This window comes from Hesperophylax consimilis, chromosome 21, assembly GCF_061612785.1.
Source record: "Hesperophylax consimilis isolate HC1 chromosome 21, BYU_Hcon_1.0, whole genome shotgun sequence".
NCBI classification, from domain to species: Eukaryota; Metazoa; Arthropoda; class Insecta; order Trichoptera; family Limnephilidae; genus Hesperophylax; species Hesperophylax consimilis.
In genome coordinates, this window is record NC_142856.1 from 30704835 (window position 1) to 30993192 (window position 288358).

A 288358-nucleotide genomic window follows, 5' to 3' on the forward strand; every position below is an offset into this window, starting at 1 on the left:
CTAATAGCTTGAGAAACATATAAAAAAATATTGGCAAACAATGGATCTTTAAATATTTAAATGTAAGTACATTTTATATTTCAAAAAAAACATAAATATTTGAGGAAAATATGTTTTCTCAATTTTTTTTTAAACTTAAACATCTTCTGAATCTCAGTAACTTCCTTCGGGATTTTTTTATACAGTTGGACAGCCTGGTACATGAGAGATTTCTGGGTGCTTGATTTTTTTCTTGTTAGCAATCTGATTTTCATTGCATTTTTCGTCCCGTGTTCGTGTATTTCGTGGTTGTAATTTATTTTTCTATTCAGTTCCTTTGACATCATCACTATTTTAATTTGATTTTTAAAAATAAGTACATTAAAATATATAAGTCTCTTATCCGTGCCTGTATATGTTGTCTCTTATTTGCATTGCTCTATTTTACAGTATTTGCATTTTTTTCATTTTATCTTCGTTTCAGAGAAAAATAATTCTTGAACAGTAATTAAAATGTGGGAATATAGTTATATTATATTTATATATTATCTGACATTGGTAAGTGTATCTGTTGTAACACAAAATATAGTATTCATGTTATCTGTTAAATTGACAATTAGGAAAGCCGCGTTTTGTCCACTCTAAACGTAATCTTAGAGTGGACAAAATATTATATATAATTATAGTATTTCTGTTTTATGTTAAATTGATAATTGAGAAAGCCGTATTCTGTCCACCCTCAACAAATCCACTCTTTTTTCAATTGAATTTTCAAAGCAGATTTTTTATATCACAACACCATTAGCCGCAAAGTGAAAGCGAGAAAAATGAAAAACAACCCTTAAAACAATACCAACCCATCAATAAGGGATGTCCATCAATCAATTTTATCATTTGAACCATAAATATTCCCTCCCTAATAGTCTCCGGTGCCTCCCTGTTGTGCCACCCCTTAAAAATACTTCCCTCCAAATTCCACAACGTTTGTCACAGATAAAATTGTAAAGGTCAGTTGGAAATGAATATAGATTATTCGGTGGATGCGTAGAGTGACCTTAATGTAAGTTGCTTTTAGAATATATTACATAATATAGTTTTATCTAACTGAAATCCACTCTTACCAGGATAACAGTCGATTGACTAATTTCTAAAAGTAATTTCATGAATAAACTAATGTTTATAAGACTAGGTTTTTATGCATTGCACAAAGGATATCAAATTATTATAAGCAATAATTATTAGCCCGAAATCTCCCAAGGATTTTTTTTTCTGGCTCTTAATTATAGCTTATAATAATTTGTTAATTTTATACTCGTGTTGGAAAAAAATAAGTGTTTCACTTTTAATGAATCAACGATTATTTTTTTATTAAAGCGACTGTTTAAACATTGTACATACAAAATATGATATTAAAAATATGTAGGTATAGTAAATTGTGTTTCTTAGTCCTCCTAACTAGGGTGACCATTTATTTTTTATATATATTTATTTTTTATATTTTTTTATAAGGCGAAATAAAGTTATTCGTTTTTGGTTTATTGGTTTTCTATGTAGTTTTAATGTTTTAAATCTATAAACTGTATATATTACCATATAATATGTAGTTTAACTCTGTAAACTATATGTGCTACTACTACTAGAACCATCTATATTGCGTAGCTTGAACTAACAAACTTTGTTAGATGGATTAAGCTGCAAGGTAAACAGAAAATAGATAAAAAAACAGGTTTTAATAATCTACTCATCTGAAGGGGTGATTGACACTATCCCATCAGTATTGACTTTTTATTTACTCAAGTTATAAGAGAACCTTTGGAATCTTAACATACCTACCATTATTTTTCATTCCCAGTTATAGGATCAAGTCTCCAGAACGAGGCACTATCACATGTGGGTAACTCTTTCAAATTCCACTTTTGAAGTTACAAAATTTGATTAAAAAATATTACTGCCGAAAAAATGGATTTTATGCAAGGCAAGTTGCCGCGATCCGCTCTTCCCGGCTCGCGACGAGAATCCTTGAAGGGCGAAATAGATATTAGTTTCTTCAAAATAGCTATATAACGTTTGCAGTGAAAAATCCAAAGAAAATATTAAATGATTGGTAATCGCTTGGTGCATGGAATAAATTATCTGTCACGCGTATTAAAAATTACACATAAACCTGGTTTATAAATAATCTTTTTGGTTTTTTAAATTGAATGCTAATATTATTGAAAATATAGAAGAAAAATTAAAAATTAAAATGGAGTTCTACAAATTGATAACAATGTCTTTAAAGGTAACTAATCATTTGGTGGGAAGCCCCGAATATACCATTTTAGTCACACTAATTGATTTCGTACACATTGTTTTGCCCGATTGACTGGTTAATTATTCGAAGATAATGTTATTAATTCTGAATTTGAAATATGAGGTCGATAAAAATGACGGGGCCGAATTGGATGAGGAGTTGTCCTGGTAAGACAAAGATCTTGGGTTCGATTCCCGTTTAAGACCGTTAGCTTTTTTTATTTTTCTGTGTCATGTATTGTACATGGTTGGTAGTATAATTTTAATTTGACAGATACTTTGAAACATAAAAAATAAGAATAAAATTACATTTGATAAAAGCTATGCAATAAGTCATACAAACACAAGAAACAAATATTTGTAGGTTTAAATAATGTGTTTAGGAGTATTGTTGAAATAAATGTTTTAAATGATCCACAAAACTTGCCAAGTTGGTATTGAATATGTCAACATCACCCAAGTAATGATTTCTCATGGTGTGAAGTCATTGTATCGGAGAGTGGGCAATGTAGTTACGCTTATGTGTGCTGCTGTAGAATATTGTATTTTGTCGTGTTGTTACTGTGGGTGTATGTATGTTTATAAGTTGCAGGAGTTCACAACAGTCGAATTTAGAGTTAAGTATTTTGAATAAGAACGTTAAATCGTTTATTTTACGTCTATCTTCTAATGTATGTATTTTTAGAGTATTTAATAAGAAATTGTATTTTAAGTCTTCGACAGGGATATTTAATTTAAAATTTATAAAACGTAGAAATTTTTTTTTGTATTCGCTCAATGTTGTTTCATGTTTGGTATAAATTAATTAGTATTATCTTTTTCTTCAATGGTTAATGTATTTACTTGTATGCCTTTTTAGAAAGAATTGCGTATGTACGGCCCAAGACAAAAAAAAACGGTAATGCCAACACTTGCAGAAAGTGTATAATCATATAATGATTAAATTAACGCCATCTATGTATGCGTAGATTATAACGCAGGTTACGTTTAACCTTAAGCATTTGGACAGAAGGAATTACAGTGTTTCGTATCACCCTGTACGCGGCAGTGGCCAAAGCAGGTGTGATGAATCGATTTCTGTAAAGAATGAAGCAATGCCGGACTATCCATTATTGGTAATATTTGTCATCGCGAGCCATAATGGACAAATGGTTTTGGATATATCCAAATGGATTAGGTATTACTTAATGGCTTTTAAAAGCCTGACTATAACCATTACTTGTAAAAACTCCATGAAATATCGGTGACTATATATCGTTTTGAAACGTCCTTTTATGAAACGCTTTAATATTTTTAATGTGTATCATTTGTATTGTGATAGTTTTTTGGAATTTAATAATTTAATGTTGAATTGATTGGTTATACAACAATCGAAAAAACCGTTCGCTCTAATAGACCGGCGGGGTTTTTTCCTACAAGATTACACGTTCGACATCTCCCAATACCGAGATGCATCCAAAAGCACATTTGAATTTCCTCTGCACACTGCACGTGCAGTGCTGTGCCCTGTACTCGTGCAGAGGCGACACTGCAAATGCAGTGGAGAATCCTTTGAGAAAATTGCCCTGCATTTTGCGCGGGTGCAAGAAGTAAATTTCATTTCAGAGTCTTATATTAGAGGACAGGACCGGGGCAAGGGGACTATTATAACTTGGGCGGCTTAAAAATCAAAGGCTTAGGATTTTTTTCACTAATACAATAATATATATTTTTATTAATCCTTTCTATATTTGACATGAACGAACATCTAAATTTTATACTGAATTAAAAGTTTGTTTAGATAGATACTCCGTTTTTTACATTTTTATGTATTTTCATTGATATATATTTTTTTAAATTCCTACTTACCTTGGCCATTTCACTTAATTTTATATTAATTTCAATATATACCGTTATTATTTTCTAAATCATGTATCTAAATAATATTTTTATGATTATTATATGGTAGATATACCATGGAATAGAAATGAATCGAACCTTCGCCATTATTATTGTTGGCACCTAGCATCGTGCTACCTACCTTTATATCCTTTCTAAAATTATTGTGGCCTATCTACCCCTCCTCTCCTCTCCTATGCCGACGTTAGTTGATTAAAAATATTCGTCCTGTCAACATCGTTTGATTACGGAGCCCCTTTTATCGACCGTGTCAAAATCAAAGCCATCGTGAGCTCGCGCATGGTGAAATTTGTGAATTGTTGTGAACCAGCGCAAAGAAGAATTGAAAACCGTGGAAGAATAGAAAAGGGTAAGTCGGCATTCCGAACCTTTCAAATCCTATTGTTCCGCGTTGCGACGGTGCTATATCCGTCCCCAACATTGGTCATTCGAGCCTGATAATTTATATTAATTGAAAAAATTGTGGTTAATTTAATTATTTCAAGGTTAAATTGTTCATAAAAGTTGATCTATGTGTAAAATTCGCGTCAGCCGTGCTGTTCGCGAAAATTGCCTGTAGGTAGTAAAAAATACTTAACTGGTGACAAATTTGTTAATATTTAAAATAAATTGTTGTATTCACTCGGCATTTTTGTGCAGATTAATTTTTCAATACAATGGCTGAGAAAAAAGTACTTTTGTTGCAATCCCGACGTGAGCGAATAGTATCTCGTATTCGTATTACGCAAGAGCTCATAGCGAGCACTTATGATGATAGTAAGAAAAAAGATACGTTTCTTGCTAGATGTGAAAAGTTAAAAGATTGGTTACAAGAATTTGAATCAGTTCAAAACGAGATTGAGGAACAATTACTGTCATTAGACAAGATTACAGAAATGTCGGAACTAGGAAACATTGCGAATAATGTTGATTCAATGTATTTCGAGATCATGCAAATGAAAAGCGTTATCACTAGTAATAATGAAAATTCAATTCCTAAAACGGCAAGTAATTCGGTGATTCGTGCACCAGTGATAAAGCTGCCCACTTTTGATAGTAGCATTAAAAGTTGGTGCTCATTTCATTCATTATTTAAAAGTCTTATACATGACAGCAATGCATATACTAATGTAGAAAAATACCATTATCTTTTATCGGTAATTACAGGGCCGGCACTGGCACTTATACAATCATTGCCTCTTATCGAAGAGAATTATGACATTGCCTGGAATATTCTTGTAAATCAATACCAAAATTCTAGAATTCTTTTCACGCATTATGTTGATGAAATTCTTAATTTCAAAATATTACAAAACGAGTCTGCGTCAGGTATAGCGCGGTTACTCAGTACGTTTCAAGAGAATTGCGCCGCTATAAAGGCGATGAAGATAGAAAATATCTTTGATAAATTTGTTGGTCATATTATGATACGATCGATGGATCTGACAACTAAACGTCAATTTCAATCCAAATTGCCCGGTGAAGAGATTCCAGAATTGGATTCAATTTTCGAGTTTCTGAGAAATCAAACGCGTATTTTAGAAATGTTATCTCCGCATACTACAAAAGAGAAAAAAGGTTCGTTTAAAACGTTGTTATCTGCCAATAAGAATTATAATAACCTTAATTGTCCATTATGTAAAGGTGCACATTTTCTTTACAAATGTGCATCTTTTACATCTTTAAGTCCCCATCAAAGGAGGGACAAAATTAAAACTTTAAACCGTTGTTTCAATTGTTTGAAACAACACCATGTAAAAGATTGTGTATCAAAATTTACATGCCAGGTTTGTAATAAAAAACACCATTCAATGTTGCACATTGCCGCCGAACCATCGGGCGAAAATGAACTTAATAATTCAAGTGCAGCCCTGGCCGCAACAACGATTCCGAGCGTTTCTACCGTTTTGTTAGGAACTGTACAACTTGAGGTCCGAAATCAGTATAATGATTATATACCTATCCGCGCCGTCGTGGATTGTGGGAGCCAAGTCTCTCTGATTACGGAAAGATGTACTCAGCTCTTGGGTTTGTCAATTAAAAAACATCGTATTTCACTGAACGGTTTAGGAAATTCTAGTATAAATTCTTGTCATGGAAAAACAAAATGTTTTATAAAACCTCGAAATAAAAAAGGGCCTATTCTTCAATGTCAAACTGTCGTGATTACAGAAATCACTTCTAATCATCCGTCATATGATTTACCATCGAGTGGAACGTCACAATTTAAAAATTTAAAATTAGCTGATGAATCATATTACAAGTCGGGCAAAATAGACCTTTTGTTAGGAGCTGACGTATACTTGGATATATTTAATAGTGGCCATGAAATAATTCACGGCTCTCCATGTGCTGTAAACAGTGTATTCGGTTACATTATAATGGGGAAGATGGAAAACTCGTCATTTCAAACGCCTTCGTCTTTATTTGTTGAAACAAATTCGTTAAGCAATACTCTTAGAAAATTTTGGGAAATTGAAGAAACACCTTCAATTGTGACGAGTAATCCGGACGACGAATTAGCCGAAACAATGTACGCTTCGAATCACTATCGAGAATGTGATGGTAGATATGTTGTACCATTATTAACAAAATCAGAAATTATGCCTTCTCAAAATTCCTTAAAACTTGCGGAATCGCGATTGAACAAACTAGAAATTCGTTTTAAAAGGGATCCCATGTTAGCAATTAATTATGGAAATTTTATATGAGGGTCTGGGACACATGACACGGGTACCTCGGAATTTAGATGCATTCTATTTACCTCATCATTGTGTTTTGAATCCTGACAGTAAAACTACAAAACTACGTGTGGTTTTTGATGGGTCGGCAAAAACCCAACCAAATAACTTATCTCTAAATGACTTATTATTGAACGGTCCAAAATTGCAAACTGAAATTCCACGTATGATTTTAAATTTTCGTTTTCATAAGTATGTATTTACAGCTGATATTTGTAAGATGTATAGGCAAATATTAATTATTCCATCTCAGCGTAAATTCCAAAATATTTTGTGGAGAGAATCTCAGAATGAACCGGTTATTGATTTCGAGTTACAAACTGTAACGTACGGGTTGTCTAGTTCACCATACTTGGCCATTCGTACCCTTCGCCAGCTAGCACAAGATGAAGGATCAAAGTATCCTGACGCTGCCAAGGTTCTATGCGATGATTTTTATGTAGATGATTTGGTAACAGGGACAGAAACGATTAGCACAGCCCTCAGACTAAAACAAGATATCATTGGATTGTTAAATCTTGGGAAATTAGAACTTAGTAAATGGCAATCTAATACACCGTCACTTTTGGATCACGTTTCGCAAGAGCACCAGCAAGATGGTCATTCTTTTGATAACTCCGGAACTGATCAAATTGTTAAAATATTAGGCATTCAGTGGAGTCCAACGACTGATAATTTTACCTACAAGGTCGATCTACCTTCAAATAAGATATGCACAAAAAGAACAATTTTATCAACGGTAGCTCGTTTATTCGACCCACTTGGGATCATCACCCCAGTGACATTTTTCGCAAAATGTCTATTACAGGAACTATGGAAGTTAGGTGTCGATTGGGACGATCGTGATGTTCCACCACATATTCATAACACGTGGAGTAAATTTGTAAGTCAACTTTCATTACTTCGAACATTGAATATTCCTAGATATTACAACACGGTGATGACAAGTCGTCTTTTCCTCGTAGGGTTCTGTGACGCTTCACAATTGGGTTATTCTGCAGTGGTATATTTATTAGAGCGTAATAGCAATACCACTCACATCTTAATGGGAAAATCGAAGGTCGCTCCTTTGAAAACCCTGTCAATTCCACGACTAGAATTATGTGGGGCCGTTCTTCTCACGAAACTTGTAAAGTATATTATGTCATCTGTAAAGTTTGCCGAACAAATAGAAAACGTTTTTCTATTTACAGATTCGACTATTGTACTAGCGTGGCTAAAAACGCAGCCATATTTATTGAAAACATTTGTCGCTAATAGGGTTGTACAAATACTGGAAAATACACCAAATGCTATTTGGAAGCATGTTGTCTCGGAGGAAAATTGTGCCGATTCTGGTTCAAGAGGGCTTTTCCCAGCAGACATTATATCACACCCTTTGTGGTTTACGGGACCAAAATGGCTTCACCAACCAATAGCACTCTGGCCTTGTTCAGCTGTGTACAATCAATCTGACGGAGAAATACCAGAACTCAAAACATGCAACCTTAAAACGTTTGTATCATCTCAAATAGTACCTAATTCGATTATTAGTAAATATTCTTCATTTTATAAATTGCAACGCGTCGTCGCTTGGATAATGCGTTTCGTAAATAATTGTCAGAAACATCCTGGTAGTGGAAATTCAAACTCGACTTATCTAAGTTCTCGCGAATTAAATGATTCGCTTATGAAAATCGTACTCATTGAACAGGAAACGTATTTTTCTGTTGATATACGTAATATGCGAAATGGAAGTCCATGTTCAACGCAAATTCAAAACTTGAAACCGTTTCTTGATAGCCACGGTATTATCAGGGTGGGCGGTCGACTCAAGTATTCAAATTTGTCATATGAAAGTAAATTTCCGATCTTACTTCCGAAAATCTGTCATTTAGCTTATTTAATTATAGATTATTATCATAAACTATATCTTCATGTTGGGCCACGAAGCCTTCAATTCACTATTCAGCGTAAATTTTGGATAGTGGCTGCACGGAATAAAATTCGCTCACAACTGTTGAAATGCATTGTCTGCTATAAAATGAAATCTCCGGTGCTACCTCCCCTAATGGGTGATTTACCTCCCTCTCGAGTGCAACAAAGCCGTGCTTTTTCTCGAGTTGGTGTAGATTTCGGAGGACCTTTCACTTTGGAAGATCACAAACGTAGGGGAGCAAAAACGTCAAAGGGTTATTTATGTCTATTTGTATGTATGGCGACGAAAGCAGTTCATTTAGAGATCGTGTCTGATTTATCTTCTGAAGCATTTATTGCAGCCCTTAGCCGGTTTACAGATCGTCGAGGGTTATGTTCTGAAATCATAAGCGATAACGGAACCAATTTCATCGGTGCAAATCGGTACCTACTCGGTATATATTCAGAGCGGCATTATTTGGTCTTTTAACCCTCCAGCGAGTCCTCATTTCGGAGGTTTATTTGAGGCAGGGATAAAATCTGTAAAATACCATTTAAAACGGGTGATAGGTGAGACCGTTCTAACTTATGAAGAATTTGCGAGAGTTCTCACTAGAATTGAGGCCATCCTCAACTCCCGCCCTTTGTGTTCAATGAGCTCAGACCCCGAGGATGTGAATGGACTCACCCCGGGCCACTTTTTAATCGGTGGATTCCTACTAGGTTTGCCTGAATATGACTTTCTTGACACCACGTCTAATCGTTTAAGTAGGTGGCAACATCTCCAAAAGATGTCGCAACATTTCTGGAAACGTTGGCATTTAGAATATTTAAATACGCTTCAACAACGATCAAAGTGGTGCAAAATAAATCCAAACATTAAATTAGGTCAATTAGTGTTAATAAAGGACGATCGTCTTCCACCGATGAAGTGGGTATTAGGACGAATTATGGAGGAAACACATTATTAAAACGCGACGCGACGCCACGTCTTGACACCCGATGTGCACCGTGCACATTACCAACACGCGACGCCACGACATACTAGCAATTTCTGAATACAGTTAGCTAACAGCAGTGGAAGTGAATGGTTTTGTACTATGGATTTAATAAATAACGAGTCAGATGAAGACTTTGAAGAAGATTTGATGCAAATTATGGGTACATATATGATACTTTAACGACTCAAGAAAAAGAGAATAACTAGGCGTTACTGGGTTCATGAAATAAATCAAAAGAGGAGTATGTGTGGTGAATATCATACTGTGTATCCAGACTTACTTTAAGATATTGAAAGATTTCAAATGTATTTTCGGGTTACTAAAACACAATTTGAAGAAATACACGAATTTATTCAAAGTGACATACACAAGATTATTTCTCACAGTATGATCCCTGTATATACCTAAACTTATGTCATATAGAACAGGATATTCTCACACTATGATCCCTGTATATAGCTAAACTCATTTCATATAGAACAGGATATTCTCACAGTATGATCCCTGTATATAGCTAAACTCATGTCATACAGAACAGGATATTCTCACAGTATGATCCCTGTATATAGCTAAACTCATGTCATATAGAACAGGATATCGTTTTACCAACTCAACTAATTGTTCGTCGGTCATTTCGCTAAATAAATGCAAAAATAATATTAAATTGGCCAAAATTCCGTATATGCTCGGTGACAGTTCTCGAACGACTGACGCGTGGCGTCGGGTGTTGTCTAGAAACATACTGCGCAGGCCGCGTCGGGTGGCGTGTTTACCCCCACCATGGGCAACACGCCGACCTGGCACGTCTAGATCGGGTGGCGTGTGCGCGCATGGCGTCACGTCGGATGTTAATAGTGTGATTCTGGTCATAAGAAAACAATACATTTGATTCGACTCAACACGCATCGCGTTTCATCGGGTCGCGTCGGGTTTTAATAGTGTGTTTCCACCATTATCCACGTTCATCCCGGTAAGGATGGAATAGTTAGGGTAGCTACTGTTAAAACTCAATCTGGTTCCTTGGTTCGACCAGTGATAAAGCTTTGCCCGTTACCGGAAGAATAAAATTATTATTAGTGATAATTCTTGAGATATATGTACATCTAAAATAGAATACGTTTTCATTTTCCATTTTTTGTTATGTTTTATTTTTATTTTATTTACCATTGGGATCTATATATTTTTTTTGTTGTTGTTTTAGATGTCTATACTCTAATTCTCGTTTTGTTTCTTACTCAGATTCTAGACCAAAGGAGTTATTAGCAATTTTAAATATTTTTCAAAACCAAAATTTTTGTTGTGGTACAGGAACCATTATTCGAAAAGTTATACTTAATTTAGTAAAAGTTTTTTTATTTTTTATTGTTTTCTGCGAGGCATTACGGATACAACTTGAATGAACAATTTACCTATGTATATATTTAAATTTACCTTTTATTAAATTTTGTATCATAATTATTAATTCGTTCAAATTAGGTGGGCGGAAATGTTGGCACCTAGCATCGTGCTACCTACCTTTATATCCTTTCTAAAATTATTGTGGCCTATCTACCCCTCCTCTCCTCTCCTATGCCGACGTTAGTTGATTAAAAATATTCGTCCTGTCAACATCGTTTGATTACGGAGCCCCCTTTATCGACCGTGTCGAAATCAAAGCCATCGTGAGCTCGCGCATGGTGAAATTTGTGAATTGTTGTGAACCAGCGCAAAGAAGAATTGAAAACCGTGGAAGAATAGAAAAGGGTAAGTCGGCATTCCGAACCTTTCAAATCCTATTGTTCCGCGTTGCGACGGTGCTATATCCGTCCCCAACAATTATTATTTCAAGAAAATAATTTCCCGCAGGGTCTGTGTCATCTTTGTAAATGCTCTACGGAGGGTCTATTCGGCAAGAGGAAGAGGAGTGAAAAAAGGTCCTGAAGACCCATGTTGTAGGAGGGAGGAAATACAGAGGCTGACAAATATTTCCACAGCCGAAATGTTGAACTCAAGAACGAGTCGTAGAAACGACCCGTTCTCATGTGACAAATTATAACCGTGTATTTAGATTTGGCGGATTTCCCAGACTATACACCGGTGCCGAAGGGATAAATGACGCTAGTTCCTTGGAGCATATTCCATTGTAATACCGGTAGAACAAAGACAGCACTGATGCCTGTGCTCTAACGATTGCAATGCGTCCGTTAAGTTAGGAGAATCTATCTAACGAACCGCCCCTTTCTGCACAGAGTAAAGAATTTTTTGGGGGCTCCAGACCAGAGGTGGCTGCCAAATTCAACTTGGGGCGCACTTGCGGTTTGAACAAGGTTAGCAGTTGTAAACTATTATTAATATTGTGTACTGTATAACGCAGATAAATTTCTAGATTTTTATTTTTAAAAAAATTCTTTAGTGCAGTTTCTCAAATATTAAAAAAAAAAATTATTTAAAAGTGTCACTTCAATCGCTGGATGTTATTTAAAGATACATGGTTACATAAAAAATAAAACGAGAAAAATATAATTTTATAATTTTTTCAATGTGTTATACTTAAGTTGGGAACCTTTGGGCCTTAAAATACCTCGCCCCAACTCTGTTAGAGAAGCACCCGACTTAAATTTTCACTGCAGCACGAAATATTGTATGCTTAAAATTGAAACGTATGAAGACTTACCGAGAAAATAATATTATAATAAAGGTTAATAATAAATTAAACCATGCAGTTTTGTAAATTACCTTACTAACTTATATACTGATAAATTAACTTACATAAAATTTCGAAATGAGTTGATTTTCGTTTTATTATTGCTATTTCTCAGAGAAAAATATAAATTCTAGCAGCCTCCGGGGTCAAGTGGGAAGACTCTTGGCTGGTAAGCTGCAAGTCGCGGGTTCAAATCCCAGCATGCCAAAGTAGATTTTATTTGAATAATTTATCTTATATCACAAATCACTAATTTAAAATAATTGAAGTTATTGAGGTACTAGTACATATTAAATTACTTGGCGTATTGGAAATAAGCCGACGTAGCTCAGACTTCCAGAGTACCTGACCGGACATCAGAAGGTGCGGGATCAATTCCCGTCGGCGGCATTTATTTTTACTCGGGAGATATTTTTAATTAGTATCTATGGAGATTTCAGGCGAATAATTACTGCTTATAATAATTTGTTATCCTTTGTGCCATACATAAAAAGTCTTATAAACATTAGTTTATCATTAAAAAAAAATATTATTTAAGGTATATTTGCGGTACGTTCCAGAGAGAAAGATACTAACGTATCGCCCTGGAGTAAGACCAACATTCAGAATTGAAACATTGCTTCAAATGGCTTTGGGCATGTTTAATGACTAGATCTGAATAGCTACGTACTTTCCCACCTTCTTCTTACGAACCTTTTCCCCCTCGCCACTACCTTTAGCTTCGCAAAATACCAGAGTCAAGGATGCCATAGTCTCACTGGCTCCAGAAGTTTGGGAACAGTTGGTAACTCTGAAAATTAGTATTATTTGCATTTTTTTATATAATTATTATTTGTTTTCCGTAGTACCGATGCGTTAATTAATATCAGTGTTACTTTTGATTTAAATGCGTGTTTAAGTGCGTGAAATGGAAAGCCATAGCTAAAGAGCTATTCGTAATACTCTCCGAGCAGCCATTTCCATACCTCCCTATATCCCTTCACCTTGTCCTCCCTTATATCAATGAAGAATACAACAATAATGCGGGTTGCATAAACCCACAGGATCTGAACAGTCATAATCTTACGTGTATACCAGTCAAAGAAAACAAATCAGAATCACAGCGTTTTGATACACAAAGTAATTTTTCTTCAAATTAATTCACTATAAAAGTATAGTTTAAAAGAAAATAATTAAAAATTAAGTACTAAGCCACAACGGGATGCAGCAGTTACTTTATTTTAGTAATATCCTTGATATTAGTAAAAGTCTCATCCATTGAGAGTATATAAGGTTACCCATAGATGGCGTTTAGCTTCAAGTATTCTATAGACCTAATTTATAATGAAAAGGTGGGAACCTCAAGGTCGCGGTCCACATTATTCCAACCGCCTGCTGATTGATGTCAGAGCCCATTTTCAATTTGTCCCATTAAAAGACCAAGTGTTTTATTTAATAAGAGAGTTTGTGAAAAGTCCGCGGAGATACAACAATTACAACAGAGAAAAAAACGATTGCTTTCCTCACAAAATAAGTTAAACCATGGTTCGATAGCTCTTGGAAATGTTATCTATAGCCGCGAGTTCCTTCAGACGAAATGAGTGGGAATAGGGGACGGAAATGATACTTCAGTAAGGATGCCACCTGAATATTAAAAAGTCCTACCATATTGATGGTCTCCTCTTTCTTCCTCGATGGACAAAAAAATCAACGGCGAACTGCACGAACCACTAACTTGTAGTGATTTGAGATTTTCACGGTCAAAAAGTATTAGAGTGATTTATTTTTGGGGTACTATGCCATGTTGCGCTACCTTCTTCTTTGGCCAACGTTTCGGACAGCATTACAGTGCCAATCATCAGCCCTGATGATGGACACTGTCTCAAACATCTACCTTAATTGTAATGCTGTCTAAATGTTGGCTAATTAAAGAGGTAGAACAACACGGCATAATACCCCAAAAATAAATATCTATAATTGTAACTTGTTGTTTGTTGCCCGGCATAAAATATGTGGATCGGCAACTTTTGGTTTCCTGGTGACAAAAACGATATGACGGGCATGGGAGTATGGATTAAATTAAAAATTTACAAAATTAATAATCAGCTATAATTAGCCCGAATTAAATTTATTAATTGAAAATATCCAGGAAAACTTTTCACCATAGTATCTACCCCGAATTTCGTTACAGCCAAGTAATATGGAGTGAATTGCATTGCACTACCCCTGCATATATTGTGGAATAAATACATAGTTATTATTATTTGTTTCAATTTATTTCTTGCTAGAGCAATCACGATGAGTTACAAAACTCATTGTAGGACGTGAGAAAATAGATAGGCGGGAGTTAAAAGGTACAATTTTACATTGGTATTTTGGAATAACTGAATGAGTAAATTGTAATATTTAATCATTGAAGATAACTTTACGAATCTCAAACGGAAATTTGAAAAAAATTCGAGCGCATCTGGGACTTGAACCCAGGATCTTCGTCTTGCCGGGACGGTGCTCTAGAGCAGGATGAAGGTTCTAAACGATTCCTAAACAAAAATATGAAACAGAAAAATTAGAAATAGGACTCGAACCCAGGAACCTTGCCTTGCCGAGGCACCGCTCTACCAACTGAGTCAACAAGTCAACACACACCTACATGTACAATTTGGCCTTAGAACGGGATAGGTACTCCAGTGTTTATACTATTAATTTCCTTTTCAAAGAAATAAGTAAATATAATACATATTTAACAATAGTTTTTGGATTATTGGAAAATCACCTCAAGGGCGTTTAACAACTTAATTTATGCATTTAACCTAATTCCTCTCTCTTATAACTTGAATTTATTAATGCAGCAATAATAATTGTAACAAACTGTGTTTTGGGACACCGGTGTCCTCCCTTCTATATTCCTTGTCAGTAGGATAAGGTTAGAATCGATTGTGCTAAATATCAGTTTAGAAATGACTTTTTTATGAATTTAGTTTCTCCGACGGCTTCGAAATATTCAAATATCCATGATATTTCTACGCGTCATTTTTTTTAAGGTCCCACAGTCAACAGGAAGTTCTTTGTTCTATGATTCACATAATATTGATTTAAGCTTGGTAACTATTGTTCCATTCCTTCAGATTGGAAGATACTACCATTTCACCATTTTCCATATTATATACCATACTACCATTTTCGATATTTCAGAGTGGAAGATACTACCAGTATCGCCCTGGTGTAAGACCACCATTCAGAATTGAAACGTTGCTCCAAATGGCTTTAGCCGTGTTTAGTGACTAGATCTGAATAGCCAGGTACTTCCCCACCTTCCTCTTTCCCTTCCCCACTTACCTTCAGCCTCACAACATCCTCCAATTGGGGATGCCATAGTCTCACTGGCTCCAGACGGGAGCAGTTGGGACTCTTGTGAGGTATTCACTATAAAAAAATAATAAAAAAATATCTAAATATACCATTGATTCTCCAGCATCCGAAAGCTCCTCTGAGATATGGCCTATATTTTCCGTGCTCCACATATCCGGGCTTGCATTACCTTTGGTCTTTAATATGCAGCCAGAACTTACATACATCAGACGTTAATATATTCTGCAGTACCGCCGAGTTACTCGATACTCCTGAGTTTGAAATGGAAATGTATCTAACTTGTGGAAGGGTTTGGCTATTTGATAAATGAGCATAGAGCATTCCTTTGCGCTAATAATTTGTACTAGAATTATTAGATAATACGTTTATGATGCATTGTGCGATGCTATGCAGTTTGAAGTTCATTATAATCTAAGATATTAATGTTGAACATAATACAGAACATCACCAATTATTTTTGTAATGATGTTATCTGTGGATAAGTGTATATTTTTTTAATTAATGAAATAGAAATTTTCTTTCCCTTATTCGTAAAATATATTTGTAAACAGTTTTTCACATGCTTTTCGACTACCACACTAGACACATGTCCGTATTATGGTAGTTGAAATTTGTATATAATTACATAAATGTAATATATGTTCATTTGTTAATATATTATTTTGTTAAATGCAATGTATTTGTAAAATAGGTAATACTTTAACTGGTTTTCTAGTTAAGTAGATTTCACAAGAATAAACCAACCGTATTGCAAACTGTTGATTTAAATGAGATAAAATAAATATAAGTTTAAATGGGCAAATAAATAAATGACTTTACTTGTAGATATAACGAAAATTAAGATAAATTAATTAATTATTTTAAAAAGAAATTTTAAACAGAATTTAAAAAGTTTAAAAACACACTTCTAAAACTGGAATAACTAGGATTTTTTTTGATTTTTGATCAATAGAATTAGATGATGCAAGTAAGTTTTTAGATTCTCACGGCCAAAAGCATCACACATCTTCGGATCTACCGGATCTGCCCTGATGATGGACACTGCAACGCTGTCCGAAACGTCGGCTAAAGAAGGAGTTAGCGCAACACGGCATAACACCCCAAAAACAAACAACATAGATGATGCAATTTGGTCAATGGTGATAAAAATTACAAATTTAATTGAAATCCTTAAAAATATCATTGCAAACTGAAGATACTTCTAGAAAACATCTAGAAAAAGCCATATCTGTTTGTCAACTTTGGAAAATTGTTAACGTTACAAAACAGATTACTTGCTAAATACGTGTATGTAATTGGTTTAAAAGCTTCTTTGCACATTTATCTGTGAATAATGCAAAAGAGTCCCAACTGCTCCCAACCATCTGGAGCCAGTGAGATCATTGCTTTTCCAATTGGGGTATATTGTGAGGCTTAATCTAACTCAATATAGAAGGATATGGGGAAGTACTTGGCTATTCCGATCTGGTCACTTAACTTGTCTAAAGCCATTTAATCTAAAGTGTCAATTCTGTAGTGGTCTTTCGCCATGGTGATACTGAGAGTATCTTCCATTCTGGAACGTGCAGAAAATATATCATATATTATTTTTAATTGTTAAATTGTGAAATAACCCAAATCAATCTTATAAAATTTCATTCTGGAACATTAAGCAAATACACTAATATTTGTAATTAATAATTCATTTTAAAATAAAAGAATTAATTTCATAAAACCTTAATTGGGATTTGAACCCGGATTCATTGTCAAAAGAGTCTTACCCCTAGACCACAGGGCCCGTCAAGTACCCCCTATTTTGGTATTCCTACCAATTACACGACAAACAAGGATGTAGTTAAAAAACGTAATAATCAAATAAATTACTGAGATACTCTCAGTATCTCCCTGGGGAAAGCAAACAATACTGAATGTAAATAGTGATTGATATTTCGTTAGCCTTTTTCAAATATAAACCGCTCGCCACTTCTAGATATATAGGTAATGTAAAATGCATGAAACCTTTAAAGTCACGAGTCACCCAAATTATTGTTTTGGAAACACCTTCCTTTAACAACGTTTATTAAAACTTAAACAACACTTTATTTGGGGGATAATTTAATGGGTATTAACCAATAATATTTTCCGATATTTACTCGGAAATCAATAATAAATCTATTTGTTTTCATTATTACTACCTATATCGAAATAATATAAATACATCAGACAAAATTAAACACAAAAAAAATATATATATATATTATATAAATACATCATCTGTAAGTGATACATCATCATCTTTACTACAGTTTGATAATGCCTTCAACGGGCGAACTTATTTACAATTACACTGCTTTTTGTAAACTTCAATAATATAATAATATTGAATATGCAAACAAAAAAATTAAATTAAGTCGTGACCAGATCTGAATAGACAAGTACTTTCCCATTTCCTTCCTTACGCCATTACACTAAGCCTCACAACATTCTATGGCTCCCCATGGTCGAGAGTAGTTGCGACTCTTGTCCAGTATTCGCGTATAAAACTCATTTATAAATCTGTCCGTAAAGTCTATTTTATTTTTTTACTAATCTAGATTGATGGAATCTATATAAATTTAATTAACATTCACTGTTTTAATCAGTAAATTGCGAAAACAATACATTTTGAATAAAAAAACGGTAAAAACTTTTTCATGATTGTTAATCATTTAATAAAACAACAGTTTGGAGCACGCTCACTACTGTGTAAATACGATTAAAGCATTCCCTTGCAGGGGAGGGGGGTTTCAGGGGATATTAAACGTGTTTTCAATGCAGCGGATGTAATCTTTATGCATTCATTTTGCCACAAATAATCCTGCCACCCGTCGGACGTGACGTATTTGACGTTGAAGAAACCTTCCAGAATTCAATCCTTTTTAAATGAAAAAGTTTTTAATTAATCTTCCTACAGTCTAGAGTCAGTTGGACAAAGGCATGCCCAATTAATGTATGTTGTGAGTATGAGTATATTACTGGCTGTTATCACAAAATCTGTCGCTTAAAACAAGCAAAACTTAACTTCTGAAATTTTGTCCAGTACAAGCTACACCTATAAACATAAATGTTAACTTTAATAACAATCATATCAAACCTTCCCAAACTTGTTCACTGCTGGGAATACAACTAGATGCAAATATAAACTGGAAAGAACATGTATCTAAAGTTGTAGCAAAAATCAGTAGCTTTTCTTTTGTTCTAGGCACCTTTAAAAATATCTTTAACATCGAGTCAGTAATCACCGCATACTATGGATACGTATACTCAATGATAAAATACGGAATAGTTTTTTGGGGAAACTCAGTAAACGCCAAAGATGTTTTTATCATCCAAAAGAGGTGCCTACGAAAAATTACAAACTCTGATCACCGGGATTTTGATCTGATTCTGATCAATTTTTAAAAATCTCAAACTTCTGACAGTGACGGTCATATATATAATGGAGTTATGCATGTTAGTTCGATCATCTCCAAAAAAGTTCCCACAAAAAAACTCAACACATAAACACGCTACAAGGTTCACAGAAAACTTATTAATCCCAAAATCAAAAAAAACTATTTTTCAAAAAAGACCGCACTACATGGCCATTAAAGTATATAACAACCTTCCACGTAGCATCAAACAAATAACCGACATACTTAAATTTAAATCATCACTAAAAACATTTTTTTTAAACAAATGTCACTACACCTTAAATGAATACCTTACGTAAATTAAATACCTCTGATTTTTATTTATTATTTACATACATTTGTTAACATGTAATTGTTGGGTTATGTAATATAATTTGTATTTGTTGGGTTAGCAGGAAGAAATGGGATGTAACCTATAAGCTATATATTTGTATTCTGCATTTTTGTGCAAAAAAATTTTTTTTGAATTTGAAGGTATTGGAGGGGGCTAGATGGGGAAGATGAAGGTGAGAAGGAACCGGACTTGTCAGATATGGTCACAAAACACAATTAACAATTCAATAAGCGTTTCAAAAGAAAGTTACAACTCTATCATTTTTTTTAATCGCTAAATTCAAATGTGACAATATGACTGTAAATAAGTACATTTCTAAATAAGTACTTACCACGATGATTAACCTGTGTTAAAGAAAAAAAAAATGATACAAAATAATGTGGTATAATTTTGCATGTTTTTTTAATCTTATTTTTTTAATGTATCTTTTTATCAATCAGTTTAATGTTTTTATTTTTTTTCTAATGAGTTTTTTGTTTTAATATTATTTTTTTAATGTGGTTATTATATTCTGGAAGGTTCTGACCAGAGTGCCAGCAAAATGCGCCCTGCCTGCACGTACCGGTTTGTTTTAATCTCCTTAAAAACTGAAAACAACACGTAAATACGCGCTGGACTGTTGAAGTACCCCCACACCCTCCCCCTCCCTCCTACCAACCAGCTCTAGGTTAGGTTCATCCCCTGCTTCAGCTGTTGTCAAAGCTCTCCTTGTTACCAGCGGTTGTTAGCTCTGGTTTTGTAATGGTGCAAAAGCTCTTGTAGTGTAATGCGTAATACCACTTCGTTGTGACGGTAGTAAAAGATATCGGATAGACAATTAAAGTGATGCATTAGTATGTCGTTGAATTGAAAGCTTTATCTTCGTTAATAAAGCACGTTTTAATATTGATGGCAGATGAATTTCTGAGCAAACCGTGAAGGTACTACTAAACTGATGACAGCAACTTACACCGAAACGTGCATAATAACTAACTCATCATCACACCGTTTCACCGAAGGGGTAGGCAGAGAGGACGGACCGCCAAACAACTCGGTCTTTGCACACACTACTTACCTCTTTCACATTCATACATCTTGTCAAAAATAAACTTCTGTTGTTATTCTGACTCTTGATATGCTAAATATAATAAAAGTTTATCAGGTAGCTTGTTGGTTCATTCGTTATGGCCTGCAATACCGTTTTTAACCGGAAATCTATAATTTGAAGAGATTTTTAATAATAATAGTCAGTAATTCTTATTTTTCTCCTTGCAGGGACCAGCAGTCCATTGTGGACATTACGGTACCTACCAACCATGACAATCAGTGAAGGCATAAACTGATAGATATGTATTAGGTAAAATTTTACTTAGAACTCACATTTTTAATACGAATTAAAAATAATTTTGATTCAACTTAATGACAATAATTAAAGATTTTTTATAACATACATTATTAAAAAGGAAATAACCCTGTCTTTTTATTATTTAAAAAAACCTTGGCTTTTTCATAATACACATAATAAAAAGTATATTGTATTTATATCACCCGGTTTTTTATTTACATAATTTGAGAGTTATTCTGATTCGTTCGTTTGATTTTTAACATTCCATTTTTTATAATTATTTTTACATTTTCGTACCTAATTTCTAACTATGGGGACTCTGTGCTTATAGCCCCTGGTAAAGAGATTTTTTTAGGTTGACAGTACCTACCTATTGAACTTCGGTTTTAGCGTCCACAATGTTACGTCAAATATGAAGGGTTTTGCGTGTGTATTAATAATTACGAAAATAATATTAAATATCACTATTTTCAATATTCGTAAGTGCACAAAGTAGTTCATTATTGTTATTAAGTTGAATTAAACGTTTTTTAATGAGTATTAAAAACGGTATTTGTAGTTAAAAATTGACTGTATTTTGTTGTGGGCGTGTCTGTGTGTCAGGTCTCACATAAATCAACGACAATAGTTTTCTATCAATTCGATATAGGTCGCACTTCTAAGGGTTATCTGATCAGTGGATAAAGTGTGATACCAGTTTTCAGTGACAGCAAATAAAAGTACTATTCAAAAAACTCAAATGATTCCGAGACTAGAAATGACAATTATTATTACGTGTGACAGCAAATTCGCCTTCTGAAGAAAATATCAAACTGTGGTGAAGCCAGTTACAGAAGAAATAATTATATTATTACCATATATATACTTACAATGAAAAACAAATTTATTTAATTATTAATACCTACGCCATTATTGATTTCCTAGTAAATTATTGATGGTTATTACCATGTAAAGTTTCCCCACTTATTGTATATTACTTCCCCACATAGCAATAATGTTTTTTTCACGCACATCGTTCCTAGATGGAATTTTTATGTACCTTTTTTACGGACTCGGAATTAATTATTGCTTATATTGCATACCCACGAGTACTAACTAACTTCAGATATTCATCTAACTACGGCGACAAATCTTTTTTTTTAATTTCCTGAACTGTTCTCTTGATAAGAAGGTATTTTCTCCAGCCAAGGGAAACTTATTTGCGGTTGACTGTAGCATTGGCTAATTCAATTGGATGGGGGCCCTTTGGAGAACAGGGAAACCAGGAAAAGATTACCCTTTATTAAAAAATACTTAATAAAAGTCTAAAGAAAATTGATCATCAATAACTAACCGACATCTTTTTTTCCTCTCTCCTTTAACACAGGTGTCTTCGAGACACATATTAATTCCTTCCCCTCCCCAAAAAGACTGTCTACTAAGTATCCCCAAATATGATATAGACGAGAAACTATTTTCCTCAACGCCGTGGAGTTAGTGTAAATAATAAAACAAAACAAATAATTCGGACACAAGTCGTTTGATGGACAAAAAATCAATAGGCTATTAGGTATTAACGTACATTTATGCAACGTCTCATACATTCTCCACTGTTTTTCGGACTTTTGACATGACCAGTCTCAAATAAATATATTTTTTAACTAATGAACGGTCACTTATCTAATAATGAGATACTGGCCCAATTAAATTTGTTTGTACCAGAGTTTCACTCTCGAGGACTTCATCACAATCTTCTACATAGTAGAGCAAGCCGCACTAATTTATTTATGAACCCACCTGTGGGGAGAGCTACGTGCTTTTTGAATGCGGTAGATAAAAAATAGATTTATTTTTTGTGTCCTATAGCGCATTTGCGAGATTTTCGGCATTGCATATACACTGCATAAATGGTACAATTATAACGCCTTAGGCTATATTACCTGTAATTGTTATAAATAAATGTACAAATTATATTTAAAAAAATGTATGCATTTGATTCAATTGGTCATGTCATATATTCCTCGGGCGTCAACGACTTATATTCAATTTTATTCACATTATCTATGTATCCCTTTTTTAATCTTAACCATTACGCATTGTTTTAAGAGTTCATTTTTATGTTTATTTTTCCAGATATTTTACGGTGGTACTTCATGTCGACCCTGTGGAACTCTCCCAGCACTGCAATCGCAAAAGTACCCCGCGGTAGTTGTCTCCGCTAATTCGTTTAACTGCCGCCTCTTTTAATTAGTGGCGCCACCTTCCCACAAATAGTACCAATAGTGCCACCTTACGAAATAGCACCAAATACTTTCCGCCGCTGCGATGATAAAAATAATTCTCAATTTCCGAGCTCTCACTTACTTTTTTTTTCTTTAAATGGCGCCAACCAATTAGGAACCTCCCACCGTTTCCCCACGATGCGAGGCCCGATAAGATTTTTCCAGTAATTAATTAATTGTAAATGTTTGGGGTTTGTGATGTCGCTGAAATTTGATAGCGCACTTTAGGGTTTTGAAGGTAATTTATTAAATAAATTGGTTTTCCGATTGGAGGACAATAAAAGGATTTATCTCTTAATAGATCTGTGATTGAAACCAAATATTTATTTAATTACAGTTATATTTATGTATACATTTAAAAGGTATTATGTGGTGGCAAGAGATTGTAATCATTTTAAATATTTTTTTATATCAAATCCAGAGGCCCTGAGAAAAAAAAATCCCTAAGGTCCTATGTCATCTTTGGGGATGCCGTGTTAAGAGTATTTCTAGGAAAAGGAAGGGAATGAAATTCTGGGAAGGAAAAACAAGTAAGAGGGGTGGGCAGGAATCTAGGGGTAAATGTGTCCAGAAGTGACGGACGTACGAATCTATCCCTCCCACTGAAGTGCAAGACGAGAGTCCGGCTGGAGAAGTCATAATGTCTCCCTCAACCAGTTTCTCCCGACCGACTCACCCCACGAACCCGGGCACCCCTGCTTATTTGCAAAACGTAGCAAATCAGGGATCGGTTCTGTCTCCGACTTTGTTTTTGTTGCACATCAATGACCTTTTGACATGTGCACCGATTCATTGTTACGCGGATGACAGTACAGTTCATGATAGCTTTTGTGTTTGACAAGCCCCCAAAGGGCACATAAACTTCAACGGCTCGGAGGGCTTTGTAGCCGAGAATGGACGGTTATCTCGAGAGTATTTCCTCCTGGGGTAAAAATAATCTCGTCGAATTTAATGTTTCAAAGACCCAAGCCTGTCTGATTACGTCTAAAAGGGATCCAAATGATAATCTAGTCTCCTTCAACGGAAGCAATCTTCCGAACAGGCCTTCCATTGATATGCTTGGTGTAACTATAAGTGACCAGCTCAGGTACGGGGGCTCCATCGAAGCCAGAGTAAAGTTGGCCTCTCAGAAGCTGGGCGTACTGTACAGGGCCCGCAGATACTTTAATAGTACACAACTGCTGACCCTGTACAAATCGCAAGTGCGCCCTACTGTCGAATTTGGCAGCCATCTCTGGTCCGGAGCCCCTAAATACCTGAAAAAAACCCTTGACTCTGTGCAAAAACGGGCGGTCCGTTTGATAGATTCCCCAATCTTAACAAACGGACTGCAATCTTTAGAGCACAGGCGTCAGGTAGGTATGCTGTCCTTGTTCTATCGGTATTACAATGGAAGATGCTCTGAGGAACTAGCGTCATTGATCCCTTCGGCACCGGTGCGTAGTTGGGATACACGCCAAATGCGCGCCCAACATTTATACACGGTTGACATTTGTCACATGAGAATGGGTCGCTTCTACGATTCGTTCTTAAGTTCAACAGCTTGGCTGTGGAACGAACTGCCGGCCTCTGTGTTTCCTCCCTCCTACAACATGGGACTCTTCAAGACCCATGTTCACTCCTTCCTCTACACAAAAAGACCCTCCACAAAGCATCCCCAAAGATGATATAGGCCCTGAGGGAAATTATTTTCTTTAGGGCCTCCTGTGTGGAGTTAATATAAAAAAAAAATTAAAATGATTTGGAGTGACTTATGGCAGGTATGTTTGTCATCAAATAAATGATTCCTCGGGAGGCGTTCCCATACCACCCTCCCAAATTGAATTGTTTTTGATATCGGGTTTAGTTCAAGTCCGTTCCAGGTGAAGTCTATTTAGAACATATGTGTAGATATTTAATTATAATTTTTTTATCATGCTTCAGCACGAATCAAGTAAAAGATTCTCAGTTTTGAGTATAGCCCGGGTTATATACCACCTTTCAGAATCCCCCTCCCTTAGTTCCCCGTCAGTTTCGAAACATTCTCGATTGGTTTGATCATCACTGCAGAATCAAAATAATTATTAAAGTTATCTATAATTCCCTTTAAAAACAATCACTGAAGATATATTCAATAAACCTCAAGTTTTGGATGTTCGATAAATTTACGCCAAAACATTCTTTACTAACCACTTTAAAAATACATTAACCAAGAATTACGAAAATTCTCAAAACACACAAAATATGCGACATAAATCCAAAGAATTGTCACTAAAGCTCAAAACAATACTAACACTTGGACAAAGAAACATAAAATACTTACCTGACGAAACAAGACAAATAAAGAGACAATAACTTAAAACAAAGCCAAAATCCCAACGACGTAAGTGAAGCAACTATTTCAAAAATATACGACGCGCGGCTTTGATGTATTGGTCAGACTATAGGCCGTTGTTCCCAACTTTTCAAACGATCAATCTCAGGCTCCGATCAGCCAAGTGATTTGTTCAGTAACGTTCGAATCGCCTGTTTCCAATCATCTTTTCCGTTGATTTTCTTTAGTGACCCCGCCGACTTTCATAGACAGTAAAACGTCATTAAATTAAAAACTTTCAATGTTAAATTAATATTGACGAACTAATTATTGTATTTATTGTTAATGCATATATATATATATATATATATATATATATATATTTATCCCCTCTCGTACTATGTTGATCTCGCGCGACGGTACGCCAGGTATATGTTGATCCGTTTGCATTTGTTGATCCACCCCGGATATGTTGATCCACTACCCAAGCTGGCATACATATGTAAATCCGTACAGATCAACTTGTGTCATCGAGATTTTGCTGTAAGCCACGCCCATTTTTCGGTCGCATATACATTTTACACGATTTATTTTGTTGATCTATATATTTCTGTCAAACTTGACGGCTTGCATGCGTTGTAAATTGAAAACCGCCGATTCTGCGCGCGTCGTGGTACTTTTTAGATTCTGTTAGAACATCCATATTCTATGAAAATGACTTTGTACTTAAAGAGGATAGACTGCCTCACGCGTATTTATATGGAAATGGAACTTTCGCAAACGTCAAATCCATGCTTAAAAAATCTTTTGAACTTGATTAAACAAAATGTAACTTTAATGCATCATTTACTACGTTTCGTGACTTAGCAGGGGTGCCCGGGTTCATGGGGTGAGAATTGTCTAAGTCATTTTATAAGAGAAATTTTGAACATTGATTGAATAAAATTTTATTTTAATGTATCTTTTACCATCTCTCCCGACGTAAGTTTCTTGTAATGATTAAGTTGAAACAAAGCGTAATATCCATAATATGTGCCTATTAAAATTGCGGCGATTAGATTGGTGAGAATTAAATTTTTCAAATTTTAAATTATGATTGCTAAAAAATTTATTCTAATTTGTTTATTACTAAACATGGCTAAAGTCATTTCAAGCTACGATTCCAACCAACGATATTTTAGTATATGTTCGTCAATCAACAGGAGCCATAATGTCTGTACATCAGAGCCCTCGAGAACTATTACAATTATGTGTACCGCCGCCCCGGGAACCATTTATCAGATAACCAACACCCCTACCATAGGTCACCGCCAACGTTTAGCAAGATTTTTGTTTATTTCTTATATTTTTTACATCATATCCACACAGGAGGCCCTGAGGAAAATCGTAACCCTCAGGGCCTATGTCATCTTTGTGAATGCTGTGCTGGGGGAATTTTGAAGGAAAGGAAGGAGAGTGAGTTCTGGGAAGTAAATAGGTTTGATGGGTGGGTAGTAATCTGGGGTTCAGTGTGTTCGAGTGATATACATAAGAATCTAAGTCTCCTACTGCGTTGCAAGGCGATGCGTTGAAAGAGGACTAATCGATCCGGCCCACCACGCAGTTATTAGGCAGGCGCATCCGCCGCCAAGCCCCTCACATACCTCACCCCATAAACTCGGGCACACCTGATAAGTCACCAAACATATCAAACAACTTGGGGAGACCTATGGCAGAAGTGTGGGTTATCAAATAAATGGTTCCCGGGGCGGCGGTACACATACCCTCCTCCCAAATTGTGATAAACTTCTACTTTCAAATGTAAAACATAATTTAAAACGTACCTAAATGACGGCCTCCGTTATCGAGGGGTAAGGCTATCGACTAGCAATCCGAAGGTCGCGGGCTCAAATAAATTTTACTAAAATTAATTTGTACTATTTTACAATTAGTGTTTGGTAACCAGATCTGAATAGCCAGGTACTTTCCCACCTTCCTCTACGTCATCTCCTTCGAGGTCCACAATACCTTCAGTCTCACAACAACCCCAATTGGGGATGCCATAGTCTCACTGGCTCCAGACGGGAGCAGTTGGGACTCTGGTGTGGTATTCAAAAAATTTTTTTTAAGATCCACACATCTTCGGATCTACCGGATCTGCCCTGATGATGGACACTGCAACGCTGTCCGAAACGTCGGCTAAAGAAGGAGTTAGCGCAACACGGCATAACACCCCAAAAACAAACAACAAAAATGCTTTTGGCCGTGAGAATCTAAAAACTTACCAGACCTAAACTTCGTTGTTAAGATAATGCAGCTGCGTGGCCGCCCGCGGATATATCCCGGCCGGCGTTCTTTTGTTATAACAACACCCTGATTAGAATACATTTAATTGTTTTGTCTTTGATTTTATAAATATTTTTAATAAATTAAAAACGGCTATGGAATTCCACGTTTCGCCACCGCGTTTCCGTTTACTATTGATTACTTAACACGGCTAAATATTTCAAAACGACTTATTAACGATTCCAGAATGTACTTTATTTATTACTGTTTTAAAAATGTATCTGTTTCTTTAGACAATTTTTTTTTATAAACTGCCTATAAACTACGTTTTATTACTTATCCACTGGAGCGATCTCTGTCATATTTTAGACCGGTCGGTGGCCGAGTTGACATCGCGTTTGGGTCCCACCCAGGCGCGGCGTAGTGTGTTCAATTCCTGGGCTGGCTAAGTCCTCCATCACAACACAAGCAACATTTTCAGCTGACTGTGGTGGTAGTAGGAGATTTTCAAATATTGCCAGGTTATTCAAAACCCGGGAATGTATGTCTTTCTTTTAAAAAAGTAGTTTATATTGTTTTCGTTTTAATGTTTTCGGGGGATAATTATACCAGTACAACTCAATTACTGTCAAACTTGTTATGAAATCAGATATGAGCGCATCAGCAGAATGCTGCCTGCTCATTACATAATAATAATAATAATAATAATTGACCCCGTACTACAAATAAACCCAAGTTTTTTTAAAGTTTCTGTGAGTACAGCTCCCAAGTCTTGCTCAAGTGCATGTCCGTCCGTAACACTTAGTCAATGTACTTATTTGTTCGTTGTCCTCTTTCCTAATGTGAAGTTTATATTTTGATTTTAATTAATATATTTACACGTTGTTTGGGGTAAAGTTTTATCTCATTCATAAAAAAAACTTTTTCTTCTTCTGTTTTTATCGAGATTAAAGCAAACTATGATATTAAAATATATTTGTTTTTCTTTTTTTATTACATCAAGTAGTTACGGTTCGTGATTAAACAGATTTTCTTGAGGATATATAGTGTATTAGGTTAAAAATAATTGAAATTTTGAAGAGTAAGTTTAAACTAATTATAAAAACTGCTTTTCGTCATCGAAGTTATTGAAATTGGACAACTATGTGCCTAAATTCTACATTTCAATCAACATTCCGTTAATGCTGCAATGACCCCGGGGTCGGGGTCATTGCAGCATTTCATTTGGTTTATGAGTATATAGCTTAATTTATATGAGATTGAAAAAAAATCGTATACGAATTTGGTGGGCAGTTAAATTGTCTGACGTTGATTATAAGTATTTTTATCGTAAACTTTATATGCAAGACGTAGAAAATGTTAAAGTCAAATTGGTTCAATTGGCTTTGGTCTCCTCTACCGATGAAGCAAGTGATTTCATTGTATAATATTCATTGGGCCTCTGTGAAAAATTCTTCACATAAAATATAATCGAAAAAATTGATTAAATATAATTGCATTTGTAACCACCTTGTGGTGTTTTTTCACTGAAAGATGCCCACTTCCGGTCATATTGTTTAAATAATATTAAATGTGAGATAATTCTTTTAAATAAGAAGATTTAATTTTATTTAGAGAACTTTAAAATATAACGATTTCCGGTAAGATGTGACAATAATTTATACAGAATATTAATATTTAAAAAATAATGTTTATTCGATTTGAATGATTTATGCCAATCATTGGGACTTTCTTTTCAAGAGTTATGTGATTATAAAGTTTACGATTTTTTTTAAATCCTAATAAAAAGTGATAATCGATAAAAATTGGGTGAATTCATTGGTTATAACTTATAATATAAATCATTTTGTATGTCTCCATATTCAAATTCGGAGGTATGACTTTTTTATGTGACACATCTCACTAGAGCGCCCCTGTCTTTACACGTTAAATACAGAGAAACTATGTCGCCACCTAGTTGGGCAGCGTTATGGGGCGGGTTAAGGTAGGGTCTGTAGGAATGAATTTATTAATGCGGGCCTTAAAGAGGCCCGGATTATATGGAGGAGGAAAAACAGATGCCGATAGCTCGTTCCACATGCGAGCCGACTTACGATAAAACGAGTTGGAGAAACGACCCGTTCATATATAAACAGGCTCTAATAAAATACCCCTAGAATAGACACAGCATACGCACATTTCGTCATACATGATTTTACCGCACATATGCCTCAGGGATCTCATTTCTACAGTATTCAGTCTACTTTCAGCCTTCTTCTGCCAGTTTCATGCTCATTTCCATATATTAGGGTAGGTACCAGCACTCCATTGTGGACTTGCCGGATCGAAAGAGACTCGTTGAGGGATACCTTTTGGCCATAAAAATCTAAAATGGCGGCAAAAGGAATAATGTTATATGGTATATTTTGAACTTCTTGCCACCTCTCCTGATTACGCTTCGTGACTTAGTAGGGGTGGCCGGGTTCTTGATTATAATGGGTAATTATTTAAAATGGGTAATCAATGGATGATTGAACGCGGTTGGAGATAGCAAAAAACTGTCCAAAGAAGCGAAACTCCACGATGGAGTGCTGGTACCTACCCTAATATATGGAATTGAGGCATGGAACTGGCAGAAGAAGGCTGAAAGTACACTGAATACTGTAGAAATGAGATCCCTGAGGCATATGTGCGGTAAAATCATGTATGACGAAATCTATTCTACAGGTATTTTATTAGAGCCTGTTAAAAGGAGCTAGCAGCATTGATCCCCGGTGCACGTGCGTGATGCGTGAACGCACGTTCACAATAAAGTTGATGTTGTCTTTATGAGAACGGGTCGTTTTTACAAATCGTTTTTGCGTAAGTCCGCTCGTGTGTGTTTTTTCCTCCATATAATACCATGCACCTGTTTGATACTTGGCGGACACGAGCGGAACACAGGTTCACAGTAAAGTTGATGTTATCTATATATGAACGGGTCGTTTCTCCGACTCGTTTTACCGTAAGTCGGCTCGCATGTGGAACGAGCTATCAGCATCTGTTTTTACTCCTCCATATAATTCGCGCCTATTTAAGACCAGCATTAATAAATTCATTCCTACAGCCCCTACCTTAACCCGCCTTATAACGCTGCCCAACTGGGTGGCGACATAGTTTCTCTGTATTTAGAGTGTAAAGACAGGGGCGTTCTTGTGATAGGTGTCACATAAAAAATCATATTTGCGAATTTGAATATAAAGACATACAAAATGATCATTGTTGGAAACTAACATTGTTGGAAAGAAACAAACTTTGGACGTTATCGGATGAATTGTCGACAATTGGACAATGCGAGGAATTACAGTGGGATCGTATCTAATTCGTCGGGCAATAGCTGCATAGTTGGCTTAAAATTCTATCCAATGGATGGCGTCAAAGAGATGGCACATTGAGATATAATGCAAACGAGTGGCCTGTGATGAATGAAAAGTGACACAAAAAATGTTCAACCTTTTAATTTTAGTATTTACTGTTTGCGCCATTTATTGCTTCAATATAAGGTATAAATAGATTTAGTAGAGTAATAATAACATAGCGCAGTTTAGTGTCATTTCACTTCAAGTGCGCTTAACTATAATAACCTTAAAAACGGTAATTCAGTATAAGTGGTCATGTTCTTAAAATTATTTCTACAGTGTGCCTTACCCAATACAGATCTAATATTATAACACTAAATATGCTATTTATACAAAGTAATGACAAAACCTAGAATAACAATAACAGCAGGACAGGATAAAACAAGAGTATTTAAACTAAAACATAATATAAAACAGGAGGCAGTTTGTGCTTAGAAATGAGAATCTTCTGAGCAGACATTTTATAAGGAGGCAACCGAAACCAAACAATTACCAGAAGTTTTAGAATATGGCTTATTATAAAATATTGAAAAGAAGTTAAAGTTTATGAATGGTAAGATTTTTTAAATAATTTTCTTTTTAAAGCTCGTTTAAATTCAGCCAAATTCTGGAGATTAGTAAGAGCTGAGGGAAGTCTATTCCAGATGAGCGGGCCTATTTCACTAAAAGAGCGATCATAGTAAACGGCTCGATTTGACCTAGAAAGTTCGATTAGACGATTCCTAACATCTAGATCTGCTGACCTTAGAGTAGTTGTCTATTGCTTAAGTTTTGTCGGACACATAGTTCCGATATATAGGCTGGCGCCATTCCTTGCAATGCTTTGAAGGTCATTAGAAAGTATACAGAATAAATTTTCCAAACATTTACTCAAGAAATACAACAAAACTACAATAAAGACGCACATTATCCGACCTGTTGTTTCTACATAATATGCTAAATAATAAAATTGATAGTCCCGAATTGCTATCCATCATTGGTTTAAATGTTCCAACGAGGCGTACCAGGCACACTACACTTCTTCATATTGAAGCCAACAATACCAATGCAGCAAACAACTCAGTAATTACTTGCGCAATCACAACTTACATCCACAACGAAAATTTAATACATTTAGACATCTTTCATGATTCCTTTCCAACATACAAAACTAACTTATTAAATTTATTAGCTTGACATTTTTCAAAACTTCTATGTATTATCAGTCAATTACAATTCGTGAGTATATTATAATTCTTGATTTCAATTTGTTTTTTTCTCTCCACACACTTTCTTCCTTTTATAAAAAACTCAGGCGAAATAACGTTATAATACTATGTATGAAAAAAATCCTTAACTGTATCTTATTGTACTGTGTATGTCTTAATAAATAAATAAATTACAAAAAAAATATTTTATTGTGTTTATTATTATTATTGTGTTTATTGTGTTATTTTAAGTAGGTACATAGTTATCTATGTCCTAATACAATCCTTATATACATATACATATAATTATGGTAACATATTTAAAATGAATCAATCACATATTTTCTTAATTTAATTTTAAATGTTTTTATGTTTTCTTCTGATTTTATTTCTTCTGGTAGCTCTCCAAATATCTTCAACGCTCCGTACATCAATGACTTTTGACTCTGTGTTTTTTTCCTGAAAGGGAGTCTCAATTCATTTCTTTTCCTTGTCTCATGTGTGTGTTTGTTCTGTAGTTTATCAATTTTTCTTAGGAATTCACTATTACTTCAATTGTATAAAGAAATAATTAATTTACATTTTTTATTGAAATAACGTAATGAGTTAAACCTCAAATTGTAAAAATTTAAACACTGAAGACAATATTAGCAACTCAAAAACGAAAATTTGAATCAACAAAAGATTTGGTCGCATTTAGGAAATGAACCCGGGACCTCAGCCGTGCCGGGGCTTTGCTCTGAGCTAATTCAGCCCTATCCTTTTCCGTCATATTTAACTTCATCATATTTTGCTTTAGAACTACCAAAATTATCTTCACTTTCTTAACCCATGTTTTTATTGGCTGCTAACTTTATGAATTTGAATGATTACATGATCCTTCCCAAACTAAATGCTATCTAGTTAGTTAGTGTCTAACATATAAATATATCAATTTTTATTTTATGCGATTTGTGCTTTTTATGACATTCGTAATTCATTGTTGTTCAGACCTATTTTTTATTGAGACGCATTGGTCTTTATGTTTTTATTCTTCGTGCCAAAGTAACAACATAGAGTGTCAGGAATAACTTTACTGTCAATTTTAATAGAAAAATCTTGACTATTTTATTAAGTTTCATATTTAAATAATGAGTTAAATTTAAGAACCATCAAAGTTCAACTGCTATCGATGGCATTTAAAAACATTAACCCCACACAGAAAGCCCTAAAGAAAATAATTATGTCAATAGCTATGTCATCTTTTGGGATACTGTGTAGAGGGTCTTTTTAAAAGAAAGTGAAGAGAGGAAGTTCTGGGAATGTAAAGAGTATGAGGGTTGGGTAGGCATCTATGGAGCAGTGACCGACATACGAATGTATCCCTCCCATTGCGGCGCAAGGTGTTAAGTCGAGAGACCAGTTAAAGAGGTCAAAGGGTCTCCCTAAACCAGTCTCTCCTAATCTGGCACGCCACGCAGCTAGTGGGCAAGCGCATCCTGAATACACCTCACCCGATGAACCCGGACACCCCGTCTAAATTGCCAAACATTTGCGGTGACTTATGGCGGAAGTGTTGGTTATCCAATAAATGGTTCCCGTGGTGGCGGAACCCAAAGCCGACTCCCAAATTACTACTAATTGGCCGATACAGCCGACATAATTTTGAGGCTGGCTATGTGGCGTATCTAGCATTCCCATGTCGATGGTGCAGGGTATTAAACAATCCGCAAATTATGAAATCAAGCGTAATAAGCCGGCCACATTTTGCGATTACATCATTATTGTGCCAACCAGGGCTCGAACACGTGGATATTGCGAGTAATGTAAATATTAGAAAAGTTTTACAATAATCCAAAAGGTTGTTCGATTGTCAATAAAAAATCGCAAACGGGAACGCCTTGCCGTTGGAATAGAATCATGAACGATGGTTCTGTGTTTAACCTTGCGGTCATTGCAACTTTAATCAATTTGAAGCGGCGGTCTATAAAAAACACTATATTTTTTAAAACGTAGATGCAGATGGTATGGCGCCCTTCGTGGCAGCCAGACGCGTCATTCCGTCTTCCAACCGCTTTGTGTTTTTTTTTTGTATTTTCAAGGGAAATGAGGCAACATCCCTTTGAAATTATTATAAAAATCAGTCAATCAACATTTTAAATTAACTTACCAATTAGTAATCAGAATTTTATAGTAATGTAATTAGAGTGCACTATGTTAAAAATGAATAATCGAAAATTGTGCTAAAAAATATTTGAAATTCGCTGAAGTTGAACTTGGGACGAGAATCGGTAACTGTAGGTAAGCCAGATATTTTCAACGGAATTCTTGGAAACTCTGAAAGCCCTAACAAGTGCCCAGGGTAATTTACTATCCCGACCGTCGCCTTTTATTGCGGGCACATTGCACCACTAACATAATCAACTGGATCAAGATTACATGCCAAACGTCACAGCGGGGCTGCCAAGGTTTGTTATCTATGTGAGGATACTGTGTCAGCGCTTAATTAGCAGCAGACACATACCTGGACAGATGACGAACCTCGGGCTGGCACTGTTGATGGACGCGGTGCACTCTTTCGCTCCAGCAGCTGGTCCAGTTTCCTCACCACCTAGGATTCTTGCTGCAGAGTTTCCATCCTATATCTTCGTCGAATGTCGCAGACGTGCTGCCAAGGTCTAGTATCTATGAGAAGATATTATGTCAGCGCTCTATTAGCAGCAGACACATACCTGGACGGATGACAAACCTCGTGCTGGCACTGTTGGTGGATGCGGTGCACTCTCTCGCTGTAGCAGTTGGTCCAGTTTCCTCACCACCTAGGATTCTTGCTGCAGATTCTCCATCTTCGTGTCACCTGTTTCTGTACTTCATTTTATTTAACTAAATTTCAATTTATTTTTGTAATAGTTATATTTTTTTGTACTACCTGCATCAACTGTAAAGCGCCCCTGAGGTGATATCTCACAAAAGCGGCGCTATACAAATCATCCGATAAATAAATAAATCAAAAGAAATGATAAAAAGACAAGGGCAACAAAATACACCATTTTATTAAGTACCTTCCTACACAATTATTGTTAAAAAATTCAAAAACACGCTTTTACTATTCACATTATATCAGGGGTAAATGTAACGTAGGGTGGACTGTAAGGTACCGTTGAAACATTTTTTCGTTTATCGTCCATAGCACCGGGATTAATTAAGCTAGCGATGACGGAATTATATTAAATAAAAGAACGTAAATCTGTCTACTATTGGGCAATGTGCTTTGAGATCACTGCATTGTATTTTATGTGTAAAATGAAAAAAAAAAATTCAACCGTCCCCATGCCGGGGTCGGTTGAAACAGTGCCTGGGGTCAATTGAAACACATACAAATAATACAAAACATAAGTTTTATTAATCATCTAATAACATTTTACGACTCGTAATCGCACATTTTGATGCATAGATAAACAAATGATAAAACAAAACAACAATACTTTTGTTTAAGAAAATTAAATTCAACAGTTTAAAATTAGCCCTAACATAAATAAGAGTGATTTATGCTACTTTTACTACCACTTTTATTTTCATAAAATTAATTTTTGATGAAACAATGAAATGACCATAGTAAATATAATAATAATTACCCAATTTGTAGAAAAAATTATAACAATATTGTTCTCTCAATATATAATTTTTATTTTATTTTGTAAAATTATTCACCTTGTCCTAGTAAGGTCAAAAATTCTAATATAAAAAATAAAAATAGTCTGAGGAGCGAGACAGAGATTTAAAAAAAATAACCCCAAATAAAATTACAAAATAATAATAATATGGCAGAGGTGTTGCTTATCCAATAAATGGTTCCCAGGGCGGAGGTACCCAAATCCGCCTCCCAAATTGTAAATAGTTCTAGTGTACATAAATCTTAGAGGTTATAGACTATAGGTTTGCCCCTCCATCAGAATTGAGGTGGGCTAGTATTGAGGTTTTTAGCAACAGAAATTTTAAGCGCATTAAGGCAGAAACACACTGTTTCGGCGTACGCGATATATGCATTACTACGTCCCGAGGTCAGCGTGCACAAAGGTTCTGTAAATGCAACGCGTGTCCCACGTGACCAGTGGTTCCTAGTTCGTAAGTAAGCGGCGCGTCAGTTGATATGACGTTTATTTTTTATATTTTGTTTACGTGTTCTTGTCAGCAGATTCAATTCGTAGCTTTGTTCTGTCTTGCGAGAGAGAATTTGAGGACGATTTACTAAGTTTATTACTATGTAAAGCCAATGAAAATGCATGGATTGTAATTAGTCCAGATATAAAATTGCATTGCTTACGTAGCGTACGGCAACCCAGTGTGTTTTTACCTTAATAGAGCGGACGTTGGCCTCCAGGCCGTCCTACACACTCATTCTTGATTATAAGAGTTTTTGGTAAAATTAAATACACGGTGTTTTGTTAAGAGGAATTTGTTATTATTTACAAGAAATTTTCACAAGATTAACCAAAATAATTTTTTTTCTTAATTTTAATGGTAGTTATTTAAAAATAATAATAATTTCTAATTCCGGTAATTAAAAGTTTTTTTTTTCTCGAGTACAGGCTGGTAAATTACAAAAACATCTATTTGATTCAAATGTCTGTTTCTTGTGAACAGTTTGTACCAGCTTTTCAAAGTTTAAAGTCCATTTAAACTTGGAATAATTTTCAGAGTCACATTCAGCACTTGAAGCGTTAAGTCCTTCTTTATCAACCAATCCTCTTACCCGGTCGGGTGCTCTTCAAAAGCGCATCGATGAGTAAAAACCTTATTTGAATAAATTTGATTTACGTGAACCTACCATTTCTACCATCGTGGTGTAATGAAATACAGATTTGATTCTAGTTTGTAGATCGTGGGTTTGATTTTATCCCAAAGAGACAACAAGAAACAGCATGAAACATATTATTAGGTACGAAAGTATGTGTGTACTCGCGGTGTGCACTCACGGTGTGTACTCACGGTGTGTACTCACGGTGTGTACTCACAGTGTGTACTCACGGTGTGTACTCACGGTGTGTACTCACGGTGTGTACTCACGGTGTGTACTCACGGTGTGTACTCATGGTGTGTACTCACGGTGTGTACTCACGCCAAGGCGCCAATGGGTTGATAATACCTAACGCCTAACAGTACTAACGCTACACAAAAATTCAAATCATCCGAATATTATTGATTACAGTGATCACCTACCTAGGCCTCAACTGGTTTTGACAAGGGTCAAAATATCACGTCGCAAACAACTTGTCGCGCACAAAACCACTTGTTCAGGTAGTTGGGACTGTTGGAAGAAACTCTGTCACATAAACAAATATAATTGATTAAGTTTATTACATTTTTAAAGAAATTGAATTAACCATTCGCTGTGTAAAAGTAAATGTTGTACAGGTACATGATAGATACTAAATAATAATGTAAGGACATTTTATGAATTTAAAAATTAACTCTTTCACCGTGGTATTAATAAACGATTATAACTAATTAACGCTGGATTACCAATAATAAAAATCAGTCTTAGAAACTATAACGGTTTCACGTGGAATCCACGTAAATAGAATATAATTACTAAAATGAATATATTTCCCAATGAATTTTATAATCCTTTTTGTTACTAAAAAACACTAAAAAGAGATAATTTTGCAAAAAACTTAACCGACTACCAAAATATATACATACTAAAAAAATAAAATAAGATAAGTGTCTTTTAGTACTATCAAATCTCGGTGCAGTTTCAGAAACACTTAAGTGGGATTCTCTCCCTGGGACGAGTACCAATATCCCGCAATACTCTGCCGCTGTACCCAACCACAGTACCTACCCGGTGCTGTACCCAATATACACCAGCCGTTGTACGAGTGCAGAACTGTGGGAAGCGATCTTCAAATTCAGGTGTTTGACTTTCGGTGCTCAAACTTTCACACACATATATTTAATTTGTATTTATTTTCTTTGGGATTTCAATAGTTGAATTCTAACGTTTTTTATTGTTTTACATTACAGCAAAATACAACATATTATTAATTTCCTCCTTGTGTTAAGAAATTAACAGAATTATATAAAACAAAACAAACATCATAATATTATTATATTATAGGATACACAAATTAAATTCATAACAGAATTGTATAATTGTATTTGGAAAGTATGTTTACGAGATATGGGACGGCTGATAGAGATTTTGAAAAAAAGATTTAATGCAGAAAGCAGAAATATTGTCAAAATAAGCGAAGCCAGCAGTCCACAATGGAGTGCTGGTATCTACCCTGTTGTATAGCAGTAAGGCATGTAACTGGTAGAGGAAGAATGAAAGTAGAATGATGCTGTAAAAATAAGATCCCTGAATGGTATGTGTGGTGAAACCATGTATGATCGTGAGATCAATGTGGAGATCCGCAAAGAATGCAAGTCTACCCCTGCGGAGAAACGGCGTGATGGTTAGTTAGCTAGTTTAGAATTGAATAAGCCATAGTAGGAAATTACTCATGACATGTCAAAAAACAATATTTTATGGATGATTATGATTATTATGTTAACTGACCTCCCAATTGAAATTGTCCACTTTTGATATCGTGTTATTGTAATTATTACACACCATTTTGATCACAATTGTTTTGCGTTGAACCACTTTCAATAGGACAAAAGAGCGTATGGAGCGCGCAGGTACATTAACGCTTTTCGTATTTTGACAGAAGTTCGGATTATTTCCGCTTTGCAATAAAATTAAAATAAATGGAATATTTCTGAACGTATCCGAAAATTAAAAATTGCCTTTAAAAAGTGTCAAAATACGCTTTCAAATTTTAATATTATAAATAAACATTTTTTTAAATTAATAAAATTTTTTGAATTTGAACATAAACATAATAAAAATGGCTTACCTTACGTTTTTGTAATTAAAATTACTAATAAAATATATAAAAACACGAGCAATATTATATTTATTATACAAAATTATTACAAACGTTTCTGTTACCTGATTTTTTTGTCGTTTCATATGAAAATAATTAATTAAAAATTCCCCTTGGAACCTTTGGTTTCATAAAAGTGGTCATTTTATTTCTTCTGTGGTTAACTTCTAGATTTGAATATAAAGCGTGGTATTTTCTCTTTTTTAACACCGTTTAGAAACGAAACGCGAACAAATTAGCCTGAAAGTTGAATCTTATTCGGGCATTGGATATTATTGGAAAAAATACATTTATGTGATGCCTCAATTATATCAATGAATCAATTCTAAAGTATGAAGCTGGTTCTGCATAACTATTAAATCTTACAAATAACCTGTAGCAAAAATAGTAAGTTATTTTGAATTACTTCGATTTTCTCATTATGTTGAATATCATCAGCAGGTGTACCAAACAGAATTTTTCAAAAGATAACAATTTTACTCTTTCTAAAAAAATAAATTAAAACGGTTATATTTTTCAACAAAAAATGTTTACACTTTGAATACCTTTGTTCATCACTTCTCCAAGTTGCGCCAGTCGTCCGACCTGTCCGAAGTTAGTCACCAAGCGCTGGCACTGCACGGTACACATCTCTCGCTGGGTGTCCGGACATATTTGTGTCCTGAAACTTTGAGAAATATTATTGAACTCGGGACTGTCGGGCGGGATATGTCGAGAGCAATATTATAACAAATATGTTAAAGCTTCTCGACTCGTGGAGTGTGTTTGATGTCCACGTATATGTTTTCTGACTGAACGTTGAAGTATCGAATGCGGTTATGCCGGAGTGGCATATTTAATAATTTTAAATAATGTTGTTCGGGCATAAAGTATATTAGAGTTTTATTTAGTCCATACCTACCTCCCACACCCGTCCTATCAAGTTTGTCACCAGGAGACGAAGAGTTGCAGCTCATTACATTTTTTTAACGCACACTCGACAAGTTACAAGTTCAGATCCACTTCTAGACTCAGGTTCACTTCTTCCTTAAAATTGACATAGACCAACACTGTTGTGTGGAGTAAACGTAAAAAGAACAGATTACCCTACCATTCTTAAATATTGTTTTCATGCCTAATATTATATCATACGAGTATATTAAGTTCATAGTCTTGTTCCCAGGTTCTATTTCTCAAGGTAAAAATGACGATGATGAAGAATATGCAAGTAAAAGAAAATATGAAAACTGAAATAAAAAACTGAATAGACTTTCATATATTTTGTAAAAGGTATACATAATATTGTGGATTTTTAGCACCGTATGTTTTAAGCGTGATAGGACGCATTATACATATTAAAAAAAAATTATGGTAATTTTTAATAGTCAATATCTGTATGACTGTACAGTTCAAGATTGTTGTAAACAGAAGTGGCGCCCTCTGTCATTTTCGAAAAGAACCGTGGAAGTTTTCAAACCGCGGCAGCGGGTTTTATCTGCTATTTTTGATGATTTTTAGGACGGTTTTATTGTTTTAGTATACAAATTAGATTGTACCATAAACTTGTAATGACGTGGAAGAGGTAACTTTATTTTAGTTTAGTAAACTTTTGTGTTATCGACTGTCAAAACTGATGAAAAATCTGTACGCATGCTTTTCATGAAGGATTACACGTAACAAGTATACCGATAATCTAATATTTCTATTTTTGAGACCGATAATTCGTGGTGGAATTCTATTATAATATATTATAATAAAACAAATAAAAAACTTTATTCCACTTAATTTTATTTTGACCGTAACCGGTTTCAGCTCGTCAAAGCCATCTTCAGACTGGTACACAAAATTCTTAGTCCTTCTTAATTCTTAGTCAATAAAGGCCACAAGCTTGATAGACTAGAATCTTTAGAAATTACTCGCTTAATTAATAAAATAGACCCTAATTTTATAATGAATAAACAATTAGAATCATTTGCCAAGTCTCCGCTCTTGTATCCATTGTAATTTTCATAATAATTTCGACATTAAAATATGTAGTTACGTTAGACCATCCCTACTTCAATGTAAACATGTACCCCTTCAATAAGTAACTTTGTAATTAATAAGCTATTAGTATCAGTTGCTAAGTCCCTACTTTCTTAATTCTTATAATAATTTCTCAAATGTAAACATGTATCATTTCAAAAAGCAAATATAATCCCATCATAAATAATGATTTGACAATAAAATTAGGTCATTAATAATGCATATTACCTGTGAGGTTTTTCCCTAATAAATATTGAAATGAGCTACAAACCCAAGGTAATTAGCTTACTGGAATTACCAAATATTTAGAAATTCGACAATCTTAAACGACTTAGTAACAAATAAAATTGATTAAAACCCTATAAACTACCCCTCTCCCCCCTCCCCCATATGTTGTGTATATAAACCGTAGACTAAGAATTTTGTGTACCAGTCTGAAGATGGCTTTGACGAGCTGAAACCGGTTACGGTCAAAATAAAACAAAAAAGTGGAATAAAGTTTTTTATTTGTTTTATTATAATATATGATAATCTAATAATATTTAGAATTGAATTATAAAGTTTAAAGTAACCTATTGTTCTAATTTTGTACACAAAGTTATATTTTTTATATATATATATGAGTATATCATAATTTTGTTCTTTACTTTCAACTTAGCAACTAGAGGTTTTTTCGTGTTTTTCACTTGTACAGCATATTTTAGCAATAACTTGCCTCACCAACCCTTTCCCACATTTCTCCATCCTCTAAACCCGATACCCTTATAACGAAGCGCATAAACCTCCAGTCCAGGTAGAGGCCAGGGGTGCAGAGGGTCGTCAGGAATGTAAATGTGGTACAAATTAGATTTTTCCACCCCCATAACCACGGGAGTCAGGGTGGATGGCGATACAAGTATTACAGGTGCACCCTTTGAGCGTCTTATTTGATGTGCAATATTCTAATGCATGCACTAATCGATTATGCTCTTGAATGATGTTACAAGTCTGTTTGACTTCGAAGTCAGTGCATTATGTGGAACAGATTTACATTATCCTTTGGTGTCCATCAGAAACTTAATTAAGTTTATGATAATTTGTATACATACCATTAACTAGGTCTACCAATAGAAACAATAAATGACAGCCACTTGGCGAAGGAATTTAAATTATTACTTGTACTCTCAGATAGAAGACTTATTTCCGACTTGAATATTATTATATTTATACATTTTTTATTATTTTTTTAAAAAGAAATACTAGCATTTCCGGTTATGAATTTTATTTATTTATACTGGGTTTTTACAGACGATCTCACTTACGTGAGATCAATCCAGTTATAAAAACTCAGTTAACATACAAAGACACATTAATTCTCATGTACCTAAGTAAAGATTAAAATATAAAACAAATAAAAATAAAAATTAAAAATATATATGAAATACAAATATTACAGAAAAGTAAGAGACACAAGTAATACATAATATAATCAGTGCAATATATTATTTAACAATAGCAGATTTTTTTTTTGAATCCATACAAATTATCAACGAAAATCTACTTCAGCACACTCAATCTTATTATACAGTCGACACATTTAAGTGAGAAGGCTAAATTAGGCGATATTATTTTTGAAAATATTCAGGTGAAAAATGCTATGGTGTCTTAAACAATGGGAATTGGGGACATTTATTTCAATATTGCTAAGACATAATGAGGTATCAAGATGGCCGTGGATAATTTTATGCAAACATATTAGGTCAGTCAATTGCCTTCTTATTTTCAGTGTATTAATCTTAAAGTATTCACGACGTGCGTCGTATGATCTAAGATGGTCATGTAGTCCACATTTGAAAGATAATAGTCTAATCATTTTTTTAACCAATTCTATAATGTTTTCATACTTGCAATAATTGCAACTAGCAGATAAAAACCCGCTCCGCGGGTTTTTTGCTGCTAGGCCCTGCGGGCGGCACTTGGTTAGGCTTTGCCCAGTTTAAGTGATGCTTGTTAGTGATACATATTAGGTCATTCACAGAAAGAGGGTGAGTATATATTGTAAATAGATTTAATATGCCCCTGAGGTGATATCTCACAAAAACGGCGCTATAAAAATTGTCCAATAAATAAATATAAGGTTAACATTTTATTGCGTACATATGCATTGATATACAACGGAAATAGATAATATTATGTAATCTTATTAAACTTTATTTCAATCACAAATAACTTTGTTTACATAACTTTATTATATACAACCACTACATGTTTCATGAACGAAGTTCACCTCATCAGGAGTAAGTATACTCCGAAGTCAAAAATTAAATATAGATTACAATTGGAAAGAAGAAGTGGAAGGGGGGGAGAGGTTAGAGTGGGCGGGGTTTGTCAGGATTAGGAATTACAATATCGTTAGACGGAAAAGACCAGTTGAGTGGGAAAATATTTAAAAAAGAGTATTTTTTTTAAATCTTGTTTATTATATCTACCTTTATATTAACATGTTTTCTAATTTCTAAAAATATAAATTATTTATTTGCGATGTTTTATATCCTGTGTGAAGTATTTTAAGACCCGAAAAAACAAATAGCATATAACCCTAAAACAATATATTTTATAAAACAAAAAGCATTTTATAACGGTTATTCTAATAAATTGATAGTTGAAATACTAAATAAAAAAAATTAAACATGATCTCTACAAATGGTAAATCTACCCTATTTCTAAAGATAGATATAAACAATGGCGTAGAATTCTATTTGTGGATAACGATATTTCCAAAATTAAAAACAAAAACTTTCCTGGTACTATTCAACCGGCGTTTTACACTACTAACAGAATGAAGAAATATATTCTTAATAATAAAGATATCGATAACCAAACAAAAAAAATCGGGAGTTTATAAACTCAATTGGGATGATTGTAATTTCTTTTACAAATGTAGAACCAATAGAAACTTTGAAGTCAGAACTAAAGAATATCTCGAAGCTCTAAATGGAAATAGTGAATCTGAGTTTGATCATCTTTTGAATAATGATCACACTTGATAAAAATTCAGGTCTTAAAATACTTCACACAGGATAAAAAGCATTGCAAATAAATATGTTTGATATTTTAGAAATAAGAAAACATGTCAATATAAAATCAAATATATTAATAAGCAAAAAAGATATAAACCCTCTTTTAAATATTTTCCCACTCAACTGGTCTTTCCGGTCTAACGATATTGTAATCCCACTTCTGCCCACTCTTACCCCTCCCCCTTACTACCACTTTTTCTTTCCAATTCTAATTTATATTTAATTTTTGACTTCAATGTATACTTACTCCTGATGAGGTGAACTTCGTTCATGTAACATGTGGAGGTTGTATGTAAACAAAGTTATTTATGTTTTAATAAAATAAATAATGCCATCACAAAGTGATAAGCTTCCAGAAGAAATCTTCATATTAAACGTTTGTTAATGGTCCCGTAATTTTGCGTTGGTTTGTTGGTTAGATGCATATTTAAATATACGCGCCAGTCATTTGGTTCGTTCTTATACCGCCAGAGGGGCAGAGTGGTCGAATTTTGCCTGCAGACCCCCTGTCGGGATTTAAGCAAAACATACTATTTGAATTCGACCAATCAGAGGGCCTACATCGTCCAGACGCAAGGGTATTAATACTATCAGATAGTGAATAACCTGACAATATTTGAAAATCTCCTACTACCACCACAATAAGCGGAAAATGTTGCTTTTGTTGTGATGGAGGACTTAGCCAGCCGAGGAATTGAACACACTGGGAATTGAACATACAAGGAATTAAACACACTTGGGTGAAGCCACCGACCGAATGAATGAAAACTATAGTTTGAATGAGATATGCATATGTAAAATAAATGTCCTTCCATTCAAAGGTATATGTAACAATCTAATTTGGAATTTATCGTTTTAATATAAATGTTAGGTTGTTTTAAAGTTGGAATATTTAATAACAAATCTAAAAGTAATAAATGTGCACTTAAGGGATGTTAAGTTTAAAATTTACGAAGCGTTATGTGATCGTAAATGTTTAACGCCACAGGAATCGCATTTCCATTTCTCTACTAGTTTTATGCCTCGTCTCCATACATCTATGGTATTAGAATAGTATTTGTTTTTGTAAAAATAGTTAAAAAACTAAAATGGATAAAACTGAACACTGTTATATAGAGAGGCATCGTAAAAACTTTTTTGTATTTTCTTCTTGACCATGTACATGGATGATGTCCTCAGGCCCCCATACCTGACATTCTCTCTCTCGAGGTTGCTACGCACTAAGCTAGGGTGGTCTAGGGGTAAGGCTCTCGACTAGCAAGCTGGAGGTCGCAGGTTCAAATCCCGGCGTGCGCATGTATATTTTATTTTTGAAATTTGTGTTACTTCAAAAATTTCTCATTTAAAATAATATGTAGTATATTTGTGGAAGATACACGGAGAAAACTTACTGATATGATATACTGTTAATTTGTTCAAATTCTGGTAAAATTATTCGTTTTTCTGTTTAAAATGAGACTGCAGACTTATAATGAATGAATTGAAAGCGTTCATAAAAAAGTATCAGTCAAAAGCAAATGTTCTATGCGGACGGCGGAACACGTATTCATACAAAAACTGATATTGATTTTGACATTCTTATATTGTAACATGTCGTCATGACATCTATTCGGAAAAGAGCGCCTGTTCTCGATATATTCTGAATGACTAATATTTTTTGTAAAGTTTAGCATGCTGTCACTTTTTTAACAAGATTTTTCTCTGTTTACTCTTAGTATCGCCCTGGTGTAATACCACCATTCAGAACTGAAACATTGCTTGAATTGGCTTTAGCCGTCTTTGGTGACCAGATCTGAATAGCTGAGTTCTCCCCCACCTTCCTCTACCTCTTTCACTTTCCATCTCTACTAAATTCAGCCTTACAACACACTCCAATTTGGGTGTACAAAAGTCTCACTGGCGCCAGATGGCTGGGAGCAGTTGTGTGGACTCTAGCCCAGTTCAACATTTAAAAAATGCAGCCTATTATAACACGGTTAGTCAACTCCTTTGATTTGTGTATGACAAAACCCACCATCTTTGTGGCTGACTTACTGACCTTTCTATTTTGTTTGTTCAATTCAATTTAAACACGTTTTTACGACATTATGGTTGTAACGTTTAAAAAATGTATTTGCATTGCCAAAAACCTTTAAATGTTTAATAAAACGTTCACGTTATAGAACATTAAAAATATAATAATATAGTTCTTTTGATCAACTGCACTTAGGAAGTACGTGGCTCTCCTCAGAGGTGTGTTCATGAACAAATTGATGAAACTAAACAGAAAAATTTGAAATATTGAACTAACAGAAAAAGAGGGTTATGGTGACGTCTGGTGTGGTGACGTGTAGTGTCTCTGGCACAAACTCATTTATTTGTACTAGAATTTCATTCTTAGATATGCAGGGTATATGGAGGATCTACAGTCGTTAAAAATGTAGCTCCGTTAAAATTGTAGTCTTGATTGTGCGTTTAAGGAGGTAACCACATGATTCCTTCTAACGCCGTTGGGAAAGTGATGGGGTCCCCTCCAATGTTAGATATACAACCGTTTAGTAAAAGATAAAAATATTTAATCAGATCAATAACTCTGCGTGTCTCTAAGGAATGGTAATTGGTCATGCACAAGATACAAATACTTGGAGTTATATCCGTAGAGACGCAAAAATTAAATTATTAAAAATATTAGCATGAAATATTAAACGATCCACACACAATTCTTAATTCGCCGTTTGCTTTCAGATACGAATTTTGTGAGGTACTCACCGCGTCTATAATATCATTATCACAGTATGATATTATCTTATCTATGCCCAGTGCCCACTGCTCATCTCTGCGAAGAATTGGTTTGATAGTTAATTCGTTGGTTAATTCATAAGTAATGTTTTATTAATCCAGTCACTTAAAACCCAAATATTTCTCGCAGGTGTCCGAATTACAAAAATAAATAACCGAGTTGCTATCTTGTGATTAGTCGCACAGCCTGCTCCTGCTCTCGTAAGATATACCACTAGAGGGCTAAACTAACCCATCTTGATGTTCATTGGGGGTTAAATAAAATACAGAGGATGTGTTATATTAGAACATCTAAACATTTTAAAGACCCTGATCCAATGATTACCATAATTAGTGTAAGTCATGAATAATTTAAAGTCATCTCTTAAAAAACAAAACAAGTATTTTTTTTCTAAAATACACAAAATACACGAAACTCGCCCCATAAAACCAACGAACGTATAAAATTACAAATAATATTTGGGCAAAGAAACTTCAGATAGATTGCGACTGGAATATGCAATAACCCACCTATAATTAAACAATTAAAAAAAACATCATCAACGAAGGTCGTGCAGTAATTAATTAGTCAACTAATCGAAATCTAAAATATTAGTTGCCTGATTCCAGTATTGTTAGCAATACCAAACCAACTAGATATCAGATATCACTCAAATATTTTTGCTTCCAACTCATCGAGAAATGCACCCATTGTTAAAATATAATACTTATTGTACGTGAAAAATCCTGTCACAGGATATCACCATCTTTATTTTATGGCTGTTTTTCGTGATAGTATATCAAATTAACGCTTACAGAGTTACTTAAAAGTTTATTTAAAATTAGTTTAAAACTCAAATATCATAATGAAATTATGATATTTTAACGACAAAGTGGATATCTAACACGGGGTCCTGGCGAGGGAAGGAACTCGTACTGAGCTTCCGGCCTGGAGATCGGTTAGCATCGGCTGTATTCGTAACCATTCGGATATATCCGACATGTTGTCTCTTTCATGTTACCACCTATGGAAATATTTTAAAATTACATAAACTTAATATTAATAACTCATATCTACACACTCTGTTTACATCTGTTGAATGGTATTGAAACTACAGCTATTTATCAACCCTATAGTACCTCTTCATTCCAGAATGTATGCGACAATACCAATGGTAAATAATTTAGAGTCATAAGATTAATTTTCCCACCTTTTTGATTTTTTTTATCAAAACATAATATTGCCATCACATCTGCAAACAAAATTCAATTCTTAAAAATAATTTATCTAAACTCATCAACGATGTCACGAATTCTAGGGATAGTAATTACTTCTCACTGTAAAATGTATGTTTAAGTATTTTTTTGCATTGACCAATACCATTATGTACCTACTCCCCAAAGCCCTTGGTTATTATTTAAGTATTTAAAATTTCTCAAAATTTATTGCATTCAGCTCAAACCAAGAAAGTGTCCGACTTTATGGCCCAACCAGAGTACAATAATTTCAAAGATAGGAAAGGAAATCACAACAAGGGCAAAGCTAATATTGATCCATAACAAAGAACCCAAATAAATATTTCAAATTAAAATGCATTCCGAAGATCCATTGTTATGTCATGTTTTTTTGAAAGGTTTAATTTTATTATTTTATTTTATTTTGTTCTACACGGTAGGCTTTGTCTTTTTTGTTTAGAGTCCAAAGATCGGAGAAAACGGTCCTTCGACGCTCAACTTAGTAAATATTTATACCATTCTTGTGTTTCTTTTAGTTTAAAAGAACAGATACGCCGAGTATCAGGTGGACTGTCGGCTGGGGTGATAGGTAATTGAGCCTACATATTGAGGGAAATTAGATCCTTTACTGAGTCTTCGATCCTGGAAGATTGCAGAGGAGTGTAGTAGGGCTAATAGGTATAAAAGTACCTACAGACTAAGAGAAATTAGACCCTCAGTTTGAGCTCAGTGATTTTAGAGATCACGATACATTTCAGCTACGACTGATAGTTAGTACACTTTGTATTTATATTGTATTACAACAAATTGATATGAAGAAAAATCGTTGAAAGTATTTTCCTGTCTAGTGGGTGTTTTTGTACACGATGGTAGAAACAGTACTTAATAAATAAATATCTCAGTTATCTTAGGAACTATCTTCGTGTACCTACTGCACATAACATTGTAGCAGACCTCGACAGATAGTAGAAAGGTTTCATTGTTGGATGTCGGCTATGTCGAAGTTAAGAAAGTGATTTGTAACAAAATATCCTTTCAAATCCTTCTTTCATCTGATGTGATTGTAGAATGCAGCCTCCACAGTTACAGAGCCAAGATGCCGCTCACGGCGCTAATCCATGAATATTTATGGCAGGACCATTCGTAATTGGATTATATTACATCTCCAAAGAGGCCGCGATGACTTTATTAAGGCGGATTGAAGGGGTTATGATACTTTCAGCATAATTGCGGTCGCAAAGGGTCTGTGTATGTCTCTCCCACTCAGGCTGATTTCTTTTCCAAGTATTTTACCTGGACCCGCAACATTGAGGACTTTTTTCACAAAAGGTTACACGTTTTTTTCTCTTTGTTACCTGTTTTATTCGTACAGAATCTTCAAATAAATTTTTTAAACGATTGTATAGTTTACAATTTCTTTTTAATAAAACTAACAATTTTTGTGGTTTGTCACTGTGTATCCTCGGTTTAATGAACTCTGAAACTGGGATTTACTTTGATTTTTAAAATTGGAACTGACTGTGGAAACGGTTCAGAAAAGTGATGAATTTTTTTTTTACTAATCAATAATTCTTCATTTGAAATACGTTTTAGTGGCTCAAATTTTTGACAGACATCGTAATTATTTTCATTCGGAAATTATATTTTCTGATCGTCTTTCGACTTCGACATTTTTGACATCAACTAAATCAAGTTCACAAATAACCCTGCAATTATAATTAACTATCGCGATTTTACCGAACTGAAATACATTTACAGACCTTTTCAATAAATTTAAAACCTCTCCGTCCTGCAACAAGAAAAATTATCCTGATAAAAAAATGATAGCATGCCAACTTTCTGATAAAATATAATGATTTTATTCAAAATATATAGAGAACACGTATACTTTTTCTAATAAATGTCATGACGCAATGCGTCAATATCAGTATGTCAATATAGCAGTCCTCATAAAACATTCGCTTTTAACTGATACTTTGTTAATCTAGCCTGCAGTCCCGTTTTTATTAATAAAATTAATAATTTGACCAGATTTTTAATAAATTTACAGTATTTTATATCAGTAAGTTTTCTCTCAAAATGAATGATAAGAATATTTATTGTATTATATGTATGTACAGAAATGTTTTTTGTTTATTGTCTGTAAAATTTACTGATGTACGCTACATCTACCTATCTATAGTAATAGTGAAACTGTCAACCTACCTACTCGCGATTTGTCGAACAAGTAGTACCTAGGTATATAATCATGTCTACGACGGGCGGCCTCTCCGCTGTATAGTATATATAACTGTATATAACAGATACCGTTTTTGATTATATTACATGTGTTAAAAGGTATGACTTAACAACTAGATTTTTAGTTTGTCAAGAAACAAGTAAAAATATGAATCATTTTTTAAAATTATAATAAATTTTTGTTTTCAGTAGATCAAATTTGTAAAATACGTAAAAATATTATATTATATAAAATAAATATAGATGATTTGATTGATTTTGTTTGAGTGTTTGAGAAATCTTCATAGTAATTACGAAATGGACAATCCGGTCGTAGTATGTCGGCGGTGCGGTATCCGAACATTTCGGGGTCAGAAATTTCAGCCGATGACAAGAATCTGCTTGGAATTGTCAGTGGCGTGTAGTGAGGTTTTTGTTAGTGGCGTCGAGTGGACATATTTTATCAAAAATTTGAATTTTTGAAAAGGTCTAGAATAACATCCGTTTCACAAGGGCTCTCTATCGCCCATGGCATCCCAGATCGAGGTAGGTTTTGAGGCTAAAGGTAGTGGGAAGGGAAAGTAGACGGGGAAGAAGGAGATAGGGGAGAGAAAGGTGGGGAAGTACTTGGCTATACTGATCTGGTCACCAAACACAGCTAAAGCCATTTCAAGCTACGTTTACATTCTAAACGATGGTCTCATACCAAGGCGACACTGAGAGTATCTTCCATTCTGAACGTGCAGCAAATATACTATTTGTTATTTTTAATTGTTAAATTTTGAAATAACCTAAATCAAATATGATTTAAGATTTTCACGGCCAAAAGTATTTTTGTTATTTGTTTTTGGGGTGTTATGCCGTGTTGCGCTAACTCCTTCTTTAGCCAACGTTTCGGACAGCATTGCAGTGTCCATCATCAGGGCAGATGTCTTATTTGGTCAAAATAAAACATCTGCCCTGATGATGGACACTGCAATGCTGTCCGAAACGTTGGCTAAAGAAGGAGTTAGCGCTACACGGTATAACACCCCAAAAACAAATAACAAAAAAACCAAAATCAATATAATATAATTTGCCTGCTAACGCCAGGATGTAGGACCGCGTCCTCCGGTTGTTTTACTGTATTATTAGATACTTATGTAACTCCCTATAAGAAAGCACGATTGCTTGCAAAACATACAAAATATTGTTATGAACTAAGTTATAGTTCTTGTTATTAAATACTTTAACGTATTTAAATAATAAGTATATTATTTCCCCTATGTATCAGATTTTATACCAAGTAACTTATTAACTAGTTGGAATCATATCTGACATAAAGATGAAAACTTTTACGTGCTATAATATCCCTAGTTTGGTAGTCTTTAGGACAATACATAAACAATGTTGAGTGAGAAAAAAGGCAATTATTAAAGAAAACCTTAATGATAAATAAATGACAATATTTTTTTTGCCTCCCAGCATGGTTTTGCCTCATGCATCTAACAAAGTATTTAAGACTTCGGCGCATTAACTTATGTATAGGTTTGTACACACATACATATACGGAGGCACAAGCGAAAGCTTTGTATTGTAAAGCACAGAGCACGTATGTTTAAAGTAACCGGAAGTGCCGGCCATGACTCCAAGATGGCGTCGGTGGCTTCCGTTTCCTTTTCCCGCCGTCTGCGCCCCCATTACACAGAATACCCTGTGCTCCCCGCCATACAAAAAAGATGAAAAAAGAGGAAAATTATTATGGTTTTAATTTTGCATAGTTTTTTTGATAATATGAGCAACGTTTCTTCGGAAGAATTACTTATAATAAAAATCTTTTCAACAAAAACAATTAATTAAATTTTCACACGTTGCTAACACTTTGTGGAAATACTAAGGGTAAACCGAAATAGGTTAGTTTTGTATATTAAAAATATATACAAAAAAGTAATATTAAAAACAAAGTTATTTTATTCTAATTATTATAATTATGTATTTTTGCCAACCTTTCACACTGATCGATTCAACGATTACTTATGTACCAAGTACTAAGTTAACGCTAGATACATCTATCATTTGATCATTATATAGAAAAATAGTTACAATATTTCATATACATTATGAGAAGTTTCATTAAATTTAATATAATCGTAGACATTAAAAAGGTTTTTTTTATTTTTATTTTGTTTAGCTTCATGATAAAAAGAGCCAAAAAAATAAAAGACTTAAATTTGTTATCAAGCCTTATGTGTACAACTCTATTTTAATTTAATTTTAGAATTAATTTTTTGCTTTACCACAGTTTTGTATTGCCTTCGGAAGTTGAAAGAATAATAATTACAAAGCAGGACGATTTAAAATAAGACATTATTAAATATAAAAAACTTTCTTTATTTTATCAAATATATAAAGAAAAGCTTCCACATGAAAATTACAAACTTCTGACCCAATGCATTGGGCTATTGGAAATTTTGTCGGGGTTCCACATCGGGTTTTCAAAACAATTCTAATGGACTTTGTGGCATGTGTGATATGGCAGTCCCACAGAGAGGTCGTACGTAGGCATCGACGTTTGTCCTCTTCCCTTCTCACACCCCTTTTTCGTATGAAAACGAAAAAGACCGAAGATACTAGAAAGATGACGTCATGCACGACCTTTTTCTGGTGCTTTTTTAGCTGCGTTAGTGATACTACCTCTCAAACCATATTTCTTTACCCACCTAATTTTAATTCTAGTTATAGTCAACTAGTACGTACAAACTATTTTACTAGACCTAGAATTAGGTACTGGAAAGAACTGTTATAATTACAGGTCTTTTAGAAGAGTCGTCAATCGAACTTGTTATTCTTCGCCACAAATCTTCAAAGATCTTTACTTCACCGTTGTCACAATAAACTATAATAATAGTAGAGGAAGATCCTACTCGTACCATACCGACTTTTCATCATGACAATACGTCTTCTGCAGTTGATATGCAGCTCAAGTTGCCAGCGTTTGGCCGCTATTGTTTGTCCGTTTTTTCTTCGTCTGCATTGCCGGTTTGGTTCTCTGACTAAGTTTCACATAGAAAAGATGAACAATTTCGGACCTTATAGTCTTATCGGTAGGGCGGATGGCACCTACATAATTTGGTGAGGTTTTAAATATCATTCTGCATTCAAAATATTGGAAGCCTACATAATAATAACAGCCTTACTAAAAAATGTGGTGTAAAGCTTACGCGGCGCGTAAGATCAGAAAAGTGAAAAACTAGACTTATTACCATGACGTTTGTTTGGTTAAAACGGTATTAAAGCAGACTCGACGTCGGCTTAACCACACTAACGTTGAAAGGACGTGTTACAATCCAATTAGTTAAGACGGTGAAAGTCTAATTCTTGTTTAACTTTTCAGACTTTCATGAAAAGGAACGTAAATAACTTTCTAGACTATCACGTACTGATAAAAGAAATGTAATAATTATCCATTGGTGTAAATTTGAACACTACGTCAGATATTAAAATTTATCTTCTAGGTTTACATTTGCATCGTAAATCTAAATATATCCTGATGGTTAAATTCCAAAGGTTAAATTTACAACTACCATCAGTGTAGCTTGGTAAATATGTATTTATATATTTGTGTATTTTTAAGTATTTATTTATTTATTTACTCTACGCCTATGCGGGCTTTACAAACATTTGATATACATAAACCTTAGTGCACTTTTATTTGAAAGAAATATTTCGTATTTCTAAAATGGGTTAACTTTGTGGTTCGTCATAACTAATAATAAAAACACATAAATTTGTTTTTACCACTTTATTTAAGCTCTATCGGTTTTGGAAGAACCCTTCCTTCATCAGGAGAATATTAAAAACTGCTCGCATCGCGTATGCTCTTATATTAACATATATTATATTATTATTAAAATATATTATATAAATAGTTTTTATTGTAGTTAGATACTATCACTGTTGAACTACACATGGTTGATATTTATATTTATATTTTATATTTATATTTATATTTTAATTTTGTTATATCTCTTAATATTATTATTTTATTTATTATGTGCTTATGTGTTTATGTCATTGTGTATAATATTTACATTTCATACATATCTCGCAAAAACCAAGTAAAATAAGTTTATTTCTTTTCAACGTTAAAAGCACAAGCCGGGAAAATAAAATTTTTCCTTGTTCGAAACGTAAGCGATAAAGCATCACAAAATTAAAATTATCACCTTTCAGTGGCGGGCGCATTGCGTTCTAATTAGTTTGTAGGTGTGAATTTTCTGTAACCTCTTTCAAACTCTGTTTTTCTATGTGAACATCATACAACAGATTCGGTATCACCACGGCACCACCAACGAATGAATAAGGTTTTGTAGACGAAGGAAACGGGAAAAGGTGGAAACAGATATTGTTTTTGATGTGAAACATCTTTTGGCGCTTACAAGGGGTTAAAAACGACTATTCCGTTTGCGTAGCAAGTGTGGCAAGACGGAATGACGTTCTTGCACGGAAATGGGATTTTCTCTTTCCGCCCGGCCGCCAAAACTCTGTGCGGTAGATTTGCTTCTATTCACACTAAAATTGGCAGTGGGTCTATTCTAAATAAAGATGAATTTTGAATATATTTGTATATTTTAATAATAATAAAAGAATTTAAGAAACAAAAAAATCTTTTGAGATTTTTTCAATTTTTTGTCGTTGGGGTTATTTATTTATTTTTTTCACATTTAAAGTTTGTTATTATAATAATGTCGTATAAAGTAGGTACCAATCAATTAATAATTCAAATGACGTTAACATGCTGACACTCATTTAAGAATGGTCACCATTTTTTTCTCCTTTTTTTATTCTCATTTCTTTACACATAATAATAAATAGTATATAAAAACATAATATTTGATAACAAATAGTATAAATACGAAATGAAATCCCACTAAGGCACTGACTGAGTGTGGGTGGTATAAAAACGATTACTCTATTTCCAAGTACCTAAAGTATAAAATACGTAAGTAGAATAAGTTAAAAAGTTTTTTGTTTTGTTTTTAGTTACTATAAAAAGTAAAGAAAAAACATAATATACCTCAGTTTAGAAAGTTACAGCAAGTGAGTTGTAGAAGGATAGATAAATTTATAGAAAAAGCGTCTCAATATCTGCGTCATTCAGCCATAATTTTACCTCTTTTACATATTTTGTCATTTGAGTTTGTAGTGGTAGAAGGTTAAATGTACGAGGACCAATGAAACTGCTATGTGTCTGCATTAATTTAGTATTGGTTTATATTGGTTTTAGTATTCAAACATATCTTTACTTGAGAGGTGAGGTGATTGCGTAAAAGTATTTAATTGATTCCAATTGTTTTAAATAGTTACCATAACAGGGGGTAGTGACAGCAATTCATTACTTATACGGGTTTTCCAATAAGAAGTGTTATTTTGATATTCAATCGTCAAAGATCAATGGTTTCGTTGCTTGTGTGGCATGTAGCGCCGTTTTGTTAAAGTAAATGTTGTCCAGATCAATAGCATCCAATTCCAGCCGTAAAAAATCATTATTTTTTTCTCGATAGCGCAATCCATTCACTGTAACTGTTGCTCCAGCTTCATTTTCTAAAAATTAAGGCCCAATGACTCCGTCGGACCATAAACCGCACCAAACAGTCACATGTTGAGAATAGAGAGGCTTTTCAACAATAATTCTTGGGTTTTCCGAGCCCCAGATGCGACAATTTTGCTTGTTGACGAAGCCTCATCACTCAAGATGATTTGCATTTGATTCACTCAAGTGAATTTTAAAAATTTCAATGCTTTGTTGAAGCGTATATTGTTCCATTTTTATTAATGGCGTAGTTTCTACTTGTCAAATATAAAAAAAATGACAGCTTTAAAAGTAACATCTACCGAAATAGCGGGCTATTCAAAATAATACCTCTTATTCGAAAACCATATATGTCACTTTTAATATGTGAAAACAAACATAAATATGTAACACTTCGTCAGGTTTTCTATCTGCTGCCATGGTGATTGTTGGACGTTGAATCTGCAATGTTATTGATATCCTGAATAGAGTTTATTTGTCGGGTTTATTCAGAGCAATTCAGAAAGTATTTTCCACTCTGGCCAACGAAAATGGTAAAAAAGATATGCATCAACGTTAGAACACTTCCTAGACTGCTGACAACGGCGTACATCTGTCGGTGTGGCGTGGTGTGGTGCAACGGATGATAATTTATTAAATCTTCTACTAATACCTACATGTTATATGTATGTTTTATGCATAAGCAACTACTTTTAATGTTATGGTTTCTAAGAAAGCCGAGCTGTTATTTAGCAGTTAAGACATTCGTGATATGAAACTGCCGTCTTAAGAGGAAGCTACAAGCCGAAAATGTGGATATTCTTGGTATACCTTATATTGTAGGTAATAGACACTAAAATCGCTTGTCAAACGGAGTCTAGAAACGTTCGATTTCAAGCAAAAAACTGTTTTTTATTTATTTTGTAAATAATTTTATAAGAAAGCAAAAAAGTTAATCATGTGAATCTGTCACAGATAATCTTTGCTATAATACTGTATTTTTTTAAAGTTGTTTCCTTTATGCGTTCATACATTTCTATTGAAAAAAAATATTTTTTAGTAGTTTGCATTTATATTTTTTATTGAGTAATTCATATATTTATTTTTATTCTACTCAAGCGAAACGATAGAAAAACCTTCAATTTATCTAAAGCATATTTTTTGGTATTCATAATGTACACCAATTCGTTATAAAGATTAATCAAAATAGTGATTTGGCATTAAGCTTCGCATTAACGGTGACAAGGGGGTCTAGCACAGTGAAATCGATAACTTTACAATATCGGATCGACAGGCGTAGCTAACGATGATTTTATATAGATTCCCTAGCACGATCGTCCTGTTAATACCAAGACCGATGTTGATTATGCTAATTGACATACGCCGGCAACTGACATTCCTAAACGTTAGATGGCTACGTAAATGTAAAAAAATAGTAATAAAGTGAAAAAGTCAAATTGAAATAACAAATTTAATATACGTTGGCTGTCCGGGTGTACTTTTTGACACTAAAAAAGAGTTAATTAGTTCATGAGGTCTTTAGTCATAACTCACAACTAACAACGTATGTTTCTCCAGGCTTGAACGGAATCAATTGATCTCGTATTAGATGAATTAATGAAGTATTTGGATCATGTATACGATTTTTCCAATTCTAAGAGTTTAGTTAGTTCATTCATTAATTACTCACTTATTTTGCATAGCGTCGGAATCATATTCTCACCTAATATATATATATCGCTAACTGACCTCGCTAAATGACGTATTTCGTCAATATTGCATTGACATAGGGCTTTATTGATCGTCCGTGTTAGACCTCATGAGATGTCAAGTTAGAGTGAAGTGGAGAATTAAAGCGGTGGAGAATGTACGATCTTGACATAGCATGTTTGGTACTGTTCACCATCACCGCTGCATGAGAAAAATATGGCCGTCATGCAAATGGGGCATTACAATTTGAAGTTCCGCTCACAGTCCGTTGACTGTTGTCCGCCAAGGAAATCAACGCCATCTGGTTTGTACAGAAACTTTAAAGTATAGACAACATTTATTGACGTCATGACCTCTAGATAACAGCACAGGATGTACCGCTTGCTCAAAAACCACAGCTTTAGATTAGGGTATATTTTCACAAGTTCTCACCTTTTTCTACTTCTTCTGACAATCTCTCCAGTCAGGGGTTGGTTTTTCGGTAAGAATTATTTTTCCAATGTTGTTAATTAATAGATTTTATTTTATGTTAGTAAAACGATATTTGTATTTTTTATAAAATTTTATTTCTATGTGTTAATTTATATCTACATATTACATGGTTTTATTCTTACCAATTCTACTCATTGACGTTTTCATAACAAACAGTATATAATTTTCAATTTACTAACTATAGTTATTGTACGAAGCCTTAGTGACTTTTTCTTTAAAAATACATAAAACATCATTAAAAAAAACATAAAAATTAAAATTAACTTTTTAAATTTGTGAACAAAATCACTGAATAAAAATGAATTTATTTTTTAATGTTTTGTGCAAAATGCAATAGGTCGTTTTTCTCTAAGTATTTATTTTGGTGAAAATTCTGCAGAAATAATGTAATTATTATTATTTTTGGTGTTTCTTTTTTATGACTTGTGGCTCACTTCCGATTTTCGAAAAATTTAATTTTTATGGGGAATTTCATCAGCTCTAATTAAACTGTTGAATAACTACTCGTCAAGTAACTTTAATGATTAGTTTAACATGGCTGTAAAAACAGATGTTTACTTAATAGGTAGCGTTAATATACGCTGCTTGCTAAGTAATCGATATTAGTTTACACTGGGGAGGTGAAAACCTCCTTGGAAGTACAAACAAAAGCTTCCACTCTCTCACCTCGTGGTTTTTTAATTCCCTTTACTGTTATTTGTGATATAATGGTACTTATATTTTTTGTTAGTATATTCGGTAAGTTTCATTTAAGAAAAGGTAAAAGTAATATTTCCAACATTAGAAGAATTAATAAAAATTTCGATGAAAGTTTCATTACTTCTAAGATTAGTTAGTTTTCATGATGTATTATTGTAATTGTGAGCATATTGGTAGATGCGTTCATTTGATGGAAATGCTTTAAAAAAAATTACGGATAGTAAAAACTGAAATTATTATAGATTCTAAAACATAACCTAACCATAATTTTAAATCTTAACAGTTAAAACAGTGGACACAAATTTTATAAAAGTCACCGGTTAATTCCATTACATTGCTGATATATAAATATTTTACAAGATAAGCCCAAAGCTCAAAATTTACATCAAATAACCATAATAATTATATTTTTGGATTACGTACTTATCCAAAATTAACATCATTTTGAAAAAAATTAAGACAGTAGTTACAATTAAACAAGATGACAATCATACATTGAAAGCTCGTAATTATAATAGTATGACAAGAAAGTAATTTATTTACTAACTCAGCTGTAATGTAAATATATAAAATAACATTTTACTGAGGTTGCGTTTCAAATCTCGTCACATTTGACTGACGATCAATATTTTAATTTCTTGACATTTGAAAGGTCCCGTTAAAAGCTGACTCTCGGCCCGTTTTAACATTTGATCAATTTGAAATTAGCCATCTCGAATGCTAACTATTTCGGTTTGCTTGACGTCTGATCACAATTTGATTACAAACTGAAACCGGCTTAAAATCAGCGTTTAAATGAGTCAAGTGTCAAAAAATTCAACGTATCGCTGATTTGAATGTGATGAAATTTGATACACTCCTGATGGTTTAAAAAAATCTCATTCCAATGATTTATTTTGTTTTGAGTATTAAATTTTTTTTAATACTCGGAAACATTTTTTGCATTAAAGATTATATTTAATTTGACTAAGCCTTAATCCTAAACATTGAAAACAGTATTTACATTATTTTATCTTCATAAGCTTTTTCGTAATTTTTTTAAATGTCTACTTAGTTATTAATGACAACTACAAACATAATTTAAACGGATTAACTTACAAAAATATGTTTAAATAATGAAAAATAACCTCAATTATTATTGAAGTATCTTTTTACAATCTTATTAAAACAAAAAGATAAGCAAAGAAGTTAACTTTGTAATAAAAAACAACGTGATTATAGTTTTTTTTTTAAATTATGGAAAAAAATGTGTGAAAAACTATTTTTGACAACCCTATAACTATTGACGGGAGCTGTCATTATAATGGACTGCTTTCATTAGTTTGTATGAATCGGTTGCAGGGCTGTGCCAAATTCTTCCGCACTCCTGTAGCGTGTGCTGTGATCCCTCGGCCATTGTGTAGCTATTTTAAAACAAATATAATTAATATATTTATTTAATTAATAACCGATATAATGAGAAAAAAAAACATTTTATCTGTTTTGGTAAAGAGATTGTGGAGATTATGAGCTAAAATTTAAAACAAAGTATGAATATCATTAACATTTGCGGATTATTCAATGTTTATATTTCCGATTATGATCATCGTATTGAAAATATGTGATTTTAATATTTTCATTCATAATTATTGATTTCAAAAAAGATCTAGGACCGCAGATTTCGAAACAGTGCCAACTGGTTATAACGCCATTATGGCATAGAAACCGACGGTTGTCACCAAAGATATTAGAAGAACGAGATATGCTATGTTGGCCGCCGGACCGTAGCCGGAGTACTACCTAATTAGGGTACTTTGAACGGTATCGGGACGTGTACGCACAGAAATCTGTTCTATGTATTAGTGCGGATACCTTAGCGCAAGCGAAGGTGTGCAGTAGTATTGGTGAACAAAACCGGCGACACTCGGCAAAACAATTCCACTCAGTACGAACTGCGCGTAGCACATCTCGTTCTTCTAATATCTTTGGTTGTCACCAATGTCGCAACGACGTCAACGACGCCGAATTCACGAAATAAAACAAATAATATAACGTTTAGGCGGCAAATGGACAGTGGCACATTTTAAATCGTCATGGAAATTTTTTTCGTCAACACAAAAATACAAAATACCTTTTTCGAGAAAAAAAAACCAGTGAAAATATACTACAGGGTTTTCCAATAAAAGATGTTATTTTGATATTTAATCGTAAAAGATCAATGGTTTCGTTGCTTGTGTGGCACGTAGCGCCGTCTTTTTGAAAGTAAACGTTGTCCAGATCAATTCCATCCAATTCCGATCATAAAAATTCATCTCTCATTTTCAAAAAAGTAAGGTCCAATGACTCTGCCGGACCATAAACCGCACCAAACAGTCACACGTTGAGGATAGAGAGGCTTGTCAACAATAACTCTTGAGTTTTCTGAACCACAGATGTGACAATTTTGCTTGTTGACGAAGCCACCGAGGTGGAAATGGGCCTCATCACTCAAGATGATTTGCATTTGATTCACTCAAGTGAATTTTAATAATTTCAATGCGTTGTTGAAGCGTGTATTGTTCCATTATTATTAATGGCGTAGTTTCTACTTGTCCAATGTCAAAAAATGACACCTTCAAAAGTAACATCTACCGAAATAGCGGGCTATTCAAAATAACAACTCTTATTGAAAAACCCTGTATTTTAGATACCAAACTTTAAAATATAATTACCTTTGTAGTGCATGTCTCTGTACATCGTTGGGCAGTTCCCATTCTGAAAGAAAATGAAATGTTGTGATTTGTTTTTATTGATAGCAACACTGAAGCCAGGACACCTGTTAATGAAACCAGTTGGTGACGAGGTGACAAGTACAAAAAAGTTCTAAACATTGGTGTGATTTTTTTCTTCACGTTAATACAAATGAGGAATCACAACATTATTGGTTAACAGTTTAGTCAACAGTCAAGAGGTATTAATACTATAATTTAAAATAAAAAATCAGTTAATAAATTATGTTAATTTGTTAATGACTAATGAAGGCATATACATAGGTAATACAAATAAAAAATCAATGTACAGCACTACCTTGAATATCACTTTCATTCTTTCTTAAAGCGATTCCTTCTCGTTGAATATAAAACAGTAAATATACGGCTGCGCGACCTTTTTCATCACATACTTAATTTTGGATATGTGGCCAAAATATACAATCAACATTTTTAATCAAAAAGTATAGCATCGATCTAATAAGGATGTGACCAATTTTATTTATTTGTGTTGAAAATTATAAAATGTACGCCAATAGAGAATTCTACTCTTCAAGTTCGTATGTGCCATTTTTGTGAGTTTATAGTAATAATTACCTACTGTGTTAATATTCTTAAAAAAGCGTTTCTTGGGTAAAAATATTAAATTATATATATATATATATATATATATATATATATACAGGGTGTATCGGCACTAACCCGACAAACTTTAACCAGCTATTCCTTAGCACATTTGGAGTAAAAAATGTTATGTGCACTTTGCTGTCCGGTAACGTTTTTTTTTAATAAAAAATTAATTAAACATATTTTCACCACATGTCACCACTGTTTTATCCTTTGTCAAAATTTGAAAGCAACATCGCAACTCTCGCGTGTTGCTGCGAACGAAGCCCGTATTACATAATCCAGTACCAGAAAAGAAATATTTTATTTAACAATAATGATTATTCACATTTTTCGTATGCGAATCACTGATTGTCTTCTTGTATTGTACACATCAGTTTTATTTTTGTATCTAAATTGTTTCACCTCTGGAATGCTTTGGTTTCACCTCTTACGCGTTTCACGTATTAAATAGTCTAATTTTGAAACTAAGAAACTAATTAGTAGATTTCCTGAATTTATAATCGAAGTCCAATAATTCTGAGCACTTTTAAAAACAATTTTCCTCACTTAGGTACTTATCAATAATAATAATTGGATTATTTGAACAGCGCCGTTGTTTTTTAAATCACCGTAAGTGCTCTGTCAAAATGTTACTTGCTAGGCTATCCTACAACGTATATTTTTTAATAAATTTAGTTATTTACAACTTCGCGGAATGTGATTTATGAATATTATTGCTTATGTTAAAAGCCTTCCAGAATTACCGGAATATAACGAGCAGCTTGACACACTTAAGTTTATTTCCACTAATTTGAAGGTACAAAGAATGTATAGTTTTAAAAACAATCCCGATGAATCAAAAAACGGTTCATATAAAACTGCTGCGCAACACACTGAGACAAAGGAAAGCACTCACACAAACGTCATGACTGCATTGGATTGACCACCTGCAAATGAATGCTGCCAGATTGCTAATTTATTTAAACAATAATTATTAAATTTTATTTAAAATATCGCAATTTTTTTAAAAAATCGACAATAAATTACAACTATAATTTAAAAAAAATATTCTTAACCCCACGCTTTTTCGTAATTGATTAATTAATTCAGAATTTAAACGTTGCTTGAAATGACTAGCCGTATTTGGTGACCAGATCTGAATATCCAGGTTCAGAATTTAAACGTTGCTTGAAATGACTAGCCGTATTTGGTGACCAGATCTGAATATCCAGGTTTAGAATTTAAACGTTGCTTGAAATGACTAGCCGTATTTGGTGACCAGATCTGAATATCCAGGTTCAGAATTTAAACGTTGCTTGAAATGACTAGCCGTATTTGGTGACCAGATCTGAATATCCAGGTTTAGAATTTAAACGTTGCTTGAAATGACTAGCCGTATTTGGTGACCAGATCTGAATATCCAGGTTCAGAATTTAAACGTTGCTTGAAATGACTAGCCGTATTTGGTGACCAGATCTGAATATCCAGGTTTAGAATTTAAACGTTACTTGAAATGACTAGCCGTATTTGGTGACCAGATCTGAATATCCAGGTTCAGAATTTAAACGTTGCTTGAAATGACTAGCCGTATTTGGTGACCAGATCTGAATATCCAGGTTTAGAATTTAAACGTTGCTTGAAATGACTAGCCGTATTTGGTGACCAGATCTGAATATCCAGGTACTTCCTCACCTTCCACTCCTTCCCTTAGCCATAAAACTTACCCCAATTCAACATAAAAATTGTTTAAATTATCGGATGTAATGAAATGCATAATAATTAGACCCCAAAATACTTAATTATTCAGGGAAATAAACCCCTGAGTCATCAGTTGGAAATACCAACGACATTAAGTGAAATTAACAATGCAATAATCCTATTATTGCATTGTTTAAAATTTCACTTAATTATTAGCATTAGCAAATAATATTGGGATTAGCAAATAATAATTTACGACAATTTACTCGGAAATCAATAAAGCCAGAATAATAAAAAAAGAAAGTTATCACTTACGTCGTCTGTAAGTGGCTTTACCAAAGTTTGATAATGCCGTCAGAAGGTGAAACAGCTGTCACGCGTAATAATAATTACAACTAGCAGAACTTGTTTATAAACACACTGTTTTTATAAATTTTTTAATAAGACTGTTAAAATAAAAAAAATCTCTAAATTGAAATGGAGTTCTACAAACTAAACTTAAAATCAAATAAATTTATTGCGAAGGTTCAAAGTACTGTACTGTAATATTATATTAAATAATTTTTACGTGTTTAATTATTGTTTAAAGTCAGATTAAAGCGATTAAAAAACCCACCTGGCAATTCTTATTCGAGTTTCGTTGTTTTTACGTATTGGCGCGCTTACAAGCATCAGTCGTCTCATTTTTAACCATTTATATTTAGTGTGTAGGAAAGAGAGAAGACGCTTTTCGACACACTTGTCGAAAAACTTGTTGAATGCCGACGGGCATACTCTTCTACAGATTTTATTAAATATTGATATGTAGGTAATATTGATGTGTAAATGAATGACATTGTGAGAATTTTACCAATAAATAATAAATGAAAATGCGGACATGTAGTTTATGTTAATTTTTTTATTGGAGCATTTGTTCGAAGTGACTACCATTATTTTCGATGCAAGCGTGTAGTCTTGTTATATTTTGATTATTTAAGTTTGCAGGATTTGCTTTAATTTCTGCAGCGGCTTCCATCACTCGTTCGAGCAGTTGCTCTCTTGAGGCTATTGGCTTAGCATACACTTTTTCCTTGAGAGCCCCCCACAGGTAGTAATCCAGGGGGGTCAGGTCGGGTGATCTTGGTGGCCAAGCAATGGCCGGACTTCCACGGCCTATCCAACGACCAGGAAACTCGACATCCAAGTAGTTCCGCACGGCAATCGAATAGTGTGGTGGGGCTCCATCGTGCTGGAACCACATTCTCCGTAGTAATTCGAGGTTCACATCTTCCAGAATCTCGCCCAGTTGCACTTGTAAGAACTCCAAATACATCGGTCCATTTAGTCTGGGAGGCAACTCGATTGGACCGAGTATTTGATTTCCCAGGATTCCTGCCCACATGTTGATGGAAAATCTGTCCTGGCTCGACGACTCCCGAACAAGCTTGGGGTTTTGTTCAGCCCAATGGTGCAAGTTGTGCACATTTAGCACTCCTGTTTTAGTGAACTGTGCTTCGTCGGTAAACAATATGTTTTTCATGAAGTCTGCATCTCTTATGACATTATGCAGCATTCTTCTGCAGTACACGACTCTGGAAAAGTGGTCATTCTCCATGAGGCCTTGGCAGCGCCTATAGTGAAAAGGTTTGAGCCCGTGCTTCTTCAGAACTCTCCATACCGCCATGTGTTCCCTGTGTCCTATCATCAGAGCGACCCGACGCACGGACAGCGTGGGGTCTTCGGTAATTAAGTTCAGGATTCTCTCCTCAACTGCCACAGGAACGATGTTGTGTCCTCCGCCGGCGCCTTCAATCCGTCCGATGCCACAGTCACGCAATTGTTGATACATCTGAAACAAAACAACAAATAACAACTGCTTTTATTATTCAGCTCAGTAATAATGTCAAATAAACAATCGCGGGCTTTTTCACTCATTTTATTTTTAAAGAACACTTATTTTAGGCACATATCAGAAAACTTACGTTTTCTCTTCATTTATTTCATTTTTTTATAGTAAAATGTATAACAAAGTGTTTTAAATTATAATTTTCTTAACTAGGTACGGTTGATATCTTGGATTCACAGGGGTGAAATTGAATTCAAGTAATTTAAATAATCCCATGGTGAGAAAGGGAGTGAATTCAATTGCAGTGAATGATGCATTTATTAGAGATTAAAATTAATTAACTTTTTAAAACGCCGTTTAGTGACCACTGAACACAAATCACCTAAAGTACAATTTACATTTTTAAAGTTGGTGGCCCCTTGTTATGTTTTTAATGTTCCCAGTTTAAATTTCAAAAGCGCTTTTTGGCATTATCAATGAATGTAAATAGTTTCAATAAACAATTGATAGGGTACAAACCTGGACAAAGGTAGCATGGTGTGGGACGCGTCTTCCAGGAAACCTCATGCGATACTCCCTTACGGCTGCTCGTGAATTTCCATTGCAAAATCCATAAACAAAAACAATATCTGCTTGCTCGGCAGGTGGATAATTGAGGGGCATATTTCAACAGTAAAAACTTAGATAACAAAACAAAAACGAAACTAGAAACTTGATGACATGCGAACTCCCAAAACAGCACTGACCACTGATACGAGACGGGGTGGCGGGAACCACACGGGACTTGAGACAGAATATGTGTGAAAGAGATGACAGTAGCGCGGCGTTGCCAATTATTTTACCCCTATACTGTGGGCAGTAGCGGAGTGTGGAAATTTTATTTATTTTTTGTTTTTAAAAGAAAAAAAATGTTACCGGACAGCAAAGTGTACATAACATTTTTTACTCCAAATGTGCTAAGGAATAGCTGGTTAAAGTTTGTCGGGTTAGTGCCGATACACCCTGTATATATATATGCTCACTGACGTAGATGATACCTTCTAACCCCCACCGGACGAAAGAAAAAGATATATATATATATATATATATATATATATATATCTTTTTCTTTCGTCCGGTGGGGGTTAGAAGGTATCATCTACGTCAGTGAGCCAGTCTAAGGCTTTGGTGTCGCCCTGTCGATCTCATCAAATCCCACCAGGGACCGAATGCAGCAGGCATTTGTTGACCACGTGGTCGGTGGTCTGCACCGCACGGCATTCACACATCGAATCTTTAAAGCACCACCTGTGCATTATGCGGGCACAGCGACTGTGGGAGGACTTTACTCTATAGATGGCGGACCAGAGTTTGCGAGGCAGTCAGAATCCAGGCTGTCTCTCAGTGGGGTCTCTCACGTTGGCCGATTACCTCTCAAGTTACCACCTATCATTTGGGGTGGGAGGTAATCGGAGGAGCCTTTCTCCTTTCTTCGAAAAGAGTTTGCGAGGGAAGGAAAGAGACGACGTCATCATGCAAAGGTATTGCGTTTTTTTTGCAGCACCATCTTGTATTCCCTCAGTCAATCTCTCGCCTGATATTTAGCGGAGTTATTGTCACATAAATATTTTGTGACAAGAGAAGTTCTTGCTTAATTGGGTTTATTTTGTCTATGGGTATTTTTTTTCGAACTTTGGCAATATTTTGAAGGAAGGAAGGACAGTTTTGTTTATGGTCACTTCCTCCCCGGCCCATTAGGCCGGTGGGTCGGTGGATCCAGTCACTCTCCTTTAAAGGGGCTTCAATCTGAGTTAATCATGTGAATAGGAGTTATTATTTCTTTTAAAAAAGGCGCGGGGTGTTTATCCATTCACGAACAGTTCGTGTTTGTTATTATTTTAGTGGGGGAATATGGAATCCCGCTTTGATTGAGTGTTGGCCGGTGGTCATGTCGGAGTGCTCGTGTTTCGGACTTGAAACCGAGATTGGTTTGGTCCTAGCTGTGGCTGGTTGTTCTTGGCGGAGTGTCCCCGTGTCGCAAGAGAACGGATTGCTGTCCTGGCTCCGTTGAAGAGTCTGGTCGACTACCACGTGCTGCAGGCCTGATGCCCCTGCAGGCGTCCATTGAAGGAGTTGCGTCCTCCCGCTTCCACTAAGAAAACGGATTGCTGTCTTGGCTCCGTTGAAGAGTCTGGTCGACTACCACGTGCTGCAGGCCTGATGCCCCTGCAGGCGTCCATTGAAGGAGTTGCGTCCTCCCGCTTCCACCAAGAGAAGGATGTCCTGGCTTTCGACTCGGGTCCGTTCCCCGCTGCCGAGAGCAAGTTTTCGTTCGCCATCCGTTGTCGTTCTTTCGTTTCACGTTAAGTTAGTTTAGTTTGATTCAGGAGTCCATCGGGTATGTGCCTATATTTATTTCTATGGTTACATGTTTATCATCTGTACTCCTTTGTTGTAACTTTTGATGTTTCAATATATTTTCCATTAAGAATTCATTCTTATTATTTATGATCACCCAACTTACTTGACAGGAAATTAATCCCACAATCATGAGATGGACATCTCTGCTCTACCGTTTTTGTAAACATTGGAATGTTACAACAATATACATTACATTTGGCGACCCAACATTTTCCTTACATTACATTATGTTTACAAGTACGGGAAGCCAAGAGTGGCTTAGATTTGTAAATCCCGCTGATGATTCTCATTGTGGCATTAAGTTGACTCATAATTTGTCATACTGTAGAACAGTATTACTAACATTATTAACAGCTACTGAGAAAACCAGGACAATGGATGCCGTTCTTAGGGTGTTGGTGTCGCATCCCCAGCTAGTTCCAGCTGGCTTGTTGACTAAGTTGAGCTTCGTTCTGGTTTTTTTGCTCACTGTTTGCATGTGTTGCCGGAAGTTCAGGCTCATGTCCAAAGTAACTCTCAGATAGTTGGGGTGGAGATCAGTGGCGGCTCGTGACTTTTGCGTGTACTAGAGTGCTAATATTAAATAAAATTTCACTATCGATGTTGTTGAATGAACACAGAGTTTAGCATTCGCCTGTGACTTGCTAATATGGAAGGTAGTTAATGAAATATATTTTTTAAATGATCATCATTAACTCACTAATAATTGCCAAAGCTGCCTCAAGTACTGCCTAAAATACCGGAAAATCGAATTGTTCGAATGGTAATTACTAGATATTTGCTTTATATGTTGATGAAGAAAATAATTATTCAGTTTGGTTGGGTATTTTAGCCTCAAATCCAAAGTTAAGTTCTGTATGAAAAAGGCCGCACAGCCGTTCCTTCCAATCTTGTATAAATAAAATTCCTCCACTTTAATGGCGGCCGGCATAGTCCAATGGTAACGCATTGGACTGCCATTCCGAAGGTCGCGGGTTCGAACCCGGCGTGCGCAAATAAATTTTATTTGATTAATTTGTGTTATTTCACAATTAATTAATTAAAAATAATATATAGTATATTTGCGGCACGTTCCAGAGTGGAAGATACTACCAGTATCGCCCTGGTGTAAGACCACCATTCAGAATTGAAACGTTGCTCCAAATGGCTTTAGCCGTGTTTAGTGACTAGATCTGAATAGCCAGGTACTTCCCCACCTTCCTCTTTCCCTTCCCCACTTACCTTCAGCCTCACAACACCCCCCAATTGGGGATGCCATAGTCTCACTGGCTCCAGACGGGAGCAGTTGGGACTCTTGTGAGGTATTCACTATAAAAAAAAAAAAAAAAAAAAAAAAAACCAAAGAAGCCATCTATTTGTACAATGTCTATTAATTATTATTTGTACAACACTTTACGTACATAACAATATGTTATATAGTAAATTGTGTGTTTGGACTGAAATTGAATGCCATTAGTAGTATCGTTCGCCTCGCCATTCCATATCAATAATAAACCGCACTCTGACAATATTTATTAATTTTTAGTCAGTCAATCAACACCCGGATGGTCCGCATGGGGATATCAGGGTACATCCTGTATTCAGATACTGGGTGACAACAAAATATCAATAAAACAATATCATCTTTGTACTACGTAGTCATGCAAAAAATTAGTGTTTTTGGTTTGAAAATTTGATCGCTTAGAAAAATTTAAGATAATTATTTATTTATTCATTTTCGGTAAATAGACAGTTTACATTTAATCAGTTTGTACATAAGTATTATACAGTAAAATAAAACCAATTATGGAGTAAAATGAGACAGCATAATATGGAATAAGTTATTTAAATTTGTGAGAAAAGTATACGAATTAAAAAATTTATACAAAACAAAAGATTAAATAAAACGAATAATTTATAAAACAATACATTTATAGTCATGGAGAGAGGTTGTAGACATAAATCAAATCAAAATAGAGATATAAACAATATAGACATAAACATTATTCACCAACCATCAGAGAAATATTATTTTATGAACCTCTTGTATTTGGTAAGTTCGCAACTGAAAATATCAACCTTGGATAATACGCTATTGTAATTATTGCATAGTCTGTTCAGGCAAGAATTCTGCTTAGAGTTCGTTTTGCTTTGATCAACCCTGAACAGGACACAAGAGCGTGTTGTACGCGCAATTATATAAGCATTAGATATGAAAATTAATTATAAAACACACTAATATTATTGAACTTTCTTCTTCTGGCGCTAATTAAATTAGAAAGAGTATTTATCGATGTATTTTTAAATGAAAGTATGTTAATTGTAAGTTTCTGTAAATATATATTTCATTAAAATAGTAGTAGTTATAGGCCTTAATCATAAGTCACTAGATATAAGTCTTAGGTGTAAATCACTAGTTTTAAGTCAGTAGTTATGAAACTTAGTAGGTACTAAGTCACTAGAAGTAAGTCTAATATGTAAGTCACTAGTTATTATGAATCCTGAGTGTGTGCCAACTGTATTTATTATTTAATATTGTGCTCTTGATGTGATTTTTCATGAAAACGGCGCTATATAAATTAACCAATTAAGTGTTTTTATAAAGCCAGAAAAATGGTATTAAAATTGCTTTAAAGTTCAAAATCTCCTACTTACGAACTTGTTTTTAGTTTTGTTTTTATTGTATCGTGCGGAAAATTAAGTTCTTTAGAGAAAGATTTTAAAACATTTAAATATTTGTGCCTGAACTTCTCAAACCAAAATAAAAACACTTTTTGGCTCACTTATTTATTACGAAAAATCGAAACAGGCCGCTTGAGTTAAGCGGGAAGTTAAACTTTTTCGTCTTCTACTAGGATCTACTGTTAATACTAGCATGGTGGATCGCTTTAAATTTTTCATTTGAAATATTGACAAAAGCTGGTCATTTTTTATTGAGGTAAAAAGATATTATTTACGGCACTATGACCTAAAGTGTTTAAAACTAACAATTTCAAAGATATACAAATGTTACGCCATTTTGTATTTTGACATTAAAATGGTCGCCGTAAAACGATGTTTTTTGATCTGTTCCAGCTTTTGATCAAAGCGTAACATTTAACGTTAATGCTGATAATCTTAATCGTTCTCAATTCGTAACTCAAAACAGGTACCACACGAATAAATAAAAAGTTCAGATTTTCAGGAGAAGCAGATATTGTAAAAAGAAACAATTAAAAGAGCAATTAATTATTTTAAAAAATAACTATTACTTCCCTCTATATTGCAATTAGGTTTGAAGCTCGGCTGAACCCCCGTTGTTTTACAGACTTTACTTAATTTTATATACTGATGAAGCAGTTTATTTCCATTGATAAGATATGACACTACTCAGGAGTTACTTACACGTAAGTTTCTGTCAATGATTTATTATTGTGATATTTAAACCCATTATATATACAGGTAACTAACTAACTAACAATCGCGCCGTTTACCGCGAAGATGACGGACCGCCAAACAACTCGGTCTTGGCACACCTCTTCCCTCATTCACGTTCATACATACTCTTCTATTATTCTGACTCTTGACATGGCCCGACTCGAGTATCTGATTCACTTGATCGTGCTATGTATTCCTCGTGCGTCATCGATTTCTGCTACCATTCGCATTTGCATCATATATCTTCTTTACACTCCTTTCTTCCATCGTTCGCTCTACATCCCCAAAACCATCTAAAAGTCCCTTTCTTAATCTTACTCACTACGCTTACATCAGCCTTGCACTCTTTGCGGATCTCCACATTTCTTACTATCAGCACCGCATCATCAGCATACAACAGGCAACCTACTTTCAGATTACTCAAATTCGCGCCCAATCCCACCTCTTTCATATTTAGATTGAATAACCACGGTGACATTACGCAGCCTTGTTTAACACCTTTTGTTATATCAAACCACCCCGTAAAACCACCGTTCATCCTAACACATGCAACACTTCCTTCATACAGAGACGCAATTGCCTGAGTCAGATTCGTATTCACTCCATACTTGTGTATTATATATAGATGAAGAGGAGGGAAGAGAAAAGCATGTATGAGACGATGTATGAATGTGTATGAGGCAAGGAGTGTGTGCCAAGACCGAGTAGTTTGACGGTCTGTCCTCGTTAGTAAGTTATATAAAAGTAGCTTGTATTTCGGTACTCGTACCAAAGCAGTTTGCTACAGTACTAGAAAGTAGAAATTTAAAAAAATGCAGAATCATCATGTAAATTGTATCAGTGTACATAAACTAAAACGAATAGTTAAAAAAATGAGTGTTTTGTTATTGAAGTGACCTTAAAACCTAACAGAAAAATTTATTTAAAATGTATGAAACATTCTGTATTTTTCATAGAATGATCAACGTACCGGCAATTTGTCTGATATGTACACAGGTACTGCGCCGCCCATAAATAATGTACCAATTAATGCCACGGTGCGATATTCAGGGGAATCATTACATTTTACATCCTGTTTTATGTATCGGACTGGAAGTCTGTTTGTTTGGGATATAAATCACACAGCCCGCCTTTACTTATTAATGAATTCTATATGGAAAGCAAGTGCCAGGAAAATAATGTGGAATTCCTATGCTCAGACAATCGATAAAATAATGTCACTGTTGTATTAAGCATTTCACTAAAGCTTTATTTGATTTGTTTTGTGTTTAGGTGCCAAGCATATAGATCCTTGACTCTTTTGTCAAACTACCTGTAGATAATTTATTTACAAGCATAGTAACAAATACTACGCATGTCATGAGAAACGACTTATTCAGATTAGGATCGTGTTTGATATTACATTTTTGATGCATAAAACTTATCTAACCTAACTCTAAGTCGTGTAAAGTCACCCAAAAATAGCCTTTGCAGTAACAACATGGCTGGCGGGTGTGGGTCCCGCCGTCCCAGGATCCATTCATTGGACTACCAACTCCTCTACCGTAAGTCACCCCAAGTAGCTAGATACAGCAGGGGTTTCCAGGTTCAAGGAGGAAGGTTCGTCCAGGTCTTGGCGGCAGATGAGTCTGCTTACCTATAGAGAGAGGCCGATCGATGGAGCCCTTTTGACCTCTTCATCCGGTTTCTCTCTACGCAATGCTTTGAACCGCAATGGGGGGGATGGATTCATTCGTCCATTACTCCTGGATACTTGGGCCATGAACCATTGAGGTATATATTGAGTGCATATTCCTAGCAAAATCAGTGTAAAATGTTGTTCCTGTGCGGGAAGTAAGAAGGGAGATGTGGTGGCTGTCGATGTCGCCCGAATTTTTGATGATTGACCTCCAAATTCCTACCCACCTCTCCACCTTTTTCCTTCCCAGAACTTCTTCTGCTTTCTTTCTTTTAAAATATTAGTATAATGAACGTAGGTCAGAGATTGTTTATTAAAAGCGAACTATGTCGCTTATAAATGTACTGTTCGTATGTATGTATGTGAAATAAAGTATAAAAAGGCCTGTACACGTGTTCCGTCGCTCTCTTCCATTTTGACTGTCATTCAAGTTGTTCATAAAATACATAATTAAGGAAAAACGTAAAGATTTATGCTTTGCTCCCATTAAATACAAAACATAACATAGGACAATTGGAAAACTAGTACAAATATTCAACAATTTTTATCCCAATTCAACTATTTACATATTTTTTACTCCTTGCCGTCATGATCAACATTACCGGTAACTTAATCAATGCGCATTTTGGACTCTCCATCAATTATTAACACATTTCAGTCATATGCACTTATGAACCACCTTTTTCTTATATCCTTTGTCTCTATCTTTTCCTCAAATCATTTCCGCTGAGTAAAATATATTTAATCACTCCATATATATCATAGAGACGACATGTCGTTGGACCGATTCATGAAATTATAAAACTTTGTAAACTATTCATATTATCAATGAACTGTTTATTTCTAAAACAATAGGGTAAGATAAAATAACATAAAAAGAGCTAGTTTTTATACGATTAAAAAAAAAACAAAACGAGTAACCCTTAAAAACAGTGTTTATTACTATATTTTATGTCTTTTAAAACTAAAAAATTGGTTTAACTGAAGATTGAACCTTCCTACAAAGATACTGGATTCCACAATTCTACTAACCTCGTCAAATGCCGATCGGTTAGGACCGTATATTGACTGGTGTAATGTCATCGGATTTCAGAGAAACGCGTATATGTCCGCGTTTGTTTACATGATTGACACCTTGATAGCAATGTATTGTCATCGACAACGAGTCTCTCTGCCGAGTTCTAGCTTGATCGGATGTCTTGGAGTGGGTTAATTTCCGCATACAAGATTTAAATTTATAAATTTCCGAAACTTTTTAAACAAAATTGATATTCAAAGCTGATAACAAATGTGTTATTTGTGTTTATAAATAAATAAATATATAGAAGATTATTTACTTTGGCTACCTGCTGACTTTGAAAGTCGATGTTAGTCCTTACTGTCCGGTGGTGCAGTTTCTGCAGGGGTCTCGCGTTGTTCCCGAGGGGTGCCTTGGGGGTTTCTTCAGACCCCTGCATCAGCCTTCGTAATGCGTACATCTGGAACAAATAAGGTGAAGTAAGTTTTGAATTTATAGTAAGTTTTGGTCTTTATCGACGGCTATTAAAAATTCTCTGTAAAGTTTATCCTGAAAGTACAATATAAAGTTCTAACTATTAAGCGGTTTGTTAGGGCATCATAAAAAAATACCCTGTCTTCTGTTTGAAATTTCTAGGCGAATACAAATATTTTAAGATTGCTTATGAACCATTGAGGGATATATTGAGTATACATTCCAAGCAAAAACAGTGTAAAATGTTGTTCCCCTGCTGGAAGTAAGAAGGGAGATGTGGCGGCTGTTGATGTCGCCCGAACTCTTTCGACCGAACTAACTCAACGAACAGAGTTACTGGTGATGGCCCGGAACATAAAGTTGCCGACACGCCAATTTCAAGCGCTCCTTGAGTTTTTTAACATTAAAAAGCCGAAATTGGCTAAATACCCGACTACTGATTATGGTAAAACCCTATTTATCGATTAAAGGTTAAACTATTACTTTTCCTATCTTTTCCAGAAAAGCTTGTACAATATACAAGCGTGCATGTTGGAATTTTGAAGTTATCTCCTAATCTTTATGTTTAAAAAACTTTGTAATGATTTTTTTTTTCTTAGATTAAAAGTCAGACTCTCCTAAAATTCCCAGTTATTTTAACACGATCAAATGAACTTTCTTTTCATTTACATGCACTATTTTAACTGTCACTCGGGCATCGGGAATCAACTTTTCTCCTTACCTCTTGCTTGGTGATATAAATAGGCTTGTTTAGTATGATCCAGACAGTCGTCTCCCAGCAGCCGGGGTGTGTGGTGCTGCCTTCATACGTGATGAAATGCTCCGTATCGGGGAGCAGCGCGCTCAAAGACAGGTGTTTAATGGCGGTGGAGGCTCCTGTGGGAAGGCAAATATTTGAATGAGTCATAAACGTCTTTTCAGTTACTTTACCGTCCGTGGGCGCAATTTATGTTAGGTCGCCAACTAAAAATAAATCTCGTTTTTTTGTTTTTGTTTTCTTAAGATTCGGACATTTGAGAAAATTGCCGTGACTTTTGATTGTAGCGCAAGTTTGTAAGTCTTTTGGTCTCTAGTTACTTGTTTTCATCGGTAAAAACTAAGTTTTGATGACTTTAATTCCACCGTTTTTTTAACGTCTGAAATGTGCATACCGCGAAGACAGCCATCAGTACCGTAGTTGTCTCGACACGTCACACATCAATGCGTACTTACTGAAATAAGTTATAGGTCTAGGCAAGACATGACGTCAACAATAAAATTTTAAACCAACAACGTTGTAATAGTAAAAAGTTTTACACTTTTTCGGTGCGTCTGGCGGGCCGGATTTGGAGAGGCTAGTTGAGGAAGATCTTTTTACCTCTCCAGCAGGACTCTCTCGACCCATCTCCTTGCACTGCAGTTGGGAGGGATGAATTCAAATGTCCGTCACTTCTGGACACATTGACACCCAACTTCCTACCCCCCTCATTCTTTCTCTCCTTCCTAACATTTTTTTCATTAAAAAAAACCTTCCACACAGCATTCCCAAATATGACAGACCCTGAGGGAAATTATTTTCGTCAGGGACTAGAAAAAGTAGGTATCGTGAATATTCAATTCAATTTTTTATTTTACTACCTTAGGTTTTCATTGATGTTATTAATATTTACGAGTATATTAATGTATTTATTATATGCAAATGGTTACCGAAAACGTGGGTCTATTTCATTTTAATTCGGAGAGAATGAGAGAAAAAGAGAAAGATGGAAAATATAGTATTGAGTTTTAAAATAATGTTATCGTTAAAACTCCCCATAAATAAAATTTTACTGTTTTATCAACACCAACACCATTAAAAAATTCTTAAATGGTCTCATTAAATGTAGAATACAAATTAATAACCGTTGAATAACCTTTTAAACCTACAGATGATAACTCAACTGGTAATTGCGGAAGCTGTATTGTGTACAACTGTTGGCTGAAATACCTTTAACATAAGTTTTAATTACAGTAATGGTCTGTTTAAATTAATGGTAATGAGGGAATGGGCTTACCTCTGTATAACACTTTGTTAAAAGTACTGGTTATGATTCGAAGTTCTGGATTGGGGGTATCGCCGATCTGAAACAAAAAATAACACTTGATTTTATGATGTTAACAGGATTTCAATTAATTGCGATAAAAACAAGCACGTTTTTTGGTATCGAAAAAATTGACAGAACGTAATTTTTTTAAAATTAAAAATATTTTTCTTAATTATTATTTTATTTTAAAAGAAAGAACATTCCCGGGTTACGAATAACCTGACAATATTTGAAAATGTCCCACTAGCACCACAGTAAGCGGAAAATCTTGCTCGTGTTATTATGGAGGACTTGAACAGAGCCAGCCGAGGAATTGAACACACCACGCCTGGGTTTGACCCAGAGGCGATGCCAACTCAGCCACAGACCGGTCTTGTTTCTCGATTGAAGATTACATTTGTTGAATGGTTTTCTTAACCTAATGTTAGATTTTCTTTGGTGAAGACTAATTAGTCTTGGGGTAACACAAGTGTACAAGTAAATTTTATTTTTTCATTTTTGTTATTTTAAAAATTACGAATTAAAAATAATATATACTATAATTGTGACACGTTCCAGAGCGGAATATATTCTCAGCATCGCCCTGGTGTAAAACCGCCATTCAGAATTGAAACGTTGCTTGAAATGCCTTTGATCATGTTTGGTGACCAAATCTGAATAGCCAGGTACTTCCAGAAATTTGTCTCCAAGAAACAAGATTTCTTGTATTTAATGAAAAAGAAATTCTGAAAGATTAAATATATGAAGTAGTTCACACCTGAACCATGAGAGATATTCCAACGATCCCCTGAGACTTGTGCTGAGCTTCCGACATGTTATGGTACAACTCCTTGTTGAATCCATACAGTTGAATCTGAAACAAAGAAAGGTTTCGATTACTAAATGCTCTAGTGTTTTAATGCCACATCACTCTCTACACTCTCATAAAATATATCTACACTCTTATTAAATATATATACTGTTTCTGCTATCGTGGTACGAGAACACGCCGTCAGATGGAATGCAGGAAAACACTTCTTCTTCTTGACATATAAATTTATTAATTCACAATATAATTGCAGAGGATCTTATTTTCCTCTGCTAAAACTTAAACTGAAAGAAATAAAGGTCTAGTTTCCTCTATTCTTCAGTTTTCCCTAGGTTTACATAAACCTAGTAATTATCTCACGACTGACTGCCTAGGTACGCATGTACCTACCAGTTATAGCAACACTGCAATACTGTCTCCTGCGTAGGTACGTCTGTACCTACCAGTTATATGAATACTCTAATACTGTCCTTTTTCTGGGAGGTATCTGTATTTAAACTAAATTCTGAAGGACATTTTACCAAAATAAAGATGTTCCACCCGCTCGTTGGCAAACAACATTCTTAACATAAAATAAAATGCACTAAACTATTCTTAATGATACAAACGTGACTTAAACAATACAAATATTTTAAAGGGATTATTTTAAGGGACATGAAACTTTATTTGGGGTTTTTATTACTATGGGACAGGGGTGGGAAAGGTATTGGCAAATATTTTTAGGCATAATGGTTTAACTAGGGTGATCATAAAATATAAAGCGAACAGCCCTATTTGAAAGCTGCCGCTGCTTGCAGTAAAATGTCACTAATTCTTAAATCATAAATGATACAAACAAGGCAATATGTTTATAAAAATACCAGGCCAATGAATTGTTTTATTGTAGGGTCGAATCTGCAAATGTGGGAAGCTACATTAACTTTGAAAATACGAACTATGGGAACGGGCCTCCTGAAGGCTAAATTTTATTGAGCAATATGTAAACGTCGCATTCTGGAAGATACATACCTCCTCCCGTGAAGGTACTTCACAAAATAGGCAAAGAATGCGACTGTTATCTTTATTAGGTACCTACTGCTTGTCTACGAAAATTACCGGTTAAATTTATCAAATGTCTAAAATACAAATATTTATGCTACTCTTAAAACTCGAAATTCCGTGAAATATGTAAATCTTATGACTAAAAATTGTGTAGTAGGTAATGTCTTAAAACTAGAAATTCCGTAAAAAATGTAAATCTTATGACTAAAAATTGTGTAGTAGGTAATGTATTAAAACTAGAAATCCCGTAAAAATGTATATCTTATGACTAAATAGTTGTAGTAGGTAATTTCGCATTCACCTCCCCCTTTAAACCCGCCTTGAGCATGTATGTATGTAATATCTTGTATTAATTTCTTCGCACTTTCTACTGAATTTACACTATCTAAATAGTCGTCCATGTAATGTTTTGTTTTTATTGCTTCGACGGCCTGGGGAAACTGAGATACAAATTGATCCGCGTTTTTATTTTTTACGAATTGCGCCGAACAAGGTGATGATTTTGCGCCAAAAATCATTGAATTCATAGCGTATACAGACGGGGCTACCTTACGATCTTTTCCTCTCCATAAAAACAACTGAAACGGTGTATCTTCATCAATAATTTTAATTTGTAAAAACATTTCTTGGATATCGGCGGTGAATGCAATTTTATTTTGCCTAAATTTAAAAAGCATTCCTAGCAGAGAATTATATAGATCGGGCCCGGTTAAAAGCCTATCATTCAAAGAAATTCCCTTTGATTTTGCCGCCGCATCAAATACAACCCTAAGCTTTCCTGGCTTATTTGGGTTGTAAACAGCAAAATGTGGTAAATAAAATTTATCCGAGCTATCCGGATACCTACCACTGAAATTGAATTTTTTTGCATATCTTTTATCTAAATAATGTTGTATTTTGTCGCAGTAGGCTTCCGCAAATTCAGGGTCTTTGTCCATTCTCTTTTCTAAAGTTTTTAATCTATTTTCCGCAACCTGAAGACTATCAGGAAAATATCTTTTTTCTTCCTTCCACAGCAAACCCGTCTCCCAATGACACCCCTGACTAGCGCGTTTTGTGGTACTTTCTAACAGGGAATATGCACGTTTATCATCTTTGCATATTTTCGGGCTCACTACTCCCATCTCGTCTATCTTAAAACTCTCTTTGATAATTTCATGCAATTCGCTATTTTCGTTTTCCTGAACATGAAAATTGAATTCTACACTATTTCCCGTTTTATTTGAAATATGGCCGAGCGCGACCCAACCAAGCTTTGTATAAGATAATGATACTTTATTTTTATCTCCCTGAACTATTTTTCTGGAAATAATTAATTCCCAGTTGTTTTGCCCAATTAACATTTGGGGTTTTACATTCTTTTCAAAGTGAGGAGCGTTCTTTAAGTGTTTATTACTCGAAATGTAAGAATTAGATAGCGCCATTTGAGCTGGTATCTTTAAATCCCGAACGGTTCGAGCACTAGCTATGTACGATTCTACTTCGTTTTTACCTTTTATTTTTACATTTATTGACATAGAATCCGCGTTGTTGGAGCTCATTTCATTGACTCCATGCAATGAGAGGTCACTAACTGGTCCAGACAAACCGATTTGTTTGGCTACTTCTTGGTCTAACAATGTGACGGTTGACCCATCGTCTAACAGCGCATGAATATCTCGGCTTCCGAGTGGCCCGTATACCGTAATCGGAATAATTTTTAAAAGTACTTGATTACTTTCCCACGTGTTTGTGACAACTTCATCGGTTTCCACCCGATTGTGATTAACCAATAAATCATGAAATTTTTTGTTTGGTGATTTTAAATTTATTTTACAATTAAAACGGGAATGTCCGTACCCTAAGCACTTGTAACAAACATTATTATATTTAGCAATTTCCCATCTTTGCGTTATTGGGACATTTTTAAATTTTTCACATTGCCAAATCTGGTGTTCTCCTTTGCAAACACAGCACGGTGGTTTTCCATTATTAGTGGTGTGATAAAGGAATTTTTTTGACGTATCGTACGGACGTTCGAAATGATTATTTTTGGATGCATAAGGCCTATTAAAATTTTGTTTATTTTGATGTTGATTAGCTTGCCGTGGATGATAATTATTACTATACTGCTTGAAATGGTTATTGGAAGCGAATTTAGTTTCGTTACTGATTTTAGAATTAAAACTTATTCCTGAGTCACGTGAATTAATTACGATTTCTTCCAGCCAAAGTGATAAATAGCAGAGTATTGGCTGTGTTGTGTTCCGCCTATCTTTGTCTGTAAGCCACAACGTTCGTAGTGTACTAGGTAGTTTACCGATTAATGTCGATAACAAATCTGGATTGTGCAAATGTCCGATATTTTTAAATGATTTTAACATAGAAATTAAATTTTTTACTTTACAAGAAAATCGAATTATGGCGTCTGAACTGATATTCTCATCTAATTTACTTAAATTTCGGATCTCACCAATAGTTTTTTGTATGATATGATCCGTGTTGCCAAAAATATTTTCTAACGTATTTATTATTTCCTTGACATTGCAAGGAGATAATAGAAGGGAAGAAACTGCGTCACGCGCCTCTCCTTTTAACGCTTTTTGTAATCTATATAAATTTTCGCTGTCAGATACTTTTAAGAAGTCTGTGGTATGATAGTATATTGATTTGAATGCAATCCATTCAATTGGATTGCCGTTAAATGTGGGAAGATCATTAACTTTGGGCCTGGTATTATATAAAGACATTGCCTTACCAATTGATTCCGCGAGACGGTCTTCAGTTATAGCAGGTGTTGGTCCCTGGAATCGGCCCTGCGACTCTGGCCACTGTTGCCCGTCGCGTTGCTCTGCTAAGTTGAATGGCTGCTCTGATGTAGGCAGCTCCCAGCAGCTACTGCTTGGCTGCTGATGCTGCGTCGACTGCAGCTGAAGAGATTGCCCTACCGAGGGCTGCTGATCCGATGTTCCTCTGGGTGGGAGTAGCTCGTACCGCCCGCCCTGCTGCTGCTGCTCCAACCGCTGTCCCAAGTGCAGCGGAAGAGTCTGCTCTGCCCGAGGCTCCAATTGCGATGGGAGAGTCTGTCCTGCTAAGGGCTGCTGCTCTGATGATCCTTTTGGTGGGAGTAATGCGTACCGCCCACCCTTGTGCTGCTCCAACCGCTGTTCCAATTGCAGCGGATGAGCCTGCTTTACCCGAGGCTCCATTTGCGACGGGAGAGTCTGCCCTGCCAAGGGCTGTTGCTGTGCAGTTCTTGTGGGCGGTTGTAGTGATAACCGCCCATCATGGAGCAGTTCCTGTTGCTGCTCCATTTGAACTCGAAGAGGCTGTTCATCGTGATCTTCAAGTTCTGATGATGAACTGTGATGTGACTGGTCCACCCAGTCATTGACTCTATCCTCGAGAGTCCGTTGCGAAGTCCTTGATGCAGCTTCTAAAACGAGCGCCGCATGTTGCTCCTCTGCTTCCAATATTGACATTGCTGCAGCCATCTTTGCTTCGGAAGCAGCCATCTTTGCTTCGGCCATCTCCGTAAGCAGGCGGGCTTTTTGTCTCGTGATGTGCACCTTGGTTGCTGAAGCTTTTATTTGAGCCTCCCTCCAGCTCCTGCTGGTTCCCGCCTTGCTGCCGCAGACAGATGACGTCTTTGTGTGTTGTCCCGCTTCCATGATGCTGCTGTTCCCGATGCGGCTCGAAGGACCATATGTTTCTGCTATCGTGGTACGAGAACACGCCGTCAGATGGAATGCAGGAAAACACTTCTTCTTCTTGACATATAAATTTATTAATTCACAATATAATTGCAGAGGATCTTATTTTCCTCTGCTAAAACTTAAACTGAAAGAAATAAAGGTCTAGTTTCCTCTATTCTTCAGTTTTCCCTAGGTTTACATAAACCTAGTAATTATCTCACGACTGACTGCCTAGGTACGCATGTACCTACCAGTTATAGCAACACTGCAATACTGTCTCCTGCGTAGGTACGTCTGTACCTACCAGTTATATGAATACTCTAATACTGTCCTTTTTCTGGGAGGTATCTGTATTTAAACTAAATTCTGAAGGACATTTTACCAAAATAAAGATGTTCCACCCGCTCGTTGGCAAACAACATTCTTAACATAAAATAAAATGCACTAAACTATTCTTAATGATACAAACGTGACTTAAACAATACAAATATTTTAAAGGGATTATTTTAAGGGACATGAAACTTTATTTGGGGTTTTTATTACTATGGGACAGGGGTGGGAAAGGTATTGGCAAATATTTTTAGGCATAATGGTTTAACTAGGGTGATCATAAAATATAAAGCGAACAGCCCTATTTGAAAGCTGCCGCTGCTTGCAGTAAAATGTCACTAATTCTTAAATCATAAATGATACAAACAAGGCAATATGTTTATAAAAATACCAGGCCAATGAATTGTTTTATTGTAGGGTCGAATCTGCAAATGTGGGAAGCTACATTAACTTTGAAAATACGAACTATGGGAACGGGCCTCCTGAAGGCTAAATTTTATTGAGCAATATGTAAACGTCGCATTCTGGAAGATACATATACACTCCTATTAAATACATCTTTATTCTTATTAAATACATCTACACTCTTATTAAATACATATACACTCTTATTAAATACATCAACACTTTTATTAAATACATATACACTCTTATTAAATACATCAACACCCTTATTAAATACATCTACATATTTGAATTTAGATTTAGTTTTCGTGAATGAATGAATGCAAATCTAATGTAGAAATTTACCCACTACTCAACACCCGATCGAACTGAAACTCGGCAGATATACTCGTGTCGATGACAATGCATTCTAGCAACTTTTGATGGCAATCAAGTATTCATGAAATGGGATTGGATAAAATTATAGCAGTCAATGTACGATATGATTTTCAGTCCTACCCAATTGGGATTTAGCTCAGTTGTTATTGCGGTTGACTCCAGTCTCTAGGGAGGATGGTTCAATCCTCAGTCAGACATTACATTTTGAATAATAAATATAAATAAAAGCCAATGTCCGTATGTATGTGCCCTAAAACTACTGAATCGATTTCACTGAAAATTTCAAAGTTTGTTCTTATTAGTGCCAGAAGTGTTCAGAGAGTAGATTTGAATGACAGAAGAAGTTGAGGAAGACTTAACGCATTATACAGGGTGTCCGGAAACTCGTAGTACAAGCGGGAAACTGGTGAATCTACATCACATTTGAGTCGATTTTGTAGTATATTTTTTTTTATTTGAGCTTTCGTTATCGAGTAAATCGAGTTTGAAGTTGATTTTTTTTTTTTTTTTTTTTTTTTTTTCTAATCAAATTTTTATAAATTATTACTGAAGATCAAAGTACCCAACTAATTAAAACTATTTGAAAGTAAAACAAATGAAGAAACTCGGATTTGAAGCATTATTTTGAAATCACCCTTCATTTAACCCGGTGTAATCATAAAATATTTCTGCTCTGCAGGGTTAAAACATCTGTTATTCAACCCTAAACACCAGAAAAAACTTTAACCCTAAAATAGCCGAAAAATATTTTTTTTTGGTTTTTTTTTTTTTTGAAAATGCTCAACTCAAAAAACTTTATGTTTTTTTGGGTTCCCCATGTGGTGTAGATTCTCCAGTTTCCCGCTTGTACTACGAGTTTCCGGACACCGTGTATTTGCACTCTAATGAGATACGGAGTCGAATTAAAGGCGATAAAATGTATTTTTTTTATTTTTTTTTTACAGTAACAATTCTCTATGTTATGATCACCGGTCAGTGGTGTAAATAATGATGTGTATGTATTGTAATTAATTGGGGGAATTGGATTGAATGTAATTGAATGATGTGTAGGTATTGTAATCTACGCTGGGGTTTTCAAGTGTTTTTGGTGTAGTATTGATTATATTAATGTTAAAGAATATTGTGAAAATTAAAACAAACCATGAAAATATTCAATGTAAATATTTGATTTGGTATTTTTAAATTACTAAAAAAATCTGTTCATTTTATTTTTATCCGGACCGAAACATAATTTTTTAAGGTGTATTCTGTGTAGATTATTATAGAGTTTAATTGCGTTGCACCTACTTAACATGTCTTTGTCCGTGGGTGGTACATTTTAATGGGATATTATGGTTTTAGATTTTCAAGGATATGGTTATTATTGTTGATGGAAATGAATATTAGTTGCACATCCCCAAGACAGTTAGTAGTCCAAGTGTGATTGAAAATTATTTCTCGGTTCTAAATACCTGCGGTATGTAGGTGCCTGATAGAGTACGTTTATTTATTTTACATCATAAGAAACAAATAGTTGATACATTAGTTACAGTGATGAAAAAAATTACAGTTATTAAATATTTCATAACCTATGATATGTTTCCTTGTAATATTTCATAATATGTGGTACATATATTAAGTAATTACCGCGTGATTTGTGTATTGTATAGATATGTGTGTATGTGTTTGTATATTTATGCGCATTGAACAGTTTATAATATTATTGACATGATTCCACTTTTAAATTTCGGCAGTGAATCCGAAAAATCTTATTATTATTTAAAAGCTTTCAAAAACTTTTCCGCAAAATCTTAAATAAAACTAAGTGATTTTATTTATCGTTGCTTCGTCGCGTTGTGCTAATATTACAGCATACATACACAGTAGACACACTAGACACAGGGGGGTAGAGAGCTTATTGACTTGTGAAGATAGATCGTTCCGCACCGCAAATTGCTGCCGATTTGGTCCATCCCCCGAGATTCTGTAAAGGGTGGCGGGGGGGGGGAGATGGGGGAGATGGGGAGGATGATTGAAGATCTTACAGTGGGTTGGAAACTGCATGGAAGTTACTACCTAGTTAGCGAGGAAGTTACTGAAATTTACTTGAAAATATAATGTGTCAGGGATATTTTAAGTTAATTAATTTACAATTCTCTAAGTTGAGTAGCGAAAATTAGGATTTAAGTGGCGCAGACGTATTTGTTAAGCTGAAAGCATTTATAAAAATATATTTGATTCAGGATCAGGAGCATTTCAAAGAAAAAATTTGCGTTCCGAATGTTAGTAAGAAATTTTTAAAAAATTCAGACATAAATAGATATTTCCGATCAGTCAGTTCCAATCTTGAAAATGAAACGTTCATTAAACGTGAATAATTTTATACGTACTAACGTAATAACGTACTAATGACCGGTCAGTTGAGTTGGCATCACGTTTGGGTCCCACCCAGGCGTCGTGAGTTTAATTCCTCGGCTGGCATTCCTCCATCACAACACAAGCAATATTTTACGCTTACTATGGTGGTTGTGGGATATTTTCAAATATTTTCAGTTTTTTGCTACCCGAAAATGTTTGTCTTTCTTTAAATAAAATTATCATCAATCACGCACCCATGCACCGACAACCAAAATTAGTATGATCAATAATGATGTTCGATGGATGTTTAATATGTTCAATAATGATGTTAAGGCATTTTCAGATCGATGTTTAGTATGTTCAATAATGATGTTCGATGGATGTTTAGTATGTTCAATAATGATGTTAAGGCATGTTCAGATCGATGTTTAGTATGTTCAATAATGGTGTTTAGGTATCTTAAGGTTGATGTAAAGTGATATTAGAAGTCATAGTTTATAAAGGTGTTTTGTTTAATCACCAGTTATATTATAAGGGCATTACTAATAAAAGTGTAACTTTAATTTTACACAACTGATAAACAAAAATTAACGTGTGAATGGTAAATGGTTTTTTAAAATTTAAAATTCGTTTATTAGTCGGGGTTAAGCCACTATAAAATATATAGTTTTTAATGCGTATGATCGCAGTAACTTCTCCGCACTTATTTTATACTAAGTAATATATTGTTTCTCTTTCCCTTTCCATTCACTCACTTTCTATCACCAGACTCCAAGGGGAGGCTCAAAATTATTTATTTATTTTAATTATCATGCCTTATTCTTGTAAAACGAAAATATATTCTGGATATATGTATAAGAGACATTGATAAACGAGTTCCGGTACACATGCAGTATTGCTACATTTATAAAGAGGTCTACTGAATGAAATAAACTCGAGAAGCCAACGTCCATTTATGCTGATACACAAAATTCACTTGATGGAGACATTTCCCAAGACCGATGCCAAAGCGGTCGAGTTTGACAGAGGGGGTGGAGTTTGAACCAAATTCTATGACACAATAGTGGTGTTCAACAAAATACAGAACAAATCAGCGGTAATAGTGGGATGATTGATGTAGTTTTAGCTAATTTAATTCTGAAGTTAAACAGTTGATTTTAATCAGTCAGTAAAAACCCTGCGTAATCGACGTGTTGTCATTTTTTCTATGGGAAAGTTTGTCGCGTTAGCCAGCTGATTTCTGATGTCAACATAGTATTTGCGGAGCCAGGACTATGTAGTCTGAATCTTTTTAAGTCGGTTCCTCATTGCTGAAGATCGTAACCTCTCCGATTTCCCTGGTAGATAATACTACTCCTCGCGGTTCTGCGCTATATACTGACTTGCGGACACGGACTTACCGGACGCCAGTGGTAAGTCGGTGGTAGTTTGTCACTCCAGAGCTTTGGTGTCCTTACTCTGATTTTTTTGCCAAACACTTTGTCACTAACTACGAGTTTCTCCAAGTTGAAATCCTGAGATTGGCGAGCAATGTGTACAAATGATCTTAAAATACTACATTGTAGGTAGACAGTTGAAAGCCTATTGCGAATAGCTAACTCTTCCAGAATAGACACATTTAAGCATCTGGTTATCCAAGGAATCCAGATCATTTTTCCAGCACCACATTTCGAGGGCGTCTAAGTGACCAAGTTTCAACACTGCATAGAAAAATGTGAAAAATCAGCGCCCGGACAAATCTCATCTTGGTGGTCTTCTTAATGCCTCTGTCACTCCATATCTTTTTCATTTTGCTCATGGCATCTTTTATCATGCAAATCTTTCTTTTCTCTGCCTGATTCATATAAATATATTGATCAAATTCTCTATAACTTCAAGAAAAAGCTTAATAACTGTCGTAAGGAATCTTTCTCCTAATTTCGTGCCACTTAATTACCCAGTTCACTGTTAATTATCAGAGATAGAGCCTCTAAAAGCACCCTCCTAGTTACCCCGACCCAGTCTACCCACTGGTCAACAAGCCAGTTAATGCATAATACGTGTGACGTAGAACGGGGGCCATACATCATCCACCCTGACGCCTACACCCTCCATTAGCCTGTCATGTCACATGGAATGTGGACGAGGTTTTGTGCAGCGACCAAACAGAACAGATAACTTCTAGAAGTGATCTTGTTCATATGCCGATATGAAAGAAAGCTTCAAGGTCTATCACGGCCACACCGATAACTAAGGAGTCGATGTTGGTTTGTCGATATTTTAAACACGCCGATAAAGAATAAATATCGATGAATGTCGGGAAAAAATCTCAAAAAATGACACATTTCTCTATCGCGGAATAAACGTATCAAAACGAATACAATAGGTACCCTTCACGCTTCTGATCAATTCAATTCAATTCAATTCAATTCAATTTGTTTATTCCTTTAAAAACATTACAAAATTACATTTTATTTCGTTTTTAAGTATATTTGTAAAATGGTATTACATAATAGTTAGCGGTGTATAAACTATACCAGCATCAATAGAGCTTGCCTTTTAAAGGCAGCTTCACCGATGCTAAATATGTCGATATCCGAATTAATTCTGTTCAACAGCAAGACTGCTCTCCCCACCGGCATGACCATTGGCAAGTTAGTCCTGCAGGCCGGGAGATAAAACAGTCTATGCTGTCGGTGACGGAGATAACCATCAGGAACATAGAGACTAATACTCTCCATGATAGTCGGATTTACTAACCATCCACGAATCAGTTTGAAGAAGTGTGATACAATATGCACATCTCTTCTGACCCGTAGATGGTTCATACCGAGCATGCCCAAGAGAAAGTCAGTAGGATAGAGCCACGGGTAGTAGCCATACTCCCTCAAGTAGAGGAATCTCAGAAATTTCTTCTGCACTCTCTCCAACATGAGGGAATACTTCACCTGATGTGGGCTCCAAACCACCGACCCACTCTCAAGCCTACTCCTAACCAACGCAATGTATAGCACTTGGAGAACCCGGGTGTCTCTAAAATTCATCGCAGTGCGTAGGACGAAGCCCAGCATTTTCAGTGAAGCACTACACGTCATTTCGATATGAGCATGAAATGTCAGCCTACTATCAAACATGATGCCAAGATCTTTCATAGTGGAGACACGTTTTAAACTTCGGGCATTCATGGTATACCGGTAAAACCAAGTATGACGTGCCCTTGTGAAAGAAAGAATGAAACATTTAGAAATATTGAATTCGATCCGATTCCGTTTACTCCAGTCAACAATTCTATTAATGTCCGATTGGAGTCGAATGCAGTCTTCTAAAGTTTTAATTTCCAAGAATAGTTTTAGGTCATCAGCAAAAAGAAGTGACCTGGAATGCAGAATATTTTCTGTAATATCGTTAATAAAAATTAGAAAGAGGAGCGGTCCTAAATTAGAGCCCTGTGGAACGCCTGAGAGTACAAGGAATAATTTTGACATGAATATTCCATGAGATACAAATTGCTTTCTTCCAGTAAAATAGCTTGCAAAGAATATGAGAAACCGTAAAGAAAAACCTATAGTTGACAATTTATTTAATAATATGTCATGGTTTACGGTATCAAATGCCTTCGAGAAATCATTATATGAGCAATCTACTTGGTAGCCCTTATCTAAAGATTTGGAAACATAATCTGTGAGTACCAGTAGGTTAGTATCTGTTGATCGACATTTTCTAAACCCATGCTGTTCCGATATTAAGAAAGGCTCTACTTGAAACAGCACATGTTTATGAATTATCGATTCGAATAACTTAGCCGGGGCGGAAAGTATTGCCACTGGCCTGAAATTTTCGACAGATGTCTTTGATCCACTTTTGAAAATGGGACAAATTTTTGAGACTTTCCAGGAATCAGGAAATATACCAGTATCTAAAGATAGGTTGAATATAAAACTTAGTGGCATTTTTAAAAATTCAACACATCCTTTTAAAAAAAATACTGGAAGAAAGTCTGGTCAACTACCGTTAACCTACATATATCGTTTTTCTAATGATGTGTAAAATTTAAAACACCTAAATGAGGTCGTTTTACAAAACTGCGATATTTTATCTTTGACATAATATTCGTACGGTTCATCTTTTCAACTTTTTTTCGCTTTAAAAATTCTATCTTCTGCAAATATATACTCGTAGTATGCCATTTCGAAAAGTTGAATTGAAAGGAATTCATTTATAATAACTGATTTTATTACTTGACTACCGAAGAACCTTGAAAAATCACGTAATATTATAATTGCAGGATTTCAAAAATTAATATCATCAAATTTTGATCAAGTACTAACAATATTAGTTAACACATAAGTATAAGTACAGAGAAGAATATCTAGTCAGCAAACGGCTCGGTAAACTAACGAAATAATAGTCGATTTCAGATCAAATATGTGTCGACTACAATCACCTTTGAATTGATAAAACCTTTATCGTATGAATGTTGACAAATTGCGAGCGTCCTATCACTGCCAGCTTAGTCCTTTCGACTTTTAGAGAAAATTAAAAGCTAAAACTTTCTAACATAACATGATAATCTGAAGTGATTTGCTACGTAAGTAGTTTCTGTATCTGTTTGTACATAATAAGATTCTCAAGAGTCCCAACTGCTCCCAACCGTTTGGAGCCATTGAGAGTACGGTTTCACAATTGAGATATTTTGTCAGGATGAATGTAGTGGTGAGCGTCCGTAAGTACCTGGCTATAAAGATCTGTTCACCAAACACGGCAAAAACCATTGCAAGAAAACAATCGATTCTGAAAGTTGGGCGATTCTGAAAATATCTACCACCATATATATTTCTGTAAATTTTTCGCTATATAGCAAGATAATGCATAGCGAGCTATATTTTTTGTACAACCCCCTTGAAGTGATTTTTATATTAATTATTGTTATTTATTTTTTACTAAGTAATTATTTTAACTTTTGAAGTTTTTATTATGTGAAATTGAGCTCCCGGACACGCCCACAACACACTTCTATACTATTTTTACTTCAGTATTCTTATTGTCATATCTGTGTATTGACATTGATGAGTTGATATTGCACGCCGAAATGAATGTGTTGATTATTGCCACATTACCTTTGCAATATTTATTATTAACTCTTCTGATAAATGTGAAGCCAATTATTAAGCTTTAACCATTTATCAGAAGGTGTTTATTTTTATGGAAAGGTTTATACTATTTTTTTGTAACAAATAAATATAATAATAAATGAGATAAAAAGAATTTGGCATTCCCAGACTATAAAAATATTACCATTCGTTATTTCGGCTACTGGCATTATACATAGCTCTCTCATTAAAAATTTATTATTTCATTATTTTTTATCTATCAACAAATTTATATATAAAAATCCAAAAATCAGTCATTTAAAATATATGTAGGATAACGAAAGATTTTTTAAATATTTATGTTTAGGGATCAGTAGGATTTATAGGCCCTGTTAGAAGTTCTACCGAGCCGAACCCTCTGATATGAAAATATCTGGAGTCGGTGAATTATTTTCCCATTTGATCTCTGGTGAGTTGACGTGTTATTCTTGTATTGTTTTGTATTTATTTTACTTATATAATGCACTTGCATAATGTTGATTGACTAGATGATCATTTGTGGAAAAGTGTGTGGAAGAGTTTAGCTTAGATTTAACCCGGACATAAAATCGGGAAAGATTATTAATAGTAAGAATTTATTCAAGAATGTATGCAGGGGTAGTGCAATGCAATACATTCCATATTTGAAATAATATACTTTTTTATATTAACTCCACACAGGAGGCCCCGAAAAAAATAATTTCCCTCATGGCCTATGTCATCTTTGGGGATGCTGTGTGGAGGGTCTTTTTGTGGAGAGGAAGGAGTGAACATGGGTCTTGAAGAGTCCCATGTTGTAGGAGGGAGGAAACACAGAGGCCGGCAGTTCGTTCCACAGCCGAGCTGTTGAACTTAAGAACGAATCGTAGAAGCGACCCGTTCTCATGTGATAAATGTCAACCGTGTACAAATGTTAAGCGCGCGTTTGGCGTGTATCTCGACTACGCACCGGTGCCAAAAGGATCAATGACGCTAGTTTCTCAGAGCATCTTCCATTGTAATACCGATAGAACAAGGACAGCATACCTACCTGACGCCTGTGCTCTAAAGATTGCAGTCCGTTTGTTAAGATTGGGGAATCTATCAAACGGACCGCCCGTTTTTGTACAGAGTCAAGGGTTTTTTTCAGGTATTTAGGGGCTCCGGACCAGAGATGGCTGATACATAATTAGCTTAAGAAAAGTAATAATAATACATGGGTGATTCTGATAGAAATAGATAAAATGTAAACACAAAAATGAATGCAAGCAGCCGTTTATGGAGGATATTTGCACATCTCCCGTCTCCAGAGGGCCATCAGCGGGGACTCCATCCAGCAACCATGGCAGTAATGATTTTGTTACTTGATTGGTGTAGTCTGCGCCATAAGCTTCCCATGATGGCGGAGAAGCGCTCTGAAAGAGTGTACTCGTCCCTCCAAGAACATTTCCGTGGCGCTGCAGTATCTCGGTAGGCGGAATAGTTGGCGATAAGCATTATTGTAAGCGACTTTTAGCTTTTGCCATTGAGATGCAGTGTAATCCACCCACAGTTCTGACGTGTACACTTCACTGGGATCTCCCGTGCTGATGATTTCATTTAGATATAATTAAAATTTTGTAGTATGTATAATATACAGTACGTATAAATATATTCAATAGTGTTTTTTTATTCAGTTGAGGGGTTTCAGTTACAGTCTGTATTAAGTATCAATATATTATATTTATTTTTTCGGAAAAACTTTATTGAGTAAAACCTCAAATTGTAATATTTAAATATTGAAGACAATATTAGTGATTTCTAAACGAAAATCTGAAACAGAAAAATCAGAAAAGGATACCGTCACATCTAGGACTTTAGAAGTCACTAATATTGTCTTCAATATTTAAATATTACAATTTGAGGTTTTACTCAATAAAGTTATTCCGTAAAATAAATATTCATTCTAGACTTGCAGAAAAGTCAATAGATGTCGCACATTAAAAATTAAAAATAAGATAGGTTTATCTAAAAAGACGCTGTCTAGATTGCATTTAGTTCGGGTTGAATCATGCGATCATACATAAAGATAGTTGCCAATAAAAATGTGCGGTGAAAAAATTAAGACACTGTTGGTAGTTCTTATTCGAAGTATGATACAGTTAAAAGTGACCGAGGGGGATAGGGTCCCATTAGCTCAGTGGTAGAGCGGTGTCCCGGCAAGGCAAGGGTCCTGGGTTCGTGTCCTAGATGTGACCGTATCCTTTTCTGATTTTTCTGTTTCAGATTTTCGTTTAGAAATCACTAATATTGTCTTCAATATTTAAGCATATTATATTTTTCTGATCTCCCTATATTTTGTATCCAGCTTTTTATTGGAGATTTAAATGTTAAAATTTTGTTTTGAGTTTTAAATAAGACTGGGATATTGCTGTAGAGTTTTGGACCCAAATATTGTATTTGTAGTTGCTTAAATATTGTATATGCCCAAATATTGTATTTGTAGTTGCTTAAATATTGTATGTGCCCAAATATTGTATTTGTAGTTGCTTAAATATTGTATATGCCCAAATATTGTATTTGTAGTTGCTTAAATATTGTATATGCCCAAATATTGTATTTGTAGTTGCTTAAATATTGTATATGCCCAAATATTGTATTTGTAGTTGCTTAAATATTGTATGTGCCCAAATATTGTATTTGTAGTTGCTTAAATATTGTATATGCCCAAATATTGTATTTGTAGTTGCTTAAATATTGTATATGCCCAAATATTGTATTTGTAGTTGCTTGTTGGAGATGTTTTTGACCTTGAGATCTAGTGATTCCAATATGTGTGTTAATTGTTATTTTTGTGTTTTGTATTTATGAATGTAAAGGTGTATTGTTTTAGAATAGAGTTGTTTAAGTGACATGATGATGTTTGTTAAAGATATCGTCAGGACTAGTTGGACTTTGAGGATATACCTACACATTTTTGGCTAGTAGCTTCCTCTTAAGACGAATTATTTGTTTGTGCCCGTAGTACATAAGCAATGTGCATAAATAGTTTTGTACGTATAAAAACTCAATTAATTTAAGAAAGGCAAACACATACATACATTCGAATGAATCACTGATACAATATTATATTTGTTGAAAGAATTGAGTTTTTATACGGACAATTTATGTATATTTTTCATTATGCTTATTCGGTTTTAATGAGTGATTTTATGAAAAAAAAACCTTATAAAACTTTAAATATGATTTAAGATTTTCACGGCCAAAAGTATTTTTGTTATTTGTTTTTGGGGTATTATGCCGTGTTGCGCTAACTCCTTCTTTAGGCTGAGCTAGTACTTTTGGCTAAAGAAGGAGTTAGCGCAACACGGCATAATACCCCAAAAACAAATAACAAAAATTATAAAACTTTGTAACTACCGTATTAATTAATTTTATATTATTAACCACCCGGGTCAAGCGATGCTATATCTGTCACCAAATGAAAAGTTCTCATAAAACGTGTTATATTATGGTCAGACATAATTTACTATAAATAGATTTAAAAAGAAAGAACACTTGGCTTTCTTTTTGCATATAAAAGTTTACCATAGACGATCCTGTATAATTTTATAACCACTCTGTTAAACAGGAAACCGTCAAACAGTTCGCCCGGTCAAGGTTTGCCATTTTTTAATGCATGTCCGTTTGTAATATTATAATCTAAAGAATTATTTTATCTGCTTTCAAATACAGTATTTTATTTGGGATTTTACAAAAACAGCAAATTTATTTCAAAACAAGAATTTTATTTTAGTGAAATCAACAGTTTAAAATGAGGTCATAAATGTGCGATTTGCTTAACTGAGAAACCAATCATAGATTTTCTCATTATATTAATGCACGATATGTATTTTACAAATAAACAGTCTATTCATAGTAATTAATAGGTATTATGTATATATACTTATAACAAGAGATACTCCACAGTATAAGTCATTACATAATTAATATATCATAACATTTTATGTAGTTTGGTTTAGTTGGGATATAAAGTCCTTGTTAGAGATTTGCGTTTTGTGCTCAACAAAATAAGATTAGATTGAATAATGATTCCGAAGTCTTTAATATGTGTTAATTGCTCAAAAGCATTGTAATCAACGTTATAATTAAAGTGATGCCTAAGTCTTTAATATGTGTTAACGTCTCAAAAGCATTGTTATCAACCTTATAATTAAAGTGATGCCTAAGTCTTTAATATGTGTTAATGTTTCAAAAGCATTGTTATCAACCTTATAATTAAAGTGATGCCTAAGTCTTTAATATGTGTTAATGTCTCAAAAGCATTGCAATCAATGGTATAATTAAAGATCACCGGATTTTTTATTCGAAAAAATCCGACTACTTTAGACATATTTTAGTAAAGTCTGTTTTTATTGCACCAAACTAACAATTTTTTTTTGTATTATCCTGAAGAATATCACCATGATATATATTATAAACAATTCTAAAAAAATTGAGGTCATCATCAAAAAGTAAGATAAATATATCATGGAATATTTTTTTAACTCTTGACAGGATAAAATGCCAAACAAAACGTCTGTAACCAAGTAGGTCTTCCGACAACCCCATGCATTTTTCTGTCTTATGGGCTTTTAAACTATAGAAATCCCAATTATTCATTCTTTATTAATGGTAGCTTATATAATTGCGCAGAAATATGTAAAATACTAAAATGATATGTCAAGTATTTAAGCTAATATAAGGAGGATAGTAATTTTGTGTACTACCTATTCCTCCACTTGGCTGCGGGATAGTTAATATTTTTTTCTGTTATTAGTTAGTATTCCATGCTAAAATTAATGGTAGATATTTCCAGTGCAACTCTGGTGAAAAAGAATAATTTTGAATAGGAACGTTGCTTTAAATGGCTTTAGTCGTATTTGGTGACCAGACCCAAATAGCCAGACATTTTCCAACCTTTATCTTTCCAACATCCTTCCCATCCTCACAATATACCTTAATTAGGGTTGCCATAAGTAATTCTACAGATTTCCGACAGTCCGGATAAGCCGGTATTAAAATTTATAAAAAAAATAATCGTTTTAAAAGTAATACTTTCTTTCTTATCAGAAATAATAAAACAAACGTTAACTGGACATTATGAATTCGTGCCTAACTAATAATGAGTACAGTTAGCGTGACGGGTAACACTAAGGTCTCAGGTAGCATGTATAATAATACGATATTTACTCCGGGATTAACATATCGGCTGCAACCCGTAGGCCAGTGCAATTAGCGCCAAAAAGGGGGTCGCGATCGAAGTAATTCCGGTAGTCCCAATTTTTTTATATGTTATATAAACTGATCCCCTGATGTAAAATCTGATTTTCCGACCTTGGCGCACCTGTGCTCGCGCCGCCATTTTAAAAAAACTGGCCGAAATCGGGCCAAAATCTAGTTTTTCCAAAATATCTCATTTCCAATGCAAATTTCGGCTAAAGCATTTTAACAAGTATAATAGAACATAAAATAACCTACAACTTTTGTTAATGAAAATTTCTTCTATCTCTAATAGGTACCGAGGTAAAAAGTCGTAAAGGTGCGTATATTTTTGAAAAAACACGTTTTTTGCGCGACTAAGTTTGGTTTTTTATAAATACCTCATTTCCAGTGGAATTTCATGAAAATTTTATTGATACCAATTATGTAGAACATAAAATTTCAAAAAAAGTTGTGCCGTTTTTATGTTTATATAGTTTTTTACCGATATAAAGAATAAACAAATCCAGGTAGGTACGCACAGAAAATCTATCACGGTTTATTATCACGTTATTAGATTTTTTTTGCATTTTTAAATACAAACATCCATAAATTTACTATAGGGCACTTCGGTATGGGGCGGGGGCTACCCCCCACCCTTCTACTCCTCCCCTCCGGTTCCCTTCAGTTGCCGCGTGTCACGTCTTGAGCCTGGAGCGGAGCTTCACAGCGTCAGTGTCACAGCAGCGTTCAGTTCGAAATGATTCAGTGAAATCGAGTATGAAAGATTTACAAAAGAGGGCTACTTTACGATCCGACGGTCTCATAAATTTTGGTCAGGGATTTGGGCTGACATGACCATCGAACAAACTCTGATGAGATCGATGAAAACATCTGGAGGTTTGACCCAAGGACGGGGAATCACAGACAGTTCCATCCTTCGTTGGACTTCTGGATTCGTTTATCTGCATAACATTTGTGAGGGTATCGAGTCATTTTGTGGGATTGAATCAGGAACGTCAGAGCAACATGTAGAGATGAGGCCTGCAAGAATTAAGAGGGATGATCGAGACGTTCAAACTCTCATTGATTGGTTTGCTTGCCATGAACCATTTCCTAAAACAAACGTGATTATGTCTATTAGCAGTGGCACAATCGGGGATAGCAAAGTCGCTTGTCACATGGCTGAAAAGATGGGGAAATCAGCTATGTCTAAAGTTATTAACAAGAACTTTGGAAACCTACACTTAAAACGTAATGATGCAATAGTTTCTCTTGCGGCGGTGACCAGCAGTGTCTAAAATCAGGGTGTGACTATGTCAATAGATCCATTAATGCTATTCCATCGTATGTGTATTGCCAAAAAGTCTGAAAGTGAACTTAAATAATATTTTCAATATGAAATCTCTCCTGTACCATTGTCTCTTTTCTCAGAAGAAGGCATGCGCAAAAGAACGAAGTCTATATTTTATTCATCATTAAACCCTCTACCAAATAATACAGAACTGGGAACCAGTAAAATACATGTAATTGATGGAGGATATTTACTGCACAAAGTTGTATGGGGCTCGTGCTCAACCTTTTTCAGTAATTTTCCAGCAATATGTCAGATATGTACAAAATCACTATGGATCCAATGCAGTAGTGGTATTCGATGGATACCCAGATTCTATGGAAAAGAAAAGCACTAAAGGGGTGGAAAGAGCACGGCGTGCCAGAGTTACAACTTCTGCTGAAGTTTTGTTTTTTGAAAGCATGCACCCACAGGAAAAGTTTCTGGGAAATGAGAAGAACAAGTCTCGTTTTATTTCCCTACTCAGAACCTCATTTGCACGATCCCACATAACGACAGTACAAGCTGAAGAGGATGCTGACGTTCTCATAGTGAACACAGCAAATTCGTTGTCATCTCAACATGATGTAGTCATAATCGTTGGTCAGGATATTGATCTGCTGGTACTCCTCACAGCTCTCTCACCTCTCAACGTATATTACCAAAAAGTTCTAACGCGTTGTACTCGAAAAAATATTTTAAACACATTGAAATAGTTGAAAACATTTTATTACTTCATGCCATAAGTGGTTGCGATACAACTGGAGTTCCGTTCGGTCAAGGCAAACACAAATTTTGTAATATTCTTCTCAAGAACCACTCAGTGAATGAACTTGTTCGTGTATTTCAAGACCCAAAAGCAAAGACAGAAACAATCACTTTGGCTGCCGAACAACTATTTGCACTTTTGTATGGCGGCAACGAGAAATCAAATTTGGAAAAAGGTACATCATTTTCGTCAAAGGAGTAAAAAATAACAAATTCAGGCTACCACCCACCAAAGATTCAGTCCAGCAACACGCTTCAAGAACATACTTGCAAGTGCAGACTTGGCTTGATCACGATAAAGATCCGACTGAATGGGGGTGGAAAAAGGATGCTGTTGGGTTACTTACTTACTCCAGTAACAATGTTGAAGGAAGCTGCAGCTCAGGCCTTGCTGAACTTCATATCATTTCAATGTAAAAAAGGTTGCGCTGGAAAGTGCACCTGCAGAAAGTCGGGTTTGAAATGTTCCCTACTCTGCATTCATTGCAATGGCAACTCCTGCGAGAATGCTGTAGAAGCCTTCGTTGATGACGATGACAGGAATATGATGACCCAGTCGCCACAAATTTGGGTGATAAGACAGATGAAGAAGCTATTCAGGGCCAGAAGTAAGAAACTATAGTCAAGGGCTCGTACTTCTGTCTAAACTGATCTACCATTAATTTTATTTTTTGTTATGCTGACAACTTAACTAATAAAGAAAAGAATGTCAATAAATGTTAATTTTACGAAAATACCAATTTTTTATCTTTTTTATGTACCTTATCATCTTAATTGTATTAATAATCTTAAATGTATGTTGTGATTACGTTGATAGGCATGTCAGACCAAGCTGCGAGCACAAATGTAGTGGCTTGGCCTATTTTAGTGGTCTTCCCATTGGGAATGTATGGCGACCGATATGCTGAAATAGTCTATCTACTATATTTATAGCTAGGTCTGACACAGGCATGACGATTGTTGTCAACGTATATGTTCTTAGAACAATAATTGTTAAAGAAAAATAAAATCAAGGAATGCCAAGTTTAAAACACCTAACCTCAGTTTCAATTTTTGGCCTGGTTTTGGTGGATTAGAGTTTGGATACGTAATAGAGATAAAAAATAAAAATTATATACCTATTTCTTTAACGAAATTTTATTTTCTACAAAATTATTATAAATAAATTTTTCACAAAATTGTACTGGAAACGAGGTATTTATAAAAAACCAAACCTAGTCGCGCAAAAAACTTGTTTTTTCAAAAATATACGCACCTTTACGACTTTCTACCTCGGTACCTATTAGAGATAGAAGAAATTTTTATTAACAAAAGTTGTAGGTTATTTTATGTTATATTATACTTGTTAAGATATTTTAGCCAAAATTTGCATTGGAAATGAGATATTTTGGAAAAACTAGATTTTGGCCCGATTTCGGGAGTTTTTTCAAAATGGCGGCGCGAGCACAGGTGCGCCAAGGTCGGAAAATCAGATTTTACATCAGGGGATCAGTTTATATAACATATAAAAAAATTGGGACTACCGGAATTACTTCGATCGCGAATCGCTAATTGCACTGGCCTACCGCCCATGTTAAATTATTCATACAAACAGTATCGAGATCTTTGACGACTGTACATTAACATTGTACATCATTTCCTGAGAAAGAGTAATTTAAAAAATACTCTACCATTAAGATTTCTTTTCTTTCTGAAAGGAATACATTTTATAAGCTATAAACGTTACTACATTATTCGTTATTTCCTTTCTAAAAATGTCAAAGTTTTTTTTACCGCACAAGATTTTCAATTACTCCCAACCGTCTGGAGTCAGTGAAACTAAAGGTTATTTTCACGTTTTTTTTTTTATTTAAAAAAAAATTACGATAATGAATGTTATTTTAATTTATTCTTGAAGTTTTTATTTTATTTTATTGATACATGATTTAGAGTACATGTGGTTTTTTGTGATATTTCACCCTCCATGATAGGAATTACCCTGTGTTATGGCGGGTGAATTTTACAGTTTGCGGACATAGAATCTATACATTAATATAATATGAAAAAGAAAAATAAGAAAAATTATTTTTAGCCATTTTGGGTTGCAAGAAGAGAATGGAGAAGTTAGAGAATTATAGGAAGGTGAAAAATTTGAGAAATTATTAGTAAGTAGATCACACTAATTAATTATGTACATACTGTACCGCTAAGTTAGGGAATAAGGATATATTATGTTTTGTCTGAAATGTGATTAAATTGATAGAGTGTAGAATGAATGGGTATTGTAGTTGTAATGTATTTAGTGTGTAAGGATCCATTTCGTAATTTGTTTTTTAAAGGAATGGGGTTGACTCACGGATTTTAGGTTTTCAGGGATAAGGTTAAAGATTTTAGGAGCTGGGAAGAAAAATTGTCTTTGAGCTGACGTGAAATGTAGTAAAGATACTTTGTAGTGACCGTTGGTTATTGTTCTGGTGATGTAGTTGTGTTGTAAAAGAGTTTTGTTTTTATATTTGAACAGGAAATGTATTAGCGAAAATTTTTAGGTGGAGTTGTCGTATGTTTGTGACTGTGACTTTTGGACTTTTAGAAGATGTTCGATGGTAGATTTATTTATTTGAGATGGTAGTTGATTTTAATAAATTTTCTCTAACGATTTAAAATGTCCAGTTTTTGGTTTACCTCCAAACCAAAGTGTCCATTTTGAATTCGGCTGCGCTGATGTCACGCCGGGCGACGTTGGTGATGGCCGTCTTAACAGACATTGGTGGTTTCTTTGTCATAAGTACGTTGTAGCCAATTGGAACCGCTTCGGAATATGCAATTTCTGATTTTAAAAATGGGGAGGGGGAGGAGATGGGGAAGACGAAAGTTTGGAAGTACCCGGCTATTCAGATCTGGTCTTTGTAATCAATAAATATGTGTGGCGGCGGCTGCCCGAACCGTAAATTGTGTTCAGGAGATGGGAGATTGAAACGAGTGTCTGCACAATTAATTATGTTTATTCGTGAGGACGAATATTACAATTTTACAAAACGCGGAGACGGTGACAGAAAGAGTAGAGATAGTGGAAGTTGGATCGAACGTTGAAACAGGAATGGAGATTTCTCTTCTCGTGCTCGCTTGCGTATAGCGGCGGATTAATTCGCGTTAGTATTGCCACATGTAGGGGGAAATAAAGTAATCCCACATATGAAAGAAAATATTAAAATAACATATTTTTAGTACGATTATCATAAAAAGAAAAGTAAAATTTTAATATTCACATTTTTTGAAAATACCCAACGGTAAGGGGAGGGAAACGAGATGGTGAGGTACCTAACTCAGATCTGGTCACCAAATACGGCTAAAGCCATTTCAGTCAATGTTTCGATTCCACATACTATTAATCTTCCATAGCCAACCTTATAAAATGTAATGTATGCCAATGTGGTGTAGAGGCTGGAGTATTATTGTAGCGGGTGAAGGTCATACACAATAATGATACGTGATCTTGTACTGATATTTATTGGGGAGCTGCTATTAACAAAAATGGACAATCCTGGTATGCATCGCCTTTTATAACATCTCGCAAGCATGCTATCTCGTTTGCACTTACACACATTCATACAAACACCACATAAGGTAGGCAATGGGTAGATATTCCGACTCATGACGCAGGCGGAATACTTGATATTTTTGTATCTAGGAATACTGACCCACCGCTAATAACCGAAGTAATAGACGTGGGTCTCTCAGATCACAGGCTTGTGCGTACCGAGGTAGACTTTAATCCTTCCAAACCTATCTACAAAACAAAGACGACCAGAGCGTGGCGAAAGTTTGACTTTGCCCTCTTTGAGGAAGAACTGAAGACTTCCATCCTTGCAAAATACGACATAAATAGTAATGTAAATTCAACATCTGGCCTAGTAGAAGTCTATAATGATATTTTAACTACACTAATAAACAAACATGCCCCCTTTTCGACCAAAACCTGTGCTGTTCGCAAATCTGATTCCTGGTTTGACGCAGAATGCCGGGAAAAGAAGAGGGCTATGCGCCGACTTGAGAGGACATACAGGAGCGGAAAACTAGCCAGCCAAAGGGAAGCGTGGGTTAGTGTGCAAACTTAATATAGGGAAACAATTCGGAGAAAAAAAGCGCCGATTACTGGATTACGAAGATTGAGAGTGAAGATTCGGACCCCCAGCGACTTTGGAATTCGCTTAAAACTGTCAGAGGTGAGTCTGAAAACTCAACCACGGCAGCGCTCAGTCCGAAAGATTTTTCCGACTTTTTCCAAGAAAAAATCGACAATATTCGGGCCACAACAGCATCTGCACCTCCACCTACGTTCACCACCTACAACGGCGAATCCTTTACTAAGTTCACACACACTACATCAGAAGAAGTCACCAAAATTGTGTCCAGTTCACTAAACAAACAATGTGCTTTAGACCCAATCCCAACGTGGCTTCTGAAAAAGTGTCTGAAACATATAGTACCATTCCTAGTTTACTTATATAACAAAACTTTTGACTTAGGCGAGGTACCCCAACTGTTTAAGAAGGCCCTTGTCTCACCAATTCTAAAGAAACTCCAACTAGATTCTGAGGATTTAAGTAATTATCGTCCTGTGTCAAATCTACCGTTCATCTCAAAAATCCTAGAAAAAATTGTGATTAGGCAGATAACCGCCCATCTGGCGAAAAATGAACTGCTGTCAAAGTACCAATCAGCTTATAGGAAGTACCATTCTACAGAGACTGGATTACTGCGCGTGTTGTCAGATTTGATGCTTGCAAATGAGTCAGGTAAGCTAGCTTTGCTATCACTATTATATCTGAGTGCAGCATTTGACACCATCGACCACAATTTCCTGATCGACAGGCTGGAAAAAACTTTTGGACTGGGTGGTGAAATTATTAAGTGGATAAAATCATACCTCTGTGGCCGAACCCAATCTGTACAAGCGGGAGTTAAAAACTCTCCCTACGTGACCCTGACTTCTGGAGTCCCCCAGGGTTCAGTCTTGGGGCCCCTACTTTTTATTCTGTTCATCAACGATGTTGCCAAAATGATAGATTCATTCGGACTTCTTTCCCATTGCTATGCTGATGATCAGCAAATCTATTTCTACTGTGCACCGAATGAGAAAGACAAATTAAAAGATATTACTGTTAAATGCATTGGTGCCATAACAGTCTTCGAACAAACTTAGACTAAATCTATCCAAAACAGAATTTCTCTGGACAGCAACAAAAAAGCGCCAGTTAATGTTAGACAAAACTCCTCTCATTACTTCTGGCTGCAACATCATCCCTAAAAATGGCATTAAACTCCTAGGTGTTCATCTAGATGAAGATCTCTCACTCAAATCCCAAATTAACAAAACAGTAAGCGCAGGTTTCTTTCACCTGCGTCAAATCAAATCTATAAAAAGAAATATTCCGGCTAGCGCCACAAAGATGTTAGTAAACTCCTACGTTGTATCACGACTCGACTATTGCAATGGCATATACGCAAGTCTCCCTAAAATATACACTGACAGACTTCAGTCAGTTTTGAATGCTACAGCAAGGCTGATAACTGGTGTTTCCAAATATTCCCACATCTCACAACATTTGCGGAACCTTCATTGGCTTAAGTGCCCTGAGAGAATCCAATTCAAACTCTGCTGGATGGTTTTTAAAGCCGTACATGATATGGCGCCACCCTACTTGTCGGAACTCTGCATTCCAAACGATGTTAATGTTAGGCAAGCAACGCTTCGATCAGCATCTTCAACAGCCATAGGTAGACTTTCAGTACCTATGCGCAATCACAATACCAATTTTGGAGACCGAGCTTTTGCAGTAGCAGGCCCAACAGCTTGGAACAAACTCCCTTCATATTTGCGAAAGATCGACAGCTCATCTGAGTTCAGAGCAAAACTAAAGACTCACCTTTTCAACTTGTCGTATCCAGAATGATGACCTTTTTTTATTGTTTTATTCATCAGTAGTATTTCATTGCTCAGTCCAGGGGATTTTCTATTTGACTTTTTTTTCAACGTTATTAACCGTTTATTACGCGTAAACAATTTTTTTTAAATATTTTATAACTTGCAGAAATCATAACAATCGGTATTTGTAAATATAAATTAAATATGTATGTTAGTCGTAAATCTCTAGTTTAAGCCGTAGTTGTAAGTCGTATTATAGCGGTATTGTGTAAATGCCCACTTGGTCATAAAAATATGTATAGCTTAAGTCATTAGTTAAAAGTCTTAGTTTTAAATCACTCGACATTAGTCTTAGTTATAAGTCTCTCTCTATCAATGAAACTTAGTTATAAACCAAAAGTAATTAAGTCTAAGTGATCAATGCATAAATTAAGTTGTTAAGCGCCCTTGAGGTGATTTTCTCACGAAAACGGCGCTATGAGATTCGCTTCTCACGAGAACGGCGATGAGGTTCGCTATCCATCACATCGCCAACCCTTCGGTGGCGCAAAGAGGAGGACGGAACGTGATCAATGTCGAATTGGTACATGGAACATTAGAGGAGGAATGGAAAGAAAGATGAACGAACTGTGTGATACTATGGTGAGCAAATGTTTGGACGTACTTTGTATAACAGAGAGTATGAAAAAAGGTAGCGGTACAATGCAGCATAATGATAGGCTCGTCATTTGGTCTGGGAGACCAGATACGGAGAGGGCTTGTCAAGGTGTTGCAGCGCTACTGTCTCCCAGAATGATTGAATGTATGTTGCAGTATGAATGTGTAAGTCCGAGAATAATGTGGATCAGATTTAAAATCGGTTTGACAAGGGTGTTTCTTGTTATTTGCTACGCCCCTGTTAATTCTGAAAGCGATGAAGTGAAAGATGATTTTTGGACTGGTGTGAATGTTGTAATGAGACTAAAAAATATGAACGAAAGGATTATAATGGCAGGCGATTTGAATGGGTGGGTGGGAATTAGACGTGACGGATTTGATTCGGTCTTAGGTATGTTTGGGGATAAAAGAACGAATGACAACGGGAACAGAATGCTTGAAGTATGTTTAGAGTGGAACCTGTTTGTGTCGAATACTTTCTTCGATCATAAAGGTATCCACCAATATACGTGGGAAAGAGGAAATGAGAGGTCAATTATTGATTTTGTAGTAATTGACTCTAGGTTGAGAGCTGTTACCGAGGACACAAGAGTTTTCAGAGGGGCTGAGGTCGAAACTGACCACTTTCTTGTAGTGTCGAGAGTAAACCTCTTTCGCGGTTGGCGCTCTAAAGTGAAAACGGTACCAACTCCGACAAGAGTCAAAATAGAAAAACTGCAAAACGATAATGTGAGAAGTAAGTATGTGAATTGTGCAGAGATAAGATTGAATGCGAAGGAAATGGATGGTCTAAGCATAGACGAAACATGGAACCACATAAAAGTGTGTCTTTGTGAATCTGCTAGGGAGGTTTGTGGAATAAGTACGCAAGGTAGGAAGAAAGGTGATGCATGGTGGGATGATGAGATTAAAACACTGGTCTCAGAAAAGAAGAAAGCATGGTTGTGTCTGATTGCGGCTGGCAGTGCTTCCAGCGAAGAGAAGTATCGAGCGAAAGAAGTATATAAGGAATGTAAGAAAAAAGTAAGAGTTGGAGTGAAAGAACGAAAGAAACGCCTGGAAGAGGAAGAAGGAATGAAAATGACAAACCATTTCCAAGAAAACATTAAGTTGTTTTGGAAAGAAGTCAAAAGGTCCCGGAGTGGCCCAGAAAACGGAAGCATGAAAGTGATAAAATCAAAAGATGGAAAAATGTTGACGAATGAGGAAAAAATAAAAGAGAGATGGATGAATTATTTCGAGGAAGTCTTCGAAAGCGAAGTGAGTGACAGTGATTCCAGCGGCGAATCAGATATGAATGACGATGGAGTGAATGTTACCGAAATCAGCATGGATGAGATAGAAAGCTCGATTAAATGTATGAAGAATGGTAAGGCTGTTGGGTTTGACAATATTGCTGCTGAATATTTTAAAGGAGGTAGCCGTGTAATTCTCACATGGTTGTGCAATCTTTTTAACCAATGTTTAAAGGAAGGTTACACGCCTTTAGATTGGAGAAGGGCTGTGATCATGCCATTATACAAAGGTAAAGGGTCACGTATGGAATGTGGGAATCATAGGGCTATTAGCCTGCTTAGTTCAGTTGGCAAGCTGTATGGTAGAATTTTGATTGAAAGAGTAAGAAAGGAAACAAAGGATAAAATATGGGATGTGCAAGGTGCTTTTATGAGTGGAAGGGGGTGCATGGACCAGATCTTCTCATTGCGTATGCTCACTGAGAAGTTTCTGGCAAAAAACCAAAAACTTTTCTGTGCCTTTGTAGATTTACAAAAAGCATACGACCGAGTCGACAGGAAAAAGCTATGGAAGGTGTTGTCCAAGTATGGAGTGAATACGAATCTGACTCAGGCAATTGCGTCTCTGTATGAGGGAAGCGTTGCATGTGTTAGGGTAAACGGTGGTTTTACGGGGTGGTTTGATATCACAAAAGGTGTTAAACAAGGCTGCGTAATGTCGCCGTGGTTATTCAATCTATACATGGATAATTGTATGCAAGAATTGAAAGAGGTGGGATTGGGCGCGAATTTGAATAATTTGAAAGTATGTTGCCTGTTGTATGCTGATGATGCGGTGCTGATTGCTAATAGTATAGATGATCTACAGTCTCTCGTGTCTAAGATGAACGAAGTATGCATGAAGAATGAGTTAATGATGAATGTAAGTAAGTCTAAAGTAATGGTGTTTGAAAGAGAGAGTACGAAAACAGTGTGCAATATAATTGTGAATGGGGAATACTTGGAGCAGGTGGATGAGTTTGTGTATTTAGGAAGTATGTTTACGAGAGATGGGAAGGCTGACAGAGATATCGAAAGAAGGGTAAATGCAGGTAATTCCGTTAATGGAGGACTAAACGCCGTAGGCGCTAACAAAAAATTGTCCAAAAAAGCGAAGTTAGCAGTCCACAACGGAGTGCTGGTACCTACCTTGATGTATGGAAGTGAGGCATGGAACTGGCAAAGAAAGAATGAAAGTAGATTAAATGCTGTTGAAATGAGATCCCTGAGGCGTATGTGTGGTAAAACCATGTTTGATCGTGTGAGGAATGTGGAGATCCGCAAAGAGTGCAAGGCTGATGTAAGCGTAATGAGTAAGATTAAGAAAGGGACGCTTAGATGGTTTGGGCATGTAGAGCGAATGAGCGAAGATAGGAGTGTAAGGAGGATATATGATGCAAATGTGAATGGTAGCAGAAGTCGGGGACGCCCGAGGAAGACATGGCACGATCAAGTGAATCAGATACTCGAGTCGGGCCATGTCAAGAGTCAGAATAATAGAAGAGTATGTATGAGACGATGTATGAATGTGAATGAGGCAAGGAGTGTGTGCCAAGACCGAGTTGTTTGGCGGTCCGTCCTCTCTGCCTACCCCTGCGGGGAAACGGCGTGATGGTTAGTTAGTTAGTTAGTTAGTTATAAATAATCCAATCATTATTATTATAAACTCTAATGACCTACTTTTTCGATTGCTAGGATACATTTACAGGTATATTATGTCATTTCCATTGTTTTACCCTGCGGGGAATTGAAGCATTGTTTCTAGTTTTAGTAATTGTAATTAACTGGATTCGGAAACCATTGAAAGCCCTTTGATCGAGCATCAAAGTACGCGTTTAAATCAAAGCGCTTGCCAATAAATTAATTAATTGCCGATGTATTTTTACAAAACACAAGCGTTGATATTAAATTACCGCAACATGTTTTTCGATACATCATTTGATTTGCAAAAATCAAAATTTTACAATAAGTAACATTGATGCAAGGACTATATTTGAATTATAACAAAAATTCAAAATTCAAAAAAAATATTTACTGCACAAAAAGAGTACAAAGGGTATAGCTTATAGTTTACAACCTTTTTCTTTCAGCTAACCCAACAAATACACATTGTATTACATAACCCCACAATTACATATTAACAATTGTTTGTAAATAATAAATAAAAAACAGAGGTATTTAATTTATGTAAGGTATTCATTTAGGTATTCATTCAAGTCCGCCCAACTATTGAATTTGGGAGCCACCTTTGGGCTGGTGCCCCAAAATACTTGATAAACCTGCTTGAATCTGTGCAAAGGAGAGCGATCCGTCTGATTGACAAACCGTTGTTAACAGACCGATTGCCTTCTCTAATGCATAGACGCAATGTAGGCATGCTGTGTCTGTTCTACAGGTATTTCAATGGAGCCTGCTCCAAGGAGCTAGCAGCATTGATTTCTGATGCACCGGTGCACGTGCGCGAAACTCGAGGGACACGAACTGAACACCCGTTCACGGTTGACGTTGGCTTCATGAGAACGGGCCGTTTTTACGACTCGTTTTTGTGTAAGTCGGCTCGTATGTGGAACGAGCTACCGGCATCTGTTTTTCCTCCCTCCTATAATCCGAGCCTCTTCAAGGCCCGTATTAACAAATCCCTTCCTACAGCCCCTACCTTACTCCGCCTCACAACGCCGCCCAACCGGGTGGTGACATAGTTCCCCTGTCTGTGCACTCCACAGGCAGGGACACTCTTGTGAGGTGTCACATAAAAAAATTAAAAAAAGGTGTAGCGACATTTGTTTAAAAGAATTTTTTTTTAGTGTTGATTGAAATTTAAGTATGTCGGTTATTTGTTTAATGCTACGTGGAAGGTTGTTTTATAATTTAATGGCTATGTAGTGTGGTCCTTTTTGAAATATAGTTTTGTTTGTTTTAGGGATTAATAAGTTTTCTGTGAACCTTTTAGCGCGTTTATGTGTTGATTTTTTTGTGGGAACTTTTCTGGAGATGATCGAACTAACAGGCATAACTCCATTATATATATGACCGTCACTGTCAGAAGTTTGAGATTTTAAAAAATCGGTCTTCATGAATCCCGGTGATCAGAGTTTGTAATTTTTTGTAGGCACCTCTTTTGGATGATAAAAAACATCTTTGGCGTTTACTGAGTTTCCCCAAAAACGAAAACCACGGATTTTACTTTTTTTACTATCAGAGGCTGGCTAACATCAGGGCAGTTGAACTTACACATCCATTCTCACACCTTTTAAGGAACAGAGAGTTTCTCCTAACAGTTTGAAAATGAGGATTCTTGTTTTTATTTAAAAGTCATTTTGTATAACGGTTTAAAAAACAGATATTTTGAAATAAATAGCTAGAAAAAGGTAAAAATATCACTTAAATTTTATTGTGTAAAATCACTCTGTTGGTGATAATTAATTCATTTTCTCTGCACATTTTGCATTCGTAAGTAGACATTTGAAATAGCAATTCGGCACGTCGGCACGAAGCAGTGTTGCAATCTTCCAAACATTGCCAGCGGCCAAAAATAATATTTCAAGTAAATTTATTTATTTTATATATATATATATATAAATTACAAACAATACAAAACAAAATGAAGCTTTGTCTGTTCAACTAGGAAGGATTCCCGTCTCAGGACAGCCAAATTTTGTATTTAGTACATAATATTCTTACAATGGAATGGCGATGCTGTCAAAACAAATTTTGAAAACATTGTTGATTGCATTCAAAGTGACATGATGGTTTCTTTATCCTTGAAAGAATCGCAAAGATGTAATTTATTACCAGGGTCAATTAGGATAACATTAGTAATTGCATTCAGAACAGATGAATGGTTTCTTTCGGGACATCACAAGTCTGAGATTCTTTCCAGGGCATTTTGGAGAACATTAACAATTTTATAGTTAGAGTTTCCACATTTATAGATCAGTATAAGACATATGAATCCTATAGTACTTAATAATTTGTTAGTTCTTATTCCCTACAAAACCATTTCATCTTTGTAAGTGAAATTTATTTATTTGTAAATACGCGATATCCAGTTCAATTGGCAAACACTAAACATGTTACCTAATATCATTGATTTCTAAATCAATATCTCAAACTTTTTCATTCTCCTTTTCTTTAATAGATAAAAGTATCTAAACAAACCCTTCTCCAATCGAGCTGAGTATTTTAGACAAAAACTATCTCTGGAGACAACAAAGGAACTGTAGATCTATTCCGTTTCTTATACAAAGGGGAGACAAAAAACAACCCTAAGCAATAAATCACTGCTCTTTATTTATTTACTTAATTCCGCCCCACCTTTTGGCCCACCCAGTATAAGCCGCTCAGCTTTGATTCCAACTTCCCTATCGAATTGTTTCCATACACACGATACCAAACGTCTTGGCCCCCACTATCAATATTCCAGTAGTTCCCAAACTTATTTTAATCTACGCACAATTTTTTTTGCGTTTTTTAATGTTAACGGCTTATTTAAAACATAAACAAATAACCTTATTTTTATTTTTCTGAATAACTTTACTGAGTAAAACCTCAAATTGTAATATTTAATTATTGAAGACCATATTCGCGATTTCTAAACGAAAATCTGAAAGAGAAAAATCAGAAAACTTAAACCCAGGACCCTTGTCGTGCCGGGACACAATAAAAATGTGCGGTGAAAAAATGAAGACAATGTTGGTAGTTCTTATTCAAAGTATGATACAGTTAAAAGCGACCGAGGGGGACAGGGTCCCATTAGCTTAGTGATAGAGCAGTGTCCCGGCAAGACAAGGGTTCTGGGTTAGAGTCCTATATGTGACCGTATCCTTTTCTGATTTTTCTGTTTCAGATTTTTGTTTAGAAATCGCTAATATTGTCTTCAATTACCTTATTATGTTTCGTTCAGTACCTATTGGTGTAAGAAAAGCTAAGTAATTCTGGACTATTATAACTATAGTTTACCGGGATACGTTGGAAATGAGGATGGATTGAGGTTAGCAAGAAAAGTCAATTTGGCATAATTCTCATGGAGTTCCTTAGCGGCAACGAATGCCCAACAATTGACAATTATTTCATTGCATGAGTGAACCCAAAATCTTCTTTTAGATTGTTTTTTTATGTTTGTTAATATAAAGACGTCAAAAATTAATTTTTTACCATTCTTTTTTGTTTTCTGGCAAAAAAAAAGTGTAGTGTGTTGTGCCTTGAGGTTTCTTCTCCCTCCTGATCTTCCAGGAGTCACTTTTTGCTGCTGATTTCCAGATATTTATAAACTTTTTTACTTCTGTCATTTTTCATACTATTATTGTAGTTGTTTACTGTTGTGAATAATGGAGGAAGATTTCCCCCCTGGAGCCCCTACAAAGCCCCCAGATCCCTCTCCAGACCCCCCAGACGGGGAAAATGTAGAAATTTCTGACAGTGATTCTGTCATCTTGACTTCTACCAAAAAAAGGAAATTTACTCCTTCTTCTCCAATAAAACTTGACTCGCCTTCGACTTCACTGTCCCCACCAGCACTTTCTCAACTTCCTCCAACAAACTTTTATTCTCCTCATTCCCGTGGCCCATTCATAGCATACGCCCAAAAAACTGAGCAAGGAAAAACCATCCACCCTCTTGAATTTGGCAAATTCCTATCAAATAGCAAGAATCTTTCAATCAAACCTGGAGGTGTAAAAGCCGAGGGTCGCTTCCGAATCTCCGTCGAATTCCTCTCAGGGCCAGCTGCCAACAGTTTCATCAAAAATATCTTCATTTCATCTAATTCAAAGTTCAAGGCATATATCCCTACTTTTAATGTCACTCGCATGGGCCTGGTCAGAGGTATCTCGACCGATCTGTCCATCGAAGAAATTCTGTCTTCACTTTCAACCCCCCAACATATTGGCAATCCCATAAAAGCCAGGAGGCTAAATTACAAGGACTCCTCTGAGGGTATAATTACCTGGAAGCCCTCCCAATCTGTTGTTATCACCTTTGAAGGTCAATCTCTTCCCTCCCATATATATTTATTCTTCAACTCATTACCAGTTGAAATGTATACATATCCCACCACTCAATGTTTCAATTGCTGCCGTTTTGGTCATACCAAAGCTGCATGCAGATCTCAACCCAGATGTTTTAAATGTGGAGAAAACCACGCAGCTGACCAATGTCCTTCTTCCTCCTCACCTAAATGTTTTAACTGCTCAGGCTCACATACAGCTATCAACACATCTTGCCCAGAACAATCTCGCCAAAAAAATATTAAAATTTCAATGGCCTCTCAGAACTTGTCTTTTCTGCAGGCTTCTAAATTATTCCCGCCTGTCAAAAAATCATTTGCTGAGGCTTTATCCAGCAACTCCTCATCCAACCCTCTTCCCTCCACTACAACAACTTCTTCTCGTTCAACTAAATTCACATACAAAAACGCTCTCTCTAAACCGGCTCCTGGATACAATCAGCAACAACACAACTCACTGCTCTTAAATCCCAATGGTTCACCTCTTTCAAATGCCACAAATGGGTGTGCAAATAATTATAATCCGTCCTCAATGAACTCTCTTAAACTTTCTGAAAAACTCTCCCAAGACAATTCTTCATTTATCCAAACTCTTATTATGCTTCTAATTGACCTTATTTCTTCTCAAACTAATCTACCGTCCAACGCTGCTACTATTATTTCCACATTAAAATCATTTATTCAAAATGGCTCTTCAGGATGTCAGAATACTTCAGTGGAATAGCCGAAGTGCTATTTCTAACAAATCTGATCTCCTTAACCTATTAAATTCCAACTTTATTTCTTTGGCTGCTATCTCGGAGACTTGGTTTACTCCATCCACCCACTTTAATGTGGGAGGGTATTCCTGTCTCCGCGACGATCGCCCGGAAGGTTCGGGCGGCGGTGCTGCCCTTTTTATTAAAAAATCCATATCATTTTCCCCAATAAATAATATCAAACCCCCCAATGCTGACTTCCAAATGGTTGCAGCTAAAATAAAGGACACATCCTTTATTTCAGTCTATCTTCCCCCAACAGCCCACTTCAATAAACAAACTTGGTTGCAAATTGTAAGTCAACTAAGCCCTCCTTTCTTTATATTAGGCGATTTTAATGCCCATTCCCCCGTCTGGGGTTCTGCTTTCTCCGACCGAGATGGTCGAAGTGTGATGGATTTCCTAGATCAATCCAACCTTTTCCTTTTGAATGACGGATCTCCTACTAGGATCTCACGCCCCAGCACAAACCCCAGTGCTGTGGATCTCTCGATATGTTCTACTAGTCTGGCTTCTCTCTCCTCGTGGGTGGTGTCCCCCGACCCTTGCTCCAGTGATCATTTCCCGATCATCATTACTTATCAAACTTCTTTCCAATCGGACAAGTCTCATATTTCGACAAAGATTAAAACGAAACACACCAAATGGGATGAATTTAACTCTCATATGGACAAGTTCCTACTAAATTCACCCGCCACCGATATATTTTCCGTCAAAGATGATTATAATAACTTCAAATCAATGCTCATAACTGCAATAAATAAATCAAATCCTCCCCCTAAAACTAAATCTCTCAAAAAACTCCCTCCAACTCCCTGGTGTGATGAGGAATGTTCCAAAGTAGTAAAAATTCGGAAAGCTAAATCTCTTTCCTATCGTTACAATATGACTATGGAGAACTATCTTACATACAAAAACGCTGAATCCAATGCCAAAAGGGTATTGAGGTCAAAAAAAAGATCCGGGTGGTACAACTTTTGCAGTTCAGTATCTCCGAACACTCCAATTTCGGAAGTTTGGTCTATGATCCGAAGATTTCGATCCTCCTTCAGTTCACCATCTCCTCGAGCGTCCCATTCTAAATGGATAGATGAATTCTTGGACAAAATTGCCCCCCCTTCTGTTCCTAACTTAGATGAAATAACGCCCATCTATAATACTCCCATGTCTAATCATTGGCTAGACTCTCCATTCACCTTAATTGAGCTAAAAAATTGTTTATCAACAGTCATGGACTCATCTCCAGGCAGAGATGGTATACCTAACAGCATAATCAAAAATAGTAATGATAATGTTCTAAACCACTTCTTAAGCATCTTAAATAAAATCTTCCAGACTGGTATAATGCCTGATGACTGGAGTTCTCAAATAATCATCCCTATTTTAAAAACAAACAAATCTCCAAATTTTGGATCCAACTACAGGCCAATCGCTCTTTCATCCACCCTCAGTAAACTTTATGAAAAATTAATTAAAAACCGATTAGAATTTTTTGTCGAGAGTAAACAGCTTCTCTCTCCATCTCAATTTGGATTTAGGAAAAAAAAATCCACTCAGGATAACCTTGCCATCATCAGCACTGATATTAATTTATCAATTTCTAAACAGGAAGTTTGTCTTGCCGTCTTTATAGATATAGAAGGCGCCTTTGACAATGTTTCCATCCCAATCCTGAAAAAAAAACTTCTAGGCCTTGGCCTTCCCCCCATGTTTGTCCAATCAATTATTAATCTATTTCTAGATAGAAAAAATTTCATTGAACTTCCAATTATTTCTCCTCAAAGTAGGTCTATTTGGAAGGGTTTACCACAAGGCGATGTATTGTCCCCCTTACTGTATAATATATACACATATGATATGCATGTCACTATTCCCCCACAAATAAAAATTATCGAGTTCGCAGATGACATAGCTTTCTTCTTATCATCCAAAATCATCCCTCTCGCCGTCAAATATCTTAACGAAGCCATGAATGCCCTTTGCACATGGCTCACGTTACATGGTCTTGAACTTTCAATCCAAAAGACTCAGTGTGTCACCTTCTCAAACCGCCATAAAAACCCCCCCGTTCAAATTTTATTTAAAAATTCTCCAATCTCCAACGCTTCTGAAGTAAAATTTTTGGGAGTAACATTTGATAGGAAACTTAAATGGTCTTCCCATATTAATAATTTAGTTACTAAATGCGAAAAAAATTTAAATATCATCAGATCATTATCTGGCGTTTGGTGGGGAGCTCACCCTACTTGCATTAAGTTGCTTTACAATGCACTTATTCGGAGCCATCTCGACTATGCCTGCCCACTTTTTAGTACCGCCTCAAAAAATGTACTTAATAAATTAGACAAAATTCAATCTAAATCTTTGCGAATAATAACTGGAGCGATGCAATCGTCACCCATCAATTCCCTTCAAGTAGAATGTTCTGATCCTCCTCTTTATTTAAGGCGTCAACTATTTGCTGACAAATTTGTTCTTAAATGTTTAAATTCTAAATGTCATCAGGTTATCCCCAGCGTCTCGTTGTTTATTGACTCAAACCATTCATCTACAATCAGAGCTTCAACTAAACCTATTCCTGACATCTGTAAAAATTTTAAGTCTCTCTCAGAGCTCCACATCATCCAAAATGATCTACTTCCCTTATACAAACTAAAATATAGTCACGTCACCCTATCCCCAACAATATTAGAAGGGATCGGAATCTTTAAAAGTCATTCCAATCTCCCGGCCCGAACTGTCAATAATATGTTCAATGACATTATTTTATCAAAATGGCCCAACTTTTCTCTTTTATTTACTGATGGATCCAAATCTCCCGACTCTCCTAACTGTGGTATAGGTATTAACGTTTACCACAATAATTCTAATGATAGAATATTTCATTCAATTTCAAATCAATGTTCAATATTTTCAGCTGAGTGCATTGCAATAATAGAATCTCTCAAATATATAATCAAAAATAATTTTGAACATTCCCTCGTTCTCTCTGACTCTCTCAGTTCCCTCCAAAAACTTAAATCCAGTCCTCTTCTTCATCCTGATGATCATTTTGTATGCCTTATTCGAGAGATGATAGCATCCATTCAAAGCTCTGGTAAATCTGTAACTCTGATTTGGATTCCTGGACATGTTGGTATCATGGGTAATGATATTGCGGATGTCTTGGCAAAACAAGGAGCGTCCAACCCTGTTGTTACCCTCGTAAACCACATTCCCTTATCTGACATTTTTTCCATCATCAAAGAAAGATCCCGCAATGTTTGGTCAGAGTATTGGCACATTGCTAGTCAATCCAAGGGAGCCTGCTATGCCTCAATACAAAGGACTATTCCATCAAAACCGTGGTTTCAGCAATTCCCTCATTTTTCCAAAAAAGAAATTTCTTCACTCATTCGAATGAGGATCGGTCATTGTTCCGTTCCTTCCCATCTTTTTAAAATTTACGTCCTTGACTCCCCAGATTGTACATTCTGTGGTCTAGAAGTGGGAACTTTAGATCACATATTTTTTGGTTGTCCCTCTCTAAACAAATATCCTCTCTTCTATCAAGCCTTAACTAAAATTGCCTCCCCTCCATTCAACATTTCATCTCTTTTAAGTCTGAACTCGACTCCAATTTTCATTATAATTTTGAAATTTGCCTATTTAAATAAAATTAATATTTAAATTCAACTTTCAATACACCTTTCTCAATAATTTTAAATGATGGCCAAGAACACCCTTGAAGGGTGAAAGCCAGAAATAATGGAAAAAAAAATATATAAAGACGATATTACTGTCTTCATCGCTAGAGTCACTTGACATAGTATTAATTCCACAGCTGCACATGAAAACATGATTAAGTTCAGTATAATTCGGTTAGCGCTGTGTACGAAAACCAGCTTTAAATAGTAGCATATCGGTAGGCTACTTGTGGTTGCGTCACAGTGACGTATCTTGTAAGTATGTATGTGTACCGAGAGCCTAAGAGATCTAGATATTGCACACTTTGAGAATCACTGCACTATACTTATAGATTGTATGGAAAATTATGTCGACGAATCCCTATTCTATAGTACCGACTAAATAAAAAAATTACGTGTGTTTTGAGTAAGGTAGTAAGGTAATTTTTTTTTTTTTTTTTATAGTGAATACCTCACAAGAGTCCCAACTGCTCCCGTCTGGAGCCAGTGAGACTATGGCATCCCCAATTGGGGGATGTTGTGAGGCTGAAGGTAAGTGGGGAAGGGAAAGAGGAAGGTGGGGAAGTACCTGGCTATTCAGATCTAGTCACTAAACACGGCTAAAGCCATTTGGAGCAACGTTTCAATTCTGAATGGTGGTCTTACACCAGGGCGATACTGGTAGTATCTTCCACTCTGGAACGTGCCGCAAATATACTATATATATATATTATTTTAATTAATTAATTGTGAAATAACACAAATTAATCTAATAAAATTTATTTGCGCACGCCGGGTTCGAACCCGCGACCTTCGGAATGGCAGTCCAGTGCGTTACCACTGGACTATGCCGGCCGTCATAGTAATAATAATATATAATAGGAAGTACGTACCTTTAACGTATTTGCTTAGGATTTGATTTCTTAGTTTTCCAGTATTTCATTTATCTATAACTTTTGTCAGGTTAGTTTATTTTTCAGGGCGGCAAGTGGTAAGGGTAAAATTGGAAGATATTGGAATTACTACCAAAATTTGTCATAAAAAATATTTTTTGTATAAATTGGAGATGCCATAGTCTCACTGGCTTCAGACGGTTGGGAGCAGTTGGGACTCTTGTGCGATATTCACAGACAAATATAAGAAAGTAAACTGGTTTACCTATTAGACATGACGGATCCTAAACTTGAATGGTGCAAGTCATACATAGTTTTATAGGAAAGCATGTATGGTAAATTATATGAATTCGAATAAAGCACGCCATTACAGAGTTGCATGGCGTTCCATCTTCTCAGTTTATTGCGAGGAAACTTTCACTTTCCGGCCTTCCTTATGTATGGTAAGGATTAAAGTAGAAAAAATGCTGTGGAAATTAGATCCCTGAGGCGTATATGTGGTTAAACCATATATGATTGTGTAAAAAATGCGGAAATTTGCAAATAATGTAAGGCTGATGTAAATGTAATGGGTAAGATTAAGAAAGGGACGCCTAGATGGTTTGGGCATGTAGAGCGAATGAACGAAGAAAGGAGGAGAATATATGACGCGAATGTGAATGCTTAAAAGAATTGAGAACGCCCGAGGAAGACATGGTACGATCAAGTGAATAAAATACTTCGTCGGTCCATGTAAAAAGTCAGAATAACAAAAAAATGTGTGAATATGAATGAGAAGAGGAGTATGTGACAATATCGAGTTGTTTGGCGGTCTGTTCTCTCTGCCTACTCCTGCGGAGAAACAGCGTGATTGTTAGTTAGTTAGTCGGTTTGACAAAAAAAAAATAGAAACAGAAATCCCCTCAGTTTCACTATCATAGTATTAAAGATTACGGATGTAAAACTTTCTGTCTGGTTGAATGATCAGTTTATATTTCCGAAGCCCAGTTGACCTCCAGACAGAAAAAAATCTGTAAAAAAGACAACGGTGTCTTTTGCTCTCAAAATTGCTTCACTCAGCGGTTCTCCCTTGCTTCACTTTGATTCTTTCTCACAAGTGTAAATGGAACCAAATCTTATTTATTTATTCCTCCTCTTGACCAACCAACTCCCACCTCCCGTAACTCCCACAACTCTCCCGATCACACATCTCCACTATCTGGATAATCTAGAGAATCTAGGTACCAGCTATTACCTGTACAGGGTGTAATTTTGCAAAAAAGTCATTTTACTATGGGACGATTTAAGTGTTTGTTTAAGTTGGTAGTTATTCATAAAAATAATCTACTTTACAGAAGAATAAGCTAAAAACCCGGCGAATTTTAAATGAAAGCAAAAATAGTTTTAATTTTGAATTAAGTTTTTTAATAATTGATATTCAATAAAGTAAATGTATTTATGCATTCCGTGGAAAATTTGGTGGTTGAAGTTTGGGAAGTAACTGGTTATTCAAATCTAGTGAATAAAATAAAGCCACTTCAAATATCTTTTTTCATCGGAGTGGTGGTATCTCATTAGAACGATACTCAGAGTATCTTTTTAATTTGATTAATGTATTACAATTTTGTTATCTTCAAAAGAAATGTATGAAATGTAAATATAAAAGAAATGTACGAAATGTAAATATAAAAGAAATGTATGAAATTTAAATATAAAAGAAATGTATGAAATTTAAATATAAAAAAAATATATGAAATATAAATATAAAAGAGATGTAGATTATTTTTTTACCTCCTCACCAAGGGACTATGATGGGTTTTGGATAGAGGGTTTTCAGAGACTTTAATGGTACAACCCCATGGTTCGGGTGAGGTTTTTTCAGTAACTTCTATGATGATATTTTAAGAAACTAGTCGTATTTTTTTCCGATAATTCCTAAATTCTGATTTTACGTACTTGACGTAGTTATTTTTTGTTTCATTTGTCAGATTCCATATCACAAATCATACATACAACACAAGATTTAGTCAAAATGAAGGTATGTCCATTCCAACACTAGATACTAACGGGCAACGAACATTCATTTATCTTGTACCTTATGTACTTAATAAGTTGGCAACGCATATAAAAAACCAATCAAAATTCACCACTAATCTAAAAAATGGTTAACGAATCAATGATATTGTTTATAAATACATTAGTAACTATTGCTTGAATGCATGTTCTTCTAGTAGATATATTTTTTTCTTTCTTTAAATTCTTTATTTTGTTATTGAAGACAATATTAGCGATTTCTAAACGAAAATCTGAAATCTGAATCTGAAACTATCTAAAGATAGTTGCCAATAAAAATGTGCGGTGAAAAAATGAAGACAATGTTGGTAGTTCTTACTCGAAGTATGATACAGTTAAAAGTGACCAAGGGGGATAGAATCCCATTAGCTCATGTCCCGGAAAGACAAGAGTCCTGGGTTCGAGTCCCAGATGTGACCGTATCCTTGTCTGATTTTTCTGTTTCAGATTTTCGTTTAGAATTCGCTAATATTGTCTTCAATAATTAAATATTACAAATTGAGGTTGTACTCAATAAAGTTATTCCGAAAAATAAATCTTTATTTTGTACTATGTCTTACATTCTATACTTTTTAAATTCTCTTATATTTCAATCTTCTGATATATTCTTTCGAAATATTTTAATATATTTCACATAAACACGCACATATAAAATATCGGTTTTAAAAAGTGATATAAAGTCCGTTAAAAAATATTTTTTAACTTAACCTAACCTACTTAACCAAGTTAAAAAAATTTTGTTTCATCACTTTTCATGACTTTATATAACTTTTTAAAAATGTGATGAATTATCATTGTGATGATTTATCCGGTCACCGAAATATCAACAGTTAATTTTTTTTCTTACAATTACATTGATTACTTAAATTGAATCTATGTATATATTTTATATTACATATATTATCTTAACCAATACTCCTTTAATTTTAAATTATAAATTTTTTATACAAATTTTAATTTCTTCTATATTTCCATACTTGATTTATTATTTTAATGTACTGTATATATAATCAACCACCACATCACTGGTATGTGACTAGCTTGGTGGTCTTAACACACCGAAAAATTGTAATCGTTCAATTGTAATTCAAATCGCTTAGAGTATTTAGTTAAATTAAATTTTCTTAGCCATGACAAAAATAAGATTTTTGAAACCGCGCGCAATAATGGTTCAAATTTTAACTAATTTTGTTATGACATATCCTAGTATGTCATCCGATATATAGTGTAGATGGCTTAGTAAAAATAAGTGTAAGCTTTAAAGTACAGCCTCTGCAGTGATAATAAAACCTCCACTGTTCAAAGACAAAGGAAGAAACTCAGACGGTTAGCTCGGTGTATGGTTACTCTTCGATATTCTGCTGCCCGGGGTGAAGCGGAGATATATTGCTTACATTTCCATCTCGTACGCCAGAGGTTATAGGTACTATTGATACTCCGTTCCGAATATGAAACGAAATTGTAAATTTCAAATTCGAATACAGAAAATATTATTTTTTAACTCACAGTGTATTCTAAAATAGTTCCATGTTTGAAATTCTAAAATAGTTCAAATTCAATACAAAAAATTGTGACCCGTCAATGGAACTAAAATTCTAATTCGAAATTCAAACTTCGAACCAGCTGAACCATTCTGAATTTCAGAATTTAAGCTTGCAGTGTTCCAAACATGACATATAACAAAATTCAAAATTTTAAGTTTGAACATGAAATATTGTGTAGTACCAAAGCTTTTAAATGCTGTACTCTGACGTCATGTATTTTGCACAGGTTTTATCAAGGTAAACGCTATTTACGTATTTCATCTTGTAACGTCAGGTCTTATATGAGCTACTGAATTTTGAGACGTAAATTTGTAGATTTGGCACTAGAAAAACTAAAGAATTCATAAAAGCACCAATATCTCGAAAACTATCGATTTAAATAACGTTCACTTTTGGGACATTTGTTTTTTATAACTAAAATAATTGTGCTTATATCATAAACTACGAATGTTCTTGATACAAGATTTCCCAGTGAGATACGCACAGTACATCACCAATGTAACGTAACTAATAAAGTATATTTAATTATTTTTTAATGATAATATATAACGATTGAATATCAGTACTTTTTATAATATATTGTTCCCGGTGAGTTTAAAAAAACTCATTTCGGGAAAGACTACATTGATTAAACATTATTAAAATAAAATATATTATTTTTACATAATAAAACGAATTTAAAAGGGAGTTCAATGAACAGTGTACATAGATTTTAAAACAGACTTAACACAGTTAAGGCGATGCCATACGTAGTAATGCAAAATCATGTGTTTTTGGTTTGAAAATTTGGTCGCCTAGAACTTTTTCAGATGCTTTAATTAAATACTACGAGTAGAACACATCTTGGCCTTTGAAATAAGTGAGTATTTTTAGATAAGTCTTTTTATAAGCCCAGAAAAAAATAATATAAAGGCCTTTGAAAACTGCTTTAAAGTTCAAAATCTCCTACTTACGAACCATTTTCGGTTATGATTTTATTGTATAATGTGGGAAATTAAGTTATTTATAAAATGATAAAAAAAAATTAAATATTAATGCCTGAACATCCAAAAAATAAAATAAAAGGCACTTTTTGGCCATGTTTTTTTCTTGCATAAATCAAAACACGTGGATAGTGTTAAGCGGGAATTTAAACCTTATCGCCATCTACGTTAGGGTTGTTATTGATAGCGGCTCAATTTAAAATATTACACGACGTAGTGCATCGCCTTAAATGGAAAATATGTAATAAATACTTTAAAAGAAATAAACAATATAATCTTTTTGTTTGTAAATTTGAATAAACATTTTTTTTTTGCAAAGCATGGGTTTTTTTTAGTTGTTCGATTATGTTAGTACTAATGATGCCTTAGTCCGACATGCATTAATTTTCATGCCGTGTGCAGTAATTGGATTGGATTGCTGCACCTTTATTTTCATCTAGTAAGTGCTGTTCAATTTGGTTTCACACACAAACGAATGAAATTCGGAATATTGTTTTTTCCAAGTTAAAGACTATGACGTTTTAATACTTTTAATAACTAACACCTCCGCCATAGGTCACCCAAAGGGCTTTTCTACGTTTTGTGAATTAGCAGGGGTGGCCGGGTTCGTCGGATAAGGTGTGTTCAGGACGCGCCTGCCCACCAGTTGCGTAGCGTGCCAGATCGGGAGAGGATGTTTAAAGGAGATACCCTTCGACCTCTGCACTGCAGTGGAAGGGATTTATTCATTCATTCGTCGATCCCTAGATTCCTACCCACATTTCATTATTTTCCCTTCCCAGAAACTAATGTTTTTCCTTTCCTTAAAGAGTCCCCTACACAGCATCCCCAAAGATGACAAAGATTCGATGGAAATTATTTTCCTCAGGGCCTCCAGTGTGTGATTAGTTAATATAAATTAAATACTACATTTTATGTAATATTAAAAAAAAGTACACATTTTTAATTAGTAATTATTATTTAAACGATTTTAAAATTTAGTTTACAACCCTCTTCATTCTTATTTCTTTCCCTTCGTTCACTACCTTCATCCCTAAAACATTTCCCAAGCTCAGAGATGTCGTTGAGCGACCTGCTCCGAGCAGTTGTGTTTCTTAGGCGTTCTCATAATAATCAAGAGTTTTGTCTCAGCACAAAATACTAACTTGCTATGTGTAATGAAAAATCATGTACGTATTGTGTTTTGCTCTGAAAATTAACTAATACTATATAAAATTTATATGCTTTTTAAATACTATGCGTTGAAAAAATCTTGGCCTTTTCTTAAACCAACATGTCCTACGCTTGACATAATTGGTTATTCTAGAAATTTCACCAACAAAATAAATTTTATCCCTTTGCTTTTTTATCTCTTTTACATTTTTATTAACAAGGCCTTAAGTTTTTTTAATATTTTTTCTTAAATAAACTATCGATAATTTCGCTACAATGTCCATTATTCTTGACAATTTTGTAATGACATTTAATTATTTTTTTATAATTTATGTAATTCAAGGCTACGTCTAAAAAATCTTTTCAGTTAGAAAGCAAGACACAACAATGAAGATACAAAAATCCAAATAATTTTAATAATAATAAACCCATTATATGACACCCCCTATTATCCCCTCCTTCAAATGTAATGTATTATAACGGGTTTTCCAATAAGAGGTGTTATTTTGATATTCAATCGTAAAAGATCAATGGTTTCGTTGCTTGTGTGGCACGTAGCGCCGTTTTGTTGAAAGTAAACGTTGTCCAGATCAATACCATCCAACTCCGGTCATAAAAAATCATGAATCATCTCTCAATAGCGCAATCCATTCACCATAACTATTTCTCCAGCCTTATTTTCAAAAAAGTAAGGTCCAATGACTCCGTCGGACCATAAACCGCACAAAACAGTCACACGTTAAGGATAGAGAGGCTTTTCAATAATAAATCTTAGGTTTTCCGAGCTCTAGATGCTACAATTTTGCTTGTTGACGAAACACCGAGGTGGAAATGGGCCTCATCACTCAAGATTATTTGCATTTGACTCACTCAAGTGAATTTTAATAATTTCAATGCATTATTGAGCGTGTATCGTTCCATTTTTATTAATGACGTAGTTTTTACTTGTCAAATGTCAAAAAATGACAGCTTCAAAAGTAACATCTAACGAAATAGCGGGCTATTCAAAATAACACCTCTTATTGGAAAACCCTGCATAAGCCATGGGTTAAGAAATATTTGTACCAGTCTGAAGATGGCCTTAAAGGCTGAAACCTTAAAAATAAAATAAATTGGAAAAAGTTTTAAAACCTTTATTATAATGGAATTCCACCATGAATTGTCAGTATAAAAAAATATAAATACCAAATATTACACGTCGTCTGTTATTGATATTTATACTAACAACAGTAACGACTGATACTTAAATGTATTTTTTGGCTCACTGAAACTCAGACGTTGTGAGTTCAGGTGCCATAAGAATTTAAAGATGATCAAGTTAAACTTGTATTTTTTTTTTGACATTACAATAAAAATCGGTCCAGAAAAAGAGAGTCGAAACAAGTGCAAAGCCGAATAATTATTACTGTATCGTATTTTATTTATATTAGCAAGGGTCTGAAATTCTTACACAGGCATTAAATTCAAATTTCGTCAACAAGTCAACATTGTCAGACGGGCCTTTATTTCGAGACTTCTTTCAACTGGAAAATGATGAAAATCTTTTATTTCCTAACGGGACAATGATAGATGACCCTCATTTTTCATTTCAAATTTTTCTCATCCTCCTTCGTGACTTGGAGTATTTTATCTCTAATAATTCAGTTCTGATCGAACTTTGAAGGACACAGAAACTTTAGAGTTAATCGATCGTGTTTTAAAGAGAAGACTCAAATAAGAGCTTTTTTGACCTTAAAATAATTGTAATAACTTCAAACTTATTTTTTAAACTTCAAACTTCATATTAATTACCAATTTAAAACAAGATAGGTATATTCTTTTAAAAATTTTAACATCTTTGTTGATAGGTTACCTATTGGATACTAATATACACATTATATGTTTTAATATGATTTAAACTGTATTTAATAAATAAAATAAAATACTTTTTGTGTTGAAACCACGAGTTTTTAATAATTTTTAGAACCTTAAATAAATTTTTAAAATTATTAAAAACTCGTGGTTTTAAAACAAAAATTATTTTATTTTATTTTATTAAATATGTCAAACCACAAAGTGATTGCTTTCTACAATAATAAACTGTATTTAAATATATATCTACTGATTTAGAAGTTTATTTCAATGGCACCATTGCTCTTCCTCTTGTCTTGCCATGCTGTGCTAGAACATCTGTTCTGCCTTGTGCTATCTTGAACAAATCGAAGTTTGATTTCTTGTTTAGTACGTGGTTTGTGAATATACATATTTAACTACTGTTTTAGAAGTTCCTTTCAATAGCACAATACCTCTTCCTATTTTCTTTCTTTTCTGTGTTAGAATGTTCTTCCGTATGGTATCTTCAACAAGTCGAATTATGATTTCTGGTGGTTGATGTGTGAACACTAAGTCAAAGACGCTTATTTTCAGAATCGCCGAGATTAAATGTTACTATTTTGATTTGAAGACTGCTTGAAATGGTTTTAGCATTGTGAGCAGTACTGATAAATTTGATTTTACCTACCAGTTGCTGATCCCTATCGTTACTTGTTTTTTGCCAGGTACAAAAGATAAAATATCAGATTCAAAACGGTGAACTTAACCCATAATATAATAAATGGATAAAATAAACATACGAATAGAACTAAATAATTAATTAGAAATATGAAAATTCGACTGGAGTATGACAACAATCGTGCCGTTAGAACAACACATAAGATAGACATAAGTCACCTTGTTACCACCAGATTGGTTACAAATGTAAAAACAGCCATTCATTGGTATAATTACACAATAAAAATTATGTATGCCCTGTATGTAAAATATTTTTATAGAATATCTGTTAAATTACATAGGTTTCTTATACCAACACACATAACAGGAATTGGTCTAGTTTATCTTCTTGAAAGACGTTACAATTAATGCTTACTTAACAGTTTCTGTCACCATTCGCTCTGAATCCACTCATCCCTTGGCAGATCATCGTAAAACCGGGGGAAGATATCAGACGAAACCATTGCAGTACCTTCCCCCTATCGAAAGCCAGTGGCAGTCCAGTCTCCGTCTATGTTTAGTACGTCCAGCTTTACAGAATCGGGATGCCTGCTGAATTATTTATGACTGGACCACTCCTCTATTCGGAGGCTGTGGGTGGTAGGGAGGAGGGGGTTGGACTGTTTGCTAAGGGTGCAAGACTTTAATATCGGATAATCACACGCTTTGGGCTGAGAGTGAGATGTCTGGCGATTTGTGTCAGGTTTGGGATTTTTAGGGGAAATGTAGTGAGATGTTTGGTGATGTGAGAGTTTGGGTGCCGCCGCTCTCGGAACCATTTATTTGATAACCGACATCTCTGCCATAGGTTACGGTTTGGTGTGCACGGGTTCATAATCTTATCAGCAGATGAATTTACCAAATATTGCGTGGCGGGCTGGATCTGGAGTACTAGTGGAGAGGGACATTTTAAACACTTCAGCAGGACTTATGACCTCTTGACCCATCTTCGCCTTGCGCCGCAGTGAGCGGTATGCATTCACACGTCCTCCACTCCTGGATATATTGCCCCCCTAGATTTCTACCCACCCCTCTTATATGTTTCCTTTTTTCTTCCACACAGAATCCCCGTAGATGATGTAGGCCTCGATGGAGATAATGTAATAAAAATATATTTTTTAAGTATTCATATTTCCATTATTACAACTCTTAGCTATACTCGGTCATGTAACTTTACGTATAGTACCGCTTTTATATCATTGATTGTTTAGTGAGCAAATGGTCCAACGTTTGGAGTTCCCACCCATCGCGGGTTCAATCCCCTACTAGATAAGTCCTCTATCATTGCACAGTAAAATATTTGCTAATTATATTGACTGGTGTAGAAGTAAATAACATATCTGGGTTTTTATAAACGGAATTTTTTTCCTTTATTTTTCTTATTTGACATCTCACATAACTTTCTATTTTATTAGCATTTTCACAGATTTTTAATAAATCATAAAGCTAAAGTACTGAATTAAAATATGAAATATTGTAAAATAATGTATCAACAATAAAAAAATAAAAAAAAACATTTCAAGCAGTCTTTCAAATCAAAATAGTAATATTTTATCTCTGCGATTCTGAAAGTATGTATCTTTAACTTGGTGTTCACACATCAACCACCAAAAATCATAATTCGACTTGTTGAAGGTACCACACAGAAGAACATTCTAACACAGAAAAGCAAGAAAATAGGAAGAGTTTTTTTTTTATTTTTTTATTTTTTATTTATTGAAACATATAAACAAGGTTACAATTTTTTTAACAATATAAACAAAAATATATCAATCACTCTCCTAATAAAGCAGCTGCTTGTGTTTAGGAGAGGACAACAAAAATATTTTTACATTTGTTTAAATTAAACAAAAAATATTACTAATAAAACAAAAAATAACACAAAAAATAACAATAAAAGTAATAAAAATATAGGTTAGTTAATAAATGATTCAAAGAATTTAAAAGGCAAAAACATATTTCTAAACAATAAGTAAAGTTATGAGGTGGTACAAGAGTATTTTAATTTAATTTTTTTTTAATATTTTTCGTAGTTTTCTTCCGATCGTATATCAAGGGGTAATTTATTAAATAATTTTACACCCTTGAATATATAGTGATGTTGTGCTGTTGTGGTTCGTGCTAGTGGCACGGTTAGTCCTCCAACAGATATTATTCTTTTGCTAATATTCAATTGTGGTAAATTATTTTGACTAAAGAAATCTTTATGTATTTGTAGAAGTGCAATTTTGTCATAAATTTTTGTAAGTGGGGGAACCGGGAAATCTTGAAAAACATTTATAGTTGGGTAGTAATATGGCTTTTTTAAGATGATTTTTATTAGTATTTTTTGAATAGTTTCCAGTGGGAGTAGGGATGATTTATATGCACCCCCCCAAGCCACGATTCCATATTGTAGGACAGAGTGCGCCAATGCATAATAAATATCTTTTAGTATTTTTAATGATACAATATTTCTTAGTCTAAAAAATATATAGATTAGTTTTCTCATTCTGTCTACTGTGGAATTTATTTGACTTTTCCATTTAATGTTATTATCAATAATTATTCCAAGATATTTTATTTCTTTTTTACTACTAATGTTTATACAGTTTGAATTACAGGGTGCGAATTTAAGGAGGCAATTTCTTTCGTGAATTTTTATGTTTAGATTTACATTTGAGTTATTCCCTGTTAGGCTATAAGGTATAAAATGGGTTTTTTCGACATTCAGTGTCAATAAATTTTCGTCAAACCATAGTTTAACGATATTTATTGCATTATTAGCTGATAATACGACCTCATTCCATGAATTTCCTTCAATAGTTATAACTGTATCATCTGCGTAAGATATGATGTTTCCAATGATTGGGAGTTGAAAAAGTTCATTAACATATAATATAAAAAGTAAGGGTCCCAAAACAGTTCCTTGTGGAATTCCAAAATCTATATTTTCTATATCACTTAATTCGTTGTTTACTTTAACCTGTTGAGTTCTTTGATAGAGATAACTTTTTAACCATGTTTTAGCTTTGCCAATAATTCCTATATTATTTACTTTATTAATTAATTTTGAATGTGAGACACTATCAAAAGCTTTACTGAGGTCAATGAATATACTTAAGCATTTTTTGCCTCTATCTAATGTTTTGTAAATAATCTTAGTTAATTCTGCAATTGCGTCTTGTGTGCTAAGTTTATCTCTAAAACCGTATTGACTAGGGTTAATACTTTTTTGGTTATCTGTATAATCAGTAATTTGTTTTTTTATTACTTTTTCGTGTATTTTTGCAATGTTGGATAATAAGGATATTGGGTATTGTGCTATTGAAAGGAACTTCTAAAACAGTAGTTAGATATATATAAATCTTTATAGGTATTTTGTATGAATCTAACTACGTATATTCCCAGTTGTTAAGAATGTTAAAATGTTCGTAAACGGTTAATTTATATATAATACATAAAGTTAATTAAAAAAATAGTTAGAAGTTTATGTGGTACAGCACAAACGTTATTACCCAGAGAAAAACCCCCACTAGAAAAACCACGGCATTCCAAATTGGAAAATAAGGAACTTTCTTTTTTATTCTCCCTGATAGATAATTAACAATCTAAACTAACCATCACGATGTTTCTCCGCAAAGGTAGGCAGCGTGAACCACCACGTTACTTGCTCTTAGCACATATTATTTGTTTTTTCAGTCATTCAACGTCTCTCATACAAAATCCTCTGTATATTCTTCCATACTAATTTATTTTAATAAAACCTTCCTTTTCTTTGCGATTTTAAAAATACAAAACTGTATCAGATCTGTATTTAAATATTAATAATATCAATGGCATTTCAATAGCTGTTGTTTATATAATTCTGTTATGAATTTAATTGACCAGTAAATGACAACTCTTATTGGAAACGGAACAAATGTTTATCGGAATTATTTTTTGTTGCTGTTGTTGTTGTTTTCTATAGTTTAGTATGTTTAGTATAATGTTATATTTGTAAAACAATAATTTATTACATTATTGTGGTTTAGAGGTGTCATCACATCGGTAACGGAGTCAATTAATGGGTCAACCGTATTCTGATGGAAAATCGATACGATATCTTGTCTTGATTTGACATCTTCAATTACCACCAAACTGTCAACTGTCTAATTCCCGAAAATGTATAAATAAAAAAAAAACATACAAAAATAATTGGTAACATTGTATTTCTAACCCATCTTGTCAACGTAATGGTTAACATTTCATATACACAATGTAATAGTCCCACCTGCGTGAGTCAATAAAAAAATTAAGAAAAAATGAAACTATATTTTTTTTCATTTTTAGTAATACATTTTAACTTGAAAATCACACGATATTTCGTGATTTACCATTGACATGTCCAAAGTATTGGTAGACTTTTAACGATTTTCATTTAAGGCTACGAAATTTTAAAAATAATTTAATTAATAAAGTTTAACGTTCGGTAATATATAGCTAATTTGCATATGATGAGTTCATTATCATTCACACGGCATGATGAAACTAAAAACTAAATGAAACGGCCCCATAACACGAGAATCTGTAATTCTCTCGTCTGTATGTATGCTGCAGCCAGCATCCGGGCGTCCCGGGAGATTGTATCATACACTTCTCACTTCTCGGCGCTATTGCCTGAACTCGGTTCTGGAAGATCTTACAACTTTAGAGGGCCCAAAACATGACAAAACACTTTCATATAATATTAATATTAACAATTTAATATTAGATATATTTTTGTACATGCGACTGTATACGTGCAACCTTCGTGTTTAAAACGAACTAGTTAAGAACGTAATCGTGCCGAATTATGTATACGAGCAATTTCGCCAAAATGGGTAAGGGTTTTCATGTTTATACTTTCCATTAAGTTATTTTTTACGTTTTACTCATTAGTTTTCACCAATTCCAGATGACTAGAAGTCGGGATTTTTTTTTCAAAGCAAAAATTCTGGGACTAACTATAATAATGTATTTTCCTCATTGGCCAGAATACTAATGTATAGAAATAATGTGGACTCTTCAATATACATCTTCAATTTATCACCTAATAATTACAGAAGATTATTGCTGGGACACTTCAATTATCTATAATGTTAATGTATGGTAATAATACTGTTGATTTTTCAATGTAAATCTTCAATTTATCACTTAATAAATACAGAAGATTACTGCTGGGATACTTCAACTATCTATAATGTTAATGTATGGTAATAATACTGTGGATTCTTCAATGTTCATTTTCAATTTATCACTTAATAATTACAGAAGATTATTGCTGGGACACTTTACTTATGTATAATGTTGAAATAGGGTAATAATTATGTGGATTCTTCAATGAACATCTTTAATGTTTCACTTAATAAATACTGAAGATTATTGCTGGGGCACTTCAAATATAAATAAAATCAAAAAAAACGTTTACTTATAATATAAATGCACATAACTTTATTGTAAATGTAAAAGCCCCGAAAAAGGGCGTTAACTAAAAAATAAATAAATAAAGTTATGTGCATTTATATTATTAACAAACGTTTTTTAAATTTTATTTATATATGAAGTGCTCTAGCAATAATCTTATGTAAAAACCCCTAAAATGGGCGTTAAAAAACAAATAAATAATAATAATAATAATTGGATAACTTGTAACGGAATGATACTAACGGATTCTTAATCAGAATTGGTAAAATTTAGTTTTTCAATAGTAGTCCTAATTTATGTAAAAACCTTGTTTACCAAAGGAAAAGTTATACGAATATATAAAGACACCACAAAATCAATCCAAAAAAAATTTCTAAATCGCACTTTGTATAATTGAATGTAGAAATTATACATGGTAAAAACACTCTTTCTTTTGATCTAAATAATGAAATATACAAACAGGTTCGACAGTTGTATTTTACTAACTAAATAAAGTAAATTAATAAATTTTTAAATAAAAAAATATAACTTTTCAATATTATATAATACGTAAACATGATTTAAACTAGAAGCGTTTAGTAAACAATTTTTTTTTTAAATTTAATTAAAATCAAATTTAATAATATAATTATTAAGTTCTGCAAGAATTTTTTTGGTTTTTGTTATTGTTACAGCTGTTTCGGCTTTCAAGGCCATTTTCAAACTGTCAACTGCAAAACAATAAATATTTAGTAAACAAGTTGCCTTAAAAAATAAATGCCTGATAAAACCTGAAACAACTCTTAATTCTTTCATCGTTATTCCAGTGCAGGGTGCAATACTGTATGCACTGTATATTGTGTATAATAACACTGGAGGGTTGAAAAAACAACCCTCTGTTAGGAGCAGTTTTCACATGGAGGGAGCATCTGAGAAGTTCTCACCCCCGATAAGGCTTCAATGGGGCGGTTAAGAGATCGGATATCGTATTTGATATTTTAACGCCGAGTGTAGTAAGGTTGGCGTCACTCTATTTCACAAAGCATGTCTTTTTATAAACGTGGTAACATTTACCAACAGTAATATATTATTACATTTTTGCTGTTAACAAAAATCCTCAAACCCTTGAAAAATATCAAAATTTATTAAAATGGGATTTAAAAAAAATTAATAATTTTTTTTTTTTTGTAAATTGAACCCTTGGAATGAACCTAACTACGCTGACCGTTGCGCTACCGACCATTGTAAATAATTATAAATAAATTATATTGTTCGCTAGCGTAGACCCGTGAATATCACAGGATCATCTGAATTCTGGACACTTTAAAATTTTCAATTCCGATCAAATTTTGAAAATGACAATAAATGAAACAATTTTTTTTTATTCTATGTAGGTACTTAATCGCTTGTCTGAATTCTCGATAAATTCAATTCCTGTTTTGAAAATGACATTTAAATTCTAAATACATCAGAGTTTATTTAGACAGAGTTACAATCACAGATAGACAGCGGAATTTTGAGATTACACACGATGTAATTCGTCTCGTAAATAGATAAATTAATTTTTGTAATTTTGAAACAACCCAACACACCGTTCTTCCAATTTTTTGTAGTAAACGTGATAAAATTTTCCACTTTTAAATTTCACATTTCAAGTCTTAAATTTCTTGTGATAATGTTTGTGAATATTGATGTACTAGTCCTTCGGTAATTCTGCATACCTAGCTGATGCGGTAGTTGGTATTTTAGAAGCTCGAGGTGTCCCAGGGTAGCACGGTACGAGCTGAGTCGAGTGGGGAGTTTCAATTTGACGTTCCGCATCCGAATTAGCGTCCTAAGTTGCCATGTAAACGGCAGCAGACGCCAAAGGGGATAGCGTATGTGGTAACTATGAATGTGAACAAATTCACTACTTGTGACGTCTTAACTTATGCCTTGCACGCTCACGTATGACTTTAGAACCATGTTTTTATCTTGGAACGGTTGAAAAGTAGAAGATAGTGGAAAACATAGGAAGTCTTTAGAAAAATAATTTTAGGATAGGACTTCTAGAAGAAAAATGTATGAGGGGTGCGTAGGAATCTAGGGAAAAGTATGTCCAGGAGTGACAGGCGAATGAATGTATCCCTCACACTGCGGACCAGTTGGAGTGGTTAAAGGAAAAAGGCATCTGATTCCCTCCCAGGCATCGTGGGTTTATTCTTCTGCTAGATATGTTCACCATCATTGCATCAATCGATATTTTCTGCTTATAATGATGGAAGTGTAACAGGAATTGGTACGACGGCCTTCGTAGTCAATTGGATAAGATCCTTGGTCGCGAGTTTTTAAATTTTTATTTAATTAATTTGTGTTAATTAAACTAAATTCATTTATCCATGTGCCAAGAAATCTTAGCTCATCGCACTTGCCTTGTTTTATGAAATTATGGAATTTTTAGACCTCAAATATTAATAGTATTCTAGCTTGTCGTTTCATAACAAGCAAACATGTTTTTTTCTGTGAAAAGGCACATCTAAAAATTCCATATCAAATGTATACTTGCGATTTTCGAAAGTCATAATACATTATTTATTTAGAGGAAAGTTTCATTTGTTTTATTTTCACTGTGAAGATCGCCTATTAAGTTTTTAATATAACGAAAATCATTTGAATTTTCTTCCGTGTTTTAACAATGTGTCAGTTAAACACTTCCAAATCACAAAGGTCCAAGACTCCACTATAGCATTAAAAAGAAAACAAAATTACCATAGCAACTTCAGATAGCAAAGCTATTCGTTTTCTTTTCTAATCAAAGTACCAATTATAATTTAAAAGGTGTTAAATTACACCAGCTTAAGTCACCTACAAAGATTCCTCAATAACTTATTTTGCTTAGAAACTTTCACAGATCTCGTATATCTTCAGTTCTTGATGAAAGAAGAAACGGCAACTTTTGTCCTGTATTTCGCGAGAAGATTCTACCATCGTCATGGAACTTAGCCTTAAACTTAGTTAATTATAAGTTTTCGCAGAGCAAGGGGATGTTTTATTTAAGGGTGAACATTCAGCAGAGCCTGCTCGAAAGAAAATACATAATTTTGTATTGCCAGCTGATTTTAAATTTGCTCAGCGTTGTTATTACAATTCACGTATTATAATTGATGTTCACTTGTCATTGAATTTAGTTAAATTTTCCAACACGGATTAATGAATAACGAATGTTAGTTAACAAACTTAAAAACATATTTTCTTTTCGTTTTATTTTGTCTCTCTGGACGTCGCCCCTTCACGCCAATTAAAATTACACTGAAAATTCTTTATCCGTTTATTCGTAATACATACCACCATACCTTCTATGTATCTTTTACTGAATCTTATTCATTACAGTTACATCGTAAATGATTTCATAATGCCTATTCATAATTCCAAACTTATTAATCGAAAATATTCTCTTTTCTCAGCCAGTTACAAGCTACAGTACCATTATATTATGGTTAGTATCAGAACCCCATTATAGAGTGCTAGATTCTTCAACTAAACTTGCAAGTATACTTTCCTAATTATTTGTGGTATTTGTTTCGTTTAACATTGAGAAGTATACCAGTATTTTATTTGATTCTTTGTTAAACTGTAAAATTATTAAGCAATTATTAGCCTGAAAAAGCTATATAGATTTTAAAAATCTTCTGAGAAAAAATACATGCCGCTAACGGGAATTGAACCCGCCGGTCAGATGCTCTACCAATTGTGCTATGTCGGTTTATTCAAATCTCGCCAAATTATCCAATATGTATTGGCATTTTTCATTTGACAATTATTTCTTATTATAGTTTTGTTAATTAGGAAACATCAAATTTTATTTTTGTAACAAAAGCATTGATAATGCTAAATCTTCTACCAAATGGTGCCAATATAATATATGATAATGTCTTCATTTAATGGTGAAATATTTTGACTTATCAAATAATCTTAACACAACATCAATATAAATTGAAAAAGTCTTCCGAGAAAAAATACATGCCGCCCACAGGAATTGGTAGAGCACCTGTCCGGAAAGCAAAAGGCTGCTGTTTCAGGCTAATAATTACTGCTTAAAAATAATTTGTTATCCTTTGTGCTATGCATAAAAACCTTTTCTCGTAAACCATAGTTCATTATTAAAAATAATAATAAATTTGTCTTTCTCTTATGTACTTCAACCAATACTATCACCTTTTTTCAGATTTATTATAGAAGTATAAAAGCTCATGTATTAGTTTGATCACCCTCTCATATCCCAGCTCGAAATTATTAAAAATGCATCCGTAGTCTGTGTAACCGGTTAACAATAAACCGAGTGATCAATCTCGGAGTATCATCGTATGAATAATACTAGAACCTTATAATAATAGTGAGGCTTATAATAATTGCTTAAAAATAACATGTTATCCTTTGTGCAATGCATAAAAACCTTGTCTTATCTTTCTTTGTCTTAAATTTATCTTTCTCCCGTGTACTTACACCAATACCATCACCTATTTTCACAATTCTAAGTTCTTTAAGCTATCTGAACCGGCGAATCTTATTCATTTTAAAGTCGCTTAATCAGCAGTAAATTCTTTTTCCTCTTTCTTCGTCTATAATTCTCGCCTACGTCGATTTTCCCAAGCTGAACCCGTAAATCGTAGGAGAATTCATATATTCTATACGAAATCAGGGTACATTTTATTTTAAAATGATCACATGTTTGGTCTATTTGTCATTTATGGATTATACGTTTATGAAGACAACTCCATGGCGGTTCAATAGAAGGAACTGTATTGAACCGCCATGAATATATTAAAATAAAATATATTCATTAAAATAAAATATATTCATTTAAATAAAATATATTCATTAAAATAAAATATATTCATTTAAATAAAATATATTCATTAAAATAAAATATATACTTTATAATATAATATTTTCATTAAAATATAATATTTTCATTAAAATATAATATATTCATTAAAATAAAATATATTCACTAAAATAAAATATATTCATTAAAATAAAATATATTAATTATAATAAAATATATTCATGGCGGTTCAATAGAAGGTAATCTATTGAACCGCCATCAATATCTAAAAATATATTGTTTAGGTAAATAGATAATTGGTGAAAACGTGAAACAGCTTAGTAACTTTTCACAAACTTGTTTATCGTGATTAATTTTTAGGTTAGTACACCTTGTTGGGTTTTCACCTCTTTTAGCTAACATTTCAGAATGTCATGATGTCAGATGATGGATCTATCCTGATGATGGGCACTGTAACGCTGGCCGAAACGTTGGTTTTGGTTGAAGGAGGAGGAAGCTCAACGCGACAGAATAACTTAGAAATTAAAGATTTCGGCTGTGAAAAACTCAAAACAAAACGATAGTTACTTTAACAGAATTTATTTTATCACTTTACAAACAAATATACGTGTTTTGAATTGTACACAACTTATGAACAACCATTAACTTCACATCGGGTCGAATCGGGGTGGTTGAGGGATACCTTTTGACTTCTCTAGCAAGACTCTCGAACCATCGGCTTGCACCACAGTGGGAGGGATGGATTAATATCGTGGACACATTAACCTCCAGATGACTAGCCACCCCTCGTACTCTTTTCCTTTCCCACTAAAAAGACCATCCACACAGCATCCCCAAAGATCACTTAGGCCTTAAGCGAAATATTGTTCTTCACGGCCTCCTGTGTGGAGTTCGTAAAAAAATCTTTAAACCTAACCTAACCAATAACTGTGCAGGAAAGAATCCTTCCTCCAAGGCTCAGATTATCTTCAAGAGAATATACATTTTTAAATAAATATTTTTAAAAATTCGATTACTTTTATTTGTAAGTGTGCACCATTTTTCTTTGATTTTCTGATTTGTGCTACCCTTCTCTCGATGAAAATCATCAATTTATTTTGTTCCGATAAAGTATATATAGGACAATAAAATCAGGTATTTGACTCCATCAGCGAGAGCGAGACAGATTTATTATAGTAGTATGAAAGACTAAGTATTAGTTTGATCACCCTCTTATATCCCACTCGAAATTGGTAGTGTCTGTACCCGATGAACAATAAACTAAGTGATCAATCTCGGACTATCATTGTATGAATAATCCCGTAACCTTATAATAATCGTGGCACAGCCTATATCAAGAACTAATAAGAAAATAATATCTTCAGCCACCATTGCATTTCAAGTAACACTTACGAATACACTCATGCTACAGAATCAATCCAATCTTCCGAATCGCGCTGTCTCGATATTGTCCCAATAGAACCTTCACTCTGCAAGATGTGTGGCAGATACAGGAATGAGACAAGAAGGGGTGAAAAGTGAGGGGGTCTCGCTAGCCCGACATCGATGGTGGCCTCACAACGACGGGAATACGATCGTAGCGGTATACCCTCACCATCGTGTGGCACACGATACTGTTTCACGGCAGTGAGCATTGTAATACCGCAAGAGCATTGGAACCAGGTTTTAAAGAGATTAAATGCTCAATTGAATGAAGTTTATACGGTGAGCTTGCTTTTGGTTTAGATTTAGATTTTCTGAAAGATTCTTGAAATGTTTTAACCACACAGGTTTCTGGGATATTATTTTCTCTAACACCCTTCAGATGCGTGCCTGAGGCGGATGCGTCTGCCCACCAACTCCTTACCAAATCGGGAGAATCTTTAAATCTCTCCAACAGGATTTTTTGACAATTTTATTTTCAACAGGAGTGATGAATTCAAAACTGTCTGACTGCCAGATTCCTACTCATCCCTTATACCTTTATCCTTAAGAACTTCTTCTCCCTTTTTTCATAAAAAGACCCTCCATACAGCATCACTGAAGCTGACATAGGTCCGGAGGAGAATCATTTTCTTCAGGGCCTCCAGAGTGGTGAAAGAAAAAAACATATATCCTAAAATCACTGCTGGTTAACGATTATTATTTTAAATGATTCAGTTCCTCGTACTAAATCAGAAATTATTATTTTTTTGATAAATTAATGTTTTTAAGACAAGATTTTATTTATGCATAGCACAAAGGATAACAATTATTTTTATAAGCAATAATTGTTTCAATGTGGATGAAACACTCATCCACATTGAAAAAATCTCCTGATAAAAAAAAAATACATGACGCCAACGGGAAAAAATTAATTTATCAAAAAAATAATTATTAATATTTGACAAGTTCAAGTATTTCACCTAAAAAAATGTAGACAATTTGTCTCAACGCCATCTAGTAAGAGAGTTAGCACTTACAATGCCTTTCTCATATAAAATAAAGTTGGTTGTTCTCAGGTGAAAAAAAAATGTAACAAGCAGTAATTGTTGAATGAAACACTAGCATATATTGAATAATTTCGCGGGTAAGAGAAAAGCCTCCATAGCTCAGTGGTCAGAGCTTTCGACCGGAAATCGAATGGACACGGGTTCGAGTCCCGTTGGCGTCATGTATTTTTTATCAGGAGATTTTTTCAATGTGGATGAGTGTTTCAGGCGAACAATTATTGCTTATAAAAATAAATCAGAAATGTTTGGTAATCCAGATACACAGCTTAATTTCTTTATTTTATATATAATTACTAATCTCTATTATCGTGAAACAGAGGTCAAGTCAAACGGTTTTTTATACAAGGAATTTTACTCCTACCGTAAAGTATGTATTATTTTCAAACAAAATAAATGAAAAACTCAAAATGACATTTTGTGGGTTACGATAGTTTACGTAGATATCGTTATTACCCGTTAAAAAAGTAGTGGTCATCTATTAAACTATACAATTCTGGAATGTTGAAAGCTTTCGATAATTTCGCCTCATTTGTTTATTGTTAAATACAAACATTGATGAATCTTTTTAAACAAAATAAATATTGGTATTAAAGACTTATATATACACCTACAAACCACCACCGGTTGACAATTTGATACGTGCCCCCTGCTCTACGATACGGTAAATACCTGCATTACCTGTCTTATCCCGCAATATGCAAGAGAGGCTGTGCAATCTAAGGTTTCCATTTGATTGGGCTTGGGGTTATATATGTCAGTGTTTGCAAAACCTTCTCATAAATGGTAATGATTAATGGATTTATTTTATTGAAGAAGAATATAATATAAATAAATCTAAACGAAACTGAACAAAACACAGAAAAATAACTAACTAACCATCACGCCGTTTCTCCGCAGGGGTAGGCAGAGAGGACGGACCGCCAAACAACTCGGTCTTGGCACACACTCCTTGCCTCATTCACATTCATACATCGTCTCATTCATACTCGTCTATCATTCTGACTCTTGACATGGCCCGACTAGAGTATCTGATTCACTTGATTGTGCCATGTCTTTCTCGGGCGTCCCCGACTTCTGCTACCATTCGCATTTGCATCATATATACTTCTTACACTCCTTTCTTCGCTCATTTGCTCTACATGCCCAAACCATCTAAGAGTCCCTTTCTTAATCTTACTCATTACGCTTACATCAGCCTTGCACTCTTTGCGGACTTCTACATTCCTCACACGATCAAAAAAAAGCAAATAATCTGAAAACTGAAACTGGTAATCGAACCCAGTCGATTATGTCGATAAATTGAGAATCAACAAAATCATCTTGCAACTATTTTTTCCAAAAGTTTTGGCAGCTGCTGTCTTTTTGAATGAATACAAAGTTCTAAAGAATTGGTTTGTAACCTAGTTAGTGTACCAAATAAATATCAGATTTTTATTTATTTATGTGGAACCTATTGATTATTTATTTTATTTAAAATAAAGTACCCCAAAAAACGTTACAAAGAAATAACAAAGAAAATATATCAACAATTCAATGGCGGAGCAAAACAAAATGTGAGAACAAAACAGAAAGAATGCAAAATATACTTATTTTTATCACGCTTAAATTGAAGAATTATGTTTTAGTTTAAGTTTTTCTTTTATATATTTAATAATTTTATCGTTCAACTTACAAAAAAACAGTTAATAAACCCTGTGTAATTAATATTACTACGCTTGAGAGCTGTTTTGCATTCTGAAGACATTATCAAACTGTGGTGAGGCCTCTTACAGACGATATATTTATATTATTTACACATTGGTTGGGAAGTAAAAGCTTCATAGATGCACGCACAGATGGCAGTGCTTAGAGCTTGCGTGGAAGTCCGCAAGATGGAGCCAGTGGCCAGTAGTCGCCAGGGCCAGTGGTAAGGCTCTCAGAGAAACTTACTGTTTCAGATTCCAATTAGCCAGCTTCTAGTTAGGTCGACTATCGAGTCACCATTATAATACGCGGAGTAATAATAAATCCTTGATTAATCTAAAAGAACCATTATAATATATAAACTCCTTCCACGACGAGTTGGAGACCTGTTTGTACGAACACAACAGTACTTATAATGAACAACAAACAAATTTTATTTTTATTACTTATGCCATTATTGATTTCCTAGAAAATCATCGGACGTTATTAATGGTTATTAATAATTACCCCTTAAAGTTTCCTCCAATTACTGTATTGGTTAAGTTTGACTAGAGGTCGTTAAGGTAAGATGTTTCCAAATGAATAATTTGTATGACTCGGGTGTTTCTTTTTCCTGCATTATTAATCTTGAACTCGGCTTCAACATGTCTGGGAGTGGTGATTGAATTATATTCATCGCTAAATATGTTTGAAATTTACCTAGACAGTGGATTTTGTGCAAATGCGTAGGCTATAATAATATTACAATAGCTTTGGAGAAGGTTAAGTTGGTTCTTCGGGAAGGAACAAGGAAAGTAGATAGTGATTAATATTAATTTGGTTTGTGGAAAGAGTGAAGAAATTTTGGAAAGAAAATGACGTGAAAGAAAGAAATGTTATTTTTGTCATTGATTTGTTTTTGATTTGAAATATTCTGGGCATTTTTTTACAGTATAAACACCACTGTAGGAATTAAAAATAGTATTTTTTATGTAATTTTCATTTACCAGCTGATTTATTTCTAGCTACTGACATCATTTCCATTATAATTGTATTATTATTATTATTATTTCCACTATTTCTCGCATCCTTCAAACATTCAACTCAATTCAAACAAGCACAAATACCGATATATTTTTTGATTCTCTCCCTCTATTTAAGAAAAACTTTTTTAGCACACTGAATTCGCACACATAACACATACAACCACACACAGACACACATGCACACGTACACACACACACAAACACTCACACACACCTCTCTCCTTCCCCAGCACACAATTTTAACTTAACTTAAAAATGTAACTTAACCGTAAAATGTATAGTATACCTCATATGCATATATGTCAGCGACATGTCATTGGTACCAATTATTGTACTAACTTTTATAATTTTGTAACTATTGTCATCTATGTAATCATGTACTGTTTGTTTCTGCAATAAACAAAAATAAAAATAAAATAAAATAAGCAATAGACATTTGAAATACTGTCAGAAAATTAGGTAATGTGAAGCAATTTATTTTAATAAAATAAAATACTTTTTTGTTTTAAAACCACGATATTTATTAATTTAAGAACCGACCGGTTTCGCTTTACTTAAGCATCATCAAGGTACAAATTAATACTAAACAAGAAGTACATAATGTGTGTATATATATAACAAAATATAGAGGGAGACAACATGATACAAATATAAAATTTTATCTAGTACCTCACATCTTATTAAAAATGTCTTGTACTGGAAAAGATACGTTGATGATGTTTTGTGTATATGGACAGAGACTAAGCGTCAACTGAATTCCTTCCTCAATCTTATAAACTCTTTTCATAATAAGATTAAATTCACATTTGAAATAGGCATAAATTCAACCTTAAATTTTTTAGACCTTACCTTATCGATTGTTAAAAACAGAATTAATTTTAACATTTTTCGTAAACCCTCCTATACTAACGTTGTCATACACAGCACCTCCAATCACCCTATTTCACATAAGCACTCCGCATTCCATTCAATGGTCCATCGTTTAATCACAATTCCAATGTCCGATAGTAATTTTGATAGTGAACTAAAACTAATTAAAAACATAGCAGTAAATAATGGCTATGAATCAAATTTTATAGATTTAATCTTAAATAAAAAGCTAAAACAAATAGCCATTAATCGCTTCCTCTTCGCTAGTCCTTGTCCTCAAATCGATGATAATAATATTAATTATATTATCAATGGCGGCGAATTTTATTCATTAATCACTTTTCTACCTTAAGTGTAAAAAACCTCCCTTCTGAAGTCAAACCGGCCTTTTATACTAATAACAATATAGGTAAATTTCTAATAAATTCTAAAGATAAGGACGATAAATGAAGTCATTCGGGGATTTATAAATTAAATTGCAATAATTGTTTGGCTTTCTATATCGGTAAGACATCACGTAATGTTAATATTAGGATAAATGAGCATCTTCGTTGCCTCAATAATAACGGTTTTTCCGAATTCGCAAATCATTTGATCGATAAAGATCATACATTCTGTCATAGCACCGGTGCTAAGATCTTACATAAAAACGGGCATGGTAACAGACTAAACAACTTAGAGGCACTAGAAATTAAAAAAGCTGTAAAAACCAAAAGTCAGATACTTAATAATCAATTAGACATATCAAGTAGTCCAATATTAGGTCTGTTTCCAATAAACCAATAAAAAAATTCCCAGTTCTCCTTACCTCCTTACCACCATGCCAGTTGATGCTTTGTTTCTCCCGATTTATTGATATAACCCATTAGTCTACATAATTATCTAGCGGTTTTTCCATTACTTGTGCACTTATGTTAATGTATTTTATGACCGTCTTTGTGTTGCTTATATTTGTATCATGTTGTCTCCCTCTATAATATATTTGTATCATGTTGTCTCCCTCTATATTTTGTTATATATATGCACACATTATGTACTTCTTGTTTAGTATTAAATTGTACCCTGATGATGCTTAAGTAAAGCGAAACCGGTCGGTTCTTAAATTAATAAATATCGTGGTTTTAAAACAAAAAAGTATTTTATTTTATTAAATATGTCAAACCACAAAGTGATTGCTTTCTACAATAATAGCAATTTATTTTGTTCAGAGTATAAATAATATTTTTTAACTAAAATCTCCGGTGAAGTCTAAAAAATAGGCTATTTATTTGTATATAAAATTTTCGTCTCTAAAATGGCACGAGTACCTACGCCGTTAGTTCGGGAAACCCTGGTGTATAGAAAATGACACTTTTCGAATGTGATCAAATTATATATGGTGTTATGCAATCTGGGATCAATGGGTAATACATATATAAAAGGATAAAATTATTGATTTCTTCAATTATGTTTATTCAAAAAGGAAAAATATATTGGAAGATTTATCTGGAGATAACAATATTGTGGAATTCCAAAAGAGCAGCAAGAAAAATCAAATGTTGCTTTTTAGGTAGAAATATTTCATTAAATAAATTCTATTTGTTGTAGCAGAGACCAATAACAGAAAGGGAATTATGGCTGAATAATGAATAAAGGCTGAAGAAGAAATTAAAAGAATAAAAATGACGACTGAAGAAGACCAATGTATAGAAATACTGGTGTAGTGTTGAAAGATGCACCACAAATGTCTTTTCAGAGTGGAAGACACTCTCAGTATCGCCCTGGTGTAAGACTACCATTCAGAATTGAAACGTTGCTAGAAATGGCTTTATCCATGTTTGGTGACCAGATCTGAAAAGCCAGGTACTCTCCGCTTTCCTTATCGCCATCTCCTTCCCCTACCAACTACCTTCAGCCTAAATACACACCCCAATTGGGGATGCCATAGTCTCACTGGCTCCAGACTGTTGGGAACTCCTGTGCGGTATTCAGATAATTTTTTTTTATATTACAAAAACATAGATATCCCCCAACTTCACAAAATATATATATCCCAAATATTTTTGGTATTTTAATTTTGTTTTCGTTTTTTAATTTCGTTAATAAAGTATAATAAATTTTTGTTAAATGCATAGACATTTGGTTAGAGAATACGAAAATCTACAAACTCTCTTAAATTTATTATTACAAATATAAAAATAATATTGACTAATAATTTATATAGCGCTGTTTTCGTTAAAAATAACCTCGAGGACGTGGTACAAATATTTTTATTAAGTAATAAATACTGCTGGCTTAACCTATTTCTAGTGACTTACGACTAACTACAATGGTTTTGTGTACTGCCGCAATGGAAACCATTCATTTAATAACCAATAACAATAACCCAGTGAGGCCAACATTACTGGAAAACTTTGAAATATAAAAAAATATTGTACCAAATAAAAAAATAACTCAGCCACGGGTCACATGTCTGCCACGTGGTTCGCTACGTTTGCTGACTCAGCATTGGTGCCAGGGTTCATGGGGTGAGGATTGTCTAGGTCTTGAAGGCGTATGTGTCTGCCTACTTAGTGTTGTGGACCGGATTTTGAGAGACTGGTTGACTGGAAGACCTTTTTACCTCTACAAGAGGACACTTTTGACACATCGCCTTGTGCATCACAGTGGAAGGGGTGAATTCTTAACATCCGCCACCTCTGGACACACTGACCCTAAGATTCCTACCAACCCCTCATTCCTTTTCCTTCCCAGATCTTCTTCTCCTTCCTTTCCTTAAAAAAACCTCCACACAAGATTACATTGCCCCTGAGGGAAATTATTTTCCTTGGGGCCTCCCGTATAGAGCTAATGAAAAAAAACTGCAAAAGGCGGTGAAGTAATGAGGTGCTGCTACACTTAAAATAAGCTTTGGATGCACAGGATTAAAATAGATTTTGCATCGCAAATTTAAAACAAACTATTCAGATGTGATTGCGCATTTTCAATGCAAATTGATAATTATCATGGATTAAATGGAGGCCAATTGAATATCCGCAGTAAAGCTAATGAAATATTTCAAATAAAGGTAATTATCTCCCTGCTAATGATGCAAGCATTGAATAGATATACGTTATAAATTCATTTATAAAATTTGCATTCATGTATTTCTAAATTCACTGGTGGTGCTTCGGAATATATTTTTTTCGTGTGAATTTGATGAATGAAGTTTCGTAAATATATTATGAAAATACATGCAGGGTTATGATGCTATCCTTTCCTTCATTGGTCATCGTTTCAAACAGCATTGCGGTTTTCATCATCAGATATTATGTTATGTAAAACTTAACGAGTGCTTGTATATAATTCATTTATGTAATTAATGGCATTAATGTCTTCCTGGTAGGCTGAAGTCGCGGAACAAGTATTACAGCCGTGAGATGCAGCGTCATCCTTTACTTCTTCTTCCATCAATCTCTAAATAATTGCGACTCGACACAATATTGTAGTCAATGATATTACAATATATATATACCCGCTGTAAAAATCTCAAAGTGGCAAGCAAAAAGTACGTCAACTGTAGTGCTTTCGATTTCATAGTTTTACTACTAAGCTGTCACGCGTCGCGTAAGGTTGTGTACTATCTCTAAGTAAATGGTCTTTAAAAAGTGCCAACGTGTCCTCAAAACTGACAAAAAGGTGTTTTAATTACTCGGCAAACACTAGTAAAAGCTAAGGAATGACATTTCATCGAAAATACAAGCAAATTACTTTCGATAATTATAAATAATAAAGTTCTTCTACTACTGTACTACTAGTTGACTATAATAGAGGTCTGGGCGCGCAACAGCCAAATTACGATGTCAGTGCTGTCGCAAACTAAACTTCACTATTTTAAATAGTCTAATCACTCAGTTTATTTGTATGATTGCGATAAGCAACATAAAAATCCGCAGTAACAACAATGGTCAACAATAATCATCGCCATTTGCAAACTGTCATTGCTCTATTACGGCACGGCACTAACTTGATTACTTGACACCTCAAAATCCGTCAGGCGCACAGACTTATAATTCTAGCTCTCCTTGAGGTCTTATTCGACAAAACTTTTGAATGCGAAAACGCTGCTGGGTTCAGTCATTTATTTCGTGAATACACATATATTTTTTGAATATCTATCTTTCACATACACAAAAAACGATTGAATAAAAAAATTACTGGAAACAGAATTGTTTTTTTATTTATTTACCACATTTCATAAAAATTTCGTGAGACAATAACACGAGTCTTGTTATATTGCAACACCATAGATTGAAGCTCTTGTATTTTTTTAATCGGTACAATTTCACATAAGTAGGTCAACCAACAAAGAGCTACTAAATGAATTATCAAATCTGTACAGAGTTTTTTGAGAAAGCTTCCATAATACATCGATCATATTGTCGAATATTGTCTTTGTCGAATTGTACTAATTATAGTAGCGTTGGTAAATTAAATGCTATGTTTTGTTTTATGTGTAGTGTTGTTGTAATTTCGTTTTTTACTTTATGTTATTCTTACGTTTTACTAATATTGCTTCATGTTTAGTTTTTTTTTTTATTTGATTTTCTTTTTTTTTAAATTATTACTTAATATTTTCTCATTATACTTCTAATCACATTTTTACAATTGTGTATTTTGTACCTTCTTTACAATGGATTACATCTATTTACTATCAGTATCTCCTGTATAATACAGATATTCTTCTATGTACACTGCGTCATGTATCACTTTTATGTAAAAGCCTTTTTAGGCGTATATATATATATATATATATACATATGTTATTAACATGTAAATCTTCCGTATCAAAGATTAGATTAGTCTTAAGGTTTCTATTAGTAGAAAATAAGAGATTAAATATAATTTAGAAACAAGCTGACACGACTATTTTCAGAACACGAAAAATAAATGAATTATTTAATTTGTTTGATTTATTTTATGAACTATTAATTATTAATCACTAAAACATGTAAATAAAAATATTGCATGAACACCAAACCAGTCTTTAATTCTGACATACACCAGCACAAAACACGATCACAAAATCAAATACACTCATCCTCATCTACTTACAGGACTAAATCTGTAATTAACTCCTTACAAAACATCGCGTATTAGCAACACAACGCATTACTTGTAACCTAAAACATCCAATAAAAAAGCTCCTCAAAGATATTTCTTCAGCAACTTTATTAACCAGTGAAGCAAACTTTCTTTGGAACTCGCCAACTTTTGCATATATTTTTAATGTATTTATAAAATATTTTTCAATTATATTGACCAGATTCAAAAGTACGCCACAGTCAAGCTCTGAATTTATAGCTTTGAAAAATAAGCATAGGTCGCTTTTCCTACGCCGATCCTGGTATATTTTTTAGGTATTCAATAAAAAAGTTAACTTAATTTGCTCTGAGATAAATTTTAAAAATTAAAAATTATATGATTATAATTTTAATGTAAATTATGGTGACCCAATAGGGGAATTATATTGTAATTGACTAAAAATCATCCCATTATTATAAATATTTGATTATTTTTATTAAACGACCAAGTAGGAAGGCGATATTCGATATAATCCACGGTTCACAGATCGAGAGACAAACGATTTACCTCAAGTCTAGGTCTAGAGTAAGTGCTGAACCCCGAGTAATGCCGAATGCTCGAAGCACAGTAAGAGAGGTAAGCAGGGTGAAAAGATTCCAAGTGCAGCTAAAGCATATCGCTGTATGATTTAAGTATTTATCAGCTGAATAGAGGCGTCGCGACGCTAGTCGAACGGAATCGCATCTGAGGCGTTGGCGTCGTTAACACCTCAACTGCCGAATTTTCTTTCGAATAGTCTTAAAAATAATTGACTTTGGATAGGTTAACTCAAAATAGCTTCCTATTGCGGCAAAGGCGTACACTTTTACTAATAAACGTGTATATTATATACCTAAATGAACTATAACCATTTACGATTCATTATACCAGTTGTATAGAAGACCAAATACATGGCCGTAGGATGTACCCAACAAACCCCATCTCTCGTATGTGAAAGCCAAAATTTTGAAACGGTACCAAGATTCTCATACCTGGGCTCCCTGATAACAAACAATAACAACACTACAGAGGAGATCCAGAAGCGCATCGTGAATGCAAACCGCTGTTATTTCCGCCTACAAAAACAAATAAAATCTAGACTGCTTTCCAGAACCACTAAGGTATTAGTGTACAAAACACTAATTAGACCAGTGCTTTCGTACGCAGCCGAGACGTGGGTTCTAACTAAGAAGAATGAGCGAGCACTGGATGTTTTTGAAAGGAAAATTTTGAGGCGCATCTTCGGACCGGTTCTAGAAAATGGATTTTGGCGCAGACGTTATAACAATGAGCTCTATACTCTGTTTAAGGAGCTAAACGTCGCAAAGTTCATAAAACTGGGAAGACTTCAGTGGCTAGGTCATGCGGAGAGAATGACCGAGTATCAAGAACCAAAGTCCCTGCTGAGCTCAAGACCGATAGGGAGAAGGAGCCTGGGAAGGCCAAGGTTAAGATGGAGCGACAACGTCCTCAAAGATTTGTTTGCCTTGGAGCTTCGAAACTGGAGAGAGCTGGCGCGGGACCGAGATGAGTGGGGGAAGACTCTTGAGGAGGCCAAGACCCACCAGGGGTTGTAGAGCCAAAAGTGATGATGATGATATCAATTTTGTACAAATTAAAGCATTAGTTTGTCGGCATAATAAATAAAATATCTACTAGACTATTAAGACAACTCCAAAACTGAATCACATAAGTTGAATTTGGGTAGTGATTTTACGGATGCTGTTGACATATTTAAAGCATCAATTGCTAAATATAAAAAGGTCTAAATAGAATTTATGTTGGCCGGCTGAACAATTAATCTAAACAAAAAAAAATCCTAGTTCTACTTCGACTTATTTAATTTCTTTATTATACTATTCCTAATCTACCATATTTGCATCTTGCACTATGGAATAATTTGTTTTTTGATGCTCATTTATATGTTTTTCTGCCGGACATGAAATTAAAAATAAATAAAAACTTATTTTCCAAGATAAGTATTCTGGATAAGTTCCAAGATAAGATATCTATTTAGAATTATATATAGATTATCAATCTTAGCTAATAATATACACAACAAAATCACACACAATCTAGCCAATGAAATAACATTAGTGCATGATAGCATGGAATCATTATATCTTCAACCTACCATGGAATTAGAAATAAGTAAAATAATAAAATCCTTAAAACTAAATGCAAGCGCTGGTTATGATACACTCAAATGTAAGACAGTTCTAAGTCTCTCCACAGAATTGGTTCCTATTTTATCAAAGTTAATTAATCAGTGTCTTAAAGAGGGAACTTTTCCAGATAGTTGCAAAATTGCTAAGATAATACCAATTCACAAAGGTGGGTCCAAAACGGATACCTCAAATTACAGACCCATTTCTATCTTACCAATCTTATCTAAAATCTTTGAACGTGTAATCTACGATAGATTAAACAACTTTCTATCAAAAAAATCGTTCTTATATAAAAAACAATATGGCTTTAGGAAAAAATCAAACACACTTGCGGCAGTAAACGACTTAATCAGTAAACTTAGAAGCAGCATTGATGGTGGAAATTATATTTTATCTATACTAATTGACCTTCAAAAAGCCTTCGATACAGTAAGCCATGACATACTTCTCGAGAAACTCGAGAAAATTGGTGTAGTTGGTCCTGCTCTTAATCTATTCAAATCATATCTTAGCAACAGAAAACAATTCGTTAGCATCAATAATCAAAATAGCAACCACCTACCAATAAACTACGGAGTTCCGCAAGGATCCATACTAGGACCACTTCTGTTTCAAATTTATATAAATGATATCTCCCAATTAGATTTAAGCGGTGATATTTTTTTATATGCAGATGATACTGCAATTTTATACTGGGGTAAAGATTTAAACATCTTACTAGAAAATGCACAGAGTGACTTAGACAAAATTAACAGTTGGCTCCAATCAAATATATTAACAATGAATGTTAAAAAAACAGGATACATGATTTTAAGCTCAACTCGTAAAATAATTCCTCCTCATGTACCCTTAAAAATTGAAAATAACAACCTGCAAATCCTGATACAGGAGAAATATCTTGGACTGTGCATTGATAAACACCTAACTTTTAAACAGCATATTCAAGATATTAAAGATAAAATCACCCCCTTAATTAGCGTATTCAGCCGGATATCATATCTGTTACCAAATAAAATTAAAAAAGGTTTATATTATAGCCTCGTACACTCACATTTAAACTACTTGGTTGAAATCTGGGGAAATACATGTAAAACATATATAAACGAACTACAGGTAACACAAAACAAAGTAATCAAAAAACTATTTCACTTCAAATCTAGAACATCAACAAAAAAGTTATATATGGAAACAAAACTATTAAAATTAAGAAAATTATATGAATATAATACATGTCTTCTTATTTACAAAATAAATAATAAACTCATACATACAAATACAGAAATCATTAAAACATCCCAAGTACACACACACTTTACACGGCAACACGATAAAATACATTTAAACACCATACATACTCATTATGGCAAGCAATCTATTGGTTACGAGGGGAGCAACATATACAATTGCCTCCCAGACGAAATTAAAAATGAAAAAAGTATAGGTACATTTAAAAAAAAAATTTCAGTTTTATGCTCAATCAACAAAACAATGAAAGTGAATAATATCAGTGTGTAATATATTTATGTGTAATATATATGTTATTTCTAGTTAAATAAGTGAAAAATGTAATTTTCTTTTATCTAGAATAAAAAAAAAAGAAAACGCGAAAAAAAATAAAAATATAATATGTTTGTTACTCTGAAATTAAAAAGTATCGCCCCGGTGTAGGTTCGCCTTTCTTCAGACTTGATACTTTGATTTTCCTTTTCCGTTCCCTATTTTCAACTTATCTCACATATTTAAATATAGAAATTCCCAAAAAAACAAGAAAGATGTATGTATATTTGTGTTAAATATAAATAGCATACGCCTAGAAAAACACATAGCGAAGGTCTATGGAAATACCGTTAGATTTATAGTAAAGACTGAGCGTAACTTTTGATGACAAGGAAGTAAGTTGGTAAACTTCACAGGTGATAGTACGGCTATTGTAAAATCTGAGGATGAAAAGTAACCATTTATTGGGCAGCCTGGCTTTTTTAAAGAGGTGCAAGGAGGAATCGATCGCAACAGTACGCATAAAACGACATATAAACGACAGTCTTCAATTACACACATGCCGAGGTGACGGACACTGTAACGATGTCCGAAACATTGGCTAAAGAAAGAGGCGGAGAAAGACAGCATAATACCCCAACAGTTAAACCAATAATTGAGTGTAAACTCCATCGTCTTCTGATGAACTTGCCGCATTCTGTGAAAGAGCGGTCTAGGAAATTTCTTTACTCAATTGTAGGCAGCCACTGGTCAGAAATCCAGTGATTTTTTATGGATTTAGTGAACGCTGGCTTCTTAAGTTTGATGAATCCGGTTCAGTAGCATCTCCCATCGATACTCGTTCATTGGCCTCCATCTATCAAATAAATTTAGTAATTTATTGACTTCTCGAATTTGATGGGTTAACCGTCTCACTGAGAATTCAGAGCAGACATTTAAGTTTTCCAACAACCTACTTCCGGCTTCCGCCTGCTGCATGACTCATGTATAAGATTCGAATTTCGAACCGGAAACACTGCGCCAAGAGAATAAGACGTTGCAAGGATGTGTTTTTGGAGGAATCGATGCGATTTATGAAACCGTTATTTGAACGACCCCAAAAAAGAACCCCAACCGAAAAATATAAAGCAGAAAATCCGTGAACACTCTGTAAGGGAGCTTTGTCATCATGCAATTTGTATAGATGTTTCTGTTTGGAATATAAAGAGGTAGATATGATTTTAGCTACTCGACACACTGGGCAAAAGTTCCTTTTATAAACCAATTTTGAAGCAAATTCGCTAATTCCTTGCCTACATAATTCACTAAACATACAGGTACTAATGATATCAGCATTTTAAACGTAACTAATTCAATGTTTCAAACACCTCCACAATTTTTTCACGTTAAAAAAAATATCTCTGATAGTAATTATCAATAATATTTACCGTAATTAATCTTTGTTAACAAATTGTACACTATTTATTTATATAAATTATATGCCCATGTGTGCTTTTACAAAGTTATATTACTATTATATCGGACGAACAGAGCCAAAGTCATTATGAGATAACAAGATCTCAAGTTTTTACGATGTTCTTAATATTTTTGATAAAACCATTAAGATATCTGCGTCAAAATAAATATGATACTATAATATTATTCCACGCCTCAATGCTTATCCCACATCCTTAATGTGCGACTGCTATAGTTAATATATTTTCGGCGCCACCATACATTTAAAAACTAATGTTTTGTTTTGTTCAACACAGTGAAGAGATAAGGGTGATCGCTAATTACTCTCATTGAACATGTGTGAAATTTAATGTATAATTTTGTACAATAAATAGAGAAGTAACTGGTACAAACAGTCACTTCTCATCCGAGAGTACTCGGGAAAGTAATACTTGTTTAATTTAATGTTTTCCTACTGCACCTGCAAAAACTCTCAGATCAAGGTGTCAATGTGTGCCGGTGCCCTATTGAATTTGCAGTATTTGTGCGGGCTTCACTAACTTGATCCCGTACAACTATGACGTACATAATTAATCAGTAGAACAGTAATCAAAAGTAAAATTTCTCTTTAAAATTATATAGAACCCACGCAGAAGAAAAGTATTGCGCTAACCTCAATTGTTCTCATTACTGAGATATGTTTTTATCAACAAAGACATCTATAATTTCTGAATTTGACTGCAAGTAATCCGCCTAAATATTATCATCAATCCGCTAGATATCAAGCGAGTATCTAAATGACTCAGTCCTGATATTATTGTTGCATTTAAAAAGAATTTTCGATCGAGTTGTTCTAGTAGTTATGTTGAAGGTGATTAGACTCGATAAATCAGGTCTGTCTATTATTCCATTAATAATTTTATATTAATATTGAAATGTAAATAATTATTATCTACATCAAATATACTATTCTCAGTTGGTAACGTATTTTTATAGTTCCGTTGTGAGCCATGATGTTCCTTCTAGAAAATACAATAAAATTTCCTAGAGAGTAGAATAAATTTTAAAAAGACTTTCGTTACTATTCAAAATCTACTTATTTTAATGATTTCAATCAAATAATGTTTTAATTTTATTTTATTGGTTTAATCTATGTAAAAGTCGTCAGCGCGTTTATTATTAATAAATAAATTAAACTGCAAATATTTTGAACAAAGTTGTTATTAACGGTTCAAATGGGAAATTGGACCCCATATTCTCTACCTAACCCATAGTCATTGCGCTAAATATGAACCTCATTACCTTCCCGGTAAATAAATAAATTGACACGATCCTTAAAATGTGGGTGGAACATGTAAATTACAACGCAACCTAATTTTACTGTTTTTTGTGAATCTATTGCAATAGTCCCAACTGTGTGAAGCAAGTGAAACTTATTATCATTTCATTATTTTTATTTGTTGCTAAAGCAATTTAAACTTATTCTTGTTAATTGGTACAATTTTACATTGGTATTTTTATTTAAAAATTATAAGTTTCACATACAAAACAGTATAAGTATAGAAAAATGGGAGGTTAATAACTATGGCATCCCTAATTGGGATGAGTGAAGATGAAGAGAGTGAGGAGAAAAGGAGATAAAAGTTGGGATGTACCTGGCTATTTAGATATGATCAGTAATACCATTTCAAGCAACGCATGATGATATTGCCAATAAATAAAATATTAAATGTTTTGTTCAGGCCAAGAACATATTATTTCATTTTATAACAAAGTAAATGAATAATGGGTGGACGTAATGAAAATGCAGGAGGATATTTTTTTTGTTATAGGATGAGGAAAATAATATCCCACGGGGCTTAGGTCATATTTGGGGATGCTGTGATGGGGTTATTTTTAAGTAAAAGAAGGAGAGGGTGTTATAGGAAGAAAAAATATACAAGGAGTGTGTAGGAATCAGGGGGGGGGTGATCTATGAATCCACCCCACACAAGGGCGTTGGATCGAGGGAGTCTGGGGGATAAATTGGCCTCTCCCGATTCGGCCTAAGAACCGCCACATTCGCCTGCAAGACTTAGACAAACCTCATCCCCATGAACCCGGACACCCCTGCTAATTCACCGAACCAGTTAACTTCGTACGTAGTTAACTACCGAACCAATTAGGGTGACCTATGGCAGAGGCGTTAGTTATCATATTATTGGTTCTTGGGGCGGTGGTACCCGTACCCGCCTTACTAAACTATAAATACAAAAATACAAACGGAAAATAAAATCTCACATCTTCGATGAACAACAACATGGCCGCTCAAACAAACCACTTATGTGGTCATATCGATATTTTGAATTATATCGTTTTTATATTTATACCGCATATAAATAATAGGGGAAATGAACCCTTTGGGACCATAAGGGTGGTATTCGCATTCGGGTCCCAGTTGCCGCCGAATGTCCGTCCTGTAAATCACATCCAGCTACGAAAACAAGAAGAAAGAACTCCGAAAGAAAAAGTTGCCGGAAGTAGGCGATTCGCACCCTTACGGCATGGAAAGTGGTGATTTGGGATTGGCAGTTAGGAACTTTTATTCTGTCGATAATGTCGGTCCAATTTTTGCGAGTTTTAACTTTTTTAAATAGATGAAGCGGTTAATTTTTAAGTCTACTTACGTGGAGAAGTTTTATTTTCTACTTACAAACTTGTAAGTATTGGCTTTGGACGAATTAACTCTGGTATTATGGACAAATTCTGGTACTATGAATCATCTTCTCATGAATAATTCACTTACTAAATAAAAACCACTTCGTTAAACGGTGTTTTTGTTACACATTGAAAAAATATTTACCGGTTTAAAAATATATTCATCTAGATCAAAAAACACTGATTCTGAATATACTTATATATTTCTATATTTGTATCTATCAGAATTAATAAATCATTCTTGAAAAATGTTTTAAAAGCTTTACTGTGTAAACGCTCCATGATTGGTCAAACGAAATCAGATGTCAAATGTACTCCGCGTTAAGTTTTTACAACGAAATAATTAAACATATCTTTCTGTTACATGCTTACTTTGATTATACGAGGGAGAGGTCGCTATACAATTTTGAATTGTGTAGTTAGGTATGTTGATCTAAGTTTTTGCGATGATTTGTGCTTGTCTTTTTAGCTTTATCGATTGTTTTAGGAGATACTTCGATTGTTATTATCGTAGTATCTTCTGACATAGGAGAAAGTTTTGTTAAATTCAAGGCGGTCAAATTGAAGCTATTCCATAATACAATGCAACTCAAACAACTAGCGCGTTTGCGATTAAAATCACCTACACGCCAATTTAACGTTTTTGTAAAAATGAGTAAGTTGGAACTCATTTCAAATTTACGTAAAAGCAATGACAATAACCCCCGTTGGCGAGAACGCGCCGTACTGCCGCGGCGTGAGCTTCGTAAGTACATCGATAATACCGTGTAGACTTCATTGTACAAGCTTTTTCTGGCCATGTTTTGGCGAGAATCGTTTACAATTAATTACAATATGAAATTTTTATATATAAAAATTATATCCTTTATTTAGTTAGACAGTAAACATTATTAAACAAATGTACTGGAATTCCTAACTAAAGAATTAAAAAAACTCGCACACGTCTATCTACAACTGTAATTAATTATTAAAATAATATTGTCTGTTGGTGTTTCTGTGTCTGTGTGTAACTCCGATTTAATGACCTCTAGAATTTGCTTCGATTGCTTTGACGGAACGATTCATACAAGTAGGTACCAAATTATGTTATTATTTAATAACTCTTTATTTATTTATTACAAAATAATATAAAATTTTATTTTATAACAGTGTGTATTTTTTCCTAATTATTCTACTACTCCATAGGGGTGAGTTCCAGGAGTTCGTGTATATTTGAAATGTGTATTTCATTTGTTTAATTAATGAACAGATGTTGTAATTTTTCAAGTTCTCTAACGGTGTTCATCCGTGGGGTAAAATTTAGATCGTCTTTAAAGATAGCAGATATTTTTTATAAATACTCTCAGCTTTACAAGTCCTACAATTATAATATCCCGTGATTTTTCACGAGTATTTCATAAAATAATGTTTCGATTCGGATACTTACTGACGCTTTATTTTCAGTCGATAACATTTTTATTTCTACTCGGGAGATATTTTCAATTTGAATGGATATTTCAAGCGACTAATTATTGCTTATAATAATTTGTTATTCTTTGTGCCATGCATACAAAACCTTGTCTTATAAACATTAGTTTATCATTAAAAAAATAATTCAAAATATTTCACCAAAAAATGTAAATATAATATGTTTCGACGCCATCTAGTGAGAAATTTAGCACTTACAAAGCCTTTCCTACAAAAATAAAGTTGGTTATTTACAGGTGAAAAAATTTAATATGTAGTAATTGTTGATTGAATTAATAGTACATATTGAATTATATGGCGTGTTAGCGTAATTAGCCGACGTAGATCAGTGGTTCAGAGCACCTGACCGGACATCAGAAGGTACGGGTTCAATTCCCGTCGGAGGCATTTATTTTTACTCGGGAGATTATATTCAATTTGTATGGATATTTCAGGCGACTAATAATTGCTTATAATAATTTGATACCCTTTTGTTCAAAATGAGTTTTGAGTTTCGCGGGGTTGTTTTGAAATGAATTCACTGTTTGATCGGAAACAATAATCGGTAGCAAAATAGCTACCGGATGTGGCTAAAAGCAGCCTTAAAACCTTTATGAACCTAAAAATATCCAATAATAACATCCCTAATCGATACCCCGCCTTATTTGAGTAAACAACAATATTTTGTTGCCGGCAAACAAGACAAGGAGCAATTTTGAAAAATTTTCAACATCGGCTCAAGTTACAACGTGGTTATTGTAAATTCAAGCGATGATAGGAAATAATTAGATTTGAAAAAGATTCTGTTTAATGGAATATACTCTCACCATCGCCTTGGTAAGAGACGAGCGTTCAGAATCTTAACGTTGTTTGAAACGATTTTTGTGGTATTTGATGACCAGATCTGAATAGTCAGGTTTTTTAAGAGTCCCAACTGCTTTCATCCGTCTGTATGTGAGTATGTTGTGAGCTGAATATAGTCGGATAAGGAAGTAGATGGTGGACAGGTGGGGAAGTACCTGGCTGTTCAAATCTAGTTACTAAACAGGGATAAACATTTAAATTCTGAATGGTGGTCTTTTACCTGCTTCTCAACCTATCGCTCCACATATCCTCCAGCCCTTACAACATACCCCCATTGGAAATGCGGCAGTCCCTCTGGATCCAGACAAACGGAATGCTTTCTGTTGCATCACTTTATCATCGATATTTTGTCATGGTACCTACTTAATGTAATTCTTTCAGTGATAGCAATTATGTGGTATAAAATTATATTTCAGCACATAAATAACCCTTTATATATAAACATGCTAGAACACAATCATAATGCTCGTTTTAAATTTAATGAATCACTTATTGTACTAAGCATACAAATGAATATGGACAAAGAACGTTAAGACGATGCACTACGTCGTGTAATATTTTAAATCGAGCCGCTATCAATAACACCCCTTACGTAGATGGCGATAAGGTTTAAATTCCCGTTTAACACCATCCGTCTGTTTTGATTAATGCAAGAAAAAAACATGGCCAAAAAGTTCATTTAATTTTATTTTGTGGATGTTAATAGCGGATAAATTTAAAATATTACACGACTTAGTGCATCGTCTTAATTTGATTCAACGCCATAGGACAACACATATCAAAAGTCAAAAAACATGTTATTTTTTTAAATAATAATTTACGTTTATTGACATTTGTGATTCATAATCATCTACAGATCACGAATACAAAAACTTAATTTGACACGGATCAGTTGGACGGCTTATTATAAATCTTAGATGAATGAATAGAGTGAAGGTAATTTACTCTGAATATAAAGCGCTTGGTTTTACTGAACTTTGTCCAATGGACATGCTTTATTGAACGAATTTTTTGGTCGTAATAATTAAGGTTTCTTTCTAAAGTCCATCATTTAATATACCAGTGTTGTGTAATGGCCAATCTGCCCACGACACGACACGAATCCATACAAAATTTCATTGAAAGTTTTTTTCCAATCAAGGCGTCTCAACCGCTTTTCAAGGAGTTTTAACGGGGCATTTACATAATAATATATTTTCAATTTCGGTGCCTTGTGATTTTTAAGAGTTATATTAATTTTATGTAATTTTTATTAAAAATACGAACTTACAACGTAATATATCTTTTTAAAGATTTTAGTCGAATGTATTATACAGAACGGAGATCTGACTTGTCTTCGATTTTTAACTTTTATCCGTTATTTTCATAATAATAGCGCAGACCCGTGATTAATCACAGGGTGGTCTAACTCTCGACAAATCAGTTCCAATTTTGAAAATGGCAATAAAAATAATTTCCTGTTAAAAATAATATATTTTAGGTAGGTCATTACTACATAACTAGATTGTTGTGAACTCCTGATTCTCATCGGCTTTAAAATCGAGCTACTAGGCAAATATATTACTCTGCAAGAATAATTCCGGGACTAACTACCACGTACATGCATTCTAATTGCCTATTTTTTGCCATCATATCCTTGGAAACAAATTTACTCATCGACGTATTTAATATAAATTTAACTGAGTTGAGACACCTGAATGATATTTTTATTTCGCATAATATAATTTAGGAGCATAAAGCGATTGCATATGTTTTACATTCGTCTTATTTTTAAATTAAAAATATGTATTGTGAAACATTAATATTATTATGAATGCCATCTGCAATTTAAAAACTAAAAACTATTTTTGTCTTCTTTCTCTTTTCTCCATTTTCTTATACGATATGTAAATTTAAATGCAACTTTATATCTACCATGCACTACGTTCATTTTTCAAGTTTTTTTTTTTATTTTTGTTAGCTAAACAAAAGCAAAAACCTATAAATAAATACAATTCTTTTTTGATCTTTACCAATTGTTTTTAATTTTTACCATAACGTTGCATTCTAATACGCGTATGTTTTTATATATACATATTATACAGATGTCAGCCGTGACGGTTAAAAACGTGTTTTTTCGTAAAACTGCGCCATCTGTTGGACGTAAAAGCAACACGCGTTATTGTTTCTTTATCTGCACAGATAGACTGAGCCACAGCAACGAGTAGCAGGGTATATCTAGTAAATAATAAATAAAATAAATTCTTTAATTTAGCTCAAAATTCGGCTTCAATGGTTCGCCTAATCAGAAGGTTATGTCATACTAAAATATACCTACAATTATCGTCTCTTTATTCCTGTGTAATTATACATGTTTTCTATCACCGTTCTTCTACATCTAATGTTACCTTAAATGTGTGTATTTTTATATTCCTGTAATGTTTTTGATGATAAATAAATTAATAATAATACGGGTCTGTACTGGTAACATAATAACCATAACAGCAAAAATAATTTTAATTATAACAGCTAAAAATAATTTAGCTGAACATTCTACTACTCAACTACTCCTTTACACTGGCTTCTGCTATCCAACTACCGTCTATTTGACAGTGGAATACAACAGCAGACATGACGTTACGCTAGTGGAAGAGTGACGCTAATTTAAAACTGAAATAAACTAGCCTTAGTTTCCGCTTTTCCTTAATGTAATTGTGTGTGAAACCTACTGGGCCAAACCTACAGAGCCGACTAGGGTAATGATTTATAAATATATAAATATTATCTTTTCAAAGTGTGTGCGTTTTTTTTTCAAATTCGTTTCGTCGTTGTAGAATTTTCTACTGTATCAAGCATAACAGCGAAACATGGTCTCTAAGGCAGATAACTAGAATGAAATAAAGTTCATATTTGTCCATTGTAACGCTGGCTAAACCTTATAATATACATCAAAATAATGTACTACGGAATTGTATATCTTAAAAAGGCCTACAGATAAATCTGTACATGTATGCAAAACACGGTAATTTTATATTTATTCATAACAAATAGGGCTAGAGACTCTCAAATAACAAGATTAGCATGATCTCAAGGGGTATGCGACAGTTCGAAGAATTGATCGCACGGAAGGAATTTTAAAGTAGCATTGATAAATAAAAGTGTGACATTGTGTATAACATAAATATCTGACCTGATTCACCGAAATGAGCGCTATACAACTCTTAGGAAAGAGTTGTAAATAAGTGAGAGATTGACATGATGACCAGCGATTAAATATAACTAGCTATGTCCGCTATCAGCGTCTCCCGTGAAACATGTCGACTGGAGCAGTTGCCCGTATCACACCGCAAGGCTGCCCGATTGGTACTCGCTTTCGGAAATTATCTCTAGCGCTTCTTTCTAGAAAAGCCCATAGAGCACGAGTCCCATAGATAAAGGCGGTCTTGGATGAAGTTTGATAAAACGGTAGCGGGGCAAAAGTGAACTGCTTCAATGTGTCTATCTCTTAAGGATAAACCTCAGCAACGCCAGGTACACGTCAGCTAGTATATTATAAAAAAACTAATAAATAATTCGAAGAAGAAGATTTTTAAGTTAAAAAACGTTATGAACAAAAAACATACCAATAAATGGAATTAAAATAGTTTTCTTTTTTGTTTTTCTTCCATCCACAGAAGGAATTACCTTACTGTTAACCGATACAACTGAGGTACGTATGACGTCACAGTGCGATAGTTTTGGTGGGCCTTTAAAATACAAACATTGATGATTATTTTAACCATGAAATCGACATTTGAAAAAAAATACTGTTTTTGTTGGAAGGTGAATAGTTAAAAGGGGACTGGAATTCCTAATTATAGGAATTTTTTTGTTGTAAAAAACGTTGTTTGACTTTAAGCCCTAGAATTTTTTTGGACATCTCAAAAGCTTTAACTTATATTTTCGTCATATTATCTAAAAGTTTCATAGTTAGTAGTTATGATTTGAGATTGAGGAAGAACAACACGGTATAATTACCCAAAAAATAATCACAATAATTTATTTATAGTTTAGGATGAAAATAACGTGAACTGAAAAAGTTACATCTACAATTTTGCGTGTACATATACCGAATTGTTGTACAAAATTTAGGACAGGTTGTTTTACAGAAATTCAAATGTAACATTGTCGTAAAATGACCATTCAGCGCCATTTTGGTTTTGTTATAATTGAACAAATTGTGATCAGCAGAAGAAGAATTATTATTAACTATCATCTTATTAAGCTTGTCAGCCTATTACAGTTTGGTAGAAAGTTGAAACGCGCCTAGAATCGTGGTATAACGGGGAACTTCCAAATTTCAAAAAAAAATGGCACTGACTGGCCATTTGATGACTTTAACACACTTGAATTTGTGCGAAACAACTGGGACTTAATCACGTCGGAGTTTACGACCATGTTAGCTACTTCAAATATACACAATTCTCTTTAATGGTAAACATAATAGACATATTAGTTTTAAATTAAACGTTCGTGTAAGATTCCAGGTAAAGGGGTTGGTGTTGTGCTTTCAAAAAAACGTACAATAAATAATGAATTAATTTTTAGAAATGTTATTAGACCCGTGTTTCACTTTATTAACACGGATTTATCACTTTAAAAAAAATTACCCTTTTTATTGTGCTTATCTTTTTAGATAAGAATTATACAAAAAATATATAGGTAAAACGATAAACTTATTTAAATGGTTTTAACTACAAAATGCGTTTTTTACAATATTTTTGGAATAACTTGAGTAAAACCTCAAATCGTAATGTTTAGTTATTGAAGATAAAATTGGCGATTTTTAAACGATAATTTGTATTAGAAAAATCAGAAAGAGATATAAAAAATGTCTTAGATGCGAAAGTGTTTTTTCTGATTTTTCAGTTTCAAATTCAACTGTCTAGGTCTGGCTGGCGGATGCATTTGCCCACCTGCTGTATGGCGGGCCGGATCGGAAGAGACTAGTTGAGGGAGACCTTTTGACTAGAGAATAGCCGTACTCTCTCGACCCAACACCTTTGAACCACAGTGTGAGGGATGGATTCATGGATTCATAGGTCCGTCACTTCTAAACACATTGACCCCCAGTTTTCTACCCTCCCTTCACAACTTTATCCTTCCTAGAACTTCCTTTCCTTCCTTTTAGCAAAAAGACTCTCCACATAGCATCCCAAAAATTGACCTTAGGGCCGCCTGTGTGGAGCTAATGTAATAGTTAGCAATACTCACTTTTTTCGTGCACTAATTGATACAATAGCTTGTTTTTTTTAACTATCCCGAAGCCAAGTGGGGGAATAGTTAGTACCCAAAATTACTATCCTCCTTACATTAGCTTAAATACTTGACATGTCGTTTCAGTATTTTACGTTTTTCTACGCAAATACACAAATTATCATTAATAATTGACTGAATAATTGGGATTTCTATAGTTTAAAAACTCTTAAAGACAGAAAAATGCATGGAGTTGTCGGAAGACCAACTTGGTTACAGACGTTTTGTTTGGCATCTTGGCCTGTCAATAGTTATACTGTATATATATGCACTACCGCAATATTTTTAGAATGCCCCCAATTCAGCCCCTTTGTGGTTTCAGTATTTTAACTGTCTCTAGCCCCCTCGCCTCCCGATGCGCCACTGCGATTGCTGATAGCGGAAATTTATTTGATATAGGGGGGGGGGAATGTATTCAAAATAATCGATACGCCACTGACCTTTGATGTACTCGAGCCGCCTCTCAATGAGTCGGAAACATACAGTGAAAATATTTGCAAAACTCTTTTGTCGCGTATCACATCATTTAGTAGTTTGATAAAAAAATAAATTTACTGCTTCACATATTCTTATAAACGGTTCCATGATAAATCAACACAATGATAATTCAACACACTTTTAAAAAGTGATATAAAGTCAAAAGAAAATATGAAAAAAAAAATTTAACCTAACCTAACCTAACCTACTAAACCCAGTTAATAAAGTTTTTGTTTCATCACTTTCCATGACTTTATATAACTTTTTAAAGATGTGATGAATTATCATTTTGATGATTTATCCGGTCATTCTTATACATATAGGCTTACTAAGGCTTTTTGTTCGATCTTCTACTATTAAATTCTTCGCAGTTGCAAAAATTTCATAAAATTACATAATTGCAAACATTTTTATCTTATTGTACGGAAAATATGATTATTGCTAATTTATTGAAAATCTCTTCAAATTATTGGTAATCTGGATAAAAACGGGATTGCAGGCGATTTCCTGATAAACTTTTAGTAAATTTCTAATATATCGGTTTTGCAGGTAGGTTATATATGCTTGATAATATGTGATGCCAAAATGTGAAAATATTTTTAAGAACACGTGTTGTGACATCGTGATAATACATTCCTATTTTCCTAAATGTTTATCAGGAAACCTATCAATTCATTCGTTACGGGCCTGTAATGCAGGCATTTCAGATATTTGGCGTACGAATACATTGCTCTTAACGAAACCACATTTTTTCTGAATTTAACGTTCTTTAATAATTCGAAATTTTGGCCCTATACTCTACAGTATGCCAATTTATCAAACGAATGCATTTGCATGTAAATTTGCATTCCCAACGCAAAATTTAAAAGTACCTACACACAAAATTAAACACCAGTTCTCGACACTGAACACAAAGGAGTACAAAAAAACACCGAAGAGAAGAAGCGATGTAAGAATATTGTGAGCGTACGAGTATATGTGTACCAGAGTTGAAATAAAACTTTTTTTTCACTTTTCTTTGTCTGTCTGGGCCTAGGAGTGGAATATTCTTAAATATTAAATTAATTGTTTGAAATTAAATGTCAATAAATGCAAAATTATGTCCTTATATAGATCAAAAAAACTGATTGTCTTCGAATACAAACTTAATAATATTTGCTTAGCAACTGTTACATCTATTAAAGACCTAGGTATCTCTCTTGATAGCGAGCTTTCTTTTCGGGATCACATAACTGCAATCGTTAACAAATCCCTCAAACTATTTGGTTTCATCTCTAGAATCACTTCGGACTTCAAAAACGTAAATACCCTTAGAATTCTTTACTTCTCCTTGGTTCGCCCCCATCTTGAATATGCTTGTGTTATCTAGTCTCCTTTTTGTCCACATTCGACGCATTGAATCTGTTCAACATCGGTTCTTAAGAGGGATTGCTAGGAGGCTAGGTTTAGAAAAAGGCAAATACTCATATGATGAAATTGAACTAACTCTAAACCTCTCTCCTTTGGAAGTCCGTCGGGAAAGAAATGACCTCATTTGCTTCTTCAAAATTATAAATGGTATTATTTATTCACCTACTCTACTGCAACTCATTCCCTTCAATATACCCTCGCAAAGACTCAGAAATAATGAACTGCTCTTCCTCAACCATCATTTGACAAATTATGTATATTATTCACCATTGTCCAGAATGTGTAGACTGGTCAACTCAAGTAAAAACCTTAACTTTTTTGGGATAAGTCTGAATGATTTTTGCCAGTCGCTAAACAAGTGACGGAATATTATAAGTGTCCTGGGGTTATCTGTTAAGTGGAAGAAATCATATAGATATAGTGGAAACTTTACAGGTTGTTGTACTGTACAGTCCTTACATCATAAAATCAAAAATTAATAATTAAAAAAAATACAACATGAAAGCATCTGTAAATCACTTTAATTAAACATGACCGTGTGTTCTTATATTGACCCTCCCCACATAATACCATCTAATCTACACGGAGAAAACTAACTGCATAAAATATTGCTAATTTAATAAGAATATATCAAAATACAAAGTGCTCGAATTGAAACAGGACTTAAAATAAGTAAGAAATTAATTTATTATTTTTCAATGATAAACAAACGTTTATAAGACAAGGTTTTATGCATTGCATAAAGGATAACAAATGATTATAAGCAATAATTAGTCATCCGAAATACCAATACAAATTGAAAATATCTACTTGTCAAATAATAATATTTTACAAGTCAAAAATATTTCACCAATAAATGAAGATATCATATGTCTCGACGCCATCTAGTGAGAAATTTAGCACTAACAAAGCCTTTCCTACAAAAATAAAGTTGGTTGTTTACAGGAGAAAAAATATAATAGGCAGTAATTGTTGATTGAGGTACTAGTACATATTGAATCATTTGGCGGGTTGGAAATAAGCCGACATAGCTCAGTGGATACAGAGCATCTGACCGGACATCAGAAGGCACGGGTTCAATTCCCGTTGGTGGTATTTATTTTTAATCGGGAGATATTTTCTAATTATCTACTAATTATTGCTTATAATTAAAAAAAATAATGTACATCTTGATTGAACTAATGTCACTAAGCAATTTCTATAAATTGAACACAGAGTTTTTTTATTGATGAGAAAAACAAACATTCCCGAGTTAAGAATAAACTCAAAAAAAATTAAATCTCTTACTACCATCACGGTAAGCGCAAAAATGTTGTTTGCAAAGAAACTGATTGATTTCGCGACGACGCTTAGTTGGAACACAGACGCGATTGCAATTCAGCGACCGACCGGTGAAATAAAATATTAAATTGTTAAGGAATAGGTCTTACCTCTCCAGGGAACGAGTACCCTTGGATGTGGTGTTCAGAGCCGCGGTGGTTCTCCGTGCCGTAGTGTATGTAGATCTCCTCGAACTGGTAGTGGTATGCCAGCGGTCCTCCGGAGATGTTTACGTGCTGCTTCGAGTCCTTGTCTGCCCGGAATACGAGAGACTGCCCGGTGTTCGACAATATGCCGCTCACCTACACAAAAACAATTCAATTTATTCGTTAATATTGTAGCCAGACACCTTCACAATATCGATTATTATTCAAACATCCCTACGTTAACATCGCTATGTTGGCAACACGGCAAACGTCGTACATTTTGACAAACAACGTCTCGTCGCATTTCTTGTGTAATACTGGCCCTGGATGCTATGTCCACTTCCGCATATCAACTTCAAACATTTATTTTAACTCCAGGGTTTTCCAATAAGAGGTGTTATTTTGAATAGCCAGCTATTTCGGTAGATGGTACTTTTGAAGCTGTCATTTTTTGAAACTTGTCAAGTAAAATCTACGCCATTAATAAAAATTGAACGATACACGCTTCAACAATGCATTGAAATTATTAAAATTCACTTGAGTGATGAGGCCCATTTCCACCTAGGTGGCTTCGTCAAAAAGCAAAATTTTCACATCTGGGGTTCGGAAAACCCAAGAGTTATTGTTGAAAAACCTCTTTATCTTCAACGTGTGACTTTTTGTTGCACTTTATGGTCCGGCGGAGTCATTGGACCTTACTTTTTCGAAAATGAGGCTGGAGCAACAGTTACGGTGAATGGATTGCGCTATCGAGAGATGATTCATGATTTTTTGTGGCTGAAATTGGATGATATTGATTTAGACAACGTTTACTTTCAACAAGACGGCGCTACGTGCCACACAAGCAACGAAACCATTGATCTTTTACGGTTGAATATCAAAATAACACCTCTTATTGGAAAACCCTGTAGTAAACGAGGAGCGTTTTCACAGAGGGAAATATCTACCCCAAATGATTTTTTTGTTTAATTTTTTCTAATATTTTTTGTACTTGTCTACGAAATGACTACTTTAGATTATCAACAATGAATTTATTTTCCTGATTTATGTGTATATAATGTAGGTACATATTTTTTCACAAAGTGAAACATCTATGTACCTACATTTATATAAAAGTTAAGTAACTAGGTAGTTATATAAAGTGAATTAATTAGGTAGTTATATAAAGTGAAGTAAAAAAGTAGTTATATAAAGTGAAGTAATTAGATAGTTATATAAAGTAGAAGAGCAATTATTATCATATTTCAATGTATTTGAGTGGGCCCCCAGTTATTTAAAAAAGAAACTTTATTTCAGATATGTATTATTATTTTGAATAAGAACTTTTATATTTATTTAGGCGTTATTAGGTACTTTGAAAGATTAACCTTTTTTTGAATAATCATTTTATTGTAGAACTAGAAGGATTGGTATTTTGCTTTGAGATAAAATTGTGCAATTTTCGACTTCTTTAAATTAAGATTGATTTTCACAAATTAATTTGGTATTTCTTATTATTCATTATGTATAAGAGTTAATTGAATTTGCATTTAAACATCATTATAAAATATAAACCCTCGAGTAGAGTAGTCTCACGATAATTTTTTGGTTGATATTTTTCTTTATGAAAATACTCCTCAATTGCTGGAATAAAAATTGCAACTGGCCCAAATATATCATTTCAATATTCGATAAAATCTTTTAATTTTAAAAACTTTACCACCCACGAGCAGGATTATTGACATCATTAAAGTTCCTATATCCGGTTGGATGTCTGCCCTAACGCGCAGGAGTTGCACTGCAATATTAACCAGCGCTACTTCCGGTTACAAGGGGCTTCCGGTGGATTAGGGGACCCGACGAGGCTTTGCTTTGCTTAAACTCTGCCAGCACAGCCTACAGTAGAGCCTGCAATACAGCCTTCAGCACAGTACAGTATAGGGTTATGCAGTAGTTAGTTCCTGCGACTTGCCAGTTGGCGGTGGTTATTAAATGACGTTGATATTGTAAAGGGCTACGGGATAGCTGAACTATTTAAGGCTTACAATCCTTTGCATACGTAGAGAAAAACCAACACGTAAAAATACTTGTAAACAGCAATTCAAAGCTGGTTAGTTAGTTAGTTAATCATTTCGTAAATGAAACACGTCTACGTTATTTAACTCTTAATTATTGTCAACACGCGCACCCGTTTCGATGCTTTTTAATCATTAAATCTTTTACATATAAAATATCCCATACCTTAAAAAAATGTTTAGTTTATTTCGTCCTTGTTATTAAGGCACATTTATTGAAATTGGAGCAGCTATTGAACATTTTTTCATGTTAATTTATTTTATTGATACTTGATTTAGAGAGTACATGTGGTTTTTTGTGATATTTCACCCTCCATGCTAGGCATGACCCTGTGTTATGGCGAGTGAATTTTACAGTTTGAACAGAATCTATACATTACTATAATATAAATAAGAAAAATGATGTAAAGCTGGTTTGGGTTGCAAGAAGAGGATGGAGAAGTTAGAGAATTACAAGAAGATGAAAAATTTGAAAAATTGTTAGTAAATTGATCACACTAATTAATTATGTACATACTATATCAATAAAATTCAATTCATGGTGTTTTAATGGAAACTCTAAAAGCATGGAATGACGTAAGTTGTTATGGTCGAGTTAGCAATTGTAATATTAAATCATTAAAGCCATATTACCAAGATAAATTAAATTCATGGTGTTTTAATGGGAACTCTAGAAACGTATGGAATGATGTAAGTTGATACGGTCGAGTTACAATTGTAATATTAAATCAATGAAGACAATATTAACTACTCTCAAACGAAAAACGTGAAATTGAAAAAGATTCATTTGTATCTGGGAATCGAACCCAGGATCTTTTCCTTTGCAGAGGAAGTGCTCAAACAACTGAGCTATTTCGACCATAACATCTTAACAAATTATTATAAGCAATAATTAGTTGCTGTAAATATCCATACAAATTGAAAATATCTCTCTCATTGGTCTCAGAGCATCTGACCGGACATCAGAAGGCGAGGGTTCAATTCCCGTCGGCGGCATTTATTTTTACTCGGGAGATATATTCAATTTGTATGGATATTTTAAGCGACTAATTATTGCTTATTAAAATTTGTTATCCTTTGTGCTTTACATATAAAACCTTGTCTTATAAACATTAGTTTATCATTAAAAAATCATAACATCTAAAATAATTTTTAATTGTAAAAAAATAATAATAACGAATATTTTACGTGCAATGTAATACAAAACCAACAATCTCGAAAGTAATAATTTAAAATATACGAGAGACAAAGCGGATACGCTCATTTATACTTCCATATAATCATGCTGTCACTTTCATATATTTAGACGCTCGATCCTACAGAAAGTATTCGGTATTAATATCTCACCTTGTGTTTGTCAAGGTGTATATTTCTGTATTAATATCTCACCTTGTGTTTGTCAAGGTGTATATTTCTGTATTAATATCTCACCTTGTGTTTGTCAAGGTGTATATTTCTGAGCCCCGGGTCGAAAAGCAGCTTTTCAGGCTCCACGTTGATGGGGCTCTGTCTCCTTCCCTTGTTGCACATGTTCCACTGGGGGTTGATGAGACCCCAGAAGTTTGGACCTTAAAAAAATGACATTAGTTTAATATTAAAGGCCTTCGAATTTATTCATGTCTATCTTTCACTCAATTCTCATCATACACAGTGTCGTATCGATAAATTTCAGGGATCCCGGGTAAACCTATTAACTGTATCTCCATACTGCCACAACTATTGGTTGCGCAAATACTATACCGTAAAGTGAGTGTAAAACCAATTGCATTTAAGTGCATTTATAATAAATAAACAATTGAACCACGCGACATGAAAAAACCATGATTCCATCAGAAAAAAACATCTCTTTATTAGTCACTTTTGTTTTGTGATTAATATTTTTATAATGACAATATCAAAAGTCTGTAAAATACGTTTTACTAGAATTTTACCACAAACACGGGTATTGAAAAGAATTCCCTTTTTTTCGCAATTATCACTGAAAATAGAATATTCCGTAAATTCTTGATTCGTCTGTTATAAAAAAATGTTGTTCATAAACACGAGTTATTCTCAATTAGGTAGGTATTATTTATACTAAAACTTATTATTTTTTTGGATTGCTTATATGTCTTGCATTTTCATTTTATATTATTTTACTTCTTTTTAAATAACCTAATTTCCTAATTTTTTGTCAATATCATGTTCAATGAAATATGTTTACTTTACATTCCTGTCACCTACCTTAGAAAAGATCACACCTAGTGAGGTAGGTAATAACAATTATATTACATAGATAATTACTTATGGTAACTTCTAATAATTGTTATCTCTTATTTGTGCGAAAATGTAAACGCAGATTTATCGGCATTCGAAAAAAATGATAATTCAATATAAAAAAATTGTGTTTAAATTGGGAGGTTTAATATTGTCAATTCTTCAAAAACACGTCAAAAGCAGGGATTTAACAACAAGATCAACAAAAATTGCGATTTCTACCTATGTATTCTATTATGTACAGTGTGCAATACTAACTTTTAAAAAAAGTTATGATGTAACTTATGGTGTAGCTGAACCCTTTAAACAAACAAAAAAACTAATGGCCCCAGGCGGCTTCAACTACTGTTGCTACGCCACTGAATTATCTGAGATGCCCTCTCCAAAAAATCAAACTAATTTAATGTTAATTTCTTTAACATTTCAAAAATAGATTTTAAGAATTCTACCCACCCATTTGTTGCAATGTTATGTTAGCTAAAGAAATGGAAAACCTATTTAAATTAAATAGGTTTTTAGGGTGAATTCTTTTTTTACTTTATTCATTCCATTATATGGGTGGTATGTTGTGCCTGTCTTACTATGAACTCTCATATTGAGAGCAGGCGCAGTTTATAACATAAGCAGCTTAAAACAGTTTACATCAGCTTAAAACAGTTTAAAACAGTTTACAGCAGTTTAAAACAGTTTACAGCAATTTAAAACAGTTTACAGAAGTTTTAAACAGTTTACAGCAGTTTAAACAGTTTACAGCAGTTTAAAACAGTTTACAGTAGTTTAAAACAATTTACAGCAGTTTAAAACAGTTTACAGCAGTTTAAAACAGTTTACACCAGTTTAAAATAGTTTACAGCAGTTTACAACATAAATAAAAAATAACTACACAATATTACGTTTAAGTTAAAAAAAGTAATCAGTATCGTACCAGTGGGAATGCGTTCTCATTAATTATTTTTAATAAAATCTTTGATATTAGATCTTGGTTGATGATCCATAACTTAGAATCAATCTGATTTAAGTAAATTATGTTCTGTCTAATAGCCAGTGGATTGCATATCTTCTTTGGAAGAACAGAATAAAAATGAACAGAAGCCATAAAGCCACAAAATGAGAATTTTAAAGAAAAAAATATTAACGCATGCGTAAAACTATTTAAAAAAATCTTGAGATATTTGAGGGACGAGTAATTTCGTCTACGCTTTTCTCGAAATAACCAAAAATAATTTTAACGTATACATTTAGTTTTAAGTATAAAAAATAACTTAGAAAAAATTATTTTCCCATGCTGTACTTTGAAGTCTAATTTTATTTTTTTTTTTTTTTTTTTTTTATTTAAAAGAAAGACAAACATTCCCGGGTCACGGATAACCCAACAATGTTTGAAAATCTCCTACTACCACCACAGAAAGCCGAAAATGTTGCTTGTGTTGTGATGGAGGACTTAGCCAGCCGAGGAATCGAACACGCGACGCTCGGGTGAGACCCAAGCGCTATGCCCACTCAACCACTGACCGGTCTATATGAATTCTATATGAAACCACTGTAACCACAAAGTAACATTCCCAAAAATGTGCCATGATGTATTTTACAAAAACACAGTCGATATACTAATTTTTTAATTGTGCATGATGTTTACCTGATATTCCATCGTAGGTCCACCACTCTTCCCAACTTGCTGCTATATCTGAAATTAAGAAGGAGACGAGAAATCAATTAAAAATGAAATGCACTTAATTGTATAAATAAATGTGAATTCAGCATAAAGGTTCTAACTGTCAGACCCAGCATGGACTATGGCATCCTTAATCGGGGTACGTTGTGAGCATGAAGAGAGTAGGGAAAGGAGAGAGTTGTGGAATAATTGGGCGATACCTGGCACATCAGATCTATAAGAAGAAAACTTCCCGATAAAAAACATTACTAATTTATTAATAATCTCTTCAAATTATTTTTTATAGGTTAGGTTACGTTACAAACTTCATAAAATACTTACATAACACATATATTTGTCGCGATGTCCAAACACGTGTTTTTAAAAAATCCTAACATTTTTGCATTTCGCTTTATCAGGAAGCGGATTTTTAATAAATGACCATTTTTTTCATTTTTCTCCATGTATTTATAAAATATTGCTTAAGCGATTTTCAGCATCTTTTTGATTCTGAATCGTAGTCTATCTTCAGGGCGACACTGCGAGTATTACCACTCTGTAACTCTTTGCACCTCGTTTAAGAATGTAAAGCACACATTATTACAATATCGACCACTATGTAGAAACTACAAGTTACTTCAAATGGCTTTAGATATGTTTTGCATTAGATCTGAACAGTTAAGTGGGATCTTTTCATTCCCCAAATACGGCAGATAACAAGCTTTTTCAAACGGAGATGCCGTGATTGGCTAGTTTTTTTGCAATAACCCCACACAGTAGGATATGAGGAAAATAGTTGCTCTCAGGGTCTATGTCATATTTTGTGATTCTGTGTGAGGGGGTATTTTTTTAAGGAAAGAGAGGTAGTTCTGGGAAAGTAAAAGGTATGAGGGTTGGGTAGGAATCTAGGAGTAAAGGACATATGAATATATCTCTCTCACTGCGGCGCAAGGCGATGGGTTGTGAGACCAGTTGGTGATGGTGAGGTCAAAGAGTCTTCCCAAACCAGCCTCTCCAGATCTAGTATGCTACAGTGGGCAGGCCTCACCCGCCTCACAAATTGAAACATCTATTTGAATTTCAATTTTTTTATGAATGAATGAATGCAAATGGCTCTCGCCGTGTTTTGTGACCAGATCTGATATCCAGGTACTTCCGCACCTACCTCTTCTCTATCTCACCTTCCCCTGTCCACTACTATCAGCCTCACAACATACCACAATAATTGGGATTGCCATAGTCTCACTGACTTCAGACAGCTGGGAGCAGTTGAGACTCTTGTGCGGTATTCGCTTTGAAAAACAGAAAAAAATTAATAAAAATAAAAAATTGTTAAATGAAAATTTTGTGATGTTTATAACACCAATTACTGGCATAGCTAAATTTACTTCCAGATTCACTAACAACGACTCTTTTACTAAATCTACTACTATATTTACTCTACTCTGCTATTATATTTGATTTAGTGATTAGAATAATATCAAAGATTTTTGTTAGTTGGCACCACTATGTTCATTTTACAAATAAAGACTTTATTATTAAATATATTGTAGTTATTGGAGCCTTGCCAGATTTTGGGGCCATCACCTTATATATTTATCAAATATTTACTGTATAATATCTTACCTGTGATGAGAAACGAAAATATGGTTAGAAGAAGAAGACACCACCCTCCCCGATTACACCAAAATTTCTTACTATTATTAAGTCTTTTAGACGGAATCATTTTACAGAATTATTTTTTAAACACTTGTAACTATTTACTTCTCAAAACTAACATTGTTCAATAAAATTTTAAAAGTTTATTTAATCATGTTTAAAACTTTGAATGCTCTTCACTTAATGAAATCTAGGCTTTTTAATTGACGAAGGTTTTGTTTTAATCACAATCACTCATACTTTGGTGTTTCGGTCGGCATCTGTTGTATTTACGGCTGAACCTGTAACAAAGAAAATAATGTTGTTAATATTGTTATTTTAAATAAAGAAATTAATATTTTAGAACAATATTGTGACTGGTATAGGTTGAACCTGTGACAAAGAAAGTAAAATTCCAGAAATTGTAACTAATAATAATGATTTTTTTTAAATGTTGGCATTCTCGTCGTATAAATTCAACCATTTGTTTGACTTAATTTTGTCAACATACGTTTGGTTGAGATAATTGAAGTGTTTTGCGTGTAAAATTTTATTTGACCAGGAATCTAATAATTCCTGGTTGGGATTTATAAAAATGTTGGCATTCTCATCGTATAAATTTAAAGGTGTAATGTTTCTATCTGCCTTGCAAATTATTTTGTGCATTTCTGAGCTATGAGCTTTCCTATGGAACAAAATTTCTTAGTATTTCTACCTGATTATGTTTCAAAGAAGTTATTTTGACTATACCTCTACCTCCTAAATTTCTAGGTAAATTAATTCGTTCTATAGCTGAATTTGGATGATGGCAATTAAAATTTGTTAGCGTAGTTCTAATAAATCATTTGTATAGCGCTGTTTTTGTGCAAAATCACCTAAAGGGCGCTACTATTAGTTGAACCTGTAGCAAAGAAATTAATATTTCACAAGAATATTGTAACTATCTTAAACCACCTCACAAAGCTACCAAACCGAGTGGTGACATAGTTCCCTTTTCTTAATACTTTACAGACAGTGGCGCTCTTGTTACGTGAAATTTAAGGAAAATCAACAAATATCATAAACAAAAAAAATATAATATTCATTTTAATGAAAAAAGCACGACATTTATATCCATTATACCTGTGATTTTATACACGGAAAACCTCCCCTAACTCGATACGGGCTGGCTGGCTGTCATTAGCGGGGGTAGGTAATGGCGGTACCCGCGAAATACTTCAAGTCATTAGGGTATCATAAAAATATCATGTTTACCATTGTTAATTATTTCCGTTGTACTGTTTTTATGTTTGTCAGTTTCTGCGGCAGTGATTAAGCCAAAAAGTTTGGAATCATTAGCTCGTTTGGATTTTTTTTTAACTTGACCACAGTGTTTTTTTGACATTCAACGATTTGGTAAAACACATATTTAATACAGTTTTTTTTCAGGAATGCTACCATCAGTACGACATAAATAATACAATTTAATAAATTACCTCTGACTTTAAAAAATATATATACGTACATACAAAACATATTTGTTAAATAACATATCTATGTTTATTGGCATAGTGTCATTTGGTCTACTTTCTATGCTTTCCACCATAGACACCCAAATCCAAATTGATAGACTTACCCTAACATCAAATCTATTCATTCTATCACTTCGACAAACTGAAGGTAAACCACGTGAACATACACATACATTTTTGGTCTATTTTAATTAGCAATAAAATTTTAACATTTTATATCTAGTGAAAATTTCTTAGACTTCTAAAATAATGATATTGAACATCAATACCGACGTGCTAAAATTTGAATTATACAACATTCAGGCATAACCCTGCAACACTTTTAGCTTCCTTAACATTTTTCATTACCTTGAGGATTCGAGAATGATTCGAATAAATTATGAGAGTAGTCGTACGTTTGACCGCCGAAGAGCGCACATTGAAATAACCAGACCCTCCGAAAAAAATGTTAAGTTTGTTAAAGTAAGGCAGAAGCTTGCAGCACCGTTTGTTGTAGGACTTTTCAACGCAGAATCTGAATGTTCGTTTTAAACCGAACCGCCTAGCGCAACGACTCTAAAAATGAGTTAGGTAGGTAAATTATTACTCATTTGTAAAAGTGTCTAACTAAACAGTTTAAAAAAAAAATTGGAAATATACCCTTTTGTTTACCGGATTTGGTATTTGTGAGGACTATTAATTCGTAAGCAAATTTTATTTTCGCCGTTTAAATAGTGATTGTTACAATGCAAGTCGACTTTGTATTGTGAGATTTATTTATTAAAAAATCATGGAAAGGTAAACGATCACCCCACCCCCCCCGCTCTTCGCAACTTGGTTTGTTCCCCTTTATTCGATCGGTTAGTCTATTCATCATTATGTCTATGCTATCAACACTCATAATATAGCGAATCCGCACAATTACGCTGCTTGTGAGGAAGCTAGAACTTGAAGGGAGCAAGTACTCAAACATCATTCGACGAAATTGAACAAATTAAACCTTCCTTCTCTAGCTGCGTTGTAGTTAACTTTATTTTAAAAAAAATGTATTCCTTTTTTATTTATTTTGTATATTTCTTTTTTTTCTTTGTCGTTACTGTCTAGGGATGGATAAACCAAATGCCTGTGCATATTTTTAATAACATCGTTAATACTTATGCGCTTCCCAATGCTATTTAAAAAAAATAATCATTTTAATTCTATGTAAATGTTCCAAAACAGTTCATAATTATAACTAATGAGAAAAATTATTTTTTTTAATTTTGTTTTAAACAACTTTATTTGAGTTATATAGGTCGACCGGTTTCGGTTGCACTCAACTTTCTTCAGGACAATGGAAATATAAACTGAAACCGGTTGACCTATATAACTCAAATGAAGTGGTTTGAAGCAAATTTTTTTTTTTTTTATTTACATAATGTCATACCACAAAGTGTTTGCTTTCTTCAATAAACTCCTCAGATTTGAATCGCAATAATTTTTTTCTCTTTTGAATAAAAATATATTATTGGCATCAACTTCTAACTTGAAATACCACTCTCGTTATAAATGCCAAATTTAAGAAATCATTCAGAATAGTTGGCTGTCAGTCGCTAGGCGGCGTGCAATAATGTTGCATGAAAACCATTGTTGCGAACACACCCTTAAATAGCGAGCGACCAAACCCTTATTTGGAGTGGTAATCCCTTAGGGGTGTCAAAATCATTGGCGAATGAAAGTCATTGATGAAATTTAACAATCGGGTTTTGTTCGAATAAAGTAATTAATTAACGTCTAAAATTAGTTAGTAAAATAAATAAATTTAAATTGTTTACTGTTTGAAGGACGACATTGACAAACGTCATCGCGCAAAATCTAATTATTTCCACAGATGTAGATAGCGACTAATCCTTACCCCCGGTGAAACTGAGTAGTAATATGATAATGATAATTTGGGATTTGTGAGTGACAGAAAAATAGGATTTTTGCCATTGAAGTATTTCTTTCCATATAAGATAAAAATAGATGGCGTCTAATAGGGAGAGATAAAATAGATGACGTCTAATAAGGAGAGTTAAAATAGATGACGTCTAATAGGGAGAGATAAAAATAGATGGCGTCTAATAGGGAGAGATAAAATAGATGACGTCTAATAGGGAGAGGTAAAATAGATGACGTCTAATAGGGAGAGGTAAAATAGGTGACGTCTAATAGGGAGAGATAAAATAGGTGACGTCTAATAGGGAGAGGTAAAATAGATGGCGTCTAATAGGGAGAGATAAAATAGATTACGTCTAATAGGGAGAGATAAAATAGATGACGTCTAATAGGGAGAGGTAAAATAGATTACGTCTAATAGGGAGAGATAAAATAGATGACGTCTAATAGGGAGAGGTAAAATAGATTACGTCTAATAGGGAGCGGTAAACTTATTGGTTATCTCCTTACTCGGCTTACTTCTTAATACGCACACACTATTTCAATAAAATTTCGTTTTTAATTACTAAAAGAAAAACTAGATATATATGTCGTAAAATATGCACTAAAGTACCATTTTTCAATCAAAAGTCTAAATTTCCCTAGTCAAAATATCTTTTGCCGGAACGTTGGATTTTGTTGGCACAAAGTTACGTTTTCAGAAAGGTTCCGCTTCGATCTAAATACGTACAAATTTTATTTAAATAACCAAAAATATGAACCAAATAACATATTTTGTGCATGCTTTTCCATCACCCCGATGTAAACAATAGTTTTTTGTACTAATTAAATCGAAACAAAGTATTATTACTTCAATAATTTGGGCCTATTAAGCAGTAAGCAGAGTAAGGACTGAAATACAAGAGGTAAGGCTGTCAACTAGCAAACCTGAGGACGCGGGTTCAAATGCCGGTATGCGCAAGTACATCTTATACGATTCGTTTATGTTAATACAAGTTCCAGAGTGGAAGATACTCTCAGTATCGTCCTGGTGTAAGACCACCATTCAGAAATGAAACGTTACTTGACATTTCTTTAGCCGTGTTAGCAAGTTGATTCGAATGCTCAATTAAAATCGCAGAGGATTGGTACTGATTTACATTTTTATCCATAAATGGTAATATGTTAAAGTACTTTAATTTTTATTTTAAACCAACACAACATAAGAAACTCTTATTATAATATTTAAATATATATTAATTGGTATTGTGTACAACCCTGCTTGAAGCAGCATAATTAACCCTTTTCGCCCCGCAATTACGTGAATATTAAATAGTTACGTATTGTTAACGAGAGGCGCCCGTCCCATTAGACGGCATTTGAAGGTTCACTCATTCGTCGGGTAGCATCGAGAGGGTTAGCCGCTTAGTCTCACAGTTTGTCAACAGGACTACAAGGGGAAATCGACGATGCTTAACGGGTTAATAGGTTGTACAACGTAATATTTATATATATTTACATTATGCTTTACGTAGTTTTCATATTACACTTAAACTAAGTGACGTTTTACGTAGTTGTTTTAATAATCATTAATTAAGTAATGTTGTTCATATAAATATATTAGTATGGTGTTTCTTTTTGGCACTTCATAATTTGTTATTTATTCTAGGTGTCTTCTTAATGTTCTAATTTAAGCAATCCTTGTGGTCGCTGTCAATAATTGAAACTATTTAGTTACTAATATTCACTTTGTAGGCATAACATATGATTACGTAGATTATTACACAGTTACAAAAACAATAAAAAATGTATTTAATGCTATCCGAATAAAATAATTTTGATAAAAAACAAAAAAAACATATTTTTTAAACGATAACACTGTTTACTTATATACAATAAATTCTGTTTCAAAAACGCACTGCATCTAGTCGATATAAGAATTGAAATTTTCGTAGCCCAAAGAATTATTGTGATTTATGCCGTATTGCGCTTTTTTCTTCTTTAGCTAATATTTCAGATGCTTTACACTGTAACGCTATCCGAAACGTAGACTAAAGAAGGAAAAATCGCAATACGGCATAATAACCCATAAATTATATCACGATGTACTTATCTAGGTTTTCTATAGCATATCTTATTAAAAAACAATTATTAATTTTTTGGTGCTTTTAATGATAAAGCATCAAATTTTCTAGAACGTAACGTGCACAAAATAACACAAAAAAATAAATTAAACTTAAATTATAGATCATACAGGTGATTTTGGTGTACCACAAAGCATTGTATTGGGCCCACTATTATCTGTCATATATGTTAACGATATAAACAAATCCACAGTGGAAGCATTATTTCACACGCTGAATACATATTATCATCAATAATCCATAGTAAGAAGTATTCATTTGTAAGTGCAATAACTTTTTTCTCCTAAACCCCTCAAAACATGAAAAATTAGTTTAATTTGTTTTATCATAATCGTCATGAAATTTTACATTCTTCTTCTGAGATATGAAGAAACACATGTGATGATAAAAACTGTCGATAAATGATGTAAATTTTATAAAATTAATAGACAACCAAGTACCTAAAAACCTTCCGAATAGAAACTGACTTTTAACAGAACTAAAACTTGTTTATACACCCAAAGAAGGTTTTTTTTATCTGTTGAACCAACTTGAAATTTCTTGACGAATTTCCAGCCATCTTGATTCCTGTGTTTGAGGTATACTTTAATATTTATTGATTGGAATATTTTAATTTCAAACCAGGTATTGAAAAAAAACAGTAGGCACTAACGACAAATTGCCAAAAGAAGCGAAGTTAGCAGTACTCAATGGAGTGCTGGTACCTACCCTGATGTATGGAAGTGAGGCATGGAACTGGCAAATAAATTATGAAAGTAGATTGAATGCTGTTGAAATGAGATCAAAAGAAATGAGAGTAAAACCATGTGTGATCGTGTGAAAAATGAGGAGATCCGCAAAGAGTACAGGTATGATGTAAGCGTAGTGAGTGAGATTAATGTTTGGGCATTTAGAGGGCACGAGAGAAGAAAAGAGTGTAATGAGAATACGTGATGCGAATGTGAATAGTAGAAGAAGTCGGGGACGCCCGAGGAAGACATGGCACGACCAAGTGAATCAGATACTCGAGTCGGGCCATGTCAAGAGTCAGAATAATAGAATATTATGTATGAATGTGAAAGAGGAAAGAAGTGTGTGCCAAGACCGAGTTGTTTGGCGGACCGTCCTCTCTGCCTACCCCTGCGGGGAAACGGCGTGATTGTTAGTTAGTTAGTATTTTTACCCCAAGCGTCAAAAAATTGTAGGTAATACAAAATTCAGAAAAGATGTCAATTTCATTTATGAAATCTGGAAGAAAACTGACACTTTTGAATAGATCCAATAAAAAATATTATAATAAATCCCGAAAAATAACCTCAATAAATTTGATACAAAATACAAATACAAAAATTGATTTCTTGGAATTGAATTTACGTACACATACATAATGTATTTATGTTATTGAAAAACACCTTTCCTGAAATTCTTATCCAATTCACGCTGTAACAGTCAATTAAAATATAAAATGTCAGAAATAACCTAGCTTTCCATGACGGGAAAATAACTTATTTAACATTAACCCCACTCTTATTAATCAAGTCGTTAATCAAATCTCTTAATTAAGTCGTTTATCCTTTTGTTTAAATACGTTTCTGTTTAGGCATGCAGTAAATTCATGATTACTAAATGACTCAAGTTTTGTTCCCCTGTTTTACGAATGGCCCGAAAATATTTTAATATCTCTTGTTTCAACCACAATAGGCGGAAAATTTGGTATATGTCGTGTTGGGGGACTTGGTCGGACGAGGAATTGAACTCACGACATGCCTGGGTGGGACTCAGACGCGATGCTAACTTTGCCTCTAACCGGTTTTACATAACTGTTTCTCGTGAAACGTGAAATGTAAGTTACTTGAGAGTTAATAAACCGTATTAAAAGACTATTAAGCTTTCTGGTTGTTTAACTAATTTAACTCCAAAATTGCTACAATTAATTTTAATATCAAATTAATATACAAATTAGATAAACCTTAATCAAAACGTACATAAATGACATACAATCAAAATGTTAATCTGTCATTACTTTGACATGGTATTTCGTATTTCCGTGTCTCGGCAATAACAGATGGTCAATTATTATCCAATTAAAGAACCACCCATGTTTAATATTTAATTAAAATTTTAAATTATGCGTTGTTAAATTTGATATTTAATGTATAACCCGCTAACCATATTTATTACTATCTCGGGGATCTAAGGTTCATCTCTCAAGGAACCATCAAAATTAAAACAATTTATTCAGTAGTTATACTGATATACCATTTATTTGGCAACAAGGTTTTGCATAATATTAATAAATAAGCTTAAAACTATTGTATCGAACAATTGTACACTGGAAGTTACTGACTCTGTTTCGTTACTTTTGTTAGAGGTACCATATATCTTGAAGCCTTTACTGCTGTGCACTGATGTAGGAAGTTTGTGTTGCTACTTTCGTGTCATCATCACGTCTTTCAACCCTCTAGAGTTAAGAGTAAAACAACCTTCGGCTTTGCCGCGTACAGGTAATAACCACCCACAGAGTCCGCTCTCGTCTGCTCCCCCACCTGAAGTCCACGGCTCTCCGCTCTCCGCGCTGAAGTGAGGAGTTCTCCATCTCCAGTGCTCCTCACGCTATTCCCGTTTCCTCTCATGTTTCGTCTCTCCCCCTCTTCTGTAGTTAATCATTCCTTTTATTGGCATAATTTTTGCGTTTTGCTGTTCTACCGTTGATCACCATATAAGGTGATCCTTCTGGATTGCACGTGACCAAGGCATGTTTTACACTATATTGCTGCATGATCGATGTGATGGTGTATCCTCTATGATTTTTAGTCGTAGAGATACTTGATTAATAGAGGATATGGGCAACTTATTACGGCGCATTGATTTGAAGTCATAATAGTAGCAGGTGAAACAATAAATTATCGAACCATCTGTAAAATGGACTATATCATACCAATTTACGCACACCTCAAGCTACAGTTGAACCCTGTAGATGGACATTTGTCCATGCTTATACTTATGTCATTTTAATTGTACAGTAATAATAACCATTGGTTCTGGAAGAAGCACTAGCTTAATTACGAAACAAAATTATTGCATTATTATGCACAAAATTGTGCACTGATTAATATGTTGACTCTGTAAAATATTTTTGTAAAAAAACAATAATACCAACCTGTTGTATTATTATTGTAGGCTGTACGACTATAAGTATAAGGTTCTGAGATTATTCATGTCAATGATACTCCGAGAATGATTACAAATTACAAAGTACAATGATTACGAATACGTGGTCACTAGTTGCGAGCTGAGATGTGAGAGGGAGCTTAAACTAAAACATGGGCTTTTATACAACGATCATACTTTTGCCTCACTGTCATAACTGACAAAGTCAAGCGCCTGACTTTATTGTCCCACGCTACATTATTTAGTTTTTTTTTTTTTAAATGTGATATACAATTTTTCAGTTTTATGAACTGCACGGGACTATTCACAATTTGGTTCAGAATAAATTTGTTTACCCACAGTATGTGCGAAATGAATGCGTATGTTTTCAGTTTATTTACGACAGCGATCTCTTCGCGATAATAGAATGTAGTGAATTAGTTAGAAACGGACTCAAAGCATTTAACTGGTTCCCTTTTTGGTTCGTCCAGTGCTAATGTCTAAATTTCAAGCTTGACATCTATTGAGTTCAACAGAAGTTTAGGGGCAACAAAGGGAATAGAGAATTTGAGCAAATAACTGTGGAAGTCATAGTAAAACGATGCTAAAACTGCTTTTTTGTATTAATTAATGACAAAAAAAATAGTTTCATTAATATACAATAAAACACATATGATTTGAGATTTTCATGACCAAAAGTATAAAAGTTTTTTATATTTGGGTTATTATGCCGTGTTTGGCTCTTATAAATAAACGACTTTATTTTAATAATTGCTCTACCGGTTTTGGAAGCGCCTTTGCAAAGAAGTAAGTAACCAAAACTATCATTTTCTGTAATTCAACGACGACAGCTAGATTACGAATTGCTAACAATGTGTTTTATCTACATATAACCAAAATGTGTTTTTCAGTATGAATTTAAAACAGAAATTATACAGCATTTATCCAATGTGCAACTAACACACAGTTTAACGGTCAGGTAGTTAGAATCAACACTGATATCAATAGTTTTATTTTATACCATGATAATTTGTGACGCATTCGTATTACGTTACCAAATGACAAAAGTTTTGATATTATGATGAAATGTTCTGCCTTTTTCATGTGGCGAGCGGAAAAATTTTTGAAATTTTACTACTTCATACTAACGACATGTCTGCTTTTGGTAGACATTTGAACTGCTTATCGATTCTTATCGGTTTAAATGAGATAAGCTTATGTTTGAGCTGTGAGTAGTAAGGAGGACAATAGGTAAGCAGTCAAACAAATTGAATACCATATTAACAGCGGGACTAGCTCCCTTTTTACTCTGGTTCGCTAATCTTACTATACCTCAATAAGTAAACCATTCCACTTTTTGACGAACATTATTTGTTGAAGTCCTATTTTTTAATATTTTTTATTTTATAAAGTAAAATATATAATGTATCGAACGTCATCAGCATCATCAATATAAAATGTACATCAATTATAAAAAAACACAACAAAATGTCATCATATTTACCACTGTCGAAAACTATGTAAAACCTTCCATAAAACTAATACTTCAACAATATCAAATAACACAGTGTATAATAGTGAAATACGTTCCGTATTAAATTTACATAAACGAGGTCGGTTTGCAAGCAAATACAACAGAAAGTGTCACTCAGTATAAATCATCTCGTGTTTAACATTTCAAGTCAGTTAGATTTCTGCATAATAGTGAGTGCTGTACGATATTGTGAATTTAAAATCACAATTATTTATTAAAAATTTACCTGAAATCAATAACAATCAATAACGCGCAGACGCAAACATTTGAACTATCATTGGCTGAAAGTGTCATCACCTAGTGCTACCATTGGTGGAAAGTGTCATCATTGCCCGTTTGTGCTCAACGGGTTGCGGCAATCAGGCGCTGGTGCGAATTAACCTAATAAATTTAAACAATAAACATTACTAATTGATCATGAATAACTGCGGAGTTTGCAAATCTACAATCTCACATGGTCCTCAATGCTCATCATGTAAAGAATACTTCCACTACAAATGTGGAGGTATTTCGGAAGAAAACTTTAAAAAACTGAAATTAGAACTGAGATCTGCCTGGCGATGCAGTTCCTGCAAATCCTCAAACATTGTTGTCGGTCACCAAGATATAAGTACTATTATGGCAGATATCAAAAGAATCCAGAGCGACTTATCATCCTTCAAGACTCTACACGAAGAGATAAAAGTCCTACGCGAAGAAGTACAAGGAGTTCAAAATTCAGTAGAGAGCTGTCACATGGACGTAGCAGCATTCGGAAAGAAAATAAACACACTCGAAAAACGTTTAGAAAAAGTTGAGAATCTGGAAACGGAGGTCACACATCTACGAAAGGAAGTGCGCGCTTTTGCAGACGAATTAAATAAACGCGACCAATGGGCAAGGTTACAAAACCTGGAAATCAAGGGAATACCTCACCGAAATGATGAAAACCTGATGAATATAGTTAAGAAAATATCAAACGTAAACAACATTAACATTGGCGAAAGTGATGTGGAATTCGTGACTCGTGTAGCTACAAAAGGAAACCGCTCTGATATGATAAAGCCTATTATTTTAAAACTCTCTAATCGAAGCCTGAAGAACCAGTTTCTTCAGGCGGTTAAAGCGAGGAAAGGCTTAACCACGGCTGACATCGGGTTCGCTGGAGCACCAAAAAATATCTACGTCAGCGACCACCTCACTAAGGTAAATAAAAATCTTTTCTTTCGGGCGAGAGTTCTGGCTAAGGAACGGGGGTTCCAATATGTTTGGCTAAAAAACTGTCAAATCTTTGCACGACGCAACTCAACTTCCCCGCCAATCATCATATCCAAGGAGGAAGATCTGAACAAGATGGAGGTCCAGCGGAATTTCTCTCCTCACCCTGGATCCAACGCTGGAGACCCTCGTCCCAGCCAACCATAAAATCAGCGAGACCTAAGCGAAAACTATTCTCTATTTTTTTCTTTACTTTCATATATTTTTTATTTAAATATTTTTCATTCAAATATCTATCTCTTAAAATTCTATTTCTTAAAGATTACTGTTATAAATTTTCCTCTTTTGAATATTTTTCATTCAAATATTTTCCTTTTGAATGTTTAACCTTTGTATATTTTTCATTTAAATTTTTTCCTTTTAAATATTTTTCTTTTGGATATTATGGTTCTCTTAAAGTTTTTATCTTTAAAGATTACTATTTAAAATGTTTTTTCTTTAAATATTTTCTTTTTAGATGTTTTATTTCTGTATATTTTATATTATATTTCATATATTTTTTATTTAAATATTTTTCATTCAAATATCTATCTCTTAAAATTCTATTTCTTAAAGATTACCGTTATAAATTTTCCTCCTTTGAATATTTTTCATTCAAATATTTTCCTTTTGAATGTTTAACCTTTGTATATTTTTCATTAAAATTTTTTCCTTTTAAATATTTTTCTTTTGGATATTATGGTTCTCTTAAAGTTTTTATCTTTAAAGATTACTGTTTAAAATGTTTTTTCTTTAAATATTTTCTTTTTAGATGTTTTATTTCTGTATATTTTATATTATATTTCATATATTTTTTATTTAAATATTTTTCATTCAAATATCTATCTCTTAAAATTCTATTTCTTAAAGATTACTTTTATAAATTTTCCTCCTTTGAATATTTTTCATTCAAATATTTTCCTTTTGAATGTTTAACTTTTGTATATTTTTCATTTAAATTTTTTCCTTTTAAATATTTTTCTTTTGGATATTATGGCTCTCTTAAAGTTTTTATCTTTAAAGATTACTGTTTAAAATGTTTTTTCTTTAAATATTTTCTTTTTAGATGTTTTATTTCTGTATATTTTTCGCTTAAATGTTTTGATTTTAAATATTTTTCTTTGAAATATTTTTTTATGAAATGTTTTTCTTTGAAATATTTTTTTTTTATATATTTTTCTTTTAATTATTTTTCTTTTGGATATGTTTCTTTTGAATATTCTACTTCAAATTATTTTTCTCCCGTATATCCTCCGCACCTACTATGCACCTCTTCCTCAACCTTTCCTCACCTCCTACTCCCCCCTATCATTACATGCTATGTACACACTTCTACCTTACTGCACTACACTTTAAAAAAAAAAGTATGAGTATTACAAATTACTTTAAAATCAATTTGACCTCCCATATGAAATCAGGCATACAACTAGCTAACTATCTTACACCTAAATACAGATTAACACCACCCATAAAATGACATTAAATATATATTATCAAAACGTAAGAGGCTTACGCACAAAGACTGATACACTGATAAATGCTGTCAGATCCAACGAATACGATATTATCGCCTTAACTGAATCGTGGCTAACTGATGGCATCCGTAACGAAGAACTGTTCGACGATCGTTATGACGTGTTCCGCCGAGATCGAAATTACTGTGCAACTGGTCAACGCTTGGGCGGAGGTGTCTTGCTCGCTGTTCGACGCGAACTGGTAGCCCGCGGGCGTCCAGAGTGGCACTCAAAAGCGGAAGACTTATGGTTATCCTTACAAATTAAGAGTTCGTTGTGCAATACTTTAAACATATGTTGTGTTTACCTTCCCAAAGGTCCAGCGTATAATGAAAACATGGAAAGCTTTCTCAGCGAAATTTCAAGATTAACCTTACAATGTCCTTGTGAAAAATTTCTTATTTTAGGCGATTTCAACCTCACTGACATTCTGTGGAACAAAAGTCCAAACAACACTTCATACACACCTACCAATCGTTTATCTCCTCTCAGCTCTGCATTTGTTGATTGCCTGCATTTTTCGGGTCTCTGTCAATATAATGGGATTTCAAACTCCAACGGCCATTTTCTAGACCTCGTCCTCTGTAACGATTGCGTTAAGGTATCAGCCTGTAATGACTCACTAATCGTCGAAGATATTCACCATGCCTCCATAACGATAGATGTAGCATTCTCAGAACCCGTTGCATTAAGGGAAGAAATACGAAAGGTTCGCGTCTTTAAACGTGGTAATTACGAACTTATAAATTTTCTTCTTAATAAAGTAAACTGGCACGAGCTTCTCTCAGTTGGTGATATAAATTCAGCTTTACTAAACTTTTACTCACAAATAAACCAACTTATAGATGCTCACATTCCGCAAAAATCGAGTAAAAACTCAAAATATCCTCCATGGTATAACTCAGCTCTTATAAAGTTAACGAAGGAAAAATACAACTATTTCAAAAAGTTCAAAATTTATAAAAATCAATCTGACTACTCCATTTTCTCTCTCTTAAGATCACGCCATAAAAAACTACAACGAGAATGTCACAATCAATACCTAATTAATGTTGAACACAAAATATCCTCTGATCCAAAAAATCTTTGGAATTATGTTAAATTAAACTCCAAATCACAGGGTGTGCCAAACACTGTATTCCTAAGGGATGAAAAAGCTGAGAACGGATCAGAGATTGTTAACTTATTCTCCAAATATTTCAGTTCTGTCTACACCAACGACATTCAAACTTCTCAAAGTATGCCAGACAACTACAACATTCATAATTCTTCCACTATTCATTGTATTGAAGTTGACGAACGTCTGGTGCAGACATATCTGGAAAATTTAAAACTAAATAAAGGCGCAGGCCCAGATCAAATTCCCCCCTTCTTCATCCTGAAATGCGCAAGCAGTCTCTCTAAGCCGTTATCCATTATATTCAATCGTTCCTTAAAAGAGGGTGTGGTACCTAATACTTGGAAAACTGCCTTCATAACACCCATTTTCAAAACTGGGCAAAAATCTGACATTGAAAACTATCGTCCTATTTCAAAATTGTGTGTCTTCAGCAAGGTGTTTGAAAAAATAATATACGATCAGATGTTTCCCGCTTTGAAATCCTCACTTAATGTTAACCAACATGGGTTTATGAGTGGAAAATCAACAACAACCAATCTAATAGCATTCACGGAATTCTTGCAAGATTATATGGATCAACGTGTACAAGTAGACGCAATATACACGGATTATAGCAAAGCTTTTGACCTAGTGAATCACGACATATTATTACGCAAGCTTATGCAAATCGGAGTCCACGGTGATCTTCTCAGATGGCTCTCATCTTATGTATCAAACCGTAGTCAAGTCGTAGTTGTGGGTGGCTTTAAATCGGACTGGGTAACCGTCCCATCAGGTGTGCCTCAAGGATCTCTATTGGGACCGTTACTATTTAACATTTACATCAATGATATAGGCCAATGCTTCAAATACTCCAAAACATTACTTTACGCAGATGATATGAAGGTTTTTTATCCTATCAGATGTACTGCTGACTGTCAAAAAATGCAAGAGGACCTAAACCGTCTTAATATTTACTGTACACAGCATAACCTTAAAATTAATGTTAAAAAGTGTTTCGTTGTGAATTTCACACGAAATAAAAATATCATTATCAATGAATATAATCTGAACGGCTCAATATTAATCAACAAAAAAGAAATCAAAGATTTGGGAGTGACATTGGACTCTAAGCTAATTTTTGATATTCAAATAGACTTAGTGACATCAAAAGCCTCTAAAATGTTAGGATTCATTCTTAGGACATGTAAAAAATTCAATAACCTTAGAACAATGAAAATCCTATATTTTGCTTATGTCCGCAGCTTACTAGAATATGCGTCACAAGTTTGGAACCCGCAATACATATCGTATGTGGAAATTCTAGAACGTATTCAAAATCGTTTTCTACGATACTTGGATTTCCGCAGCTACCGCCCACATCTAAGTCACCAAGATTCAGCAGCGTACTTCAATATACCATCATTAGAAGTTCGAAGAAGCTCGGCCGATGTACTTTTTCTTCAAAAAATAGCCAGGTCCGTTGTTGATTGCCCTGAACTCCTAGAACGAATTCAGATACGAGTTCCTAACAGACGAACCAGATCAAACATGATTTTTAGCCTCCCCCAATGCAACACTAATTCTAAGCAGAATTCTTTCATCTATCGTGCGTCCAACACTTTTAACACACACTATTCACAATTTGACATATTTAACTCTGCAGCACACTCCTTAAAATCCCACAAACACTCTCTCGATACATTACAATAACAATAACTACAGATACCATCTAATACAACCACCACTTTATTAACTTCCTTTATTCATACCTCAACCTAACCGATCCCTCCTCATCCTACCCCCTCCCTATTCCCCCCTAAATAACTTGTTTCTTGAAATGTAATTTTCATTAGTAAATATCTCGGAATCACACTCAGATACACTTGTATATAATACCTATGTGGAAACCTGTAAATGGTTTATTTACTGAAACTAAATTATTATTATGCTGTTATTGATGTAAACTGTTGGTATCCCAAATAAAATAAAATAAAAATAAAAAATAAAAATAATGTTGATAAACCTGCCTTACATAAAGGTAACTCATGTTTAAAAACCTGCCCTGCCGCTTAACGGTAAATTTTATCGCTCGGACCTAAAAAGCAGTTGTCTCGCTTCAACTCAAGCAACCATCTTACTCTGGCTAGGCAGCCGCTGATTGGCTAAGCACAAAACCTGCTTGAGCGGCCCACGTGTATCCAAAAGATTTGTAAAAAATACAAATTTGCAAGCCTTTCCTGTAATAATAGGAAACAATGTTAACTAAATAGTTTTGTACAAAGATACTTGCATGTTAATTAAATAAGCTCGAATAGAAATAAAATATGTTACACGTAAGATAATTATGTACTCAGCGAAACTCTGAAAATGTAACAGAGATTTGGCCACTTATCTTGTAGAATATGTCTTATTATAACCAAATAAAGAATATTGCGACGACGTGGTTTTGGCAGGGCGACAGAGGCAGATAAGGCATAATATTGTAAAATATTCATTTGTTTCTGAGATAAACTTGGTCCATGTAATAACACGGCTAAACTCACGCCAGAAAAATAAATTCCCAAAACACAAAACGAGCCAGCGACGAACCTCGCCGGCCACGCGGTCTTGTAGCGCGTTATAAATAGAGCGCTCACATTTGTACCGGCCTCTTTCGCTTCAGACCCTGGAACCGTCAACACCTGCTGTCCGCTCTGCCTGACCCGCTTCGCTACCTGGGACCAACACACTGTGTTTGATTTCAACCCGGTTCCCCCCCCCCCCCACTCCACTTCCGCTGTCTACTGCAACTGCCTGCTGCTGAGCTCGCTGCTCACCGACAAGCCAACGACGCCCCGACGTCACGGCGCCCCTGCCTCGGGCTTCACTGAGCCTTCCCAAGAGCCAGCCTCGGAGAGGGGATCTGCCATTGCCTACTGAACCAGCCAGCGCCCCGCAGAGCCGTTACCGACTGAGCCTGGAGGGATACAAGAAGTTGCACCCGCAATAAAACCAACCGCTTTTATAAAGGCGTTCTTTTCAATATGCAAATTACAAATGTCGAATATATCGTCTTTCTCAAGACGCATTCATTTATGCAAACATACAAGAGTCGATATTCCATGGATCGAGGGGACTGAACGTTGCCGACTGAGCCAGCCCGCCTGCCAGCCAGTCCCGGAGAGCCTTCCCTCCAGCTTGCGGTCCTGCTCACTGGCCGCGATGTCACAGAGCCGCTACTGACTGACTGACCTTGGACGAATACAAGGAGTTTTACCCGCAATAAAAACCAACCGCCTTTATAAAGGCGTTCTTTTGTTTATGCAAACATGTTACAATGGTCGATATTCCCTGCATTTTTATGATATTTTAAATAACTCTGTAACGGTTCAAATGAAATACCTCAAGTGTTTTATTTGAATCATTACAAAGGACAACGGTAAATGTGTGCCGGTGCTTATATTTTACAGTTTTTTCTTGTGCAGGCTAACACGTCCCGTACATATAATAAAACTAAAAACGTATCTTTATTCCAATTTTAAGTACTAAATACCTATTTAATATGGTACTACTTATAACATAGATAAATTTCACCTTTCAGCACATAATAAAAGACCATAGTTAGGAAAAATTGTTTTTTTCCTTTGACATTGTGAAGAAAAAAGGTGTAAAATGGACGCGACAATCGAATTACTTATATTTTTGGCACAAATACACAAACTCCATGAAACGGCCAAAACCATTGAACTAACTATTCGAAAAACGTTGTCGGAAGGTATCAAAAATAAATAAATAAAAACTCACCGACTGATCATGACCACCAAGTGCACGTGTCTTGCAGCCACTATGTTGACAAGTGTCGTGATGGCAATACTCTAGGTAGAAGCTTGCAGAAGGGACAGGTTGATTTTCAATTGATGTACGTCATTTTGACGAACGTTAGTCATATAGGGTTAAAAACAAGTGAAATGGTCAGTATAGTTACTTAAAAAAATTATATCACCTTATAAAATGGATCCAAAACGTATTTCATGGAACACATCACCTAGAATAATTATTGTTTCTTCACCATGTAAGGCTCTATGCATGGGGTAGGAATGTGGGGATGTTTACTGTTTACCCCTATCCGCTCATTAGCAAAGACGGCATCTGGCGGTTTAACGAGAAAACTTTTCGGATTCGTTTGGTCAATGAATGTCCGATGTGTGGCCATGGAGAGTGTGGTTTGTTGAACAGGCCAAAGGAAAGCTTTGAACTGAAAAGCTTTAGGAATGATGGCTTCATTTTAATGCAATCATTTACAGAGATGATTGATGTTTTATTGGAATAATTAAGATGATGTTATCTTTAATTTTGTAAGAAAAGAAACTGCAACAATGCTTAAGAATGATTGAAGACTCGAAAGAATTGAAAGCAAAATTTAAATCTCTTCAGAAAATCACATCCGGAATGGTACAGTTGGAAACATTGATTGTAAAAGGCTCGAAAGTGAAAGACCCGTGAAAAATTTGAAGTTCAAAAATAATAGCCAACGCAAATTCATTAACTGCAAAAGGTTTTACTTGGCACGATCAACGGTACAAAAAAAAATTCAACCACTCAAAGATCTAATCCGACCACTAACAACTAAAAACTGACAATCTTTTCAGTTCAAATTTTTTCAGTTTATTATATCATTTTCAATGATAAACTAATGTTTATAAGACAAGATTTTTTATGCATAGCACAAAGGATAACAAATTATTATAAGCAATAAGTAGTCGCTTGAAATATCCATACAAATTGAAAATATTTTCCCGAGTAAAATAAATGCCGCCGACGAGTATTGAACCCGCACCTTCTGATGACCGCTCAGGTGCTTTGGACCACTGAGCTACGTTGTAAAAGGCTCGAAAGTGAAAGACCCGTGAAAAATTTGAAGTTCAAAAATAATAGCCAACGCAAATTCATTAACTGCAAAAGGTTTTACTTGGCACGATCAACGGTACAAAAAAAAATTCAACCACTCAAAGATCTAATCCGACCACACCACGCTTACTCCCGACCCGCCAAATAAGTCAATTTGTACTAGTACTTCAATCAACAATTAGTGTTTTAAACTCTCGCAAAACCAATGTACAGAGCAAAATTGATTTATTTAAGCACGACGTTAATCAAAACGCTCATTCGTATTTCTCTCATCAGTGCAAATGTTCATAAATTTTCTCAAACTGGCTGCATATATATTTAGCATTACATTCAAAGTTAATGCAAGCATTCCCCTAATTTACCCACCCCTTACACCTCCCGCTGTGGCCAACAGTCGGCGGGTACATTCGGCAACAGGAAATGGTTGTGTAAAGGGGAGGGAAAGGGGGTAGGGCCGGAACCGGATCGAGCAGAACAATGCTTAGTTCCCGCCAAAACCTTACGGGACGCACAAAGCGCGGGAAAGCAAACGCATGGCCATGAAAATGTTACAAGGGAGTCAGGAAGTTGACATTTTGTGTTAAGTGAATCCCTTTTTTTTCAAATGTTTTTGACTTAAGACTTCAAGAGTGAAGTATGTTAATTGTATTTAAATGGACAAATCTCAAAATTATATGGAAGATTGGAGACAAGTTCAGTCGTAGAAGAGATGCGATCTTGAACGGAAAGGAGGCAATTTTCGATAAGGCTTAATAGAAGATAAGATATCTGTTTAGAGAGGGACAACCAAAAAATATGTAAATATCTAAAGTACCTTCTTCTAGACCACTGGTTGGAAACCGAACCAAATTCACATTAGAATTCGATTCTAGTCCATCCAAGGGAGCCTGCTATGCCTCGATACAAGTAATTTAATGTATTATGTACCTATCATGAAATTTAAAAAAATAATAACAGTCTAATAACCCGTCGACAAAATGCTATCTATCAGCAATAGGATGTTTTGCACAAAATTATTAATTATATAACAAAAATAAATAAAATTTATTTTTTCTGGAATTGTTGTAGCGAAACTGTCAATTTTTCGGGAAAGAGTTTTTTATGCGGTACGAAAAACAGATCGTAAATAGTCACGAATAAAATATAGGTTAGTGAGTTGTTTCAAGCTTATTCTTCCAAGGTGAAGTTTACTATGGTGTTAACCAACCTCAAATAAGAGAGAAGATTGCCAATGCCAGTGCGGAAGATACTGGCAGTATCGCCCTCGTGTAAGACCGGTCACCAGATCTGAATAGCCAAGAACTCCCCTACGTTCCTCTGCCCCATTTCCATCCCCTTCCAACTAACTTCAGCCTCATAACATACCCCAATTAGGATGCCATAGTCGTACTGGCTCCAGATGGTTGGAAACAGTTAAAACTCCTGTGCGGTATTTGCATAAAAAAGAGCGATACAGAAGATATTATAATTATTTATCCGATTCCTTAGTACGTAGCAGGTAGTCGCAGCGCTCGCTTGTTGGTCACTCGTAAAACTGCTTATTAATGACTGACTGAGTACATCTTGACGCGTATCATTATATAGCCGCACGGTGCATCGAGAACATTTCAGACCTGTAGGTAGGAGCGCCGAACGCTCGCATTGCGTCTAGAGTGTTCCCGCTATGTGTTTTGCATTGGCGATCGTTCCAGAATATTCTCGTAGCATCGCTACAGAATTTTTAGTTTTTAAATACAACAACTAGTGTTAGTTGTTTCAACATATTATGTTTTCCAGATTTTTTTTAGAAAAATGCAATAAAGAAGAAGCAGTTTCGGTGTAAGTTTGGGTTATTTACATCTGTCGTTCATTTGAATAACGATATTAGATCGCCTGATATTTATGTTTGAAGCTTTTATAAATTTTTTACTCACATAAAATATATGTTTTTATTAATTTGAATGATTGTAAAACAATCAGGACGATTTTTTCAGGATCAGGCTGTAGTTCTGATAAAACGGAAGCCGCGACTGTGTGGGGTTGCCAACCGGAAGTGACGACTAGCTCGCGCTGGCGGCGGCCATTGGAAAGTAAATATGGCCGATGGATTGTGATATTTGGCCTTTAAATATTTGAAAAGGCTTATTAAAGCTTACTAGTGAGTGTAGGTAGGTACCCCGCAGGGCTGTGCTGTGACGATTTTCTATTATTTATCGTCTATGTCAACTGTGATAGTATGTTTTAAAACCAAAACGACTATGATGGTGGCGAATAAAACTGAAAGCTAACAAAACATAAACTAACAAAACTAACCTAAACTTAAAACTAACCAAAAATAATTTTAAAAAAACATACAAAGAAAACTATTAAAACCTAGCACAAACCTAACAAAACCTTACAAAAACTTAACAAAACAATAGTAAAATCTAACCAAACCTAATAAAACCTAACAAAACCGTAACAAAACCTAACAAAAACAACAAACAATAATTTTCGAGGAAATCAAACCACAACGCACGCCCCTGTTTTTTTTAAATAGGGGAAGGGTGATAATATTTGTGATTATGGGATTATTAAGCGAGTAAAGGGTTAAAAGAGTGGTAGTGGTTGATATGTTTGCTGAGTTAATTATATAAGTTTGGGCTGTAAAACAAAATCGCGCGTTCGTGAAAATTTTTCATTTTTATTCGGGAAGAAGATAGTGGATGAATGTCTTTCATCAGCAAACTTTCTATTTATAAATTTATTCATTCACGCTTTGAAGGCTTTTACGTGTATGCATTGTTATAGGTAAGTTGTTCAGGAGTACAATAATAAGTGTATAAGTACATAACATAATAAACTTCAGTATGAACGATATAATTAGGTACAATTCGTGTTATTGGCTAACAAATAAGTACTGCGAAAGTAGTTACAGAGCAATGTGTAGTAACTTTATTGATATTTATAAAAATAAACATGATCAGTTTGTTGTATTTGGCAAATCTTTAACGAGAGTAACTTTTTAAAATATATATCATTTTTTTAACTCAGCCGTTTGGCATTTTATCTGTCTTTAATTTTTTTGTACATTCCGATCTCTTTTTAAGATGGTGGTCGTGTTTTATACTACATTCTTACCCCGCCAGAGTTCGCTTGATCGCGGCTCCTAAGACGAACTGTCAAATCGGAATAATCAAAATTAATAGTCATGAAGATGGTGATAAATATACAAAATTAAGTTTAAAAGTTAGCAGGTTTATATAAGTAGCTACTTACAAATCTTATGATTTCCGCGGAAATTTTTGTTTCGATTTATGAACTTAAATCGGCTTATCTAAATATTCACACATTTCAGGGCATTTCAAATATTTTGAAAAAATCCAGTGCAAGCTCTGCTGGATGGTATTTAAATCTCTTAACGGAATGGCTCCGGCTTACTTTTTGGAAATGTGTATTGCAAAAAATACCAATTCACGACAGTCGACCCTTAGGTCAGCAGCGTCATCAGCTATCGGAAGGTTATAGGAACCAAAGCCCACACCAAATATTAAGTTCGGTGAGCGTTCTTTTGGATTGTCAGGACCTAAAGCTTGGAATGGACTGCCACATAATTTAAGAATGATTATAGATTCGACGAAATTCAGAATTAAATTTAAAACTGACCTCTTTACCCAGCCATATCCATAAAGTCTGGTTCCTGTAACCTTCACAGTCTGCGACATTGTAAAATAGCTAAGTGTGTTAAAAATGTAAAAAACTAAGAATTGTTAAGCTTTTTGAGGTCATTTCATAAAAATTCTCCAGTCCTAAAGAAATATCAACTCTACTTTTTCCACTAATCTTCTAATAAATGTAATGTCAATAGTAGTGAATGGTAAAAAAAGCAAAAATAAAATCAATGTCAAGTGTTTAACTATAGAGTCCTCTGCGTACAATACTAGTGTGTTAATCTTATGCTACGCATACATTTGCGTACCGAAACGCGAACCGAGCCACGAATTATGGGAAAAGAACGAAGCAACTGCAAGCGGCGTTTCGCGCTATTTACGGTTGCTTGGTTACTTTCCCATATGTGAGATTTAGTTCAGCAGTTCGGCTCGCGTATGTATACGTAGCATTATGTGTCCTGCCCGGTAAGTATGTTTTTCTGTATCTGTTTGTAAATAATAAAACTAAATAACTCGTAATAAATTGTACAGCGCCGATTTTTTACAAAAACGGCGCTATTGAAATTATTATTACTATTATTACAAGAAAAAATCAAAAAACACAATATTTTGCGTGTGAAGTGTACTGTTCGAATAGCTACTAGTATAATTACCTAGTATTATTACAATGTAGTTCTTCTTTAAAATTAATGTCAGTGAAAAACCGAAATTTTAATAATTACATATATTTTATTCGGTGAGAGTACTTTCATTCTACCAATAAATTAAAATCACTCTATTCAAATTTTACTAGACTAAAAACCGCCCTTAACCAAAATATTCTATTCGAAGGGTATTTTTCCATTTTATTGCCATTTTGCGTGATTTTGCTACGTTACACCCTTCAACTGAAACTATCCCACAACAAACAAAAACCAAGTTAAGTCGGATTAGTCTTATCGAAAATGCATATTAATAGAGGCGCCTTGAGAAAATTGCAATCGAATGCTTCACTCATTTTTACAAAGTGGATTAAAATGCTTGGTATGTTCTTGAAGTTAATGCGACGCGTTGAGCTCTCTTATCAAAATTCTAAGAAAACCTTCCTTGCTGCATTGTTCGATAAAAAAGCATTAGAGTTATTATTGCGGCCAGTACAGATTGTGTGGAAATGATTGTTTTTTTCGGATAGTTCACATATTTTATCATTTCTGAGAAAGCACCTGAAGCTTAAAGGGTGAAGAACTTCGCTAAATGAGAATTTTATCACGCTACCCTGTTCCGAGTTAATTAATGAATAATTAGTGTCGGTTTTTAATTAAGGTTATGGCCGGCAGGGGCAGGCATGGCGCTTTTTACGTTGTGATGTTTTTATTGCGAAATTTATGAATGGCGCTGTATGCGTACATACATGATTTGTTTTTTTTTTTTATTTTTTTTTTATTTATTTAACAGTTAAAACATGTTCTATACAAGAAGGTTGTCTGTGTGGGCAGGTATAAGAAAACTAACAATAAAAATAACACATTTTTTAGACCATCAGGGTTTTTATGTATAAAATTTTCATGGATACTTTTTAGAAAAATTAAAACATTTTTCTTATAAAAATAATAGTTAGAATGCAGGCGAATTCTCCATTTAATATTTTTATTGTCTCGTTTATTGCCGTCTGTAGGTATCTGTGTTTTCCCAAAATATTTTTTTAGAATTTTAATTTTAAGTTTGAAGAAGTCCCCCCTGACTGCATATATAAGTATATCGATCTGCACAAGCTTTTAAGATAAAAAATAATAATTACTTTTTATTAAAACTTTGTAGTAGTGTTATATTGTTATCACAAGAAACATGAAAAATGTAGTAAATAACGATTTTTCCGTAATTGAATCCCTTATAATTGCAAACGCACGTAGACAAAGTGGCATAGACTTCTGGTTTCTGCATATTATTGTCGTCTTGGGTGCCTATTTTCGAAAAATCATTTCTCTGAATATAACTTGTTATTAACACATTATCTGGCAAAACGAAAAACATTTTAAAAAAATATTACCAAAAAATAAGTTATTTCGAAAATAGAATCAGCTAGCGCTCCGCAATAATTTAGTGATGTCATACGAAAAGTTATATATTTCAAGTATGTATGCAGGTACATAATTTATACGAAAAGTTATATATTATATATATATATATATATATATACTCTTGTATTGCAATGAATTAACTCTACCTTAACTTATCTACTCACCTACCTACCTTTCATATTATGTTTACTTTTATTTTTATTTTTATAGTCTATCTTTTTTCATTTAAAAATGTTTCTGTAAGTTATGTTATGTAAAAGCTTGTTATGTACAAAAATTGTTATGTAAAAGCCCACCAGGGTGTTGAAATTAATAAATAAATAAATAAATTAATTAATAAATAAATAAATATTTCAAGTATGTATGCAGGTACATCATTTATACGAAAAGTTATATATTTCAAGTTTGTATGCAGGTACATCATTTATACGAAAAGTTATATATTTCAAGTATGTATGCAGGTACATCAGTTATCAAAGAAAAATTGCAGCATCATTATATATATATTTTTTTTTTTTTGCATTTTTTTGTAAATCTTGCCGTGTTGGTCAACCTCTGAGAATATAAAATTTTCTAAATATCACCTTATTTAAAAAAGTTTCAATGGTTGTCAACCACTGATAAGTAATTAGACCCCGGCTTCATGAGAAATATAGAAAAATGAGTTTAACCTTGACATGTTTTTAATACATTTCCATGGATTTCATGAAATGGGCACCACAAACTAACACAACTTCAATTTTCACATTCGCAAATAATAAATCCAATATTCACAAAGTCTGCAAACATTCCGTTTGCGAGTTCGATGAAAACATAAAACCAATTGGTGTTCATATTTTATTGGAGTACAATTATTACAGACATTGTCAGTTCGCGATTATGAAGGCTTCACAACGTGGATTCTTTATTTATTTAGAATTAACGGCACTAGTGTCATTTACATGCATGATAGTTATTGACAGTCATGGTACAACAGAAAGAAGTAAAAAAAATAATAAGATTATATTGTTACCGGTCCTATTTTATATTAATGCCATCCAGAACTTTGCAGATTTTCTGCGCGCCAATACTCGGTCCTCGAGTAATGTTCGGGATGGGCAGAGCATGAAACTGTCACCAAGGCATGGGCACACAAAGGATTACAGGTTCTACTAATTGTAGTGAAATGAAAGATGATAGTTTTGTTTTTGCACATTATAAATCATGGAGAATATATTTAAGTTAACATGTTACATATAATGAGTCGGCACTTACCCCCAGGGATCAAAAATTGGTTTTTAATTCTATCTAAACTGACTAACCACTGAATAACGGGAAGTGAGCGGGGAGCTTCTATCCGGGCGGCGGTGGTCTGTCCCAGACGGATCCAGCTGGCACCATCAGGGCTTTGGTCCGAGAGCAACGTGTCCAGGAGACGGGTCCAGCGTCTCCGACAAGGTGACTGATAAGCGATTCTGGAGCGTAACGGGTCTAGCGTTTATGGAGCGAATCCATCAATTGAGGAGCTGATCGGCAGATTACTTGAGCGGGTGCCGTCCGGGCGTGTGATTTTATTATCCGTTTCTCGTTTAGAAAAATACGGCTTGTATAGCGCCACTTGAGGTAAATGCTTCAATTCGCGGAATCCGCGGAATACCGATTTGCGAGGGATCGCGTATATAATCTTCAGTAGAACATTTGTGATTTTCACGAGCACACACACGGTGAACCATTATACGGACGTTTATTTAAAAGAACCTGCACCGACTTGGTTTTTGTAAAAAAAACCGAATAACCCGCATCAGGAATACTGATGTACACGTTTTTAATACGATCGCCCATCCAGGGTAAAAATGAATTATAATCTAATTGACTGTGCGATCATTACACGGCCGCCCCGCTCGTGTAACAATTCCAGAGTGCCCGAAAGAAAAGGAAACGGAAAACAAACAATAGACTCCCCGGCGGTCTATGTGTTGCCAGACCGTGCTCTCTATAATTTTAATCAAAATTAATGCTAACAATGGTACTTGTTCTGAAGAGGTGTTTTAAATAATTACTTTTAAATAAGACTTAACACCGCTTCATAACAATATAAGTAAACAAGACAAAAGAAAAAATAATATCCGTTCGTGTAAAGTTAGTGAAAGAAACAATAACAAAAAAGCTGTCATGGTACGTATACATTTACGAACCGAAATGCAAGCCAAGCTACAAATTACGGGAAAGGAACGAAGCAACTGCAAACAGCGTTTCGCGCCATTTGCGGTTGCTTCGTTCCTTTCAGATACGTCGAGATTCAGCTCGGCAGTTCGGTAGTTCAGCTCGCGTATTTATACGCAGCATCATATAATGACCTCTGTAAAATGTTTAATTAGTACAGCTTTATACTTCAACAGAGGCATATTAAAAACATCAGCTAACATAGTATAAGAATTACCAAAGGTTTGTAATCTTTTTACCATAGAATTATAAGCTGAAACCGTAGTATAATTATCACAATAATATATACTAGGGCTAACGATTGTGATATTATTAAAACGTGTTCTTTGAAATGTATATCACAGTTAAAAAATGATTGATTTTAAATCTCACTACTTTCAAATTTTTTGTAAGCAAATAGATGGATTTAAAATGTAGGCGTGTATTTCTCAAAAAGATGTATCACATATTGTGATATAGTAACAACACTAGAAAAGAAATGATAAATAATCGTTTTTTTGGCGAGTGAGTGAAGTTGCCTAGTTTATGGATGAATATTTTCCGAATGTACAGACGTGTTTGCCTGTACGAGAGAAAAAACTGTAAATAATACCTAAGTACCAGCACACATCAACCCTCGACCTGTGTAATGATTTAAGTAAACACCGTGAGGTGTTCTATACAAATCATCATCAAATTAAAGACGATTCAAATTAAATTCATATTATAATTATATTTATTGTACTAGTATACAGAAAGCATAAATAGGTGTAGCTTATAGGTACTTTATATTTCTTATAGCCAAACCTAATTCACAAAAAGTAGAGTGTGTATTTCAACTGTGTTTTAATAAACAAATAGAATCTGAGGTAATCGGTTAATGGACAGTATCTGTCCAAGGTGTACATATCCAAGAGGAATGCTTTCAGTGATGATTTCCAATTGAAGTATATCGTGCATTTGTTGAACCACAGCGCGAGGAACGATGCAGTAGATCGTCGCTCTAGTTTGTTTTTATCCATCAGATCAAAACGTGAATCGGGAGAAATAGGGGTTCAAAGTTTTTTTTTTGAAAAACGCATATAAACTGAAATAAGATCAATTGTAAGATTACTAAAATGATTTAAAGCGATGGAAATTATTGGTTTCAAATATTTAAAATTTACCAGAAAACACGTCTTTAATTTGGATGTAGGACAAAGTGACGAAAGTTGGATGTTGGATAAAGTAAACTGGATGTTGGACAAAAACGCGCACTCTTGTGTGACTTCTGCTTTATCCAACGTGTTTGTTTTTTTAGGAAGATAGGAAAGCATTTCAAATTAATATTTTAATTAAACACACTCAAAATAGGTAGGTCATTAAATGTTGATACTTACAGGATTTGTATTCAATAATGTTAACTTATTAGTTATATTTTGGAGGTAAGACCGAAAAAATTCAAGTGTGATTTTTAAATGCCATTTATGACATTTTTTACAAGCATTTGTTACTTGATTGATAATCAAATGGTAAGAGTGAACTTTTATAAATTCATAACGTCATAAAATGATAATTTAGCATTTTGTGGAATGTATAATATCAGGCTTTCACGTTCTATATACTGACATTCGGCATTTAATTTCAGAATATACATATATGAACAGTTCAAAAACTTCCAAAGAAGTATGTTTCTAATTTCCTCTATTTTTTTATTCTAATGTTAAGGAACTGTTTAATCAATCTTATATAAAAATAACTAACATCCGTTGGCCTGAAAGAAAAATAAATTATTGTTTTGAATTTGTTAGAATTAATTAAAATGTGAGCCTCGTGCAACCCATGTTATCTCTTATTCGAGTCTTGTACTAATTGAAAACGAGTCATGATGAAAAAACGTTTTTACACCCGATGGTGTTTTCTTCAATGACGATTTTTTTAGTTACAGTAAACCAAATAAAAACGTGACTTGACAAAATGTTACGTCAAACACTTTTGAATTATTTTCTTGGAATCACAAGATATTTCGTCATATCTGTTTAGAGGTTAAAAACACAAAACCCGCGATTTGTTATCCTCAACTGCCTTCTGAGAAAAGCGAGTTGGTTTGAGCCATCCTTTAAATACAGTAAATTTCGTGTTATCCAAGATAAAAGTGAATTGTAATTAACCGTTGCGAATTTAATATCCGGACTTCATGCGGTATTAAGTGGAAGTTAAAGCCGAGGCTTTATTTCACAACCACAAATAACAGCCTTTACCAACTTCCTCTTGAACACCACTTGTTATTTTTCAGGGTGGTTGTTATTTTATTCTGGAACTTAAGATAACATGGCAATATTTCAAAATAATATTGCTAAGGCGATTGGAACGTCTTGTTATTTCCACGACTTGCATGCGATATTAAGATATTCTGACAAATTAATTTTATGCTTGTTTTGCTAACTGGTTTCGCTCAAGTTCTAAACTTTTATAATTCATTTTAAAAGTAGTTTTTAACAAGCATAAAATTAGCAAAACACGCATAAAATCAACACGGCATAACACCCCAAAAACAAATAACAAAAATACTTTTGGCCATGAAAATTTTATGTTTGTTTTGATAATTTTATGCTTGTTTAACTGGTTTCGCTCAAGTTCTAAACTTTTAAAATGAATTATAGAAAATCATGACAGAAAAATCAACCTGTAAAAAACAAATAGTCCAATATGATTTAAGATTTTCAAGGCCGAAAGTTTTTTGTTATTTGTTTTTGGGGTGTTATGCCGTGTTGCGTTAACTCCTTCTTTAGCCTCCTACTTTAATCCTTCTTTAAAGAAGGAGTTAGCGCAACACGGCATAACACCCCAAAAACAAATAACAAAAAAACAAATAGTCCATTTAAAATGTATTATAAAACTTTAAAAAATAAATAAAATTGGTTTGGCTCAGAATTAAAACTTTTTTCCTAAGGACCGGAGTCAACTGCGCTACCAACCTTGCCATGTGCCGATCGTGTTACACTGACATTTGTTTCGTATATTAACAACTGAAATTTCGTCTGATCTCTGAGAAATGAGTATATGTCCGCGTGAACGTACGTGATTGACACCGAAGTTGATAGAATGCATTGTCGTTTACAGCGAGTCTATATTTCGAGCTTCAGCTCGTTTGGATGTTGGGAAGTGAGTTAATTTCGGCTTGTAATGAATGAATGCAATAGATGTATTTAAAAATGCTGCGTCTTGCCTTAATTTTTTTACTGTTGCCTTAATAAGTAAAATTAATAAAATTGTTTTTTCATAGCTAAAAATCTATAGGTCAAGATGGAAAAAATGTAATGATCTGAAAATGGTGAGGCTGACCTTCATCTCGAGTCACAAAATTCGTGCAAATTTTGAGACGTCAGAGCTCACCGTTCGAGAACTTAAAGAGGGGATTCAGATTGCTCGCTTGTTAACACAAACATATTCATTTATTTATTTTTTCGAATAACTTTATTCAGTAAAACCTCAAATTGTAATATTTTATTATTGAAGACAAGACAAGGGTCCTGGGTTCAAGTTCTAGATGTGACCGAATCCTTTTCTGATTTTTCTGTTTCAGATTTTCGTTTAGAAATCCCTAATATTGTCTTCAATAAGTAAACAAACATATTCTGTAAATATATATTAATTTGATGTCCACGCAAATCGTTCAAAATAATGTGAAAAATAATAAAAATAGTGGATGATCTCACTTAAAGCAACTTATAGAAAATATCGTTTATACTGTTAGAGGCACCATTATTTTAACTGGTAACATAAAAAATAAAACTTACAGGTTTTTTCTCAGATTCCATTTCAGTAATTCACTACAAACTGCATAATATATATCCAACGGCTGGACTCGGTCACGTGACACAGACCCTTTCAAATAAGAAAATATTTGAATAACTTAACTAGTTCAACGCACAACTCAAAACAAACAACAGTGATTCAAATTCTCTACGTAATAAATGATATGCTGAAGCGATAAATAGACAGAAGTGTAAAGTGGACGTGTGCGTATGGCCGTTGTTTGATTTTGAAATGAGAATAATAGCTTAGTCCCTACCGGAATGTCATGTATCCAGTTTCTACCTGTACCTAACCATCACTTGCTGGGAAAGTATTTGAATTTCGGAACAATAGCAAGAACATAATACCAATTCGTTTTATTGTGGCGATAATTACCTCGAGGTATCGCGGTGGAACTCGCTATATTGTGATTGTGTTGTGTCGCTTTCGTAGAGATAAAGTTGCAAATGATTGGTCATCCTGTTTTCCTTCCTTCCATATCTTGTTTTTTCCTACACATACTATCACCGAATTTCAGCAAATTTATCGTTAATTATTAACGGTCCAATTTTCATGTTTATCTGAAGCTGTAATTCATAAGCAGTTTTGGATGCAACACCGTAGTAAACCTCATTTTCCTTACTATATCAATCAAATATTTTTATAATAATAATAATTGTATTTCGATGATTTCTATAGCGCCGTTATAGTGAAAAATGACCTCAAGAGCGCTGTACAAATATCATGTTTTTTCCCAAGGTTCTATCTTACTACTAACTATATTAGACAATCTATTTATAACAGCCTATAAATTAAGGACATAGAAATCCAAATTAATCCGAGTTCGAGAATGTACTGAATAAACTATAACATCAGTCATCACCGAAGAACGCACATTGAAATAACCTAGATCATGCGCAAAAAAGTAAATTTCACTAAAGTAAGACAAAGGCTTACAGCTCAGTCAATCGTGGGACTTTTCTGAACAGGATCTGAATGTTTGTTCTTAAACGAATCTTCTGAAACAATTTATAAAAAAAATCATAAAGTTTCAGAATTTTTTCTCATATTGCAGTCAGAACGTTCGATTTCACAGATGTGTACATTTTAATTCTAGATTCGGATATAAAGTGTAGTTTTTTTCTATTTCTAACACCGTTTATATCGTATTTCTCAATATGATAGTAAGGGTGATACAAATATCTTTGTTAGACCATTCAAGCTGTTCGTAAAAGCGAAAAAAATGACTGTACAGGTAGCTGAAGTGCTAGCAGATAATTAAACCCGCAACGCTCGAGTTCCTACCCGACGATTTTATTAATTCGGGAGGTTGGTTTGGGTACGGCCGCCCCGGGAACCAATTATTGTAAAACCAACACCTCTACCCTAGGTTACTCCAAGTGGTTCGCTACGTTTGGTGATTTAGCAGGGTTGCCCGGGTTCATCGTGAGAGGTTGTTACATTTGTAACAAGGTGTGTGTGCATCAGTTTACTTACATCGCATCTATGTTCTTGGAGTGTGGGACCTTTAAGTACCTATACATTGTCATTTTGCTATTGGTCAAATTGACAGCCCTGGAATTCTGACTTGGAAAGTTGCCAAACCTGAGGGACCAAAGATCTGTGATTTGCATTGGAAGCAGTCGCCATTCTTTGATCACCAGCCCAGAGCAGAGGGCATTCCTCTTGGCTGAGGTTCGACGAACACATTCGCCAATTTTTGTGAGCATCAGCTTTGCATGTGGAGCATTGACTATTGGATTGATGGAATCGGATGGCATCTGCCGATCCTCATTGGTTAAGAGGGACCCTTTTGGAGACCATCAGCGTGAGGATGTTTTGCATTGGACTACAAGACTATTTTTTGGATAAATTATAAACTGGGAGTTGCTGTGAAGAACCGGAATCTACTACTTCGCATCAAGAACGAACTGGGATCACACCTTCATTTTACCTATGCAAGCCCTTTACCAGACAGATTATATAGTAGGATGTTAACTAATTTATTTTTTATTATGTCTTTGTTCTGGTAATACATTTTAGTATTCTTAAATATTTTTTGTTTCTAGATAATAAACCCATCCTTACTTTTATTTGTTGCCACTTAATCCCACGGTAACAAGGTGTATGCCGGATCGCGAGAGGCCTATTTGAAGACACGCTTTTACCTCTCCAACTGGTCTTTATTAACCCATCGCCTTGATAGATCATTCGTCCTGCACTCCAGGACACACTGATCCCTAGATTCCTATCCACCCATCATGCCTGTTTCTTTCCCAAAACTTCCTCTTCTTCATTTCCTTAAAAAGACCCTCCACACAGCATCTAAAAAAATGACAAGGGCCCCAAGGGAAATTATTTTCATCAGGGCCTCCTGTGTAAGGGGGTTAGTGTAAAAAAACATGTTCCCTTGGCCACTAACCGGTCCTTTCTAGGGATTATCCATTCATTGACAACATAACTGGATATTCGCCGGCTGATCAAAAAAAATTGTGACCTTCCTTACTTTTGCCTTATAATTTAAGGGGTCTGTATATTTATTCTAAGTGCCTGTGAAATTACTGGCCCATGTAAATTGCACGATACAGACCGATGTTTATCGTAGTACGGCTTGGCAATAAACACGATATAAACAAAACCACGGTACGTTATTTTAAATTAAGTTACGTATATTTATGTTAAGCTATTCAAATGATATTAATAAAATTTTATTATTAAGTTAATTGATAAGAAATTTTGTAGAATAACACAAAGGTTTTGCAGAAATTTCAGATTTGTTTTCAAAATAATATTTTTAAAACTGTTAGTCCCCAATTGGGATATATTGTGAGGCTGAAGGGAATAGAACTTACTTTGAGTATATGGCTAACTTTGACTACAGTTCAGTAAAGATTGATTACTTTTGCAAATGTGAAATCGTCTAGTTTATTTGGACATTCTTATGCATTTCGTTAATAGTATCTTTCTCCAGGACCCTACGGTCCTACGGTCCTGGAGAAAGTTTGATAAAAGGATGTTCACTGAGATAGTGACGTTTCTTTGAACAAATTGTATAATTCCTCATCTGAATTTTGTATTTAAGTTTCATAATATATTTTATTGTTTAAAGTTAAGTAAATATGTAATTAAATACTTACTTACAAATCATATTCACTGCCACGTTTGATTCACTGCCCAAATTCAAACGTTGTATCATGTCAATAATTTAAACTGTTCAATGCGCATACATACAGACACACACACACATACACACCCTCACACACACACACACACACACACACCCTCACACACCCTCTCACACATACATTACACACATCACACACACACCTATATACTACACACGTCACCTGGTAATTAAGGAATCAACATGCCGCTTAGCAGACATTACAAGGAAATAGTAATATATCATAGGTACACAACATGAAGTATCTTATTCCTGTATATTGTTTCATCTCTGTAACTCATGTACTGTTTGTTTCTATAATATAAAATAAAATAAAAAAAAATTTGAGAGGAAATTTTGGTTTTTATCTCAATATAAGAAAATTAAAAAAATTGACGGGCATAAAGAGCGATTGAACGAATAAAGGAGTTTATAAAAAAATATTTGACGCAAACGTGAATTGCAGAATAAGTCGGGGACCCCCAAGGAAAACAAAGCACGATAAGTGTATCACATATATATAGTCGAGTCTGAATAATACACAAGTAGGTATGAGACGATTTACGAATGTGAATGACACAGGAAGTGTGTGCAGAATTATTTGGTGGTCCGTACTCTTTGCCTACCCTTGCGAGGAAATGTTGTGACGGTTAGTTATTTAAAAGAAAATAAGGTACACACTTTTTTGGATGCGAGGTCTACTGTTCACAGCACTACTGGTATAGATAGTGTTAGTTAGGTTAGGTTTTATTTCTGAAATTGAATTAGGTTAAATTAGATCTAATAAGATTTTGATTCTTATGTGTGTAGTTTTTATTGAAATGGTTAAATTAAGAAAACATAATATTTGATATAAAAATTGACATGATAAGGTATTGAAATACCTGAAAGGAAATCACCTCTTGGCAGCCCAACGGAGCGAGATATTACAGAAGAAGCAGCTCTATTAATCTTCTTCAACAGGTGGTCGTAATAACAATTATTATTTTAGGAGTTTCCGGTTCGTGGCATTTGTATGGGGGTTTCAAATAATAATATTGTACCTTGGTAATTGATAAAAGGCCAAGTGCTGCAACGTTTCCATATAGGTTATGTTAAAATCCATAAATAAATGTTACTTTTGAGTATGTAATTATGACATAAATTTATTTTAACCCTTTGTGACGGATACGCCACTCCCCCACCCATTGCTGAATATTAAACCAACTAACAACTATGTAAACTCAGTTAATAAATGAATCACACATTCAGGCCTCTGACATTTCCGCTTCTTAATAAAATTCAAATCAATGGGATATTTCAGAACGTATCCGAAAACTTAAAAATGCTTTTTAAAAGTTAATGACATACGCTTTTAAATTTTATTAGATGAAGAAATATTACAAATTTTTAATTAAATTTAAATTAAATTTTTTTTTTAAATTAAAAATTGCTCACTTTTTCAAAGTTTTTAAATATTTAAACACAGAACTATAAATACTGATAAAAATACATATTTTACTAGACAAATGTTTTTTTTAACATCATTGTTAACTCGTTTTCTTTCGTTTCATATAAAATTGATTGATTCACAAAGTTTCATAAATTGCGATCATTTTAATTATTCTTTGGTTAACTTCTTTTTAATATAATATAAAGGTAATTTTTTTCAAACTAACACCATTTAGTTCATATTTCTAACTATGGCGGTAAGAAACGACGATTTCTAAGAAACTGTTCAGAAAAGCGAAAAAACGTTGTATTATTTATTGCATCGTTGAATATTTCTTCTTCTTTGATGTCATCAATCCTGTTTTGCGAGCCAGTCTAGGGCCTCTGATGTCATCAATCCTGTTTTGCAAGCCAGTCTAGAGCCTCTGGTGTCATCAGTCCTGATCTGCAAGCCAGTCTAGGGACTCTGGTGTCATCAGTCCTGATCTGCGAGCCAGTCTAGGGCCTCTGGTGTCATCAGTCTTGACATGCAAGCCAGTCTAGGGCCTCTGGTGTCATCAGTCCTGATCTGCGAGCCAGTCTAGGGACTCTGGTGTCATCAGTCCTGATCTGCAAGCTAGTCTAGGGCCTCTGGTGTCATCAGTCTTGACATGCAAGCCAGTCTAGGGCCTCTGGTGTCATCAGTACTGATATGCGAGCCAGTCTAGGGCCTCTGATGTCATCAGTCCTGATCTGCGAGCCAGTCTAGTGTCTCAGGTTCATCAATCTTAACGGGGGAAGATTGGAACAGGCATTCGTTCGGTGGTCTGCATACTTTAAGGACCCATCTATGCTTCATGGGCTACGGGATATGTTGGACATAGATATGGACACAAGGGACACGCGGCTATGGGAGCATCTTAGGCATCGAGAAAGGCATTTCTCACGTCAACAGATTACCACTCAAGTTTCCACCTTTTGGAGTGAAGGCTATCCGCAAGAGCCTCACTCCTTCCATCTAGGAGGTTTTTTCAAAACTTTTGGCGGCATGCATGGTGAGAGACGACATCGTCGTGCAAATGTATTGTGCTATTTTACAGCGTCTTCTTGTATCCCTCAGTGTTGCGATCTCTCGCCTGATAGATGTCGGGTATATATTTGCAAGTACGGGGATTCAGGGAAGAGGAGTAGATTATCTCCCATCGGTGTATTAATAATGCACCAGTCTATTATGAGAGCGAGGTTATACGAAAGTGGGGCATGGAATTGGCAGAGGAATCTCGAAGGATCTCTCGTGAACCTGTGAATGCTGCGTCATCAAGCAACGAAAAACAAAGTTACATATTTTTCACCGTATTGAAGGTAAATTTAGTGATTTTACAGCTTCTACAAATCCATACATTTAACCTTTCAAACAATGTATATTACGTTGCGATAATCCCAAACAATACGTAAATTATTACGGTATTAAAACTATGGTATTTTGTCATTTTATACATGTAAAATATGGTGCACCGCTTCGAAAAATTTATTAAAGGGGCGAATTAAATTATTGAAGACAAAATTATCGATTCCTAAAAGAAAATTTAAAAGAGAAAAATTATAAAAAAGTGGGTGTGTCAAGCCTACGCAAGACAGAAGTGAAACTTCTAGTTTCAGCTGATGCTTGGCGTGGCGCAGTTCGCTGGTGTCTGAGAGAGAGGAAAGAAGAGAAGAGAGAGAACGTTCGTGAGCGGCTCCCCCACCTCAACAAGGTTTCACTTCAAAAATGCCACAGCCGAGAATCGAACCTCGCTTAACTGATTGAAAGCCAACCACGCTGAGCACCAACTGTAAGCAAAGCCGCATAAATTGATTATATTATGTAGGTTCTGAAAATATGAGAGCTTGTTATGTTTTATAATGTTACCTACATCACACCCAAAATATAATATATTTTTAAAAATAATGTACAATGTACAGAAATAGAATCCCACACAAGATCGCGTAGTGCGCTCTAGCGAACGGATATTTTATCAGAGGGAGATAGTTTTAATTTTTTTTTCTGTAAATTATTACATATTATCAAAATAAATAAATTAATTAAATAAATGTAATACAATTATCATAATATACGGATTAGATAATAATTTTAATCCAACACAATAACGCAAAGCGCGCTCTAGCGGAGTAATGTTTTATCACAGTGAGATAAGTGTTTTTATTATTTTGCAATATTATTTTCTTTTAAAAAATGTTCTGACCTACTAAAAAATAAGATATTGAATGAAAAAGGCGTTAAAAACAAAAAAAATAATGTGCGATGGCCGAGAATCGAACTCGGATCAACTGCTTGGAAGGCAACTATGCTGACCATTACACCACCAACGCCAGTTGTCGGGATGAGCTAAGAAGCATTTATATGTTACTTCAAAACTTTGACTAGATCAAATGAACTTTAATCGGTGGTGGGGGTACCCGCATTTTCGTTTCGGTCATGAGTCGGTTTTACTCCGGTCCTCGAAATTGCATGACGCGCGTAAAGAAGTTTCACTTCAAAAGATACGTTGTAAAGTAGATAGAATGAAGTTTCTAAAAGTCAAATCCACGCCGCTCGCCACAGTCACTCTTCTGTATATAAATATATAAATATACAGAAGAGTGACTGTGGATGTTTTCATCAGTGTATGTTTCAGTGTATGTTTTCATCGTTATTTGTAAGTGGCGACTTAAGCCGGTTAAGTAATTTATAATTTTTTCTTTCAACATTATACGAGTCGTATGAAATCATGAAACTTAACAATCTTTGGTGACTAAAGACTGGCACCATTCATATTAACAGAGAGACCAAGATAAATTTCATGACAGCAGAGCTCATTGTTGAAAATTTACCCCTGTTGCTGCTTATGTACTGTGTCCCAAGTCGGATTTAATGCATCACAGTCACTTTATCGTGTTTGAAGAGCATGGAAACAGAAGTATATTAAAATAAAAACATTTTTTTACAATAGCATATAAAATATTTTGTCTAACATTAATTTAATAAAGTAGAAAGTGAACATCAAACTTTCTCAAACATTTTCTGAATGTATGTTTGACTCTAATGGCAAAACTTTTCACCCTAATGAACGCATAATATCTTTCACAGTATTTAACCCTTATTTTAACAACATATTACTATGAACTACAAGTATGTTACAAGAGCTAGATTACAACATTCTACAGAAAATAGAACCTACAATAACACAATATTACAATGACACAATCATAGGATTCGTGTTAATAACAGCCGTCCCTAGTTGTAAAGCTGTTATCGCTCGCCTATCTGTATCGAATAAAGCTTAGCTAATGGGGGTGGGAAGGCTCTGTGGGGAGTGTTAGGGTGTTGGGGTGGATTTCTACCCAGGCATGGTGGTTAGGGTTAAACACAGCCTTGCGGTACGCTTTAAAACCACGAAAGGTTTACACTCGCAGCAATTGAATTACTTGCTTCGAGCTTCACTAATTTTATCGCGGATGATGTTTTTATTTATTTTTAACTTGAATTTTTTCTGGTTGTGTTGGAAACATTAAGCAATTACGTACAGGTATTTTAACTATTTTTTAATTATATTTCTCTATTTGGAATAGTGAAACAAAATTAGCGAAATTGCTAAAAGTAATCAGTGAGAATTGTAGATAATCCAGAATCGCCCGTGAATTGAAGCATTGCTTGGTGTGACATTAGCTGTGTTTGGTAATTAGCCAGGTACTTTCAAACATTCCTCTTTTCCAGTGTTCACTAAAAAAACTCGAGACTGAGGAATTTAACATAGCAGCAATCTAACATTAGAGTACCTTGTATTGGCGAATCGTTCAACCATAGGTGAACAACCTTCTATGTCGTATTAACACCTATGGACGTGATCACTTATGAAATCTCCAGCACTGCGATGGGCCGAGCTAGTCCGAATCGATTCATTCTATTCCTGACTGCCGAGGTTACCACAGCCCGCGAGGTGCTTCCGTTCTTCTCGTATCAATATTAAATTATAAGTGTTAAATTATAAGTGTTAAATTATTGAAAATATAAATTACTTTGAGCGACTTTTATAGTGATTTGATAAAATATCTGATCTTTAACACCCCATTAAACTTTAAAATAAGGCCTATGTTAAAAGGTAAACACTTGAAGTATTTTTCAGAGATTTAAAAACGTCTTCTAACTTAACTTCGTGATAAAGGTGATATTATGTATTTATTTACGGTACAGGTACCTTTAAATATATAATAAAAACTTTTTTTAACAATAAAACGAAAACAACAGTTGTATAGAACAAGAACTAACACATTATTTTAATATTCTTTTTGGCCGCTGGCAATCTTTGAAAGATGGCAACTTTTGAAAATCATTCGAGATCTCACGCCCTTCGTTGACAGTTCTAATTCTCTACCTTCTGATAAATGTACTTATGTTACTTGTAACTTTAAATGAACAATAAAGGTCGATTATTTCAATTATTGTTTTAATTTATAAATTGGAGTCAGACAATCTATGGATATCCCTATCGCTGAAGGTAAGCCAGCGATCTACATATTCACACACACCTCACCATCCATACAGTTAAACAATATAAAAAAAGACTACCCAATATGATTTTTTGACTAAAATTTACAATGATAAGAAAATGTTTAATAGTAAATGTTTTTAGAAATTATTATACATAAATAACTTACTCGTTAAACACATGATGCCAGTTGCCAATGAATTTGTTAAAGCGGTGCCGAAAGTGAGTACTTGTAACGGCTGCCTCGCAATAATTACTGCGGTTGACAATTTCGCCTGTGATCAGAATCGTCATATACGAGTATGTAAAGCCATCGGTGAAACTACCAAATTTGATATTGGCGTGAGTCACTTAATAGAGCCATACAGGGTGTTAAAATAATGTTTTTCCAATTAAAACTCATTTATAAAAACAACTCTTTGATTTTCACTTTTGTTTTCGTGAGTAAATACATAGCTTGGAAGTGGAAATTAACCCACTTCCCGACATCCGATACAGCTGAAACTTGTCAGAGAGACTCGTTGGAAGCAATCACGTAAGAACACGTAAAACCGAATTACATTACACCAGTTAATACACGAAATAAATATTGGTCCTATCCGATCGGCATTCGACGATTTTGGTAGATAAAGATAGATAGAAAGGTTCAAAAGTCAGTCAAACCAAATTATATATATTTTTTAAGATTTAAAATACATTTTAAAAGAGATGTATTTTAGTAAAAAAATGTTTTAAGCTTGTACTTTTTTTAGTGTGTCTTGTCGATGAAATTGACATGTTAAAACTCATGACGGAATTGAATTGAATTCACTTTGTAGTGTCATTTTAAATTACATAAAATAAATGAAGACTGTTAAATCAAAAAGGACCGACATGTTTCAAAACCAATGGTTTTTTCGTCGTGATTAACGTAAGAAGTATAATTTATTTATTTTGTAAGATACAAACAGCTTTTATATAATACACACTGATACATATAAATATACAAGTTAACTGAAGTCAAGCCACAGAAGTTTCTATGTTAAAGTTCATTGGAAATGAAGTTTTAATATCTTAAAATTAATTTGGTGTTAAAGGAAGGGTAGAGGAAGAGGAAAATAGGAAGAGGATAGGATATGCTCCCGATACAAAACATACTCTCATATTAATATAATCGATCGTAAGCATTACTTTATATCGATATTTCTTTAGGTTATTACCAAAAATGTCAATGCTGTAAAATTTTGTATTATATTGTGCACGTGCGAATTTTTTCGAATGTTTGTTCTACACGAGGGTAGATAAAATAAATCAGATTGTCGGGTTGATCTAGACGGAATATGAATATTTATTAAATTGGTAAGTTCTGGTGAGTCCAGACCATTTAACATGAAAATTAACAAATTTTAGACTAGACAAACAGGTAAGTATATAAATAATTACATAACGACAAAAATATTACAACGAGCGGTGACGAATTAGTTATTATAATTAAAAAAAAAATTATATGAAATAAATAAATTTATCATAAAATATGTAATCATTGCATTTATTTATTTAAAAAAAGTTGTTTTAGTTTTTACTTTCTGTTATATATATAACAAATGTAATAATTACCTCTATTATTTAATTATTCAACCTTTCTTTTTTAATTTTATTTAATTGTTTTTTTTAATAATAATAAGTAATTAATCACCGTTCATTTTAAAATTTTCTATAGGTACTTGTTTATCCATTTTTAAATTTGTTAATTTTCATTTTATGTTTATCCTAACTAAGATTTTATTGGTTTTGACATATGTCGATGCTTTTGATTAAATAGTGGTGTATACAAAGTCATTTGTTTAATTTAAAATAAAGATCAACCATAAACAATATAACAAAATACGTCCTGTATCTAAACCACAATATGTGCTAGGCCTCGTGTAATGGCTGGCACTATTTGAATGGGGGGTACTTATGATAATTGTATTAGAAACAAGGCTGAATGCTTGTTATGGCGGTACAATGAAGGCGAAACAAGATTAAGCAAATTGTCCATAGATGGCGGGTAGTGTTCTATTTATGTTTAATCAAGTATTTCATATATAATCCAACTGGTAGTTCACCAATTTATGTTGACAATTTGTACGTATTACTTGATGTCTAAAAAATATCCTTAGATAATCAGTTATATATTTGCACTGGCAAACGTTGAAACCTTTAGTTTTTCACTGTCTTACTAAATAATTTCATAATTCCATTAGTTTCTTCAGATTTTTTTTTAAACTTCCCAACACATTCCTACTATACCTCTACCTACTTCAGTTTAATCTGAATGAATTGTATTCCATTAGTTTTCGAATCATAACAGTAAATAAATGTAATATATGCCAAGTGTAATAATTTAGTAAAAAATTATAAAATCAAACAATGTTACATTGTTAACCGGTTTCGGAACAACCATTCCTTCCTCAGAGCAAAATATACCAACTTGACATTATAAAACAATGCGTGAACACAATATATTACTAAGTATTGAAGCGGGGGTGGAGGCGTGAATAGGGATTAGTGAGAGGTGGTGGGAGGAGATTTAAAAATAATAATTATGAGTCCATTATCAATAGAGAAAAAACATTAACTTACAATCCCATCTTAGACGTGTTCCCTTTCACCATCCATTTTATCTCCTTCCCCACTCTTCAAAATCTGAAAAATTGCACTATTAGAAAAGATTTTAATCGTGTTTAGTTACCAGATCTGAATAGCCAGATGCTTCCCGACTTCTATTCACATCCTCACTCTCGTCAGTCTCACAACATACCTCGATTAGGGCTGATATAGACCTACTGGCTCCAGACAATTCGTGTGCGATAACTTACTGATTACTCACTTCTCTACGGCACCACTCCTCTACGTATAATCCTACTTCTTCATGGCGCCATTCTTGTACTTGAACTCCTACTTCTGTATGGCACCACTCTTCTACGTATAATCCTATTTCTTCATGGCGCCATTCTTGTACTTATACTCCTACTTTTCTAAGGCACCTCTCTTCTACGTATAGTTCTACTTCTTAATGGCGCCATTCTTGTACTTATACTCTTACTTTTCTAAGGCGCCTCTCTTCTACGTATAGTCCTACTTCTTAATGGCGCCATTCTTGTACTTATACTCCTACTTTTCTAAGGCACTTCTCTTCCACGTAGAGTCCTACTTCTTAATGGCGCCATTCTTGTACTTATACTCCTACTTCTCTACGGCATCACTCTTCTACGTATAGTCCTACTTTTTAATGGCGCCATTCTTGTACTTATAATCCTACTTTTCTAAGGCATCTCTCTTCTACGTATAGTCCTACTTCTTAATGGCGCCATTCTTGTACTTATACTCCTACTTTTCTAAGGCACCTCTCTTCTACGTATAGTTCTACTTCTTAATGGCGCCATTCTTGTACTTATACTCCTACTTTTCTAAGGCGCCTCTCTTCTACGTATAGTCCTACTTCTTAATGGCGCCATTCTTGTACTTATACTCCTACTTTTCTAAGGCACTTCACTTCCACGTAGAGTCCTACTTCTTAATGGCGCCATTCTTGTACTTATACTCCTACTTCTCTACGGCATCACTCTTCTACGTATAGTCCTACTTTTTAATGGCGCCATTCTTGTACTTATAATCCTACTTTTCTAAGGCATCTCTCTTCTACGTATAGTCCTACTTCTTAATGGCGCCATTCTTGTACTTATACTCCTACTTCTCTACGGTATCACTCTTCTACGTATAGTCCTACTTCTTGATGGCGCCATTCTTGTACTTATACTCCTACTTTTCTAAGGCATCTCTCTTCTACGTATAGTCCTACTTCTTCATGGCACCATTTATTTACGAGATTTATAAAAAATCATAATAGCAAAGTAAACAAAAAAAAGTACAAAACAACAAAATGACCACTCCTACAACACACCTAGAAGATATGAAATCTTTCCATCCCCTTGTTAAAAACTCATTCGCTTAGGAAATCGAAAAGTGAAACCATCCCTTCACATGGCGGTGCGTGCGGAAAGCAGCCGTATTATGAGATAATTAACACCGAAGGGTGGGGGAGGGGAAGGGAGAGCGATATGATAGGGGTGGCAAAGGCTCTACTGCTAGGCTGTATGAGGTTGTTATATGAAGGGGTCATCACTTTGAAAGACATACATCATTTAAGGGATGGTTAATAATGATAATGAAAAATTTGATAAAATAAAAATAACCAATTTTAAAAAAAATATATCATATGATTCGAATTCAGAGGTTTCTTCATCAGGATAAGAAATCTTTGGTAATGAAACATGTTGATATTTTTTATTAAAAACGGTGGAGTAAAAAATGTGGCTCATTTTCATTTAATTTAAAATGCCGCAACAAACTTATTTTGTAATATTTATTGAACAAATAATTAGATCATTTTAAAGCACCGTTTTTTGGTGAACAATTCCTTAAAGAGCGCTTTGGGGGCATAAGCACATACCTTTTCTTATAAGTGTTGGGCAACATGTCGATGAACGATAAAAGGATTCTAAGTAGAATAAATGACACTGACGGTAATCGCAGAAGAAATCGAGGACGCCCAAGGAAGACATGGCACGATCAAGTGAATCAAATAGATGAGATGGGTAATGTCAAGAGTCCAAGTTAAGACGCCTGTCCCGGTAAAACAAGCGATCCTGGGTTCGATTCCTAGTTGTGACCGTTATCTTCTCATTTTTCTGTGTCTTGTTCTGTTTCATGTTTCGTTTAGATTTATAAGTATTATCTTCTCCTTCAATGATATTTTAAGAATCTCTCCAAATTATTGTAAACCGGTTAAAAACAGGATTACAGGCCATTTCCTGTTAAACTTTTAGTAAATTTGGAATAATACCAGAAAATGTGTTTATGCACCTCGTTCGTCTTAACAATGTATAGTTTATCAGGAAACCTATCAATTCATTCGTTTAGGGCCTGCAATCCCGTTTGAAGATATTCTTAATAAATTAGCAATAGTTTTTGCCAGTAAGTTTTTTTTCAACGACATTTTGAATATCAGACCATTCCAAGAGAATAGTATGAAAAGTTGGTTCTCAGATATTTCACTCGTCTTTTTTAAGCTAGGCACCAAATGTGGCCATTTATTATATTAAGTATTGCCAGTGTGCACATTATTTGCCCGGTTTGTTGGAAATATTTAATATAATTTTTTAAAGTAACATAATTTCAAAGGAAGCACTCAATGCTAATCATTTTGTCGTTAGCATTATTATAACCAAATGCAACTAAAGATGTTACCTAAAATTAGATACCTCGGAGTGTTTTTTTAAATTAATTTCTAAGAGATTTCTAATGAAATATTAACATTTTAAATAGTATTTACATTGTGTTTGTACATATATCCTAGCCTTAACAGTCTCGTAAAATAATACTATTGCGCTATCGAGAGATGATTAATGATTTTTTATGGCCGGAATTGGATGGTATTGATCTGGACAACGTTTATTTTCAACAAGACGGCGCTACGCGCCACACAAGCAACGAAACCATTGATCTTTTACGGTTAAATATCAAAATAACAACTCTTGACATTGTTGAATACAGACGCGTAGCGTTATTCATTATCGATACTCTGTTTTTTAAATCATGGCAATCCGTATACTAGTGATGGAAATAAATCGATTTTTGTAAAATCTCGCGCGTTTACGTGAAAAGACGTTCTAATGTCTTGACCGCTATTATCATATTTACGTCTTTTGACGTTCTATTGTTCTGAGTGGTTAAACTTTGCTCTTTTTGACCTATGCTCTTTTTGACCTATGTTATTTTTGACCTATGCTCTTTATTACCTATGCTCTTTTTTCAAATTTTTAATTTCAGAGCTCGACTGTGCGAACTTCTGTTCTGCGAGTCTGGTCATCTTAAGAATACCTACTCGACACACCAGGCATAAGGACCTATTTCGATGTAACCATTCAAAAAAAATTATATGGTAAACTCGTCAATAATTTAGAAAATTAATATACAAATGATATCGACATTTTTAATGTAAGTAATTCGATTTTAAAACAAACTTAAACATTTTTTTACATCAAGATAATATTTATGATAATTTTAGTTTGTTGTTTTTATTAATATTTAAAATTTTATCCATTTGTAAACCACTGTTCATTCCCTTATGTACAAAATTTAAACTCAATAAACGTATAAACATAATAAATAATTCAATAGATTATTATGTAACGTGCTTTTTTAATATGAATACCGCGAAAGAGTCCCAACTGCTCCCAACCGTCTGGAGCCTGTGAGACTATGGCATCCCCAATTGGGGTATTTTTTGAGGCAATAGGTTTTGGATAGGGGAAGGAGATGGGGATTAGAAAGGTGGGGGAGTACCTGGCTATTCAGATCTGATCACCAAACACGACTAAATCCAACGTTCTAATTCACGTATATAGCAAGTATAGTATATATTATTTTTAATTAATAAATTGTGAAATAATACAAATTTATCAAATAAAATTTACTTGCGCACGCCGGTACTGAACCAGGTGACTAGTCGAGAGCTTTACCCCTCGACCACGGGGGTCAACTCAATAGCTACGTGACTCGTCATCTACGTTGTTAAAGTCTAAAGTATTTGCAGTAAGCGCATTGCGAAGTAACCAGCGGAAATAAAAACAGCAAGAATACACAAAAAAATGTAATTGTGAAATTATAATTTTATGTTATCCGTAGTGTAAATTCCTGTCTGTAAAATGAGGTTGTATGTATGTCAGAGGATAGTACTAGACAAGTTCCGTGTTTGGGGGAAGGCTGAGGGAATTACGAGGATCGTGAGACTTGTGTTGAAACCTTCGCGTCGAATAAGAATGACAAGGTTGAGATGTCTCAACAAAGGGTATGTTATTACATGGGAGGAGTAGGACTATAATTTTATTTGATATTTGGTCAAAGGTGGCCTCGTTTATCTGGATTAATATTTACACGGAAAATCCTTTGTGTTGTGCTTTTATAAGGCATTTTAAAAATAATAAAAAACAAATTTCTTTTTCAATTATTCTAATTTCCGGATATAAAATTCACATCATTATATTAGAACAGCAATGGAGCATGGAACTGGCAGAGGAAAGATGAAAGTAAGACTAAATGTTGTGATGAAATGAGATCCCTGAGGCGCAAGTACGGTAAAACCATTTGTTATAAATGTAGAGATTCCCAAAAATTACATCGCTGGTGTAAAAAAGGTACGCTTAGAAGGTTTGTGAATAGTAGAAGAAGTCGGGAACGCCCGAGGAAGACATGGCATGATCAAGTGAACCAAGTACTTGAGTCCAGCCGTGTCATGAGTCAGAATAACAAATAGAGTTTGTGCCAAGACCGACATATTTCACTGTACATCCTCCCTGCCTACCCGTGCAAGGAAACGGCGTTATGGTTAGTTAGCTATAGTTTTTTAATGATAATTTCTTTGTTAATCCTCCTACAAAACGCTTATTTCATTTGGTATGCGATTAACATTGATCGTAATCCCCCGAAGTCCTTTTTTGTATGAAACAGTCCGTGACCTATGAATCTACGATAATCCGATATGGTCAATGTTGTGAGCTGAGGAATGCGATTTTAAAGAAGAAAATTGAGAAAAATGCGACTTTAAAGATCTTGTCACTTAACATTTTGAGGTTTATTTAAGATAGTAGGATTTAATGATTAAAACATGCTTGAAAAACTCCATCGTCGTTGAAATAAATTGGGTTTCTTACGAAAACTTCTTGACATTTTTCACTTTCAAATAAAATTTTTCATTAACAACGAATTAATCCGAAAATGCTTCGAATTCTCTTTTAAATAAAATAATAATTAGTTGGATTCCGTTAAATACAAATTTGTAAACTTCATCAGAAGAAAATAAAATAACATCATTGCAAATTACATTTCCGCGAATCTTTTGAAACTCCAGGTGGGAAAAAAGACTGTTAGCTTTCTATTTATTTAGTTGCTAAAGTAAAGATCTCTGAGTTTTAATCAGCGTGACAATGGTTATTTTAGCTGGCTAATTATGCAGTAAAAAAACACAAATCAATCGATAAATAATGTAATGAAGTCATAGACTCCTAACCCAAAATAGAAAAATACGATTTTCATTTCAGAAATCAAGGTAAGACGTAAATTTTTTTTCGGGGAAATTGTGATTTTTTTGATGTGAACATTTGGTGTGTGAATCTATTTACGCGTTTAGATGTGTACCTTTTTATGTATCAAAAGTTTTACATGCCGAAATTCTGTACAAGATCAGACAAGCGATAAAGTAGGAACTAAAATTAATTGATAATTCGATATTTCAACAATTTATTTAACATGTATTGTTTCGACAAATATAAATTTTTGTGAATCTACTACTCTAATATGAATTTATTGATGGTTAAATTTAGTCCAGGGGAAGGAAGTATTAATTAACATAAATTCAGTTAGTATAGTGTAAACTAATTATTACAAACTACAGTGGCTTCTAACGAAAATGTTTTGTGGCTATTTCTGAGAAGTATGAACCATTTCCAAGTTACCCAACTGCAATGTATTTCCATTTCTAAACAAATAACATTTTACAACTACACCGGGTTGATTGTACCATCTTTATTATACTGAAATAATGTTTCAGGCCGGACTGAATTTCTTGAATTCCAACGTTCCAATCTACCGACGAAAACGGTGTAGAGGATAATGTTGTGGTTATTTTATAAAGGGACTGTTACGTGAATCCAAATGTAAGAACTGACATTCCGGACCTTGAGGTCACTAGTATAAATTAGTTGCATTTTTAAATAAACATAATATTGTTGTTTAGAATTGCAGAGGTGCTGGTTTTCCAATAAATTTTTCCCAGGACGCAATACCCGTCTCCCAAATTTAACATTTGTAAAGGAAGTATTAATTAACATAAATTAAGTGACTAGAATGTCATGTAATTATAAATAAGTAAATCAAAAATTAATTATGTTAAGAAATTGTAATTTCATCCCAGTAAACTATCAATCCTACTGATGCTATCTAAAGCTTCCTGTACAACGGTACTAAACTCTACAAAAAAATCCCACTCTCATTCAAAGCTCACAATAATATTTTAACATTTAAATCTCACATAAAAAGCTGGTTACATAACATGTGAAAATCAGAAATAGAAAATATACTGTTTAGGCGATGCACTACGTCGTGTAATATTTTAAATTGAGCCGCTATCAATAACAACCCTTACGCAGATGGCGATAAGGTTTAAATTCCCGCTTAACACCATCCGCCTGTTTTGATTTATGCAAGAAAAAAACGTGGTCAAAAAGTGCCTTTTATTTTATTTTGTGGATGTTCAGGCATAAATATTTAATTTTTTTTCGATCATTTTATAAATAACTTAGTTTGCCACATTATACAATAAAATCATAACCGAAATTGGGTTCGTAAGTAGGAGATTTTGAACTTTAAAGCAGTTTTCATAGGCCTTTACATTATTTTTTTCTGGGCTTATAAAAAGACTATCTAAATAATACTCGATTATTTCCAAGGCCAAGATGCATTCTACTCGCAGTATTTAAATAAAGCATCTGAGACATTTCAAGGCGACCAAATTTTCAAACCAAAAAAAAATGATTTTGCATTACTACGTATGGCATCGCCTTAATTTATTTATGTATCAGTAAGGCGACAAATATATTATGTGGGTGCAATACGTGGAGAATTTGTATAGTAATTATAATTGTTTCAGAAAAAATATATTTATAATAACTACATATTATAAATGCTACAAACTTTTAATAATATTTTAACGAAATCCTCAGCATAGGAGATCCCGGTGAGGATATCATTAATTATTTTTGTCACAAAAAAATGAGGATAGTTAAATAAAAAAATAAATTTTTATTATTTCTGAATCCATGACACTTTTATTTTACGTAATACGCTCTTAATTTTGTCTTTGTTTAAAGATTTTTCCAAAATCGGTGGTCAAAAAAATAATTTTTTTGGCTAAGACTAAATTCTATGCTCAAAATCTAATTGAAAAGGAGAAGAATTTGCAAACAATAATTAGTATTTAAATGCATTTAAATAGCACCATGTTTGTTCTACATTCACCACAAATTTATAATTTTGTGTACTTGCCTCCCCACACAGCAGCAGTTCCAACAGTAATACCAACAATTAAACAGTGTTCTTGTATTGTGGGATTGTCGCCGTTCCGCGTAATGGCCGGTGGAAATGGGCATTCTTGGAAATTACCGGAGGCTACCAGCTACATTCCTGCGTCGAATAAACAATTCATTGCCTTATTAACAAGGCATTGGGCATTATGTCATTGTGTAAAGTTGGGGATCATTTGGAAACTAATTACACTGTGCAACTGAATAAATCAAACCTTATTTGGGTGGTTTCTTCCAATATTTCAGTGGTTTTATTCAGTTGCACAATGTTATTAGTTTCGAAATGATCCCCGATCTCAAATATAGTTGGGGATCATTTGGAAACTAATTACACTGTGCAACTGAATAAATCAAACCTTATTTGGGTGGTTTCTTCCAATATTTCAGTGGTTTTATTCAGTTGCACAATGTTATTAGTTTCGAAATGATCCCCGATCTCAAATATAGTTGGGGATCATTTGGAAACTAATTACACTGTGCAACTGAATAAATCAAACTTTATTTGGGTGGTTTCTACCAAAATTTCAGTGGTTTTATTTTATTTATATTGTAACGAGACTATTGCGGATCAGCATGCACAAATTTTTTTAAATTTGTTTAAATTTGTTTATTTGTTTAAAATATCATCAAAAAAATAACATAATATTAATAAAATTTTCATATTGGAATACGCTCTTAAATCGTGTAAAATAGGCATGTTTTGTCAGTCTTGGAATATATTGACCCTTGAGGTGATTTCTCTCGAAAACGGCGCTATATAAATTATCCAAATATTATTATTATATCCCTAATATAATTCAAATGAAACGTATCTGCATTTCTCACGTTTTAAAAAAACGGGATCTGAAGATTTTTTGACTAACTTTCAAATATTTGTCAAAAATCAAAAAAATAATTTAATATTCAGATGTTTTTTTCTCTAATCAGAAAGAGATTGTTAGTATAAATATTTTTTTTATTAAAAATTTTGTTTTACTCTAAAAATATATTTAATTTGTATTAATTGCAAAAAAATAAACATTATATTATATTATATTATAGTGGAATTAGATAAATAAGATGTAGCCTTTTTTCACAACAAATTTGGTGAATTCAGGCATATTTCTACATTTTTAACTCAAAACTGTGATTTTAGCATATGTGGTTCTATTAAATTACACGAGCGATATACATGAAAAATATTTAAAAATATAATTCTGCAGAAATGACTCCAGTGCTCGCGAAATTATTTAGGCTCTCTCTCAAAGGTGGAAAGGTGCCAGATCTTTGGAAAAAGGCAATCGTCCACCCAATCCCAAAAAAAGGGGACCGTTCCGACCCTTCTAACTACCGCCCCATAGCCATCACTTCCATACTCTCGAAGGTATTAGAAAGAGTGGTTAACAACAAATTGCTCACATATCTCGAGAATAACAATATCCTAAGCGATCGGCAATATGGATTTCGTCAAAACCGTTCGTGTGGCGATCTACTCGGATATGTAACGCATATTTGGGGGCGGTACATGGAACGTTTTGGTGAAACCCAAACCGTTGGGTTGGATATCTCCAAAGCCTTTGACAGAGTCTGGCACCGGGCGCTTATCGGGAAATTACCATCGTATGGGATCCACCCAACCCTGCATAGTTGGATTGCGGACTTTCTGAGGGGAAGAACAATTCAAACCGTGGTTGACGGCTCTTCTTCCTCACCGCACCAAATCAATGCGGGGGTGCCACAAGGATCTGTGCTGTCTCCGACGCTGTTTTTATTGCACATCAACGATCTCGTTGAATGTGCACCAATTCACTACTACGCTGATGACAGCACCGTTCACGAGGGTTATCTTTTTGACAGGCCCCCTTCCACCTATGATGTTCGAACAGCTCGGGAAGTTTTGAAGCGAAAAATTGACCACCACCTAGAGATGGTTCGTGCCTGGGGTAAGGCCAACTTGGTCAGTTTCAACGTCTCAAAAACCCAAGCGTGTCTGATTTCGGCAAAGAGGGAGATCAATGACTGTCTGGTGCAATTTGATGGGAGCACTCTCCCCAATAAAGACTCCATTGAAATGCTTGGAGTTACTATATCAGACCAGCTCAAGTATCGGGGATCCATAGAAGCCCGAGTAAATCAGGCCTCCAAAAAGTTGGGCGTCTTGTACAGGGCTAGGAGATTCTTCAACAGTGACCAGCTGCTGACCCTGTACAAGTCTCAAGTCCGCCCAACTATTGAATTTGGGAGCCACCTTTGGGCTGGTGCCCCAAAATACTTGATAAACCTGCTTGAGTCTGTGCAAAGGAGAGCGATCCGTCTGATTGACAATCCGTTGTTAACAGACCGATTGCCTTCTCTGATGCATAGACGCAATGTAGGCATGCTGTGTCTGTTCTACAGGTATTTCAATGGAGCCTGCTCCAAGGAGCTAGCAGCATTGATTCCTGATGCACCGGTGCACGTGCGCGAAACTCGACGGACACGAACTGAACACCCGTTCACGGTTGACGTTGGCTTCATGAGAACGGGCCGTTTTTACGACTCGTTTTTGTGTAAGTCGGCTCGTATGTGGAACGGGCTACCGGCATCTGTTTTTCCTCCCTCCTATAATCCGAGCCTCTTCAAGGCCCGCATTAACAAATCCCTTCCTACAGCCCCTACCTTACTCCGCCTCACAACGCCGCCCAACCGGGTGGTGACATAGTTCCCCTGTCTGTGCACTGCACAGGCAGGGACACTCTTGTGAGGTGTCACATAAAAATAAAAAAAATAAAAAAAAATGCGGTTGGAATAATAAAAATTGCACACGTTGTAGAAGACATGCTTCAAAACCTGTAGCGGAAAATATGCACTCATCATTGTAAAATTGAAAAAAAAATGGTTAAAAGCAAGCCTTGAAAAAATTGGGCACTAAAACAATAAATTTTTATCGTTTTTTTGTGCTCTCAAATTTTATCTTAAATGGTGGAAAAATGCATTAAAATCGTTGTAATAAGCACGATTAATGAAGCAAGCACTTTGAGTTGCCATAATAACAATTCACCTTTGAAGAAAATTTACAGTGAGTTACCAACAGTTTGTTGATATTTTCGATTTATAACCTTTGATTGGGAATGACTTATTTGCAGCAATGACCGTTGCACACTGTTGACGTAACCGCGCAGTATTTAAACATAGCATGTGTTCTGTAAACTAACTTGTATTAGCTAATTGCCATCTGGTATATTATTACAGTAGTCAGTTAATTAGATAGATAACGATTTTAAAAATATGCTCGATGAATTCACATCTTATTACTTATTCAAAATGAGGTTTAAATAACGTTTTGAAGTTTCTTAAAATATTATCGAAGAAAGCAAACACTTTGTGGCTTGACATTATACAAAATGAAACAAACACTTAGTTTTAAACCACTTTATTTTGAGTTATATTCGTCGACCGGTTTCGATTGGACTCAATCTTCTTCAGGACAATAAAGTATTATATTTTATTGTCCTGAAGAAGATTGAGTCCAATCGAAACCGGTCGACGAATATAACTAAATAAAGTGGTTTAAAACTAAGTGTTTGTTTCATTTTCTTAAAATAATCACATTTTGCAGAAACACTTAAAATCTATTTATATAGGAGAGTAATCTGTGGCTAGGTACGATTTTTATACAAATCTACAGTTTATTACGACGTTGATGAAATTTTGTACATCTAATTTTAAAAACAAGAAGGAGATCTTGAATGTGTGAAAAACATCAAGTACCTAGGTGTTATAATAGACAATCATCTTAAGTGGAATTATCACATTGACAATCTTACAACTAGGGTAAGAAAACTTACTCACATTTTCTTTGCAGTGCGAAACATAATTAGACAAGTAGATCTAAGAAAAATATATTTCGGACTGTGCAACCCCCTCTTAATGTATGGTTGCATTGGCTGGGGAGCATCAGGAAGATCAATTCTAGATCCGCTTATGAAGGCCCAGAAATCAATAATTAAAGTCATAATGCGCAAACCATATAGGTTCTCTAGCGATGAGCTCTTTAAACAGTTTAATGTACTTGATGTTCGTCAAAACTATATAAAAAAGGTTATTATCCATGTACATAAAAATCTATAATATTAATAAAATTGACCATAAACACATCACAAGAAGCCACACCAGAAATGATCTTATGATCCCAACGAGCAATACGGCAAAGTACCGAAAGACACACACATACTTGGGACCTAAATTGTACAACAAAATCCCCCCTGAATTAAACATTAAAACTTGTAATATTTTATACATAGGCCCAGTAATAACTAAATGGCTGATTAGACTGGGCAGAGGAAAATCTGAAAAAATGTTAAAAAACGTAACGTTATAAATAGACATAGACTAATCACACACTATATATATCTTCCATTATTCTAATTATTGCTCATACACAATTGAAACATACACAACAGCTCAAGTTCGACTCTATCATAAGATTGTAACGATTAAACATCACAAATTAAAACATTAATGAGATATATTATAGACATAGACAAATCACACTCTTACTTTCACATATTTTTTGGTTTCTTGGAACGGGCAATTTGCCTAGTTAGGAACCAATAATTTCGACCTGATAAAGTACAATAATCAATAATCACAAAGTATTTTAATTATATCTTGTATCATATTGTACTGTGTGTAAATTTAAATGAATAAATAAATAAATAAGTTCACTGTTTACGTAGAATTTCGGTACCTACATTTACAGAAGCACAATATTAGTTTTTCATGATTTAACTCATCCTATCTTTACCTACAAATCGCTTAAACACATTTGAGTTTCCTTAATACAAAAAAATGTCTCTTTTTTCTCTCCAGGCCCATGAATTTATTGTTTACTAGAGAATTTGAGGTAAAAGTAGAAAAAAATTAACACATTATTTTTTACCACGAACGGTACCCATCGGCACTTGTTTACCTATAATATTTAATATTAATCAAAAAAGATGTTGCAATATTAATCCCACACGGGAGGCATTGTCATATGTTATTTCTTCAGATGCTGTGTGGAGGGTATTTTTAAAGGAAATGGATTAGAGTAAGTTCTGAGAAGGTGAAAGGTATAAGGGTTGGGTAGTAATAAAGGGATCATTTTGTCCAGGAGTGACGGACATATGAATATAACCCTCCCACTGCGGCTATAATAAATATTCACAAAAACAGTGGATTAAAAGAAAACTTCCTAATGAATTGCTAAAATTAGTGAAGAGAAAATAACTTGTTGTAATCGTAAATGACGTAAAAAAAACATCAAATTAATAGCAATTTGCAGTGTTTTAGTCTGTCTCTGTCAGCTTACATACAATTGTATCAACTACACAAACTTCCACTCCAACAAATTTCATTAATATTGCAGATCAGAAACCTACCTGTTTGCTGCACGGGTACCTCAGAATTTTACACAATATGTTATACTGTTTTAAGGAAAACAATCCAGGTGCTCTAGAATATATTTTTAAAATTTATTAAACGTATACAATGCGTAATGAGGGATTACAGAGATTACAGTGATTAAATAAATAATCATAAAATGTTAAATTAAATACCGAAGTTGTTTGGCGGTTTGTCCTCTCTACCTAGCCCTGTGGTGAAATGGCGTGATGGTTAGTTAGTTAGTTATTTCCGCAATTTAAAAAAACTTAAATACGTTACATTGTTGCCGGTAAACGGGCGTTTATTTACATTAAATTTGATAATAACATACTGCCTCACAGGACAATTTCTGTTCTGCGACATAGTCAACGTCAATTATTTTAATTATAATTATTCATCCCCTAGCATAACATAATGTTCTTGGAGAAGTGACCCATTTTTAACCAGAATACGACCTTTTAATGAGAAGGTATTGCTTAATATGACCTCCTTATGAGGTGGTATTGCTTAACTCTAATATTTCAGGTTTTAATTTGCAACATTATGAAATTAGCACACACAGGACTCTATTACAAAGGGACAAAAGAAAAAAGTGCAGGAACCACAACCAGGTACCACAACTTTCCTTGAAATGAAAACATATATATCCATCGAGACAATAATAAAATATCAATGGGAAATTGTCAAAAAATAAATCCAAGTAACTCCGCAAGTTACTTATATTATTTAATCACTGAAAATAATATCAACAATTAAAACGGAAAATGTGTAAAAGAAAAATCATAAAAGATTCTCCCGCTTCTAGGAATGGAACCCAGAACCTCAACCTTGCCGAAGCTTTACTGTTTGCTTTGCCCTGGCAAGACTGGTGTCCAGTAGTTAGATACAACCGAATTTATTTTTAATTTTTCTGTTTCACGTCTTTCATTTGATTAAATATTACAATTTGAGGTTTTACGCAGTAAGTTATTTCACCATAAATATATTAAATATTATTTTTATCTTATTCCTACCAAGCCTATCCTTTAACATCGTTACAAACAAAGCCACAAATCAGATTTAGATTCAAATAATTATCTTCAAGACACCAAATTAGTTTATTTATTATATCATCAATAAGAAAAGATTTCGAAAGAAGTGTTAAATTCTCGAGCAGTATTATTAGAATACGAGTAATATTAAGAACTTTTCTTTCCACAAGATTAATAATATAATTTTTAACTCTCAATTCGCTAAACGTTAAACACTTCGAAATGGCTTAATCAGGTGTAAATTTGTCAGTCTGCTAACCTCAACCCTTAGAGCACTACATCCAACCCCTGCAAAGTTTCTAATGTACTCCTGATATCTGACTGAGTAAGCAACGACATCCCTCCCTCATAAAACGACGGAGGGGGTTCAAATGACCCGTGCGCCTTCCTATACAGCCTTTTTGGGTCCTTTTAGCCCCTTTACGAAGCCTTCCGCGCCTGGGGTTAAATTTACCGGAAAACACCCCGAAAGAAACGCTCTTTGGGTTAAGGAAATGTTGAACCCCTTGAGTATCGAACTCGATTTGAAGATACATTTTTGCGTAATTTTAGGATACTTTTATTTAATGCTTCTTGTTGATATTTTTAGGCTCTTTCTTGTATATATATAAAATAATAACAGTATAATATAAAAATCTCGAATTCCAAAATATAATCAAAATTAATATTATAATAAAGAGAATTATTTTAGAAATACATAACATATTCATGAATGATTACGCCATGGTTAGTCAAACAGGCATTAATTAATATCAAGTCGAAATACAATTAATTATTTCATCCCAAATTAGCACTTGCTTTGTTATCTAAAATATGTTTTACATGCATTTCAAACAATTACAGTATTTATAATTGCTTAAAGCGTATGGTTTCAATTTGGGATGCGGGTTTGGACCATTTATTGTCAACCTAAGTGGTTTGATACGTTTGGTGATTTAGCAGGGGTGTTCAGGTTCAAGGGGTTGAGGTGTGTTCAGGATGCCAACTTCGTGGCGTTCCAGATTGGGAGAAACTCCTTCAGAGAGACCCTTTGACATTTCCAACTGGTCTCTCGACCCATTACTTTATACCCATTTACGGACATATATATACTGGTATATACATATATGTCTGTCACCTCTGGACACACTGATATCTAGATTCCTACCCAACCCTCAGACCTTTTACTTTACCAGATCTTCCTCTACTTCTTTTCCTTAAAAAAGACCCTCCACACAACATCCCAAAATATGATTTATTCCAGGACTCCTGTGTGGGGTTAAAGTAAAAAAATTCCAGTTTTGGAAAATATCACTATTACAAAGCCAAAAAATTAATTGAAGTTGTTGTAAAAAATTGTTTAAAAATACTTTTTATTTGTATGAACAGTTTACCATTGCATCGCAAATTTTCAGCCATTTTTTTAGTACCTACTTTTGTGGGCCTATAACGTTTTATATCCTTTTTTCCCTTCAAAGGCATAATTTAAAACTGTGAAGCCAAAACAGAACATAAAATATTATAAATAATTATAAGCAATAATTAGTCATCCGAAATACTAATACAAATTGAAAATATCTCCCGAGTAAAAATAAATGCCGCCAACGGGAATTGAACCCGTGCCTTCTGATGTCCGGTCAGGTACTCTGAAACCACTGAGCTATTTCGGCTTATTTCCAACCCGCCAAATGATTCAATATGTACTAGTACCTCAGTCAACAATTACTGCTTATTATATTTTTTCACTTGTAATTTCGGATGACTAATTATTGCTTATAATTATTTGTTATCCTTTATGTTATGCATAAAACCTTGTCTTATAAACGTTAGTTTATCATTGAAAATAATAATAATAAAATATTATGTTGTGTTTTATATCAAATCTCAATCAATTCAAAAGAGAATTCTTCAAAACTTCAGAAAAAAATAAAGAGACGATTTATTTCAAATAAAATCTTAAACAATTCTTTAACCAGATAATGAATACAACGTTTTTCCATAACTTTGAATTAGTTTTACGTAATTACTACAATATTAATCTATCAATGAAATAACATTTAATAATTCAAGATAACACAACTTTCACACAAAACAAAATCATATCGTAAGCATGTTTTTGTTGTGCATTGACGTTAGATAAATAATTCAAAAGGTTAAACAAATATGAAACAAAATTATTAAACAATAAATAACCGTTTAGTTTTATATATCCCGAATAAGTTGTTTCAATTTACATAATAATATATTTTTAACAATAATCACACGTAATCAAACCCGCGCTTACTGATAGACTAATAATGATTTCCATATCAAAAGCTTTTTTATATTCAACTTTGCCACAAAACGGTTTTGAATTTTTAAATTGTTTCCACGAAGGTTTTGGAAAAGAAGAAAATTTACTAAACGGTTATCTGAACTTTTTTATCATAATATTTGTGCGGTGTTGATTTCGCCGAACAATAATAAGGAAATGTAAAAATAATCTCCATCAGTAGGTTGCTTAAAATCAATTATTATTGAGGCATTACAAAAAAACAAATTTTAACGAAAAATTCTGTTTACGAAGCGTTTACGTGTGGTCTGTTAATAACTTTGAGTCGGTTTTCGATTCCATAAAATTAAATATAGTGGTTTAATCAAATTGCCAAAAATTATTTTATTTCTCATAATGGGCTTTCTTTGTCAGTCCTGTGTAGATTTTAAGTTTCAGGTATCTCACACAAACAAATCTGAAGATAGTTGAAATTAAAGGTGTTTTATTAATATATTAGTATGCTAACGCACCTTTATTAAGATATTTTACAAAAATAGGCAGAGTTTGAATAAGGCATACGTATTTTATCTAATACATGTATATTTTTCGCATTTATATCTTGTATCATAATATACCAGAAGTTAATATAATCTGATATTTAAACTTTCTTTTTTTTTCAATATATTCTTTCAATTTGAATGAGTTTTTGTAAATGGATAGTTCTCACGTAAGTGAGAACATCTGTAAAAATCCTGTATAAATAAATAAATAAAAATAAATTCAATAAGTGCTAAAGTACTTTGTGGAGTCATTTTAAATGATGAAAAGTACCTGCTTTGTTTACATGACTATTTTCAATAAAAATTATCAACATGTTTCAAAACCAAAGATTACTTCGTCAGCAAAGGAGAAAATTTAAATTTTTAAACATATTGAAATTTTTTATTAAACAAACGGTGTAAACGAAGTTGATTATTTTAGATAATTTCTCTCTTTAATATTGTGTTTTTCATTTGTTAAGTACTAAGCATAGATTTTAAACTCAAACGCCAAAGCCTTCCTAGTTGGACCGGCAAGATGTATTTAAACAATGCCATAATCCTTAAGCACTTTTTTTGTATAATTTTTTTTTTCTTAAGAAAACAAACATCCCCGGGTTACGAATAATATGACAATATTTTTAAATCTCCTATTACCACCACAGTAAGCGGAAAATTTTGCTTTTGTCGTGATGGAGTACTTAGCCAGCATACACGCGATGCCTACTCAGCCAATAACCGGAAAATGCATATGTACTTTATTTTAGACGGTTTTTTTATATGAAGTATTCTTCTGTTTATTATAATCGCTTTTATACACAAATTAATACGGATTTTAAATCGTGCTTAGATTTAAAAATTCAGTATCCAAAATCAATACAGCCACAATAAATATCATTTAAAAAAAACGTAACTCTCAGAAGTCCAAGAGGTTGAAACTGCTAAAGAGGTTACGCGGACGTTAAGTATGGGGAAGGGTTAAAATTGATAAGGGCTCCAGTGGGAAAAATTCAAGATTTTATATATTTTTTGTCCCATTTTACGGCGTAGATGCCATACAGATTATAAAACTCCAGAGCGTCTGCCGGAGGAAGCGACGATAGGACTTTTATGTATCATGTTGAATAGTGCCAAATAGTGAATATTTTTGACGAAATCATCAGGAAAATGCTATGTTAAACACGATTTTTTTGTCACTTTGCCCGCAACATTGGATAAATTCAGCAATGGATTTTTTTTGTTTTTTAATATATTATTTTTTGTAACAAAAACAAATAATCATATCCTCACTGGGATCTCCAGTACTGAGGATTTCAATTAAATACTATCAAAATTTTGTTGTGTGGATAATATAAAAATACATTATAAAATAGTGTTATTTTGTTCAGTTTGGTGGATTCGGTTTCAGTCTATATTGGTTTCAGTATATTATCTATTTCTGATCTTCCTATGTTTTATATCCAGCTTTTTATTAGAGATTAAAATTTTATAATAATCTTTTGAGTTTTGAATGAGATCGGGATTTTTTCGTAGAGTTTAGTACCATAGTATAGGAAGTTTTTTTTGCAAAATCTTTTATTTTTAGTTTCTTTTTTGGATATGTTTTAGACCCTGAAATCTAAAGTTTCTAATATACGTTAGTTCTAGTTAGATATACTTTAAGTAAGTGATTTTTAATATTGGTGGATTAAAATATTTATTTGTTTATGATAAAAAAACATTTTTAGCATCAATAAAAAATACAAATCAATTATTCAGTACAAACATACTAATATGATAATGGAATTCTTCAACTAAAATATATGACCAGGCAATAGGAACCAAAATTTTTAACTAATAATTATTTAAAAAAAATATGTGAAATGCTTTTATGTAAATTCTTTCGGTGAAATAAATATCTGCTATTTCTGCATATTGGTTACCTAAGCTGTAAATGCGTGGTATAAAGGTATATAGGGAGTTTATAAACGAATTGGTAATAACGTTATTGTTGCAGTGAAATATATTATAGTTCATGTGACTCTATAAGGAACATGAAATTAAATCATTTGCAATAATGTTGCACTATCAATGAGAGAATTAATGTGATACAAATACATTTTAGCAAATCTTAATAAATAAATTTGGCAATTTTTCGCACACTTTACAAAAACGTTTTAGTTTCATATTTGGCTCTTTGTTCGTTGTTTTCATTGCTTGGCTCTTGTGTAATATGTACGCTGTATTTTGATATACCCACACCACATGTAGATAAATCCATTATAATATTAAAATTATTTCAATAACTATAAAAAATGCATTATTGTACTCGTTTAATTATTTTCACCTTTGTCAATTTTCTAGTATTAAAATATAATAAAATGAAATTTGTTCCACGCATTATATTTTAATTTGATATAGTAACCTTATTCTTATGTTATCTCGAATAAAGGTAAAAATGAAAACCACATTATTTTCAAAAACAGTAAAATTTTTGCTGGAACATTATCTAATGTAAATATGTTATTTACTTTTACCGTTCTCAGAGGATTTTTACAAAAGAAACTTCGCTGTTCTGGAGTTATTTTTATGATTTTATAATTTAACTTCAAGGAAAAAAGGGAATCATTTTGAAAAAATAATTTATGGAACACACTAGAATTTACGCTTTTTTATTTATTGAAGACAATATTAGCAATTCTTAAACGACATTTTGAAACAGAATAATCAGAAAAGATACGTTTACATCAAGGACTTGAACCCAGGACCCTCGCCTTGCCGGGGCCCGTATGTTTTCTGATTTATCTGTTCTAATTTTTGTTTAAGAATTGTTAATATTTTCTTCAATAATTAAAAATTACAAACTGAGGTTTTACTACAGAAATATATATATTACGCGCCAATCTAAGGATTTTTCAAAATGTGAAAAATTCTGTTGAAAATGTGTATTTTATTGTCTTGATAGTTAACAGGAAATTTAATGATATCTTATTTTCAATCTCCACGTATAAAATAACATTTCATATTTATGAATTGAAATTCAATTCAAATCTTGTATAAAGTAATATTAAAAGGAAAATAATGTGTTTCTTTAATTATTCATTATTTGAATACGCAAAAAATTAAAGTTTTTTCAAATAAAAAATCACAAGAAAAGAAAATTACTGAAAAAATTTATCACTAAAGAGAATTAATTTTATTTCAGAAAAGTTTTCTTGCAATTTAGGAAAAAAACAGGCAGGATACTTCTAAAAATTAATTCAAAAGTCAATTCTAAAAATTATTCAAGAGTTTTAACTTAAACATTATACAAATTTTTGTTTTATATTATACCAAGAGATTAACTCTATTAGGAGATGTGCTATTTATGAATGATTAAAATATTTAGTGAATTTCAAAATAAAATTCTTTCGCACTGAGAAAAATCATTATTTTATGCATTACGCATCTAAGACTCAAATTAAGAACCACATGAAATCAAAATTTTATAACAGAAACGAATTTTATTCTGTACTATGACAATTTCATAAAAATGCTGAAGATTTATCATCATTTAGAAACACTTTTCAGGTAGTAGGTAATTTATTATTTTTTCAATTGGTATAGAAATACTTGACTTCTTTCCGTGGTAAGAAACGACGAAGTTTTTACACAGACCTACAATCTTACATATTAAATAATGAACTTATTCAACAAAATATCCAAGTAGATAATTCTTAAAGTTAAGATTTTGAGTATTTAAATTGAAGACAGAAAAGTTTTCGCTAAACTTATTCAAATACAAATTCAAATAACAAACAATACAAATTCTTAAAGTATGTGCTGCATATACTTTTAACAAATTATTGGCTAAGTAAAAATCATAAAAAATGCAGTTGTAATAAATATCTCAAACATAAAAAACCTTTTTCAGAAAATTGTCCTTTATCGTGTAAGTGGAGTATGAATTTAATATGAATTGAAAACTTTTTGTTTTAACTGTACCTATAAATAAAATGGTGAGAACTTACAAAAAGTATACAAGTTATACATAAAGAAAATATTAATTGTAATTGTACTCACATAAAAAGCAATTGATGAACTTATACAGCGTCAATAAATAATAAAAAAACACATAAAATTTGGTAATGTCCAAGCCATTATCTTTCAAAAATCACAAAACTGCTTCAGATCAAAATGTATCCCAACACAATCACGAAAATCTATCAAAATCGCATTACAAATTTGATCAAAGTTAAAGTTTGTTAAATATAACTTACGATGAAGAAAATTCTGTTATTTTCGTTCGCGGAAAATTTCGTTAAGTTTTCCGATTTCCACTGTCGTGGAGACAACCTCCCGGCGCAAGGGTCTGCGCTAGACTGAAATCCAAATCCAGTTTGGGTTGGAAAGAGCCGTAACGTTCTGCTATTGGACGGAGCTTTCAAAATTCGAACTCGCGAACAAATGTGGGCTGGTTTTCCTCTGAGAAAATGTGGAGGGGATGTTTGGGGACAATCAGTTAATGTCTTTATGGGAAGATAAACAAGCAGAAGAATAGAGAAAAAACTAAATAAACAGTATTATTATTTTAACTTCTTTCAGAATTTCACCAATAAAATATTGTTATGTAATGGAATTATTTTTAAGCAAATGCGAAGCAGTTTTTTGATAAAAGGATGGCGCTAGTAAAATTTGAAAAAGCGTGAGTTAGCCAAAGTTTAGTGCATTATTACAATTTATTTGTGCTAGCTTTAAAAAAATAAATTCTCAAATATCTTAATATTTTGTGGTCAATAAAAGAAAAATACAACTTAACTCAATTATTTCCAATCCAGGGGAAGATTGACGGAAGCCGCCGCAATGAACGGTTTCAAAATCTACATTTCTGGTACGAGTGCAGTTCCGAAGAGTTCTTCCAGCCTGCAGCCAACATAAGGTTGGGAAAGAAAACTCTTAATTATTGGTTGTATTGTAGAAATAATTCAATGAAATTAGATTAGGAAAGAAAACTCTTAATTATTGGTTGTGTTGTAGAAATAATTCAATGAAATTAGATTAGGAAAGATAACTCTTAATTATTGGTTGTATTGTAGAAATAATTCCAAGAAATAAGGTTAAAAAAGAAAACTCTTAATTAATGGTTGTATTGTAGAAATAATTCAAAGAAATCAGATTAGGAGGAAGAAAATGAAAATTGTTATCTGAGACAATAAATAAATCATGGTTTTTATAATATTATATTTCGGAATAGTTTCAAAAGCCGGAATATATTTTCAAAATTTCGTAGAAATAATATTGAAGACATTTCAATTGTTATATCATTTCCATAAGCTAGCTAGGAGTTGAAAGCTCTATTAATTAATTACAAATTATAACGATTTATGAGGCAATGAAACATTGTATATTTTTTCAAGCCTAAAAATATATTTAAAATACACGGTTTGGTTAGGTTAGGTAAGAAATTTGATGATTATTTTGACAACATTTTGCAATGTGTTCCGAAATAAAACCAAATATTATGTAACATAAAATTATTAAAAAAAAACACTACTTGCAAAAGCATATATGGCTTCATGTACATAGTACTTATATAGAATTAATAGCACAAGCTACATTTAAATACATGAAAGTTATTGACAGTCATTGAACAAAATGAAAGGCAAAATTTTAAGGTGAAATAAAAAGAAAAATGTACATATTTTACAAATTAAAAGAAAGAAAAAGAACAAAAACCATATTATGCAGTGATCTCATTAAATAAGCACTGCTTAATCATTACAGTTTTATATTTTATAGGCCTATGCCTATGCATATTGAAAACATTAGCAATGAGGGGTGAGTAGGGTTCTAGAGATCAGTGCGTCTAGGAGTGACAGTATAACTATCCTCCAAATGCAGTGCAAGGCGATGGGTCAAGAGAGACCAGAGGGAGAGGTCAAAGGGTTTCCCCAAACCAGCCTCTCCCAATCTACCACCCCACGCAACTGATGAGCAGGTGCATCCTGAACATACACCTCATGATCCACCTTGTCTCACATCCTTGCCAAATCACCAAACGTAGCGAAACACTTGGTTTTTACCTTTGATATCCAATAAATGGTTCCCGTGGCGGCGGTACCAAAAACAGCCTCCTAAATGAAGTCGTCTGACTACTGACTACTGTGACTGTAGTAAGATATTTTCAAATTATTCTCAGATTGTTCGTAACCTGGGAGTGTTTGTCTTTTTTTTAAATAATTAATTAAAAATAAAACATTTTCCGCCAAGCCATTATTAAATACACATAACGTGTAGTCAGGATAGATTATGTACTATTAACTCATCAGCTTGGGTTAAATCCATGTCATATTAAAGACTGCACCTCATTTTCCAGCAACCATTCTCCATAATACATTATTATATTGTTCGTAATTATTCCGTGAAACAAAGACACCTCTAAGTGTATTTTAGGAAACTTACCTGTTGTTGCAGGAACTGTGTGTGCAGTGTACAATTTGCAGGATGCCGTATGCCGTATGCAGTACGCGGGGTGCAGTGTATAAGGTTTTCTCAATAGAGGCATTTAAATGCAACCTGCTCACTAGAGTTCAGCGCGAACTGTATAAAATAGCATAATGTTGCACTTTCAACGCTAGACGGTTAAGGTGAATTTAAATTCAATCTTGTTAGTACTTCTGCAAGTTATTATCTTGGAAGTAATTATTAAATATATCAAATCACCGTGGATTTTAACGCTGGTATATTGTACTGACGGTACAACTCGGGGCAACCTTTATACACGCTGTGATTGAAAAAAAACTCGTCTATAAAAAAATACACGTCTATCTGTAGTAAAAAATAAAAATCTTAAGTATCGGGGTTCTTTAGAAGTCCGGATGAATCTGGTTTTCAAGAAACTGCGTGTCTTCCATGGGGCCAGCAGATTCTTCAATAGTAACCAGAAGCATGAAGAAGATATCATGTACATCCAACAATTTAATTGAGCCTCTCAATACTTGACAAACCATTTGATTCTGTGCATAGGAGGGCGGTCCGTCTGATTGACAATCTATTTTTCACTGACTGATTGCCATATCTAATGCACAGACGCAATGTGGGTATGCTGAGTCTGTTCTACAGGTATTTTAACAGAGCTAGCAGAATTGATTCCCGGTGAACCAGTGCACTTGAAACTCGAAGTTCACGAGCGGAATACCCGTTCACCGTTGGCTTGACGAGAACGGGCCGCTTCTTCGACTGTTTTTGTGTAAGACGGTTCGTATGTTGAACGAGCTACCGATATACACTGTACAGACAGGAGTGGATTTGGAGAGAGATTTGGTTATATTTTATTTAAAAAAAAAACACTGTACGAGGATTATAATAACTTACGGGACGGGATGGAAAATTATAATTCCTTCACCACACATATATTACGTTTTATGGCTAAGGATTGTTTTATTTTCAATAAGTGGACTTCAAATTAAAGCTTTTTATGTACAAAAATATCTCTTGAAAATATTGGTAACAAGGCCTTCGTCGCACCTAAAAATAAGTTCTAAAACCGATATCGATACTCCGAAAGAATTCCGAAGGGATAGTTTTAACCAAGTAACAACTGGGCTAAAACTGCTATCCATCTTTCGCCTATATATCATTTACCTCCAAAATAAATGGTAATCTCAGTCACAACAAATTCACTGTTCACTGCTTAGCAGGTCTAGCACGGATGATCGATAAAGCCTTTTGTCAATACGATATTGACGAAATCCCTCATTCTTGTCCAGTTAGCGATATTTGCGAGCACGGTAAGAATATGATTCCGACAGACGTTAGACAAAAGTTTCTACATTTAGCGCGGCCTCCAAGGTATCGGATAAACTGTTAATGTATATATTTTATTTGGTATAATAAATAATATATTTTAATACGGAACTTCACTAGGTGCTTTACACATGCACAACTTTTTGAATAATTTCGTTTGTTATGCAAAATAACTGACTTAAAGTGAATGGGGGTGAACTAAATAAGGTCTTATAACTGAAAGAAATCGTTTATACGATCCATAGACTTAATAAATTCTTCTAAGATTCGGACAATTGATTCCGTTCCAGCTTCGAGAAAAAAAGTCGTTAGTTGTGAGTGTCATGACTAATGACCTCATTAACTAATTAATAGCCTTTTTAGTGTCAAAAAGTTGATGCGGACTGCAAATTTACGTAAAAGCTAATATTTCAATTCGACATTGTCAATTTATTACTATTTATAACTTTTACGTAGCCGTCTAACGTTTAGTAATGTCAATTCACAGAGAGATACGCCAGTGTTGCCAGCGTATACAAATTCTTATTAATTGGGTCATCAAGATCGGTCTGGATATGAACAGTGCGACCGTGCTCGATAAATCAGTATAAAATCGTCGGGAGTCACGCCTATCGATCCGATATTATAAATTTATCGATTTCACTGTGTATATGTATTTACGTTGCTCAATGGCTTTTAAAAATTTCGCTTATCTTCAGTTCTCAATGTGTTCTAAACACCTTTCTTTCCGGTACGAGAATTGAGGTTGTAATCGCAAGGCGAATCAAGAATGGACTGTAAAATTGATTGTGAACTTGAAGTTGACACAACGATGGTTAGAGATGGTGAACAGGGGTAAGGAAGGAATCCGACTTACCCCTTTGATGTTCGTCAACGATGTTTCTGGTTGGTTTCACTCACAGGAGATGATTTATTTCACACGCAACTTCCACAACATCTGGGTTGGGTAAGAAACACACTGATGGGAACTGAATATATTCACTGCACAGTAGGTATTCTACTCCGAGTTGATATCAATAATAGCACTGATCATAAAGAGATGTTCATCACACCGGCTTCATCAATAAACTATTTGACAGTAAAGTTTATTGTTGTAAATGTCACACAAACGTGGGTACAGTCGGATGACAGGTACTTGTAGGTAATAGGATGGGAAAATTTCAAGGACAATGTTAAAGGAAGATAGTTGCGTCAACAGAGGTTGTTATCATCAAACATTCTTTTTTCGGTTGTCTGTGATATTACGTCTTTAATTATTCTTACCTGAAATCTTCACGTTTAATCAACTCAAATTTGTTGCGAATTTAAGAAACACTTTTAAAATCGGAATATGAATTCCGATGCAATGATGCTTGAATAATAGTTCACACATACTATTTTACGTCATCTGTGATGTGTATTATTCCTGCGTGAAATTATGCACTTAACCATCACTTACCTAACGCAAATTTGTTTTGAACTTAAATGTGATTTTCAAAATTGGAACTGATTGTGTGAAGGATTCAGACAAGCGGTAAAGTAAAAACCTATCTACCTATTATATAATGTTTTAATATGAAATTATTTAAATTGTTTTATATTTTTTTTAAAGGAGTTGTATTGAAGTTTAAAATCATTTACATCTGTGGGTGACCTTATGGTTTTCTTTTCTAATTTTTGTGGTATATTTTTTCTAAAATTTTTTTTTTTTTTTGAAACACTGGTCACTTTTGGTGAATACTGATTTGAAATGATGCTGAAACAAATAATAATATAGTTAATAAACAAAAAACAGTATTTATCCTTTTATGTGACTTTTTCTATTACTAATATGCTATTGGTGAATCTGTAGTCTGTAGCTTTATTTATTTTTTGTGAATACCACACCAGACTATCATTGCTTACTATTAAGATTAAGTTTAAGAGAAGCAGAATAGTCAAATAATTTCCAAATTTACTTATCGCACAAAGCTAAATTCATTATAAAAAGAAGTTGTTCACCACCAGAGGCCTACTAATAGTAAACTATCCACACTGTTACGAATTAAACTCATGTAGCGACACGCTATTATGATAATACAAGTCATTGATAGTACAACAACGCATACAGAGCCCTATTTGGCCTCCCCTGGCGAAGCAGCGCCTCACAAATGTTCACCGAAGGAAGGGTGAATGGGTTCGCAGCTTAGATGCAGGAATACATCTAAGCTGCGAAGAAGGGAATACATCTGAGCCACAGAATAGCCGGGACGAATCAGGGACGTGGCAGGGAGCGCCTCTACACCAGAGATGGAGAATTTCACTCAAGCCACCATAAAATCCTAATGCGTTCATCAATTTACTTATTTTTTATTTATTTCTATATTGATTTATTAATTATTAACTTAAATGTTAACTTTTATGGCAGGCAGAGCATTGCACACACCGCTCTGTCCAGCTGAAATAAACATCATTATTATTATTATAAAGCTCACCGTGACTTGCGACCGGAGATATTCGCGTCGCCGACCCTTCGCAACGTTCGCTATCCGAGACCGTTCGTCTCCGGCATCACGCACCACTCTCAACCAAGAACGAAAATTCTCACCATACTGCCATGAAGCAGTTTGAAACCCTTTTCAGGTTCACGTCCAGGCGTCGTGGGTTCAATTACTCGCTAGCAAAGTTTTCCATCATTGCACATGTAACATTTTCTATTTTTCATTATTGCATTCCATTGTAATTCATTGTCAGATTATTCGTGACGGGGAATAATTCCTTGTTTTAAAAAAAAATATATATATAAATATATATATTTAGCCTTTTTTTACATCGCAGTAAATTTGTCGAAATTTGAAAACGATTCATGTTAAAGTTTCTCAATATAAGATGAAAAAAATCACGTGAAAATGAGTGACTTTATAGATTTTTCCATACATCGTTCAATCCCAAATGGAATTTGTATTACAGTCACAGAAAAGGGCCCAAGTTTACTTAGCCCTACTTTGAAATTCTAGCCGCGCGTTATCTCCTTTCATCTGAACAAAAGGAGAAAGAAGTGCCTCGTAAATGAAATTCAGAGATGACATTTAAAAAGAGCTTCACAGAACAGACAGGAATTGAAAAACAATGAGCCAATTGAATTTTATATTGATTTACTTTTCCTCGATGTGCCTTGCAAAATTTACACCGTTATTGTCAATGACTATTTCATTACCAACGAAAAATAGTACCTCTCTTGTGTCTATACGGTTTACTTACGAGCCTAATAATAATGATTAAATAAAATAAAAATACCTCATCTTCCTCGTGCTTATACGGTTTACTTACGCGCCTAATAATAATAATGATTTTAAAAGTACCTACCTCCCTCGTGTTTATACGGTTTACTTACGCGCCCAATAATAATTATTATTAAATTTTATTGATTGTTGTGTTGTTGTTGTGAAAAATCATCGTAAGGGCGATCAACAAATCTAAAACGTTTTGCTAAAATGCTCTTATAAAAATAGACTAGACAAACTAATCATCTATCCACCATATGTACAATAAACGATAATACAAAACTATACGTATCTAACAGAAACGCTATTTACAGATTTCGGGGTGCCCCGAGTAGAAGATATATTCAAGAAAAATGCCATTATCCAAATTTATAAAGATAATATAATCAAAAAATTTGAAACCTACTTATCTAAAAGATATCAATACGATATCAAAATTCCAAAATGTAATACCAAACTAATGCAAAATAACTATAAATATTTAGGAATAAAGTATTTCAACAACCTTTCGATTGAAATAAAGAAATTAAAGGATATTAACATACTTAAACTAAAACTAAAGTTACTCTTTCAGAAATAATCAACTAAATAATTTTTATTGTTTGTTTTTGGGGTGTTATGCCGTGTTGCGCTAACTCCTTCTTTAGCCGACGTTTCGGACAGCGTTGCAGTGTCCATCATCAGGGCAGATCCGGTAGATCCGAAGATGTGTAAATTTTGGTTGTCGAGTTTGTGCTTATTTGTTTGTGGCCTGGGCCCGTCCAAGTGCAACTAAATAATTGCCTGTTTTTCCTTTCATTGATATTTACTATCAGTCTATACTCATCTCCATTTAGATTTTGTCTCTTTATATATTGTTCCTATCATATATATACTTACTTATAGCATAATGATTCTATTTTTCTTATAATTCGTGTAACTCTCTCACCAAGCACAAGAACCAGTTTCTTCATTGGTGAGATTGCGAACATAAATATATTTTGTAATTTAAATAATATATTCTTTATGTACTCATATTATATCCTATACTCACTTTTTATATATTAAATTTAAAAAAAATATGACCAATGAATGTGATGCTGCGTTAGAATGTACCTACACATATTATTGTTTATTTATATTCATTACAGGCAGATAATATACAGGACCATATTTCATTCGGGAATAACACAGTTTATTGTTTAATATATAAATTGAGATACAGTTCGCATGCAGAGGACATAATTGGAACAAATCTAATTGTAAACGTCATTATTAAATCTGGTATTTAACTTAATAATGTATATTTCTGTTCTTTAATGGGGTTGTTTTGTAGAGGAAAAGCGTATTTAATGTTGGGCGGTACGACAGAACTAGGATTTGATTAGAATGTATCTTCCTAAATGTGATTCGTCCCTATGTATGAGGAGTAAGGCGTCGAATAACGTAAATCTAATAACAAAAGATATATTTTAAGGAGCAGTTTTTAAGCGACGGATATATTTTAAACAACAATATTTAATTTAAGGGTATGTTCCGACAAAAACACATTAGATACATAGCCGAGTTTTCGTCAATATACTAATTTACCCTTAAAATATCTCCTTAAATAAGTATTAGATCAGCAACATCATCAGCTGTAGGCAGACTGATAGAACCTAAGCGCAAGCCAAATACTATGTTTGGTGATCGCGCTTTCGCAGTATCTGGGCCGAAGACTTGGAATAAACTCCTTCCGGAACTAAGATCCATAACAAGTCCAACAGAATTCAGGTCTAAACTAAAAACTTACCTTTTTAAGGTGCCATATCCTTAAATTAAATATACCATTCCTGAGAAAAATTCCAATTTTATCAAATTTTCCAATTATATCCTAAATCCTGCATCTAAATTTCGTTAATTAACAATTAGTTAATGTTAATTAAGTCCTAATCTCAAGTGACCTACCAGGTAAGTATTGTACTTTATATTGTCTCCATATATAGTTAGTAATAACATTGATTATTGTAGAAATGTATTATATATTTTTACAGCACCCTTGAGGTGATTTTACACAAAAACGGCGTTATATAAATCATCAAAAGATTATTATTGTTAATAACATACCTCATAAATAAATATTAATGTCAACTTTTACTTTTCTAATAATTATAAGCAATAATCGCCTGATATATCATTACAAATTGAACATATCTCCCGAGTAAAAATAAATGCCGCCAACGGGATTGAACCCGTGCCTTCTGGTGTCCGGTCAGGTGCTCTAAAACCACTGAGCTATGTCGGCTTATTTCCAACCTGCCAAATGATTCAATATGTACTAGTACCTAAAACAACAATTACTGCTTAGTATATTTTTTCACCTGCAAACAACCAACTTTATTTTTGTAGGAAAGGCTTTGTTAGTACTAAATTTCTCACTAGATGGCATTGAGACATATTATATCTTCATTTATTGGTGAAATATTTTTTGACTTGCCAATATTATTATTTTTTAATGATAAACTAATGTTTATAAGACAAGTTTTTATGCATAGCATAAAGGATAACAAATAACCATTATTATTTGCTATCCTTTATTTTCTATCCTTTATGCCATGCATACAACCTTGCCCTAAAAACATTCGTTTATCATTAAAAAATAATTTTAATTTTCTTTTGAATGTGTTTCCTTAATTTTTTCTTAATTTTTAAAAAGAAAGACAAACATTCCCGGGTTACGAATAACCCAACAATGTTTGAAAATCTCCTACTACCACCACAGAAAGCCGAAAATGTTGCTTGTGTTGTGATGGAGGACTTAGCCAGCCGAGGAATCGAACACGCGACGCTCGGGTGAGACCCAAGCGCTATGCCCACTCAACCACTGACCGGTCAAATATTCCTATTTTATAATTTTCAACAAATTTTACTTCTTCAATAATTTCCACTAAATTATTATGTTCGTAAAAGTCCTTATGAACGTATAATATAAATAAATAAACTTAGTTTAATTTTAAGAGTAAACATGGTTTGATGTTATGATTTCTCTGTTTATTTATCTGTTCAGCATGAAAATTTGACATTTAAACAAGCATTTGAACGTAGCATTTGAAAATAGTAGCATTTGAAAAGCAGTTAAAATATAGACGCACCCTCAAAATACTTTTTAAAGATAAATACGTTAGCAATTTAGCGGTTTTTCTTTGAATAATCATGAATACGTAAAAAATAAATAAGAAAATTAGTGAGAAGAAATCTAGATATCTTCGTAATATCACGAGGAATGAGAAATATAAGATTACGTAATTATTAGGAAACTGAAAATTCTGCTTTATTTTTTTGCAAAAGACATTGTGATCTAATTATTTTTTTGAGGAAAAAATAATTGATACTTAATTTACTCAAAAAATGAAGTTACATATTTAAAAACAAAAATTTGGTAAAATGTGTGCAACTGTGTTTAGTGACGTCCCACGCAGCACAGTTCAATGTGTTCAACTGTGTCTAGTGACGTCCTACGCAACACAATTCAATTATGTCTAGTGACGTCTCACGCAGTACAAATCAACTGAGTCGAGGGACGTCTCAGGCAGCACAATTCAAAACTCGAATGATAGTCCCTATTTACGGATCTACTTGATATTTTAAAAATTTGAAAAAAATCTGCTCTCAGCCTACTCTAATTAATATGATTGATTAATACATTAAATTAAATTTAGTTGTACAGAACAACCTTCACATTATTTTTGAAAAATTTTTGGCAAAATTTATGACATGAAATGGATTTTTTTGATATTTTCAGCAACAGAAGAATGGCGAAACTTTCCGGAAAATTTTGAAATGTTTTCGCCTAAAAATTAGGAATTTCATTAAGTAGTTTTGTGCAAGTTATGGCAAAACGCTATTTTTTCAGGTATATTTTAATTAATCTCGAGGAATATTGATGGACGACGTAGAAGAAGAATATTCTGTAACCTACGTAACCGATACATTTACCCTGAACTATTACGGGCTGCAATATGTAGATTTAACTTTGCCCAAATAATCAAAATAAGATTTTAACATAACATATGAGTACGTAAGAGACGATATATTATTTGAGTGAATGAAGCAAGAGTGTATTCCGAGACAGAGCTGTGTGGCAGTCTATCTTCTCTGCATACCCTGCCGGGAAAAGGCGTGATAGTTAATAAATAAATTTGTTTTTGTTTGAGTTTTATTACGTTAAAAGCACTCATTGTCTTTTATCCTTATGTCCCGGTGTGGATTTGTTAGGTTTAAGCAAAATAGTTTTATTCCGAGATTAATGAAATTTTTTGTATTTATTCTTCAAAACAGGAAAAAGGTCACTGTCTGCATTATATTTCGAAAAACTATCCCCACCACCTTACCCACCCCTCGACACAGAGAATTATGATAATTGGTGATTAAATTTTGTACACTTGACATCCAAAATAAGAAGATTATCGTAATTACCGTCTGAATCTCATTTAGAAAAATTCTTTGCAACGCTAAAGACTTGCTAGTCTTTTTCGTATATTCTAGGTAGGTAATTCCAGAAGAAACATTACAGTATGCATAAACAAACGTATTTATTATGTGCCACTGATAACTTATGCAATATAAGTAAGCGTAGAAAAATGTTCTCATTTCCCTGACGAGCTTACAAGTGCTTCGTACGTTCTCTTATTTGCTCAGGCCTACTCTGAAAATCTCTGAAAAATCTCAAGGCGTACATCCGCCTTGAATCTTTCAGCATTCGGGCGGACGAGACATGGGTTCATCCCGTTCTTTCTTCCTGAAAGTGGGCGGGACTTGGCCCCAGGGGCGCCTGCGCTCTACAACCTGAAAAATGAACATCCTACACTGCTTTTTTGAGGGATGAGAGACTCAGAGATATGATTATGTCACGGTGATATAACCTTATATTAATCCCGTTTTCTTAAGCTTTCGTCGTTTCATAAAAGCTTAAAAGAACAAGTTGTTCGTAAGATTTGAGTTTAGTATTTGTAATAGGTAAAATAATAACGTATTTCGAAAAGATTGCGGTGTGAAAAAATCATTCCAAAATAATTATCTTCTTGGTATAAAATCACGTACACCATTTCACTACAGTTAGGGCCAGTTCTTTTACAAAATTTAACTAATTCATCAAGTTTCAAAGTTAATTTTCAAGTTTTGCCACAGTTCTTTTCATGTTCTGCAATTATTTCACTATAGGCCAGATATTCGAAAAATCCAAATAGGAATAAAACTTGAATGGAAATTTCACTTACTTATGTTAAATTAACTTGAAATTTTATTATTTGTTGAAATTCAATGAAATAATGCATATCTGAACTTATAAAAGCACGGTTTTAAGTATGAAACCAGTTGACGCATTATTTATTTTTTCGGCTCTAAACCTTTCCTGATGACGTATTTGTATTTGAATTTTTAGATATTTAAAATTGTTTTTTATGGTTGAAATTGGCAGTGAATAAGGTACGTTGGCGTTTTAATCTCATTACTATAGTATTTTTATTGGTATTAGATACAAAATCTTATAAAGTCCGTCAAAAACTTTTGTTAAGTTGTTTAAACGATGATAAGATATAAAAACAAAGATTAATTTATAATTATTGAAGATAATATAAGCAAATTCCTAAACTGTTAAAATGTTAAACAGAAAAAGATACTTATAATTTTTTTAATTATATAATGTGTATAAGACAAGGTTTTTATGTATAGTACAAAAAGGATACTACATTATTATAAGCAATAATTTGTCAATCAGAAGGCGCGGGTTAAATTCCCGTCAGCGGCATTTATTTTTACTCGAGAGATATTTTCAATTTGTATTGAAATTTCAGGCAACTTATTATTGCTTAGAAAAAGATAGGTCACATCTGGTAATATGCGCTAATATTGTTTTCAATAATTAAAAACCGAGAAAAAAATCAGACACGAAACAAATTTATATATATTAATCATTGAAGAAGAAAGTTATACTAATATTTGTAAGCTAAATATCGTACAGAAACTATCGGCCGAAATTGGGAATTAATTGAAGCGTTTTCTCGGTAAGACAGAGATTCTGCGTTCGATTCCCAGTTAGTGTCTAGTTCTGTGTCAAGTTTTGTTTGCATATATTATTTTCATCTTTTCTTCAAGATTAATTTTACATTCATGGGCATGAAAAAACCTTCAAAAGTTATTCCAATGAAAATTAAACAAATATTTATATCTTCACAATATTCGGGAAATTATTTAAAATTGTTTTAGTATCTATCAGGATATGGCACAAGTATTCTTCTTGAATGAGCATTATTTCTAATCGGAAGGTTGCTTTTCTTGAAATTTTTATAGCTAATAGATCTGAAAAGCAAAATTTGCTATATTTTCCCTTTCCCTGTGATTTTCACATCATAAAACTCCCAACTGCCTTTACGCATGCGACAAGAAGATTGGTTGTGAACTACGGAACTAGTGTGTAGATTTTCTCAATATTTTTTATAACGTTGTAGAAAATCGTAACTTGACCATTGTGGTGGTAATTGAAATGCGATTTTTTTGTCTATGTAGGAATTGTTCGGAAGAAATTGACGTGAAACTCAATCAGGTAAGAAGTTACGTTGGAATATTTAGATTCGCAAAGAAAATATTTGAGAAAAATTATGTTTGGTTTCAGCAAATCTAATGTATGAGCAATAAAAACTTTGATCTTAATATTATGTAATAATAATTTGCACAGCACCATTATTGTGAAAAATCGTTACCGTGGTTCTCTTAATATTATTTATTCTTTCGGTTGGAGACCTGTCAACTCTAAACAACTGAATCATTACTGCGATAACAAAGATATTTAATATTTAAAGTTGTTTTCATCTCATTTGGGGAACGCTGAATTTTAAAATGTTTGAGGTTAAAAAGTAATTGCATTCACTCACCTTCGTATTAATTCCAATGATGATATTGTCATACTGTCCAAAACTAAGGCACATGAAAGCGTAGAAATCGAATAACCGCTCAAAATCCCAAACAAAATAATACTACCGTTAATGAAAATCTATAATCGCATAAGTAACGTATTTTATGTTCACAGTAAGGGATCTGGCTCGATTAGTTTTAGGCAAGCCCTGTAATTTGAACATTTTTCGCTGTACACATGGGGCAAATGAAGGTCACTGCAAGTCGGTCTGAAATGTTGACACCAGAAAAGTAACAACATGTACTACAGGCCAAACACGCTCAAAAACAAACGATAAATAAAAAGCACGCAATATTATTCAAACGTGCATAACACATATTTTTTAAATCGCCGAAAAATCTGAAATCCGTGCGTCAATATCACCCTACGCAATTCTGTGGAGAAAAATACGACAGTAGTTCAGTAAGAGCCTTATTTGTGTGGGATAATAATATTTTGGCGTCGGCGTCGGTTTGGGGATGTTCGGCGTCGATATCTCGGCGCCGCGATGACTGGACGAAGTCTGGCCCATCTCCCTCCGCGCGCTGCAAGCAGCGGGATGTATTATTGACTTTTATATTTTTAAGAGATGTTTTTGGCTGCCTGAGATATTTAATACCGGTGAATCATGTTTTATTTGGATTACTCAACCATAGTGTGTTATTCAACCCACCGAATTCCTTTCTTCGAAAGATGTTATTTTCTACGGTAACGATATTTTAACAACAAAATAATAAAGATGTTAATTTTATAAATAAATATTATAATTCCAATTGTAATATAGATCATAATACTTACTAATTACAGTCACAAAACGCGAATTGTCAGCATTAAAAAAAAAATCGTCACTATTTGTTTTTATTTTGTCACGAAAATCACAAATTAATAACACACATAATAATTGTTTTTTACTATTAATATTTCTGTTTTTGTTACCTTTAAAATCAAGCAATTGAAAAATCCACTTAAATGAGTCAATTACAGTCACTAGAACTAAAGATTAAAACTATATTTCACGTGAGAAACAATAATATGTTGTTAAGCTTATGGAAATGTTATTTAGGTATACTGGTACCGGTCGAATTTGACCCTTTCTTAAAAAAAACTTTGTTCTGGGATGCTGGCCGATGCCAGGATGGTCCTTGATAACTGTTTACTATTTTCCATCCTAAAGAAATAGAATTTCCTACATTCACGCATTACTGTTTTTTTTTTTAATTTTAGTACATAACCACAAAGCAGAACTCCTTTTTAACGAGCAAATGTTTATAGCTGTGAGCTCCTATAACAAAAATAACTTTATATTTAATTGCTTTTCTGGTGTTGATATCGCGCATCGCTTCTATTATGAGTGATAGAACTATAAATTGTCATTTTATTTGTCAAGAAAAAGACAAGAATTCAAATTTTACAAATGATAAAAAAGATCAATGATTTCGATATTTTGTAACTCGGGCAAAGTGGTGCAGAAACTACGGGTATATTCATTTATTTATTTGTTTAGAATTTACGGCACAAGTGCCATTCACATACATCAAAGTGATTGACAGTCGTAGTACAATATGGAAAGAATGGATAATATAAGTTTACAAGAAAAAATAATACAAATAAGTACGAAGTTTTTAAACTTGTTATGCAGTGATCTCATGCACTACTAAAATATTTAATGATTACAGATTTAAATTTCGATAGAGACACATTAAAAACATCAGCTAACATTGCATATCTTAATAAATACAATTCAACCTGCGTATTATAGTGATTTGTTTTTGGGGTATTATGCCGTATTGCGCTACCTCCTTCTTTAGCCAACGTTTAGGACATCATTGCAGTATCCATCATCAGGGCAGATGAGAAATCTGATAACACATCTGCCCTGATGATGGACGCTGCAATGCTGTCCGAAACGTTGGCTAAAGTAGGAAGTAGCGCAACAAAATTTCAAAGCATACCTGACCAACCTTCGTATGTTCGTGCTCGCAAAACTCAAAAAGTAGTTAACCGATATCGCTGAAAATTTTTATGTTTGTTCTTATTAGTGTCAGCAGTCTTTAGAGAGTGGTTTAAATGGTAGAAGTAGTCGGAGACGCCCTAGAAATATTAAACGCAATATCTCTGCCACGGAATGAGCTACATAAAATCGATGTAATGTAGTTTTTAATAGAAACATTGTGGTTTACATTAGTGAATAATGGAAGAAGTCAGAGGCGCCCGAGAATTACATTAGGAAGAGCTAAGTTTTGCTGGGGCCACTAGTATAACACAATATTAAAATGAACACGAAGTTTCCTTTCACAGGATACAAGACTGGATTAGAAAGAACCATTGGAAAGTATTAAATAAAGTTTGCAGGTAGTAAGGTAGTTAGTTATCTACGTGGTAGCCGCGAACGTAAATGAAAAACTGGCTTCCTAAGACCCTGAGCCCCCTAAGCCAGCGAGGCGGCGAGAGAAAACTTTTTACGTCCAAAACAACTGAAAACAATTTATTTTTCCGCCAACACTTAGAGTAAGACTCACTATCCTCCTTGACTTTAATCCTTCACAAACTGACAGCGCACTGTGCAACGTGTCTACAAAAAATTGAACAAAAATATTTAAAAAAATATTCTATTGCTTAATGAAAGAATATATTTTTTTCAAGTGACGACTTAATTCCGGTAAAGGTTCTTCAAAACAACGAAAAGATCACTTATAGATTATAAAGCTCAAATTGAGATTTAAGTTTGCCTTATTATAACTAGTAAAATAATCAACGCTAGGAATACAACTAAGCCACGTTATAAAAAAAATATTATGCAGCATGGTGTTTAATAGGGAAAAATCGGGAATATGCTAGATAACCATTGTGGTTAAGGCAACAACAGAAAAGGTACTCCCTTAAGATTTTTTGTTATTAAAGATTTTATTTTCAACGACTTAATGTTTTAGCTATAATATGCGATTCCAATTAATTTAGTTAATAATGTGCTGAATAAACATTTTTAACTGGTTACGAATAATACATACTTCTGCCACAATTTATAATTTTAGAATATGAATATTGTTGCCATCTATATATCTTCTCCATGATGTTTATTCACATTTTTTTCAAGGTTAAAAATCATAATTCTTGAAGAATTTATTACGTTTATAATTGTTATGTAACGTATGATAAACAATTGAATCCACTTTTGAATTTTTTGATTGGTTTTGTGATTCGTAGAATTCCGTTTTTTATTTTTTTTTTATTTAATGTAAATGAAAATTAATAATCTTATTAAGTTCAGCAAGTTTAATGTCATTTTCAAACTATGGTTTATGCCCTATTTCAATTTGTATGATGTCTAAAATGATTTATTAACGGTTTAATCGATTTACTGAGAAGGCAATTATTCTAGCATAAGATTCCATCTGTTTACTGGGTTACTGTGAAAACTGTTTTTCCTGCAATAATCGGTAATGTTTTCTTAATTTTTCTAGCTTATTCAAATGTGTTCAAACACATTGAAGGTTTGAAGTTTTTGCTATGGTTTAGTACATAATATTTTTACAATCTGAAATCTAATTTCACGTTTAGACTATCGTCATGACGCACGAAAAAGGTGGTTTGATATCACAAAAGTTATTAAACAAGGCTGCTTAATGTCACCGTGGTTATTCAATCTATGCATGGATAATTGTATGCAAAAATTGAAAGAGGTGGGATTGGGCGCGAATTTGAGTAATCTGAAAGTATGTTGCCTGTTGTATGCTGATGATGCGGTGCTGATTGCTAATAGTATGGATGAACTACAATCTCTCGTGTCTAGGATGAACGAATTATGCATGAAGAATGAGTTAATGATGAATGTAAGTAAGTCTAAAGTAATGGTGTTTGAAAGAGAGAGTACGAAAACAGTGTGAAATATAGTTGTGAATGAGGAATACTTGGAACAGGTTTGTGTATTTAGGAAGTATGTTTACGAGAGATAGGAAGGCTGACAGAGATATTGAAAGAAGGGTAAATGCAGGTAACTCCATTAATGGTGGACTAAACAGAACGGACTGACAGTTAAGGCTAACAAAAAAATGTCCAAAGAAGCGAAGCTAGCAGTCCACAATGGACTGCTGGTACCTACCCTGATGTACGGAAGTGAGGCATGGAACTGGCAGAGAAAGGATGAAAGTAGACTGAATGCTGTAGAAATGTGATCGCTGAGGCGCATTTGTGGTAAAACCATGTACGATCGTGTGAGAAATGTGGAGATCCGCAAAGAATGGAAGTCTGATGTAAGTTTAATGACGCTTAGATGGTTTAGGCATATAGGGCGAATGAACGAAGACAGGAGTGTAAGGAGAATATACGATGCAAATGTGAATGGTAGCTGAAGTCGGGGACGCCCGAGGAAGACATGGCATGACCAAGTGAATCAGATACTTGAGTCGGGCCATGTCAAGAGTCAGAATAATAGAAGAGTATGTATAAGACGATCTAAAATTGTAAGTTTATTTGAAAAGATTTTTTTGTTCTGGATTGCAGATGCTACTTCAGTATTTCTTGTAATAAATAAACAAAAAGGTAATTTATTTTTCCATGTCCACTATTTAAGGCAAAACCCCTCAGTGCAATCGTCCTACGGGCGTGCGACTAACGGCCACTCGAGATAGCGAACGGCAAACGAGAACGGCCGTAACGGAAACGGAACGACGTAACGGCCGTTGGAGGCTGCCGCGCGCCACTTAGAGCCACGCCGAGGCTCTCGAGGTCCCCGAATACTCCACCTCCCCATATCCCCTGAAACCTCCGGCACCGCTACCGTTATTGGAATTTTTCACTTAAGAAGTATAGGTTTACTACCTAGTTCGTTGCAGGTTAGAGATTTTCAACTTGAAGTAAGTGTTTTGGGAGATTTATTTTTTGTGGGATGACGTGTTTGACGGTTCTGTTTTTAAAATATGGTTAAGAGAGTTTGGAAACTGAAGTTTGGATTGAAGAGTATATATCAATAGTGGATAGTAGCCATGAACAGTTAATCTTTTGGTTTTATACAAGTTGATTTGAATTTTATACAAGTGTTTCTTACACACAAGAGCCTACTTAAAATCAATATCGTCTTTGAGAATGCTGTGTGGGGGGTTTTAAAGCAGAGATTATTCTAGTATATGTTTTAACTCGACCGTTTTGAATTTTGTCTGCCTGTAAATATTTTTGTATATTCTGTTTCCATTTTCGAAAATTCGCGTCTTACTTTGACTATTGTTCAGTGAAGTTTATTTTTTTAAATTTGAAAATGTATATTATTTCGATGGCTTAATCGGACTTCCTTATTATTTGCAATCCTTTCAATATTATGTTGCTAAAGAAAATTTAAAAAAATAAATGTCAGTGAGATAGTGACGTTTCTTTGGACAAATTGTTTAATTTATTAATTAAAATAAATAAATGTTACTTAAAATGAATAGTTTATTATGAAATAAAACATAAACTTTGTTTACAACCAAAAATATTATTTAATTTATTACGACTGACCGGTTTCGCTTAACTAATAAAAAATACCAAAAAAATACTGATTTAACTAATAAAATGTGTATTTGTTCACTTAACTACGGTGTAGTACTTTTGTTGTACATTAGGAATTATGTTTCATTGATTTAACAAACCTGAAAATGTAAAAAACTTGTATTCTGCAGCTTCGTTGCTCTAATGTCTATGCCATTAAGCTTAACTTCACTTCATGCCATCCTAGTTTCATGCCATGCAAGGTTCATGCCAATGTAGCTTACTACATTACTACCCTTTTAGCGTATTACATTGATAAAATATATACTAGACAAGCCCGTAATTGGCCTTCAATGAAACAAGATAATAATGTGTCATGAACGTATCGTGATAATTATTCCTCCTTCTTACGCTAACGTTTCGGGCAGTGTTGCATTGTTCATCATCAAAGCAGATGAATATATTGTGGTGAAGGGTATTTTTACGCTTAATTACGGAGGCAGTTGGAATCTACAAACAACACATAATATCTAAATAGTTTCCAGTATCAATAGGCGTAAATACCGATGATTTTATACCGATATTCTGAGCACGTTGCGCTGTCGATAGCCAGACCGATATGTATTATGCAATGAATCATAAATTGACATACGAATTGACATTCCTAAACGTTGGACGGCTAAGTAAATGTTAAAAATACCAATAAATTGACAATTCGAATTGAAATATTAACTTCAATATACATCGGCAGTCCGATTGTACTTTTTGACACGAAAAAGGGAGTTAATTAGTTTATGATATCTTTAGTCATACCTAACAACTTTTGTTTCTCGACCTCCAGGTATTTGACTGCCACACCAAAACGAAACGCCGAAAACCACATGAATTTAACTGATTGGGAGATTAACACGCCCAACACTTATTACTCATCCATACATAAACATACTTGGCCACAATCTACACATTACCCTGATGATGGAAACTGTAAAGTTGTCCGAAACATTGACTAAAGAAGAAGGAAGCGCAATAGGGCATAAAAACCCAAAAATTAATCACCATAATACTTTTGGCCGTGAAAATCTATAATCATGTCTCAATTACACTTCAGTCTCACATAGTTAACCTAACACATTAGTAAAAGTTATCTTAAACGAGTTTTCACGTAAAAAATACACATTTATGCACTTTTTCAGTAAATTCATTCATACATGGTATTTTTTTATAAGTTTTTTTTTTGTTTACACGGTTCCATAATAACTCAACACAGAAACAATTCAACACACTTTTAAAAAGTGAAATAAAGTCATTAGAAACTATGAAAATTTTTTTTTTAACCTAACCTAACCTACATAACCCAGTTAATAAAGTTTTTGTTTCATCACTTTCCATGACTTTATATATTTTTTTAAAGATGTGATGAATTATCATTGTGATGATTTATCCAGTCACCGTTTACACATACATAGAGATATTATTTTTTCAAATGTGCTCTATTGAGTAATTATTTGCAAAGAAAATATTTAATATAATACCTTTCGAGCGCTGACCTGTGGAAATTTATGGAAGCGAGAAAGTACCAATTTTAAATTCTTGATAAACAGTTTTTTTTATTATATTAAAAATTATATAAAATAGGTAGGTATGGTACTTTATCACTTTCCAGAATACTTCAAATAACCGATTCCAATTTTGAAATTGACACTTAAATTCGAAGCGAATTTGTGAATAAAATTTCACACAACACGTGGTTTATTTATGCACAGCACTAACTAATGCAAGCAGAGTGTTGACGAAACTATATGCACATCCCTTTAACAAATGTTCTTGCTTTCCCCTCCCAGCCAGTTACCCAATTACATGTCCATGTCTGACAGCTTGGAGTACCTGCATCAGTGATTAATTCAAAAACTTGTTTATACATGACCAGTCTGTTAAGAAAACAGGTACAGTGAACATGTTCGATCAGTGTGTATAATATTGAATCTACAGCGTTTTCCAATAAGAGGTGTTATTTTGATATTCAATCGTAAAAGATCAACGGTTTTGTTGCTTGTGTGGCACGTAGCGCCGTTTTGTTGAAATTAAACAATGTCCAGATCAATACCATCCAATTCCAGCCATAAAAAATCATTAATCATCTCTCGATAGCGATCCATTCACCGTAACTGTTGCTCCAGCCTCATTTTTGAAAAAGTAAGGTCCAATGACTCCGCCGGACGATAAACCGCACCAAACAGTCACACGTTGAGGATAGAAAGGCTTTTCAACAATAACTCTTCGGTTTTCCGAGCCCCAGATGCGGCAATTTTAATTGTTGACGAAGCCACCGAGGTGGAAATAGGCCTCGTCACTTAAGATGATTTTTCGATAGAATTCTAATAATTAATAATAGTGAATTTTAATCATTTAAATGCGTTGATGAAGCGTGTATTGTTCCATTTTTATAAATGACGTAGTTTCTACTTGTCAAATGTTAAAAAATGACAGCTTCAAAAGTAAAATCTACTGAAATAGCGGGCTATTCAAAATAACACCGATTTTTAGAAAACCCTGTATTACGGAAATTGGTGCAGTGATTACTCAGGACCATACTATTGAATCGCAGCAAGACGTGTTTTTGAAAACAAGAGGTAAGTCAGAATACCTTCCAAATTTTAAATACCCATTAATCAGATATCCCGAGTAGTTGTGTCAAACGAAAACAGCTTTCGCCCAGCGGCAGTTTTCTTATATTGCTCCCAAAATATTCAACTCGCTGAGTATTGATATCAGAAAATCAAAAACTCACAATTTGTATGTCATAAGTGTTCAAAATTGGTTATTTATAAAGGGAAGGAACTTTTTCAAGGAATGCCTGCCATCATTAAATTAAGCTCATTTTCTTTATTAGTCATTTTTGTTTTTCATTCAATTCTGTAAAGAAAAAAGTTTAATAATTAATTAATTCATCTTTATTTTCATTATTTCAACAAGTTCATTTTCATAATTTCTACTTTATTTTCATTATTTTAACAAGTAAAGTAACCTATTTATTTGCTGATTGTGTTCATTTTATCTCATTAATATCAACAGTTTAAAATACGGTTGATGTACACTTGAGCAATCTACTGAACTGGGAACCAGTAAAAGTGTCACCTATTATACACATACATTGCATGTAAGAAAAAAAATACTTAGATTAACAAGTTATCAAATATTACATTTATATAATTATATAAACCTATGTATATAAATTTCGACTACCATAATACGGGCGTGTGTCTAGTGTGGTAGTCGAAAAGCATGTAAAAACTGTACACATTAATATTTCATGAATAAAGAAAAAAAAAAAAAATAATAATTTTGAAAGGTTATACCTAATTATTGATTTACATCCACTTTGAGTGAATATAACCACAAATTGATTTGCATACAATATTGCGACTTCACAGAGACGAATTACAAATTAGTGTGTTTGATTATTTGCAATATTATAAAGCCTTTCTTGTAAAACCTTTTTCACTGGCTTCAAACAATTTTGTCTTCCCCAGCATCGGCCTGAAGAACCCGAACGTCCTGAAAGAAACTTTTAGCCCCCGGCTTCGCCGAACCGAAAGGTGAAAATGTTCATTTATTATTGAGGCAAAGGCCCCACGGGCTGGAGATTTCCTCAAAAGATTGCAAGCTGACCTTGTTTCAAACAGATTTCCACAAAGAAATTTCTGGAAACCTGAATCTGGCTCAGCGTGTATTAAATTTTCAACTTTTAATGAATATCAGGAAAAGACAAATTTAATGAAAGTTTAATTAAAAATGGTATTAAATTTATATAATGGTATTAAAATTTGAAACCTCAATTATTTTATGAATCACTAATTATTCGTTTTTTGTATTTTTGTTTTTTTTTTCATTAACTCTATTATCTTTGGGGATACAGTGTGAAGAATCTTTTGGAGAGATGAAAGAGTGAACTTTTCAAAAGCCTGTGTATAGCCAGGTTTGAGGAAACACGGAGACCGCAAATAGTATGCAATAAAATGTGGATATTTTAAAGTGATACTACCAACACAGAGTTCTGACACTTCCCTGCTGCAGAAATAACTTTCCAATGCTGATTCCCCTGGGAAAACTAAATAGCTTAATTAACTGCCTCGCAGGAAATATGTACGTTGTCCACGTGTCTTTAAACAACTTTTAACCCTTTATAAAGTATCAGTATTAAAGTATCCTTTACTATTAATTATGTGTACTTACATGTAACTTTTTTTACCTACATTATTCATGATAACTATATTTTTTGTAATTATTTTATTAGCTTTTCCAATTTATTGTTTTTTATACTGTGATAGCAAATAATAAAATAAATAAATAAATAGAAGGTTGGGAATAACCTGGCATTTCAGATCTAGTCACTAAACACGATTAAAGCCATTTCAAGTGACGCGATGACGCGCAACATTTAGATTTTGTTCTGATGTTTTGAATAAGCTCACTTTATTTGACAACTGAATCACTATTTCCATTTTAAATGTTAATTTCAATTAATTATTTTTTTTAAATCAGTAATAATAATTTTAGTCTAAGTGTTAGTTGTTTTTTATAATTATTTTTCGAAACAGGTGTTTTTTATATTTTAGCCCGAGATGCATTGAAATCAGAGTGAGAAGACCAAATTTTCCTTTTCATTTATACTTACCTTAAAACTTTATCTGAAACAACAACATAAAAACTGAAATCATAAACGTAATGAACTTCATAAAAACATATTTCTGAAACTTTCCTGAATTTCAACAGACAGAAGAGAGGCCTGAAATTGAATAAGGTGTTTCAAAAGAATTAAGTCAGTGGCAGTGGAATGTACTACAACAGATGGATCATCCGAAAGACGTAGTAATATAAACAAATTGAACTGGTTTCTAATAATGTCTAATTATTGGAGAATATATTGTCTACTGAATATTGAATACTGTCCACTTGGATAATATTTCATTGTCCACTGAATATTGAATATTGTCCACTTGGTTAAAATTTCACTGTCCACTGAATTTTGAATACTGTCCACTTGGATAATATTTCATTGTCTACTGAATATTGAATACTGTCAACTTGGATAATATTTGATTGTCCACTGAATATCGAATACGGTCCACTTGGATAATATTTTACTGTCTAATGAATATTGAATACTCTCCACTTGGATAATACTTCATTGTCTACTGAATATTGAATACTGTCCACTTTGATAATATTTCACTATGTTTCTCCATATTTTTCCAAAATATTCGTGTGTATGTCTCGATATTAGTGTATGAGCTCACCCATAGATGTCACTTGATTAGTCTATTTGGTTACACGTAGATGTCGTTAGCTTTTGAAAATAGACCGAGGGGATAGTAAATAAGTTGGAAACCTCAACATCGGGTTCCGTCTTATTCCATCAGTCTGCTAATTAAGATATTAGAGCCCATTTTCAATCTATCCTGTTAATAGTCCAAGTGTTTTTTTGAAGCCGTAGTTTCATTTAATGAGAGAGTTTGTGATAAACTCCGGTGACACAACCGTTTCAATGTCAATATTTTATTATTTTCAATTTTTTTCCAACCGGATGATGATGCGGTTGTCCCGGGGAATTTTTTTCTGTCCAACTGACGATAATCACTTGATTTCACCATATTACATCACCATGTTTTGAATATCTTATCAATTTTTCAATATTTTACGTTTTAAAATACATCTATTTTAATTTTGTTTTCTTGAATGAGTTTAGTGGAATCTTGAAAGTGGAAATTAACCCACTTCCCGACATCCTATCGAGCTGAAACTCGGCATACAATACATTATATCAATTGTGGCAATCACTCATGCATACACAGAAGTTTACACATTTATCTGAAATTGGATGACATTAAAGCAATTAATATATTTTTTTAAATTGATCCTACCATATTTGAATTTGGCTCAGTTGTTAGTGCGATTGACTCCAATCCCTGGGGAGAAAGATTCACTCCTCAGTGATTGACCATCCTGGTGATGGACCACCATTACAAATCGAAATGTCTCTTTAACCGTCTTCATCTGAATTGCTAAATATGTCCCAACCTGAATTTCTAAGCTCTTGATTCAGCCTCACAAGATTGAAGATTTGTTCCCTTATTGGGGATACAATAGTCCCGCTAATTTCGGAGACGAGAGCAATTGAATCTTGTACGGTGAAAAAACATCATGGAAATATCGTTCATTGGTAATTTTTCTTGTCGCGTATACCAATCTAGTTTACCATCTCCCTGTGTCAGCAAGTAGTCGAGTTAAAACTTTGTAGAAAATAATAAAAATGTGACAAAGAGACGGAGAGAAGTTTAAGTCATTCGGATTTTTATGCGAAAAAGTTTCTTCCGCAGATGTTCAAAGTACAGGTGTCCTTTTGCCGGGGCTGCTTGAAGACGCTTTTTGCTGAAATATACGGGAAATATTTAAAGATTTCGTGGTATTATTTCAGTATAATCTGCGTTTTAACAAGTTGCATAGTCTGAATTTAAGAGACGTTTTTTTAAAGATTATTTTCGTGTTTTTACATTACCTGACGTTATGCAAATCTTGCAAATACTTAGTTTTGATATAATTCATAACACTTTTGATAGCCCATTACTCGTAGAATACTTCAGCCGTAGTCGTCGCCACGACTTGTTCAAGATACCACAAGGCAGGACAGATGTTCTCGCACAACATAGCATGAAGAATGGCGCTGTTGAAAAAAATTTCTTAAGCAGTGGATATATTTTTCCTTTTTAAAAACCTTAACTTTTTTAATGTAGAAAACACAAGAAAAGACAGTAAAAAAACATTGATTGGAGAATTCGCCTGCATTCTAAATATTTCTCACATATTAAAACTATACATTTTGTACAGCTATACTCCAAGATATTAAGAGCATTAGAGTGAGAAGATTGTATTAAAATTAAATTAATAGTCTGGCGTAGTATAATTATTTTAAAATGATGTGTTACTAACTAAAGTACTTGCTCTAAGCTCTTCAATATCTTCAATTATGTAGTTCGTGCTAGTTAACCCAATCAACATTTCTGTATCGGTGCTAAACGGCACTGAGAAGCAGCACATTTATGTTCCTTGCTTCTGCTTATTGTTTTAGATAAAAGGAAACGAAAATGCTTTCTGTAATAGAATATACTAGCGCAGACCCACATTTTTGACAAATCAGTTCCAATATTAAAAATGACTATTAAAATAATTTTCTGTTAAAATGATAAGTTAACAAGTAAGTTCTTTATCGCTTGTCCGAATTCATCACTGAATTATTAAAATGATACTTAAATTTAATTTAATTTTCGTACATTTCATGGACGAACTTTTTCACCCACAAAAGTGTTAGACACAAGTAAGTTGTAAGCTGTTTATTAAAATAAAAATAAATATACAGAATTCTAATAATTTTCCGGTGTGTTTTTTTATCGTATTGATGAACTTTTTTTTTATTTTAGTGGTAATTATTTCCGCCGAACATGTACTATTACTACGAGAAACAACAATTTAAATTAACAATTTTTTTTTTTTTTTTAATAACTCAATGAGTAAAACCTCACATTTGTGATATTTAATTATTGAAGACAATATTAGTAAGTATGATAAAGTCATATTTAACTATATCATACTTCGAATACGAATTACCAACATTGTCTTTCATTTGACCGGTCGGTGGCCGAGTTGACATCGCGTCTGGGTCAAACCCAGGCGTAGTGTGTTCAATTCCTCGATTGGCTAAGTCCTCCATCACAACACAAGCATCATTTTCAGCTTACTTTGGTGGTAGTAGGAGATTTTTAAATATTTTCATATTATTCGTAACCCTGGAATGTTTGTCTTTATTTAAAAAAAAAAAAAAAATTGCCAACATTGAATGCTATCTTATTGACCGAAGGAGATAGGGTCCCATTAGCTCAGTTGGTAGAAAGTCCTGGTTTCGAGTCCTAGATGTGACCGTATATTTTTCTAATATTTCTGTTTCGAATTTTTGCTAATATCGAAATCGCTAATATCGTCTTTAATAATTAAACAAAATAAGTAATTTGGTTTTTAGTTTGAGTTAATCAAGTTATTTATGCCCATACAAAAAAGTTCGAAATTGCGGAAAGGGACCATTTTCTACTTGAATTTCTAACTTTGTATAACAATGAAATCATATTGCATATTTTACCATCTATCCCGAAGCAAATCGTTGTTTCTTGTAATACTTAATTAAGTTGACATGAAGAGTAATTTCCATAATTTGTGCTTATTAAAAGTGCAGCAGTTAGGGAAATATTACCATTTTTTTTAAATTTAGTTGATAAATAGCTTTTAAGCTTGATGTATGCAAGCAATGCGTCAGTGTGAGTATTTACTCTGTTGTAACTCAATCAGGGTCAATTTGGCTACATTTTTTTTTAAATTTCCAATAAAAACTAACAAAATAAATATGAAGTAATTAACTTTTTGAAGTGAAGACTATTTGTATGATTTTTAACGGATACTTTGTAGTTATTCCATAAACACAGTTTTGATTCCTGATTCGAATAAAAAACGTAACGTTCTTAATTTGATTTTCCCGCCCTTCCGTCTCGCGTGATAGTTTCCCTCCAAAATGGATGGCCGACCCATAAATAAAGCGCCGAACGCGGGTTTTTTCAGTTTAATTGAACGCCTTCTCGGGGGGAAGAATGCGAATTAAAAGTTGCATGTTGGCTGTTGATTAATTAAAAGATTGGGCTGATAAAACCGCAACACAAAGCTTCTCAAACTCACAACAAACCAAATAAACTTTTTTTTCTCTTTTCCGTGACTCTCACCTTTTGAACATGCACAGCAAATTCTTCAAGGTAAAAAAGCAATGATAACACATCATAATAATAATATACAGGCACTTTATCTCAACCTTCATCTCACCCTTCTTCTTCACCTCCCAAATGGGGATCAAATCTTTATATATATCAAACACTGCAAACTTTGAATCGCACATGAAGAAAAATGATTAATGCTTATATATTAATAATCTTTTCAAATTATTGGTAATCCGGTTGAAATGAGATTGCAGGCTTTACGAATGACTTAACAGGTTGACAGTAACAGTTGTCGTATTTTCAATCTTACAATTCTAGCTCACTGATAAATCACGGACCGTCACTGATTGGAACCATTTGATGTATGCCCGCTCCATTCATTCCCCGGCGGGATTGATGATGTTCACATGGCAACGCCTGAGGCCCTAGAATAGCTCGCAGACCTATATGTCCCCCTCTGACCCCCCCACCATTCGAAAGAAGAAGAAGAAGAAAATGTATGATTAAATTTTTTTACTGCCTGTACCAAAATGCACAAAATAAATGACAATCGTGCACGGAAAAAAAACGAAAGCATGATTTTAGAAAATCACATATTTACAAAGTAGGTTAAGTCAGGTATCGTGTAATTTGTTTTCATTTGTGCTTTTTATTTGGACGGACTCTAAATGTCTTCATTTACTGGCAATTTATATGACAAACATTTCATGAATTTTGTCCTTTCTTAAACCATATTTTAACTAACTAACTAACTAACCATCACGCCGTTTCCCCGCAGGGGTAGGCAGAGAGGACGGACCGCCAAACAACTCGGTCTTGGCACACACTCCTTGCCTCATTCTCATTCATACATCGTCTCATACATACTCTTCTATTGTTCTGACTCTTGACATGGCCCGACTCAAGTATCTGATTCACTTGGTCGTGGCATGTCTTCCTCGGGCGTCCCCGACTTCTGCTACCATTCACATTTGCATCGTATATTCTCCTTACACTCCTTTCTTCGCTCATTCGCTCTACATGCCCAAACCATCTAAGCGTCCCTTTCTTGATCTTACTCATTACGCTTACATCAGCCTTGCACTCTTTGCGGATATCCACATTCCTCACACGATCATACATGGTTTTACCACACATACGCCTCAGGGATCTCATTTCAACAGCATTTAATCTACTTTCATCCTTTCTTTGCCAGTTCCATGCCTCACTTCCATACATCAGGGTAGGTACCAGCACTCCATTGTGGACTGCTAACTTCGCTTCTTTGGACAATTTTTTGTTAGCGCCAACTGCGTTCAGTCCTCCATTAATGGAGTTACCTGCATTTACTCTTCTTTCAATATCTCTGTCAGCCTTCCCATCTCTCGTAAACATGCTTCCTAAATACACAAATTCATCCACCTGCTCCAAGTATTCCTCATTCACAACTATATTGCACACTGTTTTCGTACTTTCTCTTTCAAACACCATTACTTTAGACTTACTTACATTCATCATTAACTCATTCTTCACGCATACTTCGTTCATCCTAGACACGAGAGACTGCAGATCATCCGTACTATTAGCAATCAGCACCGCATCATCAGCATACAACAGGCAACATACTTTCAGATTACTCAAATTCGCGCCCAATCCCACATCTTTCAATTCTTGCATACAATTATCCATGTATAGATTGAATAACCACGGTGACATTACGCAGCCTTGTTTAACACCTTTTGTGATATCAAACCACCCCGTAAAACCACCGTTCACCCTAACACATGCAACGCTTCTCTCATATAGAGACGCAATTGCCTGAGTCAGATTCGCATTCACTCCATACTTGGACAACACCTTCCATAGCTTTTTCCTGTCGACTCGGTCGTATGCTTTTTGTAGATCTACAAAGGCACAGAAAAGTTTCTGGTTTTTTGCCAGAAACTTCTCGGTGAGCATACGCAATGAGAAGATCTGGTCCATGCACCCCCTTCCACTCATAAAAGCACCTTGCACATCCCATATTTTATCCTTTGTTTCCTTTCTTACCCTTTCAATCAAAATTCTACCATACAGCTTGCCAACTGAACTTAGCAGGCTAATAGCCCTATGATTCCCACATTCCATACGTGACCCTTTACCTTTGTATAATGGCATGATCACTGCCCTTCTCCAATCTAAAGGCGTGTAACCTTCCTTTAAACATTGGTTAAAAAGATTGCACAACCATGTGAGAATTATACGGCTACCTCCTTTAAAATATTCAGCAGCAATATTGTCGAAACCGACAGCCTTACCATTCTTCATACACTTAATTGATCTTTCTATCTCATCCATGCTAATTTCGGTAACATTCGGTCCATCATCGTTCATATCTGATTCGCCGCTAGAATCACTGTCACTCACTTCGCTTTCAAAGACTTCCTCGAAATACTTCATCCATCTCTCTTTTATTTTTTCCTCATTCGTCAACATTTTTCCATCTTTCGATTTTATTACTTTCATGCTTCCGGTTTCAGGGCCACACCGGGACCTTTTGACTTCCTTCCAAAACAACTTAATGTTTTCTTGGAAATGGTTTGTCATTTTCATTCCTTCTTCCTCTTCCAGGCGTTTCTTTCGTTCTTTCACTCCAACTCTTACTTTTTTCTTACATTCCTTATATACTTCTTTCGCTCGATCCTTCTCTTCGCTGGAAGCACTGCCAGCCGCAATCAGACATAACCATGCTTTCTTCTTCTCTGAGACCAGTGCTTTAATATCATCATCCCACCATGCATCACCTTTCTTTCTACCTTGCGTACTTATTCCACATACCTCTCTAGCAGATTCACAAAGACTCACTTTTATGTGGTTCCATGTTTTGTCTATGCTTAGACCATCCATTTTTTTCTCATTCAATCTCATCTCTGCACAATTCACATACTTACTTCTCTCATTATCGTTTTGTAGTTTTTCTATTTTGATTCTTGTTGGAGTTAGTACCGTTTTCACTTTAGAGCGCCAACCGCGAAAGAGGTTTACTCTCGACACCACCAGAAAGTGGTCAGTTTCAACCTCTGCCCCTCTGAAAACTCTCGTGTCCTCGGTAACGGCTCTCAACCTAGAGTCAATTACTACAAAATCGATAATTGACCTCTCATTTCCTTTTACCATATTTTAAACATACTAAATATATATTTTCATATCATTTAACAATTTCTTCCGTGCGGTAAAATATTTGTCAGAAAGAAATTACAGGTGTGAACTTTACGCGTGAATTATTATTGTTACACTGCCAGAATTGAGGACAAGGACGAAATTATATACGAAGAGAATTACACCTACAAAACCCGTTTTATTAGTTAATATTTTTCCATGCCTTACCAATAAATGCGTTTTAAATTTTACACAACTGATGGTGAAAACCATTAATTTTAGGTAAATGGTTTTGAAAAATTATAAGCATATTTATCAATAAGGGGGTGTGTGTTTTTGTGTTATAAATAAATTTTATATTGAAAAAAGCAGCTAAAGTTTCATTAGGTTTTTGTGACATGTGTGTAATATTAATTAGAATTGCCATAATTCTTTACGTGTGCAATTATATCGATGTTTTAATGTGAATACCGCACAAAAGTCCCAACTGCTCCCAACCGTCTGGAGCCAGTGAGATTATGGAATCCCGTGTTGGGGTATGTTGTGAGGCTGAAGGTTGTGGGGTGGAGAAGGAGATGGCAAAAGGAAGGTGGGGAAGTACCTGACTATTCAGATCTTGTCACCAAACACGGCTATAGCCATTTTAAACAAGGTTTCAATTTTGAATGGTGGTCTTACACCAGGGCGATACTGAGAGTATCTTCCAGTCTGGGACGTGCCGCAAGTATACTGTTTATTATTTTAAACGAATAAATTCTGAAATAACGTAAATCAATCAAATAAAATGAACCCACGACCTTCGGCTTGCTAGCCGAAAGCCTTATCCCTCGACTATGGAGGCCGTCACGTGTAATGATTACGTCAGTGTGTAATTCTAGCAGTGTAATATTCCTCGGCTTGGATTTGGACATCTTGGACACGAAAGGTTCTAACTGACATTCTAATTCTAAAACCAAAATAATTTTCAGATTCAAAGTTTTAACATCAAAACGTTTTAAAATTTAAAACTTCAACTTAATTTTATAAGGTTCTAACATCACTTAGAACCTTATAACTTTACTTTGGTTGGATAGGGTTCTAACATAATTTTGCGCCTGTTTAATTTCGTAATTTAACCAACCCATTACAGCCTACTTTTAACCAAAATAAATAAAATACAATATTTACTTATATTTTTGGCTGTTATCTTTTTGAATGATTTTGGTTAATTCAAATCTCCCAGTGTAAAATGGACTCACTAGCTATGTCACAACTTTCTAGCCAATCACCGCTCTACCCCCTCTACGAGCTAACCTTGTTAAATACATTTTCTATGAACATTAGATATAACCTTCAAAAGTTATTAAAAACAAATTGTTCCGATAAAATTTAAACACAATATGTTTGGAATTATTACTAAATGAACTAGGCGTTGTTTTTTCAATGGAAAATAGCAAAATGAGAAACACTGTAAAACACTCCATTACAAATTGTAGGTGTGATCAATCGGAGCGGTGCGCATTCTCGAATTGGAGAACAAAGCAAACACGCGCGAAGCCGGGTGATTTTCGCGCGAATTTATGCCCGCGTATCGTGTAAACTGGCGCCAAAATGCTTTTTCCCGCGCCCCCAAACTATTTCTCGTATTGGCGATGGCGAATAGATAGTACTATAGTAGTACCTACCCATCCAAATAAATTATTGTTTCGATGTTTGAGCGCGGGAGGCTTGTTTTGTAGGGTATCAATGATCAGTCATTTGTTTCAGTCGGTAGTTTTGTATTTTCTATTTGTTAATTCCCTGATATTTGGTTTTTCTCTCTCATATAATAATTGCTAGCGCAGACCTCTTTGGATATTATAGTTGTAGGATATATGAATTCCATTGCCTTTCGACAACAAATATTGCCATTCATTTGTTGAAAAGATAAATTTAATAAATAATGGATATTATAAAAAGCAGTGGAGGTTCAAGTAGCAACTGTAAATCAGGCGGTATTCAGTGGTTTTTATTAAAGTTGTCATTTGCGTGCAAAGACGTATCTTCTCTAAGCTTAAACTTTATAATAAAAGTGTGCTTATATTGATCAATCCGCCTGATAAATTTGTTAAGAATTAAAACAAACAGATATCTTTGCAATTCACATCAAAATCAAGATGGTATTTGCATATTTCGTTTCGTTCATAAGTCAGAATAATTACGCTTATTATTATTTAATTGTAGGTATCTAATAATAATAATAATATTTGGCTAATTTATATACCGCCGTTTTCGTGAGAAATCACCTCAAGGGCGCTGTACAAATATATTTCTTAAATAGTTAATACTAGAACTACTGACTTATCTCTAAGACTTATATCTAGTGACTTACGACTAAGGCCTAAAACTACTATCTTAATGACATATATACGAGTATTTACATATTTAGCAACTTACAACTAAAATTAATATAAACAATCTAATCTTAGTAACTCCAGAAGAATGAAGTTCTATTATATTAGGGTGTTTTAATTGTTAGCTGGATATATATGTTAAATAAATGAAATTAATGAATAAAATCAATCGTCAATCTTAAACGCATTTAGATAATTCATCTGCCAACAATTAAACCGATTGCCTTGTTATATTCCCGCTGATATTGTCCATTGTCCATTGGTAGACAAGTGAATAGCAAAATTGAATGAACGGAATCGCTAGATAATGTAACAATTACGGTATAAAAAAAAAGAAAAAATATATAAATATTTGGATAGAATGGCGGATTTATAAGTGTCTGAAAAAGTGTGTTTTTAGTTTGGATCTAAATTCTTTTGGGCTGGTTATACATCTCAATTCCATAGGAAGTTTATTCCAAGCTTTAGGGCCGGATACTCCGAACGCACGAAACTTAGTGTTCGGATTTCGCTTAGGCTCTTTCAACCTTCCAATTGCAGATGATGTCGCTGATCTAAGAGTTGACTGCCTTAGACCAATACTTTTCGGAATGCATAGCTCAGTAATATACTGTGAATACATTTTCAGTCAGAATATATTATATAATAATTATAAAATTTGATCATTTTGTTCGTTTCAAAAAGACCAGTCTATATTTAAACAGTCAGGATACACGCGCCCAACGTTTGTACAAAGTTGACATTTCTCACATGAGAACGGGTCGCTTTTACGACTCATTTTGCATTTAACAGCTCGGCTGTGGAACAATTTGCCGGCCTATGTATTTCATCCTTCCTACATCATCGATCTCTTCAAGACCCCTGTTCACTATTTCCTCTTCTCAAAAAGACCCTCACACAGCATCCTCAAAGATGATATAGCTGCTGAGTGAAATCATTATTTTAGTTTATTAGGGAAACAAAGAGGTATACACATTTAACTGAAATAATTACATGTTACACGGTTGCCTGAACCAGTTGAGTTTCCACATTAAATTCATATTTTATACAGAAAGACGTCAATAATCAATTAAAAATATTGATTAAAAGTATTTAGATAGGTAATTTAAATTAAGTACTAAAGAGGACACATGAAAAATATCAGTGTCTATATTATAGAGTTTTGTGCACGCCTTTCTGAAAAATGTATGTTGTGTGTAGTTAGTTTTGAGTGTGAGTTGTGGAATAATTGGTTTGATCTCGTGTTTCAACTGGACACAGGAAATTAATATTTTCCAGAAGGTAGTCGTTATTAACAGCGTTGTGAATGATAAATAATTAAATTTGTCGGATATATCATCTCTTCTATCTTCTTGTGTTGATAGTTTATTGAATGCTAATAATATGTCTGGTTACGCCAATACAGATTAATTTTCACATACATCTCATGCACACATATATACTGTAAAAAGCGCAATTTTCCCTGCGAGAGGTCCATTGCAAAAAGGGTGCCTTAGTACATATCGGCGTTAGCTCAGGTGGTAGAGGTTGAGTTCATGATCATCAGGCGTCAGGTCAGCTACGGCTCTTACACGGGGAACTAATTGCCCAACAAACCACTCCGAATTCGTCAAAGGAAACGCAAAAATGGGGTATGAAAGTATATTCACAAAGCACAATTACAAACAGATACACAAATTAGATGGGTCGTTTACATCCTAAATATTCCTAGCGTTTCGTTAGGAAAAATCTCTCTTGATAATTTAGGTTCTGGCTGGCAAGCTTGTGTGTAGGCATGATTCAAGTCACAAAAAGGCACATAAAGGGTAAAGATAGTTAATCCGCTTACATGAATTTGTAGTAGGTTTCGCGTACATGTTGAACCACAAATGGAGGGTTATCTTCCGTACTGTACGCGCTATTACGCGTACATTTCTCCATTGTGAGTAGGCACAGCAATTAGGTACAGGCTTCGAAAATACTTGTACAAAGCGGCCGTTAATTTAGGCGCGCAACGATGGCGTCCTGGTTGATAGCAAAACAGACATGTTAACAGGGCCAAGGCTAGATTGTGAGTGAGGGCGGCCGTTGGTGATTTGAATGGCCGGCGTGTGTCGAGCGTAGAGCAGTTTACCAACTTGGCCGTGCACAAAGCGGGCGCACGCGCACAGCGAACAATGGTAACAACTCAACGCTGACTAATTTGAATTCGCGGGAGTTTTGAACGTGTCCGATTCGTTACGTGACACATCCCCGCCCGCCCGAGAAAAAGTGACGTGGCAATGAAGCAACAGGCTTAAAGAATCCTCTTTTACTTAAAACATGCCACTGGCTTCTCAGAGAGATGGCTTGCGAGAGAGAGAGATTGTTGGGTGTGCTAGCTAATTGATGACAAACATAAAACACATAGTGACATGACAAGACAAGACAAAATACAGTGACATATGACATGACAAGACAAGACAGAACATAGTAACGTATGACATGACAAGACAAGACAGAACATAGTAACGTATGACATGACAAGACAAGACAGAACATAGTAACGTATGACATGACAAGACAAGAAGAACATAGTAACGTATGACATGACAAGACAAGACAGAACACAGTGACATATGACATGACAAGACAAGACAGAACATAGTAACGTATGACATTTTGAAGAAAAAGACTCTAAGTTTATCATTGGTCCGGGAAGCTAAGATTTGCGAAGCGTAGTTTGTTTGCGTAGGGGTCGGAGTTTGCGTAGCACTTGTTATTTTCACTAACACATGACCCTTTGACATTACACTCAAATGAACACTAGGGTCTTGGAAAAGAACACGGTGTGGAACTTTGTTGTTGCGGAGGGGTTCTACTATCACAGAGGTCAAAATAGGTGCTTCAGGTTTGTAGAGATGCCAGAGTGGATCCATGCTGGTAGTAAGCAAGGTTGTACTGGTTATTAAAGCGTGCAGGGCTGCGAGTAACATGGGTTGGTGCCAAATAGAGGTTGGTGGTGAGTATGCACAAACGGCATTTGGTGAGTCTGCACGAACGGCGACTGGTTGATCTGCGTGTTTTAGTATTTGCAAGACAGTGCTTGTGTCAGTGCGTAATGGAGCAAAAGACAGCTGTTGATTTGGCAGGAAAGGACAACTAACCTGGAGCTGACATGCTCGGAAGTTGTTGTTTGGAAAGTGTCATTATATTGTGAGACAACTTGTTCGCAACTGCACAAACGGCTCACACTTAATTGAGTTGAGTGTGGTCGGGTGCTTTTTATATAACGAGGCTGAAGAGAGGGGACCTCCGTGACGGTAGTGAAAGCGGCTATGAAGAGGGCTCAGCTGGTGATGAGAGAGGCTGCTGGGCTTCTTTTTAGTCCAGGGGTGAATTATTATTAGAACAAAATTCTTGAAGTTTACCTGCCTGGTAGACCAATGATGCAAAAATGGTTGGAGAGAAACAAATGTGCCTTGGGTAGAAGAAAGAGATTTGCTTGCCAGAAACCAGAGAAAGAGAAAGATAGAGATGTTCCTAACTAGTTGATATTTTACAAATATAAAAATGTTTTCGTATTAAGAGGTGACTCTGTATAGTCCATTCAGTGCAATAGTACTGAATACAAATCCACTGATACAAGAACATGTTTGTGCAGTGAGACTTTACGGAGAATTATACGGCTACCTCCTTTAAAATATTCAGCAGCAATATTGTCGAAACCGACAGCCTTACCATTCTTCATACACTTAATTGATCTTTCTATCTCATCCATGCTAATTTCGGTAACATTCGGTCCATCATCGTTCATATCTGATTCGCCGCTAGAATCACTGTCACTCACTTCGCTTTCAAAGACTTCCTCGAAATACTTCATCCATCTCTCTTTTATTTTTTCCTCATTCGTCAACATTTTTCCATCTTTCGATTTTATTACTTTCATGCTTCCGGTTTCAGGGCCACACCGGGACCTTTTGACTTCCTTCCAAAACAACTTAATGTTTTCTTGGAAATGGTTTGTCATTTTCATTCCTTCTTCCTCTTCCAGGCGTTTCTTTCGTTCTTTCACTCCAACTCTTACTTTTTTCTTACATTCCTTATATACTTCTTTCGCTCGATCCTTCTCTTCGCTGGAAGCACTGCCAGCCGCAATCAGACATAACCATGCTTTCTTCTTCTCTGAGACCAGTGCTTTAATATCATCATCCCACCATGCATCACCTTTCTTTCTACCTTGCGTACTTATTCCACATACCTCTCTAGCAGATTCACAAAGACTCACTTTTATGTGGTTCCATGTTTTGTCTATGCTTAGACCATCCATTTTTTTCTCATTCAATCTCATCTCTGCACAATTCACATACTTACTTCTCTCATTATCGTTTTGTAGTTTTTCTATTTTGATTCTTGTTGGAGTTAGTACCGTTTTCACTTTAGAGCGCCAACCGCGAAAGAGGTTTACTCTCGACACCACCAGAAAGTGGTCAGTTTCAACCTCTGCCCCTCTGAAAACTCTCGTGTCCTCGGTAACGGCTCTCAACCTAGAGTCAATTACTACAAAATCGATAATTGACCTCTCATTTCCTTTTACCATATTTTAAACATACTAAATATATATTTTCATATCATTTAACAATTTCTTCCGTGCGGTAAAATATTTGTCAGAAAGAAATTACAGGTGTGAACTTTACGCGTGAATTATTATTGTTACACTGCCAGAATTGAGGACAAGGACGAAATTATATACGAAGAGAATTACACCTACAAAACCCGTTTTATTAGTTAATATTTTTCCATGCCTTACCAATAAATGCGTTTTAAATTTTACACAACTGATGGTGAAAACCATTAATTTTAGGTAAATGGTTTTGAAAAATTATAAGCATATTTATCAATAAGGGGGTGTGTGTTTTTGTGTTATAAATAAATTTTATATTGAAAAAAGCAGCTAAAGTTTCATTAGGTTTTTGTGACATGTGTGTAATATTAATTAGAATTGCCATAATTCTTTACGTGTGCAATTATATCGATGTTTTAATGTGAATACCGCACAAAAGTCCCAACTGCTCCCAACCGTCTGGAGCCAGTGAGATTATGGAATCCCGTGTTGGGGTATGTTGTGAGGCTGAAGGTTGTGGGGTGGAGAAGGAGATGGCAAAAGGAAGGTGGGGAAGTACCTGACTATTCAGATCTTGTCACCAAACACGGCTATAGCCATTTTAAACAAGGTTTCAATTTTGAATGGTGGTCTTACACCAGGGCGATACTGAGAGTATCTTCCAGTCTGGGACGTGCCGCAAGTATACTGTTTATTATTTTAAACGAATAAATTCTGAAATAACGTAAATCAATCAAATAAAATGAACCCACGACCTTCGGCTTGCTAGCCGAAAGCCTTATCCCTCGACTATGGAGGCCGTCACGTGTAATGATTACGTCAGTGTGTAATTCTAGCAGTGTAATATTCCTCGGCTTGGATTTGGACATCTTGGACACGAAAGGTTCTAACTGACATTCTAATTCTAAAACCAAAATAATTTTCAGATTCAAAGTTTTAACATCAAAACGTTTTAAAATTTAAAACTTCAACTTAATTTTATAAGGTTCTAACATCACTTAGAACCTTATAACTTTACTTTGGTTGGATAGGGTTCTAACATAATTTTGCGCCTGTTTAATTTCGTAATTTAACCAACCCATTACAGCCTACTTTTAACCAAAATAAATAAAATACAATATTTACTTATATTTTTGGCTGTTATCTTTTTGAATGATTTTGGTTAATTCAAATCTCCCAGTGTAAAATGGACTCACTAGCTATGTCACAACTTTCTAGCCAATCACCGCTCTACCCCCTCTACGAGCTAACCTTGTTAAATACATTTTCTATGAACATTAGATATAACCTTCAAAAGTTATTAAAAACAAATTGTTCCGATAAAATTTAAACACAATATGTTTGGAATTATTACTAAATGAACTAGGCGTTGTTTTTTCAATGGAAAATAGCAAAATGAGAAACACTGTAAAACACTCCATTACAAATTGTAGGTGTGATCAATCGGAGCGGTGCGCATTCTCGAATTGGAGAACAAAGCAAACACGCGCGAAGCCGGGTGATTTTCGCGCGAATTTATGCCCGCGTATCGTGTAAACTGGCGCCAAAATGCTTTTTCCCGCGCCCCCAAACTATTTCTCGTATTGGCGATGGCGAATAGATAGTACTATAGTAGTACCTACCCATCCAAATAAATTATTGTTTCGATGTTTGAGCGCGGGAGGCTTGTTTTGTAGGGTATCAATGATCAGTCATTTGTTTCAGTCGGTAGTTTTGTATTTTCTATTTGTTAATTCCCTGATATTTGGTTTTTCTCTCTCATATAATAATTGCTAGCGCAGACCTCTTTGGATATTATAGTTGTAGGATATATGAATTCCATTGCCTTTCGACAACAAATATTGCCATTCATTTGTTGAAAAGATAAATTTAATAAATAATGGATATTATAAAAAGCAGTGGAGGTTCAAGTAGCAACTGTAAATCAGGCGGTATTCAGTGGTTTTTATTAAAGTTGTCATTTGCGTGCAAAGACGTATCTTCTCTAAGCTTAAACTTTATAATAAAAGTGTGCTTATATTGATCAATCCGCCTGATAAATTTGTTAAGAATTAAAACAAACAGATATCTTTGCAATTCACATCAAAATCAAGATGGTATTTGCATATTTCGTTTCGTTCATAAGTCAGAATAATTACGCTTATTATTATTTAATTGTAGGTATCTAATAATAATAATAATATTTGGCTAATTTATATACCGCCGTTTTCGTGAGAAATCACCTCAAGGGCGCTGTACAAATATATTTCTTAAATAGTTAATACTAGAACTACTGACTTATCTCTAAGACTTATATCTAGTGACTTACGACTAAGGCCTAAAACTACTATCTTAATGACATATATACGAGTATTTACATATTTAGCAACTTACAACTAAAATTAATATAAACAATCTAATCTTAGTAACTCCAGAAGAATGAAGTTCTATTATATTAGGGTGTTTTAATTGTTAGCTGGATATATATGTTAAATAAATGAAATTAATGAATAAAATCAATCGTCAATCTTAAACGCATTTAGATAATTCATCTGCCAACAATTAAACCGATTGCCTTGTTATATTCCCGCTGATATTGTCCATTGTCCATTGGTAGACAAGTGAATAGCAAAATTGAATGAACGGAATCGCTAGATAATGTAACAATTACGGTATAAAAAAAAAGAAAAAATATATAAATATTTGGATAGAATGGCGGATTTATAAGTGTCTGAAAAAGTGTGTTTTTAGTTTGGATCTAAATTCTTTTGGGCTGGTTATACATCTCAATTCCATAGGAAGTTTATTCCAAGCTTTAGGGCCGGATACTCCGAACGCACGAAACTTAGTGTTCGGATTTCGCTTAGGCTCTTTCAACCTTCCAATTGCAGATGATGTCGCTGATCTAAGAGTTGACTGCCTTAGACCAATACTTTTCGGAATGCATAGCTCAGTAATATACTGTGAATACATTTTCAGTCAGAATATATTATATAATAATTATAAAATTTGATCATTTTGTTCGTTTCAAAAAGACCAGTCTATATTTAAACAGTCAGGATACACGCGCCCAACGTTTGTACAAAGTTGACATTTCTCACATGAGAACGGGTCGCTTTTACGACTCATTTTGCATTTAACAGCTCGGCTGTGGAACAATTTGCCGGCCTATGTATTTCATCCTTCCTACATCATCGATCTCTTCAAGACCCCTGTTCACTATTTCCTCTTCTCAAAAAGACCCTCACACAGCATCCTCAAAGATGATATAGCTGCTGAGTGAAATCATTATTTTAGTTTATTAGGGAAACAAAGAGGTATACACATTTAACTGAAATAATTACATGTTACACGGTTGCCTGAACCAGTTGAGTTTCCACATTAAATTCATATTTTATACAGAAAGACGTCAATAATCAATTAAAAATATTGATTAAAAGTATTTAGATAGGTAATTTAAATTAAGTACTAAAGAGGACACATGAAAAATATCAGTGTCTATATTATAGAGTTTTGTGCACGCCTTTCTGAAAAATGTATGTTGTGTGTAGTTAGTTTTGAGTGTGAGTTGTGGAATAATTGGTTTGATCTCGTGTTTCAACTGGACACAGGAAATTAATATTTTCCAGAAGGTAGTCGTTATTAACAGCGTTGTGAATGATAAATAATTAAATTTGTCGGATATATCATCTCTTCTATCTTCTTGTGTTGATAGTTTATTGAATGCTAATAATATGTCTGGTTACGCCAATACAGATTAATTTTCACATACATCTCATGCACACATATATACTGTAAAAAGCGCAATTTTCCCTGCGAGAGGTCCATTGCAAAAAGGGTGCCTTAGTACATATCGGCGTTAGCTCAGGTGGTAGAGGTTGAGTTCATGATCATCAGGCGTCAGGTCAGCTACGGCTCTTACACGGGGAACTAATTGCCCAACAAACCACTCCGAATTCGTCAAAGGAAACGCAAAAATGGGGTATGAAAGTATATTCACAAAGCACAATTACAAACAGATACACAAATTAGATGGGTCGTTTACATCCTAAATATTCCTAGCGTTTCGTTAGGAAAAATCTCTCTTGATAATTTAGGTTCTGGCTGGCAAGCTTGTGTGTAGGCATGATTCAAGTCACAAAAAGGCACATAAAGGGTAAAGATAGTTAATCCGCTTACATGAATTTGTAGTAGGTTTCGCGTACATGTTGAACCACAAATGGAGGGTTATCTTCCGTACTGTACGCGCTATTACGCGTACATTTCTCCATTGTGAGTAGGCACAGCAATTAGGTACAGGCTTCGAAAATACTTGTACAAAGCGGCCGTTAATTTAGGCGCGCAACGATGGCGTCCTGGTTGATAGCAAAACAGACATGTTAACAGGGCCAAGGCTAGATTGTGAGTGAGGGCGGCCGTTGGTGATTTGAATGGCCGGCGTGTGTCGAGCGTAGAGCAGTTTACCAACTTGGCCGTGCACAAAGCGGGCGCACGCGCACAGCGAACAATGGTAACAACTCAACGCTGACTAATTTGAATTCGCGGGAGTTTTGAACGTGTCCGATTCGTTACGTGACACATCCCCGCCCGCCCGAGAAAAAGTGACGTGGCAATGAAGCAACAGGCTTAAAGAATCCTCTTTTACTTAAAACATGCCACTGGCTTCTCAGAGAGATGGCTTGCGAGAGAGAGAGATTGTTGGGTGTGCTAGCTAATTGATGACAAACATAAAACACATAGTGACATGACAAGACAAGACAAAATACAGTGACATATGACATGACAAGACAAGACAGAACATAGTAACGTATGACATGACAAGACAAGACAGAACATAGTAACGTATGACATGACAAGACAAGACAGAACATAGTAACGTATGACATGACAAGACAAGAAGAACATAGTAACGTATGACATGACAAGACAAGACAGAACACAGTGACATATGACATGACAAGACAAGACAGAACATAGTAACGTATGACATTTTGAAGAAAAAGACTCTAAGTTTATCATTGGTCCGGGAAGCTAAGATTTGCGAAGCGTAGTTTGTTTGCGTAGGGGTCGGAGTTTGCGTAGCACTTGTTATTTTCACTAACACATGACCCTTTGACATTACACTCAAATGAACACTAGGGTCTTGGAAAAGAACACGGTGTGGAACTTTGTTGTTGCGGAGGGGTTCTACTATCACAGAGGTCAAAATAGGTGCTTCAGGTTTGTAGAGATGCCAGAGTGGATCCATGCTGGTAGTAAGCAAGGTTGTACTGGTTATTAAAGCGTGCAGGGCTGCGAGTAACATGGGTTGGTGCCAAATAGAGGTTGGTGGTGAGTATGCACAAACGGCATTTGGTGAGTCTGCACGAACGGCGACTGGTTGATCTGCGTGTTTTAGTATTTGCAAGACAGTGCTTGTGTCAGTGCGTAATGGAGCAAAAGACAGCTGTTGATTTGGCAGGAAAGGACAACTAACCTGGAGCTGACATGCTCGGAAGTTGTTGTTTGGAAAGTGTCATTATATTGTGAGACAACTTGTTCGCAACTGCACAAACGGCTCACACTTAATTGAGTTGAGTGTGGTCGGGTGCTTTTTATATAACGAGGCTGAAGAGAGGGGACCTCCGTGACGGTAGTGAAAGCGGCTATGAAGAGGGCTCAGCTGGTGATGAGAGAGGCTGCTGGGCTTCTTTTTAGTCCAGGGGTGAATTATTATTAGAACAAAATTCTTGAAGTTTACCTGCCTGGTAGACCAATGATGCAAAAATGGTTGGAGAGAAACAAATGTGCCTTGGGTAGAAGAAAGAGATTTGCTTGCCAGAAACCAGAGAAAGAGAAAGATAGAGATGTTCCTAACTAGTTGATATTTTACAAATATAAAAATGTTTTCGTATTAAGAGGTGACTCTGTATAGTCCATTCAGTGCAATAGTACTGAATACAAATCCACTGATACAAGAACATGTTTGTGCAGTGAGACAAAAAATAATAACTTCTTTGAAAGCAATTGACCTTTCATGGTCAATGTCATCGCTAAAGCGGTAACAACGTAAGGCTTTCAAGGAAGAAAACATAGTGAATATATTTCATTGAAGGGTGAAGGGATGATGGAAGAAGGGGTGAGAAAAAAAGATTCGTGGATGAGGTTTGTCCTATTTGACAGACGATAAGCCAATGATTATCGTACTATTTCCAAATCCGCGAATAATTTTCTACAATATGTACATGGTGAAAGTGATGACGAAAGAAGATGTTTGAGTACAGAAATCTGCTGAAAACTGGCTAGAGTCCGGATTCGATCTTCAGGAGAGAGCGAAATATATTTGACAGCAGGTTTCCCGACTCATTACATTTACAAGAAAGTGTGATGAAACATAACATAAAACATAATACAATTCTAGTCTTTCATGTGTATTGGATGAAAGACTAGGGGTTGATTTAAGCTTCTACACATTTGTGAGAAAATGACAGACCCTTGTTCAAATTTCACAAACCTGGGAGTTTTCTTATTCGTTTCCCAGCCGACGAGTTAGGTGTTTTTGTGTCATGTCTCGATTGACCTCCTACGACACGATACCTCATAATCAAAAGTGAAGCCGATGATTAGTCCATGGTCAATGGATAGTAGATAGTTCTTGGGTTTAGTTACAAGAAGTCTACAGGCATCAGTTCAACCAAAATTTGCTGAATGCACAGCTTCAATGTTATTTATTTTATTTTTTTTTTTTTTTAATTTCTTCCAAGAGGGAAATTTCCTGCTGTTTGGCAAGTTTAACAAAAAAGTGTCAAATATTTTAAAAATGACAAGACATATCCGGGTAAAATGATCTACGTCAGGTAGTTCAAGTATAAACAGGTGGCAATCTTATTTAAGAAAAAACCAATTGATATTATATCGTTCACACGAATCACGGTAAGTATTATGACGTCTTCACGTATCATGTAAAAATTTGAACGATTTGAAAAAAAGGACGAGCCTAGTATTGAAAGGGTGTAAGACAGTAGGTATTTATATCAAAACATTGAGACAAATTACCTATTCGCTGCATTGGCGAAAAAATTAAGTGATTATGACGAACTTCTCGTATAGCGTTGGATTTTATAACGTTCGCACGTATCATGATGGATTTTATAACGATCTCTCGTATCATGGTGGAAGACAAATTTACGTTCAAGTTGATAAAGAAGTTTCCATTTCAATACAGACGGCATATGCACAAAATACACAATAAACATATACGGTGATGTTGATAGTTATTGGTACCAGCATAATACAAAAGTAACATGACAAGCAGATACAATTGTACAAGACATGTGATGTGATGGTAGTAATTACTTACACAGCGCACAAATATAGCGAAAGAGACCTATTGGTTTTACTTACTCTTTGCTTACAATATACTGTGATGACACAACCAAAGGTTGAGTTTACACGGTAAGTGATGACATAAACATATGCTGAGTTTACACGGAAGGTTGGCAATAATACAAGACATATGCCAACAAGGATTTTTTATACAAGACAAAAAAAAAATATAGTAAAGGAGGCCTATTTGGCTTTACATATTCTTTGCTTATAATATAAAGGTTTGTAGTGGTTTATTTAAGACCTGATTGGGTTTTACCTACTTAAAATGACCAAACAAAATGAGCAAGGAAACACGCTTGGTGTTACCAATTGCCACAAACACGAATGTTGTGAACTTTACATGTTATACATTTTTATATACAAAAAGGAGGGCACCTTGAGACACAGGATAACTTAATATGAGTGACCTGGCTTGGTGTATTTAACAAGGCAAATAAATGTCATTCAAGACAAAATAAAGTGCAACAATATAACAGATTTGGGTCAGGAAGTTGAGATCCTATGATTTTACATACTCAATATGACCGAAAGGTGTTATACATGGTACCTTGTTATTGATAAGGAAGACAAATCGGAATTTGTTTTTCTTTACAACAACTATTTTCAGAAATGACGTGTCAATATCAAATTCTGAAAAAAAACTAGAGCAAATGGGATAGTTGAGCGCCATTCAATTTTTTGGAAAACTGAAAAAACTTTAACATGGTAATTGTAACTTATATTTGTTACACCTGTGCAACTTGAATCAAATGACGATACCGAACTGGAATTACACACGCATTTTGATTACAAATTACAGGGGTAGAACATTCACCTCAATTGGGTGTATGTTGCAAAAGGGTCATTGTTTTATGTACGATGGAACCCATTAAAACAAATATGAAGGACAATTGGAAGAACAAGAGCAAAAAACAATAATAAATGATATGACAAGACAAGAAAACTTGGTGTGTTGGGAACAGGGAATGGAGAACATTTTCGAGTATCGCGCGTACCCAAAAAATACAAACCGACATTGGGGAGGTGTCTCTTTTCTGAAATGATCAGTTTCAAAAAAGGTGTATACATGAGAAAAAGTGAAACATGAGAAAAAGAATAGGAACAAAAATTTATATACAAAGAAATAGTGTACTGAGGTCAAGGTTACAATTGACACTTATTGTACCTTGTCGTGTAAGATTTACTTACGACAAACCATAATGGATGATTAATTTATGAAAATCAAGAACATTATGGTTAAAAAGGCTAATGATTTCAACAAAAAACGAATAACACTATGGTAGACGGCTTGTGAGATCAATAGTAGAAGTCATAGATAGTTGTTTATGCAAAGTTTGTAGTGTATGGCAGTGGTTGTTTCTGCCAATGAGGTACAAACGTAGGGACAGGAGTGATGGTTTCTATTGTTTCTATATTTCCAGCCTTGACAATGTCCTTTATGTGGTAGTTGCCTATGTGTTTACCGGAAATGTCGGACAGGGTGTACACCAAATCTGAGATTTTTCTCAGTACTTTAGCCTTGATAAAGCGGGGTGCCAATTTGGCAGAGAAGTACATGGCACCTTGTGACAATGTGTTATTTCTTCTCCAGACAAAATCCTCTTTATTAAAAGTGACATGTTTCCTGCGTAAGTTGTATCTGTCCGCACTTTTTTGGTGGGCCAGTAATAAAGCGTCTGTTACTTCGCTGTAGATAGCAGAGAGTTCTTCTAAACGGTGGGCATATGTTTCTACAGGGTCTTCAGATGAGGGGACCGATGATGGAAAATCAATATTCCGATGTAGAGAGCCGTGAAAAATTTGTTCCATGCCGTGTTTGAGGAAGAATGGGGTGTAACCGGTTGTAAGATTTACCGTGTTGTTCATAGCTGCTTGAATTTTTTCCAAGTTTTTACACCAAGTGCGTTGGTCTTTATCGACTAGGATAGCCAGGGCAGTATTGATGTTTTGGTTATAACGCTCTACAGTTTTGTTCTGTGGTGTGTAGAGAGTATTATAAAAAATTTCCTTTATGCCGTATTTGGACAGGAACTCCTTAAATTCAGTTGCGATGAACGGTTTTCCGTTATCCACGATGATTGTACGGGGGGTTCCGTAAGGTATAAATATGTGTTTTTCCAAATGGCTTACGACTGCAGATGCGGTGGCTCTTTTTAAAGGAAAAATCCAACAATATTTGGTGAAAATGTCCACTACACTGAGTATATGCATGTGTCCAGCATAACTTCTGGGGAAAGGTCCAATAAGATCCATTGACAGTGATTGCAGTGGTCTATCGGCGCGTTTGGGTTTACCCATAAGACCAGCAGGGGGTGCAGTGCTGTGTTTATAAGCTTTGCAAATGTCGCATTTAGAAATATAATTGCGCACTTGCTTGAAAAGACCGGGCCAATAATATTTCAAGGATATTTTCTTATATGTCTTGAAGGTTCTGGGGTGTATGGATTCCGGGGCACTGTGGTTGTTGAATATTATTTGTTCTCTTTCTTCAGGAGGAACAACCAGTTTCCAGGCATGGTCTTCGAGAATAGACAAAGGAGGTTTACAATTACGGTACAATTGTCTTTCTTTTATGATAAAATTGGGAAACTGTTGAGGAGAGTTAATGCAACCGTTGAATATCTTTAGATACCAGGTGTCCTTAGTGGAAGAGATGGGAGCAGTTGGTTCAGTGTTTAGGAGAGCAAGCTCGATTCTTGAGAGTGCATCAGGTACAATGTTGTCGGCACCTTTGCGGTGTATGACATCGAAAGTGTATTGAGACAAACGTGATGACCAACGAGCAAGTCTACCGGATGGATTGTTCAAGGAGATTAGCCATTTTAGGCTGCTGTGGTCAGTAATTACAGTGAATTTGCTACCGTCTATGTATCCTCGAAAGTGGTGAATAGAATCCATTACTGCCAGTAACTCTTTTTCCGTTATTCCGTAGTTCTTTTCGTGTTTGTTTAAGCTTCGGGAAAAGTAAGCTACAGGGTGTTCTCCATCGGGAAATTCCTGAGTTAGTACTCCGCCGATTCCAACATTAGAAGCGTCAGTATGGAGCGTGAAAGGAAGTGTGAAATCAGGGCAGTTCAGCACAGGTGCTGTTTGTAGAGCAGATTTCAAAGTGATGAAGGCTTTTTCGGTTTCAGGAGACCATAAGAAATTACTGATGCCTTTGCGTGTACCAGTGATTTTGTTGAGGGGTGCTGCAATGTTGGAGAAGTCTTTGATGAACCTTCTATAATAACCGGCCAGTCCTAGAAAACCTTTGACTTCTTTTGCGTTTTTGGGTCTGGGGAAATTTGCCATGGCTTCGACTTTAGCTGGGTCCGTTCTCAGACCTTTTTCGTCGATAATAAAGCCTAAATAACGCAAGCGGGACTTGCAGAATTCTGATTTCTTCAAGTTGATGGTAAGACCGGCGAGCTTGAGTTGTTGGAAGACTTTTTCCAGCATTTCAATGTGTTTTTCGAAAGTGTCAGTTATGATGATGAGATCGTCTAGGTAACAGAATAAGTTATTATCCGATTCTGGGCTGAATAACTTGTCCATTAACCTTTGTAGTTCGGCAGGGCTGTTTTTGAGGCCGAATGGTAACCTTTTGAAGTGGAACATACCTCTACTTGGTATGACAAACGCAGTTTTTTCACAAGATGCAGCATCTAATGGTATTTGCCATAAAGCTTTGCTTAGATCAATTGAGGATATAAACTTGGCGTTTCGTAGTTTGTCGAGGATGGCGTGAACAAATGGAAGTGGATAGGCGTCAGCCTCAGTGCAAGCATTAAGCCTTCTACTGTCGATGCAGAATCGTGCAGAGCCGTCCTTTTTTGATACAAGTAGAGCTGGGTTGGTCCAGGCGCTTCTACTAGGAACTACAACGCCTAAACTCAACATTTCGTCTAACTCTTTTTCCAATTGTTTAAGTTTCTGGGGAGCTAGGTTATAATACCTTTGTTTGATGGGTGGTCCATTGGTTTTGATGTGGTGTTCGACTAGGTTAGTTAGTCCTAAACCGCATTTTTCGAAGGATATTGATTCGAATTTGTTGATCATCCTTTTTAATTGTTGTGACTGAGCAGAACTTAGGTTTTCGTAAGGTATTACTGTACGAATTTCACTGACTTGTGTGGAGTGAGAGGTGTTGTTGCAAGTGTTAAATACCTGGGGGGCGACATTAAAGGCCTTCCAGAAGTCTACACCGAGGATGAAGTTCTGGGTTATCGAAGGGACCACTAAGAAGTTGATCGTGAATGTTTTGTTTCCGCAACTGACAGGTAGTGCTAGAGAACCTGTGACAGTTTGTGCTGTGTTGTCTGTGGTTGTGACGTGTGTAGAATGCATTTTGATTCTAAATCCGCAATTGACGAAAGGTATGTGTGCATTATTGCCGAGGCAACTAATAGATGCGCCACTATCCATAAGTCCCGAAAAGGTGACATTATTGACGGAGAATTGAGCATAGGGTCTTCCGTCTTAAGCTTCTTTGCAACTAACAGTTGAAAGATGTAAGGCCTGGTTGAAGTATTTTACGTGTCTCAACCACTCTATCCATTCCTTAGGCCTTGGAGTGAAATGGATTCCCGAGAGGTTGGGTATTAGTTTTTTTGCTTCTTGTTTACCCAATTTGGAGGGGGTTTCGAAAAGTCCGGTGGAGGTTTGACAACTTTATTGGGAGCGTGTAATCTCTCGTAATTGTGTCTTGATTTTTTGAAAATTTCTCGTAGATTGTCACGAGGTGGAGAGCGGTTTTGGGAAGAATGCCTCTTAGGTGCTCTGGTGTCCCGGGGTTCTTGGAGATTAGCTTGCTTAAAACAAGTAGTTTGAGAATGACCGGTTTTCTTGCAGAATGAGCAGGTTTTTCTTTCATTATATTCCGGTTTGATACCAGAGGATCTGCTTGGTTTGATGATTTCGTTTGCATCGTTAGAGTCTTTTCTTCTGTTTTGGTACGTTTCCAATAGAAGGCAAACGTCGTTAAGTTGGTTTATGCTGAGGATTTTTTGTGATGTAATGATGTTCTCATATTTATGGAGGAGACCATCAATTATAATCGGCAAAAGTTCGTTGTCCGAAACAGGTAAAGAGAGCCTGGCGTTTATGAATTCAGCTCTTTGTATGTAGTTGGCAGCTGATTCATTCGAAAGTTGCTTGATTGCAAACAGCGATAGTTTTATTTTGTGCTGAGCTTCCTTTTTTCCAAAACTGCTGATGAGGGCTGATTTTAGTTTGAGCCAAGAATCTGCCCTTTTTTTCTGTGATTTATGCCACGAGAGTAATTCGGGTGCAATGAGATCGATAAAGTTGCGATGTAGGATCTCTATGGGAATTCCTCTGACTTGGGCAGTTTCTTCTATTCTGTCAATAAATTTTTCCACATCGGTGTGACCGTTGAATTTAATTTTCCAGGATGATAGGTCGTAACTTTTATTTTGTGGAATGACCGGTGCTGGTATGTTTTTTGACTCAGGTGGTACTGGTGTAATTATTTTTGCTTCCACTGGTTCGGGGCAATTAAAACGTAAATTCCTGATGTATTTCTTGTTGAAGTACAAGGCGTAATTTATAAGCGACTTCCTTGATTTGTCAGTTGGCGACAGGTCCCTTTTACGAAGAGCTTGTAGTAATATTTCTCTTTTTGATTGGAAAATGTTGGTGATTACACCAAATGTAATTTCTGTAGGTACAGTGGGTGAGTCCATTTCGAAGGTTTGCTTGATGTTTGAAAAAAGAAGATGATTGTGTTCCGGAATTTTTGAAGTGTTTTGAAATTTTGAAAATTTGGCCAGGACTTTGTTTTGTAAAACTGTGTTTTTTAGTTTCACTAGTCACTTTCACTTGTTGAGAAAAAAAATTTGGCCAGGACTTTGCTTTGTAAAACTGTGTTTTTTAGTTTCACTAGTCACTTTCACTTGTTGAGAAAAAAAAATGGCCAGGACTTTGCTTTGTAAAACTGTGTTTTTTAGTTTCACTAGTCACTTTCACTTGTTGAGAAAAAATTGGCCACAGATTTACTGATTTGAAATTGAGGATGTTGAAGAAAAGGAATGAATTTAATTTCACTTTTCACGTCACTTGTTGTAAGGTTAACACTTGGATTTGCACACTAGAGGAAAAAAACAGTTGTACCTTTATTAGGAATAAATGTATAATTAGTGTTGAGACAAACCCGTGTTTTTATTTACACTCGTTGAAGGAAGGTGATTTGTTGGTAATGTTCGCTATGTGAAAGGAGACATTACGGTTTTGAAATGGGCGTTGAAAAAAGATAAACAAACACGAATTCGTGATGTTTATTGCTTGTTGAGAAACAAAAACAACTCTGTTGTGTTCGTTTGTAGTTGTCGTGAGTGTTCACGATACGCGGCAAAGTGTGAGCACGCGTGGCCACCATTTTGTGAACCCAGTTTTTTGCGAGCGCGCCAAAAAAAAACGGTTTGTG

At 34.3% G+C, this 288358-nt stretch overlaps 1 protein-coding gene across 2 annotated transcripts; it reads right to left on the bottom strand.

Moving 5' to 3' along the window:
- Nucleotides 1–58319: 58319 nt before the first annotated feature.
- Nucleotides 58320–236655, bottom strand: CARPA (Carbonic anhydrase-related protein A). 2 transcript variants are annotated; one of them, XM_089644778.1, is made up of 11 exons: nucleotides 236372–236655; nucleotides 173293–173606; nucleotides 171652–171699; nucleotides 169191–169327; nucleotides 165670–165861; nucleotides 77574–77669; nucleotides 76787–76853; nucleotides 75475–75629; nucleotides 74608–74739; nucleotides 61620–61662; nucleotides 58320–60332 (listed from the first exon to the last, which is right to left on the bottom strand). In XM_089644778.1, the coding sequence occupies exons 2-11, from the start codon at nucleotides 173390–173392 to the stop codon at nucleotides 60247–60249; spliced, it is 1056 nt and encodes a 351-aa protein (XP_089500904.1). In that variant the 5' UTR covers nucleotides 173393–173606; nucleotides 236372–236655; the 3' UTR covers nucleotides 58320–60246. The 2 variants fall into 2 exon arrangements, with proteins under 2 accessions (XP_089500904.1, XP_089500903.1); XM_089644777.1 differs by having other exon boundaries at nucleotides 74599–74739.
- Between the last annotated feature and the right edge of the window lie 51703 nt (nucleotides 236656–288358).

What these genes read in the sequence shown, in the direction of transcription:
- CARPA (XM_089644777.1), bottom strand. Translation starts at nt 173,392, where the DNA reads ATGATTCCGTCTAAAAGACTTAATAATAGTAAGAAATTTTGGTGTAAT. An exon ending in ATTTTCGTTTCTCATCACAG is followed by an intron (nt 171,700 to 173,292) that starts GTAAGATATTAT and finishes TCTTAATTTCAG; the next exon opens with ATATAGCAGCAAGTTGGGAA. An exon ending in GAATATCTCTCATGGTTCAG is followed by an intron (nt 76,854 to 77,573) that starts GTGTGAACTACT and finishes TTTTTGTTTCAG; the next exon opens with ATCGGCGATACCCCCAATCC.